The sequence below is a fragment of the Schistocerca cancellata genome, chromosome 11, assembly GCF_023864275.1.
Source record: "Schistocerca cancellata isolate TAMUIC-IGC-003103 chromosome 11, iqSchCanc2.1, whole genome shotgun sequence".
Taxonomy (NCBI): domain Eukaryota; kingdom Metazoa; phylum Arthropoda; class Insecta; order Orthoptera; family Acrididae; genus Schistocerca; species Schistocerca cancellata.
Genome location: NC_064636.1, coordinates 31,347,738 through 31,636,095, shown reverse-complemented (window position 1 = coordinate 31,636,095; position 288,358 = coordinate 31,347,738). Strand labels below are relative to the sequence as shown.

The 288,358-nt window shown below is 44.2% G+C and overlaps 1 protein-coding gene across 1 annotated transcript; it reads right to left on the bottom strand.

Annotated features, from left to right (window-relative positions):
* Positions 1-71,574: 71,574 nt before the first annotated feature.
* On the bottom strand, positions 71,575-263,058 carry LOC126108515 (actin-binding Rho-activating protein-like). Its single transcript, XM_049913784.1, has 5 exons — positions 262,864-263,058; positions 220,936-221,111; positions 148,598-148,748; positions 81,120-81,212; positions 71,575-72,353 (listed from the first exon to the last, which is right to left on the bottom strand). The coding sequence occupies exons 1-5, from the start codon at positions 262,909-262,911 to the stop codon at positions 72,270-72,272; spliced, it is 552 nt and encodes a 183-aa protein (XP_049769741.1). The 5' UTR covers positions 262,912-263,058; the 3' UTR covers positions 71,575-72,269.
* Between the last annotated feature and the right edge of the window lie 25,300 nt (positions 263,059-288,358).

The window sequence follows — 288,358 nt, the reverse complement described above, 5'->3', positions numbered from 1 at the left end:
CGACATTTCGTTTGAAATTGTGGATCGTTAGAAGAATGTGACGATTCTTCCGTGAACTGTGGTTCGGACGACGTCAGTTCTGCCAGTAACCTAAAAAAAAAGAAAAAAAAAAGAACACGACAAAGAAAAGGTAGTGAAATATTGGTTAAACGAAAGAGGGGTTGTACAAATGAAAGAATGAATTACATGAAGTAAGAAATTGCGCTAAACGGGAACCCGAAACCATATGAATGAAAAACTATTCGAAAGATTTAGAACTGCTCGTGAGAGGGTATGCACCGTTACCGATGTAGATCAACGGGACTGGGCCTTCGGAATCGCGTATGACGTGAACATTGCTAATTTCCAGGATTCGTCGACCTGGCTACGCAGGTTCAGGAAGTCGTATAGACCAGGAAGTCGAAAAATTAACAAGTTTACGTGATGTAAACGTGTAGTGCAGCTGCCAGTGGTAGACAATGCCATAGAGAAATTCATAGCTGACGTCAAGACGAAACTTGCCGTTATCCCCGCAACTGCTGTTTATAACGATGATCAGTCAGGTTTCGTGAAAGAGCTCCGGGCACAACGCACTTTATCATTTCGGGGTGAAAAGAAGACGGAGTCGGTTGCCCAATCAATGAATGCAACGACATATTCATGTACGATAAATAATAATAATAATAATCTTGTGTGCCGAGGGCCTCCCGTCGGATATACCGCTCGCCTGGTGCAAGTCTTTCGATTTGACGCCACTTTGGCGACCTGCGCATCGATGGGGATGAAATGATGATGATTAGGACAACACAACACCCAGTCCCTGAGCGGAGAAAATCTCCGACCCAGCCTGGAATCGAACGCGGGCACTTAGGATTAAGAGTCCGTCGCGCTGACCACTTTTTTTTTAATTCACCAAAAACAGTAACAAAAATGGCTACAACGAAATGACATAAATGAGGTGACAGATAATAGCAGACATAAATTACAGTGTTCACACAATGAGTCTTTAGCGGTAGCACAAATCCGCACCTTCACCGTCACCTTCAGCTGGCGGCAGTTCAGCGCGCACATTTTCTTCTTCTGCAGCCTGAGGTTCCTCATAATTTCCCAGATCCAAATTAATCATTCAGTAAATCCTTGATGTGTGTTCCTTCCAGGGTAAATTACGTGGACAGAGTAGCAGTCCCAAACTGCCTTGTTATTTTTGTCAGTTCCAAAAAAATGGCTCTGAGCACTATGGGACTCAACTGCTCAGGTGATTAGTCCCCTAGAACTTAGAACTAGTTAAACCTAACTACCCTAAGAACATCACAAACATCCATGCCCGAGGCAGGATTCGAACCTGCGACCGTAGCGGTCTTGCGGTTCCAGACTGCAGCGCCTTTAACCGCACGGCCACTTCGGCCGGCTTTGTCAGTTCCAGCCTTCTAAACACATCCTTGGGGAGTTCAAGATCTTACTTTATATCAGACACCAGATGTTTGTCGCCATATCTGATTTACTTTTCATGTGCGACTTGCAGGTGGGGTTAGGGTCGGGAACGTGACCCAACCCATTCCCTCTCTACTAGGAATCCAGTTCCTAACCTATACCCATTCGGTTGAATACAATTCGGAGCATGTTACCATATTTCTTATTGTGATTCAGATATTTAAGTATTTTCTCGAATTCATTTTCCAGATACATCCTGTATTCAATATGTTCATCGCTCCCAATATTGTTAAAAACGTAACTTGTATATTTGCCCATTAACCAAATCACTGCGTTATTTTTTGCCTGAGGGTAGTAACTTTCCTCTGCTCTGAAGAAAATGTTAGTCGGTACATTGTTTGCTGAAGTTCTTGTTATTTGAGCAATTTTGTCCGTGGTCCACCTCCAGTTGATAATCCGATCTCCACAAGTGTAACGATGAGGCACACTATCAACGAGGTTGCATTTGCTGTAGAGGTTAGTGCCACCTAAACCGATAGCAAAGACACGCTCATTAGTGCTGATGATGTTATTGATTACCTTGTACCACACTGTTCTCCCGTCAGACGAAAGAATATCACTACTGATGTTTTTCCAGACCACATTCCATGCTATTCCAGCATATTTGGTTTCTATGTTATTTTTCCTTTCATGTTTCCGTCTTTCAGCTAAAATCGCCTTTGCTGTAACGTTTTTGGAGTTTAAAAGCTTTTTGCTGAGATAACTTAGTTCAAGATAATACTCCCGAATGTGTTTCAGCTTAAAACTTATTTTTTGTATATTTATCGGCGGCTCTACACTTTCTGGCCTGACAATATCGTATAGTTTGGCTGTAATGCACCCTGGATCATTACACATTATGCTCCATGTTCGTTTGACATACAATGCCATCGCTTTAGACTTGATGTCGGTTAGACCCATTCCTCCATTGCTTGGATCCAAAACTGCTGTCTTCACCGGCACTCGAAACAATGCCCCTTTCCACAAGAACTTTGCTAAGGTGGACATGATCGCCTTCGCCACCATTGATGGAATGGGGAGAACCTGTGCTATGTAGTAGGCCTTGGATAAAATATACGTGTTGATAAACAGTATTCTCTGGAACTGATCTACGCTACGTTGACAGTTTTCAATCAAAACTCTCTTGATTTTTCTTGCCACCTCCTGCCAATTTGTTGCTATCATTTTTAAAAGGGACGTTGTCAATGCCATTCCAAGAGCTTTGTGTTCATTAACATGGTTCGCCCACTCAATGTGCAAGTTAGCAAGCCGCTTTATATTTAGAAATTTACTTTTATTTTCATCTACCCTCGCACCTGATGCGCAACAGTATTTTGCAAGTATCATCTCTAGTTGTGTCACATCTGTTTGGTCTCTGATGATTACGCCTACATCGTCCGCGTAAGCACCTACCACGGTCTTTGTTACTTGAATGGTAATGCCTGTCAGCCTGTGCTGTAGCTGTCTCAAGAAAGGTTCCAGCGATGTAATGAACAGGAACATCGATAAGGGGCTTCCTTGGGTAACACCCCTTTTTACTTCAATTTTTTTTTGTCTGTTGACAGTTAACGGAGATTTGTGCAGTAACACCCATTGCCAACCGGGGGCGGACTTCATGTACGATAATGCCAGTGGTAAATATGAGTGGTTTAATGATTCCACATCTATATATCTGTCTTCAAGAACTGAAAGGCATATTAAGACCGAAAACAAAAACAAAAAATTGACTGTTTAGTTGCAATCATCTTGTAATCGACGTATCAAAATCTGGAAAGATGGGAAAGAACAATTTTCAACATTACGTTTGAAGCGTATTTCTACCAACTGCAGAAGCTAATTCATTGCTTTTGTTGGATTCGTGGTCTGGACATAACGACGCCTATCTTTTTGTGGAGGACGACGAAAAATCTGTATATGTAGTGTGGATTCCGCCTGGAATTACTAGTGCGATTAAACCTCTGAATAAATCCGCCCCGGTAGCTGATTGGTCGGCGTGAGGGACTGGCGTCCTTAGGGGCCTGGGTTCGATCCCCGGCTGGGTCTGGGATTTTCTCCGTTCAGGTACTTGGGGATGTGTTGTCTTCATCATTAATTCATCCCCATCCGGCGCGCAGGTCGCCCAATGTGTTGTCGAATGTAGTAAGACCTGCACGAAGGCGGCCGGACCTGCCCTGCAAGGGGCCTCCCGGTCAATGACGCCAAACGCTCATTTCCGTTTTACCTCTCGATAAAAAAAAATTTCGACAGTGGAAAGGATTTTTCAGGAAATTATCAGAAAATATAACTTCCGACACCTCGCTCTCATTTCAAGTTCATCACCGGAACAATATTCTTAAGCTCCAGTCATATGTGCTTTTCCGGTTTTCTTCGGCATGCTTTACAAATTTAATCAAGTGTGCCTGGTATGCAGCGCAATATGCAGAACAACGGCTGGGACCATTTCTGACTCCATCCCAGTTCTGTCTAAATAAAACTAGTGGTTACTGCAAAGTGCCTGACAGCATCAATTTTTCCTTTGCCCTGTGTGCCTGGTGCAAGAAAAATATTTGTTTTTGTCATTCAATAGACACTTCGCATTATTGTGACGACTACAGGAAATAAAGCAAGAATTGTTTCACTAATAGTCAGATGTACAGCATTATTATAAGGAATGGCCAACAGAAATTGTTATGAAATGTAGTAGTGCAAGACACATTTAATTTCAACAAATTACAAGTCCTCATTGATGGAAGTTGTCTGTGACATCAAACACTGCAATGATTTTCTTTTCTCTGCTGGGGATTTTTATTAGAGTTACAATTTGCCAAGAAACCAGATGGCAGTTATAAGAGTCGAGGGGCATGAAAGGGAAGCAGTGGTTGGGAAGGGAGAGAGACAGGGTTGTAGTTTATCCCCGATGTTATTCAATCTGTATATTGAGCTAGCAGTGAAGGAAACAAAAGAAAAATTCGGAGTAGGTATTAAAATCCATGGAGAAGAAATAAAAACTTTGAGGTTCGCCGATGACATTGTAATTCTGTCAGAGACAGCAAAGGACTTGGAAGAGCAGTTGAACGGAATGGACAGTGTCTTGAAAGGAGGATGTAAGATGAACATCAACAAAAGCGAAACGAGGATAACGGAATGTAGTCGAATTAAATCAGATGATGCTGCCGGAATTAGGTTAAGAAATGAGACGCTTAAAGTAGTAAATGAGTTTTGCTATTTGGGGAGCAAAATAACTGATGATGGTCGAAGTAGAGAGGATATAAAATGTAGACTTGTAATGGCAAAGAAAGCGTTTCTAAAGAAGAGAAAATTGTTAATATCGAATATAGATTTAAGTGTCAGGAAGTCATTTCTGAAAGTATTTGTATGGAGCGCAGCCCTATATGGAAGTGAAACATGGACGATAAATAGTTTGGACATGAAGAGAATAGAAGCTTTCGAAATGTGGTGCTACAGAAGAATGCTGGAGATTAGATGGGTTGGTCACATAACTAATGAGGAGGTATTGAATAGAATTGGGGAGAAGAGGAGTTTGTGGCACAACTTGACTAGAAGAAGGGATCGGTTGGTAGGACATGTTCTGAGGCATCAAGGGATCGCCAATTTAGTAGTGGAGGGCAGCTTGGAGGGTAAAAATCGTAGAAGTAGACCAAGAAATGAATACACTAAGCAGATTCAGAGGGATGTAGGTACTGGGAGATGAAGAAGCTTGCACAGGATAGAGTAGGACGGAGAGCTGCATCGAACTAGTCTCTGGGCTTAAGACCAGAACAACAACAACAACAACATGTGCAAGAATTTAACTGTCGATATGGAGTTATTCAAAAAATATTTGTGTAGTTCAAGCCAGGTTTTGACCGGAGCAAACAAGCTCGAGCAGAAGAGAATTCCGTGTACCAGGTAGGCCCCTTGCAGATCTTTTAACTGGACGCCACTGCAGTTACTTACGTGTCTCTAACCTTCCCCACTTACTTAATACGAAAACGGAGACCTCCAGTTTAACGTGGAATCCAAACCACATTTCTTTCGTGGCCGCTCCAACATCTGCGAGGAGTTATTGCTCGGTTAAAAATCATAGCGAAAAAGTCGTGATCTGAACGAGATTTGATCGCGCGCCATTTGGATCACGAAGCGCGCGCTTTGCCGCTAGACTATTTTTGTTTAAACAAAAACAAGCAAAAAAGAGTATGACCATTAGACCTCACACGCGTAGTGGAAACGCTGTCTGTGTCACCTGTTGAGATGATGGTCGACTTCGGTAATTAGTGTTCTGTTTATAAATTTCTCCTGAATGGTAATGAGAAGCCAAGGAAAAATAGCAGCCGACATACAAGGAAAATTTTGTATCAGTGCTAAGGAGAGTTGGAGATGCAATTCCGAGTCACGCTTCCATACAAATTGAGACACTTAAATTCTTCCTTCTCTGCGCCATTTTTCCATACTCCGTCAAAATAATCTTCACTGAATAGCGAAGTTTCGCATTGTGGCTCTAACAGGATAGAGGTGTGTCCTGCTGGCCAGAGTGGCCGTGCGGTTCTAGGCGCTACAGTCTGGAGCCGAGCGACCGCTACGGTCGCAGGTTCGAATCCTGCCTCGGGCATGGATGTGTGTAATGCCCTTCGGTTAGTTAGGTTAAATTAGTTCTAAGTTCTAGGCGATTGATGACCTTAGGAGCTAAGTCGCATAGTGCTCAGAGCCATTTGAACCATTTGGTGTGTCCTGTATGCCGAATATTAGCTCCAGAAACTAAAAACTAATAACACAGCTTTCGTAGGCAATGTTCGCTACCTCGTGTTCTCTTCTGCTCCCTTTAGTATTAACAATTCTAGCCATATACGAGCGAATAGTAGTGAATTTTTCTGCAAATGCTCATTCGCACGTGCTCGCTTCCATTTGCCCCATCGTAAACCAGGCTTTAGGTGCTTAAAATTGTTTTCTGTGAACTCCGGAAAATTCCGCTACGCGCCGCTGCGTGTGAGATTCGCCGAATCGCGCGCTAGGAGGGCAGGGCTGTGCAAATCGCTTTTATATGCTATTCTTCAAGTGGCAAAAATGTGTAACTTCAACATTTTTTTACAAAATACTTGCAGAGTCAGTTAGCAGCTGAAATTTTCGCAGCGCGTTTATTTCGTTGTCTTCTTACTGTGTAAATGGATGGGTGACCGTCCAGGTCGCCATGCGCTGTTGCCATTTTTCGGGGTGCACTCACCCTCGTGATGCCAATTGAGGAGCTACTCGACCGAATAGTAGCGGCTTTGGTCAAGAATACCATCGTAACGACCGGGAGAGCGGTCTGCTGACCCCAGTCTCCTCCTATTCGCATCCTCCACTGAGGATGACACGGCGGTCGGATGGTCCCGGTAGGCCACTCGTGGCCTGAAGACGGAGTGCTTACTGTGTTAAAACATTTCAGGGTCGGTTTCGTCATGTCTGATTGGACAATTCCCTTGTATGTGCTAGGTTAGCAGGCAACTGACAGTCCGGACGAAATAACGCCTGCGTGTAGAGCTCTGCGCGACAAAACTTGTCCACACACGCGAGTCTTTAATTCTCATCCACTGATATTAAAATTTTGTGAACCACTGTAACCCTTTCTGCGTGCAGTAGTTCCGGTGCTGTGGTAGTGTCTGGCCCAAATGCTCATCTGCCTGACATCTTAATTCAGGTTCCACTCACTGAGGTTGTGGACCGTTTTTGGATATCGGTTGCAGAGACGTGGTGGAGTCTTAGCTCTAAAGACGGCGGCAACGATTCTGATGTGTAAAGAGCGTAGGGATTTCAGAAAATACTGTACACTTGTCGTCCCGTGCTAAGACCATTCCATTACAAGAGTTGCTGATTGTTGGAAGAGAGTACATGTTCAAAGGCTCCTGCAGACAGAATTCTGCCTTGGTTCGGATAACAGGTGCATAACAGTGAGCGAAGTGGCGCATTAACGGAACAATAATACTTGACACCAAAATGTAATAGCACACACATCAAGAAAAGTTTTGCATTACCCCGGTTCCCAGAACTCCTAAAGACAGACGTTGACTGTGGATATTTTATCACAGACACAATCCGTTTGACTGTTCAGAGGAGATGCCACTAACCCCGCCGAAAGATGTAAAAGACCATGCATGAGCAGTGCCTGTTAGACGGAGGCGGTACGACAGACGATCAGTTCCAGTCATTCCACCAGGAAGGAGGTACACGGCTCGTGTTGTTTGTAGCTGAACCATGCCTAGACGGTCAATACCATGGTTCGATCGCGTCTGCATTACTTTGTGCCAGGAAGGGCTCTCAGCAAGGGAAGTGTCCAGGCGTCTCGGAGTGAACCAAAGCGATGTCGTTGGGACATGGGGGAGATACAGAGAGACAGGAACTGTCGATGACGTGCCTCGCTCACGCCGCCCAAGGGCTACTACTGCAGTGGATGACCGCTACCTACGGATTATGGCTCGAAGGAACCCTGACAGCAACGCCACCATGTTAAATAATGCTTTTTGTGCAGCCACAGGACGTCGTGTTACGACTCAAACTGTGTGCAGTAGGCTGCACGATGTGCAACTTCACTCCCGACGTCCACGGCGAGGTCCATCTTTCCAACCACGACGCCGTGCAGCGCGGTACAGATGGGTCCAACAACGTGCCGAATGGACCGCTTAGTATTGGCATCACGTTCTCTTCACCGATGAGTGTCGGATATGCCTTCAACCAGACAATCGTCGGAGACGTGTTTGGAGGAAACCGAGTCTGAACGCCTTAGACACACTGTCCAGCGAGTGCAGCAAGGTGGAGGCTCCCTGCTGTTCTGGGGTGGCATTGTGTGGGGCCGACGTACGCCGCTGGTGGTCATGGAATACGCCGTAACGGCTGTACGATACGTAAATGCTATCCTCCAACCAATAGTGCAACCCTACCGCCAGCATATTGGCGAGGCATTCGTCTAATGGACGACAATTCGCGTCCCCATCGTGCACATCTTGTGAATGACTTCCTTCAGGATAATGACATCGCTCGACTAGATTGACCACCAAGTTCTCCAGGCATGAACCATATCGAACACGCCTGGGATAGATTAAAAAGGGCTGTTTATGGACAACGTGACCCATCAACCACTCTGAGAGATCTACTCCAAATCGCCGTTGAGGAGTGGGGCTGTCTGAACCCACAGTGCCTTGATGAACTTGTGTATATCCCGCCACGACAAATACAGGCTTGCATCAATGCCAGAGGACGTGCTACTGGGTATTAGAGATACTGGTGTGTACAACAATCTGGACCACCACCTCTGAAGGTCTCGCTGTATGGTAGTACAACATGCAACGTGTGGTTTCCACGGACAGTAAAAAGGGCGGTAATGATGTTTATATCGATCTCTATTCCAATTTTCTGTGCAGGTTCCGAAACTCTCTGAACAGAGATGATGAAAAACTTTTCTTGATGTGTCTATTATATTTTTTTTCGTTGTTACCTATCGATAAAATTAGATATTTAGATGTAAGTAAATGGAAAACAGTATCATTGTAGCTTATGAAAGTAAGTAATGAGTTTGTGAATATGTATTAGTAAATGAGGAGAAAATAGTTGTCGTAATTATTTTCGTAAATGTAATTCATTGCACTGCTCCAGGGGCTTGTGCGCAGTAGCAAGAGGGATGGAACACAGAGAGACCTAGAACTGTGTGTGGCTTATGACGTAAAAAATTATTTTGTAATAAAAAGTGCGGTTTAACAACTATAAAGTGGTGTGGCGTTACTTAGCATCCTATTAATTCGTCTCTGAAATCTGCAAAGCGTGGATGCAAGAATTTCCAAGCTGATGACGCTGCAGGGTTTTGGAGCGATGGATGCGGTAGTAACAATGGCTCCAAAAGGCGCCATATTGGTCGATTACTGTTATCAGTGACGTGAAGAAACAGTGCGATCGTGGTTTGACCACCGCTCACCTAAACGACCCACGTGACAACGAACTTCACAACACGACGATGCAAGACCCTCCAATTAATATTCTTAAAATTTAGAACTGCATGGCAGCTCGTTGCAGTTTTCTGTTACTTGATGTTTTTGTTTATTACTGTGTGTTCAGAAAGTCTCTCTGCAGTGCCGCATGATTGTCCGCCTGCCTGCGTTACTTCCCTTCAATTGGACTCTCCCAACATTCCACTGCTTCGTTTATCTCAGCCAGCGTCAGTAGTATCTTTGGTATGTGTCGTTACGTGTTGACGTGAACGTTTAAGTTTAGTTTCTTTGTTTCGTTTGTTTCGTTTTTGCCACTGTTAAAACGCTAACCATTGAAGAACGTGTGTTTTTAGTCTAACAAGTGTTCAAAGCTAGCGGTAAATACACAGTTTCAGTTCGCCAAACATTTCAAAAATGGTTCAAATGGCTCTGACCACTATGGGACTTAACATCGGAGGTCATCAGTCCCCTAGAACTTAGAACTACTCAAACCTAACTAACCTAAGGACATCACACACATCGATGCCCGAGGCAGGATTCGAACCAGCGGCCGTAGCAGCAGCGCGTTTCCAGACTGAAGCGCCTAGAACCGCTCGGCCACACCGGCCGGCGTCAAACATTTAATTCAGTTTTTCCGGAGACAACAGTCTCACATCGTGATACTGAACGAGAATTCATTAACAAAGTTCGAAGTAAGCGTTCAGTGACAGATGCACCGAGAAGTGGTCGTCCTAGCGTTTTGTCTGAGGATAAACTACTCGATATTTCCGATAAAATGTCCATGAGTCCGAACAAGTCAGTAAGAAAACTCGACCAGGAAATAGATGTTAATGTCGCAACGGCCCACGCAGCTGTGGGGAAAAAATTGGAACAAAGTGACAGTCGTGCAAGATCTGAAAAATACTGATCATGGCAATGGTTCAAAAATTTCGTTCAACAATATGAAAGGGATATTCTTAATGAAACGTTTTTGACTGATGAGGCGTGGTTTCATTTATCCGGGTACATTAACTCGCAAAATTCTCGTATCTGGAGTACCGCAAATCCATTGTGTATTCATGAGGAACCATTTCATTCTGTGAAAATAGGAGTTTGGATTGCAATTTCTAGACGTTGGATTGCGGGTCCCATATTTTTCAACGAAACAGTAAACGCAGAAAGATACTGCAGTGATATTCTGTACCCATTGATAGGAGAACTCGTGTCAAATGAAATACTGAACGGTTATTTTCAACAAGATGGTCCAAACGCGCATACAGATCGCGTTTCAACGTCACTGCTTGCTACATCTACATCTACATTTATACTCCGCAAGCCACCCAACGGTGTGTGGCGGAGGGCACTTTACGTGCCACTGTCATTACCTCCCTTCCCTGTTCCAGTCGCGTATGGTTCGCGGGAAGAACGACTGTCTGAAAGCCTCCGTGCGCGCTCGAATCTCTCTAATTTTACATTCGTGATCTCCTCGGGAGGTATAAGTAGGGGGAAGCAATATATTCGATACCTCATCCAGAAACACACCCTCTCGAAACCTGGCGAGCAAGCTACACCGCGATGCAGAGCGCCTCTCTTGCAGAGTCTGCCACTCGAGTTTGCTAAACATCTCCGTAACGCTATCACAGTTACCAAATAACCCTGTGACGAAACGCGCCGCTCTTCTTTGGATCTTCTCTATCTCCTCCGTCAACCCGATCTGGTACGGATCCACCCTGATGCGCAATACTCAAGTATAGGTCGAACGAGTGTTTTGTAAGCCACCTCCTTTGTTGCTGGACTACATTTTCTAAGGACTCTCCCAATGAATCTCAACCTGGTACCCGCCTTACCAACAATTAATTTTATATGATCATTCCACTTCAAATCATTCCATACACATACTCCCAGACATTTTACAGAAGTAACTGCTACCAGTGTTTGTTCCGCTATCATATAATCATACAATAAAGGCTCCTTCTTTCTATGTATTCGCAATACATTACATTTTTCTACGTTAAAGGTCAGTTGCCACTCCCTGCACCAAGTGCCTATCCGCTGCAGATCTCCCTGCATTTCGCTACAATTTTCTAATGCTGCAACTTCTCTGTATATTACAGCATCATCCGCGAAAAGCCGCATGGAACTTCGACAGTATCTACTAGGTCATTTGTATATATTGTGAAAAGCAATGGTCCCATAACACTCCCCTGTGGCACGCCAGAGGTTACTGTAACGTCTGTAGACGTCTCTCCATTGATAACAACATGCTGTGTTCTGTTTGCTAAAAATTCTTCCATCCAGCCACACAGCTGGTCTGATATTCCGTAGGCTCTTACTTTGTTTATCAGGCGACAGTGCGGAACTGTATCGAACGCCTTCCGGAAGTCAAGGAAAATAGCATCTACCTGGGAACCTGTATCTAATATTTTCTGGGTCTCATGAAGAAATAAAGCGAGTTGGGTCTCACACGATCGCTGTTTCCGGAATCCATGTTGATTCCTACATAGTAGATTCTGGGTTTCCAAAAACGACATGATACTCGAGCAAAAAACATGTTCTAAAATTCTACAACAGATCGACGTCAGAGATATAGGTCTATAGTTTTGCGCATCTGCTCGACGACCCTTGTTGAAGACTGGGACTACCTGTGTTCTTTTCCAATCATTTGGAACCTTCCGTTCCTCTAGAGACTTGCGGTACACGGCTGTTAGAAGGGGGGCAAGTTCTTTCGCGTACTCTGTGTAGAATCGAATTGGTATCCCGTCAGGTCCAGTGGACTTTCCTCTGTTGAGTGATTCCAGTTGCTTGCTTGCTGATGTCTTTGGTGATCGCATAATTTCACAGGGAGTTTAGCCCCCACGATTGCCTGACCTAAGACCACCTGACTTTTTCTTCTGGGGTGCAGCGAAACCAACTGTCTATAAAAACCGTCCAAAATCCATCGATGAATTGAAAACTGCAGTATCCACTTTCACTGCTTCTGTTACAGAAGAAATGTTACAGCTTGTGTTTGTAAACATGATTAGACGAATTGAATTGTGTATTCAACAACACAGAGGGCACTTTCAACATTTAATGTGAAAATTTGTAAATAAAAATGAATATTCAATAAATTAATAACTTGTATTTCACTGAGTTTCATTTCAGTATGTTCACTGCGACATACGGCACGCGCGGCTAACAATCATACGACACTGCGGAGAGACTTTTTGAACATCCCCTACATGTAAACAATTCTTAACGACAGTGTTAAATTCGGGTCTCTGTATTTTATCTTTTCACAGACGGTTGCGGGACACGGCTATTCAGTACTGAAATCAAACACCTTTCAGTCGTCTAATTTCCAAAATGTGATTTTATTGCGCTACCACTTTCGGCGATATATTACGCCATCCACAGATACTAATCGTTGAATACTGGCCCCTGTTTTGATCAGAACCGAGGTTGTAATCTTCCTACACGTCGGTCAAGGGACATGAAGATGGCGTAATACATCACCGAAATTGGTACCCCAATAAAATAACAGTCTGGAAATTAGACAGCAGAAAGGTCTTTGATTTGGCATTCTGTGTTACCTTCAATAGAAAGCATTTCGCTCTCCCATATGCAAGGTACTTTGACAATTACTTGAAACGTTTCCTTGAAACCGCAGTATTTCGTAATCTATAAGACTTGAAAACCACGACATTAACATTTCTGAAGTGATTTTGATAATTCACGCAGAGAGAACCGAAGTTTTAATTGAGAGCATTGGTCGATCTGTGATTCACTTCTTTTTGACTTATGTATGCGGGAGCGCCAGAGATGTGAACAGGCAGAATACGGCGCTGCGGCCGGCAACGCCTATATACAGGGTGTTGCAAAAAGGTGCGGCCAAACTTTCAGGAAACATTCCTCACACACAAATAAAGAAAATATGTTATGTGGACATGTGTCCGGAAACGCTTACTTTCCGTGTTAGAGCTCATTTTATTACTTCTCTTCAAATCACATTAATCATGGAATGGAAACACACAGCAACAAAACGTACCAGCGTGACTTCAAACACTTTGTTACAGGAAATGTTCGAAATGTCCTCCGTTAGCGATGATACGTGCATCCACCCTCCGTCGCACGGAATCCCTGATGCGCTGATGCAGCCCTGGAGAATGGCGTATTGTATCACAGCCGTCCACAATACGAGCACGAAGAGTCTCTACATTTGGTACCGGGGTTGCGTAGACGAGAGCTCTCAAATGCCCCCATAAATGAAAGTCGAGAGGGTTGAGGTCAGGAGAGCGTGGAGGCCACGGAATTGGTCCGCCTCTACCAATCCATCGGTCACCGAATCTGTTGTTGAGAAGCGTACGAACACTTCGACTGAAAAATGCAGGAGCTCCATCGTGCATGAACCACATGTTGTGTCGTACTTGTAAAGGCACACGTTCTAGCAGCACAGGTAGAGTATCCCGTATGAAATCGTGATAACGTGCTCCATTGAGCGTAGGTGGAAGAACATGGGGCCCAATCAAGACGTCACCAACAATGCCTGCCCAAACGTTCACAGAAAATCTGTGTCGATGATGTGATTGCACAATTGCGTGCGGATTCTCGTCAGCCCACACATGTTGGTTGTGAGGATGTACAATTTGATCACGTTGGAATGAAGCCTCATCCGTAAAGAGAACATTTGCACTGAAATGAGGATTGACACATTGTCGGATGAACTATTCGCAGAAGTGTATCCGTGGAGGCCAATCAGCTGCTGATAGTGCCTGCACACGCTGTACATGGTACTGGTTCTCCCGTAGCACTCACCATACAGTGACGTGGTCAACGTTACCTCGTACAGCAGCAACCTCTCTGACGCTGACATTAGGGTTATCGTCAACTGCACGACGAATTGCCTCGTCCACTGCAGGTGTCCTCGTCGTTCTAGGTCTTCCCCAGTCGCGAGTCATAGGCTGGAATGTTCCGTGCGCCCTACGACGCAGATCATTTGCTTCGAACGTCTTCCTGTCGGGACACCTCCGTTCTGGAAATCTGTCTCGATACAAACGTACCGCGCCACGGCTATTGCCCCGTGCTAGTCCATACATGGGCATCTGCCGACTCCGCATTTGTAAACATTGCACTGACTGCAAAACCACGTTCGTGATGAACACTAACCTGTCGATGCTACGTACTGATGATGTGCTCGATGCTAGTACTGTAGAGCAATGAGTCGCATGTCGACACGAGCACCGAAGTCAACATTACCCTCCTTCAATTGGGCCAACTGGCGGTGAATCGAGGAAGTACAGCACATACTGACGAAACTAAAATGAGCTCTAACATGGAAATTAAGCGTTTCCGGACACATGTCCACATAACACCTTTTCTTTATTTGTGTGTGAGGAATGTTTCCTGAAAGTTTGGCCGTACAGTTTTGTAACACCCTGTATAAGGCAAGTGTATGACGCAGTTATTAGGTCGGTTACTGGTGCAACAACGAAAGGTTATCAATATTGAAGTGGTGATATAGTCGACGCACGAGCGATGGCGAGGCAGAAATGAAGTGGGGATTTTCACGTACGAGCATTTCACGAGTGTACCGTGAGTATCACTTGACTTAATTCCTTTGGCCCCTGTGGGGGCATAGGGCATCCAGAAGAGCTCGCCATCCGTGTCTGTCTTTGGCCATTTGCCTCAATTCTGTCCAGGTCTTGCCAACTATTTTTGCTTCCCCTTCCACTGTCCTCTTCCGTGTGCCCCTATGTCTTCCTCTCTTCCTTCTTCCCTGGGAATTCCATTCCAATGCTTTTTTCTCGATGGCTCTATCTGGTTTTCTCGAGGTGTGCCCCAACCAACCTCACTTTCTCTCTCTTATCTGGTCTTCTATAGGTATCTGGTTTGTTATTCGCCAGAGCTCCTCGTTACATATTTTTCCTGGCCACCACATATTCATGATGCGTCCAAGACATCTATTTATGAAACTTTGTAACTGGGATGTTATCTTTTTATCCATTATCCAGCTTTCACTGGCGTACAGAAGGACAGCCTTCACATTTGTATTAAAAATACGGATTTTTGTTTTGTACCTGATATTTCTATTTTTCCATATTGGATACAATTGTATGAAGGCAGCATTTGCCTTTTTAGTGCGGTTTTTCACATAATCAGCTCCACCATCTTCCGTCACTATACTACCCAAATACATGAATTAGTTGACAGTCTCCACCCGCTGCTCCCCTAATAACAGTGGCACCTCCATGTTCCCTGAATTTACTCTCATTTCCTTTGTTTTGCTTGTATTTATCTTGAGGCCAGCAGTCTCCGCTTGTTATTTCAGCAAGTTTAGTTTAGGTTGCATATCAGTCAGCCTTTGACCTAATAAAACTATGTCGTCTGCAAAATCCAAATCCTCCAGACGTTTATGGATCCCCCACCTGGATTCCTCGTCTCCTACCTGCTGTGGCTCTTCTCATAACTGAGTCTACAACAAGTAGAAAAAGTGTTGGTGATAAAACGCAACCCTGCCGGACACCAGTTGTTACTTTTATAGGCTCTGTCATATTTCCCTTCTGGAGTACGCAACATTTGTAGCCATCATATAGGTCTTTTATGATTCTAAGATCTTCTGTGGTATGTCATACTTCCACAGCACCTGCCAGAGCACTTTATGTTTCGCGGAATCGAAGTCCTTTTGAAAATCATTGAAAGATACATGGTTACTTGGAATTCTTTGCTTTGCTCTAAAATGATCCTAAGGGAGTTAATAAGATAAACAGAATTGAGTTGTGCCCTAAAACCGGCCTGTTCTTTACGCAGTCGCTTTTCCAGGAGTCCGGTAAAACATCAGATGTCGGAAATCGCTGATGCCGGAAAAGGATCCTGCAAGAATGGGACCAACGATGACTGAAGAGAATCGTTCAACGTGACAGAAGTGCAACCCTTCTCCAAATTGCTGCAGATTTCAATGCTCGTCCATCAGCGCGCAGACGATTCAAAGAAACATCATTGATATCGGCTTTCGGAGCAGAAGGCCCACTCGTGTGCCCTTAATGACAGCACGACACAAACCTTTACGCTTCGCCTGAGCCCGTCAACACCGACATTGGACTGTTGATGACTGGAAACATGCTGCCTGGTGGGACGAGCCTCGTTCCAAATTGTATCGAGTGGATGGACGTGTACGGTTATGCAGGCAACCTTGTAATATTGTAACTTTAATTTTGGTATGCTGATGTGTAATATTGTAACTTTAATTTTGTTATGCTGAGATCGGTGCTAATAGACAATAAAAGCTGGTTAAAAGCCGTGATCTGTCTGGGGACGTTAACCTTGGATTACTGGGCAACTGTTTCATCAGATATTTAGTCTTGGTTTAATAAGCAGACTAACATTAATGATAATCTTTTAATAGTCATACAAAACCGGTAATATATATATATATATATATATATATATAAAGGATAATTTAAATAAAAAGAAAGAAATCAGTTTATATTTGGAAATTTATTTTAAGATTGTTCATTGAAATTTCAGCGTATTATACGTGAGTTATAACTGAGCTGGTGCCTTATTTACGATAAAAAAAATGTGAGATTGTAATTTTACGGAACACATAAAATATGGAGTCAAGATTGGGAGACTGTATACAACACTGCATTCATAAAATCACACACGAAGAACATCGAAACATAAGCAAGAAGAAATTAACCACAACCAACAGATTCAGTTTTTACCCAAAGAAATTACGTTCATACCACAATCCTGTCCGTCATGTAATTACCACACACTGGTATACTAAATTCATATTAACTCTTTGTGAAGTCTTCGCAAAAAGAATAGCTGAGGGCTACTTTGATGATTACACCACATGCTTCACGTGGTCAACTTGGTTTACACAAAGCGTACAACTCCACAATAATTTTGATAATTAAAATACATTAGATTGAAAAGCAATTGACAAAAGAAAAACCTTGAACTGGTTACTAACGTCTTACTATTAACCTGATGGGTCAAACAGTTATATAAGCACGTGGTAGTGGTCTCGCAAAGTACACCCCACGTGGGTTGAAATAAAGAAAAGCATAAAGAAAAGTTCCTATATTAAAAAAAAATATTCTCAAGACGAGACGTTATAATCTCACGCACATTCGGATTTAAGATTGATGAACTTAGTTAGAGTTACTGATCAACACGTGGTTCCACTTTACTCACAAAGTAGTAACAAAGCAACTACCGCAAAATAATCTGAATTTAACACGAGAATTACACTCCGCTGCACTTTAAGATAGCATTAGATACTTTAGAGCTAAACCTGAAATCAAGGTGATTAAATTTTCAGTTAGGCTGAACTTAAGAAATCCATTGTCCTACAGACTTAACAGACACGCGCTTAGCCGGAGATCTTACCACTTCAGACGCTCGTCACGGCCACATTGCAACTGCCCTACTGCCGAGCGTGCTTCCTGAGGGAGGCTCACAAAGACCAACGGAAGTGGCCAGAGGGGCAGCTTCCTATACCAACATGACAACGGACGGACAGGACCATACTAAGGATAGAAACCTCCTTGCTTTTAGGAAGCGTAGCTACCTGTTCCGACGTTGTTCCTACTGTTCTCTAGCAGACAGGCTTGTCTGCTACCCTCAAGCATGCAACTAGAAATACTTATACTCATTCATCCTCTCACACAAAAGGGAAGGGGGATGACAGTATCTTATCATATACAGTATATAAAAGAAAGCGGATGTAGGTTCCGTATGAGACTGTGTGACATGAATTACATATAAGAATTACATATAAACTGTGCTTTAAAGTGTAGTGGTGTTACAGATCGTTCTTGTTTATGTGTAAAAGTAACACGTTCCACTGCTCAGTCTCCTCCCAGATAGTCAGAAACGCCACAGTACATTTAGAAGAGGAATTTATTCCATAAATGGCAACAGATTTAAGAAATTAAACATGAAAGGAATCCAACAGAGACCTTTCATAACCCCAACGCTCCGGGAAAAGACTGTGCAGGGAATTTTCTGGCCATGCTAGGACATTCCCAAGCAGGCTTCTCACACCCTACTTAAACCAAAAGTGTAAAAGAAAAGGCAAAAGGACACCAGCTACTTGCTAAAACACAATAATTTCAACACATCTTTAGAATCCACCAATTTCAAACAAAAAAAAAGAACACAATCTGTGACACCTATTTAAAAGGTAGTGTAGACCTAATTCGGTCAGCAAGTAAAAACAATGGTTCCTGTGTCATTAATATGAAAACAATTTCTGGTTGTTACCCTTATGGAGTTCACCAGTATTTGCTCATTGCAAGACCCATCTGATCACAGGAAAATTTATGACTGTTTATTAACAAGCAAAATTTATGAAAATAGCAAAGGTGCCACAGCAATTAAAAAAAGAACATCAAATAACATCGGTATTAAAAAGCAGAACATAACAATGCACAATCTGCAAAAGCAACAAAATGATAAGAGAAAAACATGTTTTACAAAGTGGTTATCGCAAAAAAATTCTATATCGTATAAAACTAATAATTTGTAGAATTAAAATAACTATGTGGCACTCATTTAATCACTCTACTATATTTCAATTAGCTAGCAAACAATGAGCACTGTGTCATTATACTGAAACTACAATAATTATGTGATTGTTACCCTTAAGGGGTTCCTCACAGTAAATATGCCCCATGGAAAGGCTAATCGATCACAGTTCAATGAGAATAAAAAGCTGTCTGACTGATAAACGAAGCAATGCCACAGCAATGAATTTACGAAACAAAATATCACAAATCTAATACATCACACAAAAACAAACATTGATAAATAAAACAGTACAATAGTCAACATCTAAAACAAAAAAAAAAACACCTATAAATAAAACACCTGCAAAATACAAGAGTCAAAGTCTAAAAAAGATAAATAGAACACCTGCAAAATACAAGAGTCAGTCTAATAAACACCAATAAATCGAACTCCTGCAAAACACACGAGTCAGAGTTTCTCTGACAGAAACACACATATATGCACTGGACTCAGAACCGTGTAATCACTGTTCACTGACACACTCAGTACTTCCACTGTTCCGAGGCACAATATAGGGGAAAGAGGGGGGGGTTCGTCGCCGCAGCTGTCAGTAGGGATTTTTTTTTTTTTTTTGTCCATCTGTTGCGTGCGATCCCGCCGTCTCTGCCCTCTCATGAAGTTTCTCCCGTGTCACGTCATCTCGATTTGGTTCCATGTTTGTGTTGTCAAATTCGTGCGGTATCCTCGTTTGACACGCCACGTTGATATTCCTGGGCAAGGATGACACTTAATGGCTCTTCTTTTGTGCCACCCTTAGCGACCAGAGAACATCGAACCATGATTTACTGTCGCTTGACAGTGGGCATCCGTCAGGAGATGTTGATAGGCGTCATTGAAGTCTGCCAGTTACTCTGGACAGTATGTGTCAAAAGGCTCCACACCCTTTGTGTTGTTACATTCTTGGGTTATCCTCAATTGGCTCGCCGGTTTGATATTCCTGGGCAAGGATGACACTTAATGGCTCTTCTTTTGTGCCACCCTTAGCGACCAGAGAACATCGAACCATGATTTACTGTCGCTTGACAGTAGGCATCCACCAGGAAATGTCGATAGGCGTCGTTGAAGTCTGCAAGTTTCTCTGGGCAGTACCTGTCAAAAGGCTCCACGCCCCTTGTGTTGTTTCACCGCGGCCGTCTCGTCACGGTCGCGTGCGTGTGGTGCGTTGCCAGCAGATGGATTTCCGCGCGGTGGACCGCTCGCCCATCTCAGGTCATCGCCTCGAGGAAGGGTCGCCCGGGGCGGCCGCCCATTAACTCCAGGTACAAGGGAAAGTGTTTGCCGTGTACCTTCTTTTGTTGTCGGCCGCGCTCCCAAAGTGGCCTGGCTGACAGCGTGTCCTGCTGGGAAACCCGCCAGTTTACAACTAGTCCGGCTGCTCCCGCTGTCTCTTAAGAGTTTTGCCGGTTCGCTTTCACGTTCTCAACTGCATTCACAGAAATTTTTCATCATCCTTATGTGATTACAAAATGTCATACATAATACCACTTAGTATTGTCTTTCACAATTTTTAAGAACAAAGTGAGACTTAATATTTTTTTTTAAATAAAAAATTAGATGAATCGACAATATAAACTAAAATTTAAATGACTTGACAATGTAAAAAAAATAAAAGTGAAATGACTTGACAGTACAAAAATAAAAATTTAAATGAACTGACAATATAATATTTAAATCCACATCACTAATGTGGTTCACTTACGTTTTAATAAATCAAATGCTATTTATTAATTCACTAAAATGAATAGGATTATGCCTTGTGCAAGTATAGTTCAGGACAGAATAGGGTTCACATGTTATTTACACACACATACATGCACACCTGTTGTCTATTCTACAAACTAACTACCCATAAACATGCATTACTCAATATTCTACTTCTATCCACTACTAGTTAAGCCAATAAGCTACTTCAATGCTATTTCAACACCGTGTATATATCACTACAACATTGTTCTAATTCGTCCTCTTCTTGATGCTCACGGCATACGTCTTGTCACATGATAAATATGGAGAACTTTCCTTGAACATACACATTAAAAAGAACAATGGTTATTTACACGCCAAAACATTTCTACCAGTTCGCACACCTGAAAAGAGACTCGCAATTATACATTTATCATACTCATATATTCACACATAAAACAGTAAGAAAATTTCACCTAAAATTACGTTATCACAACAATTAATCACGCAGATGACTCTGAGAAGGTTAAAAATATTTGCATTATACAGGTTATATTACATTTTCTTACCCATTTTGCTGCGATTTCGTTCCTTCTTTACGTTACCTTTCGCTTCCAAATCAGTTATTTCGCCTGTGGTGGTTATTCTGGATTCATTTCTCATGAATGGCAAAATTGTGGTCACCTCTATTCTGTAAAACAGTATCATCTTAACATATTGAACTTACAACAGACACAAAAGATCCGAATCCTCCTGTAGTTTAAATGACAAATGTTTTGCTTTATCCTTATTACCTTAAACCAAGCTTTCCTTCGTTCCCATAATCAAAATTATTTAATCATCCTCTACCTTCAAGAGGGAAATTTCCTCAGTACAAATCATATAGGCTGCAGTGCATCCCGCACCAGCGAAAACAGTAAGCTGTAATGCTCACAGCATCAGCAAAACACATAAACGTCGCTTTTCTAGGACAAGTATTAACGCAGAATAATTTTTTTTTTTTTTTTTTTTTTAGGCTTTGGCTCAACATCATTCAAGACTACAAAAAGGATCCATATTTCCGTTCCATTCTCCATTTTCTGAAAAGCTGCTCGTATTTGACTACCACAATAATGTTTTAGAGCCACGTAAATTACACAAACCACAATTCTTCTTTCACCTTGAAGGGAATCAATATACTTACGAAATCCACAGACAGCACTTTACGTACTCAGCTATAAAGAACAAAAAGAGACATATATCATCAATATTAACATATCATCGCATATTGGAAGCCAATGGTTCAACAATCGTATTATCGCATCCTGTTTTCAAGATTCTAAACTTACTCATTCCTTTCTCAGAGTTCTCCTATCTTAAAATATTCATACAGCACGCATACTATAGTAAGAGATCCTCATTTATACTGACAGATATAGAATAGTAATAGATAGATAGTAGCACTGAAAGCAGAAAATCGGAAACAAGGCTACTAACAGCTGGGGACCTGGGTTTGCCAGACCCATAATACCCACAGATCGGATATTCCCCTGAGTTTTCCTATCTTAAAATTTTCATACTGCACGCATACTATAGTAAGAGATCCTCATTTACACTGACAGATATAGAATAGTAATAGATAGATAGTAGCACTGAAAACAGAAAATCGGAAACACGGCTACTAACAGCTGGGGACCTGGGTTTGCCAGTCCCATAATACCCACAGATCGGATATTCCCCTGAGTTTCATCTTAACATGTATTTGTCTCTTGTCCTCCGCCCCAGTCTGCTTCAATCGTTCTACTTGCTATTCCAGCGCATGAATCGCTAGACTGTTGTCCGCTATTGTGTTGCTAACGGACGTGGGACAATGCGATTCCGCCTCTTGGACCCTTGAAAGTACCTGCTGGTCTTCCCTTTGGCATTCTTCCCTCAGCTCTTGGAAATTCCTAAGTAGCCGTTCTTCGCTTTCTTCAGGCTCGGCATCGCCACTACGCCTGCCCCGTTCCAAGGCTTGCAGACGGTCATCGATTTGTTCAAATGCACGGCCCAACTCCTTCATAATATCACCCTTCACTTCATTTGCCAGACCGCTCATTCTTTGTGAGACACCATCGGACACTCTCTGCATCGACCCGCCAACCTTATTTGTCTGCTGTATTAGTTTTTTGTCTATTTGTTCGCCTAGCTCGCGGATCGATTTTTCAGATTTCTGCGTCATTTGTTCGCCTAGCTCTCGGATCGATTTTTCGGATGATTCTTTTTGTTCTCGGAACGATTATTCAGATTTCTGCGTCATTTGATCGCCTAGCTCTCGGATCGATTTTTCAGATTTCTGGGTCATTTGTTCCCCTAGCTCGCGGATCGATTTTTCAAAGCTCTGTGTCATTTGTTCCTCTAGCTCGCGGATCGATTTTTCAAATGATTCTGTTTGTTCTCGGAACAATTTTTCTGATGATTCTTTTTGTTCTCGAAACGATTTTTCAAATGATTCTTTATTTTGTTGCAATAAGGCTTTCATGAGTTCAGCCAAATCGATTTGGTTAGTTGGAGGCAAATTAATTTGTGGCTCTGATGTGAGCCCGTTCGTCCTGTCTTGCATTTCGTCTGAAGTATTCCCCATTGCATTTTCGGAACCGCCCGACGCTTTAACATTCGAAATTAAATTATCCCCTTGGTCCATGTTGCTTAGGTTGCCGGACCGCTTACTTTTAGTTTGGTTACGTGTCTGCATTAGTGCAATTTATAACCGGTATGTGACACACTAATCAAAGTAAATGTGTCCCACAAAAATTACGACAGTCACACGAAAGATACCCAACCTAGTACACACTTTTTCACACGCAAAACAAATTTTTATCTTTGATCGAAACAGTGGAATTTACAAGCGAGAAAAAAAAGCACACAGACATATAAAACACACAAATATAAAAAGCAAAACAAGACAAACAACGCAACGCCGATCAACAACGCCGTGAATCTTTTGAAAGTCTGCTCGGAAACAACGCAGAAGTTGTTTGAGCGCTGTAGGGGAAAAAAATTAAGATTATAACACGCTCGCAATCTAACATTTCAGAGATTCCAGAGTCTAGCGGAATCACAGAACAGGGTCGCCATGTGTAATATTGTAACTTTAATTTTGGTATGCTGATGTGTAATATTGTAACTTTAATTTTGTTATGCTGAGATCGGTGCTAATAGACAATAAAAGCTGGTTAAAAGCCGTGATCTGTCTGGGGACGTTAACCTTGGATTACTGGGCAACTGTTTCATCAGATATTTAGTCTTGGTTTAATAAGCAGACTAACATTAATGATAATCTTTTAATAGTCATACAAAACCGGTAATATATATATATATATATAAAGGATAATTTAAATAAAAAGAAAGAAATCAGTTTCTTCTTCTTCTTTCGATTTCGGCCATCTTTGGACCACGTTCAACAATTCACTTGCCCGGCTTTTTGATCTTTTTTTCTCTCTTCCCAATATTTCCTCATCATTTTCGAGTGGTTCCTCCTCCGCTCTTCCGACCATTTCCTGTTATTATTCTTTAGTTTCGTTTCTTCTGGAAAACACTTAATTTCGTTCACTATTTGTCTAAACTTTTCCCTGTCCCTGATTGACTCACGGGTGACATTAAAATAGGCCAAATCCTTTTTCACCATCTGTATCCATTTATTGTTGGTTTTTTCGTTCCTGTTACTATGTTCAAACACTTTTCTTGTTAGTCTGTTTCCATCCATCCTCGACAGGTGACCATAAAACGTTAGTCTGCGTTTACGCATTGCCTCACTCACTTTCTCAATAGTTTTGTATATTTCCTTATTACTCTTGAGCTTGTACTCTTCTCCAATCTTTCTCGGTCCTAATATTTTTCTCAAAATTTTCCTTTCTTTCTTTTCCATGTTTTCTATTTCCCCCTTTTTGTTAAGAGTTAGGCACTCTGATGCATACAGGCATTCTAGTCTAATGACAGTTTTATAATGTCTTAATTTAGCTTGAATCGAAATGTTTTTTTTTGTTATATATGTCTTTGGTTTTTTGAAAAGCAAATTCCATTTTCCTTGCTCTCGCCTGGTTTGCACTCTTGTCTAAACCATTCACTTGAATTATTTCACCTAAATACTTAAATTTTTCTACTCTCTTAATATTGCCGTATTTAGTAATAAGATTTTTCTTGTTATTTCTATGATTAGACATATACACGGTTTTTTCAAATGAAATCTGCAGTCCAGCTCTGGCCGAAACTTCTTGTAGTTTCTCCAAGTAGTTCTGAGCTATTTCTTCGTTTTCTGTAATTATTGCCAGATCGTCTGCAAAAGCTAAACAGTCCACTTCTATTTTTTCTTTTTTTGTTCCAATTCTGATGTCATTCTTGGTGCCTTTGAGTTCTTCTTTCCATATTCTCAATATCTTTTCCAGTACGCAGTTGAAGAGGATTGGGGATAAACCATCACCTTGTCTAACACCTGTTTTAATTTCGAACTTCCTTGAAATTTCACCCATAAATTTAACTTTGGCCTTACTGTTTGTTAGCGTCTGTTTGATAAATCAGTTTATATTTGGAAAATTATTTTAAGATTGTTCATTGAAATTTCAGCGTATTATACGTGAGTTATAACTGAGCTGGTGCCTTATTTACGATAAAAAAAATGTGAGATTGTAATTTTACGGAACACATAAAATATGGAGCCAAGATTGGGAGACTGTATACAACACTGCATTCATAAAATCACACACGAAGAACATTGAAACATAAACAAGAAGAAATTAACCACAACCAACAGATTCAGTTTTTACCCAAAGAAATTACGTTCATACCACAATCCTGTCCGTCATGTAATTACCACACACTGGTATACTAAATTCATATTAACTCTTTGTGAAGTCTTCGCAAAAAGAATAGCTGAGGGCTACTTTGATGATTACACCACATGCTTCACGTGGTCAACTTGGTTTACACAAAGCGTACAACTCCACAATAATTTTGATAATTAAAATACATTAGATTGAAAAGCAATTGACAAAAGAAAAACCTTGAACTGGTTACTAACGTCTTACTATTAACCTGATGGGTCAAACAGTTATATAAGCACGTGGTAGTGGTCTCGCAAAGTACACCCCACGTGGGTTGAAATAAAGAAAAGCATAAAGAAAAGTTCCTATATTAAAAAAAAATATTCTCAAGACGAGACGTTATAATCTCACGCACATTCGGATTTAAGATTGATGAACTTAGTTAGAGTTACTGATCAACACGTGGTTCCACTTTACTCACAAAGTAGTAACAAAGCAACTACCGCAAAATAATCTGAATTTAACACGAGAATTACACTCCGCTGCACTTTAAGATAGCATTAGATACTTTAGAGCTAAACCTGAAATCAAGGTGATTAAATTTTCAGTTAGGCTGAACTTAAGAAATCCATTGTCCTACAGACTTAACAGACACGCGCTTAGCCGGAGATCTTACCACTTCAGACGCTCGTCACGGCCACATTGCAACTGCCCTACTGCCGAGCGTGCTTCCTGAGGGAGGCTCACAAAGACCAACGGAAGTGGCCAGAGGGGCAGCTTCCTATACCAACATGACAACGGACGGACAGGACCATACTAAGGATAGAAACCTCCTTGCTTTTAGGAAGCGTAGCTACCTGTTCCGACGTTGTTCCTACTGTTCTCTAGCAGACAGGCTTGTCTGCTACCCTCAAGCATGCAACTAGAAATACTTATACTCATTCATCCTCTCACACAAAAGGGAAGGGGGATGACAGTATCTTATCATATACAGTATATAAAAGAAAGCGGATGTAGGTTCCGTATGAGACTGTGTGACATGAATTACATATAAGAATTACATATAAACTGTGCTTTAAAGTGTAGTGGTGTTACAGATCGTTCTTGTTTATGTGTAAAAGTAACACGTTCCACTGCTCAGTCTCCTCCCAGATAGTCAGAAACGCCACAGTACATTTAGAAGAGGAATTTATTCCATAAATGGCAACAGATTTAAGAAATTAAACATGAAAGGAATCCAACAGAGACCTTTCAACCTCATGAATCCATGGACACTGCATGTCAGCAGGGGACTGTTGAAGCTGTTGAAAGCTCTGTAATGGTGTTGGCCGTATGCAGTTGGGGAGTGATTTGGGACTTCTGATACGACTAGATACGACTCTGACAGGTGACACATACGTAAGCATCCTGTCTGATCACCTGATCCATTCATGTACATTGTGCATTACGACGGACTTGGGCAATTCCAGCAGGACAATGCGACATCCCACACGTCCAGAATTGCTACAGACTGGCTCTGGGAACCCTCTTCTAAGTTTAAACACTTCCGCTGGCCACCAAACTCCCCACACAGGAACATTATTGAGCATATCTGGGATGCCTTATAACGATCATAGTCGAGACCATGCCACGTCGTGTTACGGTACTTTTGCGTGCTCGCGGGGGTCCTACACGATATTAAGCAGGTGTATCATTTTTTTTGGCTCTTCAATGTATTTATTACAGGAGGAAAATACCAGGTGTGTAACAAATTATTTTTTCCTGAACTGGAATGTTCAACTGTGGATTGGCGGATGTAATCACGATATCGAAGCATTAAGAGGAGGAGGAGGAGATTAGTGTTTAACGTCCCGTCGACAACGAGGTCATTAGAGCTCGGGTGAGGGAAGGACGGGGAAGGAAATCGGCCGTGCCCTTTCAAAGGAACCATCCCGGCATTTGCCTGAAGGGATTTAGGGAAATCACGGAAAACCTAAACCAGGATGGCCGGAGACGGGATTGAACCGTCGTCCTCCCGAATGCGAGTCTCGAACCATTAAGATAGTGTTCTGTATGCCTTAGTGGGTGTAGCTGAGGATCGAATCCCTATATCCACCAGTCGCTTGGGAACAGCTGGTTGATCACCGCTCTTGTGTTTGAAACAGTCCAAGTAGGGGACTTAGTGGTCAATCGAAACTAGGTGAAGTTGATACCGTTATTTGTTATATATTAACAGCGTTGTTATGCCACTGAGTAAAAGCGAAATTTCTTACTTGCAGTGGGGTCTGGCGGTAACAGTTTCAGGGACATAGTTCTGGCGAGGAGACGGTCACGTCCCGCCACAGCTCGGACTAATGGTAGGAGAGACGGAAAACGGAGTGTAGCGACCGGAGGGGCCCACCTTGTGGCTTGTCGTCAAGAAAAAAACAGTAGCTCTAAACCGACATGTTTAATGAAACGGTATTAACCAGTGGCGGCTGGTAGATGTACATTCTGGATGTTCACAAATTTTGAAATTCAGGTAAATATGAGGGTGCGAAATTAATAGCATCTGTTGTACAACAGTTATGGCGAAACTTCTTGGCAGATTAAAACTGTGTGCCGGAACGAGACTCGAACTCGGGACCTTTGCCTTTCGCGTGGAAGTGCAGGAGAGATTCTGCGAAGTTTGGAAGGTAGGAGACGAGGTACTGGCGGAATTAAAGCTGTGAGGACGGGGCGTGAGTCGTGCTTGGATAGCTCAGATGGTAGAGCACTTGCCCGCGAAAGGCAAAAGTCCCGAGTTCGAGTCTCGGTCCGGCACACAGTTTTAATCTGCCAGGAAGTTTCATATCAGCGCACACTCCGCTGCAGAGTGAAAATCTCATTCTAGAAACCCCTAGGCTGTGGCTACGCCACGTCTCCGCAATTGTCCTTTCTTCCAGGAGTGCTAGTTCTGCAAGGTTCGCAGGAGAGCTTCTGTGAAGTTTGGAAGGTAGCAGACGAGGTGCTGGCGGATTTAAAACCTGTGAGGACGGGTCGTGAGTCGTGTTTGGATAGCTCAGTTGCTAGAGCACTTGCCCACGAAAGGCAAAGGTCCCGATTTCGAGTCTCGGTCCAGCACACAGTTTTAATCTGCCAAGAAGTTTCATGTCCTCGCACACTCCGCTGCAGATGAAAATTACTTTCTGGAAACAGTTATGGTCATCAACATATTTATACAACTTAAGCTACTGTCAATTACAACAACAATAGCGATAGTAATTGTGAAATTTTGTTGTTTCGCGTGTAACTACGTACAGTTTATGGCTAGAACGAAATAATGTTTAAGCCTTCGTTAATCTCCGTTTTACCTTTTTGTGTAAGCGGAAGTTATTGTGGTTTTTAATTTTTTCGGACAAACGCTCAAGATCCCTAATTTACGTACTATTTAACAAATTAAATTCTGGGCTGAAAATCAGCCATTCTTATGTTGCACCTACATAACGACTTAAAACTTATTATACACTTCTTTATTAAATGTCCGCTTGTAGTCACGCGTATTTGATTTCTTCACTTTGTCAGGCAGCGAATCTGGTCTGGAAGGCTCTAGTTTCCTTTTGGCTAAGTTTTCTTGGTAATTTTCTTTCCTGTTAGTTAACAGAGTTTATGTTGACACTGTGAAAGCCGATTCCTGTACAATAGACAACAAACTCCAAACACAAACTGCCGTTTGCAGAAATGATTATATCGAAATAGTACTGTTTACCAGTAAGGTCCCTTGAGTGGAATGCAAACGAGGCACTGAGAGCCATTAAGGCCCATATTAAGTTCGAGCATAATGACTTTTCTGGAGACTAGAAATCTACTCTGTAGGAATCAGCATGGGTTTCGAAAAAGACGATCGTGTGAAACCCAGCTCGCACTATTCGTCCACGAGACTCAGAGGGCCATAGAAAAGGGTTCCCAGGTAGATGCCGTGTTTCTTGACTTCCGCAAGGCGTTCGATACAGTTCCCCACAGTCGTTTAATGAATAAAGTAAGAGCATATGGACTATAAGACCAATTGTGTGATGGGATTGAAGAGTTCCTAGATAACAGAACGCAGCATGTCGTTCTCAATGGAGAGAAGTCTTCCGAAGTAAGAGTGATTTCAGGTGTGCCGCAGGGGAGTGTCATGGGACCGTTGCTATTCACAATATACATAGATGACCTTGTGGATGACATCGGAAGCTCACTGAGGCTTTTTGCGGGTGATGCTATAGTATATCGAGAGGTTGTAACAATGGAAAATTGTACTGAAATGCAGGAGGATCTGCAACGAATTGATGCATGGTGCAGGGAATGGCAATTGAATCTGAATGTAGACAAGTGTAATGTGCTGCGAATACATTGAAAGAAAGATCCTTTATCATTTAACTACAATATAGCAGGTCAGCAACTGGAAGCAGTTTTCCATAAATTATCTGGGAGTAGGCATTAGGAGTGATTTAAAATGGAATGACCGTATGAAATTAATCGTCGGTAAAGCAGATGCCAGACTGAGATTCATTGGAAGAATCCTAAGGGAATGTAATCTGAAAACAAAGGAAGTAGGTTACAGTACGCTTGTTCGCCCACTGCTCGAATACTGCTCAGCAGTGTGGGATCCGTACCAGATAGGGTTGATAGAAGAGATAGAGAAGACCCAACGGAGAGCAGCGCGCTTCGTTACAGGATCATTTAGTAATCGCGAAAGCGTTACGGAGATGATAGATAAACTCCAGTGGAAGACTCTGCAGGAGAGACGCTCAGTAGCTCGGTACGGGCATTTGTTGAAGTTTCGAGAACATACCTTCACCGAGGAGTCAAGCAGTATATTGCTCCCTCCCACGTATATCTCGCGAAGAGACCATGAGGATAAAATCAGAGAGATTAGAGCCCACACAGAGGCATACCAACAACCTTTTTTTCCACGAACAATACGAGACTGGAATAGAAGGGAGAACCGATAGAGGTACTCAAGGTACCCTCCGCCAGGTGGCTTGTAGATTATTGATGTAGATGTAGATGTAGAAGGACACCGTCTTCGACCATCCATATTTTAATAAATATTAGAGAAACCAGTGAGACAGCTTTTCGTTAATGCTCAGATATACGTACAATGTTGGTTTACAGTACAGATAAACCGACCCACCAAAAGGTCGACAGGTGTCAGAACCACGAATAAAAGCTACAGTCTCGCCGATAAAGTGGTTTATGGTTCTCAGTTTCTCAAACGGATTACTCTGTGATAAAATCCAAAGCTTTATGTAACGTGCCTCATTCAGAATCCCACAAAATAGGTTTTTCTGTCAATATAACTGTACCATATACTGATGTCCGATCTAATGTTAGTATTAGTGGTGGGCAGGAAATCGCGTATCTGTTAGAAATCACAGTGACTGAGAAGTCACAGATATCACAGTAGCAACTTTACAGAATCTAACTGCGATTTCAGTCACAGTTAGCAGTCGCAAGTAGTATTTCACATTCAAAGACGTGAGCCATCTATTGGTCGAATTTAGCACTGCTTTCTGCGATTTCAGTGACAAGTCGCAACTAAGAGTCGCAAGTAGCAACTAAAAAGCGCGGTTAACAGTGGCATCTGTTGGCTAAAGTTCGTACTACGTCCATCTCTGCGGTACGCTATGGAGTCTAACTGCGATTTCCGTGACAAGTCGCAACTAAGAGTCGCAAATAGCAACTAAAAAGCGCAGTTAACAGTGCCATCTGATGGCCAAAGTTTGTACTATGTCCATCTCTGCGATACGGTATCGAGTCTAACTGCGATTTCCGTGACAAGTCGCAACTAAGAGTCGCAAGTAGCAACTAGAAAGCGCGGTTAACAGTGCCATCTGTTGACCAAAGTTCGTAATACGTCCATCTATGCGATACGGTATCGAGTCTAACTGCGATTTCCGTGACAAATCGCAACTAAGAGTCGCAAGTAGCAACTAAAAAGCGCAGTTAGCACTGCCATCTGTTGAGCAAAGTTCATACTACACTATTCGCTACCAGTCAAACTGCGATTTCTGTGACAAATCGCAACTAAGAGTCGCAAGTAGCAACTAAAAAGCGCAGTTAACATATTATTCCTAGTGTCATCTGTTGACCGACGTACGTACTTCGTTATGAGAGCCTTGTGCCTCACGAGATCGATGTGCTGTGTGTGCATATGAAGGGCTTATTTCAATAGTGGTACAAGTCCATTTTTGTTCATTTTGAGATACAGAGTCGTAAAGTTAAATGAGCGCTGACAAATCTGCATTTGAGATACCAGAAATATTCAAACGTATGGCTTCTTGCTAGAGATGAACCTTTATTTATGTTTGTTTGGATCACTAATTTCAGAAGCATTATAAGACAGAAAAGTGGAGGTAATGGACTTGTACCACTATTGAAATAAGCCCTTCATATTATATGACGACATGCACATTCAGCATCAGTTATGGTTGGTCAAATACTGCTGTGACTCTGAATGTATTATATTAATAAGAAGCAACATTGCCTTTTTCTCCTGAAAATATCAAGCAACGTAACAAATGTGTTTGATTCTGCTTCCAATATGACAGTTTTGGTTAATACTCCACATGCCTACAGGACTTTGCAATGCTAACACAGCAGAACTCAGACATCTGTATAAGTGTAGAGAAATGAAAACAGTCATATGAATGCCTCACTTTTGTTCCGACACAGTTCATGACTCGGGAGAAAAGTTTTACACCTGGTGTTCTACATGGCAACTTCACACACAAGAACTTTTTGCCGACACTACTACCACCTACATAAGTAAACTTTTCCTGTTATTTTCAAGTAATGCTCTTAAGCTATTCCTGATTTCACTGGAAGATCTGTACTTACCACTTTCATATCAACAGCCTCAAAATGCATATTGTAGACTTCAGGATATGTTACAGGTCAGTGTCACACCAAGATTGTGGAGAAAGGCGGGGGGATGGGGGGCATGTCACTCTCCAACAAGTGTTTACCAATAAGTAAGTGGCGGAAAATTATGGGTATAGGACGGCTTAAACATGTCGAAAATGAGATTTTTATTATTCACTCACTGTATTTGACATTTATTAATCCTTTAAAATCGCACAACAACTTCAATAAAACACAGTTTAATCATTCACACACTTATTTCACAACTACTTCACTTTTAAACTGCAAATCCTCTAAGAGCTGTCTTGAATCTTCGCGAGTCTCTCTCAAAAACAACCTTGATGTGGATAGATACGTACAGCAACCAGTACTCAGAGTCAGAACTGTGTCTGCAAAAACACAAAAGGATTATTAAACAATTTTTGCTGTCATTAATTACTAGCATTATAATTGACGGAGTAGATTGCTAATATTTGCTATAATAAATATCACATTTGCAAGAACGATCTCACTGTAGTAATTAAGTCCATCGAAACGCTTAAAAACTAACCTCTTGTCTGACGAAAACGGTCTAAAGACCCAGTGGCAATTTCTTCAGATCTGTTGACAATGATATTTTGAGTTATCACTTTACTGAGTGACTGAAATGTAGTTCAGGTACCTGTGAACATAACAATATGTTAGAATTCATTTTCTAAATACGAACTATTACGGTACTGTACGGCTACTTACATATTAATTACACTATTAATATTTTCACAGTTGTTTCTTTAATACAAAATTAAAGCCAACGGAAGAAAAAACGTAAAACATACTTGCCAATGACAGGTTTGTTGAGATGCAATTTTCTGTGTTGACAGATGTAACTTTTTCATACGGTGGTAAGTCGCAGAAATCGCAGAAGTAGCAGAAATCGCAGAAATCGCGGAAGTAGCAGAAATCGCAGAAATAGCAGTGGCGGAGGGATACACGACCTATGTTCCTTAACTGCGACTCTTAACTGCGACAAATCACAGTTAAGAATAACAGATACTGAAAAGTAGCATTCACAGAAATCACTGATATCGGAAAATCGCAGTTTAGCCCATCACTAGTTAGTATACAGTGTATGAATTCGCATATCTGTGGAGTGTGCTACCACCTAGCGGTATTTACGGCGACCGTAGATCGAAGTCGGCTGCAGTGTGCTACCACCTGGTGGCAATGACGTAAACTAGTAGTTGAGTGGTAAGAGCGAGCCGTGCACGCCCCGTAAGGAAATTACGTCAGGCCAGTTGCGCATGCGCAGAAACCCCTTAAAGCGCACAATGTTTGCTCATGACCCCCATTTTCAGGTCACAAATTTGAAACAGTTAGTTGACGTTTTTATGGTAAAATAGAAAAGTATTTGCAGATCAGCGTGTAATTCATTGTTTTTAAACCAAACACATTTTTCTCAGGTGGCAAACTGGTTGACATTTGCACTTTTCCTTTTGAATACTGTTTTCAACGTGTAACAGTTCAACTGCCACTTTCTGTGTGTACGAGGTGCATTCAAGTTCTAAGGCCTCCGATTTTTTTTTCTAATTACCTACTCACCCGAAATCGATGAAACTGGCGTTACTTCTCGACGTAATCGCCCTGCAGACGTACACATTTTTCACAACGCTGACGCCATGATTCCATGGCAGCGGCGAAGGCTTCTTTAGGAGTCTGTTTTGACCACTGGAAAATCGCTGAGGCAATAGCAGCACGGCTGGTGAATGTGCGGCCACGGAGTGTGTCTTTCATTGTTGGAAAAAGCCAAAAGTCACTTTGAGCCAGGTCAGGTGTGTAGGGAGCATGAGGAATCACTTCAAAGTTGTTATCACGAAGAAACTGTTGCGTAACGTTAGCTCGATGTGCGGGTGCGTTGTCTCGGTGAAACAGCACACGCGCAGCCCTTCCCGGACGTTTTTGTTGCAGTGCAGGAAGGAATTTGTTCTTCAAAACATTTTCGTAGGATGCACCTGTTACCGTAGTGCCCTTTGGAACGCAATGGGTAAGGATTACGCCCTCGCTGTCCCAGAACGTGGACACCATCATTTTTTCAGCACTGGCGGTTACCCGAATTTTTTCTGGTGGCGGTGAATCTGTGTGTTTCCATTGAGCTGACTGGCGCTTTGTTTCTGGATTGAAAAATGGCATCCACGTCTCATCCATTGTCACAACCGACGAAAAGAAAGTCCCATTCGTGCTGTCATTGCGCGTCAACATTGCTCGGCAACATGCCACACAGGCAGCCGTGTGGTCGTCCGTCAGTATTCGTGGCACCCACCTGGATGACACTTTTCGCATTTTCAGGTCGTCATGCAGGATTGTGTGCACAGAACCCACAGAAATGCCAACTCTGGAGGCGATCTGTTCAACAGTCATTCGGCGATCCCCCAAAACAATTCTCTCCACTTTCTCGATCGTGTCGTCAGACCGGCTTGTGGGGGCCCGAGGTTGTTTCGGTTTGTTGTCACACGATGTTCTGCCTTCATTAAACTCTCGCACCCATGAACGCACTTTCGACACATCCGTAACTCCATCACCACATGTCTCCTTCAACTGTCGATGAATTTCAATTGGTTTCAAACCACGCAAATTCAGAAAACGAATGATTGCACACTGTTCAAGTAAGGAAAACGTCGCCATTTTAAGTATTTAAAACAGTTCTCATTCTCGCCGCTGGCGGTAAAATTCCATCTGCCGTACGGTGCTGCCATCTCTGGAATGTATTGGCAATGAACGTGGCCTCATTTTAAAACAATGTGCATGTTTCTATCTCTTTCCAGTCCGGAGAAAAAAAATCGGAGGCCTTAGAACTTGAATGCACCTCGTATATTGTCATGCAATTTGTATACGGCTGCTGCGAAAACGGCCCTTGCAAGAAGCTTGTTGAGATATAAGACCTTTTAGTAGACAATCAACAGTTATTGCGGAGCTGTTAAGATACGGATTTGATGTGATTTGTTACGCAGTTTGTAGCTAATTAAACAGCACGAATTCAATCGAAATAAAAAGATCGTGTTGGTTCTGTAGCACATGGCAAATGGCAATCCGCTGGTAAGCTGAAGTATGAGGCACCGAACGATTCTCGTGGGCAAATCGTCTAAATTGTCCATAGAGTCACCGTGAAATTCTGGCGAGAAATCGACCAAATTCAGTACCGCGTCCAGCCGTGGTGAAATGGTCTCAACAACTTGCTGAAGGCCGCACGTATATGGGTGATACTGATTGGGTAACCCTGATCTTCCACTGTGCGATTTGCACGTTTGTCGCAAGCTGGAAGATCATCCGGGGATGGTAGTAAAGATATTTTTTACTACTATGAGGACTCTCTCACAGCGACTCTCGAAACACTCCGTGACCAAGCAGCGGATTTCTAATGTCGAGGAGATAAATAATTGGTACAACGTTTCGGTCGTTGCTTAGAAAGTCTTCATGACTATGTGGAAAGGCAGACTCGTGTACCTGTGCCACTTCGAAGTGTACTAAAGCCGTCAATGGAAGTTACTTGGCCTGAAATGTGTAATGACTTCTTGTAGCCATCTTGCACGAACAGTGCTCCTATGATTTGCGACGTCAAGTCGTGTTTGGTCTGGCGTAACTTATAAAAGTCTTTTTAGAACAAATTGTCGTGATTTGAATTTTTCAGTGTTCTATGATGCAGTGATGAAAGTAGTTTAAGATAGTCCACACATTCAAGAGCTATCTGATTATGGGAGAAATGTGATAGCTCTGTAACTGCGTCCGTATTCTATAACTGCCGTGAGGTGCTTGGCAGAAGGAACTTCCTACTGTATCAGATATTGGCGATTTTTCCCATTCTGTTGTTACCTCATGAACCAGATGGTAGTTGTAAGAGTCGAGGGACGTGAAAGGGAAGCAGTGGTTAGGAAGGGAGTGGGATAGTGTTGTAGCCTATCCCAGATGTTATTCAATCTATATATTGAGCAAGCAATAAAGGAAACAAAAGAAAAATTTTGAGTATGAATTAAAATCCATGGAGAAGAAATAAAAACTTTGAGGTTTGCTGTAATTCTGTCAAAGACAGCAAAGGGCTTGGAGGAGCAGTTGTACAGGAACGGACAGTGTCTTGAAAGGAGGATATAAGAGGAACATCAATAAAAGCAAAACGAGGATAATGGAATGTAGTCGAATTAAGTCAAGTGATGCTGAGGGAATTAGATTAGGAAATCAGACACTTAAAGTAGTAAAGGAGTTTTGCTATCTGGGGAGCAAAATAACTGATGATGGTCGAAGTAGAGAGGATATTGCCGCGCGGGATTAGCCGAGCGGTCTGAGGCGCAGCAGTCATGGACTGATCGGCTGGTCCCGGCGGAGGTTCGAGTCCTCCCTCGGGCATGGGTGTGTGTGTGTTTGTCCTTAGGATAATTTAGGTTAAGGAATGTGTAAGCTTAGGGACTGATGACCTTAGCAGTTCAGTCCCATAAGATTTCACACACATAAGAACATAAGAGAGAAAATCAAATGTAGGCTGGCAATGGCAAGGAAAGCGTTTCAGAAGAAGAGAAATTTGTTAACATCGAGTATAGATTCAAGTGTCAGGAAGTCGTTTCTGAAAGTATTTGTATGGAGTGTAGCCATGTATGGAAGTGAAACATGGACGATAAATAGTTTGGACAAGAAGAGAATAGAAGCTTTCGAAATGTGGTGCTACAGAAGAACGCTGAAGATTAGATGGGTAGATCATATAACTGATGAGGAGGTATTGAATAGGATTGGGGAGAAGAGAAGTTTGTGGCACAACTTGACCAGAAGAAGGGATCGGTTGGTAGGACATGTTCTGAGGCCTCAAGGGATCACCAATTTAGTACTGGAGGGCATCGTGGAAGGTAAAAGTCTTAGAGGGACACCAAGAAAACTTGGAAACTTGTGGCAGGTTCTGTGCGACCAAACTGCTGAGGTCATCGGACCCTAAGTTTACAAATTACTTAATCTAACTTAAACCAACTTATGCTCAACACAACACACACCCATGCCCGAGGGAGGACTCGAACCTCCGGCGGTGGCAGCCGAGCGAACCGTGACAAGGCGCCTCAGACTGCACGGCTACTGTAGACCAAGAGATGAATACACTAAGCAGATTCAGAAGGATGTAGGTTGTAGCAGTTACTTGGAGATGAAGAAGTCTCTGGACTAAAGACAACAACGTCAATATTACCCCATACAGTTAAGTGCAGAGTATATCTTCTGAAGTATAGAGGGTTTTCAGACCCAGAGAAATGATGCTTTCCAAGAAATGACAGTCCTATTAGACTGATTATATACAAGGGGTGCTCAATAATTAAGGCATCACATTTTTTTCCTCGAAGCTGGTAGGTTTCATTCAGGATTCGAATACACTATATTATTAGCCACTTTTTTCTCTACAAAATTCACTTTTTCAACATAATCTCTATTCAACACGAAGGCCTTACACCACCTTACTGGGAGGAAATGGGTGCCGACACGGTACCACTTTACTGGTCGACGGCCGGCCGCTGTGGCCGAGCGGTTCCAGGCGCTTCAGTCTGGAACCGCGCGACCGATACGGTCGCAGGTTCGAATCCTGCCTCGGGCATGGATGTGTGTGATGTCCTTAGGTTAGTTAGGTTTAAGTAGTTCTAAGTTCTAGGGGACTGATGACCTCAGTTGTTAAGTCCCTGAACCATTTGAACTGGTCGACGTCTGAGCCCACGACTTACTGCGTCAATAACCTCCCCATCATCCACGTACCGCATCCTGCAGACTGCAGTCTTCACTGGGCCAAACAGATGGAAATTGGTAAGAGCAAGATCCGGGCTGTATGGTGGATGACGAACTATGATCCAATGAAGTTTTGTGACCTTCTCTCGGACACTGACTTGTGTAAAGCGTTCCTTTGTCATGGAGAAGTAGAAGTTCGTTTCCAGGACGAAATATTCACTGTGCAGCGGAGTGTGCGCTGATATGAAACTTCCTGGCAGGTTAAAAGTGAGTGCTGGGCCGAGAGTCGAACTCGGGACCTTCGCCTTTCGTGGGCAAGTGGTGTACCTGCTGAGCTAGCCAGGCGTGACTCACGACCCGTCATCACCGCTACAGTTCTGCCAGTACCTCGCCTCCTACCTCCTAAACTTCACAGAAGCTCTCCTGTGAACCTTGCACTCCGCTGCAGAATGAAAATTTCTTTCTGGAAACATCCCCCAGACTGTGACTAAGCCACGTCTCTGCAATATCCTTTCTTGCAGGAGTGCTAGTCTCGCAGGAGAGCTTCTAAGAGGTTTAGAAGGTGGGAGAGGAGGGACTGGTAAGACTGAAGCTCTGAGGACGGGTCGTGACTCTTGGTGTGTGGCGGAGGGTACTTTCGGTACCACCATCTGATCCCTCTAATTCTGTTCCACTCGTGAATAGTGCGTGGGAAGAATGACTGTCGGTAAGCCTCTGTACTGGCTCTAATTTATCGAATTTTCTCTTAGTTAAGTGCTGTCCCGAAATTTTAATACTAAATCTCTCCGTGATGCACAGTCCCTCTATTGGAACGTCTGCCAGTACAGTTTGTTTAGAATCTTCATAATACTCTCTCTCCAGCTAAACGATCCCGTGGCGAAACGCGAAGCTTTTCGTTGGATCTTCTCTCTATCTCCACCGACTGGTGCACGGGTGAGCCAGCACTACCAACAGAGACATCCAGTCGAGCGGCGAGGTGTTTATACTGTGATCCACCTTGAATGAGAGTCTCCAACAGTGCAGGAGTCACAGCTGCGTGAGGCCAGATGGCGCGAGCGAAATCAAAAAATGGTTCAAATGGTTCCAAACACTATGGGACAACATCTGACGTCCTCCGTCTCCTAGAACTTAGAACTACTTAAACCTAACAAACCTAAGGACATCACACACACACATGGCCGACCGTAGTAGCAGCGCGGTTCCAGACTGAAGCGCTTAGAACCGCTTGGCCACACCGGCCGGCTAGATGGAAATCGGACAGCTTTGCGTGACCTCGTTGCCATCATGACAGGCGCCTCGCACAACGACTCACCGTGCTTTTGTTCACTGCCAGGTGCCTGTAAAAATGGTGCAAGCGGTTATGAATACGTGTGATGCCCTGTTTTTCCGACAAAAGAAACTCTCTGCTCGGAACACACCATTACATACACAATTTTGAAGACTATGTACACTGAAGAGCCAAATAAACTGGTACACCTGCCTAATATACACTGGACTCGCATTTGGGAGGACGACGGTTCAATCCCGCGTCCGGCTATCCTGATTTAGGTTTTCCGTGATTGCCCTAAATCGCTCCAGGCAAATGCCGGGATGGTTCCTTTGAAAGGGCACGGCCTTCCCTAATCCGATGAGACCGAGGACCTCGCAGTTTGGTCTCTTCCCCCAAACAACCCAACCCAGCCCCACCTGCCTAATAAAGTGTAGAGCCAACGCGGGCACGCAGAACTGCTGCAACACGACCCGGTACGGACTCGACTAATGTCTGGGGGGGTACTGACACCATGAATCCTGCAAGGCTCTCCATAAATCCGTAAGAGTACGAGGGGGTGGAGATCTCTTCTGAACAGCAAGTTGCAAGATATCCCATACATGCTGAATTATGTCCATGTCTTGCCAGTCTGGTGGCCAGCGGAAGTGTTCAAACTCGGAAGAGTGCTCCTGGGACCACTCTCCAGCAATTCTGTACGTGTGGCGTGTCGCATTGTCCTGCTGGAATTTGCCCAAGGCCGTCGGAATTCACAATGGATATGACTGGACGGAGGTGGTGAGACAGAATGCTTACATACGTGTGACCTGTCACAGTCGTATCTAGACGTGTCAGGAGTCCCATATCACTCCAACTGCACACGCCCCACACCATTAAATAGCCTCCACATCCTCTACTGACATGCGGCCCCATGGATTCATGAGGTTATCTCTATACCCGTACACGTCCATACGCTCCATACCATTCGAAACGAGACTCGTCCGACCAGGCGACATGTTTCCAGTCATCAACAGTCCAATGTCTATGTTGCCGGCCAGGCGGGGCATAAAGGTTTGTGTCGTGCAGTCATCAAGGGTACACGAGTGGGCCTTCGGCTCCGAAGGCCATATCGATGATGTTTCGTCGAATGGTTTGCGCTCTGACACCTGTTGATGGACAGCATTTAAATCTACAGCAATTTGTAGAAGGGCTGCACTTCAGTAACGCTGAGCGATTCTCTTCAATCGTCGTTAGTCCTTTTCTTGCTGGATCTTTTTCCGGCCACAGCGATGTCCTGATGTTTTACCGCATTCCTGATATTCACGGGCCACTCGTGAAATGGTCGACGGAAAAATCCCCACTTCGTCGCTACCTCGGAGATGCTGTGTCCCATCGCTCGAGCGCCGCCTATAACACCACATTCAAACTCTATTTCCATTGTAGCAGCAATAACCGATGTAACAAATGGGGCACACAATTGTTGCCCAAAGAGAGTCTGGTCATACATAAAGCACACCAGTGGCAAGACGCAATCAGTACATTCACTGCGTGATAACAACGGTGAAGTCACTGATGACAGGGCACTAAAGCTGGTTTATTAAGCACGGGTTTCCGAAACTCCTTCACCAAAGAAGACGAAGTAAACATTCCTGAATTGCAATCAAGAACAACTGCCAAGATGAGAAACATAGAAGTAGATATCCTCGGTGTAACGAAGCAGCTTAAATCACTTAATAAAGGCAAGGCCTCCGGTCCAGATTGTATACCAGTCAGCTTCCTCTCAGAGTATGCTGATAAAGTAGCTCCATATTTAGCAGTTATATACAACCACTCGCTCACAGAAAGATCCGTACCTAAAGACTGGAAAATTGCTCAAGTCACACAAATACCAAAAAGGGAAGTAGGAGTAATCCGCTGAATTACACGCCTATATCACTAACGTCGATTTGCAGTAGGGTTTTGGAACATTATGAAGTACGTCGAAGAAAACGATTTATTGACACACAGTCAGCACGGTTTCAGAAAACATCGTTCTTGTGAAACACAACTAGCTCTTTATACTCATGAAGTAATAAGTGCTATCGACAGGGGATGTCAAATTGATTCCATATTTTTAGATTTCCAGATGGCTTTCGACACCGTTCCTCACAAGCTTCTTTTAACCAAACTGCGTGCCTACGGAGTATCGCCTCAGTTGTGCGACTGGATTTCCTGTCCTAAAGGTCACAGTTCGTAGTAATAGACAGAAAGTCATCGAGTAAAACAGCAGTAATATCCGGCGTTCCCCAAGGAGTGTTATAGGCCCTCTATTGTTTCTGATCTGTATTAACGACATAGGAGCCGTCTTAGATTGTTTGCAGATGATGCTGTCATTTACCGTCTTGTTAAGTCATCAGATGATCAAAACGACCTGCAAAATGATTTAGATAAGATATCTGTATGGTGCGAAAAGTCGCAATTGACCGTGAATAAAGAAAAGTTTGAAGTTATTCACATGAGTACTAAAAGAAATCAGCTAAATTTCGATTACGCGATAAGTCACACAAATCTGAAGGCTGTAAATTCAACTAAATACTTAGGGATTACAATTACAAATAACCTAAATTGGAACGATCACATAGATAATGTTGTGGGTAGAGCAAACCGAAGACTGCAATTTATTGGCAGAACACTTAGAAGGTGCAACAGGTCTACCAAAGAGACTGCTTACACCACGCTTGTCCGCCCTATTCTGGAGTACTGCTGTGCGGTGTGGGATCCGCATCAGGTGAGACTGACGGATGACGTTAAAAAAGTACAAAGAAGGACAGCTCGTTTGCTATAATCGCGAAATAGGGGGATAGTGTCACAGACATGATACGTGAATTGGAGTGGCAATCATTAAAACAAAGGCGTTTTTCGTTGCGACGGCATCTTATCGTGAAATTTCAATCACCAGTTTTCTACTCCGATTGTGAAAACATTCTCTTGGCACCCACCTACATAGGGAAAAATGGTCTTAGTGTATATCGCCGCCACCTATCGGAATTTCATGCAGCTATAGGGGCTGAAGTGTGAATGTTTCATGATGACCCGACAAGTAATTCCGCATTTTTCAACAGATTTTCTGCGAGAAAAGTAAGTCATGGATTACTTATAAGCGTTGCTCATACTAACTCGGGAATTGCTAGGAGTAGAATATTTATTCTAATGGATAAGACTGCTGTCTTGTGTTGTGCAGCAGCAGAATACAAATATAAATATAGACTTCGCTCCTTTGTCTACAGTTCCGAGCAGAGCTGTGTCCAAAGCTATTCTACAGCTGTCATCTAGCACAAAACCAGAGGCTGCAAATCCAGAAACAAATAAATAAATAAAAATAGACATAAAATAAAAATCTAGCCCACGTAGCGCTCCCCCCACTACTTAACTGTCTCTCTAAATTCAAGGTTTCAAAGTTACTGTCACCTACTTGTCAAGCAGAAAGTTCATTGCAAAGGTGCATTACAAGCGGTGGTGTAACGTAAACACACGTCTGTTGCAGGTGTAGGCAACTATTTTGTTTGAAACACGGAAATGAAATGAAGTAAACATTAAGCAACAGATACGATATGAACAATGGATATCTAGCATAAATGAGGTAGCAGCAGCAGTGTTAATAGGTGGCAGCTTTCCAGCTAATTCACAAAGTTCCATTTAGCCGGAATATCTACAAAAGTATTAAACACTGTAGTAACGGTTCACCATTAATAAAACAGAGCCTGTACAGATTAAGTTCCTATAATTTTCTTCTCTCTTGTTAAGGTGTACCTTGAGTAGTTCCACATCCCTGAAGGTTTCTGCATCTCGATAGAGTCTCTAAAGTACGACGGATGGATGAGTGAATGAATAGAGTCGATAGTGTGTTAAACACTGCACAGAACCCTGCATTTTGCGGTAAGTAATAGCTCTCCGACATTATTCACTACGTGAAAATTTTGCCGCGAGTGGTAGCCGCGCGGTCGGGTGACCTTGCCACGGTTCGCGTCTCCCCCCCCCCCCCCCCGCCACCCCGTCGGACGGAAGGTCTAGTCCTCCCTAGTCCACGCATGTGTGTGTGTGTGTGTGTGTGTGTGTGCGTGTTGTCCTTAGCGTAAGTTAAAGTAGTTGGTTGGTTGGTTTGGGGAAGGAGACCAGACAGCGTGGTCATCGGTCTCATCGGATTAGGGAAGGATGGGGAAGGAAGTCGGCCGTGCCCTTTCATAGGAACCATCCCGGCATTTGCCTGGAGTGATTTAGGGAAATCACGGAAAACCTAAATCAGGATGGCCGGACGCGGGATTGAACCGTCGTCCTTCCGAATGCGAGTTAAAGTAGTGTTTAAGCCTAGGGACCGATGACGTATGCAGTTTGGTCCCACAGGAACTTACTACAAATTTCTAATGTCCAATGAAAATTATTTGTACATATTTTCTGCATTGAGACTGCGTAGGTAACAGACCAGCTGAAACTGAATTTCATTATCGGCAATAAAAACCGTTAAGGAGTAAAATAACGTAGTGGTAAGATCCTTCACAGGACTTTTCATACTGTATTCTACTTGCTGCGCACTTCTCCAGAGATAACACACTTCATTTACAGCCACAGAAGTTAGCTCCATCAGAGAAGATGGAATGCCAATAAGCCTTGTCCTTATATCAACATAGTAAGAGGTGGTTCTAACTGAGCCTTTTGATTAATTTATACACCCGTAGACTCTGCCTTTACCCCCTTGTAGCGCTTCGTTCCCTCTTCAAAACAACACAATGCAAATGATATCAATTAGAAGCGCATTGCCAGTTGCAGGACTGAATGGATGGCATATAACGAATCCATTGATGGGAAATCCATACATACACTCCTGGAAATTGAAATAAGAACACCGTGAATTCATTGTCCCAGGAAGGGGAAACTTTATTGACACATTCCTGGGGTCAGATACATCACATGATCACACTGACAGAACCACAGGCACATAGACACAGGCAACAGAGCATGCACAATGTCGGCACTAGTACAGTGTATATCCACCTTTCGCAGCAATGCAGGCTGCTATTCTCCCATGGAGACGATCGTAGAGATGCTGGATGTAGTCCTGTGGGACGGCTTGCCATGCCATTTCCACCTGGCGCCTCAGTTGGACCAGCGTTCGTGCTGGACGTGCAGACCGCGTGAGACGACGCTTCATCCAGTCCCAAACATGCTCAATGGGGGACAGATCCGGAGATCTTGCTGGCAAGGGAAGTTGACTTACACCTTCTAGAGCACGTTGGGTGGCACGGGATACATGCGGACGTGCATTGTCCTGTTGGAACAGCAAGTTCCCTTGCCGGTCTAGGAATGGTAGAACGATGGGTTCGATGACGGTTTTGATGTACCGTGCACTATTCAGTGTCCCCTCGACGATCACCAGTGGTGTACGGCCAGTGTAGGAGATCGCTCCCCACACCATGATGCCGGGTGTTGGCCCTGTGTGCCTCGGTCGTATGCAGTCCTGATTGTGGCGCTCACCTGCACGGCGCCAAACACGCATACGACCATCATTGGCACCGAGGCAGAAGCGACTCTCATCGCTGAAGACGACACGTCTCCATTCGTCCCTCCATTCACGCCTGTCGCGACACCACTGGAGGCGGGCTGCACGATGTTGGGGCGTGAGCGGAGGACGGCCTAACGGTGTGCGGGACCGTAGCCCAGCTTCATGGAGACGGTTGCGAATGGTCCTCGCCGATACCCCAGGAGCAACAGTGTCCCTAATTTGCTGGGAAGTGGCGGTGCGGTCCCCTACGGCACTGCGTAGGATCCTACAGTCTCGGCGTGCATCCGTGCGTCGCTGCGGTCCGGTCCCAGGTCGACGGGCACGTGCACCTTCCGCCGACCACTGGCGACAACATCGATGTACTGTGGAGACCTCACGCCCCACGTGTTGAGCAATTCGGCGGTACGTCCACCCGGCCTCCCGCATGCCCACTATACGCCCTCGCTCAAAGTCCGTCAACTGCACATACGGTTCACGTCCACGCGGTCGCGGCATGCTACCAGTGTTAAAGACTGCGATGGAGCTCCGTATGCCACGGCAAACTGGCTGACACTGACGGCGGCGGTGCACAAATGCTGCGCAGCTAGCGCCATTCGACGGCCAACACCGCGGTTCCTGGTGTGTCCGCTGTGCCGTGCGTGTGATCATTGCTTGTACAGCCCTCTCGCAGTGTCCGGAGCAAGTATGGCGGGTCTGACACACCGGTGTCAATGTGTTCTTTTTTCCATTTCCAGGAGTGTATTATGACAGTGGATGTGTGTGTGTGTGTGTGTGTGTGTGTGTGTGTGTGTGTGTGTGTTCCACATGTCCCCATAAATAACTGGCGTGATTTAAACTAAACTTAGTATATCCTCTGCTGCCAGCAACAATCGCTATGGGCGTAAGGACCACCTTCCTAACATAGTTCAGGAGATATGACGTAATAAACAATGAGATACGTGAGAAAGTTCCGCATTGTGCACGATATATAACTTTAATACTTATTTTTTACTAACTCTATTCTCAATATATGTTGGAAATGGTGTCCACATTCGCAGCTGAATGTTCCTACGCAAATACATCATACTACGACACGTAGATCAAGACATATGGCGTCATAAACACGGGGATGCGTGAAAAATTGCCGCATCAAGCGTGAAGTTTTAATATACACTTTGTGATCAAAAGTATCCGGACACCCCCAAAAACATACGTTTTTCATATTAGGTGCATTGTGCTGCCACCTACTGCCAGGTACTCCATATCAGCGACCTCAGTAGTCATCAGACATCGTGAGAGAGCAGAATGGGGCTCTGCGCGGGAATCGCGGACTTCGAACGTGGTCAGGTGATTCGGTGTCACTTGTCTCACATGACTGTACGCGAGATTTCTACACTCCTAAACATATCTAAATCCGCTGTTTCCGATGTGATAGTGAAGTGGAAACGTGAAGGGACACGTACAGCACAAAAGCGTACAGGCCGACCTCGTCTGTTGACTGACAGAGAGCGCCGACAGTTGACAACGGTCGTAATGTGTAATGGGCAGACATCTACCCAGACCATCACACAGGAATTCCAAACTGCATCAGGGTCGACTGCAAGTACTTTAGGCGGGAGGTGAGAAAGCTTGGACTTCATGGTCGAGCGGCTGCTCATAAGCCATACATCACGCCTCGCTTGTTGTAAGGAGCGTAAACATTGGACGATTGAACGGTGAAAAAACGTCGCGTGGACTGACGAATCACGGCATACAATGGTGCGATGCGCTCATACGGCCGAGCGGTTAAAGGCGCTACAGTCTGGAACCGCACGACCGCTACGGTCGCAGGTTCGAATCCTGCCTCGGGCATGGATGTGTGTGATGTCCTTAGGTTAGTTAGGTTTAAGTAGTTCTAAGTTCTAGGAGACTTATGACCACAGCAGTTGAGTCCCATAGTGCTCAGAGCCATTTTTGCGCTCATACGATGTATGGCGAATGCCCAGTGAACGTCATCTGCCAGCGTGTGTAGAGCCAGCAGTGAAATTCGGGGGCGGTGGTGTTATGTATGGTGTGGTCGTGTTTTCCACGGAGGGGGCTTGCAACCCTTGTTGTTTTGCGTGGCACTATCACAGCACAGGCCTACATTGATGTTGTAAGCACTTTGTTGCTTCCCACTGTTGAAGAGCAATTCGGGGATCGCGACTGCATCTTTCAACACGATCGAGCACTTGTTGATAATGCCCAGCCTGTGGCGGAGTCGTTACACGACAATAACATTCCTGTAATGAACTGGCCTGCACAGAGTCCTGACCTGAATCCTATACAACACCTCTGGGATGTTTTGGAATGCCGACTTCGTGCCAGGCCTCACCGAACGTCATCGAAACCTCTCCTCAGCGCTCCGTAGAGAATGGGCTGCCATTCCCCAAGAATCCTTCCAGCAGCTGATCGAACGTATGCCTGCGAGAGTGGAAGCTGTCATCAAGCCTAAGGATGGGCCAACACCATTTTGAATTCCAGTGTTACCGATGAAGGACGCCACGAACTTGTAAGTCGTTTCAGCCAGGTGTCCGGACCGAATACCTCTGATCACATAGTGTATTTATTCTCCAGCACTAAGACACTCATACAGTCGAGTCAAATTAAGGAAATCCCTGACATCTGGCAGCAGTCCCGACAGTTTTCAACTGTGAAGCGCAAGCAGCTGTAGGGAAAATCAGTAAGCTACTATAGAACTACGAAGAACCGTTGCCATAGAGACGTTTACAAAATCGCGTTGTACAGATACGAAGCAACTGCACCCAAAGTACAGATACCAGATACTATCTGGGATCATGTTACTTAATTTGAATAGTGTGCTTATACATGTGCATCATACATATTTCGTGGTACGATTGTTCCATAATTTTTAAAGGTGTTTTCACGAATATGTGGAAACGAAATTTTTTCGATACTTCACTACACATACAGTTCATATTTTGGTTTAGTTTCAACATAAAAATGACAAAATGAATACCTAGGGAGTGCTGGTGTGTTAGCAGGTAATTCATCAAAAATGAGTTGGAGTACAAATCTCTACTCGTAAAGTTAAACGTAATAACTTGTAAGCTGCCAGAACTGCTAGTCACCTCTTTAAAGCCCCCCCCCCCCCTTCTACTTTTGCCCCATTAAGTTCCGGACCAGTAAACCCTTCACTCCATTAATCTTTGAAGAACTGAACTCCGATGTATGAAACACATTAAAAAATCAGATTACTTCACGAATGAGTCAACGTGTTAAATATTTCACACGAAGCAGGTAAGCGACGAAAGCTTAGGAAAGGTCTGACATTATTTTTAAAGTTTGTTGGAAGTCACTACCAAATACACTCCTGGAAATGGAAAAAAGAACACATTGACACCGGTGTGTCAGACCCGCCATACTTGCTCCGGACACTGCGAGAGGGCTGTACAAGCAATGATCACACGCACGGCACAGCGGACACACCAGGAACCGCGGTGTTGGCCGTCGAATGGCGCTAGCTGCGCAGCATTTGTGCACCGCCGCCGTCAGTGTCAGCCAGTTTGCCGTGGCATACGGAGCTCCATCGCAGTCTTTAACACTGGTAGCATGCCGCGACAGCGTGGACGTGAACCGTAGGTGCAGTTGACGGACTTTGAGCGAGGGCGTATAGTGGGCATGCGGGAGGCCGGGTGGACGTACCGCCGAATTGCTCAACACGTGGGGCGTGAGGTCTCCACGGTACATCGATGTTGTCGCCAGTGGTCGGCGGAAGGTGAACGTGCCCGTCGTCCTGGGACCGGACCGCAGCGACGCACGGATGCACGCCAAGACCGTAGGATCCTACGCAGTGCCGTAGGGGACCGCACCGCCACTTCCCAGCAAATTAGGGACACTGTTGCTCCTGGGGTATCGGCGAGGACCATTCGCAACCGTCTCCATGAAGCTGGGCTACGGTCCCGCACACCGTTAGGCCGTCTTCCACTCACGCCCCAACATCGTGCAGCCCGCCTCCAGTGGTGTCGCGACTGGCGTGAATGGAGGGACGAATGGAGACGTGTCGTCTTCAGCGATGAGAGTCGCTTCTGCCTCGGTGCCAATGATGGTCATATGCGTGTTTGGCGCCGTGCAGGTGAGCGCCACAATCAGGACTGCATACGACCGAGGCACACAGGGCCAACACCCGGCATCATGGTGTGGGGAGCGATCTCCTACACTGGCCGTACACCACTGGTGATCGTCGAGGGGACACTGAATAGTGCACGGTACATCCAAACCGTCATCGAACCCATCGTTCTACCATTCCTAGACCGGCAAGGGAACTTGCTATTCCAACAGGACAATGCACGTCCGCATGTATCCCGTGCCACCCAACGTGCTCTAGAAGGTGTAAGTCAACTACCCTGGCCAGCAAGATCTCCGGATCTGTCCCCCATTGAGCATGTTTGGGACTGGATGAAGCGTCGTCTCACGCGGTCTGCACGTCCAGCACGAACGCTGGTCCAACTGAGGCGCCAGGTGGAAATGGCATGGCAAGCCGTTCCACAGGACTACATCCAGCATCTCTACGATCGTCTCCATGGGAGAATAGCAGCCTGCATTGCTGCGAAAGGTGGATATACACTGTACTAGTGCCGACATTGTGCATGCTCTGTTGCCTGTGTATATGTGCCTGTGGTTCTGTCAGTGTGATCATGTGATGTATCTGACCCCAGGAATGTGTCAATAAAGTTTCCCCTTCCTGGGACAATGAATTCACGGTGTTCTTATTTCAATTTCCAGGAGTGTATTATAAATCTATCGTGTATCATAATGAAACAGTGTTTTTAACTGCAGTAATTACTCACGTGATAGTCAGTGTCACTGACACTGCAAATTTTTTGCAGTTTGTGAAACCAAAAAAGAACTAACTGGATTGTCGGTTCTTTTTTCGCCTTCTAATTCATCTGTGGCCTCTTTAAATTGTCTCAGAATATGCGCAATTTTTCGTGCTAGCTCATTATCATATCCTTGCAATCTGTGAGCGGAGTCCTTTTCCGTCAGCAAAGCAGCAACTTCGTTATACTGAGTGTGTAAGGATTCCAGCATAGTGTGCAAGCTGTTCCAGCGTGTGTAGACCTCCTGTTTCGACGATGATTTCAAAGACGAGCAGAGGCCACTTTTCTTAATGAACCTTACAATGCATTCCGCAGTATTTATTGTTGATGCGATGTTCGGGGCATGATTTAACAAGAAGTTGTCTTCATCGAAATTATGGCTAAGTGCTGTGTTTATACAATGAGCAGCAGAAGGAATCTTTTCGTGATTTTCCGAAGCCTTTATTACATTAGCAACCTGGTCGGAGACAAGAACAAAACTGTTCAACATGTGCGGAGAAATGTCCTAATCAGCCATCCTCTCTTCAATTTCTTTCGTAATATTTACTCCCGTCTCCTTAACGTCAGGGAATATTGTTGTAAATAAAACATTGTTCACAGGAGACCAATCTGTGTTAATGTAATGTGTTGTAAGTGTCAAATAGTGCACCTGATTATGCGAATGAGTCCACATATTAACTGTCCCAGCACTTGTTTTATTAATAACTTCCGCAATGACAGAAGGCATTATGCTGCTTCGCATTGCATCAGCTTCTTCTTTGACATGTCTGCTTATAGTAAAGGGATGTGGCATGACACCAGTCACGTCAACTTCTCCATAATGCGCACCTACTTGTTTTAATTCTTGGCCTAGTTCTCTGAAACCTTTACGGACAACAGCAATAAAAGGTCTCATATCTTTAGCACACATTGCAACACATTTTGCTGTAATACTATTTTTTATTACTACCGGTATCCCTGAAGGAGCTGTATCTTTGTGAGGTTTCCTGCAACTGTGTTTCTTTAAATGAGGCGTTCCCGACTGGAAACACAATAATGTGGAGCACTTTATGCCCGATACGTACCCAGTAGACGCACTGTTTTCGTCTACAACCAAGAGAAATGTACTCCATACTTGGCTTTTTAGAACTTCCCGTTCCTTCAATGTGTTAACATTGGTTTCAATCTTAGGTCTTACTGCACTGGCTTCCTCGCGCTGCATGATTACAGAGAGAGACACACCACAAACGAGAAGCCCGTACTGGCTGCAGTCTCACACGGATAATGACACTATAATGTGTTTGCAGTTACGTGCTACGTATTCGGTCACGGCTTCTATGCTCGGTCACGAGAACTAGTGCGGGCAGCCTATCCAGTTAGGGTGTGCTCGCCCCACCTCGTATTTCGTGCTCGCGTACTCGGTAATGCAGGACTCGACTCGTTACCTTTGTGGAGTAAGTATGGCGCGAAATTGCAAAAAGGCGGTCACTTCACCGCCCGCGCGAGCGCGCGAAGGTTAAGCAAAAGGGAGTTTTCTCAGTATATGAAGGTTTATAGTGCGTTTAAAATTAGTTGCGACTTTTGACGTTTGGCTGAGAGGAGGGGGACGTGACGCCGTTGCCCAGGTAACACCAATGGCGAGCCGGCTTTCCCTACCACGCCGCCGGCGGTTCTGCTGGTAAAGCGCCGCTGTTGCCACACCATGAGTAAACAGTACCACGTTCTGTCACGCATTAGAAGCGTCAATGTTCGTCAGCTGTACTGGCATTAAAGGGGTCCGGAACGCCCTATACTTGCAATGTTAAAATAACGCTTATAAATTACATCTTTCCTCACAAAGTATTTGAGGTAGGAAGTTGAACTTTTTACAGATTATTTATTGGAATATGGGCTACAACTTAACACAGGGATTTTACAAAATTTTAGTTCAGTTATTAAAGATGATATTTTTTTCAATTGTAATGAAAATTCACAACATTTTTTTGCAATTTTTTATTTATATATTCAAAAATATACAGTTTTTTGGAAAAAGGCTGTGTTAAATTATGCAGAAGGTACTGTGTAACATTTACTGAAAGTTTGAAACAAATATGTTTGGAAGATCCTTAGAAGACATGTAATTAGTATGAGAAAATAAAAGTTTTGGGAATCGAGCGACAAAGATTGGATTAACTTTTTAGTGCATTCCAGGTCCATAGGATGGATTATCTTCATCCTCTGCAAACTCCTCCTCCAGCTTCCTCTTGTTCCTCCTCCTGTTTCCTCTTGCTTGTATTTCTAGACTCTTTACAGCCCTGTCTGCAGCCCGAACGCGTTCCTTGTCTAAAGCAAGCATCGCTCGTACCATGTTAGAACGTATCGTCTTTATTGTTTACAGTAATAACACATATCTTTGGCTTTGCAACTTTTCTCCTTTTCTTAAAAGCCTTCAGAGGATTTCTAATAACTTTACTTTTACTCATTATTATACTTCAACAAAACAGAGACTCAAGAAACAAAATTAATTACGAATATTTTCGAGATAACGACAGAGTAAATAAACATGAAACAATCGACAATCACACCAGCGATATGTATTGAACCATCACAGGTTAGCCACAACACATACTTTATCTCACATCACTAAAATGTACCTGATGAACACGGACGTTAATAACAACACCATTTGACAGCAGTTAAACAGCGCCACAGTGGGTCACGCCCATGTAGAGCACATTTTAAAAAAAATTAAAAATAGTTGTAGTCTTCGGAATTGAATAAATTGTATATCTATTAAAAGGTAATAGTCTGCAGATTCAGAAAACGCAAAAAAGTAAAAATTGAACTTTTCATGATTTTGAGTCTTTCCGGAGCCCCTTAAAGCGTTCCGTAGTGATCAGATATTGTGAACTAGTGTTTTGTGTTGCAGTAATGGAGGAAACGCCAAACCACTCTGTTGTGATGCATAAATGCAAAAATGCAAAAATGCGGTGGACGAATGCGGATATCTTCCAAAGAAATGCTCCAAGAGATAAAGTCGAATCCAGCATGTATAGGGTGAAGATAATGGAACATGTACTGCTGCACAAGCGAGAACTTTACGTTACCAGATCGACGAACAGGCTAACGGTAAAGGGCATAGTTTAATCACGGTTCCTTTTTATTGCGATCCTTTAAATCCGACTGAGAATGTATGGGCCTAGGTGTAAAGTAGTGTGACAAAAGACAGCAGGAAGTTTACCCTCACTAAGGTACGAATGCTGACAAAAGAAGACACTGAAAATTTTACACGGCAGTGTGGTGTCGCCGCCAGACACCACACTTGCTAGGTGGTAGCCTTTAAATCGGCCGCGGTCCGCTAGTATACGTCGGACCCGCGTGTCGCCACTATCAGCGATTGCAGACCGAGCGCCGCCACACGGCAGGTCTAGAGAGACTTCCTAGCACTCGCCCCAGTTGTACAGCCGACTTTGCTAGCGATGGTTCACTGACAAAATACGCTCTCATTTGCCGAGACGATAGTTAGCATAGCCTTCAGCTACGTCATTTGCTACGACCTAGCAAGGCGCCATTACCAGTTACTATTGATGCTGTAAAACAAGTACCGTCAAGAGCGATGTTCACCAATTATGGATTAAAGTTAAGTATTCCACCAGCTACGTCAGTTTTTTCTACAGTCTAATTTCCTTGTCCTGTTCCAGACCTCACGCCAGCCTGCGTGAGCTAAAACGCGTGCCTTTCGGCTTCCTCTCAAAACCGGGTTGGCTCTCTTGCCAATCCACAACACGGCAGGACTGATTTTGAGTTGTCAGCCATACCGAGAAGATAGTTGAGGAGACACTGATAGACGAAGCACTGTAACGAGTTTTGACCTTCTGTTGCTGCCACGTTAAAGTCTGCTTCTTTTGTCGAAACACGTTAGAGCTTAGAAAAATTCGTCTGTCTAACATCCTAATGCCGTTGAAATAGGGTGTTATTGGAAAAATTGGTTCAAACGGCTCTGAGCACTAGTGGACTTAACTGCTGTGGTCATCAGTCCCCTGGAACTTAGACCTACTTAAACCTAACTAAGGACATCACACAATCCATGCCCGAAGCAGGATTCGAACCTGCGACCGAACAGACGCGCGGGTCCAGACAGTAGCGCCTAGAACCGCTCGGCCACTACGGACGGCTGTGTTATTTAACCAACAACTGAGTGCGAGTCAGGTCAATAGTTTATGAAATGGCCCATTCTCAATATAAAAATAAACGTGTAAGCCGGCCGCTGGTGTCCGAGCGGTTCTAGGCGCTACAGTTTGGAACCGCGCGACCGCTACTGCCACAGGTTCGAATCCTGCCTCGGGCATGGATGTCTGTGATGTCCTTAGGTTTAAGGAGTTCTAAGTTCTAGGGGACTGATGACCTTAGATCTTAAGTCCCATAGTGCTCAGAGCCATTTGAACCATTTAAATGTGTAAGTTCTTCACTTATATTGTTACAAAACCCACAGCGGTTCTCGTTTCACCAGCTATCGATTAACCTTAATAACTACATCATTTGATTGAAAAACTCTATAGTTGCTTGAATATCCCATTAGATATGGAAGTTTCGAGTATTAATCATATGGCATAACTTTCTCGTGTTTGCACGCTATCGTCTGCCAAAATCTACTTTCTTTATCTTAAACCGTTTATGAAACAGGAGGAATTTAAGAATATTCCATTCTAGTATTTTTCACTGACGCACGATTTGGTGACGACACCTATTCTTCACTGCCAGCTAAGAATTTTGTAGCAGTAGTTACCTGCTATGATAAATAATTCAGACAAGAAGAGAATAGAAGTGTTCGAAATGTGGTGCTACAGAAGAATGTTGAAGATTAGATGGGTAGATCACATAAGTAAGGAGGAGGTATTGAATAGAATTGGGGAGAAGAGGAGTTTGTGGCACGACTTGACCAGAAGAAGGGATCGGTTGGTAGGACATGTTCTGAGGCATCAAGGGATCACCAATTTAGTACTGGAGGGCCAGCGTGGAATGTAAAAATCGTTGAGGGAGACCAAGAGATGAATACACTAAGCAGATTCAGAAGGATGTAGGCTGCAGTAGGTACTGGGAGATGAAGAAGCTTGCACAGGATAGAGAGGCATGGAGAGCTGCATCAAACCAGTCTCGGGACTGAAGACCACAACAACAACAACAGTTACCTGCTGATGAAATCTCACAATAACTGTGGCCATTAGGGAAATGATAGGCATTTCATCATGAAGCTGACCCATTAAACTTTAAGATGTGCAAGAATGAGAGTTCATTACCGACTGGTTTCTCCAAAAAGCGTTTGAGGAAAACAGCAGCCCGCAGTCAAGATAGTTGCGGACGCACCCAGCACACTCTGGCAACTACGCTACCCTCCACTCGCTCCGTACCGAACCGTCAAAAGTAGGAACATACACTACTGGCCATTAAAACTGCTACACCACGAAGATGACGTGCTGTAGACGAGAAATTTAACCGACAGGAAGAAGCATTCACACAAGGTTGGAACCGGTGGCGACACCTACAACGTGCTGACATGACGAAAGTTTCCAACCGATTTGTCATACGCAAACAGCAGTTGACCGGCGTTGCCTGGTGAAACGTTGTTGTGATGTCTCGTGTAAGGAGGAGAAATGCGTACCATCACGTTTCCGACTTTGATAAAGGTCGGATTGTAGCCTATCACAGTTGCGGTATATTATATCGCGACATTGCTGCTTGCGTCGGTCGAGATCCAATGACTGTTAGCAGAATATGGAATCGGTGGGTTCCGGAGGGTAATACGGAACGCCGTGCTGGATCCCAACGGCCTCGTATCACTAGCAGTCAAGATGACACGCATCTTATCCGCATGGCTGTAACGAATCGTGCAGCCACGTCTCGATCCCTGAGTCAACAGATGGGGACGTCTGCAAGACAACCATCTGCACGAACAGGTCGACGGCGTTTGCAGCAGCACGGACTATCAGCTCGGAGACCGTGGCTGCGGTTACCCTTGACGCTGCATCACAGACAGGAGCGCCTGCGATGGCGTACTGGATGACGAACCTGGGAGCACGAATGGTAAAACGTCATTTTTTCGGATGAGTCCAGGTTCTGTTTACCACATCATGATGGTCGCATCCGTGTTTGGCGACATCGCGGTGAACTCACATTGGAAGCGTGTATTCCTCAGCGCCATACTGACGTATCACCCGGCGTGATGGTATGGGGTGCCATTGGTTATGTCTCGGTCACTTCTTGTTCGCACTGACGGCACTTTGAACAGTGGACGTTACATTTCAGATGTGTTACGACCCGTGGCTCTACCCTTGATTCCATCCCTGCGAAACCCTACATTTCAGCAGGATAATGCACGACCGCATGTTGCAGGTCCTGTACGGGCCTTTCTGGATACAGAAAATGGCCGACTGCTGCCCTGGCCAGCACATTCTCCAGATCTCTTACCAATTTAAAACGTCTGGTCAATGGTGACCGAGAAATTGGTTCGTCACAATACGCCAGTCACTAATCTCGATGAACTATGGTATCGTGTTGAAGCTGCATGGGCAGCTGTACCTGTATACGCCATCCAAGCTCCGTTTGACTCAATGCCCAGGCGTATCAAGGCCGTTATTACCGCCAGAGGCGATTGTTCTGGGTACTGGTTTCTCAGGATCTATGCACCAAAATTGCGCGAAAATCTAATCACATGTCAGTTCTAGTATAACATAATTGTCCAATGAATACCCGTTATCACCTGCATTTCTTCTTGGTGTAGCAATTTTAATGGCCAGTACTGTATTTTAAACGTACTACAAGACGTGATATTTCCTGAGCCATGTGTTGTACAACGAAATTAAATGATCGTGCGACGTTGTTGGCCGGGAGGCGCCATCCCGAGGAGTTCGACCGCCGGATGCAGGTGTTATTCCAGGTGAGCTCACATCGCATCGCTCTACTTGTGCATGCTGATGATGACATGATAATGAGGACAACACAACACCCAGTCCACGTGCAGGGAAAATTCCAACCCCACTGGGAATCGAACCCGGGCCTGATGCATGGTATACAAACACGTTACCACTCAGCTAAGCAGGCGGGAAGGTTGTACGATGATATAAGTTTGCAGGTATATCCAGCCAGGTATGCGTATCCTGTCTGCATAATGTGCTGCAAATGCGGCTACTACCAGAGGAATAACAAATTAAAACGTCGCGCCTCACGCTGAAGTTTTACTGCATAAAATATGGTATGTGGTAGGGTTTTTCCCTTTCATCATTTTGGCAGAGGGCTTCAGCGACAAAAAGTTTCGTAAAGGTTTCAAATTATTTGTATAGTTTGTTAGAAGACGCTATGTGCTCTAATTCCCAAATACTGGACGAATATAATATGGGTAATTTGCGCGCTTGTGTTAGGGAGCCTCAAGATATACAGGATGTTACAAAAAGGTGCGGCCAAACTTTCAGGAAACATTCCTCACACACAAAGAAAGAAAATATGTTATGTGGACATGTGTCCGTCCGCAGCTCGTGGTCGTGCGGTAGCGTTCTCGCTTCCCACGCCCGGGTTCCCGGGTTCGATTCCCGGCGGGGTCAGGGATTTTCTCTGCCTCGTGATGACTGGGTGTTGTGTGATGTCCTTAGGTTAGTTAGGTTTAAGTAGTTCTAAGTTCTAGGGGACTGATGACCATAGATGTTAAGTCCCATAGTGCTCAGAGCCATTTGAACCATTTGACATGTGTCCGGAAACGCTTACTTTCCATGTTAGAGCTCATTTTATTACTTCTCTTCAGATCACATTAATCATGGAATGGAAACACACAGCAACAGAACGTACCAGCGTGCCTTCAAACACTTTGTTACAGGAAATGTTCAAAATGTCCTCCGTTAGCGAGGATACGTGCATCCACCCTCCGTCGCACGGAATCCCTGATGCGCTGATGCAGCCCTGGAGAATGGCGTATTGTATCACAGCCGTCCACAATACGAGCACGAAGATTCTCTACATTTGGTACCGGGGTTGCGTAGACGAGAGCTTTCAAATGCCTCCTTAAATGAAAGTCAAGAGGGTTGAGGTCAGGAGAGCGTGGAGGCCACGGGATTGGTCCGCCTCTACCAATCCGTCGGTCACCGAATCTGTTGTTGAGAAGCGTGCGAACACTTGGACTGAAATGTGCAGGAGCTCCATCGTGCACGAACCACATGTTGTGTCGTACTTGTAAAGGCACATTTTCTAACAGTACAGGTAGATTATCCCGTATGAAATCGTGATAACGTGCTCCATTGAGCGTAGGTGGACGAAACTAAATTGAGCTCTAACGTGGAAATTAAGTGTTTCCGAACACATGTGCACATAACATCTTTTCTTTATTTGTGTGTGAGGAATGTTTCCTGAAAGTTTGGCCGTACCTTTTTGTAACACGCTGTATGCGCAATTTCAGACTGTAATACTCGTCTTAATGTAAGATTATACCTCTTAATGAGCAGATGGTAACAGCATTTTAAATTCGGTCAATGACTGAACAGTCATTTGCTGAAAGGACGAATGTACAGGGTGGCAGCCAGTTAAGGAATATTTCAGGGAATTGATTTTAAAAAAAAAATTATTTCAAAGGCCCAATGAAATCCTTAAAAGTTCTCCCAGAGCAACTTAAGGTGTGCCTACGTGACACAAGTTGCCTGTCTTTCAGAACTGAGGCAGTTTTGTCCGGTCAAAGCTGCTGACAAGAGACGCCGTAAGCCCTTCGCTAAAACTGCTAGTGAATTCCCGCCATCGGCTTTAGCCAATAGCGTGCGCAGGACACAGGTCACGTGCGTGGACGCTGGAGCATTCTGCAGTGCAGAACACTCTCTCTCGTGATCCAGACCTCGAGCAGAGCAGACGCCTTTCTTGGTAAGCAGAGCCCCTTCCCCTGTGCTCCATGACCTGCCCCCGACCTCAACTAAGATGAGCCCACTCACTACCTTCCGTTGCCCACTTACTTATTTGTTCGATCTCCTAGACGGGCCTACACCTGGTAACTTCCGACCCTAGGCGTGCCCCTTCTATACCGTACACTGAAATATATTCTCTTTATTTTACTTGATTTCCTGTTCTGTCATTTAACGGCAGCCACAGGTGCGCACTCACAAGGCCTGACATCTATATTTTCCTTTCCTTTCTGTGGTTATTGATTATTATTATTATTATAAAGTGAAACACAAGAAAGGGATTGTTCTTGGTGTTGTGGTCTTCAGTCCTGAGACTGGTTTGATGCAGCTCTCCATGCTACTCTATCCTGTGCAAGCCTCTTCATCTCCCAGTACCTACTGCAACCTACATCCTTCTGAATCTGCTTAGTGTATTCATCTCTTGGTCTCCCTCTGCTATTTTTACCCTCCACGCTGCCCTCCAATACTAAATTGGTGATCCCTTGATGCCTCAGAACATGTCCTACCAACCGATCCCTTCTTCTACTCAAGTTGTGCCACAAACTCCTCCCCTATTCTATTCAATACCTCCTCATTAGTTATGTGATCTACCCATCTAATCTTCAGCATTCTTCTGTAGTACCACATTTCTAAAGCTTCTATTCTCTTCTTGTCCAAACTATTTATCGTTCACGTTTCACTTCCATACATGGCTACACTCCATACAAATACTTTAGAAATTATTTCCTGACACTTAAATCAATACTCGATGTTAACAAATTTCTCTTCTTCAGAAACTCTTTCCTTGCCATTGCCAGTCTACATTTTATATCCTCTCTACTTCGACCATCATCAGTTATTTTGCTGCCCAAGTAGCAAAAATCCTTTACTATTTTAAGTGTCTCATATCCTAATCTAATTCCTGCAGCAGCACCCGACTTAATTCCACTACATTCCATTATCCTCGTTTTGCTTTTGTTGATGTTCATCTTATACCCTCCTTTCAAGAGACTCTCCATTCCGTTCAACTGCTCTTCCAAGTCCTTTGCTGTCTCTGACAGAATTACAATGTCATCGGCGAACCTCAAAGTTTTTATTTCTTCTCCATGGATTTTAATACCTACTCTGAACTTTTCTTTCGTTTCCTTCACTGCTTGCTCAATACACAGATTGAATAACATCGGGGAGAGGCTACAACCCTGTCTCACTCCCTTCCCAACCACAGCTTCCCTTTCATGTCCCTCGACTCTTATAACTGCCATCTGGTTTTTGTACAAATTGTAAATAGCCTTTCGCCCCCTGTATTTTACCCCTGCCACCTTCAGAATTTGAAAAAGAATATTCTAGTCAACATTGTCAAAAGCTTTCTCTAAGTCTAGAAATGCTAGAAACGTAAGGGAAAGGGATAATATAAGAAATATATACCAGGTGACCGAAAAGCCATTATAAATTTGAAAACTTAATAAACCACGTAATAACGTAGATAGAGAGGTAAAAATTGACACACATGCTTGGAATGACATGGGGTTTTATTAGAACCAAAAAAAGTTCACAAAATGTCCGACAGATGGCGCTGGACAGCAAAACGTCAGTGACTGCACATGACAATCGTGTATAAAAGGAGCTGTAGTGAGAGAGAGAATCTGTATCCCCATGTCCCACCCGGTCTCCACCTCTCCACCCTCCTTACCCTCTCCCAAGGTGGCTTCCGCCAGCTCCCCCTCCCTGGTGGTGCCCTCCTCCTCTCCATCTACCCCTCCTACAAACTTTGATCCTCCCTCCCTCTTCCTGTTTTTGCTTCTTTGGGCACCCTCCCTCCCTTCTCTCCCTCTTTCCTCCCTCCTCCATTTCTCCCCACTCCTCCCCCGGGCTTCCCCTCCCCTGTCCCTTTACTCCTCCCCCATCTCCTCAGCCATTGGCATCTTTGCTCTCAGCTCTCCCCCACCTCACCTTTCTTCCCCTCTTGGCAGGTCTCCGGACTCACACACGCTGACATTCGCGCGCCGGAGATCATCGCCATCAGTGTGTGCCGTCGTGTTTAGTGTTCAGTGTTCACCGTCACACTCCATCGTTCACCTGTGCCATCGCCATCTTCAGTGTTTGTGTGTCATGTCAACAGTTTGTAGTGTGGATTATCGTCGAGTGTGAACGGCTCCGTGTTTGTCTTTATGTATCTACTGTTTTATCACCCACCGTTATGTCACTTATGTGCATTCTTTCTGTTGTTTATTGATCTAATCTATGGCTAAAGAGGGGCGTAGCATGCTGCTGACAGCCTGCCTGTTTGTACGGGTTTAAAAATAACAATAAAGGGGAAAAAAAGAAAGAAAGAGAATCAGATGTGCCAGCAGTCGCAGCATGTTGACGTTACCTGAAAAGGCGCTTTTAGTGAAGCTGTATTATCAGAATGGGGAATGTGCTAGTTGAGTGTTACGATCCTATCGCCATAGGAAGGGGATTCGAAAGGGTAAAGGTCCGTTGACAAATGCAGCTGTGGCGAGAATGATTTCGAAGTTCGAAGCCACGGGTTGTTTAGTCGATAGACCACGTAGTGGCCGACCGAACACAAGGCGTATTGCTGCTGAGACAGTTCAGGAAGAAATGGAGACTGTAGCGGGTTCGTCTATGCACGGGAAAGTCAGCGCTCGTGCAGTCGCACGTCGCACCGGCATTCCGTACACTAATGTTTGGTTGGCACTTAGGCGTACCGTCCGATGCTGTCCGTACAAAATGCATCGGCATCATGAACTGTTACCTGGCGATTTAGTGAGTGGAGGGCATTTGCGGTGTGGGCGTTTCAAAAGATGGCGGAAGATGACGATTGGTTGAGTAACGTGTTGTGGACCGACGAAGCTCATTTCACGCTCCGAGGGTCTGTCAGTGTCCACAACTGCAGAATTTGGGCTACCGAAAATCCTCGAACTGTCGTGAAAACTCCATTGCACGACGGGAAAGTCATGGTATGGGTTGGATTTACTACATCTACCGTTATCAGGCCTTTTTTACTCGAGGAAATTCGTGATTCTGGTTTTGTAACTGCTACCGTGATGGGTGAGACGTACACCGATATGTTACAGAATCGCATCATCCCCAGCCTGGCTGATAAACACCTGCTGGAACATACGATGTTTATGCAGAATGGCGCTCCACCCCATATTGCTAGATGCGTGAAAGATCTCTAGCGCTCGTCGTTTGGTGATGATCGTGTGCTCAGCCCCCACTTTCGTCATGCTTGGCTTCCCAGGTCCCCAGACCACAGTCCATGCGATTATTGGCTTTGGGGTTACCTGAAGTCGCAAGTGTATCGTGATCGACCGACAACTCTAGGGATGCTGAAAGACAACATCCGACGGCAATGCCTCGCCATAACTCCAGACATGCTTTACAGTGCTGTTCACAACATTATTCATCGACTACATCTATTGTTGAGGAATGATGGTGGACATATTGAGCGTTTCCTGTAAAGACATCATCTTTGCTTTGTCTTACTTTCTTATGCTAGTTATTGCTATTCTGATCAGATGAAGCGCCATCTGTCGGACATTTTTTGAACTTTTGTGTATTTTTTTGTTTTAATAAAACCCCATGTCATTCCAAACATGTGTGTCAATTGGTACCTCTCTATCTACATTATTCCATGATTTATTCAGTTTTCAAATTTATACTGACTTTTTGATCATCCGGTATGTTGATTTGTAAGTGGCCAAAGATATTAATTAAATTACGTTTTGAATGAGCGCCAGGTTTCCTACAAATTATTTCAAATGTTTTCGGCGAAATGTAATGCAGGCCAGATTCACTTACCTAGAATAAACCGTATCTTTGAAAGTATGCATTTTTTGATGAAATAAAATTAGTGAAGCTTTGCACTTTAGTTAATTGAATGACTTAAAATGATGCTTTCTGCTCCGGCTGTGGTGATATATTACATAAAAAAGTAAATTTAAATACACATCCTAATGGCAGCCAATTGTTGGAAGTCAAAGATCACCACTGCTCGCTCCGCCAAGACCCCCTACAATAAATCAGACCTCAAGGCAGATATCGATAGTTGACAATATGGCGGCAATCGTGGGGGAAACAAACCAGCGTGCTTGTGTTTCCATAACATATGTGTGTAACATTGTATACATGACGTTCAAGAGAAGCGAAAGCATTTATTACTGCCTGTTATTTATGTTATATGCTGTGAATGTCGTCACAAGTGCTACTCTAGTATTTATTTTCTAGATTCTGTAGTAAGTTCAGCATAATTTAAAGTGTAAACTGTTCTTGCGATGCATTGTAGCTGTTGTAGGCCTATACCAGGATGTAAATCCAATTACGGCAAAACATACGATACCACAACATTTAAGTTTCCCAAAGAAACAGCATTGAGGAACAAATGGATTAAACTAATTCACAGAGATAATTTTGAAGTGAACGATAAAACTGTGGTATGCATTAAGCATTTTGAACCTAAGTTTGTGGTTAGGAAAGACATTTTTCCTGTGGAAAATAGTGAACCAATACGTGTGCCACAAAAAATACCAAAACTAACAACAAATGATGCAATTCCAACCATCTTTCCTAATCAACCTTCTTATCACACAGTACCAGTTCCTAAGGAAAAGAAGAACCCTGAAGATCGTGTTCAACAGCTACTGGAACTTGATGAATGTAGTTTCAGTAATTGGTGCGAAAATGACAATATACCTGACTTTCAGCATTTCAAAAGCGAGGTGCAGAAAAGGAATGTTTGTCCATTTACACTTTTAGTAAAGGATGACTATGTATCTTTCATTAAATTATAGGATGATTCTTCAGTGATGTGCTTCAAGATATCAAGTTCCTTGGAAGTAAAAGTTTTTCACAAAAATGTGTGTTTGTTTACAGAAACCTTGATATGGATATTACAGTCTGGGGAGAAAGAGAACTTGAAATGTGACAAGTGGACGAAATTTGACAATCTGGTGAGTCACCTAAATGGTTTGACAGATATCTTTATTGGCTCCATTGACAAGATTATAATTTTAGTCAATGTTCTCAAACAAGCACTGAAAACTGGTAGAGATTTTGATGCTGAGATAGCACCTAAAATAGAATTTGTTTTGGAGCAATTACAACTTGCAATAACAAAGCAAAGTAGATATTCTCCTGAGCTTTTGATATGGGCGGCAACCATTTGCTTTTCATTTCCTGGTGCCCACCATCACTTGAGAAAAACAAATGTGTTAACATTATCTTATCCTGTCTATTTAAGGCAGTTTCTATGCTAAATGAATCCAAATAAACCTTGTATTGGTCCATCACGGGTAGCTTTTTTGAGGGAAAAAAAATAAATTTCTTCAGGAAAGTGACAAGGTAATTTCAGTGATGCTAGATGAAGTTTATGTTCATTCAAAATTCTCTTATAAGGAAGGAAAGATACTTGGTGTTGCTGAGAATACTTCAGATACTACAACAGCAGGTACAATGCAGGTTTTCATGGCATCATCTTTACATTCTGATTATAAAGAAGTAATAGCTCTCTTTCCTGTAAACATGTCCATGATGGATGAAGATTTGAGAGTCTTGGTTTGTACTGCTAGCTACACCAGCAAACAGTGCTTGAAAAGCTGCGAAAAGGTGGAAAATGTTCAGTTTGTGAAGAAATGTTACAGAAAGAGGATGAAATTTTGTTGCAGTGTGAAACCAAAGAACTCTGTTCCTATTTCAACCAACTGAATCGTGGGGGACTGAAGTGCCCTGCTTCTACAATGATTTCCTTGCGTTGTAATCTATATAAACTTTCTCAGGTTCTGATTAGCAGCACATATGAACCAGAATTTTTCAAACTTGAAAATCAAAGAGCCTCAGTACTTGCCTTAGGAGCTGAATTGTGTGAAAATGCCATTAGTGACGTCAGTGATGTGTGTAAATGTGGCATTCCTTTAAAGACAATAATCAAGAAAAGTATTAAAGTGCTTTCAAATATCTTTACTAATGATTACACAATATTATTGAATGAAAAGTGTGTTTCAAAGGTAATTGTTCGAACACGAGTAAAACAAAAAAGAGGAACTCGTGAAGACATTGCAGCAAAAATACCAAAATGCAAAGTGACCAAGCTGAGCAGCAAATAAATCCCACAGGTATTCAGAATCAAACCACTTCTAGCGTACTACATAATGACAGTGACTAGAATTAACTGCATATTGTTTAATACAATTTTGAGCTTGAGTTACATGCTTCACTTATTGTTGCTATGTAGCTTCTATTTTGCAAATTATTATTAGTGTCCAAAAATGCCATTTACATTCGTTGTGTAGTAGTTGTTTGAATTTGATTTGCATCTCCAAATTTTACTTCATCATAGTACTTATTACGTAATTTGTGACGTTAGTAACAACTTTTTATTTAAGTTTGAATATAGAAAAATACATAACAATACGACATTTCTTACGCAATTTAGAATCTACTTTCCATTTATGAAGTTTGTAAATAAGTCATATTAGGGTACCGCTGAAATACTTGGCCTAAGACTGCCGCCATCTTGGTTTCTGTGTTGTGGTCTGATGTATTGTAGGTGGCCTTGGCTCTGCAAACTCTGAAAACATGCTAAATAACTTATTGCAATTATTAATTAACGAAGAATTGTTTGTATGGGTTCGTTAAGTAACACAATACACTCACGTCTTGTAAATATATTTCCACTAAGCACAGAATACACACTTGAATTATTCGCTATGTACGAGAACAAACAGAACAAAAGCTACCGCTTTACAATAGCAAGTGTATCTTATGTACAGCACAAGAAATGATCTGACTCGAAGTGATTTTAAATATCCTTTTTCTCTTATATATAATGACAAAGATAATAATGTTAGTTTCGAGAACGTTATGCACTACGATCTCATCTCATACAAATAATGTCTTTTTATTACATTGCAATCAATTAGTCTTTCTTTGAAGCTAATTTAATACATTTTCATAATTAATTTGTCATTTATGTCCATATAATATTATTCAGAGTCCTTTTAATATTTACTTCAAATATATCGGCTTGAATATTTCAAAAGAGACACTGTACCTCCTGTACATCGTCCTCATAGGCCGGACGTAAAACCCTCTTCCCCATTCTCTGCACAGACACATACGTCCATCTGATCGAATTTTCGGGTATGAAAAAATATATTTATCTATTACCATATCCCATGAGTTTTCTCCGAGTTTTCCGTTCCAGAACAGAGTACAACAACTCTTAATGTGGATGGTTAATCTGAAATCTCTTGTACCGACGAGGCCGATAATGTTACTACATCTCAAAAACTCGGCACTTGTGCCCTTCTACGAAATTTACAAAAAATAACAAACATATAATTTTAAAAAGTAACTATTTTATTGGCTTTTTAATCCTTGTACATGACCCCACTTCTTATTATGCTTGAATACTAAATTAAAAAGAAAAACATGTACCAAGTTCATATTAGGCTTATAATTCGTTATTTTATTCCACCAAAGTGTTCTTCACAATGTCCACATAAAAGTCACTGCAGCGATCTTCCACTTACTGTGATTTTGTGAAGGCCTCCATCTTTTTCTTTTTCTATGGGCTCTTTACCAGAAGGTTAAAATGGTTCAAATGGCTCTAAGCACTGTGGGACTTAACATCTGAGGTCATCAGTCACCTTGACTTAGAACTACTTACCTAAATAACCTAAGGACATCACACACATCCGCACCTGAGGGGGATTCGAACCTGCGACTGTAGCAGTCACGCGGTTCCAGACTGAAGCGCCTAGAACCGATATGCCATAGCGGCTGGCCCAGAAGGTTAGCATATATTTCTAGGTAGTTCAACATGCTGGCTTAGGGCAACATCTGAGGTATGCTTGACCAGAGCATTGATAAATGACAATCCCACAGTATAGCTAAGGTTGCTAGAATCTTAAATGAAATGATGTAGTCAACTTATGCTGCACTCTTCTGTTTGAATGACGTTTCTATGAAGACGTCCTCTTGTAGAACTGATTTAATTTCAGGGACCAAAATACTAAATAATACGAAATTACCTGCACTCTCCACCAATTATTTTGGCATCTACATTCTTTAGAGAGTAGTTCTTACAGGATACTCCTCTCAGTCTTGCTAGCTTTATTATATTTCTCTTATTGCTTTGTGTGATATATTTTCTTTTCCCTGAAAGAACACATTCATTTTCACCTGAGGACACCATGATGGGTAATCTGCTTTCCAACAGTACAATTTATACACAGTGATGCAAATTTTATAATGCACTGTCGTGATCAAAACTAACAGGGGCCAAGTATTGTCAACTATGAGGCATAACTCTTCCCTCTACTTACAGGTGCCAAAATATATTGCCAACTCGGTACCAAGGTAACATGAAGTATGTAGTTAAAATGACAAATGCCCAGAACATTTGACCCTCTAAAGAAATATGAAGAATATAACAGCAGTTGGAGACATAAAGAAAGCACAGACATTGGCTGTAAGTGGTCATTGATCTAAATCAATGTGGAAAGTTGAAAATTTGTGTCTGATCGGAATTCGAACCTGGGTCTCTTGCTTATTAGGCAGATGATCTGACCACTAAGTGGTCGTAGTGGTCATCAAAACTGCTCGGACTACCCTACCGTGCCGCCCGTTACGCCCAAATCTCAATTTATGCACACACTATTGATGCAGTGCCACTTTCCCATTGTCCTCATTACTTGTGGCACTTTGCTGATTCCCTTAGGATTTCTAGCCTGGTGTGCAACTTACTTGCAACAATGCTATTGCTGCCACTTTAACATATAACCACAGACCTACCTTTATGGTTTCATAATCTGTGAAGAAGTGAAAATAACCAAAAATGTGAAATTACATTGTATTAAATTTTGAAAATAAAATTTTTGTTGCCTCTGGAAGGTAACGGAGGTAACATGGAACTGTAACTGTGCACAAGATACGTTATTTAGTAACAGAGATTTTATCACTGCTAGATGTATCAATAAACTCTATTTACTTGTTATTCTCTGATAAATACAACATTTTATTGTGTTGAGGAAAGGTGGCAGGAGAGACTCCTTACCACTTGAAAGACATGGGAAGTACGAAATCAATCATCAGCCAGATTACAGGATATGAACCTCTCCTGCAAGTATCCAAACAAGTCCGAATTGTCTGTGCGAGAATAAATTATATAATCATTCTCATTGAAGGTGAATTAATTTCACTGGCATAAAAACATAAAACATCTCCTCAAGAGACTATCCTCCCCTCATTCCCTCCCCCCCCCCCAACAGCAAGCACCACCCAATCATTTCCTCACCTCTGCCTCACCAGCATCCTACCCAGCAATGTGACATTTAGGGCATGAGCATTAATGTTCACTTCTAGCGATAACAGGTCATTTATTACTTCTTTGCATTTGCATAACAAAGACCTTTGTGAGATTAAGAGCTAAAATGTGAACTTCACAAAACTGATGGGAATTTGCAGTTATCATCTGCGCTGTTTCTGAAGGTTGTAAGCCTTGGTTAGTATATATGTCTTGTCAGAAAAAAAATTATAATTTTGTCACCACTTTTTTATGTCAGTCGAAGCTCATTTGTTTACGCTAGGGACAAGAGTGGGCCCAGTACTGGTCCTCAATGAACTGGCAATAAACTAAGTTCCTATAAGTAGACAAATGTATCAGATATCCATTTTTTATGCTTAGTTTGGTGTTTGATTTCCATAGGGTGTTACTATTTGAAACTTCCTGGCAGATTAAAACTTTGTGCTAGACTGAAACTCGAAATCGGGGCCTTTGCCTTTCGTGGGCAATCTCCGAGGATGGGTCATGAGTGATGCTTGGGTAGCTCAGTTGGTAGAGCACCTGCCCGCAAAAGGCATAGGTCCCAAGTTCGAGTCCTGGTCCAGAACACAGTTTTAATCTGCCAGGCAGTTTCATATCAGCGCACACTCTGCTGCAGAACGAAAATCTCAATCTGTGTGGCTATTTACCTTCACTGGTAGTACCTATGAGACAAGGCTGTATTCATTATTCTATGAGTGAACATAATGAAAGACAAGTAATACTCAAAACTTTTAAATTTATTTATAATGTTTGCAATAAATAATTTTTCATAATGTGATGAAATAAACAGTAGTCTTTTAACATGTCTTAAAGTATGCTTTTACAATTACAGAATATTATTGTCATTTTAATGCAATGGAAGTGACATCACACTTTCAACTTCAGCAATGAATGAAAAAATTTTTGCGTATGATACTGTCTTTTTTAAGAAAATTGTCACTGAATAATTTTTCAGCAAAAGGAATCTTGATCTTACACAGTTTCATACTGACAATTTGTTCAGTTATTTGATACGTATGTCAGTATCAAAAGCATATGTCAATTACAGTAAAGTGGAGAAGTTAGTAATTAAAAGACCATTGCTAATAATGACTGTTGTCTGTCAGAAGCAAATTATAAATGCAAAGAACATTTTCAAGGATCAAAACATTTTCATTACAGTCTCTATATGCTAAATATCTGAATAAAACACGAATAATGGGTGTTTGGCTTGATCTGATAAACTGTGAATTCCATTGACCACAGACATGATACACTCTAGCAGGTGAAACATTTCGGAAAACAAATATATGCAAGAGGTTTTCACACAATTGTTATGTTCTAAATCAAATGAACCTGGAGACTATAAAGTAAGTAAAAACCCTTAAATACATTTTCAGTTGAAAATCAGTAAAAAGAACTTATCACAAACTTGTGAATGTACACCCACTAAAGTACATAGGGAATTACAAACCATCATGAAAGAAAACAGTTTACATTACTTACACATATTGTGTTCTTGTGCTGAAGATGTTCATAAGTCGTGTATTACATAGAATAAAACTATGAGCTACTGTTAACAATAAGTTGATCAGATCACTGTACAAAAAATTGCCAGACAGGGTTGGCTAGTAACAAGTCATTTTGGCTCCTCCTAAACTGTGTTTTATTAGTAACTCTTACACGCCGAATTTTAGTTTCATCGTCAGCCAGCCACAAATACCTGCTCTGATACTTTGTATGCTCGTTTCTGTAATGTATATTTGAAGATAATCATCACTGTCATTATCAGTACTCTGATTTTTCCACTGGCTGTTGAGCTGTAAGTGGTTCATGTGCTTCAACCAAAGACTCAGGGTCTCGCTTGGAGCACATGAAAGCACCATTACCATCATCATGTCTTTACAACCATTCTCCCATATGTTGTGCTATTCTCTTCATTTCTTTATAGTTTTGGCACGTTGTTGCTTCCAACAGACTATATGCTTTCTTGGCATTCTGTCAGTTTTCTGCCCCAAAATTTTTCTTTCCAATACATTGATTAAAAACATCCTGTTTCTCAGTGGGTGACTACAGAGATTCGTCTTCCTTTTCCAGGTAACTGCTATGAAGTTTTGCATCTCATCGATCTCTTTCAGGACATCCTCATCATTTCTTTCTGTCCAGTGTGCCTCATCAGACATTCTCCAGAGGCCACATTCCCATCTCTCCCGACCACTTTCTGCCTATGTCCAGGCAGCGTCCAGTTCTCACAGCCATAAAGGAATACGCTCCATGCAGATGTCTTGACAGTTCCTTTTTCTTCTCTATAGTAAGTTACACATTCACTAGCGGTTCTCTTCTTTCACTAAAAGCACATATAGTTGTTGCAATTTTGTTTGTGATTTTGATACTACATCTGTTTTGTCTTCTGTAATTAAGGGGCATAAACAACAAAATTTATCAACTATCCCAATACAATTCTCTTCAATTTAGATATCAGATGCTCTCTTCATTTTTAATTTGCTTAGTATCACAATTTTGTTTTCTCACCATTAATTGTAACACCAAACATTTTTACAATTGCTGAAAACTTAAAAAGTTTATTTTGCTTATGTTTTCCACAGTCAGCTATTAAGGCAGCATAAAGTCCTAATCTTATGCAGTGAATGGGAATTCCACACACTTTAACTCAAGATAGTTTTTCTGTGAAAATTCTTGCAGCATTTTCGATTAAAGGATTTTCCTAGTTTATACATATATGAAGGTATAACTTCTAAAATCACATCAAGAATTCTATACACTAAACATAAGGTCAAATATACAAAACCAGAAATAGGTACGTACACATTTCAATCAAAGAAATGAAATAGACTGCTTACTTTTAAATATGGATTAAGGAATATTATGTTGGGTAAGAGCTTCAATAGCTTCGAGGAAAATTTTGTTTTCCAACACAGCTTCGACATGCTTCATAGGATTTTTAATAAGTTGTTTCTCCTGTTACTCAAACTGAATGTGCTCTACCATAGGACACTTACAATTAAAGTAAAGGACCCACATATTTGGACAAAGATTTGAAACATACCTAAAGTTTATTTTCTTTTTTAACTGCCTGAATGCCAATGTGAGAAAAATTGTATTTATTGTATCTGTAATGTATAAAGATTCAGCAAGATGTTTGCATTCTTATAAATATTTGCAGCTACAGACTGCGAGTATAAACTCTCTGTCTCTTATCTCTATGCCTCTCACTCCGTCCACATACATAACAATTCCATACTATGCAGGGCTTTATGATGAAATGAACGTTAATAAATAAAATGAAAAGCGTGCAACAAATAAGGGGATGATATGTAGCCTTATACTGCCTACTTTTAACTTCATATACACACACAAACACACTGACACACCCACACACACAGACACAAATATATATATATATATATATATATATATATATATATATATATATATATATACTGGGTGATCAAAAAGTTAGTATAAATTTGAAAACGTAATAAAGCACAGAATAATGTAGATAGAGAGGTAAAAATTGGCACCCATGCTTAGAATGACATGTTTTATTAGAACAAAAAAAAACAAAGTTCACAAAATGTCTGACAGATATTGAGCATTTCCTTTAAAGAACATCATCTTTGCTTTGTCTTACTTTGTTATGCTAATTATTGCTATTCTGATCAGATGAAGCGCCATCTGTAAGACATTTTTTGAACTTTTGTATTTTTTTGGTTCTAATAAAACCCCATGTCATTCCAAGCATGTGTGTAAATTTGTACCTCTCTACCTACATTATTCCGTCATTTATTTAGTTTTCAAATTTATACTGACTTTTTGATGACCCTATCTATATATATATATATATATATATATATATATATACGCTCATTTAGGCAAAAGCTGAGGTGGTCTCCAACTTCCACCTCAGCCAATCTGATACACAAACATTTAAATTAGTATAACAAACAGAATAAAGTTCACACCATTCAGAGTTTCACTACACACGACTTCCTTTGGTTATCTAGGTGATTGGCACCTGAAAGAGCATCCATCCACACAGTTACATAGTGAAACAAAATCTGCAAAACCCTGGAAATGGTAGGGAAGAGGAGAATATATACATGAGCCGGCACAAGCCACTTACTGGGGAAACACTTCACAGCATAAGGCTGTATGTCACTTTTCTAGCATGAGATTCTCTCTCTCTCTCTCTCTCTCTCTCTCTCTCTATATATATATATATATATATATATATATATATATATATACAGAGAATCTCATGCTAGACAAGTTACATACAGCATTCTGCTGCGAAGTGTTTCCCCAGTATGTGGTTTGTGCCGGCTCACACTGTCCCTGCAATTTTTTTGTGGCCATAGTGTCCAGGTCTATCAAGTGGAGGGAGACATTTTATAAAATCTTCTCGGATCAAGATGGCCACCTCATTGTGGCATGGCATCGACGGGTGGTGGTGTCAGCAGTAACACTGCGGCCACTGGAAGGTCGTGGGCGGCCATGTCTGCTCAGAGCCTCTGCTGCCTACTCGCTGTCCTGCTTGCGGAAGTGTTCTCGCACCTGCTCCAGGGGCATCAGCAACACTATTGGCACGTCGTCATCCCTCCTCTGCAAATTAAAAAAAAAAATTAGGATTTTCGAGCGCATACTGTGACCGAACATAATGAAATACCTCAAAGAGATAAATCTTCTGACTCAAATACGCAGCATTAATGTGGAAAATATCGTTATTGTGAAATACAAAGTAATGCTTATCTCACATTGGCTCAGTATTTGAGATATACAGACGGCTTTTGACATGATTCATCATAAGTGGCTTCTCGTGTAATTGCGCATACATGGAGTATCATCTCAGTTGTGTGGCTAGATTTGTAGTTTCCCGCTAGAAAGGTCACAGTTCCTAGTTACTGATGGGGAGTCATCTTGTGAAACCAGAGTGATGTCTGGGGTTCCCCAAGTCAGTGTTACAGGCACCCTCCTGTTCTTACTCTGTTCAAACGATTTAGGCGACAGACTGAGCTGCCAACTGTTTTCTGATAATGCCATCACTTAACATCAGGTAAAGTCATCAGAAGATCATAACAAGTTTATATAAGTATATCACCAGGTGGCATTAGTATACAAATACGGGTGTTACACTGTGCCCACAGAAATAGCTTAACGATGTGATATTGAAACCAAAAAGTGCATAACAAGCATAAAGGCATACATGTGGGCAGAAGATCATGACGTGTCAAGACCCTCATGGGAGTAGTCGACCAATACAGCATTATGAACATAGTGGTACCTTTCCTTATTTCCCTGAAACTGGAATTAGCGTACCAGTTCATTCTTTACTTTTAAAAAGATTGGAGCATTCTATACAATGGAATATTATTGGAATTTTTAAAATACTATGAAGTAAAAATGTCTCTTAATAAAGATATTGTGGAAGTATGAGAAGCTGCAGATGAAATCAGTCATGTTCCATTATAGAGTAAAATGTCAAAGGCGAGGTTAAAAGATGTGTATTCCCCTTGTTTAATCTTGTAATGCCTTTTTTTATAGACAGATGACAAATCAAATAAAGCATATACAAAAGTGAAATTATCTAGTTGGAAATAATAGAGAAACAGATTCTCGTGAAACTGTATGAATGAATAGAGCATCATCAGCTGTTGTCATCAATTTATAATGAATTGATCTGATATGCCTGCTACACTTCCAGGCTCTCTGAAGAAATACAAGTTTCCAGGAATGTCAGCGGAGAGTATATATATATATATATATATCTATATATATATATATATATATATATATATATATATATATATATATATGTGTGTGTGTGTGTGTGTGTGTGTGTGTGTGTGTGTGTGTGTGTGTCACCATGTGGCATGTGTATACAAAGCTGGATGTTATGCTGTGCCCACATAAATAACGTAACAATGTAATAATGAAACCAGAAAGTGGATAACAAGCATAAAGACATAAATAAGAACTAAAACATTATAAAGAGAAGAGTGTACACAATAGTGCATGAAACATGCAATTAGCGGCATTACAAAACTTAGCTGATAGGAATTTAACTTACAGACTGAGTTGGTAGAGTGCTGCTCTTTGAGTAGACTTTAAAAAAATGAACAACTTGATAATGAAAATAAAATAATACACAAGTATGAACTAAAACCTGAGCCTGAACCTAAATATACACAATAAAAACAACTGCATAATAACAGTAGATAAACCGTATATGATACAATTAGGATCACAGAGGAAAGGAAACCAGGGAAGAGAAAGAGGGGCAGGAACGAAAAATTGGCCAGGTCCCATTAGGACTCGCGTACTCTGTGAACTTAATTACGTACATATACAGTTCATTCATTCCAAGAATCGACCATCTCGACGACTTTTCACTATTATGGATACTGATACTGGCAAGATATAGATCCGAAGTATTCCAACATTTTCGACAAGATTTTAATTTAAAGTCAAAAGTCAGATAACAAATGACGAAGGAAATCTTTATTTTTTGGTTTGATATAATTATGAATTAACGATTTTTGGATTTCTTCTTTTACTTCTACTGTGAAACCTTTGTTCCTGCCAAATTTCAAGGTGATACATCATGAGGACGTACAGTATCGGTTTTAATGAGTGGCCAGATCTTTTGATTGAATTGACAAAGCTGCTTCACTTTTTTACATCGCCAGGGGACCATAGACCTTAATATGTGACTTAAATTTCAACTTGTTATGAGTACCCATTCCTGAGAAAAAAGGGTTTTGAACTACTGGACGGACAGATAGACGGACAGACAGAAAGAAGGCCAAGCGTTCCGCTTATACTTACTGACGTACAAAATCCTAAAAATGGTAAAATCATAGACCACTCATAATACAATATTCACACAAAGAAACAAAATGTCAGCCAAACTAGTGGTTCTGTGTGACAATTTATGACCGCAGAAAAACAGGAGAAACTGGGACCAGGTGGCGCATCTTTTCTGCGTAAGTGATGCCACTGAACATGAAGTATATAACACAATTTTATAGTACACAATGGCTCAGTAACCACAGTACACATTTGCGATTAATTTACAACGTCATTACAATAAAAAGTTCTAGTACAGCACAATGCAAGGGAGCAATAACAAGAAAAAGTTGACAGAACCTAAAACCATTAAAAGACTCCAAACAAAGTATATTACTAAACACTGTATAGCTCAGAAAAATGAAGGACCATTCTTTACATGAACAACTTTTCTTCAAAAGATATGTTGGAAAACATACTCCATTGAGATTTATGAAAAACATCTCTTTCTTCAGAAAGCCTGGAAGCCCACCAGACATATCTGATCATTTCATTATAAACTGGTGGCGATAGCTGATGATGCTCTATTGACTGTATTTTTATACAGTCTTCACAGGTATTTGTTTCTCTACTATTTTCAACCAAGTAAGCTCAGTTTTGTATGTGCTTTATTGGATTTCTCATCTGCCTATAAAAATAGACATCACAAGATTGAACAAGGGGCAGCACACATCTTTCAACCTCACCTTCGACATTTCACTGTGTAATGAATCGACTGATTTCATCCGCAGCTTCTCTTGCTTTCACAATATCTTCATTAAAAGACATTTTTACTTCATAATATTCTAAATATTTCGAAAATATTTCACAGTATGCAACGCTCCAATCTCTGGGAATGTAAAGAATGAACATGCATGTTAGTTCCAGTTTCAGAGGAATAAGGGAGGGTATAGCTATATATATAGTACTGTATCAGATAAGGACCATTGGTCGACTAGTACTGTGAGGGTCTTAACTCTTCATGCCCGTATGTAAGTACAATAGGACGACATCTATACTCTTCGACGTAGAAACCAGTTCCTCAAATTTGCAACGAATATTTTTAAACCTCTTCACAGCTTGCAATATCATAAAAATTTTAATAAAGCAGGATGTTTGTTAAATGAAACTGGGGTTTTAACGCTTTATAATACTTATTACATTAAAATTACAGTTATAAATGGTATGTCAAGTGGAAGAGTAACTCAAACGACTGTGTTTGGCACCAGTGCGCATGCACAGCGCGCAATGTTTCCGCCGCAATCCGCTAGACAGCAGTAGTAGCGAAGATGGCGACTAGTGAACAGAAAGCGTTTTGTGTTTTGGAGTTTGCAAAGACCGAGTCTGTAGTTACTGTGCAACGTGCGTTCCAGCTGAAGTTCGGTTGTGATCCTCCAAGCGATAATAACATTCGTAGATGGTATCATCAATTTGAAGATACCGGCTGCCTTTGTAAAAGGAAGAGCACAGGATGACCAAGAGTCAGTGAAGAGAGTGTTGAGCTGGTTCACTCATAGCCCAAAGAAATCAGGCCAGAAGGCTAGTCGTGAATTACAATTTCCCATGATGACTGTTTGGAAAGTTTTAAGAAAACGTGTTCAACTAACGTCCTTGCCGTTTCTAGCTACTACAGGCTCTAAAGCCGGCAGACCATGGATTATGTGTCAACTTCTCAAACGAAATGTTGTTTCATGACGATGAAGACTTTCTGGATCATGTTGTCTTCAGTGATGAATCCACCTTTCACCTTAGTGGATATGTTACTACTCACAATGTGCGCATCTGGGGCTCGGAAAATCCTCACGAGTTGGTGCAAATGCAACGAGAGTCCCCTAAAGTGACTGTTTTCTGTGCCGTATCCCGGCGGAAAGTTTATGGGCCTTTCTTTTTTGGTGACGCTACTGTAACTGCCACTTCTTACCTTGATACACTAGAGCAATGGCTCTTCCCTCAGTTGGAAGAACGTGAGCCAGAGAACTAAATTTTCCAGCGCCACCTCACTCGCATAGCGAAGTACGCGATTGGTTGAACTTTACTGTACCCAAGCGCTGGATAGGCTGCAAGGGTCCCAATGACAGGGCTTGCTTTGTGTGACCTCCATGTTTACCCAACCCAACGCCATGCGATTATTTTCCTTTGGGGCTTCATCAAGGATCGTGTGCACGTGCCTCCGCTACCAGCAGACCTCCATGAATTAAGAAACCGGACTGAAGCAGTTGTTGATACAATCACTGAAGACACATTTATCAGTGCTTGGAAAGAACTCAGCTACAGACTTGATGTGTGCCGTGCGACAAATGGTGCTCACATTGAACATTTATAAGGTTCTTCGTAAAACTGTTTGAGTTGCTCTTTCATTTGCCATATCATTTATAACTGTAAGTTTAAAATAATAAATATTATTTTGTGTTAAAACCCCAATATTCATTTATAAATATCCTGTATATTAATGACAATAGTAAGTAAAGCGTTAATATATCTCCATTACAAATTGCATTTGAAATTATTCAACTTCTTTAAAAGGAAATGTTAATCGTAATTCACACTGCATGGTTGCAAAATACTGAAACGAATTCTTCATCAAAGAATGGAAAAACTGGCAGGAGCCGAAATCTGAGAAGATCAGTTTGGATTCTTCAGATATGTAGGAACACACAAAGCGTACTGTCCCTACAGCTAACCTTACAAGATAGGTTACAGAAAGGCAAACCTGTTTTTATAGGAGTTCGAGACTTAGAGGAAGCTTTACTCTGTTCACTGGAATACACTCTTTTAAATTATGAAGGTATCACAGGCAAAGTACAGGGAGCGAATGGGCTATTTACAACTTGTAAAATAACCACATGGCAGTTAAAAGAGTCGAGAGGCATGAAAGGGAACAGTGGTTGAGAAGGGAGTGAGACCGGGCAGTAGTTTATCTCTGAAGTTATTCAAACTGTGCACTGAGCAGGTAGTAAAAAAACCAAATAAAAATTTGGAGAAGGAATTAAAGTTCAGAGAGAAAAAACAAAAACTTTTATCTTTGTCGATGACATCGTGTTCTGTCAGAGACAGCAAAGGAGCCGGCCGTGATGGTCTCGCGGTTCTAGGCGCGCAGTCCGGAACCGTGCGACTGCTACGGTCGCAGGTTCGAATCCTGCCTCGGGCATGGATGTGTGTGATGTCCTTAGGTTAGTTAGGTTTAAGTAGTTCTATGTTCTAGGGGACTGATGACCACAGCTGTTAAGTCCCATAGTGCTCAGAGCCATTTGAACCATTTGAACAGCAAAGGAGTTGGAAGAGCAATTGAACGGATTTGACAGTGTCTTGAAAGGATGATATAAGATGAACAGCAACAAAAGAAAAACATGGATAATGGAACTGGGGAGGAGAGGAATTTGCGGCAACTAACTATAGGTTGACAGGACACATCTTGAGACTTCAAGGGATGACTAGTGCTGGAGGCAAGTGTGGTAGGTAAAAACTGTGGAGAGAAACCAAGAGATGAATGCAGTAGTAAGCAGATTCAGAAGGGTCTAGACTGCAGTCGCTTTTCGGAGATGAAGAGACTTGCAGAGGACAGAGCAGCATGGAGAGCTGCAACAAACGAGTTTTCGAACTGAAGACCACAACAACATGTTAACTAGCAGTAACAGTCATTTCGTAAATAAAACGAAATTCTTTATGATTTAATTGATAATATTTTAGGTCAATAACATACGAAACCATCCTGCCTGGTCACCTGCATCCATTCAGTTCCAGTGTGCATTCAGACAGACTTGGGCAATTCCAGCAGGACAAGGCGACATCCCACACGTCTATAATTGCTAAAAACTGGCTCCAGGGACACTATTCCAGATTTTGAACACTTGCGCCGACCAACAGACTTCTCAGACATGTACATTATTGCGCATATCTGGGATGCCTTGCAACGTGCTGTTCATAAGGCATCTCCAACCCCTCATACTCGTACGGATTTATGGACAGCCCTGCAGGATTCGTAGTGTCAGTTCCCTCCAGCCCTACGTCAGACATTAGTCTAGTCTTGTGTGCCACGTCTTGTTGCACCACTCCTGCGTGCTTGCGGGGGCCCTACAGGATATTCGGCGGGTGTGCAAGTTTCTTTGGCTCTCCAGTAAATATTCATATCTTTCCCCATTTAGCGTTTTGTTACTGCGATAATGGGATCACACGCTAATAACTAAAAGGACAGCCACACTGTAACTTCACCTCCTCCATACTTCAAAATTGGCACTACACATGGTGGCAGCTAACGTTCTCCACCCATTGGCCAAACGCAAATCTCTCCACCTGAGTGCACCAGAGTTTATCGTGCCTCGTCAGCCCAAATCACTCGCTTCCAGCCATCCACTGTCCAGTTGTGTCGCTCTTTCTACTACCCAGAGAGTCGCTGAGCACTGAGGATAAAAAACGTATCTCTTCATGGGAAGCTGCGCGACTTTTGAAGTGCAACCGTTCCGCAGATTGGAGCAGATTTCAATGCTGGGACATCAACAAGTGTCAGCACGCAAGCCATCCAACGAAACATCATCAATGTGGGCTTTCAGAGCCAAAGACCCACTCGTGTACCCTTGATCACTGCATGACACAAAGCTTTACACCTCGCCTCGCCCTGTGAACACCGACATTGGACTGCTGATGACTGGACACAAGTTTCATGGTCGGACGAGTCTCCTTTCAGATTGTATCGAGTGGACGGGCGAGTATGGGTACAGAGACAACCCCATGAATCCATGGACGCTGTATGTCAGCAGGGGCCTGTTCAAGCTGATGGAGGCTCTGTAATGGTGTGGGGCGTGTGTCGTTGGAGTGATATGGGATTCCTGATATCTCTAGAAACGACTCTGAGCTGTGACACGTACGTTAGAATCCTGTCTGATCACCTGCATCCATTCACGTCCATTGTGCATTCCGACAGACTTGGGCAATTCCAGCAGGACAATGCGACGGCCCACACGTCCAGAATTGCTACAGAGTGGCTTCACGAACACTCTTTGGCGTTTAAACACTTCCGCTGTCCATTATACTCCCAGACACGAACATTATGGAGCATATCTGGGATGCCTTGGAACGTGCTGTACACAAGGGATCCCCACCCCTCCGTACTCTTACGGATTTAAGGACAGACTTGCAGGATTCATGATGTCAGTTCCCTCCAGCACTACTTCAGACATTAATCGAGTCCATGCCACGTCATGTTGCGCCACTTCTGCGTGCTCTTGGGGGCCCTATACGATATTAGGCAGGTGTACAAGTTTCTTTGGTTCTTTAGTGTATTTTATTTTCACTTTACCGACAGGGCGAATGATATTGAAGCACATGGTAGGAAGAGACAGTTTAAAGGGAACTGACAACAGATTTTAAATAATTTTAATTTTTTTGTTGTTCTTGTTGTGGTCTTCAGTCCTGGGGCTGGTTTGATGCAGCTCTCCATGCTACTCTGTCCTGTGCAAGCTTCTTCACCTCCCAGTACCTACTGCAACCTACACCCTTCTGAATCTGCTTAGTGTATTCATCTCTTGGTCTCCCTCTATGATTTTTACCCTCCACGCTGCCCTCCAATATTAAACTGGTGATCCCTTGATGCCTCAGAACATGTCCTACCAACCAATCCCTTCTTCTAGTCAAGTTGTACCACAAACTCCTCTTCTCCCCAATCCTTTTCAATACTTTCTCATTAGTTATGTGATCTACCCATGTAATGTTCAGCATTCTTCTGTATCTCCACATTTCGAAAGCTTCTATTCTCTTCTTGTCCAAACTATTTATCGTCCATGTTTCACTTCCATAGATGGCTACACTCCATACAAATACTTTCAGAAGCGACTTCCTGACACTTAAATCTATACTCGATGTTAAATTTCTCTTCTTCAGAAACGTTTCCTTGCCATTCCCAGTCTACATTTTATATCGTCTCTACTTCGACCATCAGTTATTTTGCTCCGCAAATAGCAAAACTCCTTTACTACTTTAAGTGTCTCATTTCCTAATCTGATTCCCTCAGCATCACAAGACTTATTTCGACTACATTCCATTATCCTCGTTTTGCTTTTCTTGATATTCATTTTATATCCTCCTTTCAAGACACTATTTATTCCGTTCAACTGCTCATCCAAGTCCTTTGCTGCCTCTGGCAGAATTACAATGTCATCGGCGAACCTCAAAGTTTTTATTTCTTCTCCACGGGTTTTAATACCTACTCCAAATTTTTCTTTTATTTCCTTCACTGCTTGCTCAATATACAGATTGAATAACATCGGTTCTCAAGATGAAGGCCTGCTCCATCCCAATTCAATTCCAGCGATTCTGCTACGTGTAAGGCGGTTCAGTACATTTCAACATTATTTTAGCGTCCACGATGTCCCATCCATAACGGATAAAATTTTTAAGAAAGTAACTGGTGCAGAGTGGGAAATACTGTCGTAGAACCACGTGTCGTTACGTGAACACAGTATAAAGAGTGTAGAGTGCTAGACGTATGAGAGGGAGTAATACTCACAATCTCGCCAGGATGAAGAAATAAATAAATAACGTGTGGCTCACCTGAAACAGCGTCTCGCCTTCAAAGTCGACCAGTTTCTGCTTCCGCGCCCTCAGCAGCAGCCCGACCACCTTGTTGGAGATGTAGGTGTAGATCTGCAAGCAAGAAATCCGTCCGTCATCAGTCAGATCACTGAACGACTCGTGGGCCACCCAGCACATTACAGGCATACCACTCAAGGATCTGAACCTTAGACGTCAGATAAGCCGCGGGACAGAAAATCGACTGAAATCAGTTAGCAGAGGAAAACTGACCAGTCGAGGTGTGAAGTCTATGCGATTCTGCACAGCGTAAGCGAGACCATTTGCAGCCATTCATGGACGTCATGTTCCCGAAGAACGATGTAATGTTGATGGACGACCACGTCAGCGGGCCACAGTTGTTCGTGATTACTTTGAAGAACATTCTGGATAATTTGAGCCAAAGATTTGGCTACCCATGTCGCCCGACATGAATCTCATCGATCGTGTATGGGACACAATTGAGAGGTCAGTTCGTGCTCAAAATCATGCACTGGAAACATATTCGCTATAGAGGCAGCGTGCCTCAACACTTCTGCAGAGGACTTGTTGAGTCGATATCACATCGAGTTACTGCACTATCCTGAAATGGCTCTGAGCACTATGCGACTTAACTTCTGAGGTCACCAGTCACCTAGAACTTAGAACTAATTAAACTTAACCAACCTAAGGACATCACAGACGTCCATGCCAGAGGCAGGATTCGAACCTGCGACCGTAGCTGTCGCTCGGCTCCAGACTGTAGCGCCTAGAACCGCACGGCCACTCCGGCCCACTATCCTGAGTAAAAGAGTTACGACAGGGTATTAGGAGCAATACTATGACCTCTGTCACGTCACTGTAGGACCATTACTTTTCCCTAAATGTTAGGGGTTGTGGCACAGGTATACGTATTGTTATCTATAACACCTTAATATGTAACAAATTCAGTGTGTTAGTGTTGTGTCTCTATGTCTAACAGTCTTCCAGAAAATACGTCGTAATTTACTGCCTAATGTTTTGTGCATCACTGTAACTACACCAGGAAGTCGACTCTGCCTGTCAGTATACTCTGCTCATTTCTCGTCCACGCTTCCACACTTCAGTGCCTGACCTCCTACCCAAAGGAAAATAAACATTAATGGCCTACTTGTACCATATATACACTACTGGCCATTAAAATTGCTACACCACGAAAATTACGTGCTAAAAAACCCGAAATTTAACCGACAGGAAGAATATACTGTGATATGCAAATGATTAGCTTTTCAGAGCATTCACACAAGGTTGGCGCCGGTGGCGACACCTACAACGTGCTGACACGAGGAAAGTTTCCAACCGATTTCTCATACACAAACAGCAGTTCACCGGCGTTGCCTGGTGAAACGTTGTTGTGATGCCTCGTGTAAGGAGGAGAAATGCGTACCGACACGTTTCCGACTGTGATAAAGGTCTGATTGTAGCCTATCACGATTGCGGTTTATCGTATCGCGACATTGCTGCCCGCGTTGGTCGAGATCCAATGACTGTTAGCAGAATATGGAATCGGTGGGTTCACGAGGGTAATACGGAACGCCGTGCTGGATCCCAACGACCTCGTATCACTGGCAGTCGAAATGACAGGCATCTTATCCGCGTGGCTGTAACGGATCGTGCAGCCACGTCCCGATCCCTGAGTCAACAGATGGGGACGTTTGCAAGACAAAAACCATCTGCAAGAACAGTTCGACGATGATTGCAGCAGCACGGACTATCAGCTCGGAAACCACGGCTGCGCTTATCATTGACGCTGCATCACAGACAGGAGCGCCCTCGATGGTGTACTCGACGACGAACCTGGGTGCACGAATGGCAAAACGTGATTTTTTCGGATGAATCCAGGTTCTACTTACAGCATCATGATCGTCGCATCCATGTTTGGCGACATCGCGATGAATGCACATTGGAAGCGTGCATTCGTCATCGCCTTGCCGGCGTATCACACGGCGTGATGGTACGGAGTGCCTTTGGTTACACGTCTCGGCCACCTCTTGTTCGCATTGACGGCACTTTGAACAGTGGACGTTACATTTCAGATGTGTTACGACCCGTGGCTCTACCCTTCATTCGATCTCTGCAAAACCCTACATTTCAGCAGCATAATGCACGACCCTATGTTGCAGGTCCTGTACGGGCCTTTCTGGATGCAGAAAATGTTCGACTGCTGCTCTGGCCACCACATTCTCCTCTCACCAACTGAAAACGTCTGGTCAATGGTGGCCGAGCAACTGGCTCGTCACAGTACGCCAGTCACTACTCTTGATGAACTGTGGTATCGTGCTGAAGCTGCATGGGCAGCTGTACCTGTACACGCCATCCAAGCTCTGTTTGACTCAATGCCCAGGCTTATCAAGGCCGTTATTACGGCCAGAGGAGGTTGTTCTGGGTGCTGATTTCTCACGATCTATGCACCCAAATTGCGTTAAAATGTTATCACATGTCAGTCCTAGTACAATATATTTGTCTAATGAATACCCGTTTATCATCTGCATTTCTTCTTGGTGTAGCAATTTTAATGGCCAGTATAGTTGGAGGTACCACCCAGCCTAAAACGCACTACTCATGATAGGTACAATATTTAAACTGCAAATTAAGTAAACGCTGATTTAATGTTATTGAGTACACTTTCCTTAGTCAACAATAACACCATCAGCACTTATACCTCTAACAACCTGTGCACACACACACAACTGAGGAAAGGTATCGATGGCGGTCGGTGAGGCCTGGCACGAAGTCGGCGCTGCAAAACATCCCATTACAGGGACGTTATTGTCTTGTAACCACTCCGCGACAGGACGTGCGTTATGAACAAGTGTTCAGTGTTGTTGAAAGGTACATCCTCGAATTGCTTTTCAACAGTGGGAAGCAAGAAGGTGCTTAAAACATTAATGTAGGCCTGTGCTGCGTTAATGCCACGTAAGACAGCAGGGAGTGCAAGCCCCTTCCACGAAAAACACGACCACACCAAAACATCACCGCCTCCGAATTTTACTGTTGGCACTACATACGCTGGCAGATGATGTTCACCGGGCATTCGCCGTACCCACACCCTGCCATCGGATCGCCACGCTCTGTATCATGGTTCATCACTCCACGCAACGTTTTTACACTGTTCAGTCGTCTAATGTTTACGCTCCTTACACCAAACGAGGCCTCGTTTGGCATTTACCAGCGTGATGTGTGGCTTATGAGCAGCCGCTCGACCGTGAGATCCAAGTTTTCTCACCTCCCACAGAACTGTCATAGGACTTGCAGTGGATCCTGATGAAGTATGGAATTTCTGTGTAATGGTGTGGATAGATGTGTGCTTACGAGGTGCATTCAAGTTCTAAGGCCTCCGATTTTTTTTCTCTGGACTGGAAAGAGATAGAAACATGCGCATTGCTTTAAAATGAGGCTGCGTTCATTGTCAATACGTCCCAGACATGGCAGCACCATACGGCAGATGGAATTTTACCGCCAGCGGCGAGAATGAGAACTGTTTTAAATACTTAAAATGGCGAAGTTTGCTTTACATGAACAGCGTGCAATCATTCGTTTTCTGAATTTGCGTGGTGTGAAACCAATTGAAATTCATCGACAGTTGATGGAGACATGTGGTGACAGAGTTATGGATGTGTTGAAAGTGCGTTCGTGGGTGCGACAGTTTAATGAAGGCAAAACATCGTGTGACAACAAACCGAAACAACCTCGGGCTCGCACAGGCCGGTCTGACGACACGATCGATAAAGTGGAGAGAATTGTTTTGGGGGATTGCCGAATGACTGTTGAACAGATCGCCTCCAGAGTTGGCATTTCTGTGGGTTCTGTGCACGCAATCCTGCATGACGACCTGAAAATGCGAAAAGTGTCATCCAGGTGGGTGCCACGAATGCTGACGGACGACCACATGGCTGCCTGTGTGGCATGTTGCCGAGCAATGTGCGCAATGACAGCACGAATGGGACTTTCTTTTCGTCGGTTGTGACAATGGAGGAGACGTGGATGCCATTTTTAAATCCGGAAACAAATCGCCAGTCAGCTCAATGGAAGCACACAGATTCACCGCCACCAAAAAAATTTTGGGTAACCGCCAGTGCTGAAAAAATGATGGTGTCCATGTTCTGGGACAGTGAGGGCGTAATCCTTACCCATTGCGTTCCAAAGGGCACTACGGGAACAGGTGCATCCTACGAAAATGTTTTGAAGAACAAATTCCTTCCTGCACTGCAACAAATACGTCCGGGAAGGGCTGCGTGTGTGCTGTTTCACCAAGACAACGCACCCGCACATCGAGCTAACGTTACGCAACAGTTTCTTCGTGATAACAACTTTGAAGTGATTCCTCATGCTCCCTACTCACCTGACCTGGCTCCTAGTGACTTTTGGCTTTTTCCAACAATGAAAGACACTCTCCGTGGCCGCACATTCACCAGCTGTGCTGCTATTGCCTCAGCGATTTTCCAGTGGTCAAAACAGACTCCTAAAGAAGCCTTCGCCGCTGCCATGGAATCATGGCGTCAGCGTTGTGAAAAATGTGTACGTCTGCAGGGCGATTACGTCGAGAAGTAACGCCAGTTTCATCGATTTCGGGTGAGTAGTTAATTAGAAAAAAAATCGGAGGCCTTAGAACTTGAATGCACCTCGTATTACACATTACGACCGTCGGCGGTCGCTGTCAGTGAACAGAGGAGGTCGGCCTGTTCGCTTTTGTGCTGTACGTGACCCTTAATGTATATATATATATATATATATATATATATATATATATATATATTCAAATGGCTCTGAGCACTGTAGGACGTAACATCTAGAACTTAGAACTTCTTGAACGCAACTAAGCTAAGGACATCACATACATCCATGCCCGAGGCAGGATTCGAACCTGCGACCGTAGCGGTCACGCGGTTCCAGACTGATGCGCCTAGAACCACACGGCCACACTGGCCGGCTCTTTCTGCTCATGATGCTGTTGTATAGAGAGGGGTTGTAATGTTAGAAAATTGTAGCGAAATACAGGAAGACCTGCAGGGAACGACAGTACGTGCAGGAAGTGCCATTTGAGCCTCAACATAAACAAGTGCGATGTATAGCACGTTAGTTGCCAGTCCCGTTATTGTACGATAGTCCATATGTTTGAGCTACAACACCACCACCACTATTTATTGCCGAAGCTACAGTCGTCAGTAGTGTGAAGTATCAAGAAAAGTTTCTTACAGTATTGAGGATTGAGAGTTGTTTTTTTTTTTTTTTTTTTAAGGAGGCAGCATGTTATCTTGAATTCAAAGCGATCGACATATATAGTAGTAAGTTCATATGTGCCCCAACGAACTGTGTTGGAACCTTTCTCCTGATGTTGTGTGTTAACGACTTCACACATGCAATATGAAAAGTAAGCTCAGATTTTTTACAGGTGACGTAGTTCTCCGTCACGAAGTACTGTATGAAATAAGCTGTAAAAAAGGGCCAGGCAGATCCTGATGAAATTTAAAAATGGTGCAAAGATTGGCAGTATAGAACTGTGAACCTTTGGAAACGTAGTATCCAATGACTCAATGAGTGCAGTGTTAATGAGTCACATTTGCTACAGTCAGCTCATAGAAAACAGCTGAGTGCAACAATTTGGAAGGGTATGACGTGGATATATCACACAAGCCCAGTTGTAAGTTAAGCAGATGGCAGACAGTGATTCCTCGGTGGCACACTGGTAAGATGCAGTCAATCTACACAAGGGGTTGTTTACAGACCATTCGTGCGAACTAGAGGGGATATTGAAATACTAGGATACTAAGAAGGGTAGCACGAATGATGCCAAGTTTGCTTGACCACCACAAGGGCATCACGAGAATGCTGACAAATCTGCGTTTCACTCGCGAAGCACCTCAACGGAAATGCTCCTTTGCTGCTTCGGTTACATTACGCGCTAAGGTGACAAAAGTTATGCGAGACCTCCTCCTAATATCGTGTCGGAGCTCCTTTTGCCCGGCATAGCGCTGCAACTCGACGTCGCATCGACTCAACAAGTCGCTGGGGGTCTCCAGTGTAATTAACGAGCCATGATGCCTCCAATTTTTTTTTTTTTTTTTTGTCCTCAGTCTTGTGACTGGTTTGCTGCGGCCCTCTACGAATTCCTCTCCTCAGCTAACTTCTTCATCTCAGAGTAGCACTTGCAACGTACGTCCTCAGTTATATGCTGGGTGAATTCCAGTCTCTATCGTCCTCTGCAGTTTTCGACATGGAAGTCATTCCCTGATGTCTTAACAGATGTCCTATAATCCTGCCCCTTCTCCTTAATAGTGTTTTCCACATATCCCTTTCCTCTCCGATTCTGCACAGGCCCTCCTCATCCCTTACCTTAACAGTCCACCTAATATTCAACATTCTTCTGTAGCACCACATCTCAAATGCTTCGATTCTCTGTTCCATTAAGTTTCGGGTGGGCAACCGCAAGAATTCTTCTTCTTCTTCTTCTTCTTCTAATATTTCGGCCGTATAACGTTCAGCCATCCTCCGAGTGAGCCGCAAGACTGCCGCTCCAGCCCTTTTTTTCCTTTATTGAATTTCGATTCCCCCCGAAGGGGGCGGGCTGGTAGTAGCTTATTACGCTGCTCTGCGGCCTACAGACTTTTTAAAACGTAAGAAGTAGATAAGAAACAATAAAAACAGGTGATAAAACGGTGACTTAAATTGTAAAACTGCGGAAAATGCGGGAAAGTTCAAACATAAAGCAAAGGGTTGGCAATTAAAAAAAACACGGCGACAGTCTGGTTTCTGTTCGCAAGAGATATAAAAATCACACCCAGCGACAGTATGATGTCCGTTCGCAACACTTCGGACAAGACACACAACACTGAACACTCACTGTAAATGGTGCACTGAAATGTCGGCACAAAGATGACACACCATAGCCAAGGGCAGATGGGGGGGGGGACCTGGGCAGATGGGGGAGGGGAACAAGGAGGGAGGAGAGGAAAACGAAAGGGGGGGAAACAAAGGAGGGAGAGGACTCATAAGGGAGAGAGGGGCAGGGCAAATGCGAGAGGGAATGGGAAAAGGCAGAGGAGGGAAATGCAAAAGGACTCAGGGGAGAGAAGGGGGGCAAAGAGAGGGTAGGTGGGGAAAAAAGAGGATGGAAGGGGGGGAGAGGGAGTCCAGGGACAGGGAAAGGAGGGGGAGTGAGGATCAGAGTCGATAGGAGGGATAAATGGAGGGAGAGAGGACATCATCCAGGAGGCGGAGTTGATGGAAGCCACCTTGGGAAAGGAGATGAAGGGTGTAGAGATGGAGGGTAGGGGGGGACACAACAGTGAAGACGTGGCACGGGGCAGGGATGGGAGAGGAGAGGAGCAACCAGGGGGTGAGGGGGTTCAAGACGGCGGGAGGTGTAGAGGATGCGGATATGTTCAAGGAACAGGAGCAGATGGGGGAAAGGAATGAGGTCATAGAGGATCCGCGTGGGGGATGGGAGGCGTATACGGAAGGCGAGGCGGAGTGCGTGACGCTCAAGGATCTGGAGGGACTTATAGAACTTAAGGGGGGGGGGAGGGGGGAGGCGCAGATATCCAGGCGGGACTGGCATAACAGAGGATGGGACGGATTAAGGATTTGTAGGTGTGGAGGATGGTAGAGGGGTGCAACCCCCACGTCCGGCCAGAGAGGAGTTTGAGGAGTCGGAGGGTGTTGTGGGCTTTAGATTGGATGGAGCGGAGATGAGGGATCCAGGTGAGGTGACGGTCAATGGTGAGGCCAAGGTAGGTGAGGGTGGGGGAGAGGCGGACAGGACGGGCGCAGATGGAAAGGGCGAAATCCAGGAGCCGGAAGGAGCGAGTGATACGACCTAAGCCGCTCCAGTGCTCACTGCGTCCCTTTATACTCGCGTACCGCGCAACTACGCCTGCGGCCACAGATGCAAATGCAGCAGCGGCGTTGGTCGGCGGCAGACACGAGCACAATGCGTGAGTTACATCTGTCGATAAAATATGCGCTGTGTGGGTCAAAGTTCGGAGAACTCTCGTCGACTGGGCAGGATGGTGGCAGCTATTTGCACGTAAATACAAATCCGTGTGCGTCGGCTTCCAAAGGTCCACAAGAAAGATGTTCCTCTCCGTCCCATAGTTAGTAACATAGCCTCACCGACCTATGACGTTGCCAAACACCTGGAATCGTTGTTGTGGGAAAATGTGTTCACCACATAAGAAACTCTGCTGATTTCATTAGTAAACTGAAATCATTGAAATGAACCCTTCCGATATACAGGGTCAACAGTATTTAAACCGACAAATTCTGGAAGGTTGTAGGGGACATCAAAACAAATATTTATCCCTAATGTCATTTTTTCCTATGAGGAGTATTTAAACCGTTGGAGGCCGTATTACGCTCGTCAGTTGTAGGCAACTGCTGTCCACCAGTGTAGCAGTGCATTGTCTCTGTTTACTAACGGAGCGGCACACCTGGAGTGAGTACAACTGATATGGTTGGTGCGTACTACGTAGCGCACCACAACGGACGAGCTGCACAGCGGGGATTATCAACAACCATGTCCTAATCGCAGCATCATATGACCTTTGCTGCTGTGTACCAACGTCTGCGTGAGACCGGGTCATTTAGCAGATTACCTGGACAGGGACGCCGTCGCACGGTAAGAACGCTGCAATTTGAGGAAGCTGTCTTGCAGCACGTGGAGCGGGATCCTTCAGTCAGCACTCGTGCAATTGCACGTAACGTGGGGACGAATCAGACGAATGTAAGAACAGTCCTTCGAGAGGAACTGTTACGTCCATTTCACTTACAGCGTGTCCACAGCATGGAACCAGTTGCTTATCCACCCAGAGCACAGTTTTCGCAGTGGTACCTGGAACAGTGTAAAATGTATCCTACATTTCCATCCTCTGTGTTGTTTACCGATGAATCGACGTTCGGGAGTGATGGAGTCTTCAACACGCACAATTCGCATGTTTGGAGTGAGGATAATCCACATGCCACATTTACTAGCGCTCATCAAGTGCGGTTCTTCGTTAATGTGTGGGTCGGAGTTGTTGGGGACTGTTTAACTGGGCCGCATCTGCTACCTAGGCCATTAAATGGCAGGCACTGTTACAATTTTCTCGCCAGAGCATTGCCAGAAATGCTGGAAGACGTTCCGCTCCCTACAAGACAACGCATGTGGTTCCAACATGACGGGGTGCCGGCACATTTCAGTCGTCGTGTGCGTCGATTCCTGGACCGACGGTTCCCAGAAACGTGGACTGGCAGAGGTGGTCCTATACCATGGCCTGCTCGATCCCCAGATACGTACCCTCTGGACTTTTTTGTATGGGGAGAGTTGCGCAACCTTGCTTACGCAGCTCCTGTTGCATCAGAAGAGGATCTGCTTGCCTGGATAGTAGTAGCAGCAGGACCAATTGAGGATACTCCTGGGGTTTTTACCCTTGTAGACAGAAAACGATCCGACGGTGTAACCTTTGTCTACGTGTCAATGGAGGCATTTTTGAAAATCTACTGTAATTGAAATTGGGTTATGTTAATGTGTTGTCTCTTGGTCATAAAAAATGGAAAAGTGTTTGATGGTTTAATTAATTTGCCGCCAGAGAAACCTTCCTCTACCGGTTTAAATACTCCTCACAGGAAAAATATTTCCCTCATACGGAAAAATATTTGTTCTGATGTCCCCTACAACCTCCCAGAGTTTGTCGGTTTAAATACTTTTCACCCTGTATTAGTTAGTTTCGATGTGGTGTCTTTATTCACACGGGTTCCCCTTCCAGAATCTCTACAACTTGTCGAAAGAAGTTTTGACAAAGAGATTTCAGCTTTATTCAGACATGTTCTGACCTCTACATACCTCTTATTGAACAACGAATTTTTTGAACAGACGGACGGAGTCGCCATGGGTAGTCCCTTATCCCCTCTGGTGGCCAGTTTATTCATGGAGCACTTCGAGGAGAAGGCGCTTGAATCTGCTGACTTGAACCCCACGGTATTCTGGAGGTATGCTGATGATACCTTTGTAGCTTTAAGTTGGTTTTGCCTTTACTCTTAGGAATCAGTACTATTTTACTTTCCTTAAACTCTGCAGGGACCGGTTTTCCGTTCAGGACCTCATTTGCCATGGAAGTGATCTTGTCCCCAATTATAGACCAGTAGCGGGCATAAAACTCCACAGGGAGGCCATCAAGTCCCGGAGATTTGTTGAGAGGTGAGTTACGCACTGCCTCATGCACTTCATCTTTAGTAATAGGTGACAGGATGTCAGCGTTGTCTGTTCCCGACAATTGTGGACCTAAAATAGTGAGAAAGTCCTCGAGAGCTGCATCTTCCACTGTGGTAGGGGCATGTAAGGTTTCATAGTACCTGTGGACTTCGTCCAGTATTTGTTTCTGGCATGTGAGCCTCGTACCAGTATGCGTCTGGACTTCATCAATTAAAGTTTGACGTCTGTTTTTAGCATGCCGCACCAAGTGATACAGAGAAGCTGTTTCATCTGCTACGACTGATGTGGCTTTCGATTTAATTTTGAGTCCCTCCATCTGTTGCCGTTTAATGCTTAATAACTTGGCTTTTATTTTTTTGATATCATTTAGACGAATTACGTCATCATGGGCCTGTTGATATAAGTCTCTTAAAACTTTATAATAAAACTCCATTGTATTCCTCAACTCCCTGTGCCTCGCTGCACTATACTGCATGACAACTTTCCGCAGCCTTGGTTTAGCCCTCCTTGTCCACCAGTCAATGACTGTTGGGTGCTTGTCTGCTGTGCGGAGGCACATAGTCCACGCAAACCTTATTTCCTGTTCCAGTTCTTCGTCAGTTAAAACAGAGATATTTAAGTTCCATTGGCCTCTGAATCGACGGGTTGGCTGTACACTTAGATTAAAGCAAGTTAAAAGTGTACTGTGATCGCTAAAATACACTGGAATAGTCTCAACGTTTAATAAATAATTTTGCAAATTTGGTGACACGTAAATTCTATCTAGTCTGCTACGGGAGTGGCTGGTTATATACGTGAACCCGACTGACGTCGGGTGCTGAAGTTCCCACACATCCTTAAGGTGTAGATCACTTACTAACTTTTTTAACTGTGGCGAGTAGTTGAAGTTGGGTTGTTGATCTGTCTGGTTTAAAACACAGTTAAAATCTCCACCTAGTATAAGAGAACACGGATTTTTCCTCAATAAATAAATCAGTTCATCTTGAAAAAACTTCGCACGATGCAATTTGTGGGAAGTTCCTGATGGGGCGTAAAGGTTAATCACTGTCACATCGAAAAGTTTTATGCCTATGGCTCTTCCTGATTCTAGTCGTTCGATTTCAGTCACCGGAATGCCTTCCCTTATAAGAATGGCTGTACCGATATTGGCTTCCGTAGAAACATTAACAATTTCAAAAAAGCCTGGGATCCGAAATTCCGTTATCGCAACTTCTTGTAGCAACGCGATATCTGTTCCGGACTGGTACAAGAATTCTTTTAGTGCTGCCAATTTCAAGGGTGACTGTATTTTATTAATGTTAATAGTAGTAATGCTATAAGCTTGCAGCACAGACATACCGGAAGAAGCTATTTGGGATGAGGTTCGGTATGATTATAGCAGCAAACGTGCTTCCCTACAAGGCACGATCTTTACAAGCTGTGTGCCCATTACATGTACTAACTGCCTAGAAAAATTTGCACTGCTTTTAAACAAATAGCTTGAGAAGAAAAGTATCCTGAAATCCTGACAATGCATTGCTATAAGTCACTGTGGCCATTCTCTTTCTCCTCGTCAGTGTTGGCCCTGATCACTTCATATTTAATATTCTTTTTCTTGATGTCTTTCTTCTCTGGTGTGACTTTCGCTTGATGACGCGTGACAGCAAGGCCCGGTGTCTGTCGCAGCCGCCGGCGGTGGCTGAATGGGGCAACGGCCGTGGCTTGCGAGTCGTCAATGTTTGGTTCCGGCGTGGTGTCTGTTGTGTTGTTTTGCTGGCGAGGCGGTGATGCTTGTGTATTTCCTCCTTCGGCGCGGCGTTGCGCTTCGGAGTCAGCAGGTTCTTTACCTGGTACTTCCTCGTACGGTTCGCACTGTATGGGTTGTGCACTTGATGCGGTTATTTCAGCCGTGACCTCAGGCTCAGGGTCACATTTCCGTGAAAAATCACTACCCGCTGCGTCACTATCTGTTCGTGGCGGTGTAAGTCCTTGTGCGGAAGTGGGAGCCACATCGACCGTCATTCCATCTCCTTTTTCCACTTCTAACAGATCTTCAGGACTGGGCTTCGGCCTCCTGGCAACGGGTGTTTCACAGGAAGAGTCCTCATCAACATTTCTTTCAGTGTCCTCTAGAGGACGCTTTTTTGTGGGAATCTCGCTGTCACGGGACGGAATTTCAGCAGTTAATGCAGGTTTTAAAGACGGAAAGTCATTAACATTAAGTGCAACATTTTCAGAGGTAGTAACAGGATCCACGACCGCCGCCGGCTCTGTTGTATTACTGGCTGGCAACAAATCGTTGAGTGTCAATTTCCGGCGTTGCGTAAGGTTATTTGTTAGCACAAATACACGGCGAGGGCAGTCCTGACGGAGGTGACCAGACTCGTTACATACATGACATGTAGGGGTTTGCCCTGAGTACATAACATGCGCCTTGTGCCCGTCAACAAAGATGTGGGAGGGAATGTTTGCTTTCACTTCCATCTCCACGGAGCGAATGCCGTTAAAGCACTGCAGCTTGAAATGCGAAGCCCACCTTTCGTTGACTATTTGCCTGACAACCCCATACTTTGAAAGGACATCTTTAATTTTCGAATTGTCTACTTCTATGGGAATATTCAAAACCCTAACATTCCTAATTACAGACTCGGAATTCCGGAGTTTGACAGTACTTTTAGTACCATCACGGTGTATAAATTCCGTTTCATAACCAAATTTTGCCAGAAAGCGGTCTACACTCGCGGAATCGTTAAACTTTACAAAAATGCAGTATTCATCAGAGTCCAGCTGCATGGTATGAACAGATTCAGAATGAAGGCCAATTACCTCGGTAATCCAGTCGTGTATTTCAAGTGCAGAGGGCTGTACTCGACGGGTGTACTTGTCGAAGGTGAAAATCACGGTGTTTTTTCTCACGGAGTTTGCCATGGTGTTCTGCAGCGAAGAAATCTCGGACAACGGCACTTCGTAGAAAGATGACACGAAAGAAGACCAAATGCTCAATTGATGACGCTTAATTCACGTGCAATACGTCAATAAACGAGCACAAAACACGAAAACACTGGCGTAAACACTGAACGTTCACGGAGCAAACTTGAGGAGCGTGCGACCGCTGCGGCAGCTAATGCCAGACTTGCTTGGCCCCATGCTGAAGACAACTTGCAAGACTTCTTAAGACATCTGGACTCCCTCCACGATCAAATAAAGTTCAGAATGGAAATTGAAAAGGAGGGATGCCTTGCATTCTTGGATGTTTTGGTTCGGCACAGAGAGGATGGCACTTTGAGACATGAAGTTTATCGGAAGCCGACGCACACGGATTTGTATTTACTTGCTAATAGCTGCCAGCACCCTGCCCAGTCGACGAGAGTTCTCCGAACTTTGACCCACAGAGCGCATATTATATCGACTGCGGAGTCACAGATGTGACTCGAGCATTGTGCACGTCTCTGCCGCCGACCAGCGCCTTGCGGCTGCGCACCCCAAACTTAATGGATCAGCCTTTGCGTTGCCAAAACCTGAAAATTCGCTTCGATTCTCTTCTGTTCCGGTTCCATGTTTCACTATCGTACAATGCTTTACTCCAGACGTACAGTCTCAGAAATTTATTCCTTAAATTAAGGCCGATATTTGTGATTAGAAAACTTCTCTTGGCCAGGAATGCCCTTTATGCCAACTCAGTCTGCGTTTGAAATCCGTCATTGGTTATTTAACTGCCTAAGTAGCAGAATTCCTTAACTTCCTTTTCTTCGTGACCATCAATCCTGATGTTAAGTTTCTTGCTGTTCTCATTCCTATTACTTCTCGTTACCTTCGTCTTTCTTCGATTTGCTCACAGTCCATACTCTTTACTCTTTAGACTATTCTTTCCGTTCAGCAGATCATGTAATTCTTCTTCACTTTCACTCAGGATAGCAATGTTATCTGCGAATCGTATCATTGATTTCCTTTCACTCTGAATTTTAATTCCACTACTGAACCTTTCTTTTATTTCCATCATGGCTTCCTCGATGTACAGATTGAAAAGTAGGGGCAAAAGCCTACATCCGTGTCTGACACCCTTTTCAATACGAGCACTTTGTTCTTGGTCGTCCACTCTTATTTTTCCAAAAAAAATGGTTCAAATGGCTCTGAGCACTATGGGACTCAACTGCTGTGGTCATAAGTCCCCTAGAACTTAGAACTACTTAAACCTAACTAACCTAAGGACATCACACACATCCATGCCCGAGGCAGGATTCGAACCTGCGACCGTAGCGGTCGTGCGGTTCCAGACTGTAGCGCCTTTAACCGCTCGGCCACTCTGGCCGGCCTTATTTTTCCCTCGTGGCTGTTGTTCATATCGTATGTGGCCCGTCTCTCCCTATAGCTTACGCCTACATTTCTCAGAATTTCGAACATTTAGAAATTTTGATGGAGGGTTATCTCTCCCTTCTGCCTTATTTGATCTTAAGTCCTCCAATGCCCTTTTAAATTCTAATACTGGATCCCCTATCTCTTCTAAATCGACTCCTGTTTCTTCTTCAATCACATCAGACAAATCTCCCCCCTCATACGGGCTTTCGATGTGTTCTTTCCACCTATCCGCCCTCTTCATTTAACAGTGGAATTGCTGTTGCACCCTTAATGTTATCACTCTTGTTTTTAATGTCGCCGAAGTTTGTTTTGGTTTTCCTGTATGCTGAGTCTGTCCTTCCGACAATCTTTTTTTTTTTTCGATGTCCTCACATTTTTCCTGCAGTCATTTCGTTTTAGCTTCCCTGCACTTCCTATTTATTCCATTCCTCAGCGACTTTTATTTCTCCGGGTTTCCCGGATCATTTGTGCACTTCCCCGCCTTCATCGATCAATTGAAGTACCGGTATTTCTTCTGTTACTCATGCTGCCGCTATAGCCGTCCATAATTCTGAAAGTATTGCCGGTACAGGATTTCGTGCACGAAATGACCTCTCGATTAGTTGCTATAAATTTCAATGAAACTCATGTCGGGCGATCTGGGCGCGCAAATCATTCGTTCAAATTGTCCAAAATGTTCCACGAACAATTGTGGCCCGGTGAACGGTGCACTGCCATCCATAAAAATTTTGTCGTTCTTTGTCGACATAAAGTACATGAATGGCTGAAAATGGTCTCCAGGTAGACGAAAATAACCATTTCCAGTCCATAACCGGTTTATTTGAACCAAAGGACAGAGTCCATTTCGTGTGAACACAGTTGCCACCATTGTGGAGAGACCACCAGCTTGCACAGTGCCTTAAGTCCATGGCTGCTCGGTGTCAGCGCCACAATCGAAAAATCAGCTCTTACAAACTGAAACCTGGACTCATCTGAGCAGCCCACGGTTTTCCACACGCCTAGGGCCCAACCGATATGGCGACGGCCCCAGCAGAGGTGATGCAGGTGATGTCGTGTCGTCGACGTCGTCAACAGCCCTGAGTGAAAGCCACGAGAGATTTTGGTCGTATGTAGAATCAGCAAGTGGGCCAAAATCATCTTTTCATTCTCTCAACGACAACAGCGGCACCGAAACCGAAGATAACAGAGAGAAGGCAGAAGTACTGAATTGCGAAAGATCGTAGTACTGTCCCTCCTTTCAATCGTCGTGCGAACGTCTAAATGGCAGATATTGAGATAACCGATCGCGGAATTGAAAAGCAGCTACAATCGCTTAGTAGTGGAAAGGCATCAGGACCAGATGAGGTACCAACAAGAGTCTATAAAGACTTGCTTCCCTTCTAGCAGTGATTTATCGTAGATCGCTTGGGCAACGAAAGGTACCTAATGATTGGATAAAAGCACAGGTCATTCGCGTTTTTAAGAAAGGCCGTAAGACAGATCCACACAGCTATAGACCTACATCGTTGACGTCAATCTGTTGTAGAATTATGGAACATGTTTTATGCTCAAGAATTATGACGTTTTTTTTTTTTTTTTGAAAATGAACATCTCTTCTATAAAAATCAACATGGATTCCGCATACAGAGATCCTCTGAAACTCGGCTCGCTCTGTTCCTCCGTGAGATCCAAGGCGCAGTGGACGACGGCGCTCAGCTTGATGCCGTGTTCCTCGGCGTAAGTCAGGCTTTGGACACCGTCCCGCATTGCCTTTTAATGGAAAAAAATACGAGCTTAAGGAGTATCGGAACAGACTTGTGACTGAATTCAGGACTTGCTTGCAGGCAGAAATCAGCACGTCGCTCTAAACGGAACAAAAGCGACAGACGTTAAGATAATATCCGGAGTACCGCAGGGAAGTGTGATAGGACCGTTGCTCTTTACAGTATGTATAAATTATCTAGTAGAAAGCGTCGGGTACTTTTTAAGGCTATTCGCAGATGATACAGTTGTCTATAGAAAAGTAACAACGCGAGAAGATAGTAAGAATTTGCAGAACGACCTGCAGAGAATGGTGCACGCTCTGCCAGTTGACCCTGAACGTAAATAAATGTAACATATTTCGCATACACAGGAAAAGAAATCCACTACTGTACAGCTACACTATTGATGACAAACAGCTGGAGACAGCGTCTGCCGTAAAATATCTAGACGTAACTATCCAGAACGACCTTAAGTGGAATGACCATACAAAACAGATAGTGGGAAAAGCAGACACCAGACTCAGATTCATCGGAATAATCTTAAGGAAATGTAACTTATCCACGAAAGAGGTGGCTTACAAGGCGCTTGTTTGCCCGATTCTTGAGCACTGTTCATACATTTGGGATCCCTATCAGGTAGGACTGACAGAGAAGATCCAACGAAGAGCGGCGCGTTTCCTCACGGGATCGTTTAGCTGGCGAGAGAGCGTTACGGAGATGCTGAAGAAACTCCACTGGCAGACGTTGCAAGAGAGGCGTTGTGCATTCACGTAGAGATTTACTATTGAAATTTCGGGACAGCACTTTTCAGGAGGAGTCCCACAACATATTACTTCGCCCCACATACATCTCGCGCATTTTCACGAGGAGACAATTCGAGATATTAGAGCCAATACAGGGGCTTACCGAGAATCTTTCTTCCCACGCACTATTCGCGAGTGGAGGTATCAGTAGTGGTAGCGAAAATACTTTCTGCCACACACCATTAGGTGGCTTGCGTAGTATCATGTAGATGATGGCGGAGGCGCTTGTGTAGTCGTCTGCTGCCATACGTCACTAACGGCAGATATCGGCATATCATGCAGTGTTGGTTACCTGTTAGCAGTGACAACTCTACGCAGAGAGCGCTGCTCTCGGTCGTTAAGTGAAGGCCGTCGGCCGCTGCGTTGTCTGTAGTCAGAGGTGATGCCCGATATTAGGTATTCTGGGCACTCGTTACGAAAATTTACAAGATAAACTGACGGAAAAAAATTCCAAATTAATGTAGAGGAATCAAATTTCGGGAATACATTTGTCTAGGTAGCATATTTAACTGATTAACATTGCAAGATCACAAGATTACATAAGTGCGAGGTAACCAATTGGAAATTCGAAATGCTGCAACATTAATAACCGCTATGACAGCAAGCATGCAAACGTGAATGCATTTTGTTGTACAGGTACTGCATATCAGTTTCTGAGATGGAGTTCGACGCCTCTAGTCGGCTAATACAGGGACGGATGGAGTTCCACACATCCAGCCTTCCACTACAGGGACAGATGGAATTCAATGCATCTAGCCAGCCAATACAGGGACGGATGGAGTTCCACGCATCTAGTCGGCCAATACAGGGATGGATGGTGTTCCACGCATCTAGTCGGCCAATACAGGGACGGATGATGTTCCACGCATGTAGTCAGCCAATACAGGGATGGATGGAGTTCCACACATCTAGTCGGCCAATACAGGGATGGATGGAGTTCCACGCATCTAGTCAGCCAATACAGGGATGGATGGACTTCCACACATCTAGTCAGCCAATACAGGGATGGATGGAGTTCCATGCATCTAGTTGGCCAATACAGGGACGGATGGAGTTCCACGCACGCAGTCGGCGAACACAGGGCAGATGGAGTTCTACGCATCTAGTCGGCCAATACAGGGACGGATGGTGTTCCACGCATCTAGTCAGCCAATACAGGGACAGATGGAGTTCTACACATCTAGTCGGCCCATACAGGGATGGATGGAGTTCCACACATCTAGTCTTCCAATACAGGGACGGAAGGAGTTAGATGCATCTAGTCGGCAAATACAGGGACAGATGGAGTCCGACGCATCTAGTCGGCCAATACAGGGATGGATGGAGTTCTACGCATCTAGTCGGCCAATACAGACATCGATGGAGTTCGACGCATGTAGTCGGCCAATAGAGAGATCGATGGAATTCCATGCATCTAGTTGGCCAATACAGGGACGGATGGAGTTCTACGCATCTCGTTGGACAATACAGGGACAGATGGAGTTCGATGCATCTAGTCGGCCAATACAGGGACGGATGGAGTTCCACACATCTAGCCAGCCAATACAGGGATGGATGGAGTTCCACACATCTAATCGGCCAATACAGGGACTGATGGACTTCTACGTATCTAGTCGGCCAATACAGAGATCGATGGAGTTCGACGCATGTAGTCGGCCAATAGAGAGATCGATGGAGTTCCATGCATCTAGTTGGCCAATACAGGGACGGACGGAGTTCTACGCATCTAGTCGGCCAATACAGGGACAGATGGAGTTCGACGCATCTAGTCGGCCAATACAGGGACGGATGGAGTTCCACGAATCTAGCCAACCAATACAGGGGTGGATGGAGTTCCACGCATGTAGTGGGCCAATAGAGGTACGGATGGACACATCTTGTCGGCCAATACACAGATGGATGGAGTTCCATGCATCTAGTCGGATAATACAGGGACAGATGGAGTTCCAGTTGGCCAATGCAAGGAAGGATGGAGTTCCACGCATGCAGTCAGCCAATACAGGGACGGATGCAGTTCCACACATCTAGTCGGCCAACAAAGGGACTTTTCATATTGCTTGTGGATGACGCTGGGGCTGTGGTCTGATGATGTCTCGTATGTGCTCTATTGGAGACAGGCATGGTAATCGACGAGGCCAGGGCAACATGTCGACTCAATGTAGAGCATGTTGGGTTACAACAGTGGTATCTGGGCGGTCGTTAACCTGTTGGAAAACACCCACTGTAAAGCTGTTTATGAATGGCAGCGCAACAGGTCGAATCACGAGACTAGTGTACACATTTGCAGTCAGTGTGCGTGGGATAACCACGAGAGTGTTCCTGCCGTCATCCGAAACTGCATTCCAGACCGCAGCTCCAGATGTAGATCTAGTTTGTTCTGCAGGCAGACAGGTGTGTTGCAGGCCCGTAACTGGCCTCCTCCTGACCATCACTGGCACCGACGCATTACCGGCTTTCATAAGAAAACACAACAGACCTTCACCCCGTCCTCCAATGAGCTCTCGCTTGAGGCCACTGGAGCGTCAAACGGCAGTGGTTTTGGGTCAGTGGGATACAAGCTGCAGGGCGTCTGGCTCGGAGGTGTCCTTGAGGTAACCGATTTGTAACAGTTCTTTGTGCAACTGTGGTGCCAACTGCTATTCAAATTGCTGCTGTGGATGCAGTACGATGCACCACAGCTATACTACGAACGCCGGCTGATGTGGCCAAGCGGTTCTCGGCGTTTAGTTGTGAGTTTATTTCCCTGTTGGGATGTAGTTACAGAGTTGGTTACATGTTATGATGGTCAACTAAGGCCACTTGAGTCGAAATTATTACGTTCTTAAATACAAATACTACGTGCTCGTGTGTTTCTTCTTGAAGTGTTGAAACTTCAGGACACTTCAAGCTCGTTTTGTATTATTGCGGAATAGGGGACAGGATGCCACGGACATGATAAGCAAGTGGCGGTGACAATCATGAAAACAAAGACTTTTTCGTTGCGACGAGATGTTTTCAAGGAATTTCAATAGCCAACTTTCTCCCACAAATTCGAAAATATTTTATTGAGTCCTACCTACATATGGACAAATAACCATCGTAATAAAATAAGAGCAACCAGAGATCTTACGGAAAGATTTACGTGTTCTTTATTCCCACTTGCTATTCGACAGAGCAGCGGCAGCGGAATAGTGCAAAAGTGGTGCTTTGAAGTCTAACACGTTTGATTTGCAGCGTAGTCATCTAGATGATGATGCATATGAACTGATCCGAACGCCTGCTAAAGTGTATACATTAAAGGAGAATAACTTGAGATGATGAATCGATTTTAAAAAAAAATGTTGTTCTTTCATTGCTTTCGTTCAAAATGTAATGAAACATGCAGAAAAATGTTTTGTGAAATTTATTTGTCTAAAAGTAAGTATTAAATATATTAGAGAAACACCAATAATCTTCAGATTCGTTAAAGAACAGAACTCGCACGTACAAAACAGCCTCCAACGTGAGATTCCCTTACAAGTGAGTTAATGCGTTAAATATCTGACGTTAAGCATGTAAGCCAGAAAAAGTTTAGAAAAATTTTGAAATTACACTACTGGCTATTAAAATTGCTACACCAAGAAGAAATGCAGATAATAAACGGGTATTCATAGGACATATGTATTATACTACAACTGACATGTGATTATATTTTCACGCAATTTGGGTTCATAGATCCTGAGAAATCAGTACTCAGAACAACCACCTCTGGCCGTAATAACGGCCTCGATACGCCTGGGCATTGAGTCAGACAGAGCTTGGGTGGCGTGTACAGGTACAGCTGCCCATGCAGCTTCAACACGATACCACAGTTCATCAAAGAGTAGTGACTGGCGTATTGTGACGAGCCAGTTGCTCGGCCACCGTTGACCAGACATTTTCAATTGGTGAGAGATCTCGAGAATGTGCTGGCCAGGGCAGCAGTCGAACATTTTCTGTATCCAGAAAGGCCCGTACAGGACCTGCAACGTGCAGTCGTGCATTATCCTGCTGAAATGTAGGGTTTCGCAGGGATCGAATGAAGGGTAGAGCCACGGGTCGTTAACACATCTGAAATGTAACGTTCGCTGTTCAAAGTGCCGTCAGTGTGAACAAGAGGTGACCGAGACGTGTAACCAATGGCACCCCATACCATCACGCCTCGTGATGCGCCAGTATGGCAATGACGAATACACGCTTCCAATGTGCGGTCACCGCGATGTCGCCAAACACGGATGCTACCATCATGATGCTGTGAACAGAACCTGGATTAATCCGAAAAAATGACGTTTTGCCATTCGTGCACCCGGGTTGTCGTTCACCCAGGTTGTCGTTCAGTACAACATCGCTGGCGATCCTGTCTGTGATGGAGCGTCGAGGGTAACCGCAGCCACGGTCCACGGTCTCCGAGCTGATAGTGCGTGCTGCTGCAGACGTCGTCGAACTGTTCATGCAGATGGTTGTTGTCTTGCAAACGTCCCCATCTGTTGACTCAGGGATCGAGACGTGGCTGCACGATCCGTTTCAGCCACGCAGATAAGATGCCTGTCATCTCGACTGCTAGTGATACGAGGCTGTTGGGATCCAGCAAAGCGTTCCGTATTACCCTCCTGAAAGCACCGATTCCATATTCTGCTAACAGTCATTGGATACGATAAACCGCAATCGCGATAGGCTACAATCCGATCTTTATCAGAGTGAGAAACGTGATGGTACGCATTTCTCCTCCTTACACGAGGCACCACAACAACGTTTCACCAGGCAACGCCGGTCAACTGTTGTTTGTGTATGAGAAATCGGTTGGAAACTTTTCTCATGTCAGCACGTTGTTGGTGTCGCCACCGGCACCAACCTTGTGTGAATGCTCTGATAAGCTAATCGTTTGCATATCACAGCAACTTTTTCCTGTCGGTTAAATTTCGCGTCTGTAGCACACCATTTTAATGGCCAGTAGTGAATGTTAATGTTTGCTGGAAGTGGGTAAGTGCAGTCATTATTAAACGGTGAACGCGTATAGTTTGGTTCTTCGGCCTGGGATCTCACTGACTGGAGTAGAACTGTCTTCAGCGATGAGTCCAGCTCCGAACTGAGCCCCAGTGGCCAGCGATGACGTGTCTGGGGACGCTCCAGATAGCGGTGGGGTGCCGGCCTGTCTGTCTGACGACCGGGAGTCACGGTCTGGGGTGTCATTTCACTTCATAGCAGGATCCCGTTGGTTGCCATCCGCGACACCCTTATAGCAGAGTGTTACGTTGACGATGTTGTACAACCCCTTTTATTGCGCTTCACGGCAAACCATCCTGTACGTAAATTTCAGCAAGATAATGGCTGCCCGCACGCGGCGACAGTTGCTGCTGCTTGTCTTCCTACTTGCCAAACCCTACCTTGACCTGCGAGGTCGCCGGACCTCTTCCCAGTTGTAAACGAGTGCAGCATTATTTGAAGGGCCCTCCAAGCAGCTCCGGATTTTGACGACCTAACGCACCAATTGGTCAATATTTGCTCGATATTTGACAGGGGATGCCAAATTGATTACATATCTTTAGGTTTCTTCTCAAGCGTCTTCTAACCAAACTGCGTGCCTGTGGAATATCGCCTTCGTTGTGCGACTGAACACGTGATTTGCTGTCAGAAAGGTCACAGTCTGTAGTAATAGATGGAAAGTCATCGAGTAAAACTAATATCCGGCGTTCCCCAAGGAAGGGTTATAGGCCCTCTATGTTTCCTGACCTAGGAGACAATCTGAGTAGCTGTCTTACATTGTTTGCAAATGATGCTGTCATTTACCGTCTTGTAATGTCATCAGATGACCAAAACGAATTGCAAAACGATTTCGATAAGATACCTGTATGGTGAGAAAAGAGGCAATTGACCATGAATAAAGAAAAGTGTAAAGTTATTCACACGAGTAATAAAAGAAATCTGCTAAATTTCGATTACGCGATAAGTCACACAAATCTGAAGGCTGTTAATTCAACTAAACACTTAGGGATTACAATTACAAATAACCTAAACTGGAACGATCACATAGATAATGTTGTGCGTAGGGCAAACCAAAGACTGCGATTCGCTGGTAGAACACTTGAAAATGCAACAGGTCTACTAAAGAGACTGCTTACACCAAGCTTATCCGCCCTATTCTGGAGTATTGCTGTGCGGTGTGGGATCCGCATCAGGTGAGACTGAAGGATCACATCGTAAAAAGTACAAAGAAGGTTCAAACGGCTCTGAGCACTATGGGACTTAACATCTAAGGTCATCAGTCCCCTAGAACTTAGAACTACTTAAACCTAACTAACCTAAGCACATCACAGACATCCATGCCCAAGACAGGATTCGAACCTGCGCCCGTAGCAGTCGCGCCGTTCCGGACTGAAGCGCCTAGAACCGCTGGTCCACCGCGGCTGGCTACAAAGAAGGGCAGCTCGTTTTGTATGATCGTGAAATAGGGGAGATAGTGCCACAGACATGATACGTGAATTCGAGTGGCTATCACTAAAACAAAGCCGTTTTTCGTTGCGACGGGATCTTCTCATGAAAGTTTGATCACCAGTTTTCTCCTCCGATTGCGAAAACATTCTATTGGCACCCACCTACTTAGGGAGAACTGATCATCACGATAAAATAAGAGAAATCAGGGCTCGCACAGAAAAATCTAAGTGCTCGTTTTTCCCGCGCGCCGTTCGATAGCGGAACGATAGAGAAAAAGCTTGGAAGTGGTTCATTGAACCCTCTGCCAAGCACTTTATTGTGAATAGCAGAGTAATCACGTAGATGTAGATACCCGTAAGCACGACATCCATGCCAAACCGAATTACTGCTTGCGTAGGAGCCAGATGTGGGTCATGGCGTTATTAACTTGTTCCTGCTGTGAAGCTGTCTCTCCTGGATAAATCATTAAATTTTTCTGAAATTGCAATAATTTGTTTGTCTATAGATTTGAATGACACTTATCGGTTTCCGTGCTATTCCAATAATTCCATCATGGTGCGTCATTCTTTATTTTCTTTTTTTGTGGTATACAATGTGTAACACCTGTTAACGAGTAGATTTATTTATTTATTTAGCGTATGGCTCATAACATCACAGTAAAAATTACAGAAACAACACGATTAAAAAAAACACATATGTATAAACACAGCAATAAATAACAGTTTGTATATAAGGACACCGCCAATTGTAAATTTACACTCACAGAAGAGCAATCACAAGCAGACGTCCAGCTTAGATAATAAATAGTCGATTGCCTCTTGGGTCGCCTTTAGGAAATCCTGTGGGTCACCCTCGTATGCCCTTAGTGGGCATTCCTGCACAATGTGTTTGACCGTCTGTCTCTCAGCAGCAGAGTCGCGAGCGGCCGAAGGAAGTTTACGCCATCTGTGTAAGGAGTCGGCGCATCTCCCACAGTTGGTTCTGATGCGATTAAGAGTTGCCCAAACTTTGCGAGGGCAATCAAATCCTTTTGGTTTACTAAAGATGCATGGCATACTGTGGCAGTTTACTGCTGTTCTGCTCTCTCATTCCCATACTCAAACGAGTAGATGATGACAGCATTTTGAATTTTTACAGCGCCAATACTTACACGAAACAGTGAAAATCAAAATTCTTCGCCCCTGAAAGCAGTTATGTAGGCAGCATGCAACTGTGAAAGTGTCCTGGGTTAGTCGTTTGGTAATATAGATTCGACACGCCTTTCAATAGTGCTGGAAATTATGTACAGCAAAAGGTACTGCACGGTCTACATAATCAAGTAGACAAATATGTCGTGTAACTAGGGCCTCCCGCCGGGTAGATCGCTCTCGCGGTGCAAGTCTTTCGATTTGACGCCACTTCGGCGACCTGCGCGTCGATGGGGATGAAATGATGATGATTAGGACAACACAACACACAGTCCCTGAGCGGAGAAAATCTCGAACCCAGCCAGGAATCGAACCCGGGCCCTTAGGATTGACATTCTGTCGCACTGACAACTCAGCTATCGGTAGCGGACGATTACAAGCTAAAATCTTGGAAATTTGTGGCAAGTTCCTATGGGACCAAACTATTGAGGTCATCGGTACCTACGCTTACACACTACTTAACGTAACTTAAAGTAACTTACGCTAAGGACAACACACACATCCATTCCCGACGGAGGACTCGAACCCCGGACGGAGTGAACCGTGCGAACCGTGGCAAGACGCAAAAGACGGCGCAGCTATCCCGTACTACTAAAAGTTAAACATTGAACTTTAAATTCTCAATTGACATCTTACTCGCTGTTGTGCTACATGATTTCGAGCATCATTCAAAGACGCATAAAGTGTTTCTCTATTTTGTTTTATTGTATGCTTTTAGAAAAATCATATTAGAAAACATTTCACATACAGAGTGTTTGAAAACGAATGACCTGACTTCAGAACTCCATATTTCTTGAGAAAAACATACTACAGACATGGACTGGATTGAAAAATACAAAATCCTAAAGTTTTAACTATGCTATCGCAAATGTTCTAAGTGTCCACAAGCAGCACCATGAACAACATCTAGACGACAGCTAAATTCGCCATAAATTTTACACAACGCGTCTGCTTTTACAAAGGTTACGGCGGCTGGTATCCTGTTCTTCACTTGATGTACGTCGCAAGCTAAAGGGGAGATGAACGCACTTTCCTCCACATATCCCCACAAGAAGAAATGTCACGGGGTCGTGTCTGGCGGTCTTGAGGCCAAGAATGCACGGCAGCTTCTCGGGGTCCGGTGCGCCCTATCCAGCGTTGAGCTGTTTTGAAATAGTGCAGAGCTGGCTGTTTCCACAACTTCAGGACGACTCCGGTGCCTTCATTTTCCAGCAGGATGGAGCTCCACCACACTGGCACAACAACACCCTTCAGTTTCTCAGTGACGCTCTGCCTCAACGCTGGATACGGAGCAGGGAACCCCGAGACACTGCCCTGCATCATTGACCTCTGACATGACCAGGCATGGCCCCACGCGATTTTTTCTTTTGGGGATGTGTGAAGCTTTACCTCGCGACCTAGAGGAAGTGACGAACAGAATAAAAGTAACTTGAAGATTCTAGCTATCTTCTAGATGTTGTTCCTGGTGCTGCTAATGGACACATAGAGCATTTGTAACACCACTTTAGGATTTCGTGAGTATTTTGCAATCCATCCGATGTTTGTACTGTAAGTAGGCTGTTTAGGTTCTTATATTGGTTACGCCGCCGCCACGTAGCGCTCTCTGTATGAAAATCACTGGCTGTGCTGTGTGCAGTCTGTGGCTAGTTTGCATTGTTGTCTGCCATTGTAGTGTTGGGCAGCTGGACGTGAACAGCGCGTAGCGCTGCGCAGTTGGAGGTGAGCCGCCAGCAGTGGTGGATGTGGGGAGAGAGATGGCGGAGTTTTGAAATTTGTAAGACTGGATGTCTTGAACTGCTATGTATATTATGATTTTCAACACTATTAAGGTAAATACATTGTTTGTTCTCTATCAAAATCTTTCATTTGCTAACTATGCCTATCAGTAGTTAGTGCCTTCAGTAGTTTGAATCTTTTATTTAGCTGGCAGTAGTGGCGCTCGCTGTATTGCAGTAGTTCGAGTAACGAAGATTTTTGGTGAGGTAAGTGATTTGTGAAAGGTATAGGTTAATGTTAGTCAGGGCCATTCTTTTGTAGGGATTATTGAAAGTCAGATTGCGTTGCCCTAAAAAAAAAATATTGTGTGTCAGTTTAAGCACAGTCTTGTACAATTTTTCAAAGGGGACGTTTCAGTACTATGCTTTTGTCACAACATATGTGGTTTCAAAATGTGGTCATTCTTTTTTTAAAGACTCTAAACTTTTCAATTTGTTTGTATTTCAAAACCTTTTCCATTGACAGTTAACTGGAGAGCCCAAGAAACTGGTACATCTGTCCAGGGCTCCCGTGAGCACGCAGAAGTGCCGCAACACGACGTAGCATGGACTCGACTAATGACCCTGGTAGTGCTGGAGGGAACTGACACCATGAATCCTGCAAGCTGCCCGTTGCAAGGCATCCCAGATACGCTCAATGATGTAGGAATGCATGCTTTCGCGGCGATGTCCGTTAATGAAACATTCTCGGGATTCAAGCCGCGTCTAGTGGGTTACTGCCCACGAGCTTAAGGGCAGAGATCTCCTCTGCCATTGCCAAGTGGATGACTGTCGTGTGGTTTTTTTTTTCTTTATTGTAATTTTAAGCACCTCATACAAGGCGGGCTGTCAGCAGCATATTACGCCGCTCTTCAGCCTTAAGTGGTACAATAAGATGACATATAGGTGACACAAACAATACAATAAAAACGGCGGGCAAAAATGTAGATACAAAAACAATAAACATGAAGCCGTTCACACTGGACGAAAAAAACACTAACACTTGTTGACACGGCGCACATAACACGGACGACTGCGACGGCACACGTGAACAGTGGAGGCGTGACGACGAAAGAACACTAAACACAGACGAAGGCACACACACGAGACACTGATGGCGATGATCTCCGGCGCGCGAATGTTCACTGAGCGTGTGCGAGTCCGGGGACCTGTCAAGAGAGGAGGAGGAGGAAGGGGAGTGGGAGAGGGAGAGGGGAGAGCAGAGATGCCATGCGCAGGGGAGAGTGGGGGAGGGAGGAAGGGGGAGGGGAAGCCCGGGGGAAGAGGGGCGGAGGAAGGGGGACGGGGGAAAAAGGAAAGAGAAGGGAGGGAGGGTGCCTAAAGGAAAGGAAAGAGGAAGTGGGGGGAGGATCAAAGTTGATAGGAGGAGTAAATGGAAGGGAGGAGGACATCATCAGGGAGGGGAGCTGGCGGAAGCCACCTCGGGAGAGGGTAAGGAGGGTGGAGAGATGGAGACCGGGTGGGACGTGGGAATACAGGCGCGGCAGCGGGCAGGGGTGGGAGAGGATCGGCGAGACGAGTGGGTGAGGAGGATCGAGTTTACAGGAGGTGTACAGGATCTGCATCCTTTCAAGAAAAAGGAGAAGGTGGGGGAAGGGGATGAGATCGTAGAGGATCCGCGTGGGGGAGGGGAGACGGATGCGATAGCCGAGGCGGAGAGCATGGCGTTCAAGGATTTGGAGGGATTTGTAAAAGGTAGGGGGGGCGGAGATCCAAGCCAGATGGGCATAACAAAGGATGCCGTGTGGTTGTCACTGCCGTGCTTATACAGCCGCGCCGTCGCTCGTGACGTCACTGGTGCTCGGTCCCGCACCATATATGGTCATGTTTTGGCCGCGCGACCGGCGGGCCCGCTTCAACCCTCAACACCGGATCCCACGCTGTACTCAGCTGCAGTCCACCGTCTCTATTGAAGGTGTTGTCAGAAATTCTAATCTCTATGACCTCGTTTATCACGCCATCTCAGAAGTCATAGTCCGTTTAATAATAGATTTCTCATCGAATGCAATTCGGTGTCCGTTTTCCAGAGTATGTTCTGCTACAGCTGACTGTAACACCTTTCATGTTCCATGCGGCGCTCTTTAATAGTGCGAACAGTCTGGCCGACACAGAACTGCCCATATCCATACGGTATCTTGTAAATTCCTGGCGTTCTGAGGCCTAAATCGTCTTCCGCAGATTTCATTAGTTGCCGGATCTTTGCCGGAGGCATGAAGATTGTGTCTATTTTACGCCTCTTCAGGAGCCGACTAGTCTTTCCTGTTGTCGCACCACAGGGGGCCGGGCCGTATCTACATCCGCCGCAACCCGGCGTCGTCAGGACTGAAGCAATTAGTGCTGGCACTCGGGACTCGTTTCGCAGTCGCTTGGCTGGTTTTATCTCGTCTCTCACCGCGTGTTACGGTGGATGTGTGCCACGACCTGCGACTCGCGACCCTCACAGGTTCTGCTTGCTCACCGCCGTGTTGCAACTGTGTGTTGGCCTGTCTCACCAAGCATCCAGCCCCTCCCCCTCTCCCCCCCCCCCTTTTCGCACCCGCTCCCACACACATACACATATTGTCCAAGCGGAAACAAGGGGACATCCCTACAAACGGCGCTACAGCCCTGGAGCCGAGCGACCGCTACGGTCGCAGGTTCGAATCCTGCCTCGGGCATGGATGTGTGTGATGTGTTTAGGTTAGTTAGGTTTAAGCAGTTCTAAGTTCTAGGCGACTGATGACCTCAGAGTTAAGTCGCATAGTGCTCAGAGCCAAGCCTACAAACGGAACATCCTCACCATCTGGACCTCTCTCACATACTACGCCAGTGTTTGATAATATTCCTCTACTCCGAGTTTACTGCATTTAAGAATATTTTTGTCAAAATTATATTGGAACAAATAAGCCCTCGGTCACAAATATTAAATCAAAATTGACCTGGTTTCGACGCTACTATGAGCGTCGTCTTCAGAATTAGACTAACTGTTCTGAAACATGTTAGGTACAAGTACATTAATAAAATTAAAGTTTGTACTGACTGGAAAAGATGCAGTACTTACATGTCACATATTAAAAAAGATCTGAGCCGGAAAGGCGACGTCATGAACAGTTGGCGAGCCGCTAAGGGCTGCTCGTACTGTGAGCAAGGGTTGCAACAAGACTGAGGTGCCCACATTAGAAAGTGTGGGCAAGAAAACACGGTGTTGCTACGAGCGCCATCTAGTAGCCGCAGAAACAACTAGGCTACTGTACATTCAAAATTAGACTCATGAAATTCTGATGCAGCTGATTCAGGCATAACTTAAGCGTTAATAATAACAGGATGAAGTTACATATTTATCTGCTTTAAATAGAGATACATTTTGTAACGTGAAAAACGTTAGTTATGACATACAAGAAAACGGCAAAGATGTGTCAGGAAAACAACATTTCCGTAAACTGCATGAGGACATCTGAATGAAAGATCGAGTAATGCCTTTATACAGTCAAAAAAGTTTTTATTTCGCAGCTGCAGCTGTCCGTCGAGAATGAGGCCATCATGACGAGTGAGATGTTTGAAAATCTCCAATTCCTCTAAGACATCTAACCTACGCCCCTTCTTTTCGGTATGCAGAATATTGTTATCGCCTGTGGCTTCAGGCACGTGTCCAGTAATTAAGAGATGGTCGGAAAGGGATGAATTTAGGGGACTGGTGCCGTTCTTTCTCAAAAGATGTTCTTTATATCTGATGGTGAAAGCACGTCCGGTTTGTCCGATATAATAGGAGGAGCATGTATATCGCAGATGATTTTATAAACGCCAGAATTTTCTGTAGGGGAGCGAATAGATTTCAAATTATGAATGAAGTTTCTGTTTAGATTATTATTAGTAGAGAAGGCAACATTGCAGTTGTATTTGTTGCGAAGTAGCGTCGAATATAAGTCAATTTTGACTTAATATTTGTGACCGAGGGCTTATTTGTTCCAATATAATTCTGACACGGTCACTGAACCTTAGCAGCTATGTTCAAAATTTTTGTCAAAGTTTTTTGTCCGTTGGCGTGTCGTTCATGTTGTTGTCTTTGTGGTATTCACTGAGAAGACTGGTTTGATGTAGCTCTCCGTGTTAGCCTATGCCAGCATGCTTACTACAAGCAAAGTCCACTTGAACCTTTTTACAGCAGTCAGGCCTCGCTCTAGCTTTACAATTTTTGCACCCACCCCATTCACACATACACACACACTTCGCTGAATTAGCGAACTACAAAACCTATAATACCTAAGGAGGTGTCCCATCAACCGACGCCTTGTTTCACTCAGGTTGTGCCATAAATTTATTTATTCCCCAATTCTGTTGAGTATCTCCTCATTGCTTCATCGGTGTATCTGTCTACTCCTCACAAGGGAACCTCCCCATCGCACCCCCCTCAGATTTGGCTATAAGTTGGCACAGTGGTTAGGCCTTGAAAAACTGAACACAGATCAATCGAGAAAACTATGAAAAAAATAATCAAAATATACAAACTGAGTAGTCCATGCGCAAGATAGGCAACATCAAGGAAAGTGTGAGGTCAGGAGCGAGAGGTCCTTGGTTCAAGTCTTCCATCGAGTGCAAAGTTTTCTTACTTTATTTTCGCAAAGTTCTGTCCGTTCGTTCAATGACGTCTCTGTTCACTGTAATAAGTTCAGTGTCTGTGTTTTGCGAACGCACCGCAAAACCATGCGATTAGTAGACGAAAGGACGTGCCTCTCCAATGAGAACCGAAAACATTTGATCGCAAGGTCATAGGTCAACCGATTCCTCCACAGGAAAACACGTCTGATATATTCTATACGACACTGGTGACGGCATGTGCGTCACATGACAGGAATATGCTGTCGACCCACCTAACTTGTACACTTGGCGAATGGGTAAAAAGTTTATTCTACCTTGCCCGATTTACGTTTTCTTGTGGATGTGATAATCACTCCCAAAAAAGTGGTACCATCGGACGGACGGACAGATAATAATTGCCTGAAAATAAAAAATTAAACTTTTGACTGGAGGGAAGACTTGAACCAAGAAGCTCTAGTTTCGGAACTGCTCACGCTAACCACGGGACCACGGCGCTGCGGAGCTCAGATTATCCTTGATGTTGCCTATCTTGCGCATTGACTACTCAGTTTGTATATTTTGCTTACTTTTTTCATAGTTCTACACAACTTCTTCCTGTTTTCTCGATTGATCTGTGTTCAGTTTTTCAAGGCCTATCCACTGTGCCAACTAATAACTAAATCTGAGGGGGGTGTGATGGGGAGGTTCCCTTGTCAGTATTCTTCTGTAGCACCACATTTGAAAAGCTTCTATTCTTTTCTGTCTGAAATGCTTATCATTAACCATTCACTGCTGTATGAGGCTACTCTCCAGACAAATACACTATGTGATCGAAAGTATATGGACACCTGGCTGAAAATGACTTACAAGTTGGTGGCGCCCTCTATCACTAATGCTGGAATTAGCCTTGATGACACTCTCGCAGGCATACATTCAATTAGGTGCTGGAACGTTTCATGCGGAATGGCAACCCATTCTTCACGGAGTGCTGCACTGAGGAGCGGTATCAATGTCGGTCGGTGAGGCCTGGCACGAAGTCGGCGTTCCAAAACATCCCAGAGGTATTCTATAGGTCAGGACTCTGTGCAGGCCAGTCCATTACAGGGATGTTACTGTCCTCTAACCACTCCGCCACAGGCCATGCATTATGAACAGGTGCTCGATCGTGTTGAAAGATGCAATCGCTATCCACTGCTCAACAGTGGGAAGCAACAAGGTGCTTAAGACGTCATTGTAGGTCTGTGCTGTGATAGTGTCACGCAAAGCAACAAGAGGTGCAAGCTCCCTCCATGAAAAACACGATCACACCATAACACCACCGCCTCCGAATTTTACTGTTGGCACTACACACGCTGGCAGATTACGTTTACCAGCCATTCGCCATACCTACACCCTGCCTTCGGTTCGTCACATTGTGTAGCGCGATTCGTCACTCCATACAACGTTTTCTCCACTGTTCAATCGCTCCTTACACCAAGCGAGGCGTCGTTTGGCATTTACCGGCGTGATGTGTGGCTTATGAGCAGCCGCTCGACCATGAAATCCAAGTTTTCTCACCTCCCATATAGCTGTCATAGTACTTGCAGTAGATCCTGATGCAGTCTGGAATTCCTGTGTGATGGTCTGGATAGATGTCTATCTATTACACATTTCGACCCTCTTCAACTGTCCGTGGTCTCTGTCAGTCAACAGACGAGGTCGGCCTGTACGCTTTTGTGCTGTACGTGTCCCTTCACGTTTCCACTTCACTGTCACATCGGAAATAGTGGACCTAGCGATGTTTAGGAGTGTGGAAATCTCGCTTACAGACGTATGACGCAAGTGACCCCAATCACCTAACCACCTTCGAAGACCGTCAGTACCTCGGAGCGCCCCATCCTGCTCTCTCGTGATGTCTAATGACTACTGAGGTTGCTGACATGGAGTACCTGGCAGTAGGTGGCAGCACAATGCATCTAATATGAAAAAAAACATATGTTTTTTGGGTATGTCCGGATACCTTTGATCACATAGTGTACCTCGGACAGAGACTTCCTAACATTAACATTTATATTCGATGATAACAAATTTCTCTTATTCAGAAACGCTTTTCTTGCAGTTGACAGTCTGCATTTTATGTGCTATCTACTTCGGCCATGTCAATTCTTTTGCCGCCCCAATAGCAAAACTGATCTGGTACTATTAGTCTCTCATTTCTTAATCTAATTCCCTCAGCATTGTCCAGGTTAATTTGACTGTATTCCATAACCGTCATTTTACTTTTTTATGTTCATCTTACAATCTCTTTTCAAAAGTCTGTGCACTCTGTTCATCTACTACAAGTCCTTAACCGTAACTGCCGGAATTCAAATGTCCTTGAACTTTAATCCCCTTTCGAAATTTTTGCTTGGTTTCTTTTACTTTTTGCACAATGTGCAGATTGTGTAACATCAGAGCGAGGCTAAAACCCCACGTCATTCACTTCTCAACCACTGCTTCTATTTCACGTCCTACTACTCTCCTAACTGCACTCTTGTTTCTGAATGAGACGTAAATAACTTTTTCCTCACGATATAGTGCTCCTGATACCTTCAGAGTTCCAGAGCGCGAATTCCAGTCAACTTACAAGGGGAGGCCGCCAATTGTGAAATTCAGATTCGATTCATACTGCGCATAATAAAAGCTTACGGCCAGAGGTGTAATGTGGCAAAGCACCAAGATGCACTTCTCAGCCGTTGTCGAGAAAATCGACAGTTAAAAGAAACCGTTACGGTGAAATGCTGAAAGGTGGCTACACTGAGCCACAGCGCCAAAAATCGCGCCAGAGAGAGTACTGTTCCGCCGCCTCCACTGGCAGTGCGTGTTGAGAGTTAGCGGCAGGCAGTTCTTGCCGAGCAGTTGTGGTGGACACTGATTGTAGTTGAAGTTAGAATGAGATGTGGTAGTGCAGAGTGTTGTTCCATGTTTTATGCAGTGGTTTGATGGGAGAGATAGCAGATGTTGATCCAATGGAGATATTGTAATGATCTGAGTGCTTTTCGTCAATATAAATTAAGGTAACTAACTACTGTTCTTTATTTTCTTATTATTTGTGTGTCCTGAATAATGCTTCATTACAGGTTCAGTCAACAAAGCATCTGGCGTGTGTTCTTGTATTAGAGTGTAATTCTGATTTTTTTGCGCAATTATAGTATTTGTAATTTTCTTTTATCACGTCAGTATAATTGGTATTTATAAATTCTTGTTTTGTTGAAGAAGAACCGTGCCAGATGTGCGTTGAGTCACACTACCACACACAGAACAGCTACACTTGTGCTTTGTTGGCTTCGTAGGTTTTATAGTTGCTGGGGACTTATTTAATTAATTGTGTTAGCGAAAATTTTCATTTCATTCTTGTTGTCATTCTAAGCAGTCAGATTGCGTAATAATACTAGTTTAGGAGACTTGCGTAATCGGACATACAGCTACTAAAATTATTTGCATTTGCATTTATTCATTTTAATAAGCCCCCATGCACGTGGCGACCGCTGCTTCGGATCGTCCCTTGGAATTCTTCTGATTGCAAAAATAGTAGACAGTAGTATTGTAGTAGTCATTTGTAGTTTAGTAATTGTAGTCTATTTTGCATGTGTAGATTGGTAATTGTCATTCTTCTATTGTTCGTTAATCGTGTTTGAAGGAAGCATTTCGTGTGATTGATATTGTTGGTGATAAAGTGTCATTGTGTGTAATTTTCATATAGTGACGAGTTTTGTATATTTTGTAAATGATTACGCGATCAATGAAAAAGGCAAAAATGATGAATAGTGAGAATAACGAAATTGTTGACATGGCGAACTCGCCAACACAGGACAACACTATGATGGATAATGAAGTGGAAAACAATGTAATAAGTCGGGAAAATAGTCCGGAACCAGTTCAAGGTTTTTCTCAATCAGAAAATTCACAGAATACGAGAGTAACGATAGAAGATTCTGGAACAGTATCGAACACAGATAGCTTTACAGCTATGACGAGGGAAACTGGTTTTGTGGGAAATGTTAGGGGCGAAAAGAAGTTCGAACCGGCTGATATGGAGCAGTTGATGAGTGCAATATTAAATTTGGGATCACAAATGGGAACAATGGAGCAGTTTAGATCTGAATTAAAAACACAGATGGGAACTTTGTGGTCTGAATTAAAAACAGATAGGGAAACAATGAAAATACGGTTAGACTCATTGGGATCACAGTTACGATCTGAAATTAAAACTGATATGGGAACAATGCAAACTCAGTTTAGATCTGAATTAAAAACAGATATGGAAACACGGTTAGACTCATTGGGATCGCAGTTAGGATCTGAATTTAAAACAGAGATTGGAACTTTGGAAACACGGTTAGACTCACGAATAGGGACATGTTTCAAAAATATGAAAGATGAATTAAAGAAAGAAATCAGAGAAGAAGTACAACCGATTTTGAATTCTCACAATAATAGATTAATTGCAGTAGAGATTAGACAAAGGGAACAGGATAGAGAACAGGAGGAAAGAGATCGCGTGATAGTACAGAAATTTTCAGAATTAAATTTACAATGTGCACACGATAAGGAAGAAATATTTGAGAGAATCGAGGAATCCGTACCAAATGACAGATTAAATAACCTAACACAACAATGTGAACAGTTAACTACCAAATGCGTTAATACTGAAACGCGAGTCGCGACACTTACGGAAGACGTAAATAAACAGAAGGAACAAATTGGCGACTTATCGGAAAGAGTGGAGGAGATTTCAGATAAATTGACAAGTCTTAGTTTAAATGGGGACAGAGATTCAGACGATACAGCTCCATTGCCATTTTCGGAAACCGAAGAGTACCAGAGCATAAATAAACATGTTGAAAATCAGGGAAAATTTAATGAACGCGTTAAAAGGGAAGTGGAGGCATTACGAAAGCAAGTCAAACAAATTGAAGGCGAAATCGTAGGAAAAGACAGCAGAAGGAATTTAGAATCACAGATAGCAGAGGGGTTTGAAGAAAGTAATTTGTTTCATTTACGAGATGCAACAAGAGAGCGACAGGCGCGCGAACTTGACAATAATCGACCTTGGGACTGGGACAGACGCGGTAGGTCTTTGTCGCCACGAGGCGAAAACTTTGACTATAAACACTTTTTGACTGTTCGGAAATTTAAGATCTTCCGCAATTCTAAGAATGACATACATCCATGTTCATGGTTAGATCAATTTATGTACGCACTTCCACCAAATTGGCCACTAAGTCACAAACTGGAATTTATGTGTGGGTATTTAGAAAACGAACCGGCGACGCGGATGCGCGCAATCATTAGAGATTGTAATAGCCTAAATGATTTTTATCATGCATTTCTATCGGCATATTGGTCCGAAAACACGCAAGACAGAGTCAAACACAGTCTTATCATGCAGCGTAATTTCAAACAGTCTGAATTCCGCACGCCAGCGGAATATTTTGAAGACATGATTCGAAAGAATCAGTTCCTTTCCAACCCTTATAGCCCGACTGAATTAATTCGCATTTGTTTAACCAAGCTGCCACAATCCATAAGACAAATTGCTTTAGCCGGAAGATGTAAAGACGACATTGAGACTTTTAAGACTTTGCTACAAGAACTCGAGTACGACAATGACGACGGGACTACCTGTAATTTTTTCAGTAACAGTAATTATGATAGATTTTCAGAGAAAAGGGACAGTAATCGAAACGGACGTTATAGCGGTAATTTTGAGAATGACAGACGAAACAGACAGGACAATAGATACCAGCCTTATGACAATAACAGGCGTTCTAACAGAAATTACACAGACAATTATAATAACGGTAATTCGTACCGGAATGATCAATCATACGGAAACAGTAATCGGTATTATCAAGACAGAAATTATTCAAACAGTAATAGAAATTCTTACTACAGAAATAATCGGGGTAGTAGATACAACAATAATTTCAGAAGTGACAGTCAAAATTACACAAGAAGTAGCTATGCAGACAGACAGGAAAACAGAAATTTTAACAACAGACACAACCAAGAATTTGTATCTAACAGACAGGAGGGACCTAATTGGCATCCTCCACGTGACAGAACTTCAGAGAGACAAGTGCAAATCGTAGAAATGGATCCGCGAAATGACGCGAATACTCAAAGACGTGACGCAAACAATCGACAATGACTTGCAGCTTCGGCTTCTGGCAGCAGTATAGACGGTTCAGAAAGTAATGACACTACGGCTTTACACTACGTACGCCTGGAAGACATGAGAGACATTTTGTTAGACGAAAAGGAAAATAATGTAGACGCATTTTTACATCCTGTTATTGAAGTATGTGTGGGTAAGAATAAGTTCACTGCAGTTTTAGATTCTGGGAGCCCATTGAACGTCATTAGTGAATCAGTTTTTCGTATATGTGAAAGGACTATTGCCTGTCCTGTGTTACCTATTTCTAAAACTACAATTCGAGGAGCGATTTCTGGAAAGGGTGTAGAAGTTAAACAACAGACCAACTTAAATTTCAGTTGTCAAGGATACGAATTTTCTGCTAATTTTATTATTGTTCCATTACTCAGTACACAAATTATATTAGGTATGGAGTTTCTTAACGCACATAAGGCAATTTTGAACTTTAAAGAAGGAAGTGTGAATTTGACTGTTGCCGGAATGCCGAAATGTTTGAAATTTTTCGAGTGTTTAACAAGATATGAGTCAGATACAAAATGTTTAAGGTTTCTTACTTCTGATGTTTTCGTTGAGCATTATGACGACAACGTGTTTATTCATGACAATGATAATAGATACAGAGACGCGATGGATGATATAATTAATAGCGAAGAACTAATTAATGAAAAGGTTAAGAAAGCTGAAGTGCCAGATGACGTTGCAAGAGAAGAGCTGCACCAAATTTTGACTTCACATGCTACAGTGTTTAGTCATCACACGGGAACTATACAAGGCTTACAATATTTATTTAAAGTAAAAGAACACACACCATTTCGCGGGAAAACGTACGCTATTCCTTTGGCTTACAGAGACAAGGTTAAGAATGAACTTCAGTACATGTTAGATCAGGGCATTATTGAGCCTGCAGTCAGTCCTTATACTAGCCCATTACACGTTGTTCTTAAAAAGGATGGGTCAATTCGTTTGGTTCTGGATTCCAGACAGATAAATAATATCATCATTCCTGAAACTGACCGTCCACAAAAATTAGATGAACTTCTTCAACATTTTCATGGAATTAAAGTTTTATCCACGATTGATATGCGCGCAAGTTTTTGGCAAATAGAACTCCACCCTGATTGTAGAAAATATACTGCCTTTTTAGCCTTTGGTAACTGTTACCAGTTTCGGAAATTACCGTTTGGACTTACTGTATCTTCAGCAGCATTCATTCGTAGCTTAAATGAAATTTTACCTGTTTATCTTCGTGACAATATTACTTCATATGTTGACGACATTCTTATTGCTAAACATTCTTGGAGTGAGCACAACAAAATTTTGGATTCATTGTTACGTATTTTTGCAAGAGTTGGCATTACAGTGAACTTAGAAAAATCCGAATTTGGTCGTTCTCAGGTGAAATTTCTCGGTCACATTATTTCTATAGAAGGTATTCTTCCTGATCCAGAAAAACTTGACGCTATTCGTAATTATGCTGTTCCTACCACAAAACGTGATGTTCGTAGTTTCCTTGGTGTCTGTAATTTTCTTAGACGCTTTGTTAGATTGGACGATTTGGCCACACCTCGTTTATGTGAACTATCTGGAAAGAAATCTAATTGGTGTTGGGATGAGGAAGCTCAGTCAGAATTTGAACAACTTCGTGATGCTTTAGTTGCTGCTCCACTTCTTTCACACCCGGATTTATCTAAAGATTTTTGTTTGGCGACGGACTCATCATACAAAGGACTAGGTGCACATTTATTTCAAGAGATAGAAGAAGACGGCGTTGTAGTACAAAAGACTATTGCATTTGGAAGTCGTGTTCTCTCTAAATCTGAAAAAAATTATTCGATTACGGAACTTGAAGCTTTGGCGGTTGTTTGGGCTTTTACAAAATTTCGGACTTTCTTGTTTGGCAGACATACTAAGGTTTACACCGATCATCGAGCTCTGGAATTTCTTATGTCAACAAAATTAACTCACGGCAGATTGTCGCGATGGGCGTTGTACCTACAGGAATTTGATTTTAGTATTGTTTATATACAGGGTTCTTCAAATATCGTTGCTGATGCTTTATCGCGTGCACCTATGGGTTTGAAACAAAGTGCTGAAGAGGACTGCAAGGAAAACAATTATTGTTTGATGTATAGTCAAGGTGTTGCGTTTGAGAACTTTATTTCGTCTTCGCTCCAGGACATCGCTAAGTAGCAAAATAAGGATCCAATCTGGAAGGACATTAAGGAGAAATGGAGGAGAAAGGAAAGCGTAGCGATTAGACAGCATTATTTAGTTCGCAATGACATTCTTTTTAAACGACAATCAGTCGACAACTCTGTTTGGTTAGTTTGTATTCCTGATGAGTGGGTTAATAAGCTGATTTGGTATACGCATTTCAGTTATGCACACTTTGGTCCCAGAAAATGCTTTCATAAATTACGAGAAAATTGCTACTTCAATAATATGGAAAAACGTATTCGATTTGTTCTTGCCAAACGCAAATTATGTCAAAAGGCTAAACCGCCGACAGTTTCTCACAGAGCACCGTTGTTTCCTATCATTCCAGCAAAATTAAAGGACATGGCTGCAGTTGATTTATTCGGTCCAGTGGTTCGATCTACTAATGGTTTTGCGTACATTTTCGTAGCAGTGGAGTTGACATCAAAATATGTGTGTTTTACACCGTTACGCAAAGCAACAGCTCGTTCAGTATCTAACGCTTTCATCAAACATTTTCTTAAAGAAGTGGGTCATGTTGATAAGGTTATATCAGATAATGGATCACAGTTTCGTTCTAAAGTTTGGCTTCGTACTCTACAGCGTCGTAAAATTAAACCAATCTTCATTTCACTTTTTCACCCCCAATCTAACGCTTCAGAGAGATGGATGAAGGAAATCAATAAATTGTGTCGTCTTTATTGTCATCAGAATCACAGAACTTGGGATCAGTATCTTCATATTTTTCAAAACATTCTGAATGAACTCCCTAATGATTCAACTTCTTTACCACCTATACTGATATTAAAAAACAAAGCACCGACAAATCGCGTTTCTGAAATCGTTCCTTTTCCGCCTTCACGGAAACTGCGGCATTCTGAAGTTGTCAACCTGGCTCTACGAAATATTGCATCTGCGGCTGCTAGCAGAAAGAAATCAGCTAAGCGTCCTGGTCGTTTAAAAATCCTGTCAGTTGGTCAGAAGGTGTTAATTAAGGCTCATCGTTTGTCTCACAAAGGAAAAGGCTTGTGTCGCAAATTTTTTCTGCTTTATAACGGTCCATATAGAGTTCGCAAAATTATTCATGATAACACTGTCGAAGTAGAAACTCTTAAATCACGACGCTCTAAGGGAATACATCATATATCTAACGTTAAAATTTTTGTGGAATGATATACTTTTGAAAAATTTTTGTAGAATGACATACTGGTGAGAAACTAACAGCTACATGTAAACATGCGGGGTGAGAAACTAACAGCTAGATGTAAACATGCGGAGAGTACAAGGACACCGCGCTGTGTTTTGGCGGCGGCGTATACTCAAAGCAACAGTCAAGTCTGCGCGCCGCCCAGGGCAGTCGTTGACCGCAAACAATCACTTCCTACGTCACGCGCCTACAGCTGATCGAGCGCTCAGTGCGAATACACTGACAGCCGTAAATAAATACACAGTCTAATTTCTCCGACTAAATTCAGTATAAAGCTATAGTGACTTATTGAGTTCTGTTATTAACATTCAGTATTTTTCAGGATACGGTTCTATAAAATATTTAAGAACTTCAGGTAAACTCTGTGCGTGTCCGACGTTAAGACGACTTGCTGTCGAGAAAATTTCAGGAAAAATGTCATTTCAAAGAAGAAAGTAATAAACTAAAAAGGTAACTATTAATTGAGTTTATTTTTCAGGTAACATATTTCCACTTAGGTACGTACCTTAGACGTAATTTGCTGCTCGCGATTACGTGATTCATAGTTTGTGCTAATTACATGTTCTATGAAATTACTTGTGAAGCGACGTGCTTGCGTACGTTAACTGATTTTGACAATTTTTATTAATGAACTGGATTGTAACTTGTGTATATTATGCATCGCTTGGCTGCACTGCTTTTTTCACTGATGTCATATTTTTAATTATGTGCCTGCTGTGCCTATTTATTTAAATTATAATTGTCACCTGATTAATTGTGCTGATGTGGTTAGGTATGTAAGTTATACTTTGTGATTTATCTGCTTGCGCCTTCATGTTTACTTATTTGCTTGCGCCTTCATGTTTACTTATTAAGATACGATGCTAATGACCTGTTTAGTACGTAAGATATGTTTGCTGCTATGCGTATGGATTGTACATTTATACATTTCTGTTTGTGTCATAACTATACTTTAATTTGGTATATAGCAATGCTGATGTACAGTGTATAAACATAGAGTTTAGGTTACACTATGGTACTAGTTACAGATTGTTCGCTTGGCGAAGCCTCGTTATAGAATTTGTGCTGCATCCACTTGTTGACATTCTGTTCTCTACTGGTATATTTACTCGCTATTGCTTGTTTTGCTTACGCTCAGTGCTTTATATTTTTAACATAAGAAAATGAACTGCAGTAATTCGACGAACGACATTAGTACAAGAAACTTCATAGAAGTCACATGAGCTGGAGGTTTTATTAAAGCTGTATAAATGTATGCCAATAGGAAGGAAGCTAACGACATGACATACCAAAACTAGGTTTAGACCATTGACAGTTATTACACTGCATTTTTTTGTGAGCAACTGAAATAGGAAGTGACACTTGACACAAGAAATATTCCACATGTTTGCTTCTGTTTGCCATAATTCTTGAAGTGGTGTACACACTGTGAAATATTATGATCATTCACACTCCGTAATCGTACTTACTTACTGAGAGTTATTCGAACTAAGTCTGTTAGAGGTCATGTATGCATTTCTTTTGTTTATAATTCATAATGAGTAGAAGATTTTGATCAGATGGATTACACAGAGGTTGTGTGTTGACAGTGTGTCTTCGGATTGTATGGGATGAGGAGGTTTGCATTAAGATTTTATCTGTACTTATTCGAGGAGACTGACTTGAGGAAAGAGTTGTTATGGAAGTGAAATGATATTGGTGCTAAGGTTTATATGTATTGACGTATTGAAGAGGTATTATTGAGGTATTGAGATTATATGAAGTTGATTGGAGTTTTGATGTATAAGAAATGATACTGGCAATAAGGTTTATATGTCGACGTATTGAAGAGGTATTATTGAGGTACTGAGATTATATGAAGTTGATTGGAGCTTTGGTGGATATGTAAAGTAAGTGAGGTGCATATTTTTTTTTGTTGTTGGTCTATATGGAACAAGGAGGATGAAGATAGCAGACTAGAACACTAAAATGGAAGGAAGATTGTCTACACACACTTTGTTAAATCACTAAGCAGTATGTACTTTTTTTTTGGAGAGAGGAAGCATTGCATATCTTGGCACACTGACAGTTGTTCAGTAACAGTACATTTTGATCTGGCTTGGCAAACATTGGTCTTGACATGATGACTATGACGTTGACTTAACTATTATTGACTGTTATACATTGCTGCCACTACTACTTGATACACATGATGAACATGAAATTTGACAGAAGTGGATTCAGACAGTTAACACTATACAATTACACAGTAGTACTTAATGTGGATGGAAGATGAGTGAGTGTGTTTTGTGTGTTTTCCTTTCCTAATCCTACCCACCTATCTCCTAAATATTATTTTATTTGTTTGTAGTGGCTTGCACTGACAACCTTAAATATTATAGCTTTACTAATGTTTGTGTATTTGTAATAGTAATATGACAATTATCTGATATCATTTGTGTGTTTGTTATGATTTGTATGTTTAGTGTAAGAGCATTGTAAAAGCATTTGTAAGTGTATTCAAACTATTGTTCATGCTTGAACTGTCTGAGTAATCATGGGATATTATGGACTGTTACTTGTACTGTTCCGCAATGCTGGGTGCCACTGATGGACTGCTTCTACTGAAATGGTGTCACCTGTTGCTGTTTGCACCTGTTCCACAATGTTGGGTACCATTGATGAACTGCTTCTACTGAAATGAAGTCACTTCTTGGTGTCTGCACCTGCTCAATATTACTGGGTGCAACTGATGGAACTGCTTTTATTGAAATGATGTCACCTGTTTGAGTCTGCACCTGCTCCACAATGCTGGGTGCCACTGATGCACTGCTTCTACTGAAATGAAGTCACTTCTTGGTGTCTGCACCTGCTCAATATTACTGGGTGCCACTGATGGACTGATTCTACTGAGATGATGTCACCTGTTGGAGTCTGCACCTGTTCCACAATGCTGGGTGCCACTGATGAACTGCTTCTACTGAAATGATGTTACTTCTTGCTGTTTGCACCTGTTCCACAATGCTGGGTGCCACTGATGGACTGCATCTATTGAAATAATGTCACCTGTTGGAGTCTGCACCTACTCCACAATGCTGGGTGCCACTGATGAACTGCTTCTACTGAAATGATGTCACCTGTTGCTGTTTGCACCTGTTCCACAATGCTGGGTGCCATTGATGGACTGCTTCTACTGAATTGATGTGGCCTGTTGGAGTCTGAACCTACTCCACAATGCTGGGTGCAACTGATGGAACTGCTTTTATTGAAATGATGTCACCTGTTGGAGTCTGCACCTGTTCCACAATGCTGGGTGCCACTGATGGACTGCTTCTACTGAGATGATGTCACTTGTTGCTGTCAGCACCTATTCAACAGTGCTGGGTGCTACTGATGGACTGCTTCTACTGAAATGATGTCACCTGATGGTGTCTGCACCTACTCAACATTGCTGGGTGCCACTGATGGACTGCTTCTACTGAAATGATGTCACCTGTTGGAGTCTGCACCTGTTCCACAATGCTGGGTGCCACTGATGGACTGCTTCTACTGAGATGATGTCACTTATTGCTGTCAGCACCTATTCAACAGTGCTGGGTGCTACTGCTGGAACTGTGAACTACTTGTTGTGAACATTGTATTAACTGATTTTTTGTGTATTACTGTTTGTGAAAAATTATAAGACTCTTACCTGCTCATATTCGTCATTGCTGACGTGATCGATTGAATTGTTTAACCAGATGATATTTCTGTAAACTATTATGTAAAGTCACATGTATGAAAGAATTTGTATTGCTTAGTGTATTTTTTATATTAGGCTATTGAAAGGTCAGTGCAAAGCCAAAATTTTATCTAGTTATATGATATTTACGTATTAATATTATCTTTTATTTTTGTCTGTATTTTTTTTTGACGAATTTGGTGGTATTTTCACCACCAATGCTGGCAAAAATACCATCAAATTCTAGCCCGTGGAGGAAGGGCATATGAAAGGTGGCTACACTGAGCCACAGCGCCAAAAATCGCGCCAGAGAGAGTACTGTTCCGCCGCCTCCACTGGCAGTGCGTGTTGAGAGTTAGCGGCAGGCAGTTCTTGCCGAGCAGTTGTGGTGGACACTGATTGTAGTTGAAGTTAGAATGAGATGTGGTAGTGCAGAGTGTTGTTCCATGTTTTATGCAGTGGTTTGATGGGAGAGATAGCAGATGTTGATCCAATGGAGATATTGTAATGATCTGAGTGCTTTTCGTCAATATAAATTAAGGTAACTAACTACTGTTCTTTATTTTCTTATTATTTGTGTTCCTGAATAATGCTTCATTACAGGTTCAGTCAACAAAGCATCTGGCGTGTGTTCTTGTATTAGAGTGTAATTCTGATTTTTTTGCGCAATTATAGTATTTGTAATTTTCTTTTATCACGTCAGTATAATTGGTATTTATAAATTCTTGTTTTGTTGAAGAAGAACCGTGCCAGATGTGCGTTGAGTCACACTACCACACACAGAACAGCTACACTTGTGCTTTGTTGGCTTCGTAGGTTTTATAGTTGCTGGGGACTTATTTAATTAATTGTGTTAGCGAAAATTTTCATTTCATTCTTGTTGTCATTCTAAGCAGTCAGATTGCGTAATAATACTAGTCAGGGCCAGCCGTTTACGAGACTTGCGTAATCGGACATACAGCTACTAAAATTATTTGCATTTGCATTTATTCATTTTAATAAGCCCCCATGCAATGCTCTCTACGATTAATAGTTTTGTACAGCGTCGCGGCGCAGCGGTAAGCGCTCGGGTTCGTAATCCGAAGGTCGCCGGATCGAATCTCGCGCCATGCAACTTTTTTTTTTATTATTTGTTTTTTTTTTGTAATTACAATGTGCACACACACACACACACACACACAGACACACACACACAAACTATTAATGAATTGCTTATGCATGTTGCTGAAGGCGGATCGCTCTCCAATTGTACCGCCTCCATTTTTCCGTTTGTTTAACAGGGTGTACCAAATCTCTCACGTACGCACTGATTTTCGACGATGTTATAAGTTGCTAGGGACCGCATCTACCTTCTTTGGAAGTTAGCAGGCAACTACGCTGTTATGCGGCGGCTCGTTTCGGCCCATTCAACATCTGTCCTTCAAGTGTAACGAGCGAGTAACGGAGTTCATATTTCTTACCTGCCACAGCAAATTTGTGTTCATGGGGTCTCTTTTCTAATTCGAACGTTTGACTTACGCTATACGTATTCGTTTCGGAATATCGTTTCTACGTCGTCCGTTAACTATACGTGGTAAACATTATGAAGACAATTAATAACATTTGTGAAATACAACTTTGTTTGCGGAAAATATAATGATGTTCGAAGTATATATATATATATATATATATATATATATATATATATATATATATATATGAATTTAAAAAAAACAAATACTAAAAAAAAAGGTTGCATTGCGCAAGATTCGATCCGACGACCTTCGGATTACGAACCCGAGCGCTTACCGCTGCTCCACGACGCTGTTGAAAACTATTAATTGTAGAGAGTATTTCACCGGAACAGTTTCTTTTAACTGTCGATTTTCTCGACAACGGCTGAGAAGTGCATATTGGTGCTTTGCCACATTACACCTCTGGCCATGAGCTTTTATTATGCGCAGTATGAATCGAATCTGAATTTCACAATTGGCGGCCTCCCCTTCTTAGTCGAAAGCTTTCTCAAGAAATCCACCTGTGCCACTGATGTACTTTCGTCTTTGTTCAGTTTATCTTCTAAGATAATGTGTAAACTCAGTGTAGGCTCATGTGATCCTACATTACCTCAAAGGAGCCATAGAGATCAGAGTAAGCGAGCCACAACTACATCGTGACAGCGGTTACATCCTTAGCAAGGCGTGGGAACCCGCGGTCACCCGGATTAAGAAGAAAAAGGACATTTCCCAGAGTGTACCGACCTCGGGGGAGGAGGGAAGAATAACGAGAGCGGTGCCGGCAGACCCCCCCCCCCCCCCTGAACGGTTAGACCTAGGACGGCGGGAGAACGGACGCTGCACCTGGACCGCACCTACTCGTAGGAAGCGCCTGAGGGCGCAGCGGGAGGGGGATTGTCCTGTACAGGGTGTTACAAAAAGGTACGGCCAAACTTTCAGGAAACATTCCTCACACACAAATAAAGAAAATACGAGGGCCGTTCAAAAAGTAACCTCCGGTTGATTTAAAAAAATACACCAAGTTAAATAAAAATATTTTAATATATACATCTTACAACTACATCTTTGCACTATTTTTCTACATAGTCTCCATAGCGATTGAGGCACTCGTCGTATCTCTTCACAAGCTTTGAAATTCCTTCTGCATAAAAATCACCCGCTTGTGCCTGGAGCCAGCCTGTGACCGCATCTTTGAGCTCTTCGTCGTCATCAAACCGCTGTGACCCGAGCCATTTCTTCAAATGCATGAAGAGGTGATAATTACTTGGCGCCAGGTCTGGGCTGTAAGGTGGATGGTTGATAACGTCCCACTTGAAGGACTCAAGAAGGGCCGTTGTTCTGCGAGCAGAGTGAGGACGGGCGTTATCGTGCAAAAAAACGATACCGGAAGTCAGCATACCACGGCGTTTGTTCTGTATAGCCCGTCGTAACTTTTTTATTGTTTCACAGTACACGTCTTGATTAATGGTCGTACCACGTTCCATGAATTCAACCAACAACACCCCTTTGGCATCCCAAAACACCGTTGCCATCAGTTTTCTGGCAGAAAAATCTTGCGAGGCTTTTCTTGGTTTGGTAGGCGAATTTGAATGTGCCCACATCTTTGATTGTTCTTTTGTCTCAGGGTTCACGTACTTAATCCAGGTTTCGTCACCGGTCATGATTCTGTTTAACAATGGTTCTCCTTCGTCCTCATAACGTGACAGAAAGTCTAATGCAGAGGCCATTCTTTGAGTTTTGTGGTGGTCGGTAAGAATTTTGGGCACCCATCGTGCACAGAACTTACGGTAACCCAATGTTGCTGTCACTATCTCGTACAAGAGAGTCTTAGAAATCTGTGGAAAACCAGTAGACAACTCCGACATTGAGAAACGTCGATTTTCACGAACTTTTGCATCAACTGTCTGAACGAGTTCGTCAGTCACCAATGATGGTCTACCACTCCTCTCTTCATCACGAACGTTTTCTCGTCCACTTTTAAATAAACGTACCCATTCACGGGCAACTCCTTCACTCATAACTCTTGGTCCGTACACGACACAAAGCTCACGATGAATAGCTGCTGCAGAATATCCTTTGGCTGTAAAAAACCTTATGACAGCACGCACTTCACATTTGGCGGGGTTTTCTATTGCAGCAGACATTTCAAACTGCCACAAAAACTAAACTAGCGCAGGTACGACGTTCACTCGACCACGGCTTGATGCCGACTGACCTGTTGAGTGCGTGAACGCACAGATGGCGTCGCTACTCCCCCCACAACCCGCACTGTGACCGATCGGAGGTTACTTTCTGAACCGCCCTCGTATGTTATGTGGACATGTGTCCGGAAACGCTTAATTTCCATATCAGAGCTCATTTTAGTATCGTCCACCCTACGCTCAATGGAGCACGTTATCGTGATTTCATACAGGATACTCTACCTGTGCTGCTAGAACATGTGCCTTTACAAGTACGACAGAACGTGTGGTTCATGCACGATGGAGCTCCCGCACATTTCAGTCGAAGTGTTCGTACGCTTCTCGACAACAGAATCGGTGACCGACGGAATGGTAGAGGCGGACCAATTCCGTGGCCTCCACGCTCTCCTGACCTCAACCCTCTTCACTTTCATTTATGGAGGCATTTGAAAGCTCTTGTCTACGCAACCCCGGTAACAAACGTAGAGACTCTTCGTGCTCGTATTGTGGACGGCTGTGATACAATACGCCATCCTCCAGGGCTGCATCAGCGCATCAGGGATTCCGTGGTGGTGGTGGTGGTGGTTAGTGTTTAACGTCCCGTCGACAACGAGGTCATTAGAGACGGAGCGCAAGCTCGGGTTAGGGAAGGATTGGGAAGGAAATCGGCCGTGCCCTTGCAAAGGAACCATCCCGGAATTTGCCTGAAACGATTTAGGGAAATCACGGAAAACCTAAATCAGGATGGCCGGAGACGGGATTGGACCGTCGTCCTCCCGAATGCGAGTCCAGTGTGCTAACATCTGCGCCACCTCGCTCGGTCACGGATTCCGTGCGACAGAGAGTGGATGCATGTATCCTCGCTAACGGAGGACATTTTGAACATTTCCTGCAACAAAGTGTTTGAAGTCACGCTGGTACGTTCTGTTGCTGTGTGTTTCCGTTCCATAATTAATGTGATTTGAAGATAAGTAATAAAATTAGCCCTAACAAGGAAAGTAAGCGTTTCCGGACACATGTCCACATAACATATTTTCTTTCTTTGTGTCTGAGGAGTGTTTCCTGAAAGTTTGGCCGTACCTTTTTGTAACACCCTGTATATACCTGCCGCCGGCCCGGCCCACCACCGGGGTACCCTATTTGAAAGACCGATTCAGAACCACTGCCAAAACCTTTTACGAAAACACACAACAGTCAGATAACGAACTAGCACGAGAACTTGGACACAGGGTGCACTACCTGGCCTCTACCAGATGGCCCGATGATCTACGGGAATAACAAGACTACACATGTTGTGTATATACTTTTATATAATTTTAATTTTAATAATTTTAATTTTTTAATTTTAGTTTAATTTAATTTTAACCTTAATTTTATTTTATTTTAACTATATTTTAAATCTTATTTTATTGTATCTATTTTTTATTTATTTATTATTATCATTTTTTATATATAAAAAGGTGAATAAATGAGTGTGAGTACGTTTAAACTGTAATATGGATGAGTGTGTACAATGTATATATTGTGTGAATGTGTGAGAGAATGGAAAAAAAAGTTGAGCAAAAAATGAAAAAAAAAACAATGTAAAAGAAAAAAAAGAAAAAAATTAATATATATATACCACCTTCTTTTCCTTGTCCCTAAAGGTGTTTCTTCCTTCCAATGACACATAATGGTTTTTGCAAAGATGTGGTGTACTTCCTACCAGTAAGATTTCCTTTGATGAAATAGGGGCCTATATATATATATGAGTATACTCTTTGCCTTTACAAATGTCTGCTTGTTTCTGTGTATATGCGGATGGATATGTGTGTATGTGTGTGTGCGCGAGTGTATACCTGTCCTTTTTTCCCCCTAAGGTAAGTCTTTCCGCTCCTGGGATTGGAATGACTCCTTACCCTCTCCCTTAAAACCCACATCCTTTCGTCTTTCCCTCTCCTTCCCTCTTTCCTGACGAAGCAACCGCTGTTGCGAAAGCTTGAATTTTGTGTGTATGTTTGTTTGTTTGTGTGTCTATCGACCTGCCACTGCTTTTGCTTGGTAAGTCTCATCATCTTTCTTTTTAGATATATATTTCCCACGTGGAATGTTTCCCTCTATTATATATATATATATATATATATATATATATATATATATATATATATATATATATATATTATATATATATATATATATATAAAGAACATAAAAATAATAAAAAAATAAAAAATCCATCATACAGCCAATGTATTTTTAAATCATGACAACCAAGAAGCTATTGTTTTAATGTCAATTTTTTATTATTGAAGGCTTAGCCGCATGGCTTGAACTTCTATTTTCAGACTGGGCAATCCTTGATGCCCCAATATATTCTGCAGCGGCATCGCCGGTCAGTACATCAGCGCACCTGATGATGGCAACGTGGTCGATTGCCGAAACATTGTGTCCTATGCACACTCGTAGCAGGCTGTTCACCCGAGAATTATTCCGTCATAAAATACGCCTGGAGAAATTGAAGAATCGCATCATCGTCATTAGCTAATGACAACACAGTAGTGTCCGTCTCCTTTCGTACACGGTGAGTCACTAACTGTTGCCAACAAGAATAACTCCGAAAGTATCATAGGGGTGAAAAGTTTGGGGGACAATAGATGCATGGGACAACGGGGACCATAATATGACGCTGTTTTTTTGTTGCCAGGTGCGGTCGCGTCAGAGATATGAAGGTCAACTTTTTTTTTTTTTTAATGGGGTGCTATAGTTTGGTACTTATCTTCTGATACTGGCTATCGAGACGAATCCAATGATGTATAACAGTAAGGTCACTGAAGGTCAACGAAGGTCACAAACGTGGCACGAACGCCCATTTACAGAAGGTGTTGGAAGTGAAGACCATTGGTACCAATGCAGTGCTGCAGTCTTCTTATCATGGACTGCGAGTTATTCCTTATCACTTCGGCGCTTATCGAAGCACATGCTCCGACAACTCATTCTCGTATATCTTCAGGCGTAGTTGGAACGCCTTTATAAACAATGTCTTTTACGAAACCCCACAAGGAAAACACCACAAGTGTCAAGTTTGGCGAACGAGCCGGCCAGGACACATCTCCTCCGCGTCTAATCCAACGATTTGGGAATTGTCTCTGCAACTCATTTCTAGCCATCAGCGAAACATGTGCCGGACATCCATCGTGTTGATACCAGCTTCTTTTCCTTGTCCCTAAAGGTATTTCTTCCTTCCAATGACAGACATAATGGTTTTTGCAAGGATGTGGTGTACTTCCTACCAGTAAGATTTCCTTCGATGAAATAGGAGCCTATAAATCTGTCCTCCAGAATCCCACCCCATACATTTACCGACCACGGTTTTTGGTGTGCAACTTGCCGCAGCAAACATGGATTTTCATTTGCCCAATAATGCATGTTATACAAATTAACATTTCCATGGTTCGTAAATGTAGCCTCGTCAGTTAATAAAATCAAATTAATAAATGTGTCATCCCTCTGAATCTGAAGTTTAGCCCATAGGCAGAATTCAATGCGACACATATAGTCCGTAACAGTTAATTCTTGGTGGAGACTGGTATGGTAAGGATGATATTTACGGCGATGCAGAACACAAACAACACTTCTCTGGCTCATCCAGATTCCCTTGCGATTTGACGCGAAGTAACAGAAGAATCTCGAACTACAATGGCAAGAGTACCAATTTTCGTTTCCTCGTTAGTAACTTTCCTTTGCCGGATATGTTTCCGATGCGTTAAAGATCCAGTTGTTCTCAATTTATCATATTCAAATGTACGACGTGTAGGGTGAGTACATTGAGGATAGTGGCCGAGCGGTTCTAGGCGCTCCAGTCTGGAACCGCGCGACGGCTACGGTCGCAGGTTCGAATCCTGCCTCGCGCATGGATGTGTGCGATGTCCTTATGTTAATTAGGTTTAAGTAGTTCTAAGTTCTAGGGGACTGATGACCACAGCAGTCAAGTCCCATAGTGCTCAGAGCCATTTTTTTACATTAAGGATATCTTTCAGCGCATAACTCTCTAGCTCTGACTGAATTTCGTTGGCACACTCAGTAAATGAGAAGCATATCGAATTTTTCTTCGAAGGAATACATCATTCACACTCGCTTGATTCCACTATACTAATCTTACCGTTCCTATTAGTGTTGTATTGCCAACCCGTCGAATTGTGTTTACATGTGAATGGCACGTTACGTGGATACGCCGTATTCGGCGAATATTCACTATTTGCACGATATACGAGACAGAATTGTCAGAGCATGTGGTTCGATAAGTTCCGAAGTGATAAGGAACACCATTCAATCCATGATAAGAAGATTGCAGCACTGCAATGATACCAATGGTCATCACTTCGAACACCTTCTATAAATGGACGACCATGCCACCTTTTTGACCTTCGTTGACCTTCAAAGACCTTACTGTTACACATCATTGGATTCGTCTCGATAGATGCTATCAGAAAATAAGTGTCAAACTATAGCATCCTATCCAAAAAAAAAAGAAAAAACAAAGTTGACCATGTCTCTGATGCGACCCCACCTAGCAACAAAAAACCAACGTCATATTATGGCCGCCATTGTCACATGCAACATTTTTCCTACAAACTTTTCAGCTATTATCGTACTTTCGGAGTCATTCTAGATGGCTGTAGTTAGTGACTCACCCTGTATAATGGATGGTCCTCCTGTTAAAATATAGTGGTCACTTCCGCATTACATAGGAGTGTCCGAAAACTTTTGATGGACGGTGTATTCGAGCTTGTCCTTTGTGTATTTGAATCCTGTTTCTGCGCATGGACAGCTCAGCGGCGGTGTTGCCAAAACCAGCTGGAGAAGGTGTGGTGACTGTGGTGCACGGTCTGGAGTCCAGTGCTCGAAACTGAGAGACTTTTTGAAGGTGGCTGAACTGCTTCAGGGCGTTTACTAGCGGCACGGCACTGATGTCGAATTTAACCCCGTCTCTCGTGTAAAAGCACGGCTGGTGACTCATTTTTAGGCTGCTTTGTGTGACAGCGTAGCAGTCCAGAAGCTCAATTCGTGCTCGCGATTTCGCGTTTCTTAGTCAACCTGCGGACCCGAACGTTGCGTGATTTGTCTCGCACGCCACTCAATGCTAAGTATCTGCAAGGTGCCTCGCGGTGCGCGGCGGGGAATACTTTGTGTGCCACTATCATTTCACACACTCTCTCTTCCATTCGCGACTGTTTCATGAGAATAACAACATTCGATGTACTTCCACAGATTTTTTTGCTACGCTCATTTGGTGAGACACGTTGTTGTGGTCTTCTTTCCCAAGACTGGTTTGATGGAGCTCTCCATGCTACTCTATCCCATGCATGACTTTCCAACACCGAACAACTATTGCTGCCTAAATGGCTCTGAGCACTACGCGACTTAACTTCCAAGGTCATCAGTCGCCTAGAACTTAGAACTAATTAAACCTAACTAACCTAAGGACATCACACACATCCATGCCCGAGGCAGGATTCGAACCTGCGAACGTAGCGGTCGTTCGGCTCCACACCGCAGCACCTAGAACCACATGGCCACTCCGGCCGGCCAAGGGCTGCCTAAATCCTGAATCTGCGTACTGCATTCACCTCTTTGTTTCTCTCTGCAATCCTCTACCCCACACTTCCCTCCAGTACTAAACTGGTGATCCCTTGATGTCTCAGAATGTGCGCAACTAACCAATCAATTCTTCTAGTCAAGTAGTAGCATAAACTTCCTTCCAACCCAATTCTGTTCAGTACCTTCTCATTAGTTACGTGATCCACCCACCTAAATTTCAGCATTCTTCTGCAGCACCACATTTCAAAAGCTTCTATTCTCTTCTCGCCTGAACTGTTAACCATTTACGTTTCACTTTAAAAAAATGGTTGAGATGGCTCTGAGCACTATGGGACTAAACACCTTAGGTCATCAGTCCCCTAGAACTTACAACTATTTAAACCTAACCAACCTAAGGACATCACACACATCCATGCCCGAAGGAGGATTCGAACCTGCGACCGTAGCAGTCCCGCGGTTCCGAACTGCAGCGCCTAGAACCGCACGGCCACCGCGGCCGGCCGTTTCACTTCAATACATGGCTACACTCCAGACAGATAGCTTCAGAAAAGACTTCCAAACACTTAAATCCATATTAGAGCTTAAAAAATTCTTTTCTTCCTAAATGCTTTTGCTGCCGTTGCCCGTCTCCATTTTACATCCTCTCTACTTTGGCCATCATCAGTTATTTTCCTGCTCAAGTAGCAAAACTCATCTACTACTTTAAGCGTCTCGTTTCCTAATCTGGTTCTCTTAGTATCACCTGTTTTAATTCGACTACACTCCATCATCCTTGTTTTGCTTTTGTTGATGTTCATCTTGCATCCTCCTTTCAAGACACTGCGCATTTTCACCAAATTTTTCTTTGGTTTTATTTACTGTTTGTTCAATGCACAAACTGAATAATATCGGGGAGAGTCTACAAACTTGTCTCACTCCCTTCTCAACCTCTGCTTCCCTTTCATATCCCTCGACTGTTGTGACTGCTGTCTGGTTTCTGTACAAGTTGTAAATATCTCCCTGCACGTTACATCTGCTACCTTTAGAATTTCAAAGAGACTATTCCAGTCAAAAGCCAAAAGCTTTCTCTAAGCCTACAAATGCTATAAACATTGGTTTTCCTTTCCTTAACCTATCTTTTAATATAAGTCTTGAATGTTCCTATATTTTTCCAGAATGCAAACTGATCTTCCTCGAGGTCAGCTTTCACCAGTTTTTACATTCTTCTGTGAAAATTAGTTTCGTATTTTGCGAATATAACTTATTAAAGTGATAGTTCGATAATACGCAAACCTCTCAGCACCTGCTTTCTTGCGAATTGGAATTATTAAGTTCTTCTTTAAGTCTATGGGTACTTTGCCTGCACCATACATCGTGAGTTTTATCATGGTTGCCTCTCCCGAGGCTGTCAGTAGCACTGGTGGAATGTCGCCGACTCCCACAGTCCTGCCGGCCGCTGTGGCCGAGCGATTCCAGGCGTTTCAGTCCGGAACCGCGCTGCTGATAGGGTGTCAGGTTCGAATCCTGCCTCGGGCATGGATGTGTGTGATGTCTTTAGGTTAGTTAGGTTTAAGCAGTTGTAAGTCTAGGAGACTGATGACCTCAGATGTTAAGTCCCATAGTGCTCAGAGCCATTTGAACCATTTGAACTGAGAGTCCTGTTTCGACTTTCAGTGCTCTGTCGAATTCTTCTCGCAGTATTGTGTAACTCCCATCTCATCTTCTTCTACGTCGTGTTCCATTTCTATAACATTGCCTTCGTGTTAATCTCCCTTGTATAGAACCTCTATAAACTCCTTCCTCGTCTCTGCTTTCCCTTCCTTGCTTAGGACTGGTTTTCCAACTGCACTCTTGTTATTCATGCATTTCAAAATACCTACGGGTGTACTGCCGGTCTACAGTGTCCAACGGGCACAATATTTCGGCGATCATACATGTCGGCATCATCAGGTGAACTGACGGACTGAGCTCCTGTGAACGTGCCGGCACGGAGATCCGTACGCTATGGCTGCTCAGAGGGAACTGGGTTCGGTCGCGGCGGCGGCCGATTTAAATACCCTCCGCCCGCGGCGCGCTCCCACGGTCGCGCGGTGGAACAGATTGCGACGGCGTCTGAGATGACGTCGGTGTGATGGCTCTGTCCGCCGTGGTCGTCACAACTATACGTTTGCTCGATTTACTCTCGATTAACCCAATCGCTGGTTCCCAAGTCTTGCTAAGATTATAGCCACAGTCACGGCTCATGAGGTCGTCATTGGTGCGAATTTCGATGGCCTCTCTAACAATGCTGTCCCAGTATCTCGACGTCTGTGCCAGAATCCTCCTACGTTCATATTCCATAGTGTGATTTTCCGACAAACAATGGTCAGCGACCGCCGACTTGCTCGGATACGTCAGTCGAGTGTGCCTCTGGTGTTCACGGCATCGGTCCTCGACGGTACGCATCGTCTGGCCGATATACGACTTGCCACATTGACACGGAATCTGGTACACGCCGGCCTTCCTCAAACCGAGGTCATCTTTGGCGTTCCCCACCAGTGCACGAGTTTTATTTGGAGGACAAAACACAGTTCCGACCCGGTGTTTCTTCAAAATGCTGGCGATTTTCCCCGAGAGTGCGCCTGTATATGGAATAAACGCAGTGCCTACCTCCTCCCACGTGATTTCATCCATCTCCACAGGTTGTGCTGTAGTGGTTGGGCGGAGAGCACGTTGAATCTGACACTCTGAGTACCAATTTTTTCGAAATACACTTCTCAGATGTTCTAATTCCTGGGGTAGACTCTCAGCGTCAGAGATAGTGCGCGCCGTATGTACTAGAGTTTTAAGTACTCCATTCCTCTGTGAGGGGTGGTGGCAGCTGTCTGCGTGCAAATACAGATCACTGTGCGTTGTCTTCCGATACACGCCATGACCTAAGGTGCCGTCAGCCTTTCTCTTGACCAAGACGTCAAGGAAAGGTAATTTACCCTCCGTTTCAGTCTCCATAGTGAATTTGATTTTGGGGTGTATGGTTTAGATGTGTAAGGAAGTCAAGGGGTTTGTCCATACCAACGGAAAAAGTAAGTAGGTTTCCATTCGGATGACGACAGGGCTTCCTCCTCGAAGTTCTCCATGTACAAATTCGCTACCACCGGTGAGAATGGGCTACCCATGGCGACTCCCTCCGTTTGTTCACAGGAGCTCAGTCCGTCAGTTCACCTGATGATGGCGACATGTATGATCGCCGAAATATTGTGCCCGTTGGACACTGTAGACCGGCAGTACACCCGTGCATATTTTGATTATCAAATACGCCGGGAGAAACTCAAGAATCACTTCATGCATTTGTTCCTCTTTCCTCCAAAGGCCTATTTCATTTTCCTTCCTCTAGTGAAATACGCTTCGAAATCCTTCCATTCCCGCTTAGCCATTTTGCGCTTCTTGTCAATCTCATTTTTAGACGTTTTTATTTCCTTTCGACAACTTCATTTGCTGCAGTTTTATATTTTCTCCTTTCATTAATTACATTCAATATCTCCTGTGTTATCCAAGGATTTCTATTAGGCTTCATCTTTTACCTGCTTTGTCCTCTGCTATCTTCAGTATTTCATCTCTCACAGTCACCCATTCGTTTTCTGCTGTATTCATTTCCCCCGTTCTAGTCAGTAGTTGCCTAACTCTCCCTTTGAACTCTCAGCAACCTCTGGATCTTTCAGTTTATTCAGGTCACATCACCTTAAATTCCTACATATTTGCAAATTCTTCAGTTTCAATCTACAGCCCATAGCTATCACATTACGGTTCGACTCCACATCTTCAGCTGGAAATGTCTTACGATTTAAAATATGGTTCTGAAATGTCTGTCTTACCAATATATAGTCAAACTGAAACCTTCCAGTGTCTCCAGTTCTATTCCACATATATAACCTTCCTTGACGATTCTTAAAACAATTTGATGATTAATTTATGCTTTGTGCAATGTTCCACGAGGCAGCTTCCTCTTTCATTCCTTTCCCCCAGATTGTATTCAGCTACAGCTTTTGCTTTTCTTCCTCTTCCTACTATCGAATTCCTGTCCCCTATAACTCTTAAATTTTCGTCTTCCATAACTATCTAATGAACTAATGTGGTGGGTGTTGGCTGTCTTGGCTATAATAATGCGTTCACTATGTTCTTCATAGTAGCTTTCCCACATTTCTAGGTCCTTACCAATTACTTAACCTAATCCTACATGACCCCTATTTGATTCTGATTTTATAATCCTGTATTGATCCGACCAGAAGTCCTGTTCCTCCTGCCACCGAACTTCACTAATTCCCACTGTATCTAACTTCACACCTATCCATTTCCCTTTTTAAATTTTCTAACCTACCTGTGCGATTACATGATCTAAAGCACCACATTTACATCTATAGAACGCCAGTTTTGTTTCTTCTGATGAGTAGTCCCTGCCTGGAGATCCGAATGGGGGCCAGTTTACCTCAGAAGTACACTCCTGGAAATTGAAATAAGAACACCGCGAATTCATTGTCCCAGGAAGGGGAAACTTTATTGACACATTCCTGGGGTCAGATACATCACATGATCACACTGACAGAACCACAGGCACATAGACACAGGCAACAGAGCATGCACAATGTCGGCACTAGTACAGTGTATATCCACCTTTCGCAGCAATGCAGGCTGCTATTCTCCCATGGAGACGATCGTAGAGATGCTGGATGTAGTCCTGTGGAACGGCTTGCCATGCCATTTCCACCTGGCGCCTCAGTTGGACCAGCGTTCGTGCTGGACGTGCAGACCGCGCGAGACGACGCTTCATCCAGTCCCAAACATGCTCAATGGGGGACAGATCCGGAGATCTTGCTGGCCAGGGTAGCTGACTTACACCTTCTAGAGCACGTTGGGTGGCACGGGATACATGCGGACGTGCATTGTCCTGTTGGAACAGCAAGTTCCCTTGCCGGTCTAGGAAAGGTAGAACGATGGGTTCGATGACGGTTTGGATGTACCGTGCACTATTCAGTGTCCCCTCGACAATCACCAGTGGTGTACGGCCAGTGTAGGAGATCGCTCCCCACACCATGATGCCGGGTGTTGGCCCTGAGTGCCTCGGTCGTATGCAGTCCTGATTGTGGCGCTCACCTGCACGGCGCCAAACACGCATACGACCATCATTGGCACCAAGGCAGAAGCGACTCTCATCGCTGAAGACGACACGTCTCCATTCGTCCCTCCATTCACGCCTGTCGCGACACCACTGGAGGCGGGCTGCACGATGTTGGGGCGTGAGCGGAAGACGGCCTAACGGTGTGCGGGACCGTAGCCCAGCTTCATGGAGACGGTTGCGAATGGTCCTCGCCGATACCCCAGGAGCAACAGTGTCCCTAATTTGCTGGAAAGTGGCGGTGCGGTCCCCTACTGCACTGCGTAGGATCCTACGGTCTTGGCGTGCATCCGTGCGTCGCTGCGGTCCGGTCCCAGGTCGACGGGCACGTGCACCTTCCGCCGACCACTGGCGACAACATCGATGTACTGTGGAGACCTCACGCCCCACGTGCTGAGCAATTCGGCGGTACGTCCACCCGGCCTCCCGCATGCCCACTATACGCCCTCGCTCAAAGTCCGTCAACTGCACATACGATTCACGTCCACGCTGTCGCGGCATGCTACCAGTGTTAAAGACTGCGATGGAGCTCCGTATGCCACGGCAAACTGGCTGACACTGACGGCGGCGGTGCACAAATGCTGCGCAGCTAGCGCCATTCGACGGCCAACACCGCGGTTCCTGGTGTGTCCGCTATGCCGTGCGTGTGATCATTGCTTGTACAGCCCTCTCGCAGTGTCCGGAGCAAGTATGGTGGGTCTGACACACCGGTGTCAATGTGTTCTTTTTTCCATTTCCAGGAGTGTAGGTGGAAACTGTGTGAATGTCTTGAGGCAGTGTAACTCATGGCGCGCAATTTACCCAGACTATATTAATCCATCACAGCCTATGAGGATGTGAGCACTTAGTCACTTCCAACAAACTTTAAATATAAATTCAGATAGTTTCTAAACTTTCTCTGCCTTACGTGCTTAACGTCAAATATTTTATTTAACTCATTCATATAGAAATAATAGGAGGTCTGAAGCTGTTTCACACGTGATACTTCGATTCTTTAAGGAATCAGGGTGGGAGGGGTTTACTGGTACTCATGGGTCGGTCGAACAAGTGTCTTGTAAGCCGCTCCTTTCGTGGATGAGTTACATTTTCTTAAGATACTTCCAATGAATCTCTGTCTGGCATCTGATTTTCCTACTATTTGTATCGTGTGGACGTTCGAATGCAGGCCGCTCAATGCGATCACTCCTAGCTACGGTATGGTAGGTAGTTACTGTTTCTGGTTACTTGCCAACAACAGCATAATGGGACACCATGGATCCCTTCGCCTATTTACGCAAAGTACGTTCCGTTTATCTACGGTCAGGTTCAATATCCATCCAGTCGCTGAACCAATAGCAGACCCCCTGCAGACCTTCCTACGTCTCGCTGCAGCCCTTCTGGCGTCGCTACCTCAGTGTAAACAACACTGTAGACTCTGATTAGCCTCAAGGAGCTTCAAACGCTATTCACTAAGTCATTTATGCACGCGATAATTCGAAAGTCATGTCCTATTGGATAAATAGGATGAACCAGAACTCCAACAAACTTTTGGAGGTGGCAGTATGTACAAAAACAAAAACAAAAAATACCTTCAAAAGTATCCGGACACCTGGCTGACTAACAAGTTCGTGGTGCCCTCCACCGGTAATATTTGAATTCAGTATGCCTTGATGACAGCTTCCACTCCCTCAGACATGTGTTCAATCAGGTGCTGAAACGTTTCTTGGGGAATGGCAGTCCGTTCTTCACGGAGCGCTGCACTGAGGAGAAGTATCGATGTCGGTCGGTGAGGCCAGGCGCACAGTCGGCGTTCCAAAACATCCCCTCGGTGTTCTACAGGATTCAGGTCAGGACTCTGTGCAGGCCACTCCAACAGGGATGTTATTGTCGTGTAACCACTCCGACACAGGCCGTGCATTATGAACAGGTGCTCGATCGTTTTCAAAGATTCAGTCGCAATACCCGAGTTGCTTTTCAACAGTTGGAAGCAACAAGGTGCTTAAAACATCATTGTAGGCCTGGCCTGTGAGAGTGCCACGCAAAATAGGAACGGGTGTAAGACCCTTTCATGAAAAACACGACCACACCATAACACCACCGCCTCCGAATTTTGCTGTTGGCACTACACACACTGGCAGATGACGTTCAGCGGGCATTCGCCATATCAGCATCCTACCAGCGGATCGCCACATTGTGTACCATGATTCGTCAGTCCACAGAACGTTTTTCCACTGTTCAATCGTCCAGCGTTTCCGCTCCTTACACCAAGCAATGCTTATTTTGGCATTTACCAGCGTGATGTGTGGCTTATGAGCAGCCACTCGACCATGAAATCCAAATTTTCTCGCCTCCCGTCTAACTGTCATAGAGCTTGTAGTGGATCCTGATGTAGTTTGGAATTCCCGTGTGATGAAAGATGACTAACTGAAACCCTCAGCTGCCGACAGGTGTTGTTGATATACCTCGATGTCGACAGCTGAAAATGTGTGCCCCGACCGGGACTCGAACCCGGGATCTCCTGCTTACATGGCAGACGCTCTATCCATCTGAGCCGCCGAGGACACAGATGAATAGCGCGACTGCAGGGACTTATCCCGTGCTCGCTTCCCGTGAGACTCACATTCCCAACTGTCCACAATTCTACGTATGTATTGTACCTTATAGACATTTGCCCATCCACTCATTACTCGCGCACGCTTTGGCGATTCCCGTAAGAGTTTGGGCAACCTGTGCGCATTCGCACAGACGAAGGTCAATGGCTGGGTAGCCTTTAACTATATATATGAAGACAGTAACTGTTCTCGAAAGAAGCGTGCAAGGGATAAGTCCCTGCAGTCGCACTATTCATCTGTGTCCTCGGTGGTTCAGACGGATAGAGCGTCTACCATGTAAGCAGGAGATCCCGGGTTCGAGTCCCGGTCGGGGCACACATTTTCAGCTGTCCACATCGAGGTATATCAACAACACCTGTCGGCAGCTGAGGGTTTCAGTTAGTCATCATTTATTCTACGGAAAAGCTGCACGGTCATCAACAGTATTCTGTTCTTTCGAGAACAGTTACTGTCTTCATATATCCCGTGTGCTGGTCTGAATAGATGTCTGCCTATTCCACATTACGACCCTCTTCAACTGTCGGGGGTCTCTGCCAGTCAACAGACGAGGTCGGCCTGTACGCTTTTGTGCTGCCGGCCGGGGTGGCCGAGCGGTTCTCGGCGCTACAATCTGCAACCACGCGACCTCTACGGTCGCGGTTTCGAATCCTGCCTCGGGCATGAATGTCTGTGATGTTAATTAGGTTTAAGTAGTTATAAGGTCTAGGGGACTGATGACCTCAGATGTTAAGTCCCATTGTCCTCAGAGCCATTTGAACCATTTTGCTTTTGTGCTGTACGTGTCCCTTCACGTTTCAACTTCACTGTCATATCGGAAACAGTGGACCTAGGGATATTCAGGAGCGTAGAAATCTCGTGTACAGACGTATGACACACGTGACACCGAATCACCTGACCACGTTCGAAGTCCGTGAGTTCCGCGGAGCGCCCCATTCTGCTCCCTCACGATGGTATGGAGTACCTGGCAGTAGGTGGCAGCACAGTGCACCTAATATGAAGAACGTATGGTTTTTGGGGTGTCCGGATACTGTTGATCACATAGTGTAGCTTAACAACTGCAAGTCAGTTTCACAATACAGTAAGATTTTCAATTAAGTTATTACAGTCATTCTCCTCAGTCACGTTCCGCCTTCCAATTCCAAGTCGTTTTTATTTGAACAAATTCTAAATGTGTCTCAGTCAAAAATCTTGCATTTTCGCTTTCGAAACTGTAGTAGTGCAGAGAGCAGGAAAAAAAAGAAAAAAAAATGGTTCAAATGGCTCTGAGCACTAAGGGACTTAACATCTGAGGTCATCAGTCCCCTAGAACTTAGAACTACTTAAACCTAACTAACCTAAGGACATCACACACATCCATGCCCGAGGCAGGATTCGAACCTGCGACCGTAGCGGTCGCGCGGTTCCAGACTGAAGTGCCTAGAACCGCTCGGCCACATCGGCCGGCCAGAGAGCAGAACAGCGCATTACTCAAGACGATAGCAATACGAATTAAGAAATATAATTTACAGAGTTTTTGTGTTTTCGCACAGGGATCACTTTTGTACTTATTCAGTTTTACAGGACCTTAGTAAGATCGAGTAGATCTGAACGTACTTACCTCTTATTTGTCATTATCACGCACAGGTTTTCATTAGTTTGCGTTTATGGGTATTGCCTTCTTGCTAGTAGACAGACTGTTCAAAACTGTGTAGGGTAAATATACAGATATACGTAATTAGACACGCAGTCAGCACACCACTTGATATAACTGTTCTTCGTGAGACATAAAGATCACACCTTACTTTAGATGTAAACGCCGGCCGCGGTGGTCTAGCGGTTCTGGCGCTGCAGTCCGGAACCGCGGGACTGCTACGATCGCAGGTTCGAATCCTGCCTCGGGCATGGGTGTGTGTGATGTCCTTAGGTTAGTTAGGTTTAAGTAGTTCTAAGTTCTAGGGGACTTATGACCTAAGATGTTGAGTCCCATAGTGCTCAGAGCCATTTGAACCATTTTTTAGATGTAAACGTTACGGTGTCACAGGAGATTCCTAAGATTATTCTGAAAAATTGTCAACTGTTTTTGTGTATTTGCCTGGTCCTCCAGTAATCTGAATCATCCGATATAATAGCTTCACGCGAGCATAGGGTGGGAAATTGTCTTTGCTGTACCGGAGATCTTCACCAAAGCGTTCGGCAACCCTTCAGGCACCTCAGCGACGCGTGCAGCCTACACTGCCCCTGCACACATCAGCGTCGCGTACTAGCCCCGTCGCAGTAACAGACGGACACTGCACAGACACACAAACGTGGCCAGAAAATAGTGCCGCGAGTATTCCGTCGCCTTCCGCTATAGAGGTCGGCGCTAGAGCTGCACAGGTCAAGTCTTCCACTTTCGACAGTCTCTCCTAACCTCTGGGCGAGTGCTACACACCCCATCGTCTTAAGATGCTGTCGAAGTCCATCATAGGAACCGACGTCGGGTTTATACAGCACTCGTCGTTGTCTCCCTTGGTGCAGTCGGACTGTATGCAGGACAGACTTTTATGTTCCTGTGCTAATCTCCATCTACATCATACTCTGCAAGTCTCCTAATGGTGTGTGGCGGAGAGTACCACAGGGTACCACAACGTGATCCGTCCAACCCTGTTCCACTCGGGAATAGCGCGTGGGAAGAATGACTGTCGGTAAGCCTCTGTATTGGCTCTAATTTCTCGAATTTCCTCCTCGTGGAGATGTATGTTTCCTACTGAAAAGTGCTGTCCCGAAATTTCAATAGTAACTGTTACCGTGATGCCTAAGGTCTCTCTTGTAACGTCTGCCAGTGGAGATTGTTCAGCATCTCCGTAACGCTCTCCCGCCAGCTAAACGATGCCGTGACGAAACGCTCAGTTCTTCGTTCGATCTTCTCTATCTCCTCTATCAGTCCTGATAGGGGTCCCAGAGGGATGAACAGTACTCAAGAATCGGGCAAACAAGCGCCTTATAAGCCACTTCTTTCGTGGATGAGTTACATTTTCTTAAGATTCTTCCGATGAATCAGAGTCTGGTGTCTGTTTTTCCCACTACCTGTTTTATATGGTCACTGCATTTAAGGTCTGGTCTAGATAGTTAGGCCTAGATAGTTACGCCTAGATATTTTACGGCGGACGCTGTCTCCAGCTGTTTGTCATGAACAATGTAGCTGAACAGTAGTGCATTTCTTTTCCTACGTATGCGAAATATGCTACATTTATTTACGTTCATGGTCAACTGCCAGAGCCTGCACCATTCATCAATTCTCTGCAGGTTGTTCTGGAAGTCCTGACTATCTTCTAGCTTTGATACTTTGGTATAGACATGTGCATCATCTGCGAATAGCCTTAAAGGGCATCCGACGCTTTCTACTAGATTATTTATATATATTGTAAAAAGCAACGTTCCCATCACATTTTCCTGTGGTACTCCGGATATTACCTTTACATTTGTCGATTTTGTTCCGTTAAGAGCGAGGTGTTGAATTCTCTCTGCAAGAAAGTCTGGAACCCAATCGCAAGTCCGCTCCGATACTCCGTAAGCTCGTATTTCTTCATTAAACGGCAATGCCGGACGGTGTCAAATTGTAAGTAGGCTGTTTAGGTTTTTATGTTGGTAACGCCACGTAGCGCTCTGTATGAAAATCACTGACTGTGCTGTGTGCAGTATGTCGCTCGTTGGCATTGTTGGAATATTTGCTATTGTAGTGTTGGGCAGTTCGATGTGAACAGCGCGTAGCGTTGCGCAGTTGGAGGTGAGCCGCCAGCAGTGGTGGATGTGGAGAGAGAGATGGCGGAGTTTTGAGAGCGGACGATCTGGGCGTGTGTCCGTCAGAAAAAGGAAATTTGTAAGACTGGATGTCATGAACTGATACATATATTATGACTTTTGAACACTATTAAGGTAAATACATTGTTTGTTCTCTATTAAAATCTTTCATTTGCTAACTATGCCTATCAGTAGTTAGTGCCTTCAGTAGTTTGAATCTTTTATTTAGGTGGCAGTATTGGCGCTCGCTGTATTGCAGTAGTTCGAGTAACGAAGATTTTTGTGACGTAAGTGATTCATGAAAGGTATAGGTTATTGTTAGTCAGGGCCATTCTTTTGTGGGGATTATTGAAAGTCAGATTGCGTTGCGCTAAAAACATTGTGTGTCAGTTTAGTGTTGATCAGAATAAGTAAAGAGGGAACTGTCTGATTGCGTTTGAAAATCAAATAACGTAGAGGTTTATCAGCACAGTCATTAATAATTTTTCAAAGGAGACGTTTCAAAATGTCTTTCTGAAATCAAGAAACACGGTATCAACTTGAACGCCATTGTCTGAGTTTCGCAGGATCTCTGTTTGCGGAAACCATGTTGATTTTTATAGAGATGTTCACTTTCCAAATACGTCATAATTGTAGAGCATAAAATATGTTCCATAAGTCTACAATAGATTGACGTCAATGATATAGGTCTACAATTGTGTTGATCTGTCTTACGGCCTTTCTTAAAAACAGGAATGACTGGCGTTTTTTTCCAGTCGTTAGACATATTTCTATAGCTCAAGTGAAGCACGATAACTTACTGCTAGGAGGGGAGCAAGTTCTTTCACATAACAGTATTCGGGATAGCTTCACCCGACTTAGAACATTTTCCATACCAACGTATTTGTCTAAGAAGATCTTGACTGTGTTACTTTGTCAGATTGTGTTCATTACCATACTGTCAAGTTTTGTAAGGTGGCATGGTCTCCAGACCTTCATTTCTTACATATTCCGACCTCATCATCGTATTCTGCGTATCAAGACGTTTCATTTGAGACTAAACTCGATAGGGTAGAGTCAATTTTACATATTTCCATTTAATCGATATGCAAATCCAATAAATAAATCGCAAGTGTGCACCGCGATTAAAAAGTCGAGGCTGGCGTATAAAAACATTCAAGACACGACGCCCACAGGAGTTTTTGTTCGGCGGAGGCAACCAGCCCGCTGGAAAGTCCGTAGGAGGGTGAGTTAGCACGAAGCTGCGCCAGCCGGCCGTCTGCCAAGGGACCAAAACAGTCTTCGCCAGAGAAAAGGGATAATAGCCCGCATGTTCACCTTAAATGCTAAACCCACTGTATAGTTTGGGAGAGCCCCGGCATACGCATTTTTTTGACAGACCTAGTTCGCAGTTTCAGAGTTCTCACAAGTGGACAGTAAACGCCTAATGCAGATGCTATACATTTCTGGATTGGTCGGCTTAGCCATTCCCCATTTGTAAGAGTAATGCTGATTGGTGGACTATTTCTGACGCAATGAACCGGAGGAATGAAGGGATGATATGCCCTTTCGCTTTTTGCTCTGAGGGAAGTCGTTCCGGTGATATTCTTTTAGCGGGAACAGGTAGCGAGTGCGATTGCGCTCGTGTGTGTATGCAGAGAGCGAGGAACAAAGTCTCTACTCAGTACTGCTCTGAGAGAGCACCTCTGTCGCTAATGAATCGCGATTAAGCGTTTGTTCACTGTATTGACCACAATACTTAATGTGCGGTGTGAACATAAAAGGTAACCTCCCATTCCGAAAAGAACCCGGAAATTTGTGTATCACTTTATAAACAAAAGTTTCACTTGATTTTCTTAAATTTTGCAATAAATAATATTTTCCGTTCGTTTAATGTTTTTCTTGCACTAACTTTCAATACTCCACACCCAAGTATCCCACTCGTTACATAAGAAAATAGAATATTTTTGTGTCTTTTCCTTACAGCGGACGACTCCAGAAGATATTTACTGCTGAAAGTTTTTCTGGCATTTCTTTTTGGTGCGTTAGGAGCGTCTGCCTGACTTCTGTAGTAGTGTGGGATGGAAATTGCTTCTTGCAGGAGCCAAAGTGTACTTGTCAGATCAATCCGTTGTGCAGCTCGTCAGCATAACACCCACATACTGATAGTCTTCATACCTGTAAGAAAATGCAATTGCGATTTTGTTGTTATTGGGGAAACAGACGTTCCTTTCCTTGCTCAATGAACTTTTGTAAATTTTGATCACTAATTTTGCTGTGTCGGCGTGAGTGACATACCAGCCAGATTTCGAATTCTAGAGTCGCTTAGTGACCGCTGCACCGTAGTCGAGCAAAATACAGAGTATGGGTACATTTGTCCAGCACACCAATGCGGCTGGAGTTCGGCATATGGTTGAGATAGGGCGGGCTGTTACCTCACCTGGAAGAGCTCGCCGAACAAGATGACGGCGCCGCCGCCCTCCAGCGGCTCGCCGTGCTCGCTGATGACGGTGCACAGCTCCAGCATCTCCTTGTGCACCTGCGATGACGCCTTCTTGCCTCGCAGCTCCGTCTTGGACCCAGCCTTCGGCCTGTGGACAGCACATTCGTCTTAAGGAAAAGTACGATACCTCTTGTCCCTGGTTACTGGCAGGTCATCTAGACTAGTACTCCGTGAGCAAATACCTTACAGCGAAATAGGACATTGTTCCACAGTCGTTTTAATGAACATCAAGTCACTTGTTACTGGCTGTTCGTCTATATTAAGAGCACATTAGCATACACTGATGAATCAAAACATTATGACAACCTCCTTAATAGCTTGTTGTTCCTTATTGGAACGAAACACATCACTTATTCCGCTTATGAGGGTGTAAGGTGGCAGAATAAGTGGTCAGATTCGCACCTTACATGAGACCATTAGAAATCGTAATGAGAAGGTGAAGATGACACCTAACGTAAATCTACAGTTACGAGAGTATTTGCCTATCAATTACAGTCAATCGACAGTAATTAACACACCATTCCTATACAATGAATGTCTTTGAGCAGAAGGTAGAAAGTATCGAAAAGCCAGCTCCACAACGGCTTAGCGAAGCTGTGCTGCAGGAGTTACGCAGGAAACCACTTAAAGGGGTGGCAGAAAGGAGGGCAGCGACCCCAGGCCAGGTGATTCAAGCTGGAGGACCGCCTGCAGCGAGGGCATCGGTACAAGGGCAGAGAAGAAGCTTTAGAAAACTGCGTTTCGAAATTACAATGGGATACGAACAAAAGCAACTGACGCATTTTCGTCCAGCGAGTGTGACACACAGAAAGGTCAATGTACTTTAGGCGTCTAGAATGGGCACAAAACGTCCGATTGGCGGATACACACTAGGAAGGAGAAAAATACTGAAGTTTCGACGCAGTTTGGTGGAAGGGACGTTGCGATTTGTAGAGGGTGTTTCTACAAAATAAGAGGAACACTCCTATTGGTCGAAAAAAGTCGTGACGTGTAAAGGGAACCCAAGTGGAGGGAGGCCGTTCTGCCATGAGTAGGACAAGAGAGAAATTTTTCGAGGAGACTCTTCTCTGAACTGGCGTCAAGTGCAGAACGGAGCGCATAATGCTCCGTACGAGGTAGAGAAGAAATTTGTGTGGACTCTGCACTCCAGCTAAAATTAGCTGTAGCAATGTTTAGCTCCAACTGTGGAGAAACGAACCAGCCAAATTAGTTAATTGTTCTTCGAGAACTGAGAGGGCACTATAATATGCTCGCTGCTCCAACCAAGCGCGTGTATATCGCCACATAATAAGACTAGGGCTGAGTACATGTTTTCTCGCATAACGAGAAACACAGGGAAAATTTCTGCTGGAAGGTTCAGCAAACGCCAGATTAGTTTTATAGGAATTTCAGTGGGAGAGAGCGGCCTTGCAGACAGCAGCACATTGCAGCTTAAGGTAAATACTGTGTGCAGAGGCATAAACTTTGTTGGTTCACCAGCTTGCATCCACTATAAACTCGAGTGGCCTTGGGTAATCTTGTTCTCAAATTTGTCACTTGACTAGCCATCCACCGTAGACTTGATCCTAAATAGTACCGAACTCTGAACCGGAATTGGACGATTTTCGTAACACTGACCAACATCGTAATGTATGTGTAGGAGCAATTTTGTAAAGAAACTTCCAATGAAACTTTCATAATATTGTGCTTAGGATTAATGTTGTTTCAGAGAGTTAATATCTAACATTGTTGTGTATAAACTTATTTCACTTTTTGATATTGGCAAGATGCATTATCGATTGCGCTGTTTTTATGTTGGCGAGTTGAAAACTGTGCGAAAAGCTGTAATTTGGTGAGAAATATTGCGCCATTAAACTTGTCATTTCACCTCACACAGTTGTTCTCAATTCAAGAATAAGCAAAAACATAAGCCCTGCACCTTTACAAGGGATCCGACAGTTTGTTGGTAGGCTTGTGGGAGATACGTGCCATTAGATGCATATGCACAGGTCATGTAATTCGCATAAATACTGGGCCGCTGCTTTGTGTACGCAGTGGTGGCGCCTGACAGCGACCAAGGCTGATTCCATACGCTTCACAGGAATCGAATTTTGAGTGCACTATAACGCTCTCAAAACAACTGTAGTACGTTTCTGGCTTTGAGACGCAGATAATTACACTCCTGAAAGATGATATCGCCGTCGGGGAAGGCATCAAGCGTGAAAGGATGCACATGGTTTGCAGTTGTCAGCGTGGCTTTGGTTACCACGACAAGTTCCATGGAAGCGCAGAAGAATGTCTTCCATAGGCCAACACTGCTCCCACCTACCTATGTCAGTGGTGGGGTGCAACTTTAGAACAGCCATGCACCTTGGTGACAGGGTTCATGGAGACGACCAGCGACGTAGTGTAACAAAAACGTGATTAACCCGAAGAGGCGACTCGTTTCCATTGATCAACGGTCGAATACTGATGGTCCCGTGCCCCCTGCAAACGTAATTGACGATGTCGTCGGGCCAACATGTTGACATGTGACCATGTAGGGCTCCACGTTTGGTTATGTACGATGAACACTATGCTCCAAAACCCTTGTGCATGCACGAGTGTTGTGCTATTTCGGCAGCGATAGCACAGTTCAGCGTCTGTCCTACTTTACAGACCCCCCCGTTCTGTGAAGAGTTGTTTACGTTCAACCATTTAGCGCCAAGTGGTAGTCTTACTGTGCTTCTACAGCTTTCCGTAGATGATGATGGTTTGGTTTGTGGGGCGCTCAACTGAACGGTTATCAGCGCCCGTACAAATTCCCAACCTTTGCTCAGACCACTCTCGTCACTTTCATGAATGATGATGAAGTGATGAGGACAACACAAACACCCAGTCATCTCGAGGCAGGTGAAAATCCCTGACCCCGCTGGGAATCGAACCCGGGACCCCGTGCTCGAGAAGCGAGAACGCGACCGCGAGACCACGAGCTGCGGGCGACTTTCCGTAGGTGCTCACGACAGTAGCGCGTGAACATTCGACCAGCTTCCCCGTTTTCGTGATACTCGTTCACAGGTTCTGCGTAATAATAATCTGCCCTCTATCCCAGGCCATATCTTCGCTAGGTTGGTCCCAAGTCCATGTCTGCTCCGCTTACATACTATCGTTACCGCGTCACGTGCCCACAGGCCATCAGGTGGCATCCAATATCGGGGTGGGCAGTGGTCATAATATTTTGTCTTATCAGTGTATACTTTGCAATGAACCTCGGCATTACGCCAACTCGATTTGGTGCAGAACGCGATACACCATGTTGCTGGCAAATTCCTTCCAATAAGACTATGTCAGTAAACACCTTCCAACAAAACTGTAAATTGTCTCACACTGGCTCGAGTGAAGAACACGATCCGTCAAGTCACTAGGTACTAGCTGCTCATCTACACTCCTGGAAATTGAAATAAGAACACCGTGAATTCATTGTCCCAGGAAGGGGAAACTTTATTGACACATTCCTGGGGTCAGATACATCACATGATCACACTGACAGAACCACAGGCACATAGACACAGGCAACAGAGCATGCACAATGTCGGCACTAGTACAGTGTATATCCACCTTTCGCAGCAAAGCAGGCTGCTATTCTCCCATGGAGACGATCGTAGAGATGCTGGATGTAGTCCTGTGGAACGGCTTGCCATGCCATTTCCACCTGGCGCCTCACTTGGACCAGCGTTCGTGCTGGACGTGCAGACCGCGTGAGACGACGCTTCATCCAGTCCCAAACATGCTCAATGGGGGACAGATCCGGAGATCTTGCTGGCCAGGGTAGTTGACTTACACCTTCTAGAGCACGTTGGGTGGCACGGATACATGCGGACGTGCATTGTCCTGTTGGAACAGCAAGTTCCCTTGCCGGTCTAGGAATGGTAGAACGATGGGTTCGATGACGGTTTGGATGTACCGTGCACTATTCAGTGTCCCCTCGACGATCACCAGTGGTGTACGGCCAGTGTAGGAGATCGCTCCCCACACCATGATGCCAGGTGTTGGCCCTGTGTGCCTCGGTCGTATGCAGTCCTGATTGTGGCGCTCACCTGCACGGCGCCAAACACGCATACGACCATCATTGGCACCGAGGCAGAAGCGACTCTCATCGCTGAAGACGACACGTCTCCATTCGTCCCTCCATTCACGCCTGTCGCGACACCACTGGAGGCGGGCTGCACGATGTTGGGGCGTGAGCGGAAGACGGCCTAACGGTGAGCGGGACCGCAGCCCAGCTTCATGGAGACGGTTGCGAATGGTCCTCGCCGATACCCCAGGAGCAACAGTGTCCCTAATTTGCTGGGAAGTGGCGGTGCGGTCCCCTACGGCACTGCGTAGGATCCTACGGTCTTGGCGTGCATCCGTGCGTCGCTGCGGTCCGGTCCAAGGTCGACGGGCACGTGCACCTTCCGCCGACCACTGGCGACAACATCGATGTACTGTGGAGACCTCACGCCCCACGTGTTGAGCAATTCGGCGGTACGTCCACCCGGCCTCCCGCATGCCCACTATACGCCCTCGCTCAAAGTCCGTCAACTGCACATACGGTTCACGTCCACGCTGTCGCGGCATGCTACCAGTGTTAAAGACTGCGATGGAGCTCCGTATGTCACGGCAAACTGGCTGACACTGACGGCGGCGGTGCACAAATGCTGCGCAGCTAGCGCCATTCGACGGCCAACACCGCGATTCCTGGTGTGTCCGCTGTGTCGTGTGTGTAATCATTGCTTGTACAGCCCTCTCCCAGTGTCCGGAGCAAGTATGGTGGGTCTGACACACCGGTGTCAATGTGTTCTTTTTTCCATTTCCAGGAGTGTATATTAAGACCATATGAGTATATACTTTGCAATGCAACTGGCACCCGTTTTAGTGAAGAGCACGATCCGTCAAATCACTTGTTACCAGCAGGTGATCTATTATAAGAACACATGAATATAGCGACTAGATTCTTTTAGTACTGTGCTTGCGTTTTTGTGCTGTTTATTTCTGCTGTGGGCTTCAGTCCAAAGACCAGTTAGATGGAGTTCTCCACGGCAGTCTATCCTGTGCAAGCAAATCAGAAATGGTTCAAATGGATCTGAGCACTATGGGACTTAACATCTGAGGTCATCAGTCCCCTAGAACTTAGAACTACTGAAAACTAACTCACCTAAGGACATCACACACATCCATGCCCGAGGCAGGATTCGAACCTGCGACTGTAGCCCTGTGCAAGCCTCTTCATCTCTGTATAACTAGTGAAACCTATATTCAGTTAAACCACCTTACTGAATTCAGTCCTTTGTCCCCCCCCCCCTTCCTTCTGTTGTCAGATTGACCATTCCGTGATGCCTCAGGGAGTGTCCTATGACCCGAGCAGTTCTTTTCGTAAAACTGAGCCATAAACTTAATTTTTTTCCCCAATTCGATTCGGTTTCTCTTCATTAGTTACTCTATCTACCCATCCAGTCTTCGGGATTCTTTTGGAGCACCATATTCCAAAAACTTCTATTCTCCTGTTCTCTGAACTGTTTACTGTCTATTTTTCGCTTCTGTACAGTGGTACATTCCATACAAACACATTCAGAAAACTTTTCCTAACATCTAAATCTGTATTCGATATTAACGGTTTTCTCTGTTTGTGAAATGCTGTTCTTGCTACTTTTGCCTTTCAGAAAATAACAAGACGACCCTATGCGCCATTTATGTCAATACCCTTAGCTAGTTAGTTGTTTATTCATCCACAGCTGATATATGAAAGTATGATACACGTCTGCTTAGTTGAGAAAACGAAGCAAAATAAAAAAGGACAGGTGTGATCAGGACTCGTGTAGCGAGGGTTCAGTACACACTTAAGTATATAGGTACTTCATCCATTCCGAGAACAGTGAATTTCGACGACTTTTGGGTGTTATCCATATCGGTACTGGTAAGATATCAAAATATGCAACGTAAATGGAGGTATCTTTTGATTGCGTTTCCGTAGACGAATAAATTACTTATACATCCAATTGAGTGTAGACTTTATTAAGTGAGATACATTTAAACTTGATACATCTCCTTGTTCCTGATAAATAGTGCTTTTAACAGACGAACACGAAGACATACGAAAAACATATGACAAAAAAGGTTTTTTGGGTGGTACAATAAAAAACTAAAAATTTTCGGATTTTTTTTTCCTTTACTTGTGAAAGCCCGCTGCTTGCCAGATTTCATGATTCTAGGTAAACGCGAAGTGTTCCGCAAGTTCTGATGAATGAGTTTGCGAGGATCAAATTACGAGGGTTGGAACTTAAGTATTGGTAACTATTTATTCATAACCGATACAAAAGAGTTACATGTTTGCACCTCTTACTGTCCTTCAAAGTGTTTGGGTTGGGTTGTTTGGGGAAGGAGACCAGACAGCGAGGTCATCGGTTTCATCGGATTAGGGAAGGTTGGTGGAGGAAGTCGGCCGTGCCCTTTCACAGGAACCATTCCTGCATTTGCCTGGAGCGAGTTAGGGAAATCACGAAAAACCTAAATCAGGATGGCCGGACGCGGGACTGAACCGTCGTCCTTCAAAGTAGTCACCAGCGTTGTGTAGAACCCGTTCCCAGTGATGTGGAAGGCGTAGCAGAGCCTGTTCTGTTGATGGTGCGAATGGAGCGGTCTACTGCCTGTCGAATCTCTGGAACAGTTCCGAAGCGAACGCCACGAAGTGGTTCCTTCATCTTCGTAGTCAAATCAAAGTCACAAGGACTCAAGTCCGGGGAGTACGGTGGATGGTACAGTACTTCCCCACTCTCATGGACCGAACAGAGCAGCCGTAGCTTGCGCTGTATGCGCCCGCGCATAGCCGTGCAAAATGACGGGTGGGTCGCGCAGAAAGTGTCACAGATTCTTTCGCAAAGCAGGTCGCAGGTGATGCTCCAAAAACGAACAGTAATACCGTGCATTGACAGTCTGCCGTGGGGGAACGTAATGCGTCAGGATAACAGCATCACAGTCGTAAACGAGAATCACCACAACTTTCACCATACTGGGGCTCTGACGCACTTTCGACTTTCGCGGCGACCCATAATGACGCCTTCCGTTGGACTGGCGTTTCAGTTTTGGCTCGTACGGTGTGGCCCACGCCTCATCCAGTGTTACGATACGGCGCGGGAAAGCCTCTCCGTCGCGCTCGTAGCGCTCCAAGTGCGTCTGAGCAAAGTCGTAACGGATCCATTTCTGCATTTCCGTCAAGTCATGCGGAACCCATCGTGATGCAATTTTTTGCATGGTCCTCCAGGATGCGAAGCACAGTCGTACGCGCTAATCCGGTTTTGTGGACGAGGTCACGAATCGTGTGGCGTCGATCACTGTCCACTAACGCGGCAACAGCACGCACTTCTTCTTCGGAGACGCTGGGACGACCTGCCCGATGCATGTCTGCCGCAGTTTGCCGACCTTCGCTTGAGGCATTTACCTAACGTGCCACGGTTCTGCACGGCAATGCCGATTCCCCGCACGCCTCTCGAAGACCTCGATGACGCTGTCGTGCTGCACGACTTCTAGCACATTCAATATTGGTCCAACTCGGTTGTTCCTGTTTCGAGAACACGGTGACACCGATACGTCAGACCGCTCGCCCACAAGTGACTGTGTCTCCCTCGATTGTGCGCACGCCGGTGACGTGGGACGGGCGAGTCCATTTGCTCGGAGGTGAGGTAGGTATGTCAACTAGAGATGGGCAAAACTGTTCTGTTCAGAGATCGGATCAGAACTGTTCACTCCCTGAAATGAATTAGCTCTTTTTCATGACTCACCACTCATTTACAATAGAAAATAAATGGAAGGCACATTGCCCTTTAAACTTGGTTTATTCCAGTACTATACCTGTATTTTGATCTTATTTGATCCTATTTTGAAGTAACACAGATAATGAGTAAGAATTTTGTATTGTTTATTGAAATTTCCACGATATGACAAAGTTTTTGATTATTGATTTATTTTGCACTATCGTGGTTTTTTGGGTGATCGGAAAATGTTGTAACTTGAGATTTACATTAACAATATATTTGGCTATAATGTATTAAAATTTCATTAACCTCGTACAAATACATCGCAAGCCATATATTTTTAAAGTGAACGTTTCCTTCCGAAGACGCCTAAAAACGCAAAATCCGTACCAGAATAAGAAAAAAATATGTAAATTTGACTGTAAAACGAAAGTGCTGCATATAGCCTTACGCAGAATAAAACAAGGAAAATATTGGTGTATCACATTTTGCGATACGTTTATCGGTTCGCTCATAATTAAAGCATAAATTCGAGTGTCCATAATAAAAATCCTATAGTAAGAGGAGTCGTCAGGAACCTAATCTGATGAGTTTAAACAAATAAAAATAAAATAAAAACAAATGATGTATACATAACATAATAATGTAATATACATAGTGGTATTACTACGAAGAACAATATCCAGTAGAGACGAACTCCGATGCAGAGGCGCTGAGTCGAGCAGGTCGAGCCGCGAGCTGTATTGCTGCGTGAGCCGAGACCGCAGAGACCAGAGTGACACCTGAGTTGCTTTGCTCAACGCTCTGGCTAGAGTCGAGAACGGTGGGGTGAGCGTCGAGCGGGCAAGTTCCGAGGGTGGGGGGAGCGGTGAACGGCCACCACTCACCCACTCCGAGACAAATCGTATGTTCCCTTGCGAGCAGGTTGTTGCAAGTAGTTCCTATGTTATCCCCTAGGTGGCTCTCTGTCCTGTTGCTCGCATCAACTGCCCAGAGGGCAGGAAGTGCGACTGAAACGCCGACAGAGTGCGATGCGAAGTTAAGCTGTGCCAGACACTGCACGCGGCAGACGACGCACAGAGACGGCACGGCATATGTGAAACACAAAATCCAATGGGGCACTGCACAATGCAGGCAGCCAAGGTAGAAGCAGGGCAGAGGCCGGCGCCGGCTGTGTTGTGTGGCGTGCACTGTGCTCTGACCAGCAGAGGCGCTGCTGATATGCTCCGTCTCTCTCTCTCTCTCTCTCTCTCTCTCTCTCTCTCTCTCTCTGCCGTGGGAAACGTTTGGAGCTACCATTCTTTTTTTCTGAATCACTAATTGTTCACTCCTTTGAAAGATTCAACTCTATGAATCAGTTCAAGAGTGGATCCCCCATCTCTAATGCCAACAACGTGTGCTATCAGCGACAACAGTAGATTCCATTGCATAGTGTCTCCACAGCAGTGTTGCCACTATTTAAGTTCCAACCTATGTATGTGACATGAATGGCCATGTCTTTCGATTGCATTGACTTGGAAATTTGCATTTATTAGAGTGTCAAGACAACGTTGCTGAGAAAAAAAGGTTTTTAACAGTCAACAGTCAGACAGAGCGACAGACGGACAACAAAGTGATCTCGTAAGGGTTCCGTTTTCACGTACTGAGGCACGGAACTCTAACCACAAACGCATGCATACAGTAATGCCATCCTGTAAAAAATTATTTTGCACTATTCATTTGATCACATCACTGGTCACTGACCACACAACACTACAGTCTACACTACACGCTACGCACTTCACTGCACACTACACTCTACAGTACAGTACACTCTACACTACACACATACACACACACACACACACACACACACACACACACACACACACACACACACACACACACACACACACAAACATTCTTTCAGTCGACAATACGTTGGCGCTTCTGCAGATCTATCAGATCATTCCGTCATAAAAAGCTAAAGCAGCACTTCACACCAGTGAATGACGTGATGAGCTCCAGAAAATGGAAAGAGGTGTTATCCATCATACATCCTCGGGGATAGGATTTCACAGAATTGATTAAACTATGACAGCTCACTGTAGAATGTTGTTGTTGCTCTGTTCTTCAGTCCTGAGACTGGTTTGATGCAGCTCTCCATGCTACTCTATCCTGTGCAAGCTTTTTCATCTCCCATTACCTACTGCAGCCTACATCCTTCTGAATCTGCTTAGTGTATTCATCTCTTGGTCTCCCTCTACGATTTTTACCCTCCACGCTACTTTCCAGTATTAAATTGATAATCCCTTGATGCCTCAGGACATGTCCTACCAACTGATTCCTTCTTCTGGTCAAGTTGTGCCACAAGCTCCTCTTCTCCCCAATTCTATTCAATACCTCCTCATTAGTTATGTGATCTACCCATCTGATGTTCAGCATTCTTCTGTAACACCACATTTCGAAAGCTTCTATTCTCTTCTTGTCTAAACTATTTATCGTCTGTGTTTCACTTCCATACATGGCTACACTCCTTACAAATACTTTCAGAAGCGACTTCCTGACACTTAAATCTATACTCGATGTTAACAAATTTCTCTTCTTCAAACGCTTTCCTTGCCATTGCCAGTCTACATTTTATATCCTCTCTACTTCGACCATCATCAGTTATTTTCCTCCCCAAATAGCAAAACTCCTTTACTACTTTAAGTGTCTCATTTCCTAATCTAATTCCCTCAGCATCACCTGACTTAATTCGACTACATTCCATTATCCTCGTTTTGCATTTGTTGATGTTCATCTCCTCCTTTCAAGACACTATTTATTCCGTTCAACTGCTCTTCCAAGTCCTTTGCTGTCTCTGACAGAATTACAATGTCATCGGCGAACCTCAACGTTTTTATTTCTTCTCCATGGACACATATCTACGAGAAAAGTTTCGGCCATTCTAGTGATCTCGATACGTTATTCCGTCTAACATTTGTTCGAGAAAAGTCGCGAATATTCTGCTGTTTTCTTGTACAAAGAACCTTCGATACGGAGCGTTATAAATACGGTCTATTCGCCGAATGGAAAGCTAGTTCACGTTTTGAAGCAGAAATATTAAGACTGAAGAATGAAGAAGTAAAAAGTCCTAGTCGTGGCAAGTGCAAGTGTGAAGATTAGTCAAGAGTGAGAGTGATCAGTTGATTGTGAAGTATTAACAATCGTAACTCATAGCAATTTCTCGGTAAAAATATTGTTACGAAACTCGTAACAATATCTTTACTAATAACGTAAAATTGTTTCCCATACCTAAACTGGGAAACTATTAATGCGTGTATCTCCCAGTAATAGTGACGAATGACATGAAAGAACGTTTTGCTGAAGAACATATTTGTCATTTAAAATTCAACATACAGTGTTATTACAAATGATTGAAGCGATTTCACAGCTCTACAATAACTTTATTATTTGAGATATTTTCACAATGCTTTGCACACACGTACAAAAACTCAAAAAGTTTTTTTAGGCATTCACAAATGTTCGATATGTGCCCCTTTAGTGATTCGGCAGACATCAAGCTGATAATCAAGTTCCTCCCACACTCGGCACAGCATGTCCCCATTAATGAGTTCGAAAGCATCGTTGATGGGAGCTCGCAGTTCTGGCACGTTTCTCGGTAGAGGAGGTTTAAACACTGAATCTTTCACATAACTCCACAGAAAGAAATCGCATGGGGTTAAGTCAGGAGAGCGTGGAGGCCGTGACAGGAATTGCTGATCGTGATCTCCACCACGACCGATCCATCGGTCTTCCAATCTCCTGTTTAAGAAATGCCGAACATCATGATGGAAGTGCGGTGGAGCACCATCCTGTTGAAAGATGAAGTCGGCGCTGTCGGTCTCCAGTTGTGGCATGAGCTAATTTTCCAGCATGTCCAGATACACGTCTCCTGTAACGTTTTTTTCGCAGAAGAAAAAGGGACCGTAAACTTTAAACCGTGAGATTGCACAAAACACGTTAACTTTTGCTGAATTGCAAATTTGCTGCACGAATGCGTGAGGATCCTCTACCGCCCAGATTCGCACATTGTGTCTGTTCACTTCACCATCAAGAAAAAATGTTGCTTCGTCACTGAAAACAAGTTTCGCACTGAACGCATCCTCTTCCATGAGCTGTTGCAACCGCGCCGAAAATTCAAAGCGTTTGACTTTGTCATCGGGTGTCAGGGCTTGTAGCAATTGTAAACGGTAAGGCTTCTGCTTTAGCCTTTTCCGTAAGATTTTCCAAACCGTCGGCTGTGGTACGTTTAGCTCCCTGCTCGCTTTATTCGTCGACTTGCGCGGGCTACGCGTGAAACTTGGCCGCACGCGTTCAACCGTTTCTTCGCTCACTGCAGGCCGACCCGTTGATTTCCCCTTACAGAGGCATCCAGAAGCTTTAAACTGCGCATACCATCGCCGAATGGAGTTAGCAGTTGATGGATCTTTCTTGAACTTCGTCCTGGAGTGTCGTTGCACTGTTGTGACTGACTGATGTGAGTGCATTTCAAGCACGACATACGCTTTCTCGGCTCCTGTCGCCATTTTGTCTCACTGCGCTCTCGAGCGCTCTGGCGGCAGAAACCTGAAGTGCGGCTTCAGCCGAACAAAACTTTATGAGTTTTTCTACGTATCTGTAATGTGTCGTGACCATATGTCAATGAATGGAGCTACAGTGAATTTATGAAATCGCTTCAATCATTTGTAATATCACTGTACTTTTGCCCTGACAGCTACTGAAACATGACGGTAATGATGTCGCACATAAATTGAATCAGTGCTTAACTGAACTGCTGTTCTTTGAAGAAGAGTCACTAGAAAGGGACTAACGGGAGAGGTTCTCCAATACAAGCAAACTAGCATAAACGTCTTTAATGATCGTGATTATGTTATGCAAGCTCTGTCTTTTTGTCCTAGATCTGACTATCCTACTTAGCGCACGCTGTACAAAATATATGCTTGACAACTGCATCTGTTGCTACAGTAGAAAAAAGTTTGTCAACATTGCGGCGTACAAAGACGTGACCGAGGTCGACAGTGAACGAGGATCGACTTAATGTCTTAGCTCTGACATTGATTCTCCTATTGACGTATGTAATTAACCAATTTGCTAGGTATTATTCGTTGGTCCAGTGAACTGCAATGAACTGCTGATACATGGGAGTAGGTTCTTTCACACAGTGGTGGATACAGAATAACCTCAAGGAGGGGGCGCTTAAGGTATCTTCAGGTATCTTCACTTTTACCGTAATAAAAACTAATCAAGTCACATGCAAAGTTTAAGAAAGTTATATTGAAACTGATTAAACACGTACAGAAGACGATGCCATCTTGTAAAAGAGTTAAAACTGTGGTTCTCTTCCTTAAATGATAATGCACGACCGCATGTTGCAGGTCCTGTACGGACCTTTCTGGATGCAGAAAATGTTCGACTGCTGTCCTGGACGGCACATTCTCCAGATCTCTCACCAACTGAAAACGTCTGGTCAATGGTGGCCGAGCAACTGGCTCGTCACAATACGCCAGTCACTACTCTCGATGAACTGTGGTAGCGTGTTGAAGCTGCATGGGCAGCTGTACCTGTACACGTCATCCGAGCTCTGTTTGACTCAATGCCCAGGCGTATCAAGGCCGTTATTACGGCCAGAGGTGGTTGTTCTGGGTACTGACTTCTCAGGATCTATGCACCCAAATTGCGTGAAAATGTAATCACATGTCAGTTCTAGTATAATACATTTGTCCAATGAATGCCCGTTTATCATCTGCATTTCTTCTTGGTGTAGCAATTTTAATGGCCAGCACGCCTGCGTTGGTTACAATACTGGTGTCATCTGCAAAAAGAATTAATTCAGCTTCTTGTATATTAGACGCATTTTCCTTTACATATACAGGTAGACCTCGAGACACACGCATTCGTTATCCGTGGTTTCGTATATACGTGATTTTAGTTTTTAAACCCGGTGGTGCCATCTGTTAACAGTACGCGGAAGCAGTAAATACATTAGCACATCTCACCCCGCGTCTTGTGTCGTACTTGTCCTGATGTGAATTGTCAGTTCAGATATTAGAGCTTCGGTCTTGCACTTTATAGGGTCTGTCGCAAAACGTCGGGTAAAAGTAAAGGAAGTGAGCCTGTTCTACATCTACATCTACATGACTACTCTGCAATTCACATTTAAGTGCTTGGCAGAGGGTTCATCGAACCACAATCATACTCTCTACCATTCCACTCCCGAACAGCGCGCGGGATAAACGAACACCTAAACCTTTCTGTTCGAGCTCGGATTTATCTTATTTTATTTTGAAGATTATTCCTACCTATGTAGGTTGGGCTCAACAAAATATTTTCACATTCGGAAGAGAAAGTTGGTGACTGAAATTTCGTAAATAGATCTCGCCGCGACGAAAAACGTCTTTGCTTTAATGACTTCCATCCCAACTCGCGTATCGTATCTGCCACACTCTCTCCCCTATTACGTGATAATACAAAACGAGCTGCCCTTTTTTGCACCCTTCCGATGTCCTCCGTCAATCCCACCTGGTAAGGATTCCACACCGCGCAGCAATGTTCTAACAGAGGACGAACGAGTGTAGTGTAAGCTGTCTCTTTAGTGGACTCGTTGCATCTTCTAAGTGTCCTGCCAATGAAACGCAACCTTTGGCTCGCCTTCCCCACAATATTATCTATGTGGTCTTCCCAACTGAAGTTGTTCGTAATTTTAACACCCAGGCACTTAGTTGAATTGACAGCCTTGAGAATTTTACTATTTATCGAGTAATCGAATTCCAACGGATTTCTTTTGGAACTCGTGTGGGTCACCTCACACTTTTCGTTATTTAGCGTCAACTGCTACCTGCCACACCATACAGCAATCTTTTCTAAATCGCTTTGCAACTGACTGCTCTTCGGATGACCTTACTAGACGGTAAATTACAGCATCATCTGCGAACAACCTAAGAGAACTGCTCAGATTGTCACCCAGGTAATTTATATAGATCAGGAACAGCAGAGGTCCCAGGACGCTTCCCTGGGGAACACCTGATATCACCTCAGTTTTACTCGTCGATTTGCCGTCTATTACTACCAACTGCGACCTTCCTGACAGGAAATCACGAATCCATTCGCACAACTGATGATACCCCACAGCCCGCAGCTTGATTAGAAGTCGCTTGTGAGGAACGGTGTCAAAAGCTTTCCGGAAATCTAGAAATACGGAATCAACTTGAGATCCCCTGTCGATAGTGGCCATTACTTCGTGCGAATAAAGAGCTAGCTGCGTTGCACAAGAACGATGTTTTCTGAAACCGTGCTGATTATGTATCAATAGATCGTTCCCTTCGAGGTGATTCATAATGTTTGAATACAGTATATGCTCCAAAACCCTAGTGCAAACCGACGTCAATGATATAGGTCTGTAGTTCGATGGATTACTCCTACTACCCTTCTTAAACACTGGTGCGACCTGCGCAATTTTCCAATCTGTAGGTACAGATCTATCGGTGAGCGAGCGGTTGGATATGATTGCTAAGTAGGGAGCTATTGTATCAGCGTAATCTGAAAGCAACCTAATCGGTATACAATCTGGACCTGAAGACTTGCCCGTATCAAGCGATTTGACTTGCTTCGCAACCCCTAAGGTATCTACTTCTAAGAAACTCATGCTAGCAGCTGTTCGTGTTTCAAATTCTGGAATATTCCATTCGTCTTCCCTGGTGAAGGAATTTCGGAAAACTGCGCTCAGTAACTCCGCTTTAGCGGCACAGTCGTCGGTAACAGTACCATCGGCACTGCACAGCTAAGGTATTGACTGCGTCTTGCCACTTGAGTACTTTACATACGACCAGAATTTCTTCGGATTTTCTACCAAATTTCGAGACAATGTTTCGTTGTGGAACGTATTAAAGGCGTCTCGCATTGAAGTCCGTGCCAAATTTTGCGTGTCTGTAAATTTTAGCCAATCTTCGGGATTTCGCGTTCTTCTGAACTTCGCATGCTTTTTCCGTTGCCTCTGTTGAAGGAAAGAAGCGTGTATGAAGGCCGTTTTCGTTAGAAACAATGAGAGAAAATTTGGATCGCTATGAGAAAGGTATTGTTGATGTTCACCGGACTTTGGGACTTAACAATTAGTGAGTACTCTGTGGCAACGCACAATCAATTTAAAAACTGTAGACTTTTCAGTTAACCGTGTCTAGAGTGACCAAATCTTGCACGGATGCAATGTAAAGATTGAAGGAACAAAAGCTAAGCCACTGAATTGAGCACCGCAACCAACAGCGGATGCCTGTTTCTGCAGCTGCTTCTGAAGCTAAAGGCAAGGGCTTGTAGGCAGATTTAATGAAAGAAGACGACGTTCCAGTTTCAAATGGTCCAAATGGCTCTGAGTACTATGGGACTCAACATCTGAGGTCATCAGTCCCCTAGAACTTAGAACTACTTCAACATAACTAACCCAAGGACATCACACACATCCATGCCTGAGGCAGGATTCGAACCTGTGACCGTAGCAGGCGCGCGGTTCCAGACTGTAGCGCCTAGAACCGCTCGGCCACTCCGGCCGTCACATTATCTAGTGCAATAATATCAAAAAGGGGTATTTAAACAACACTTATAATTGTAAAATTTTCAAATGTGTGTGAAATCTTATGGGACTTAACTGCTAAGGTCATCAGCCCCTAAGTTTATGCACTACGAAACCTAAATGATCCTAAGGACAAACACACACACACACACACACACACACACACACACACACACACACATGCCCGAGGGAGGACTCGAACCTCCGCCGGGACCAGCCGCACAGTCCATGACCGCAGCGCCTTAGACCGCTCGGTTAATCCCGCGCGGCTATAATTGTAAAAATAGGTATTATATAACTTAAATTAAAAATTTCACTTCGTTTGTGGTGTCATTCTCGCGTTAAACATGAGGGTCTCATAGACCTCACCTCATAGAATACGTTGCGGAAAAGTCACTTCATAGTTTAAGGGTCAAAATAACGACTTAAACAAATTGTGGAAGAAAATGGCTATACTGCGAAACAGGTGTTCGACCTTGATGAAATGAGAATATTTGGAAATGGAGTCCTAGCTGCAGGTTCATACAGTTCGAAACCTGGATTTAAGACCGATACACCCTTCTTTTCGGAGGAAATGCTGTAGGAGATTGCCAGTTAAAACCCCTTATGATCTACCACTAAAAAATTCTAGGGCACTAAAAGGATTGTGACAAGAGCAGGTTGGGTGTTCGTTGGAAGTGGGATAATGATTTCAGTGTCTTATTAGGTGTATTAGGTGTTTCAGTGTTAATTTTTTAGGTGTATAAATTTTCCATTAAAATGTTTTTCAGAAAGATGATAATGGTAATTTGTAGTTACAGTGCTAAGGAACTCTGCTATTTAAATTTAATATGTGTGTAAACGAGAACCTGACCCATATTTTACGTACAAAAAGACTCTCTTTTTACGCTAGTTCGGCACGTGCTGCTATTCCATGGAACGTAATTGTCAGGTATAACGAGATTTACTTGTATGAGGAACAATACTGGACCTAAGGTTGAGCCCTGGGGAACCAGATATGTGATTTCTCCCCCATCACAATAATACCCTGATGCTACATTGGACGAATTGCTGAGTACAAATTCTTGCATTCTTTTGGTTAGATATGACGTTAGCTGCTACTTGGTTAATCCATCACCCCCTTAAGAGGTCAGTCTGGGAGAATATTGCAGTAATAATGATGATGGCAATGCTGTTGCGGTCAAATGTTGTTGTTGTTATAGTTCTTGTTTTCGTCTTCAGTGCTGAGACTTGTTTGATGCAGCTCTCCATGCTACTCCATCCCGTGCAAGCTTCTTCATCTTCAAGTATCTACTGCAGCCTACATCCTTCTGAATCTGCTTAGTGTATTCATCTCTTGGTTCCCTCTACGATTTTTACCCTCCACGCTGCCCTCCAGTACTAAATTGGTGATCCCTTGATGCCTCAGAACATGTCCTACCAACCGATTCCTTCTTCTATTCAATTTGTGCCACAAACTCCTCTTCTCCCCGATTCTGTTCAATACCTCCTCATTAGTTATGTGGTCTACCCATCTAATCTTCAGCATTGTTCTGTAGCACCACATTTCAAAAGCTTCTATTCTCTTTTTGTCTAAACTATTTATCGTCCACGTTTCACTTCCATACATGGCTACACTCCATACAAATACTTTCAGAAACGACTTCCTGACACTTAAATCAATACTTGGTATTAACAAATTTCTCTTCTTCAGGAACGCTTTCCTTGCCATTGCCAGTCTACATTTTATATCCTCTCTACTTCGACCACCATAAGTTATTTTGCTCCCCAAATACCAAAATTCTTTTACTGCTTTAAGTGTCTCATTTCCTAATCTAATTCCCTCAGCATCACCCAACTTAATTCGACTACATTCCATTACCCTCGTTTGCGGTCAAATGTCGAGATAAAAATATGGCCCGAGTAATAGCACCTCGACGGCGTAGCTTGCTGACGACACTGTAGAATGTTCGCCAAGGGAACGGTGCGTCTGCGTTGCGTCACCAGCGACTGGTCTGAAGCAGTGGACGGTCGCCAGATGGGCTGGCAGTGGGCCAACGCACACAGCTGTTCCGTGCCAGGACCAGCCTCCTGCGCCAACTGGGCTACACTGGCCTCGCAGCCTTCACAGCCGGGGCGACTGCTGAGCTGATGCGAGTCACACGCAAACAACCTGTGCTCCGTCACTATGGTGGCAGCAAAGAACTGTACAGCGCACCACGAAAACAAACTGACATTGCTCGTCGGGCATACAACTAGGATCAGTAATCACATAGGAACTTGGGGTCGCAAAGACTATCTGGGGCTGCTACAAGAGGCAAAGAAACTAATATAGCCCTGCATATTCAAATACGGGGATAGCCGAGCGGTCTAAGGCGCTGCGGTCATGGACTGTATGGCTCATCCCGGCGAAGATTCGAGTCCTCCCTCGGGCATTGGTGCGTGTGTTTGTCCTTAGGATAATCTAGGTTAAGTAGTGTGTAGGCTTAGGGACTGATGACCTTAGCAGTTAAGTCTCATAAGATTTCACACACATTTGAAAATTTTACAATTATAAGTGTTGTTTAAATACTCCTTGTTGATATTATTGCACTAAATAATGGGTCGGCCAGAGTGGCAAAGCAGTTCTAGGCGCAGCAGTCTGGAACCGCGCGCCTGCTACGGTCACAGGTTCGAATCCTGCCTCGGGCATCGATGTGTGTTATGTCCTTAGGTTAGTTATGTTGAAGTAGTTCTAAGTTCTAGGGGACTGGTGACCTCAGAAGTTAAGTCCCATAGCGCTCAGAACCATTTTTGAACTAAATAATGTCTGAAGTATTTTCCTTCTTACTACACAACATAATACATTTTTAGCGTGTTTTAAAATTTTTTTATTTCTTTTTTTAATAGCACACGGAAATGAACTGTTGGAGAACCGAATTTGACATTCTGAAACGTTCCAGTATCTCTGTATCAAGTAAATATTCACATAAAACTAAATTACAGGGCTTAAATTAGCAAATTGCATTCGATAGGTACGAAAAGAAATCATACAATGAAGGCTTTCACGACCGGATGGCACTGTTGTTGATAATTCTTCCGGGTTATATGGCAGCGGTCCATGGAATTCTTCTACTCCTAACGTTTCGTCTAATTCTACGTTGGACATCTTCAGACTTATGGCTGGTCCTGATGAGTCCTGTCGACTGACGAGTCGGGGGTCGGAGAGCGGCCTACATCCCGAGGAGAGTGGGCGTGGTCTAGCTTGCACATAGTAGCAGAGAGGAAACTAGTCAAAGATAAAATGTAACTATCGATAATAGTCCGTCATAGATAAAAATCACTTATCGACTCTGTAACGCCACTGTCCATACCTCGCTTAATTTCAAGGCCTCTTGTTTTCTATTAAAATTATCTTCATGTTTATAAATTTCAGTAGCCTCCCTATACAGTCGTGGATAATACGAAAAGAAAGCCTGCAAAATTGACATTCAGTTCTGGGATCTAAATTTTTCTTTGTCATCATCCAGAGCACTTTTGGTTTTAACTGACGCTTTAAGTAGTTTATTGGAGAAATAACGACATCCGCAACACAGTTGACCTGAAGACCTTCCTCTGGATCATCGCCTGTTCTGTTTCTTTATCTGCATCACTGACGTCTTCAACTATATACGGATTAATAATTAATCGACCTTAAGATCGTTAAAACTGACACATTCCTACGGACATGTGTTGTACTAAACTGAAGAAAACAGGTACGTAACTCACGATGCGCTCTCCAGGAGCCCACAAGACGTATCAGAAACGCGTGCCAACAACAAACAAAGAAGCAGATAACGCAACCGATAGCAAAACATAATGGGGTTGGCGATATAAGGACGGTTGTGAGGGTGTAGAAGCAGTCCACCAGAACTGGCCTAGCAGAGCGAGTTCGATAATTTTCACGCGGTCTGGGAGACCACACCTCATGAGTCCCATAAAATTTCACACACATTTGAACATTGTTTTTCAAATACGGCGATATGTAAACAGACAGAATACGGTGCTGTGGTCGGCCGGCCGGCGTGGCCGAGCGGCTCTAGGCGCTACAGTCTGGAACGGCGCGGCCGGTACGGTCGCAGGTTCGAATCCTGCCTCGGGCATGGACGTGTGTGATGTCCTTAGGTTAGTTAGGTTTAAGTAGTTCTAAGTTCTAGGGGACTGATGACCCCAGCGGTTAAGTCCCGTAGTGCTCAGAGCCATTCGAACCAACTGAACCAGCCTATATGAGACAAGTGTCTCCAGCAGCTTTTAGATCGGCTACTGCTGCTACAATGGCTGCTTATTAAGATTTAAGTGAGTTTAAACATGGTGCCATAGTCGGCGCACGAGCGATGGGACACTGCATCTCCGAGATAGCGATGAAGTGGGAATTTACTTGTACGACCATTTCGTGAGTGTACCTTAAGTATCAGGAATCCGGTAAAATGTCAAATCTCAGACATCGCTGCAGTCGGAAAAAGATCCTGCAAGAATGGGACCAACGACGAGTGAAGAGAATCCTTCAACGTTACAGAAGCGCAACCTTTCCGGAAATTGCTGCAGATTTCAATCCACATCTACATCCACACTCCGCAAGCGATCTGACGGTGTGTGGCGGAGGATACTTTGAGTACCTCCGTCGGTTCCCCCTTCCATTCCTGTCTCGTATTGTTCGTGGAAAGGAAGATTGTCGGTATACCTCTGTGAGGACTCAGATCTCTCTGATTTTATCCTCATGGTCTTTTCGCGAGATATACGTAAGAGGGAGCAATATGTAAGTAGGCTGTTTAGGTTTTTTTAATGGTAACGCCCCGTAGCGCTCTGTATGAAAATCACTGGCTGTGCTGTGTGCAGTCTGTGGCTGGGTGGCATTGTTGAAATAGTCGCTATTGTAGTGTTGGGCAGTCGGCTGTTAACAGCGCGTAGCGTTGCGCAGTTGGAGGTGAGCCGCCAGCAGTGGTGGTTGTGGGGAGAGAAATGGCGGAGTTTTGAAATTTGTAAGACTGGATGTCATGAACTGCTATATATATTATGACTTTTGAACACTATTAAGGTAAATTGTTTGTTCTCTATCAAAATCTTTCATTTGCTAACTATGCCTATCAGTAGTTAGTGCATTTAGTAGTTTCAATCTTTTATTTAGTTGGCAGTAGTGGCGCTCGCTGTATTGCAGTAGTTCGAGTAACGAAGATTTTTGTCAGGTAAGTGATTTGTGAAACGTATAGGTTAATGTTAGTCAGGGCCATTCTTTTGTTGGGATTTTTGAAAGTCAGATTGCGTTGCGCCAAAAATATTGTGTGTCAGTTTAAACACAGTCATGTATAATTTCTCTAAGGGGACGTTTCAAATATACTGCTTGACTCCTCAGTGAAGGTATGTTCTCGAAACTTCAACAAAAGCCCGTCTCTCCTGCAGAGTCTTCCACTGGAGTTTATCTATCATCTCCGTAACGCTTTCGCGATTACTAAATGATCCTGTAACGAAACTCGCTGCTCTCCGTTGGATCTTCTCTCTCTCTTCTATCAACCCTATCTCGTAAGGATCCCACACTGCTGAGCAGTATTCAAGCAGTGGGCGAACAAGTGTACTGTAACCTACTTCCTTTGTTTTCGGGTTGCATTTCCTTAGGATACTTCCAATGAATCTCAGTGTGGCATCTGCTTTATAGATGATTAATTTTCTATGGTCATTCCATTTTAAATCACTCTTAATGCCTACTCCCAGATAATTTATGGAATTAACTGCTTCCAATTGCTGACCTGCCATATTGATAAAGGATCTTTCTTTCTATGTATTCGCAGCACATTACACTTGTCTACATTGAGATTAGATTGCCATTCCGTGCACCATGCGTCAATTCGTTGCAGATCCTCCTGCATTTCAGTACAATTTTCCATTGTTACAATCTTGCATTATCCGCAAAAAGCCTCAGTGAACTTCCGATGATATCCACACGGTCATATATATATATATGAGCGGGCCTTCAGCTCCCAAAGCCCATATCGACAATGTTTCGTTGAATGGTTTGCAAGCCGACACTTGTTGATGGCCCAACTCTGTGGGCCATAGACACAGGTTCCCAGGTAGACGCCGTGTTTCTTGACTTCCACAAGGCGTTTGATACAGTTCCCCACAGTCGTTTAATGAAAAAAGTAAGAGCATATGGGATTATCAGACCAATTGTGTGATTGGATTGAAGAGGTCCTAGATAACAAAACGCAGCATGTCATTCTCAATGGAGAGAAATCTTCCGAAGGAAGGTGAAATGCAACGGCCCTACGACACTCCCTTGTGGCAGACCTGAAATCACTCTTCCTTTGGAAGATTTCTGTCCATTGAGAATGACATGCTGCGTTTTGTTATCTAGGAACTCTTCAATCCGATCACACAATTGGTCTGATAATCCATATGCTCTTACTTTTTTCATTAAACGACTGTTCTAGGCGCTTCAGTCCGGAACCGCGCTGTTGCTACGGTCGCAGGTTCGAATCCTGCCTCGGGCATGGATGTGTGTGATATCCTTAGGTTAGTTAGATTTAAGTAGTTCTAAGTCTAGGGGACTGATGACCCCAGATGTTAAGTCCCGTAGTGCTCAGAGCCATTTGAACCGATTGAAGCTGGAAAATGATGGTCAGGTCCTGCAGAAAGTGTCAACACTTCCGTCTCTTAGCTGGTCGCAGGTTGTGTTCCAAAAATGAACAGCTTAGAGACAGAAGCGATGACACTTTCTGCAGGACCTGACCATCATTTTGCAGGACAATACTCAAGCACGTACAGTGCAAGCTGTTACTGATTTCTTTGACTGATGGGGCTGCTGAGATCTATACCACCTACTGCACTCCCCTGACTTCCCTTTTGAGTTCAAATGGAGTTCTAAACTGAAGGAAACACTTCACGGCATTTGCTTCAGAACTGCTACAAATTCGTCGGGCAATAGACCGTGCCGCTCGAACTGTCAACACAACTGGCACTGCTAAGAGTATCCTACGACTTCCACGTCGCTGGCAGTGGGTTGTACACAATGCTGGTGAGCACTTTCAAGGTCACTAAAACTTCGAAATAAGTATACATTTTATACGAGCTGTAAATAAATAGTTACCACTATTAAAGTTCCAACCCTCCTACTTTCACTTACTATTTTTTGAGTTTTAATCCCGTCCAATCTTTTTTTCTTTGACTGTGCGAGCAAGTACATGTGGCACCAAAGGAGAAGTCCGACTACACTGGGTCCCGGCGGAGGTTCCAGTCCTCCCTCGGGCATGGGTGTCTGTGTTTGTCCTTGGGATAATTTAGGTTAAGTAGTGTGTAAGCATAGGCACTGATAACCTTAGCAATTAAGTCCCATAAGATTTCACACACATTTGAACATTCGACTACACTGGGGAGTGGCGCCGTGAATGGAACAACATTTCCGACGCCAACAAATGGCACACCAGTTGCGTAAAAAAAAAAGAAAAAAAACCAACTTGTGTCTTATTTCTTCACATGGGCATTCTTCAAAAAAAGTTGTTGAAAATAATGAACAAAACTTTAAATGTTAAGATTGGTCTTTGCGGTGGGCGTAGGCATAGGAAATGCTGACGTAATCGGCGGTCGGCACTACCAACAGAAACTGCAACGCTTAGCTTCACCACACAATTTTGACACTACAGCTGTTAGTTTGCTGGCGTTAGTAGAAATGGAGAAAAAAAGAAACAGGGAGTTCGACATTGATTTGTTCCAGACAAATCCGATATGTGACGAAACCGAACAACAGACCCATGGGATACCTTTTATAGTGCTACACACATGCAGTTACCATCGACAGCAAAGTGGTTATCGGCAAGCATGCATGTGCATCGTTTTCCTTTCAATTCTGGCTCGTAATGCTTCTACGGCGTAAATGGTGATGGCCCCCATGCTCCGCCCGTGTTTGTACAGCAACGTCCTCTCGTGACCGCAGCGCCCTCTCGTGGCGTTTATGGACCCCCAGTCCCTATGTGATTAGTGATCCTTGTTGTGTGCCCGACGGCCTTGCCGCAGTGGATCCACCGGTTCTCGTGAGATCGCCGAAGTTGAGCGCTGTCGAGCGTGGTCTGGCACTTGGATGGGTGACCATCCAGGCCGCCATGCGCTGTTGCCATTTTTCGGGGTGCACTCAGCCTCGTGATGCCAATTGAGGAGCTACTCGATCTAATAGTAGCGGCTTCGATCAAAGAAAACCATCGTAACGACCGAGAGAGCGGTGTGCAGACCACACAACCCTCCTACCCGCATCCTCAACTGAGGATGACACGGCGGTCGGATGGCCCCGATGGGCCACTTGTGGCCTGAAGACGGAGTGTTGTGTGTCCGATGTTCCATGTCAGCATGTAAACTTTTGGTTAACGCATCCTGTGTAATCAACACACACAGGTGCGTTCCAGCGCTCCGCCTAGCAGCCCAGATCACGTGAGATCTGGGATAGCAGCAACAAATAACAATGGCCGCCACAGTCTGCAACGTCAGGCACACCGGGCGTTTGAGATGCGCAGATGCAAAAGATGATGTTTTCTGATAGAAATATAGTTTACAATTATATTTTGACTAAAGTTCAGTCTTGATCACACAATTTATGTTTCAATGTCGTAGGTAACCGGTTTCGGTTATTTTTACAAAACCGTCATCAGACCCATGGCTCCCTTAGGATGGTATGCGGAGCTCTCCTCAGCTGCTACGAAGTCAACTGATCAGTCTGATGATGGTTTTGTAAAAATAACCGAAACCGGTTACCTACGACAATGAAACATAAATGGTGTGATCGAGACTGAACTTTAGTCAAAATATAATAATCTATTGATCACTGTTTTCCAAAAATGTTCACCAAAATTGTATAATTTACAATTATTTTTGTTGAACATAATGCATTCCCAGTCGATATTCTATGCACACTTACATTACTGGTAGTAATGAAACAATTGGGATGTCGTACTTCAGCTAAGTATCAGCATTTTGATTTTTAACTTTTTTTTTGTATGTAACTGTCGTATTTGCTAACTTGCTACATCTAATTTTCCATATCTTCATGATCATTCGGAATGTCAAGAACAAGGGTACTTTAAAGCACACCAATCTACTGCATTTTGTGCATCTCAGTGTTTCGACAATACATGTCTTTGTCCAGAGTAAAATTACGGGTTGAAGAGTAAGTGCCATGTGGTTATACACTGAAGAGCCAAGGAAACTGGTACACCTGCCTAATATCGTGTAGCGCCCCTGTGAGCAAGCAGAAGTGCCGCAACACGACGTGGCGTGGACTCGACTAACGTCTGAAGTAGTGCTGGAGGGAACTGACACCATGAATCCTGCAGGGCTGTCCGTAAATCCGTGAGAGCACGACGGGGTGGAGATCTCTTCTGAACAGCACGTTGCAAGGCATCCCAGATATGCTCAATAATGATCAAGTCTGGGGAGTGGTGACCGGCGGAAGTGTTTAAACTCAGAGGAGTGTTCCTTGAGCATCGCTGTAGTAATTCTGGGCGTTTGGGGTGCCGCATTGTTCTGCTGGAATTGCCCAAGTTCGTAGGAATGGACAATGGACATGAATGGATGCAGGTGAACATACAGGATGCTTACATACGTGTCACCTGTCAGGTTCTTATCTTGACGTCCCATATCACTCCAACTGCACATACCCTACACAATTACAGAGTCTCCACCAGCTTGAAGAGTCCCATGCTGACATGCGTCCATGAATTTAAAAGGTTGACTCCATGCCCATACACGTCCATCTGCTCGATACAATTTGAAACGAGACTCGTCTGACCAGGCTCTAATGGCTCTAAGCACTACGCGACTTAACAAAAAAATGGTTCAAATGGCTCTGAGCACTATGGGACTCAACTGCTGAGGTCATTAGTCCCCTAGAACTTAGAACTAGTTAAACCTAACTAACCTAAGGACATCACAAACATCCATGCCCGAGGCAGGATTCGAACCTGCGACCGTAGCGGCCTTGCGGTTCCAGACTGCAGCGCCTTTAACCGCACGGCCACTTCGGCCGGCACGCGACTTAACATCTGAGGTCATCAGTGCCCTATACTAGAACTACTTAAACCTAACTTATTTAGGGACATCACACACAAAGCCGGCCGGTGTGGCCGAGCGGTTCTCGGCGCTTCAGTCTGGAACCGCACCTCTGTGTGTGATGTGTGTGATGGCCTTAGGCTAGTTAGCTTTAAGTAGTTCTACGTTCTAGGGGACTGATGACCTCAGGTATTAAATCCCATAGTGCTCAGAGCCATTTGAACCATCACACACATCCATGCCTGAGGCAGGATTCGAACCTGCGACCGTAGCAGCACCGTGGTTCTGGACTGAAGGGCCTAGAACCGCTCGGCCACACCGGCCGGCGTCTGACCAGGCTACATGTCTCCAGTGGTCAACAGTAAAGTGTCAATGTTGACGGTCCCAGGTGATGCGTAAAGCTTTATATCGTGCAGTGAGAAAGGTAGATGAGTGCACCATCCGAAAGGCCATATCGATGATGTTTCATCGAATGGTTCGCACACGGACACTTGCTGATGGCCCAGCACTGAAATCTGCAGCAATTTCCGGAAGGGTTACGCTTCTGTCAGGCTGAACGGTTCTCGTCAGTCCTCGCTCTCTCCCGTTCTTGTAGGATATTTTTCCGGCCGCTGCGATGACGGAGATTTGATGTTTTACCGGAGTCCTGATATTCACAGTACAGTCGTGAAATGGCCGTACAGGAAAATCCCTTCATCGCTACCACGGAGATACTGTGCCCCATCGCTCCTTGACCACAACCACATCGGTTCTTGCAGTTTGCTCGATGTTGCATATCTTGCGCTAAGACCGTTCATTGCTTCTATTTTGCTTCTTTTTTTCACAGGCCAGTACAGCTTCTCCCTGTTTTCATGGCCATTTTACCACTACATTTGAAGGAGGTGTGTTGGGGAGTTGCCGGCCGCTGGTGCCCGAGCGGTTGTAGGCGCTACAGTCTGGAACCGCGAGACCGCTACGGTCGCAGGTTCGAATCCTGCCTCGGCTATGGATGTGTGTGAGGTCCTTGGTTAGTATTTCTATGTTCTAGGGGACTGATGACCTGAGACGTTAAGTCCCATAGTGCTCAGAGCCATTTGAAGCATTTGTTGGGGAGTTTCCCGTGTTAGTAAAATGCGTGTTGTAATGTTTACCAACTGTCATACATGTGTAGACCTGACAATGTGTTGAATAATACAGAATATAAATAACAACGTAGGTCAAATGTGTTCTATCTCAGAAGCCATTCGGAACGGAGCATATGTCCATTTGAAGTTGTCTCCTTAGAATGATCGTTTCCGCAATATCACTGGAGTATTGGCTTTTTTTTTCTTTTTTGCACATCTCATTCCCTCCCTAGGGACGAGGGAGGGAGGGCCTTACCAGAGCTCGCAGGACTGTTGGGACTGCAGGAGGCGTCGCAAAGGGCAGTTCCGACATTCGGCCACTGGAAAACCTCACCCACTTGGGAGACTGTTGCTGTGTAACTCTACTGGTCCTAGCTTACTTTCCCTCGCCTTCCCTTACAGTTTCTTTTGCCCTCTACAGCTCCCTCTGACACACTTCGGTGTGACGAAGACGAAGTAAATATTCCAGAATTCGAATCGAGAACAGCTGCCAACATGAGTAATGCAGAAGTAGATATCCTCGGAGAAGTAAAGTAACTCAAATCACTTAATAAAAGCAAGTCTTCTGGTCCAGACTGTATACCAATTAGATCCCTTTCGGAGTATGTTGATGCATTAGCTCCATGCTTAACAATCATATACAACCGTTTGTAAGGTGTCAGGCAAACCCAACAGCTTCCATGAAAACCCTCACATGATAGCAAATCCGGCAGTATGTCACATAGTTCCGAATATATCCTGACATTAAATTAACCAAAGTAATACGATGAACGAGTGAGCAAATGGAATACCACAGACTAACACAAGAACGCCTAAATGCATGTCATACCTTCCCACCGTGAAACAGACGCAGTTCCGAGGGGAGAAACGAGAACAGAAGCCGAGAGCAGAGCCGTGTTAAGCTGGAAGGCCCTACGATAAGGGACGGACACCCACGTCGCCAGCCGACCGCCAAGACCACCCCCCAGCCCATGTTAAAAGATAGAGCCGTCCAGAAGAACAGTATAGATCTTACGATAACACTAAAAGGGCCACACCAGCTGCAAGTTTTAGCGTGAAACTATAGGCGTTTCTGTTACGTTGCAAACGTTAAAAACATTGCCCACCATGAAAGGTATAACGTTTCTCATTGGATAGACAGAATTTTTGTAGGTGGAGCTTAAGGCTAATATTGAGACACTGATTGGTCAGTTGAAAATACAGCCAGATAGCTTTTCTTAAAACAACTTTGGTAAATTGTAGTAAGGAGAAGTTAGAAAGAGTTGCTTTCGAGACGGCGAGGTGTGTGGAGCTGCGCCGCCCGCCGCCCCCTGTCGCTGCGTAACCAACGACAAGGTAATGAACGCACGCGATGCCGCATCAGAGCGCATAAACCTTCACTCAGAACTACAGAAGTCTCATCTGTTATATCCCCTTTTTGCGTAATACTAGTGTCAATCGTCAATTAAACTTCGTGGCATTCACATTTCCTATTAGAAGTTAAAAATCTGAAACACGATGATTTTTCTCTTATACAATTATTGAGAAGCCACATCAGCCACTGTAATTTACGACAAGTTAAATAAATAAATAAAGATAATTGAGGGTCACTGTAGACCATTTTGACAGTTTTCTCTTATGTGAAACTTAATTTAACCCTAGATTATAGATGTGATATGGCATGGGTCATCCTTCGATGAATTATAGAACTTGGAAACCCATTCAGGGAATATTCGTTCACATTTTTGTTGAACGCAGTTGGTTTTTATCATCCTGTATTAAAATATTTCCTTTTATCAATAGTGCAATTTATAAACAATGTTTTGGAGTAGAGTAAAAATTCCAATGGTAAACTTAACTACTTTCTCGACGTTATTTTACCAGCTAACTAAAAATAGGAAAGCCTTGAACCCCTTCCACTAAATTTAGTTAGTATTAAGATTCTTTTACAGGGAGTGCAGTGGAGCTGACGCTGAAATCATTAAGTATTTGGTTATACCATCGCTAGTCTCACTGAACTCTTCTGAACTCTAAATGTCATGTGTGGTCTGGTGTCTCCTTACCAGCAACAGGTCCCAGGTTCAAACTAGTCAATTCCCTAAAAAGACACGCTCAGAGCGCCGTGGTAGGAAGTGGTAGGGAGACACGATATACAACAAACGGACACCACGCAGAATATTAGACGTTCGCTCGACGAAAGATCCGTACTGAAAGACTGGAAAGTTGCACAGGTGACACCAATATTCAGGAAAGGTAGTAGGAGGAATGCACTAAATTACAGGCCCATATCGTTAACGTCGATATGTAGCAGGGTTTCAAAACATATACTGTGTTTGAACATTATGGATTACCTCTGAGGGAACGGTCTATTGACACACAGTCAACATGGGTTTAGAAAACATCGTTCCAGTGAAACACAACTAGCTCTTCATTCACATGAAGTGCTCAGTGCTATTGACTAGTGATTTCGGATCGATTCCGTATTCCTGGATTTCCGAAAGGCTTTTGACACTGTACCACACACGCGGCTCGTAGTGAAATTGCGTGCTTATGGAATATCATCTCAGTTATGTGACTGGATTTGCAATTTCCTGTCAGAGAGGTCACAGTTCGTAGCAAGAGCCGGAAAGTCATCGAGTAAAACAGAAGTGATTTCTGGCGTTCCCAAAGGTAGTGTTATAGGCCCTTTTCTGTTCCTTATCTAAATAAACGATTTCGGAGACAATCTGAGCAGCCGTCTTCTGTTGTTTGCAGATGACGCTGTCGTTTATCGACTAATAAAGCATCAGAAGATCAAAACAAACTGCAAAACGGTTTAGAAAAAAATAACTGAATGGTGCGAAAAGTGGCAGTTGACCCTAAATAACAAAAAGTGTCCTCACGTACATCGCCCCTGTATGGACCCTCTATATACTCCTTCCACCTTCCTGCTTTCACCTCTTTGCTTAGAACTGGGTTTCCATCTGAGCTCTTGATATTCATACAAGTGGTTCTCTCTTCTCCAAAGGTGTCTCTAATTTACCTGTCGGATAAAGATATAGGGATAAAACGTGAGGTGTTCAACGGGCTAAAATCACCTTCATCGTAAAAGGAAAATGAGGATGAAAAGAAAGAGGATGATCAGCTTGACCAACCGCGCTCGCCGATCAGCGGGCGCATGTGATAATCCCCAGATCATCAGATTTACAAGTATGAAGAACAAAGTAGAGGCGCGAAACCTCCAAAAAATTTTCTATTTCTTAGATGGAGTTGGTCGTTAAGGATATTGTCGTTAAAATGTTGTAGATGCTTAAAGATCTGCATTTCTTCCAAAACATCCAGCGATGTTGAAGGTTCGAAAATAATAAACGCTAAAAAGATGATTTGGCCCTGTCTGACTACCCCGTGAAGCAGGTCTTAGGATCTCTTTATTCTATAAATTACAAGCTAAACATATATGAATCACGAAGGCAACTAATCCTACTAAATGATAAACGTTGTTGTTTACTATATTTTTTATTATACATTAAAGCCAACCCTTTAAGTACAATTCTCTATGTACTAAAAGTGCAAATCAATTGCCCACTCTGCCCTTTGTTTAAGGCAATGCGCTCTAACATAAATAATGCGAAATGACTGACATCATCTACGTACAAACACTCGAAGACACTAGTTTCAAAGATGATCTACGGTGGTGTGGAGCCTCAGTGGAAATAAACTAACGTGATCACAGCTGTTTAGCTTTTATAGCCCTAATTAGCCGAAGCAATTTGCGATATCACCGTATGTACTGCGTCCGGTGCGTCGAAGTGATGGTTCTCGTACTCGTCTGCAATGATGGAAGAACTCCAACGAGTTCTATGTTCCAAACGTACGTTCTCAGAAATGTCTTCATTACATTGAGGTCGATGTTCGACATTAGCAGACTTGTCTTGCAGGGAAATGTCCTCTTTGCTGGTGCTACCCTGCTTTCTATATCCTCCTCGTTTCACATGCCATACGCTATTCCATTTCCGAGGTAGCACAGATCCTTAACTTCATCCACTGGGTGGTTTTCGCTACTTCTCATTCCTTTCGCCTTTCTTCCCTTTGCTCAAAGTCCTTATTGTGTGCTCAGCAGGCAGTGCATTCCAATGAAAACATACCGCAACTTTTTGCGACTTTCATTCACGATAGCAGTGGTCTGGGTTCGATTCCCGGCCGGGTTGGAGATTTCCTCTGCCCGGCGACTGAGTGTTTGTGTTGTCCTCATCCTATCACCACCATCATCATTCGTGACAGTGGCTGGATAGCACTGTGTAAAACCGGACTGTGTAGAAATTGGGACCTTGTGCGGGCGCTGGTGACCGCGCAGTTGAGCGCCCACAAACCTAACATCGTCATCATACCAGCGTCATCAGCGAATGTCGTCACTGATATACACTCAGATGGCAAACGTCATCTGGTAGCGACATGGACAAATACAGATGCCGGTAGTGTCGCGTACACAAGATATACAGGGTGTTTCAAAAATGACCGGTATATTTGAAACGGCAATAAAATCTAAACGAGCAGCGATAGAAATACACCGTTTGTTGCAATATGCTTGGGACAACAGTACATTTTCAGGCAGACAAACTTTCGAAATTACAGTAGTTACAATTTTCAACAACAGATGGCGCTGCAAGTGATGTGAAAGACATAGAAGACAACGCAGTCTGTGGGTGCGCCATTCTGTACGTCGTCTTTCTGCTGTAAGCGTGTGCTGTTCACAACGTGCAAGTGTGCTGTGGACAACATGGGTTATTCCTTAGAACAGAGGATTTTTCTGGTGTTGGAATTCCACCGCCTAGAACACAGTGTTGTTGCAACAAGACGAAGTTTTCAACGGAGGTTTAATGTAACCAAAGGACCGAAAAGCGATACAATAAAGGATCTGTTTGAAAAATTTCAACGGACTGGGAACATGACGGAGGAACGTGCTGGACAGGTAGGGCGACCGGGTACGGCAACCACAGAGGGCAACGCGCAGCTAGTGCAGCAGGTGATCCAACAGCAGCCTCGGGTTTCCGTTCGCCGTGTTGCAGCTGCGGTCCAAATGACGCCAACGTCCACGTATCGTCTCATGCGCCAGAGTTTACACCTCTATCCGTACAAAATTCAAACGGAGCAACCCCTCAGCGCCGCTACCGTTGCTGCACGAGAGACATTCGCTAACGATATAGTGCACAGGATTGGTGACGGCGATATGCATGTGGGCAGCATTTGGTTTACTGACGAAGCTTATTTTTACCTGGACGGCTTCGTCAATAAACAGAACTGGCGCATATGGGGAACCGAAGAGCCCCATGTTGCAGTCCCATCGTCCCTGCATCCTCAAAAAGTACCGGTCTGGGCCGCCATTTCTTCCAAAGGAATCATTGGCCCATTTTTCAGATCCGAAACGATTACTGCATCACGCTATCTGGACATTCTTCGTGAATTTGTGGCGGTACAGACTGCCTTAGACGACACTGCGAACACCTCGTGGTTTATGCAAGATGGTGCCCAGCCACATCGCACGGCCGACGTCTTTAATTTCCTGAATGAATATTTCGATGATCGTGTGATTGCCTTGGGCTATCCGAAACATACAGGAGGCGGCGTGGATTGGCCTCCCTATTCGCCAGACATGAACCCCTGTGACTTCTTTCTGTGGGGACACTTGAAAGACCAGGTGTACCGCCAGAATCCAGAAACAATTGAACAGCTGAAGCAGTACATCTCATCTGCATGTGAAGCCATTCCGCCAGACTCGTTGTCAAAGGTTTCGGGTAATTTCATTCAGAGACTACGCCATATTATTGCTACGCATGGTGGATATGTGGAAAATATCGTACTATAGAGTGTCCCAGACCGCAGCGCCATCTGTTGTTGAAAATTGTAACTACTGTAATTTCGAAAGTTTGTCTGCCTGAAAATGTACTGTTGTCCCAAGCATATTGCAACAAACGGTGTATTTCTATCGCTGCTCGTTTAGTTTTTATTGCCGTTTCAAATATACCGGTCATTTTTGAAACACCCTGTAAAAGGGCAGTGCATTGACAAAGCTGTTATTTGTATTCAGATGACTCATCGGGAAAGGTTTCCGACGTAATTACGGCCACACGGCAGACATTAAGAGACTCTGAACGCAGACTGGTTGGTTCAAACGGTTAAAGTGGCTGAGATCACTATAGGACTTAACATCTGAGGTCAACAGTCCCTTAGAACTTAGAACTCCTTAAACCTAACTAACCTAAGGACATCACACACATCCATGCCCGAGGCAGGATTCGAAACTGCGACCGTAGCGGTCGCGTGGTTCCAGACCGAAGCGCCTAGAACCGCTCGGGCACAAGCGGCCGGCATCCCTAGGTCTGTTATTACCGATGTGATAGTGACGTGGAAACGTGAAGGGACGCGTACAGCACGAAAGCGTACAGGATGACCTCATCCATTGACAGAGAAGAGACTGCCGACAGTTGGAGAGGGTCGTAATGTGTAGTAGGCAGACACCTATCCAGACCATCACACAGGAATTCCAAACTGCATCAGGTTCAAAATGGTTCAAATGGCTCTGAGCACTATGGGACTTAACTTCTGAGGTCATCAGTCCCCTAGAACTTAGAACTACTTAAACCTAACTAACCTAAGGACATCACACACATCCATGCCGGGAGCAGGATTCGAACCTGCGACCGTAGCGGTCGCGCGGCCCCAGACTGTAGCGCCTAGAACCGCTCGGCCACTCCGGCCGGCACTGCATCAGCATCCACTTCTATGACAGTTAGGCGGGAGGTACATTGAAGAGTGCAAAAGCGTTGTGTGCAGTGACGAATAACTGTACACACTGTGGCGATCCGATGCCAGGGCGTGGGTATGGCAAATGCCCAGAACGCCATCTGCGAGCGTGTGTAATGGCAACAGTAAAATTCGCAGGTGGTGGTGTTATGGTGTCGTTGTTTCATGTATGGGGTATGGCGAATGCCCGGTGAACGTCATCTGCCAGCGTGTGTAATGCCAACAGCAAACTTCGGAGGCGGTGGTGTTATGGCGTGGTCGTGTTTTTCAATACGCGGCCTGTGGCAGACGACAATAAAATCCCTGTGATGGACTGGGTTTGCACAGAGTCCTCACCTGAATCCTATAGAACAGCTTTGAGATGTTTTGGAATGCCGACTTCGTGCCAGGCCTCACAGAATAACATCGATACCTCTCCTCAGTGCAGCACTCCGTGAAGAATGGGCTGCCATTTCGCAAGAAACCTTCCAGAACCTGATTGAACGAATGCCTACGAGAGTGGAAGCTGTCATCAAGGCTAAGGGTGGGCCAACACCATGCTGAATACCAGCATTAAGTCCATTTTCAGCCAGGTGTCCGGATACTTTTTACCACATCGTGTATGTCTTACGGATTGACACAACTGCTTTTTATTTCACGCCAGCAGACGTATCTCCCCACAGATCTACTCGAACTTGTCCAGCTGTTTTTTCTATGTTTTTAAACAAGCCTCTTATATCCGTCGTTTGTATGAGGCATCACGTGCTTGCGGTTCTACATCGGTCTTGGCATCCAACTGATGCACATCAAGATCGAACTATTGATGTTTCGATATCCATTGCGTGTGTGGGTAGCACCAATCGTTACCGTCTTAAAAAAATAGTACTCCGCCAATATTTCAATCGCCAACTTCTCTTTGAGACAGAACCAGTAAAACGATTACTACAGTCTTCGTGAAAGATATGGAATTGCGTGAGTTGTGCAATCGGAGTTCTCAGAGACGCTAAGTGGCTGTCATTATCTCGAGCAGCTATCTACACAGACCAGATTGAGCGACGGAATAGAGTGCCCTCTTACCTGAGATAAAGCATCCAAAGAAATAATCGCTTGTGTCATACAGATAGGTATTAACAGCCAGGAGTACTGAGAAATTGTTGGAATTGCTGAAATGGAATAAAGCTGTAGGGGCCTACAGGATTCCCACCGGATTCTGTAGAGAATTTACAGCCGAGCCAGCCCCATTTCTTAACCATAACATACCGTACGAACCCGACTGGACGAAAGCACAGGTCACATGCGCTAGCGAGAAAAAAAGCAGAAGTGATCCGGAAGAGTACCGTTCAGTATTCTTGTCATTCACTTCTTGTAGAACCTTAAAACACATTCTGAGCTCAAAAGTAATGCGGTATATCGAACAGATTAATTCCTACATGCCAACCAGCATGGATTACGGAAACATCAGTCATGGAAAATTCACCTCGAACTTTTCTACGCCTACATGGCTACTCTGAAAATTACACTTAACTGTCTGGCAGATGATTTATGCAACTACATTCACACTGATTCTCTATTATTTCACTCTCGTCCGCAGCTCGTGGTCGTGCGGTAGCGTTCTCGCTTCTCACGCCCGGGTTCCCGGGTTCGATTCCCGGCGGGATCAGGGATTTTCTCTGCCTCGTGATGACTGGGTGTTGTGTGATGTCCTTAGGTTAGTTAGGTTTAAGTAGTTCTAAGTTCTAGGGGACTGATGACCATAGATGTTAAGTCCCATGGTGCTCAGAGCCATTTTGAAACAAGGAAGACGAGCCTGATTAATAGGAAGTCATGATGCAGCTTTTGCTCACTTTACCAGAGGCCAGATGGCAGTTATGAGAGTCGAGGGGCATGAAAGGGAAGCAGTGGTTGGGAAGGGAGTGAGCCAGGGTTGTATCCTATCGCCGATGTTATTCAGTCCATATATTTATTCACTCTCGAACAGCGCGTGGAGACAACGAACTACCGTATATAGGGTGATTCACGAAGATATGCAAATATTTTAATACGTTATTCTATAAGTAAAACTAAAGAAACACGTACGTATAAACATAGGCCCGCAAATGTTTAGTTAGTGAGTTACGATTAATAAAAGGGTTTGCCTGAAATTTAGCAACTTCGCTAATATGAAGCCATCGCAAAACTGTACGAGATTAAGGTAAAGCACGATTTCCATTTATTTTGCTGTTATTGGTCTGGTGAATCTAACATAACATGTCCCAAGCGTGTATCTGCAGTAGTTTTCCGGAACGTCCAGACAAATATATGTTGTTGTTGTTGTGGTCTTCAGTCCTGAGACTGGTTTGATGCAGCTCTCCATGCTAATCTATCCTGTGCAAGCTTCTTCATCTCCCAGTACCTAATGCAGCCTACATCCTTCTGAATCTGCTTCGTGTATTCATCTCTTGGTCTCCCTCTACGATTTTTACCCTCCACGCTGCCCTCCAATGCTAAATTTGTGATCCCTTGATTCCTCAGGACATGTCCTACCAAGCGATCCCTTCTTCTAGTCAAGTTGTGCCACAAACTTCTCCCCAATCCTATTCAATACCTCCTCATTAGTTACATGATCTACCCACCTAATGTTCAACATTCTTCTGTAGCAGCACATTCCGTTTCACTTCCATACATGGCTACACTCCATACAAATACTTTCAGAAATGACTTCCTGACACTTAAATCTATACCCGATGTTAACAAATTTCTCTTCTTCAGAAATGCTTTCCTTGCCATTGCCAGTCTACATTTTATATCCTCTCTGCTTCGACCATTCTCAGTTATTTTTCTCCCCAAATAGCAAAACTCCTTTACTACTTTAAGTGTCTCATTTCCTAATCTAATTCCCTCAGCATCACCCGACTTAATTCGACTACATTCCATTATCCTCGTTTTGCTTTTGTTGATGTTCATGGAATGATGTTCATGGAATGTTGTCTACTCCCGGGGCCTTGTTTCGACTCAGCTCTTTCAGTGCTCTGTCAAACTCTTCACGCAATATCGTATCTCCCATTTCATCTTCATCTACATCCTCTCCCATTTCCATAATATTGTCCTCAAGTACATCGCCCTTGTATAGACAATCTACATACTCCTTCCACCTTTCTGCTTTCCCCTCTTTGCTTAGAACTGGGTTTCCGTCTGAGCTCTTAATATTCATACAAGTGGCTCTCTTTTCTCCAAAGGTCTCTTTAATTTTCCTGTAGGCTGTATCTATCTTACCTCTAGTGAGATAAGCCTCTACTTCCTTACATTTGTCCTCTAGCCATCCCTCCTTAGCCATTTTGCACTTCCTGTCGATCTCATTTTTGAGACGTTTGTATTCCTTTTTGCCTGCTTCATTTACTGCATTTTTATATTTTCTCCTTTCGTCAGTTAAATTTAATATTTCTTCTGTTACCCAAGGATTTCTACTAGCCCTCGTCTTTTTACCTACTTGATCCTCTGCTGCCTTCACTACTTCATCCCTCAGAGCTACCTATTCTTCCTCTACTGTATTTCTTTCCCCCGTTCCTGCCAATTGTTCCCTTATGCTGTCCCTGAAACTCTGTACAACCTCTGGTTTAGTCAGTTTATCCAGGTCCCATCTCCTTAAATTCTCACCTTTTTGCAAACAAATATTGCTGTTTAATTTCAATTAAGAATGCAGATATGTTTATGTCATTGTTGGCAACCGTTAGTGAGCTGTTTCAGTCGTGCACTGTACAACTTCCTTAACACTGACCTTTGTTTTTTCAGGTTTAACATGAATTCACGTGTGCCATGGTACTAATAAAAGCAGATTATCTGACACATACACACACAGTTTCAGCTACCGTTATTGCCATCATTTTTCCAATACTGAATGCCCTACAGCTTCCGTTGAAAACTTTGTGCAGTTGTCTACAATTTGAAAAACAAATTGGACCAAGTGATTAATAGATTTAAAAAAAAATTACGAAATTACATCTTTGCTTCTCCGGATGTTCTGGAAAACTATTACAGATCGTGCTTTACTTTAACCTCGTACGGTTTTCCGATAGCTTCACATTAGCGAAGTTGTGCTACATTTCAGGCGACAAATATTTTATTACCCATAACTCCGTAACTAAACATTTGCGGACCTATGTTTATATGAACTTTTTTCCTTAGTTTTACTTGTGGAAGAACATATTAAAATATTTTCGCATTCGGAGCACAAAGCTGGTGAATGAAATTTCGTGAGATCACGAAGAACGAAAAACCTGTTTGTTTCAATAGTGACCAGCCCAAATCCTGTATCATGTCCGTGGCACTGTCTCCTCTATTTCGCGATAATACCAAAAGTGGAGCTCTTCTTTGAACTTTTTCGACGTACTCCGTCAGTCCTATTTGGTGAGGAGCCCACAACGCGCAGCAGTACTCCAAAAGAGGACGAACAAGCGTAGTGTAGGCAGTCTCTCTAGTAGATCTGTTGCATTTCCTAAGTATTCTGCCAATAAAACGCAGTCTTTACTTCGACTTTCACCAAAACATCTTCCATGTCTTCTTCCCAATTTAAGTTCTTCGTAATTGTAATTCCTAGTATTTAGTTGAAGTTACGGCCTTTACATTTGATTGGCTTACATCTACATCTACATCCAGGCTCCGCAAGCCACCTGACGGTGTGTGGCGGAGGGTACCTTGAGTACCTCTGTCGGTTCTCCCTTCTATTCCAGTCTCGTATTGTTCGTGGAAAGAAGGATTGTCGGTATGCCTCTGTGTGGGCTCTAATCTCTCTGATTTTATCCTCACGGTCTGTTCGCGAGATATACGTAGGAGGGAGCAATATACTGCTTGACTCTTCGGTGAAGGAATGTTCTCGAAACTTTGACAAAAGCCCGTACCGAGCTACTGAGCGTCTCTCCTGCAGAGTCTTCCACTGCAGTTTATCTATCATCTCCGTAACGCTTTCGCGATTACTAAATGATCCTGTAACGAAGCGCGCTGCTCTCCGTTGGATCTTCTCTGTCTCTTCTATCAACCCTATCTGGTACCGATCCCACACTGTTGAGCAGTATTCGAGCAGTGGGCGAACAAGCGTACTGTAACCTACTTCCTTTGTTTTCGGATTGCATTTCCTTAGGATTCTTCAAATGAATCTCAGTCTGGCATCTGCTTTACCGACGATCAATTTCATATGATCATTCCATTTTAAATCACTCCTAATGCGTACTCCCAGATAATTTATGAAACTAACTTCCAGTTGCTAGCCTGCTATATTGTAGCTAAATGATAAAGGATCTTTCTTTCTGTGTATTCGCAGCACATTACACTTGTCTACATTGAGATTCATTTGCCATTCCCTGCACCATGCGTCAATTCGCTGCAGATCCTCCTGCATTTCAGTACAATTTTCCATTGTTACAAACGCTCGATACACCACAGCATCATCCGCAAAAAGCCTCAGTGAACTTCCGATGTCATCCTCAAGGTCATTTATGTATATTGTGAATAGCAACGGTCGTACGACACTCCCCTGCGGCACACCTGAAATCACTCTTACTTCGGAAGACTTCTCTCCATTGAGAATGACATGCTGCGTTCTGTTATCTAGGAACTCTTCAATACAATCACACAATTGGTCTGATAGTCCATATGCTCTTACTTTGATCATTAAACGACTGTGGGGAACTGTATCGAACGCCTTGTGGAAGTCAAGAAACACGGCATCTACCTGGAAACCCGTTTCTATGGCCCTCTGAGTCTCGTGGACCAATAGCGCGAGCTGGGTTTCACACCATCGTCTTTTTCGAAACCGATGCTGATTCCTACAGAGTAGATTTCTAGTCTCCAGAAAAGACATTATACTCGAACATAATACGTGTTCCAAAATTCTACAACTGACCGACGTTAGAAATATAGGTCTATAGTTCTGCACATCTGTTCGACGTCTCTTCTTGAAAATGGGGTGACCTGTACCCTTTTCCAATCTTTTGGGAACGCTACGCTCTTCCAGAGACCTACGGTACACCGCTGCAAGAAGGGGGGCAAGTTCTTTCGCGTACTCTGTGTATAATCGAACTGCTATCCCACCAGGACCAGCGGCCTTTCATCTTTTGAGCGATTTTAATTGATTTTCTATCACTCTGTCATCTATTTCGATATCTGCCATTTTGTCATCTGTGCGACAATCTAGAGAAGGAACTACAGTGCAGTCTTCCTCTGTGAAACAGCTTTGGAAAAATACATTTAGTATTTCGGCCTTTAGTCTGTCATCCTCTGTTTCAGTACCATTTTGCTCACAGAGTGTCGGGACATTTTGTTTTGATCCACCTACCGCTTTGACATATAGAGTAACCGAAATTTTATTGATTCGCTTTAACATGCACGTGGATGATCTCACACTTTTCATTATTTAGGACGAATTGCCAGTTTTCGCACCAAACAGATACCTTTTCTAAATCGTTTTGCAATATGTTTTGATCTTCTGATGGCTAGATGATAAACGACAGCCTCATGTGCAAACGCCCTAAGACGGCTACTCAGATTGTCTTTTAAATCGATTATATAGATAAAGAACAACAGAGGACATAACACTTCGTTGTGGAACGCCGGGAATCGGGTTTGTATTACTCAATGACTTTCTGTCAGTTGCTGCAAACTGTGTCCTCTCTCATAGAAAATCACGAATCCAGTCACGTAACTGAGACGATACTCCATAAGGAAGGAATTTTATTACAAGCCGCTTGCGTGTTACAGTGTAGAAAGCTTTCTGGAAATCTAGAAATACGGAATCAATTTGAAATCCCTTGTCAATAGCACTCAAGATTTCGTGTGAGTAAAGAGTTACTTTTGTTTGACAAGAACGTTATTTTCTGAATACGTGTTGACTTTGTGTCAACAGATCGTTTTCTTCAACAGAATTCATAATGTTCGAACACAATATATGTTCCACAATCTTGCTTCAAACAGACGTTAATGATATGGGCCTGTAATTTAGTGTGTTACCTTTCTTGAATATTAGTGTGACCTGTGCAAATTTCCAGTCTCTGTGTGCAGATCTTGTCAAGATATCGATTGTATGTGATTGATAAGTATGGAGCTATTGCATCAGCATACTCTGAAAGGAACCTAATTGGAACACAATGTACACCGGAAGACTTGATTTTATTAAGTGTTTTGAGTTGCACATTGCATCGTCAAAGTTATGTGTGAAGGTAAGGTAGATGAAGTATTTCTTGAATTCGAAAAGTGTTAGGAACAATACCACAGCAATGCTTGTTGTGGAAAGTACGGTCAAATGGGAGATCGACCGAAATTCATGACTGGATTAATGATTTCTTGGTAGGGAGGACACAGTATATTATCTCTTATGCAGAGTCATTGTCAGATGTAGAAGTAACTTCGGGTGTGCCCCAGGGAAGTGTTTTGGGTCCCATGCTGTTCATGTTGTATACTAATGAGCGTGCAGCCAATATTAATAGTAACCTCAGGTGTTTTGATGATGATGCAGCGATCTATAGTGAAGTACTGCCTGATAGAAGCTGTATAAATATTCAGTCACATCTTGAGAAGATTTCAGACTGGTGCGAGCATAGATAATTTGTTTTAAATGGCAAGGAATATAAAATTGTGCTGTTAATAGAACGAGAAAACGTAATACACTGTCATTGCAATATCAGTGATTCACAGCTGGAAGCGGTCAACTCGTACAAATACATAGGTACAACAATTTGTAGGGATATGAAATAAGTTGTATAAGAATTATTACATCCCTATTGTCACCTATGGTGGAGAAACATGAACAATGACATAAGGACTGGAGCAGACTGCAAGCAGGGGAAATGAAATTTCTCAGAGCAGTTAAGGGAAAAGTAAGAATGGACAGAGTAAGGAATGTAGAGATTATAAAGGACCTCAAACAAGAAAGTATGAGGGAAGAAATTGAAAGAAAGAGATTAAGATGGTACGGGCATGTTAAGAGGATGCATGGGCAGAGACTCCCCAAAATTATGGAAGAACTAAAGATGGATGGGAAAAGGCCTAGAGGGCGCCCAAGAACACGGTGGAAAATGGGAGTGAGAATAACTGTAGAAAGGAGAGGTGTGACCTGGCAGCAAGTGGAGGAAGAAAAGTGGTGGGAGGACCGAGCCAAATGGAGAGGACTCTTCAGCACCCAGACCCGGCAGTAGCTGGAGCGGGATTCGGATATAGATGGATAATAGATTAAATGGAAATGCTCACATAGGCTCAGTCGCACGTAAAGCAGGCGGTAGACATTGGTTTACTGGCAGAATACTGGGCAAGTGCAGCCAGTCTACAAGGGAGACTGCTTAAAAGTCAGTCGTGCGACCCGTCCTACATTACTGCTCAAGTGTGTGGGACCCGTACCAAACAGGACTAACACACGTACAGAGAAGGGCAGCACAAATGGTCAAAGGTTTTGTTTCGACTTAAGAGACGGCGCCATGGAGATGCTACGTGTTAGTGATTTTCTAGGGCCCTAGGGCCGCTCTGTAGACACTAGTGTACTAAAACATTTTGATATTACAAAACATAATCATCGAAATACGACCACTACTGTCTTACTACGTACAGACAGCGAAGAGGTATGCACAAAAAAATAACTTTTGTTAGGTTAGATAGAGCAGTAATCAGTCGTGGAATTAAGTTGCTGTAATATGACATTTATAGTCACAACGCAGGTCAGATTTCGACCTGTGTCAGGTCATTATCAATGCTGAAACAAATACAATGCAATGAAAACTGCCTACTTGAAAGCAGTGAAAAATTCGACCCAGGGGGGTCTCAAAGATCAGTCGCAACTTCACGCCAATATGTAGCAGCCACTTGCATAAGATCTAAACTAGTACCACTTTCATAACACTATATTTACATAACTTATTGCATTGAATAACACACAAACTCATGAGGGTAACTATTAACAACAATTAATAGGTAAAACTGTAATTTTTCAAAATAAGTGTTCAAAAGATCTCGCTTTATCATATTGTTCTTATTTCTCGGCCACTAAGTGCGACATATTGAAATGATGCTTACAAGCGCTACTAGCGCCAACAAAGTGCATTTTGTAAATAAAATTCACGTTATATCTTTTGTCAAGTAACAACTAATTAAGTTAAGACAGGTCCCAACACGACAAAATATGCAATATTTCCTATAACGTACTTTACTTAGCCGTATCAGTTGTATAATTAATTTTAGCCCATGAGGCATAAACTGTCACTGTTACGTGCTATAGTAACTTTAAGCATCTAGCACATTACAGACGTGAGAAAAAGTAAGAATTGTAATTTTACATAGTTTTCCTCATAATAATTTCATTTACTACTTAGTTACTATATAACATAAATATTACAAAAAATGTCGTCTAAACTGTAAACTTCAGGCGCACCTCATAGAGGGCGCCATACGCAAAACCGATGTGTACTGTGAAACCAACTTATAGTTTTACGACAGTAATGGTTGAACTGTGTAAGCATTCACTTGAGCACGAACAACTGCTACAATTTTCGCACTGATATGTAATGTTAACATTAAAAGACAAAGATGTGATGGACTTATAACTTTTGTAAATCACATTGTAATATATACAGGGCTATTACAAATGATTGAAGCGATTTCATAAATTCACTGTAGCTCCATTCATTGACATACGGTCACGACACACTACAGATACATAGAAAAACTCATAAAGTTTTGTTCGACTGAAGCCGCACTTCAGGTTTCTGCCGCCAGAGCGCTCGAGAGCGCAGTGAGACAAAATGGCGACAGGAGCCGAGAAAGCGTATGTCGTGCTTGAAATGCACTCACATCAGTCAGTCATAACAGTGCAACGACACTTCTGGACGAAGTTCAACAAAGATCCACCAACTGCTAACTCCATTCGGCGATGGTATGCGCAGTTTAAAGCTTCTGGATGCCTCTTTAAGGGGAAATCAACGGGTCGGCCTGCAGTGAGCAAAGAAACGGTTGAACGCGTGCGGGCAAGTTTCACGCGTAGTGATGTGAAAGATTCAGTGTTTAAACCTCCTCTACCAAGAAACATGCCAGAACTGCGAGCTCGCATCAACGATGCTTTCGAACTCATTGATGGGGACATGCTGCGCTGAGTGTGAGAGGAACTTGATTATCGGCTTGATGTCTGCCGAATCACTAAACGGGCACATATCGAACATTTGTGAATGCCTAATTAAACTTTTTGAGTTTTTGTATGTGTGTGCAAAGCATTGTGAAAATATCTCAAATAATAAAGTTATTGTAGAGCTGTGAAATCGCTTCAATCATTTGTAATAACCCTGTACTCTTGTATTTGTTTCATCATTGATAATGACCTGACACAGGTCGAAATCTGATCTGCGTTGCGACTATAAATGCCATATTAAAGCAACTTAATCCCACGACTGATTGCTGCTCTATCTAACCCAGTATAACCACAGTCGTTGCGTGCACCCAACCCATGGAGGGCAATCTGACCTAATAACTTTTGTTCTTTGTGGCCCACAATGTAAAATATGTCTTCTAATGACATGATTATTATGAACATCAGACAGCTGCACTGCTCTTTAAAATTTATTTATAAATCACTCACGGTGAGCCCATTTCGGCATACTGCCATCATTAGATGCTCTTACATGTAACATCGTTGCTACCTTGTCCTTTTTTTTTTGTAGAATTATTAGTTTCCCCTCAGATGTACGCTGGAGACGTATACCTGATTTTAGTCGGTTTTTATGACAAGAGAAAAATGTTGTTGTTGTGGTTTTCAGTCCAGAGACTGGTTTGATGCAGCTCTCCATGCTACTCTATCCTGTGCAAGCCTCTTCATCCCCGAATAACTACTGTAACCTACATCAAGAGAAAAACAGCATACATAAAAACCCAATAAAGTTAGATACACTTCTTCAGCGTACATCTAAGGAGAAACCAATAATTCTACAAAAATGACAGGACATGGCAGCAACGATACTACACGTAAGAGCACCTGATTATGCGAATATGCCGAAATGGGCTTATCATGACTGTACAAATCTTTAACATAGTGCAGTTCTTCAACTACTGTGAATTGTTCAGAAATTAAGAAAATCAGCCTTCAGTTGCAAGGTAAGGCAAGTTTCACATTGAAATACATCATCAATCTAATGATTTCATAATAAGGAAAATTGTGGTACTTACAAAAATTAAATTATTTTGAGGGCCAAACGTTGGCCATGTCACAGAATAAAATTAAATAAAGACGCATAAAGATTGTCTCTGTCAGTACTAAAAACAATACGACAAGCGCTAGACACAAGCTGTCTCAAAATTACTTAAAGCAGACGTAAATTGTAAACAAATTATGACGGTAAGCAGTCCTACAAATGGAGAAACCTACCTATTGGTAAAGTACATTAAACAATTTACCTGAGAACTAGCTACAAAGTCAGGGCATGAAAATTTACATTCAAATATTATAATAAGAGGGCGAAGCCCCACTACAGTACCTAATAAATTAGTATGGTAAACACAAGCGTGCGAAGCATAAAATATGTTGAACATAAAACAGGCAACTTAAACACCTTAGCAACTACATGTCATTACCAATATAATATAAAATACATAGAGGCACTATAATAAAGCAGATAGGAAATAGCATCGGTCATTGGAAGCAGACTGTGGATCAACTCCACTAGAGTAAAGGTTGAAATCCTTCGAAATAATTTCTATTTTTTACTTGCAGCTGATCATTAAGTAAATTTTCTCTGTCAATAATAAGATGTTTAAAAATTTGCAATTCTTAAAGGGTGTCTAATTTACATCCTTTGACTTCATTACGGAAAATTTCTGCATCTTTTGGAGGCTTGGGAGCAGGTAAACTAATAAAAATTTACCTTGCAACTGAAGGCTGATTTTCTTAATTTCTGTTTATCATGAGTGATTTATAAAATAAAAACCATTTAAAGCCAGTGTACATACAAACATACATACATTAATACTTGTTCCATAGATCATGAATACGACATTTCGTGATGATGTGGAATGTGTGAATTTGACATTAATTTTGTTTACATTAAATAATTAATTGATAATAACTTTTCACAGTTTCTAATTCATATCTGACAATTCACCTATTTAGTAGCAGGAGCTGTCATTTAGAAATTCTTTTAATTTTCTTTTAAATGTTGGTTTGGTATCTGTCACACTTTTAATGCTATTTGGCAAATGACCAAAGATTTTTGTGGAGGCACAATTCACTCCTTTTTGTGCCAAAGCGAGATTAAATCCAGAATAGTGAAGATCATCCTTTCTTCTCGTGTTGTAGCTATGCACTTCGCTGTTATTTTTTAACTGGGATGGATTAGTAACAACAAATTTCGTAAATGAATATATGTATTGCGAGTCTGCAAGGTGATCTTTGGTAGACTCCAGCTATTATTCTGATTACACGCTTTTGTACAATGAATACTTTCTCTCTTAATGACGAATTGTCCCAAAATATGCCATATGGAAGCAGTGCATGAAAATAGGAATAGTAGGCCAATTTACGGATATGTTTATCACCAAAATTTGCAATAACTCTAATAGGATAAGTAGCTGAACCTAACCCTTTCGGCTGATCAACGATTTGTTTCTTCCTATTCAATTTCTCATCAATGCTGACTGATATTCATAATAAACATAAAAATACTCTAAAATAAAAGTTAGAGGAGTGAAAGCAGACAAATTGTGGGTCTCGGTGTTAAATAAAGCAAACAGCGTCAATGCTCCCACTGTACAACCCCCATCAACACATGTCGCCCAGAATTTAGCTATGTCTGAATGCTGTCGGATGACGTCACGAGCTCGACCAATTTGCGGCTGCGTGTGAACTGTTAGGGTGTGTGAGGCTAGCTAAACAAGTATGCAGCGTTTCTTAAAGAAAGCTATTTTCCTGCGACGGCTGTTCTTAATCAACACTTCACTTCTGTATTTATCAGTTAGATTACTTTGCCGCCTTGGGCATTATCAAGCTGCATTACTAGATAAATTTTATGTTTGAAGGATGTTATGACCAACAGATCAGCACTGCCGAAGAAGCAGCATGTGATGGCGATATTTAAAATAGGAGTTTCGCACAACCGTAAAATCCCGGGTTCGATTCCCGGCAGGGTCAGGGATTTTCTCTGCCTCGTGATGACTGGGTGTTGTGTGCTGTCCTTAGGTTAGTTAGGTTTAAGTAGTTCTAAGTTCTAGGGGACTGATGTCCATAGATGTTAAGTCCCATAGTGCTCAGAGCCATTTGAGACATTTGAACCAACCGTAGAAGATACGAAGACATCTGTCACTGATGTGGCGTCCACACGTAGAATGGAGAAAATGCAGAATGTACGTGGGTTTTGTCACAGAGCCAGTGTACATTCATTAAAATACGTTACGTAACCATTGTAGCGTAAAAATACACTCCTGGAAATGGAAAAAAGAACACATTGACACCGGTGTGTCAGACCCACCATACTTGCTCCGGACACTGCGAGAGGGCTGTACAAGCAATGATCACACGCACGGCACAGCGGACACACCAGGAACCGCGGTGTTGGCCGTCGAATGGCGCTAGCTGCGCAGCATTTGTGCACCGCCGCCGTCAGTGTCAGCCAGTTTGCCGTGGCATACGGAGCTCCATCGCAGTCTTTAACAATGGTAGCATGCCGCGACAGCGTGGACGTGAACCGTATGTGCAGTTGACGGACTTTGAGCGAGGGCGTATAGTGGGCATGCGGGAGGCCGGGTGGACGTACCGCCGAATTGCTCAACACGTGGGGCGTGAGGTCTCCACAGTACATCGATGTTGTCGCCAGTGGTCGGCGGAAGGTGCACGTGCCCGTCGACGTGGGACCGGACCGCAGCGACGCACGGATGCACGCCAAGACCGTAGGATTCTACGCAGTGCCGTAGGGGACCGCACCGCCACTTCCCAGCAAATTAGGGACACTGTTGCTCCTGGGGTATCGGCGAGGACCATTCGCAACCGTCTCCATGAAGCTGGGCTACGGTCCCGCACACCGTTAGGCCGTCTTCCGCTCACGCCCCAACATCGTGCAGCCCGCCTCCAGTGGTGTCGCGACAGGCGTGAATGGAGGGACGAATGGAGACGTGTCGTCGTCAGCGATGAGAGTCGCTTCTGCCTCGGTGCCAATGATGGTCGTATGCGTGTTTGGCGCCTTGCAGGTGAGCGCCACAATCAGCACTGCATACGACCGAGGCACACAGGGCCAACACCCGGCATCATGGTGTGGGGAGCGATCTCCTACACTGGCCGTACACCACTGGTGATCGTCGAGGGGACACTGAATAGTGCACGGTACATCCAAACCGTCATCGAACCCATCGTTCTACCATTCCTAGACCGGCAAGGGAACTTGCTGTTCCAACAGGACAATGCACGTCCGCATGTATCCCGTGCCACCCAACGTGCTCTAGAAGGTGTAAGTCAACTACCCTGGCCAGCAAGATCTCCGGATCTGTCCCCCATTGAGCATTTTTGGGACTGGATGAAGCGTCGTCTCACGCGGTCTGCACGTGCAGCACGAACGCTGGTCCAACTGAGGCGCCAGGTGGAAATGGCATGGCAAGCCGTTCCACAGGACTACATCCAGCATCTCTACGATCGTCTCCATGGGAGAATAGCAGCCTGCATTGCTGCGAAAGGTGGATATACACTGTACTAGTGCCGACATTGTGAATGCTGTGTTGCCTGTGTCTATGTGCCTGTGGTTCTGTCAGTGTGATCATGTGATGTATCTGACCCCAGGAATGTGTCAATAAAGTTTCCCCTTCTTGGGACGATGAATTCACGGTGTTCTTATTTCAATTTCCAGGAGTGTACATGGCGCGCCCAGTGGTTTAAAATCAAGCTGGATACCTATTTTCAGAATGGGTTTTCGGTGTGGAGCTGAGCGTGCGCTGATATGAACCTTCCTGTCACGTTAAAACTCTGTGTTGGACCGCAGTCTCGCACCTGGCATCTTCTTAGCCTTGCTCTACTGACTCAGCTATTTTATAACTAAAATCATTTACGGTCCTCAAACACAATGTACTGTAATGTTCCACAAGTACTTGTGTAAAGCTTAACCAGCATCAACACATCCTGCAAATTACGGTGCCTAACCAAAATACGAGATGCGTTGAAAAAATTCAGCAACATTCGTAATTTCGCGACAATAGTATGTTTGAGCGAAATGCTGTTGGCAACCCGTCACACGCCTGTGTTTAACGTGTAACAGCCGGAAGTTTCATTGCTGTATGTATGTCAGTCGTTGTTCAGTGCTGCATTGAGTAGAACGTTGTGTCGCGCAGTTTGCGAATTTCGCGACGGCAGAGTTAGAGGGTAGTCTTGCGCATAGTAGTTCGCGACTGGGAACGTGCAGTTTAGTTCGCGGTTCCGTCGCCAACTAGGTCGCTCTTTTAGTTCGTCAGCTCCCACCTCGATTTCCAGGAAGACAGTTCGCTCGCTTTGCTACCGCTACTGCACACGCTCTTTTATTCGTTAAGCTAGTCTTTTAAATAATGACCAGTCTCGCCAATGCCTGTATTATTACAGTTTTATGTCGAGTAATTAGACTTCAAAAGGGCAAATAAACCAGTTATTTACACAAATGGGTAAAATGGGGTAGTCAACTACTTTACCTTACATACAGTGCACTCGTATTTTAATTTAAAAATATATTTACTTATTTATTTATTAGTTCATTGTAGGAACATTACAGTACTGGCCATTAAAATTGCTACACCACGAATATGACGTGCTAGAGAAGCGAAATTTAACCGACAGGAACAAGATGCTGTGATATGCAAACGATTAGCTTTTCAGAGCATTCACACAAGATTGGGGCCGGTGGCGACACCTACAACGTACTGACATGAGGAAAGTTTCCAACCGATTTCTCATACACCAACAGCAGTTGCCTGGTGAAACGTTGTTGTGATGCCTCGTGTAAGGAGAAGAAATGCGTACCATCACGTTTCCGACTTTGATAAAGGTCGGATTGTAGCCTATCGCGATTGCGGTTTATCGTATCGCGACATTGCTGCTCGCGTTGGTCGAGATCCAATGACTGTTAGCAGAATATGGAATCGGTGGGTTCAGGAGGGTAATACGGAACGCCGTGCTGGAACCCAACGGCCTCGTATCACTGGCAGTCGAGATGGCAGGCATCTTATCCGCACGGCTGTAACGGATCGTGCAGCCACGTCTCGATCCCTCAGTCAACAGGTGGGGACGTTTGCAAGACAACAACCATCTGCACGAACAGTTCGACGACTTTTGCAGCAGCACGGACTATCAGCTCGGAGACCATTGCTGCGGTTACCCTTGGCGCTGCATCACAGACAGGAGCGCCTGCGATGGTGTAGCGAACGACGAACATGGGTGCACGAATGGCAAAATGTCATTATTTCGGATGAATCCAGGTTCTGTTTACAGCATCATGATGGTCCCTTCCGTGTTTGGCGACATCGCGGTGAACGCACATTGGAAGCGTGTATTCGTCATCGCCATACTGGTGTATCACCCGGTGTGATGGTGCCATCGATTACACGTCTCGGTCACCTCTTGTTCGCGTTGACGGCACTTTGAACAGAGAACGTTACATTTCAGATGTGTTACGACCCGTGGCTCTACCCTTCATTCGACCCCTGCGAAACCCTACATTTTAGCCGCATAATGCACGACCGCACGTTGCAGGGCCTGTACAGGCCTTTCTAGATACAGAAAATGTTCGACTGCTGTCCTGGCCGGCACATTCTCCAGATCTCTCACCAACTGAAAACGTCTGGTCAATGGTGGCCGAGCAACTGGCTCGTCACAATACACCACTCTTGATGAATTGTGGTATCGTGTTGAAGCTGCGTGGGCAGCTGTACCTGTACACGCCACCCGAGCTCTGTTTGACTCAATGCCCAGGCGTATCAAGACGGTTATTGGGGCCAGAGGTGGTTGTTCTGGGTACTGATTTCTCAGGATCTATGCATCCAAATTGCGTGAAAATGTAAGAACATGTCAGTTCTAGTATAATATATTTGTCCAATGAATGCCCGTTTATCATCTGCATTTCTTCTTGGTGTTGCAATTTTAATGGCCAGTAGTGTACTTACAGAACATGCTAAATTGGTTTGTTTGTGAATAAAAATACACTTTCATAAATAATTGACTTTTTTAAAGTTTTGGAAATAACCAACAAAAAATATTTCTGCTTTACGTACAGGTTAAGTACTATATGGCACAAACAATAATACCTTTCGCATGTAGGCTTTCGCGGCCGGCGTCTTCATCAGTAAACACTTCCGGGCTAAGTTGCCGTGGGCGATCTGTACAACTACTTCTCCCTGACGTTTCGTTCTCAACTACGTCGACCCACCTCGGAAGATGTTCTCCGGAGTTGAGAACGAAACGTCAGGGAGAAGAAGTTCTACAGATCGACCACGGCAACTTAGCCCGGAAGTGTTTACTGATGAATAATACCTTTATCATTAAGGGGCACCGGAAAGGCTCAAAATCATGAAAAGTTCAATTTTTACTTTTTTGCGTTTTCTGGATCTGCAGACTATTACCTTTTAACAGATATATAATTTATTCAATTCCGAAGACTACAACTATTTTTAAAAATTTTTTGAAATGTGTTCTACATGGGCGTGACCCACTGTGGCGCTGTTAAACTGCTGTCAAATGGTGTTGTTATTAACGTCCGTGTTCATCAGGTACATTTTAGTGATGTGAGATAAAGTATGTGTTGTGGCTAACCTGTGATGGTTCAATATATATCGCTGGTGTGATTGTCGATTGTTTCATGTTTATTTACTCTGTCGTTATCTCGAAAATATTCGTAATTAATTCTGTTTCTTGAGTCTCTGTTTTGTTGAAGTATAATAATGAGTAAAAGTAAAGTTATTAGAAATCCTCTGAAGGCTTTTAAGAAAAGGAGAAATATTGGAAAGCCAAAGGTATGTGTTATTACTGTAAATAATAACAGTCTAACATGGTACGAGCGATGCTTGCTTTAGACAAGGAACGCCTTCGGGCTGCAGACAGGGCTGTAAAGAGTCTAGAAATACAAGCAAGAGTAAACAGGAGGAGGAACAAGAGGAAGCTGGAGGAGGAGTTTGCAGAGGATGAAGATAATCCATCCTATGGACCTGGAATGAACTAAAAAGTTAATCCAATCTTTGTCGCTCGATTCCCAAAACTTTTATTTTCTCATACTAATTACATGTTTTCTAAGGATCTTCCAAACATATTTGTTTCAAACTTTCAGTAAATGTTACACAGTACCTTCTGCATAATTTAACACAGCCTTTTTCCAAAAAACTGTATATTTTTTAATATATAAATAAAAAATTGCAAAAAAATGTTGTGAATTTTCATTACAATTCAAAAAAATCATCTTTAATAACTGAACTAAAATTTTGTAAAATCCCTGTGTTAAGTTGTAGCCCATATTCCAATAAATAATCTGTAAAAAGTTCAACTTCCTACCTCAAATACTTCGTGAGGAAAGATGTAATTAATAAGCGTTATTTTAACATTGCAAGTATAGGGCGTTCCGGAGCCCCTTAACAGAAGAAACACTGACACTTATAATTTGTTACCAAACAATTAGACATAGAACAAATAGCTACGACCCCTCAGTGAGATACTATTCTAAATCATACTTTTTTTGCTTTGCATTATCATCCTTTAAATAATCAGTCTTCTGATTTTCAAGTGAAATATTACAAAAATTTACATATTACTATGTAAAAACAAAAAATTGCTCTGAGGACTATGCAACTTAACTTCTAAGGTCATCAGTCGCCTAGAACTCACAACTAATTAAACCTAACTAACCTAAGGACATCACACAAATCCATGCCCGAGGCAGGATTCGAACCTGCGACCGTAGCGGTCGCGCGGTTCCAGACTGTAGCGCCTTTAACCACTCGGCCACCACGGCCGGCTAAAAACATTAATTTGGAAACTTTGTTCGTCGATAACAGTGTTCTTCGTTCATTAAGGATTTGTCCCGTGGCCGAAAAAACGAGTTCGCAGGGCAGTGATGTCGCTGCTATGCAAAATCCCTTTAACACACATGCATACACATGAGGGTATAACTGACGACGCTCGTGCCACCACTCAAGCGCATTTTTTTTTCGATCTAAATACTCTTCATTGAGGTATTTATCGAGTTCGCGAATACCAGCAGCAAGTTGTTTATCTGGTCTAGTGATTTTTCTTATTTCTTGGTCATGCTCGCCCCATATAGAGTCTTTTTATATTTTCATTACTACTGCTACTAGAACAAGACGCCGAGGGGTCGCTAGCAATAGGATCAGCCACTAAAATACACTCCTGGAAATTGAAATAAGAACACCGTGAATTCATTGTCCCAGGAAGGGGAAACTTTATTGACACATTCCTGGGGTCAGATACATCACATGAGCACACTGACAGAACCACAGGCACATAGACACAGGCAACAGAGCATGCACAATGTCGGCACTAGTAGAGTGTATTTCCACCTTTCGCAGCAACGCAGGCTGCTATTCTCCCATGGAGACGATCGTAGAGATGCTGGATGTAGTCCTGTGGAACGGCTTGCCATGCCATTTCCACCTGGCGCCTCAGTTGGACCAGCGTTCGTGCTGGACGTGCAGACCGCGTGAGACGACGCTTCATCCAGTCCCAAACATGCTCAATGGGGGACAGATCCGGAGATCTTGCTGGCCAGGGTAGTTGACTTACACCTTCTAGAGCACGTTGGGTGGCACGGGATACATGCGGACGTGCATTGTCCTGTTGGAACAGCAAGTTCCCTTGCCGGTCTAGGAATGGTAGAACGATGGGTTCGATGACGGTTTGGATGTACCGTGCACTATTCAGTGTCCCCTCGACGATCACCAGTGGTGTACGGCCAGTGTAGGAGATCGCTCCCCACACCATGATGCCGGGTGTTGGGCCTGTGTGCCTCGGTCGTATGCAGTCCTGATTGTGGCGCTCACCTGCACGGCGCCAAACACGCATACGACCATCATTGGCACCGAGGCAGAAGCGACTCTCATCGCTGAAGACGACACGTCTCCATTCGTCCCTCCATTCACGCCTGTCGCGACACCACTGGAGGCGGGCTGCACGATGTTGGGGCGTGAGCGGAAGACGGCCTAACGGTGTGCGGGACCGTAGCCCAGCTTCATGGAGACGGTTGCGAATGGTCCTCGCCGATACCCCAGGAGCAACAGTGTCCCTAATTAGCTGGGAAGTGGCGGTGCGGTCCCCTACGGCACTGCGTAGGATCCTACGGTCTTGGCGTGCATCCGTGCGTCGCTGCGGTCCGGTCCCACGTCGACGGGCACGTGCACCTTCCGCCGACCACTGGCGACAACATCCATGTACTGTGGAGACCTCACGCCCCACGTGTTGAGCAATTCGGCGGTACGTCCACCCGGCCTCCCGCATGCCCACTATACGCTCTCGCTCAAAGTCCGTCAACTGCACATACGGTTCACGTCCACGCTGTCGCGGCATGCTACCTGTGTTAAAGACTGCGATGGAGCTCCGTATGCCGCGGCAAACTGGCTGACACTGACGGCGGCGGTGCACAAATGCTGCGCAGCTAGCGCCATTCGACGGCCAACACCGCGGTTCCTGGTGTGTCCGCTGTGCCGTGCGTGTGATCATTGCTTGTACATCCCTCTCGCAGTGTCCGGAGCAAGTATGGTGGGTCTGACACACCGGTGTCAATGTGTTCTTTTTTCCATTTCCAGGAGTGTATCTCGATTCTCCCTCTGAAGTAACTGCACTCTGCCAACCTTATTTTTGAGGCGTTGTATTGCAACTTCACAAGCTTTTTGATTTCTAAATCCTCTCTGTCTAAATCGGGGGGTCCAGAACAGTACACTCAGCGTATATAATGTTATTCTCTACATCTTTAAAACGGTCCTCCATGCCTTTCTTGAGCACTGCTTGCACAGCGACAATTTTTTTTATTGTTGGAAGCATGCTTCTGCAGAAAACTGTTGAGCAGGTTACAAAACACAGTAACTTTTGACAAAGTCACATTCCTTCCGCACTTATTTCTACCGTAATTTCATAGAATGGACTAAGGGCAAAACTCCTCCTATTATTTGCCAGTCACTTTCTTCTATTGTTAGCCGGCCGGAGTGGCCGTGCGGTTCTAGGCGCTACAGTCTGCTGGACCCGAGCGATCGCTACGGTCGCAGGTTCGAATCCTGCGTCGGGCATGGATGTCTGTGATGTCCTTAGGTTAGTTAGGTTTAATTAGTTCTAAGTTCTAGGCGACTGATGACCTCAGAAGTTAAGTCGCATAGTGCTCAGAGCCATTTGAACCATTTTTTTCTTCTATTGTTAGGTCAGAGCGCAGCAAGTGCTAACGTAGCAATCACTGCATCCTTTACCTCCATTGTTCGCTGAAGCATGTCAAAAGTAGAATTCCTGCAGGTCTGTACGTCCTGTTTGAGCTCGAGGACAGACAGATTCGTTTTCTGTTCAGTAGCAATCAGTTTTCTTTGGCCTTGTGTACTACGATTGAAAAACTTGACAATATTTTTAACTTGCGCCGAAACGTCTGATATTTCTTTAGCAGCTTCTTGTACAACAAGATTTAGAGCGCGGGCGAAACATGAGACATCGCCACTCACCAAGTCTGACAGCAGATAAAACATTTGCAGCATTATCACTAACAATAGCAGCAACTTTGTGGGAAACATGCCAGTCTATCATAACGTCTTTCATGAAACTGCACATGTTTTGGCTGGTATGCCGCTCTTTATAATTAATACAACCAAGTAATGCCGACTGAAGTTTAGTCCCTTCATCTATAAAGTGAGCTACAATGGCTATATAGTTTTCACTATTCCTCGACGTCCAACCATCAGAATTGAGAGATAACACAGATACAGCTTGCACCTTCTTTTGTACTTCATCCATTATGTCATTGTGAACCCTTGGCATTAAATTTTCCGATAACGTTTTTCTTGATGGAAGCTTGTAGTTTGGGCAATGAGAAAGTAGTTCTATCAGTTTTCGAAAATCTTTTTCTTCCACAATTCGTAGAGCGTGATGCCCTTTAGCTACCATCTTGACTACGTGATTTTTTTAAACCCTACTGCGGCCTCTCGCTCCGTCTCGCTATTGTCCGTCGGTCTTTGGAAAAGAGCAAACGAACTAAGTAGCGAGGTTATCCGTGAACTAGTTCGCGTAGTTCGCCTGTGGGAGTGCTCTTCCGAACTAGTTCGTTCGCGAACTACGCAAGACTGTTAGAGGGGCAACGCGTCTGCATTTAATTTTGCGGGAAACTGGAGAAAAGCTTTACATAGACACGCCAAATGATGCGCGAAACCAACAGCGATGAGTGATTAAGCTGTAATCTTGGTTGCGAATGGATCAGTCGGGTTAAAAATGACCCGACGGAAGTTGAAGATGACTCTTTCAGGCCGGCCGGTGTGGCCGTGAGGTTCTAAGCGCTGCAGTCTGGAACCGCGAGACCGCTACGGTCGCAGGTTCGAATCCTGCCCCGGGATGTGTGTGATGTCCTTAGGTTAGTTATGTTTAACTAGTTCTAAGTTCTAGGGGACTAATGACCTCAGAGTCCCATAGTGCTCAGAGCCATTTGAACCATTTTTTTGACCCGTTCAGGACGCCCATCGACGTCTACGGACGACGCTCACGTCAGGATAGTCAACGAAACTGTGCGTCCCAATCGAAGTCTGTCTGTCAGAGACGTTGCTGAAGAAAGTAACATTTCCGCTAGATCGTGTCATGAAATCCTGACACAGCATCTTGGAATGTATCGTGTTGCCGCTACGTTCTTCCCACGGTTCATGACGCAAGATCAGGAAGACCTTCGCCTCGCAAGCTGTGATGAGCTTTTGAATCGAGAAAATCGGAACGAGATGTTCCTTAAGAGAATCAAAACGGAATGGACAGTGTCTTGAAAGGAGGGTATAAGATGAACACCAACAAAAGCAAAACGAGGATAATGGAATGTAGTCGATTTAAGTCGGGTGATGCTGAGGGAATTAGATTAGGAAATGAGACACTTAAAGTAGTAAAGGAGTTTTGCTATTTGGGGAGCAAAATAACTGATGATGGTCGAAGTAGAGAGGATATGAAATGTAGTATGGCAATGGCAAGGAAAGCGTTTCTGAAGAAGAGAAATTTGTTAACATCGAGTATAAATTTAAGTGTCAGGAAATGATTTCTGAAAGTATTTGTATGGAGTGTAGCCATGTTTGGAAGTGAAACATGGACGATAAATAGTTTGGACAAGAAGAGAATAGAAGCTTTAAAATGTGGTGCTACAGAAGAATGCTGAAGATTAGATGGGTAGATCACACAAGTAATGAGGAGGTATTGAACAGAATTGGGGAGAAGAGGAGTTTGTGGCACAACTTGACTAGAAGAAGGGATCGGTTGGTAGGACATGTTCTGAGGCATCAAGGGATCACCAATTTAGTACTGGAGGGCAGCGTGGAGGGTAAAAATCGTAGAGGGAGACCAAGAGATGAATACACTAAGCAGATTCAGAAGGATGTAGGCTGCAGTAGGTACTGGGAGACGAAGAAGCTTGCACAGGATAGAGTAGCATGGAGAGCTGCATCAAACCAGTCTCAGGACTGAAGACCACAACAGCAACAACAACTGGTGGTGAGGGTCTACGGTTATGATGAAGAGACGAAGGTTCAATCTTCAGAATGGATCGGGAAAGGTTCTCCGAGACGAAAACAAGTTCGCCATGTCACGTCAAATGTCAAAGCCATGCTGTTAGTTGTCTTTCACTTTGAAGGATTAGTTCATCACGAATTCCTGCCACAGGGACAAACGGTTAATCGTTGGCACTATCGTGGCATGTTGTGACGACTGCGACAAAGTGTGAGAAGGAAACGGCTTAAAATGCAGCAAGACAATTCGTGGCTCTTGCATCACGATAACGAGCCAGGACATTCATCCCTGTTGGTTCGTAACTATTTCAACAAAAAACGAAATTACAGTGGTGTCTCATCCTCCAAACTCTCCAGGCCTGGCCCATGCGGATAATTTTTTATTTCCGACGTTGAAAACCCGGTTGGAAGGATGAAGATTTGCAACGACAGACGACATAAAGGGAAATACGCAAATGGCGCTTCGCGCGATCCAGCTGTGGGGGTAGCAAGACTGCTTCCGGAACTGGAAACGCGATGGGGGCAGTGTATCAATTTTGGAGGAGAGTTCTTCGAAGGAGACCAAGCACAATACGTAAAAGGTAAGCATAGAAACATTTTGCGGCCAAAGTTGCGGAATTTTTTGAAGACATGTCATCCGTAAGCGATGCGTCCGGAATGGCCTGAGGAAACTAAATGGGAGCTTGACAAGTTGAGAGAGTACGTGGTGTTGCTGGAGGGATTACAAAATGGAATCAAATTTAGGAGGGTTGGAACTTAAATAGTGGCAACTATTTACTCACAACTGATACAAAACAGTTACATGTTTGCACCTGTTACTGTCATTCAAAATAGTCACCAGCGTTGTGTAGATCCCGTTGCCTGAGATGTGGAAAGCGTGGTATACCGTCAGCAGAGCCTCTTCTGTTGATGGTGCGAATAGAGCGGTCTGCTGCCTGTCGAATCTCTGGAACAGTTCTGAAGTGAATGCCACGAAGTGGCTACGGTTGCAGGTTCGAATCCCGCCTCGGGCATAGATGTGTGTAGTGTCCTTAGGTTAGTTAGGTTTAGGTAGTTCTACGTTCTAGGGGAATGACCTCCCATAGTGCTCAGAGTCATTTGAACCATTTTTGAGCCACGAAGTGGTTCCTTCATCTTCGGAATCAAAGTGACAAGGACTTAATTCGTATTCCTGTTTGTTTTTGCAGCATCACTTGCGACCAACTTTGTGAAAGAGGCGGCGACACCTTCTGCGCAGCCCCCCTATCATTTTGCACGACAATGCGCGGACGCATACAGCGAAAGCTGTAGCTGCTCTGTTCGGTCATTGGGACTGAGTTGTACTGTGCTATCCACCATACTCCGCGGATTTAAGTCCTTGTGACTTTGATTTGATTACAATGAAGGAACCACTTCGTGGAATTCGCTTCAGAACTGTTCCAGAGATTCGACAGGCAGTAGATCGCTTCATTCGCACCATCAACAGAACAGGCTCTGCGAACGGTATACTACGCTTTCCACATCGCTGGCAACGGGTTCTACGCAACGCTGGTCACTACTCTGAAGGTCAGTAATAGGGGCAAACAAGTAACTCTTTTGTATCGGTTGTGAATAAGTAGTTGCCACTATTTGTACATCTACGTCTACGTGATTACTCTGCTATTCACAATAAAGTGCCTGGCAGAGGGTTCAATGAACCACCTTCAAGCTGTCTCTCTACTGTTCCACTCTCGAACGGCACACGGGAAAAATGAACACTTAAATTTTTCTGTGCGAGCCCTGATTTCTCTTATTTTATCGTGATGATCATTTCTCCCTATGTAGGTGGGTGCCAACAGAATGTTTTCGCAATCGGAGGAGAAAACTGGTGATTGAAATTTCATGAGAAGATCCGGTAGCAACCAAAAACGCCTTTGTTTTAATGATCGCCACTCCAATTCACGTATCGTGTCTGTGACACTATGTCCCCAATTTCGCGATAATACAAAACGAGCTGCCCTTCTTTGTATTTTTTCGATGTCATCCGTCAGTCCCGCCTGATGCGGATCCCACACCGCACAGCAGTACTCCAGAATAGGGCGGACAAGCTGGTGTAAGCAGTCTCTTTAGTAGACCTGTTGCACCATCCAAGTGTTCTGATAATGAATCGCAGTCTTCGGTTTACCCTACCCACAATATTATCTATGTGATCGTTCCAATTTAGGTTATTTGTAATTGTAATCCCTAAGTATTTAGTTGAATTTACAGCCATCAGATTTGTGTGACTTATCGCGTAATCGAAATTTAGCTGATTTCTTTTAGTACTCATGTGAATAACTTCACACTTTTCCTTATTCAGGGTCAATTGCCACTTTTCACACCATACAGATATCTTATCTAAATCATTTTGCAGGTCGTTTTGATCATCTGATGACTTAACAAGACGGTAAATGACAGCATCATCTGCAAACAATCTAAGACGGCTCCTATGTCGTTAATACAGATCAGAAACAATAGAGGGCCTATAACACTCCTTGGGGAACGCCGGATATTACTGCTGTTTTACTCGATGACTTTCTGTCTATTACTACGAACTGTGACCTTTAGGACAGGAAATCCAGTCGCACAACTGAGGCGATACTCCGTAGGCACGCAGTTTGGTTAAAAGAAGCTTGTGAGGAACGGTGTCGAAAGCCATCTGGAAATCTAAAAATATGGAATCAATTTGACATCCCCTGTCGATAGCACTTATTACTTCATGAGTATAAAGAGCTATTTGTGTTTCACAAGAACGATATTTTCTGAAACCGTGCTGACTGTGTGTCAATAAATCGTTTTCTTCGAGGTACTTCATAACGTTCGAATACATTATATGTTACAAAACCCAACTGCAAATCGACGTTAGTGACATAGGGCTGTAATTCAGCAGATTACTCCTAGTTCCCTTTTTGGGTATTGGTGTGACTTGACCAATTTTCCAGTCTTTAGGTACGGATCTTTCTGTGAGCGAGTGGTTGTATATAACTGCTAAATATGGAGCTACTTTATCAGCATACTCTGAGAGGAACCTGACTGGTATACAATCTGGACCAGAGGCCTTACCTTTATTAAGTTATTTAAGCTGCTTCGTTACACCGAGGATATCTACTTCTATGTTTCTCATCTTGGCGGTTGTTCTTGATTGCAATTCAGGAATGTTTACTTCGTCTTCTTTGGTGAAAGAGTTTCGGAAAACCGTGTTTAATAAATCAGCTTTAGTGCCCTGTCATCAGTGACTTCACCGTTGTTATCGGGCAGTGAAGGTATTGATTGCGTCTTGCCACTGGTGTGCTTTATGTATGACCAGAATCTCTTCAGGTTTTCTGCCGGATTTCGAGAAAGAATTTCGTTGTGGAAATTATTAAAAGCATCTCGCATTGAAGTTCGCGCCATATTTCGAACTTCTGTAAAACTTTGCCAATCTTGGGGATTTTGCGTCCTTTTAAATTTGGCATGCTTTTTTCGTTGCTTCTGCAACAACTATCTGACCCGTTTTGTGTACCGTGGGGGATCAGTACCATCACTTATTAATTTATGTGGTATATATCTCTTTATTGCTGTCGATACTATCTCTTTGAAAACATTCCACAACTTTTCTACACTAATATGATCAGATCGGAAGGAGTGAAAACTGTCTCTCAAAAAGGCGTTAAGGGCATTTTTATCAGCTTTTTTAAATAGATATACTTCGCGTTTCTTTTTGATGGTTGTAGGTGTTAGGGTATTCAGCCTAGCAGCAGCTCCTTTGTGCTCGCTAATCCCTGTATTCGCCACAATACTCACTATTTGACTACGATTATTTGTTGCTAAAAGGTCAAGTATGCCTTCGCAACCATTTACGCTTCGAGTGGGCTCATGAACTAATTGTTCAAAATAATTTTCTGAGAAAGCACTCAGTACAATTTTGGGTAACGTTTTATGCCTGCCGCCGGCTTTAAACGTATAATGTTTCCAGCATATCGAGGGTAGATTAAAGTCACCACCGACTATAACTGTATGAGCCGGGTACTTATTTGAAATGAGACACAAGTTTTCTTTGAACTGTTCAGCAACTATATCTTCTGGAAATGGAAAAAAGAACACATTGACACCGGTGTGTCAGACCCACCATACTTGCTCCGGACACTGCGAGAGGGCTGTACAAGCAATGATCACACGCACGGCACAGCGGACACACCAGGAACCGCGGTGTTGGCCGTCGAATGGCGCTAGCTGCGCAGCATTTGTCCACCGCCGCCGTCAGTGTCAGCCAGTTTGCCGTGGCATACGGAGCTCCATCGCAGTCTTTAACACTGGTAGCATGCCGCGACAGCGTGGACGTGAACCGTATGTGCAGTTGACGGACTTTGAGCGAGGGCGTATAGTGGGCATGCGGGAGACCGGGTGGACGTACCGCCCAATTGCTCAACACGTGGGGCGTGAGGTCTCCACAGTACATCGATGTTGTCGCCAGTGGTCGGCGGAAGGTACACGTGCCCGTCGACCTGGGACCGGACCGCAGCGACGCACGGATGCACGCCAAGACCGTAAGATCCAACGCAGTGCCGTAGGGGACCGCACCGCCACTTCCCAGCAAATTAGGGACACTGTTGCTCCTGGGGTATCGGCGAGGACCATTCGCAACCGTCTCCATGAAGCTGGGCTACGGTCCCGCACACGTTAGGCCGTCTTCCGCTCACGCCCCAACATCGTGCAGCCCGCCTCCAGTGGTGTCGCGACAGGCGTGAATGGAGGGACGAATGGAGACGTGTCGTCTTCAGCGATGAGAGTCGCTTCTGCCTTGTTGCCAATGATGGTCGTATGCGTGTTTGGCGCCGTGCAGGTGAGCGCCACAATCGGGACTGCATACGACCGAGGCACACAGGGCCAACACCCGGCATCACGGTGTGGGGAGCGATCTCCTACACTGGCCGTACACCACTGGTGATCGTCGAGGGGACACTGAATAGTGCACGGTACATCCAAACCGTCATCGAACCCATCGTTCTACCATTCCTAGACCGGCAAGGGAACTTGCTGTTCCAACAGGACAATGCACGTCCGCATGTATCCCGTGCCACCCAACGTGCTCTAGAAGGTGTAAGTCAACTACCCTGGCCAGCAAGATCTCCGTATCTGTCCCCCATTGAGCATGTTTGGGACTGGATGAAGCGTCGTCTCACGCGGTCTGCACGTCCAGCACAAACGCTGGTCCAACTGAGGCGCCAGGTGGAAATGGCATGGCAAGCCGTTCCACAGGACTACATCCAGCATCTCTACAATCGTCTCCATGGGAGAATAGCAGCCTGCATTGCTGCGAAAGGTGGATATACACTGTACTAGTGCCGACATTGTGCATGCTCTGTTGCCTGTGTCTATGTGCCTGTGGTTCTGTCAGTGTGATCATGTGATGTATCTGACCCCAGGAATGTGTCAATAAAGTTTCCCCTTCCTGGGACAATGAATTCACGGTGTTCTTATTTCAATTTCCAGGAGTGTATATCTTCTGACCAGGAAAGTACTTGGGCCAGAACAAACAGATCTGTATGAACCTTTGGTTACAAGACCATTATGTACCTCTGAATGTGCTGCTTGGTGTCGTTTTTCTGCAAAACTCTGCAGTCATGCTCTAGATATCACTGTAGATGTAATTGTAGACGCTATACGCAATGCAGTAATCTTAACTATAAATGTAAATGCGGAATGTCAATAAAACGCTCCGAGCAATACGAATGACTGCAAAACGCACAGTGAAGAAATGCAAGTCGATCGCGTGGAATATTTCCACATTCTATAAGATCAGTGTTGAACGCCACGTCAATGACACTTTTGAAATTGTTCACTGGTTCACAAATATCGTAGCCAGCGTTCTGCCACGGGTAACGAAGCATTGATCTGTAGACTCCCGCAGATAACTGATTGTAAATGACAGAACGCATATTCGTGATAAAGAATCTGTCGTGCAATTTCGGCTGCATATTACTGGAACGTAGTTTAATGAAATCTGTTATTCTCTTGGCATATATTTTATATTGCCTGAAGAAATACACATCCAGAGGTTGTGCATATTTTGTAGTTTTAGGCGGATTGATTCCTAAATCTACATGTTTTCCGCCAGATTATTGCAGTAGTACTCGTTCATCCTCATGTCCAGACCAGGAGTCACAAAGTACTAATGACTTTCTCGACAAATGCGGATTCAAAACTGACAGAAGAAAGCGTCTTCAGATGTTGTTGCGTAATCTTCCCACTCACACTTGCATCGACGACGACATTTGGAGGACACCGCGTTTCTATTTCCCTTGACACGCGGGGTCCAAACTTTCCACTGGATTCTTGGAAGCAAATATAGTTTGTCTGCCAATCGTCCGTCCATTGATATAGCAACATCGATCGTGCAACTATGTGTTGCACAGTTAACTGACTGCAACATCGCGACAGCGTTTCTCTCCCCTTGCATGGATAGTGTTCTGCCACAAGAAAGTTCATAGTTGAACTGACTCTGATCACAGCTCCATACAGAACTAATATCGATGTTTCCTCTCGTGATATGCTCGTTGACGTCAGCAACAAACGTTTGAGCTCTTTCAATCAGCTCTCCTTCGTCATCCTTATCTTTTCGTGTTCGGAGCGTAGTGATACGGCGTGATGTTATCCTAAACTCCTTTTCCAAATTGGTAATAAATCCTAGTGAAGCTGTAAAGTTTGTACACCCGAGATTTCTGGCTACGTCCGATGCCCAATGTTGTAAATGCCAATAATGAACGGCGGTACCGCATTCTCGCGCTTCATCGAATTTCGCCATTACACGCTCCTTGATGGTCTTGAACAGCAGTGTACGATTTCCTTTGAAAACTGTGTCTCCTTCTCTTTTCTTTGCCACGTAATCCAGTATGTTTCTAATATTGCTTTTAGACTTCAGTTTAGCGTATCTTTTCATAAGCTTGTCGTATGTGTCGAAACCTCTTACGTAATAATCATCGTACATGTTCTCCAGTGTGTTGTCACCAAACGCCGTGATGATACTTGCAACTTTAACCTCCTTCTTGGGAGACGGTTGGTATTCACTGCCACTGCTTCCATCGCCTCTTCCCGCACTTGCCGTAGCACTACCGTTTGCAGTGAGTTATTCTTCATTATCGTCCATATCATCATCATTATGTGTTAGTGTTACAACAGTATCTGTTTCAAACTTATGCTCATATTTCTGCACTATAATAGATACCAGAAAACACGCGAAGGATTCGTCTTCTACACCAATACCATCTTCACGAAGAAGGGCTCTTCGTAACTCCATCTCAACCAATCGCAATACATTAGGAGGACTGATTACCAATCGCCGAGCCATCTGACGCTTCAACACATAAATAATGTCACAAAACGCACCTTCAGAGGCACACTGCGCCGTCCCTACTGGTCCCGACTGGCGTACCGGCAGGTCAGTGTGCAATGCGGCACGGCATACACAGAGGCCTCTCTCAAACGGACGACTGCAGAGTTTTGCAGATGCGGGATATCACTAGTGCAATAAGAGACCTTTAGATTATTTCTCACACGATTTTGGTGTATTTGTGTTTGTTCGAGCCCAAGTACTTTCCTGGTGAGTCGGGGGGTCGGTAAAACGATCCAGTTAATAGTTTAGTCCAATTGTCAGGTATAACCTCTACCCATACTATTTGACACGAACTATCTACTTCAATTTCGCTACAAGGCAAACTACCTCTGACAGCAATAAATATTCGACTACCAACTGTATTTAATCTGTCCTTTCTGAACACTTCTAGAGCCGGTCGGTGTGGCCGTGCGGTTAAAGGCGCTTCAGTCTGGAACCGCTTGACCGCTACGGTCGCAGGTTCGAATCCTGCCTCGGGCATGGATGTGTGTGATGTCCTTAGGTTTAATTAGTTCTAAGTTCTAGGTGACTGATGACCTCAGAAGTTAAGTAGCATAGTGCTCAGAGCCATTCGAACCATTTTGAACACTACTAGATCGTTTGAAAAAATTTCGGCTGAACTTATTTCCGGCTTTAGCCAGCTCTCTGTACCTACAACTATTTGAGCTTCAGTGCTTTCTATTAGGGCCTGGAGCTCTGGTTCTTTCCCAACACAGCTACGACAATTTACAACTACAGTACCAATCGTTCCTACAACTACCTTACTGTGGTTTACCTGCCCCCTTTTACACGGACGTCCCTTCTGTGGTTCCATGAGACCCTCTAACCCAAAAAACCGCCCACTCCCTTCCGCACAGCCCCCGCTACCCGTGTGGCCGCCTCCTGTGTGTAGTTCGTGTGTGTAATTCCAACCCTCGTATAAAGAACTTGGCCTGGATTCATGCCCTGATTCAGAAGGGAAGGGTGTCACAAAGCCATTCTGTCATCCCCTGAGGCGAGGTGGCGCACAACGTTTGTGAGTGGTTCTCGACATTAGGGTTCAAATGGTTCAAATGGTTCTGAGCACTATGGAACTTAACTGCTGTGGTCTTCAGTCCCCTAGAACTTAGAACTACTTAAACCTAACTAACCTAAGGACATCACATACATCCATGCCCGAGGCAGGATTCGAACCTGCGACCGTAGCGGTCACGCTGTTCCAGACTGTAGCGCCTAGAACCGCACGGCCACTCCGGCCGGCCGATATTAGGGATACTGGTACTAGGACAGAGCTGCTGTCTGGACCAGTCCCACACATATTATGTCAGGGCGGGTAGGGGGCTTGTAACGCCGGAAATGCATATCCTCGTATTTCCATCTCTTATACTACAAATTTTTTTCCTTATTTTGTTACCTGAAGATATGACATTTCTGCGTCTTTATATATTGTGATTCTTTTACTATATATATATATATATATATATATATATATATATATGCATTTATGTCGATGTGTAACTGGTTTGTTTTGCAAATATTATTTGTATTTTTACGCTGGGTCTGGCCTAGGGAAAACTATGCTATCGAACGATTACGTCGATAGGTCGTGTGAAGAATCAAAGTGTGTAGGATCTTTGGGAGTGTTAACTCTGCCGCGTGGAGCGCGGGCTGAGCAGAGGGAGTCTGGCTGGAGTAGCGGGTGGAGCAGGTGCGTTGTGTGACGCTCCCGCGAGTTGCCGCGCTTTCGGGGTTTGGCAGCATGTAACTGCGCTCGACTTGCGATGGTAGTTTCTGACACGGTGTCGCGGACGGGAAACATCAAGAGCCCGTTTCGCCTGGTGACCGTGTCGAGAAGAAGGCGCGCCAACATCCAGCTTCTGCAACAGCGACGGCCGACAATGAGTGACTGTCGCCACCTCCCCCCTCGACGACTGCAAACCTTCAATCAACCAACAAGGAATACTAAAAGCACGTAAAGTTTTAGAACTGTACGGCAGACCTCAGCTTTTCAAACTGTTAAATTTTTTTCACTAAACTACAGCAACGTAGCATGAACCTTTGTTGCTCATTGTCCCAATTGCATTACCAAGCAGGGTCCCTTCCTTTTCCGGAATGAAACCGAGTGTCGTTGAAATTCAAACGCCAGCGTTAAAGTAATATCACTCCATTTCACTGCTTTAAACTCAAAGTTCAATTAAAGTATTCATAGCTGGCTACAATATTTAGATTACACAAGCACAAATTAAGGGTGCGAGTTTTGTTACCATATTTTAGCTTACCTGTGACTGCAGCTCAGCTTGATACTAAATTTTACTATTGTCAATTGTCGAGAATCATTTAATTCAAGTTCAAAGTTTATTTCTAAATTGCGTAGATTCAAGTAGTTTTTGAAATGATTGTTGAGGTAGCCCAAGGCTAACCTTATTTTATTGAATTTCGTAGTGCTTCAGAAACAAAGTTTCACTATTAAATTCAGTCACTAAATTAACTTTCAGTTTACCAGTTCCATTTATTCTTTTGCTAAATTAAGTCAGAGTGTAGCGAAATTTATTACTTCTGGCAAACATTCAGTTTTCACACTACACGTGTCAACCTTCAGTAGCCACGCTTTTAGTGCTAATTATAAATGCATTAATCTTTCATTTTCAGTTATTATAGTAGTTGTCCATAGGACTGGCGACCGTAATTTTCCACAAATCTCAAACATCTAATTACCGCCAGTTAATTGTTAACATAACGACCGCACATTTACTTTCTTTATTAACTTTACCCCTTTCCAAAATTAATTTCCACCAGTGACGATTGCTTTTCCCAAATTTCCATTAGGTGCACGCGGTTTAATTTTTCACTGTCATTAAGGTCGATAAGTGAGGGGCAGGTTACAGGCTGTTGCTAGCCACTAGAGTATCTTCAAAATCATGCAGACAGTTCATAGCGACACAAATCGTGTGTGTGTGAGCATTGTCCTGTTGGAAAATGATACCACAATTCAATCACGTGAGAGGTGACACGTCTGGACACAGAATGTCCGTTATGTACCTACCACCGTGCTGTCATAATTCCGTCAATAACAGCCATCTCTGACCTGAAGTCATACCCCATGTTCCCCATGCCATGACAGCGGAAGTAATACCGTTGAGTCTCAGCAGAAGATTCGAGGAATGGGACCTCTGCCCAGGTTGCTGCCACAGTGGTCGACGATGGGGTAGTGCAGAACCCGATTCGTCGCCGGACACAGTGCGATGCCACTCCTCAGCAATATTACGAATAAATTAAGTTGGAACGTTCACATGGATAAAATTGCCAGAACACTGAGAAAATGCAGCAGGTCTACTAAAGAGACAGCCTGTACTATGCTTCTACGTCCTCTTCTGGGGTGCTGCTGTGCAGTGTGGGATCTGCATCAGACAGGGCCGATGGATAACTTGAAAAAAATTCAAAGAATGGCAGCTCGTTTTGTACTATCCCGAAACAGGGGAGAGAGCGCCACGGATGTGATATGTAAACTGGGGTGGCAACCATAAGGGTTTCTTCGTTGCGGGAGGGTATTCTCATAAAATTTCAGTCACCAGCTTTCTTCTCGGAGTGTGAAAATATTTTGTTGGCGCCCAACTACATAGGGAGGAATCATCGTCGCAATAAAACAAGAGAAATCAAACCTTTCACGGAAACTTCTAAGTGTTCTTTTTGTCCATACACTGTTCGAGAGTGGAGCGGCAGAGAAATAGTCAAGGTGGTTCGAAAAACCGCGTGCCAGGCACTACAGACTAACGATGTAGATGTAGACCTACAATATATGCTTCCTGGTGACGGCGTCACTGCAAACGCCTCTGTTTGCCTTGTGGTGTCAGCGGCATTGTGCACATGTGACAGTAATTCCCCAGTTTGGCTGCTGTCAGTCTTGGTCCAATGATGTTGAATGGCACAGTATGTCGCATTGAGTCCATTACTTGTTCTCAGAGTACAGGCGCATATGTGAAGGGGTTACCGTGTGCTTGGTGCGCAATACAGCCATCATCCCTTCTCGTGGTCAGGCGTGATCTGATCGAGAAGAACACTGACGACGTGAAATCACCATCCCAACCATACGCTTCCAAAATCAGGCCACTGTGACTTTTGGACAATCCATAAATACACTTACCGTACGATGCGACTGATCGGCCACCTAGAGACCCACAATGACGCCCTTTTCAGATTGTGTCAGATGTGGATACCGCTGCCTCACCATCTCACATTGACTGAGGTGGGACAGTGAATAGCACACTGCGCTCATATTTGCGAGGACAACTCTTCAAATCCGAGACCATCAATCCTGATTTAGGTTTTCTGTGATTTCCCTAAGTCGCTCACTCAAATTCCAGGGTGATTGCTTTGAAAGGGTCCGGCCGATATCCTTCCCCATCCTTTGAATCATTCTGTTGGTTGTGCGCCACCTCTAATCACCCTGACGTCGATGGAACCTTAAATCATAACCTTCCTTCCCCTCTTCCTTCAACATCTGATCCTGACCACTTTCTTATACGCCGGCCGGAGTGGCCGAGCGGTTCTAGGCGCTATAGTCTGGAACTGCGTGACCGCTACGGTCGCAGGTTGGAATCCTGCCTCGGGCATGGATGTGTGTTGTCCTTAGGTTAGTTAGGTTTAAGTAGTTCTAAGTTCTAGGGGACTGATGACCACAGAATTTGAAGTCCCATAGTGCTCAGAGCCATTTGAACCATTTTGAACTTTCTCATATACCCTACCAAGTCTGGTTCCAGCAATGAACATGAACAACCTTAGTACCATCTGGGACTGCTCTGTCACAGAACACTGCCACTACAATCATTTACATACCTACCAATGGTCTGTACATATACATAGTTACATTGACATCTGACCGTGTCTTGTGCGAGCTTCACTTCCTTTATCAGGCAGTGTATTTACACAACTGGCCATTAAAATTGCTACACCACGAAGATGACGTGCTACAAACGCGAAATTTAACCGACAGGAAGAAGATGCTGTGATATGCCAAAGATTAGCTTTTCAGAGCATTCACACAAGGTTGGCGCCTTTTGCGACACCTACAACGTGCTGACATGAGGAAAGTTTCCAACCGATTTCTCATACACAAACAGCAGTTGACAGGCGTAGCCTGGTGAAACGTTGTTGTGTTTCCTCGTGTAAGGAGGAGAAATCCGTATCATCACGTTTCCGACTTTGATAAATGTCGGATTGTAGCCTATCGCGATTGCGGTTTATCGTATCGCGACATTGCTGCTCGCGTTGGTCGAGGTCCAATGACTGTTAGCAGAATATGGAATCGGTGGGTTCAGGAGGGTAATACGGAACGCCGTACTGGATCCCAATGGCCTCGTATCACTAGCAGTCGAGATGACAGGCATCTTATCCGCACGGCTGTAACGGATCGTGCAGCCACATCTCGATCCCTGAGTCAACAGATGGGGAGGTTTGCAAGACAACAACGATCTGCACGAACAGTTCAACGACGTTTGCAGCAGCATGGACTATCAGCTCGGAGACCATGGCTTCGGTTACCCTTGACGCTGCATCACGGATAGGAGCGCTTGCAATGGCGTACTCGACGACGAATCTGGGTGCACGAATGGCAAAACGTCCTTTTCTTCGGATGTATCCAGGTTCTGTTTACACCATCACGATGGTCGCATCCTTGTTGAGCGACATCGTGGTGAACGCAAATTGTAAGCGTGGATTCGTCATCACCATACTGACGCATCACCTGGCGTGATGATATGGGGTGCCATTGGTTACATGTTTTAGTCACCTCTTGTTCGCATTGACGGCACATTGAACAGTGGACGTTACATTTCAGACGTGTTACGACCCATGGCTCTACCCTTCATTCGATCCCTGTGAAACCCTAAATTTCAACAGGGTAATGCACGACCACATGTTGCAGGTTCTGTACGGGCCTTTCTGGATACAGAAAATGTTCGACTGCTGTCCTGGCCAGCACATTCTCCAGATCTCTCACTGATTGAAAACGTCTGGTCAATGGTGGTCGAGCAACTGGCTCATCACAATACGCCAGTCACTACTGTTCATGAGCTGTGGTATCGTGTTCAAGCTGCATGGGCAGCTGCACCTGTACACGCCATCCAAGCTTTGTTTGACTCAATGCCCAGGCGTATCAAGGCTGTTATTACGGCCAGAGGTGGTTGTTCTGGGTACTGATTTCTCAGGATCTATGCACCAAAATTGCGAGAAAATGTAAGAACATGTCAGTTCTAGTATAATATATTTGTCCAATGAATACCTGTTTATGATCTACATTTCTTTTTGGTGTAGCAATTTTAATGGCCAGTAGTGTATATTATGAATTAACTATTTGGAGAAATTTGATGAAGTACCCTTTTTTTGAAATGGTATTGTCTCGTTCATACAGATGATGACTAGTTTATACAGGTAGCTTACTAAAATCGTATACCTTCTACAGTTTATTTTTGGTGCTTCTTTGCTAGTATTGTACTCCAATTCATTGTGAGAAAAACTGCACAGCTTCCAAATGCTGGTGTTTGTATTGTTCACAATGTAGCAGAATTTGTGGCCTCATAGCACGCTACATCAGTGGATCTTGTTGCCATAGAAGAGTCTGGAGGTTTTTGAATCAGTAAGTGCAACATAGCAGTGAACATTTGGTACCTCTACAGTGTCTGATCATCCATGAGTACCTCAAGCTGGCCGGCCGCGGTGGCCTTGCGGTTCTGGCGCTGCAGTCCGGAACCGCGGGACCGCTACGGTCGCAGGTTCGAATCCTGCCTCGGGCATGGGTGTGTGTGATGTCCTTAGGTTTAAGTAGTTCTAAGTTCTAGGGGACTTATGACCTAAGATGTTGAGTCCCATAGTGCTCAGAGTCATTTGAACCATTTTTGAAGTACCTCCAGCTGTGTACCAGTAGAAATTGGATCTGTATCAGTGCGCATTGTGTTAGCCATTTAGTAATGTAGATATCGCACGTATTTTTATACGTGACAGTTTCAAATGTGAAAAAGTATACATTAAGAGGAGGTTAACGCTATGCGTTTGCCAGACTGCTGCCGCACAGCACTCACTTGCCGTAGTCGGGGTCGTCGGGCCGAGGCGAGACGCGGCCCTGGAAATGGTCGGAGAAGGGGTTGGTGGCCTGCGACTCGGCGTGCTCCTGCGCCACGCGGTCGAACAGCTGCACGCGGTCAAGCAGGCGCGGGCTGCTGCTGCGCCGCCGGCGTGGCTCCTCGCCCGGCACACCCTGAGGAAGGACGCCTTTTGTCGCAAAGAAAGCTCGGCGCTATAAAATGTGCAGACAGACTCTGAGTGTGCGACGCTGACCCACTGTGTTTCCCCAGCTACAGCACATACAGTGCGTCCGAGGTTAAAGTGGGCCTGTGACAGTAATACACAAAGCCGGTCAGGAAAAAACCATCACTTCATTTAAAACTGTAATATACTTTTGTTGGTTACAATTAGAAATTTTTGACAAAATTGGACAAACTTGTCACAGGGATGCAAATCGCTATTGCTACTTGTAGAACATGCACACTTCCTGTTTTTGTCAAACTGACCTGTTTCAGACAGTGTAGTCCTTCTTTGTATCTGTTAAAATACATAAAAATAAATGACAATCGGTTTACAATCTTGTGTTTACAATATTTGGGTAGTTTGATAAGTCTGGTAAACATACATGAAAAAATTGAACCATGGTTGGTAAGCTTGATTATTCCAAGGTTTGTATAAAGAATTTCAACAATGTGCAGCACACAGTTCATTATTGACAGATTTCTGAATTGTTCAGTGAGTCGATTGCAACTGGAAATGAAAAAAAGGAAACAAGTTTCATGCCATTATTAAACATTTTCATTTGAACTTGGGCTGCCACACAAATCAAAACAGAAGTGGATGAAGTTCATTCGGACTCTTCAACACCTTTAAAGACTACTTAATTTTAGATTAATGAATTTAAATGTGGTCGACCAAGCAGCGAAGACAAAGAATGCTGCAGCCATCCAGTTGATGTTACCACAAAGGAAACCAGTGACAAAATCCACAATATGGAAACGCAAGACTGCTGGATACAAATTCGTGAGATTTCTGAAACTGTGAGCATCTCAGCTGAGGGAGAACTAACTACAGAAAAGCTGTGTGTGCTCTGTGCGAAGTGGGTGCCACAATGGCTCACAACCAACCAAAAGCATACCTCGCACCGTGTTTCAGCACGATTTGCGACTGTTGATGAAACCTGGCTCCATCATTACACACTTGAGTCAAAACCACATTCAAAACGATGGACAAATGCTGATGAAAGTGCTTTGAAGAAGGCAGAGATTATCTTGTCAGCTGGTACTGTGATGACAACTGTATTTTGGGATTCCCAAGGAATAATCCTCATAGATAACTGTTATGCTTCATTGTTGGATCTTTGGAAACTTTCATCAGCTGAAAAAGACTAAGGTTGGCACGCAACAAAGTTCTCTTTCACCAGGATAACGCACTATCCCACACATTAGTCATAAAAATGGCGAAGGTGCATTAAATGGCTTCTTATCCACCCTGTTCACCAGACTTAGCTCCAAGTTACTTCTCCCTGCTCCCTAACGTGAAACTCTGGCTTCCTGGGAAGAAATTTTCAGTAAATTCGGAAGTGATACTTGCAATCAACGAGTATTTTTCAGAGCTTAACAGAACCTATTTTTCTGATGAGATGAAAAAACTGAAGGAGCACTGAACCAAGTGTATATTCCTCAGAGGGGGACTATATTGAGAAGTAAGGTGAGTGACTTGCGACACAAACATTTTTTTTCTTTTTTTTTATTGCCAGACTTATCAAACCACTCTCGAATTAGAGAGCTAAAATATATTCTATTTAATTTGTTGTAGTAACCAGTCATAATGGAACACTAACAGTGTCACTGCCATATGGCAGAGCACTGTCGCTTTACATTAAAATTGGAAAAAAAATAGTTTAATGGGCTTGTTGTGTGTTTTAGTGCCTTTTACACATACCATCGTATTTAAACATACAGTTTTGAAATAATTTGTACATAAAACACACCAGAGGATTACATAAAAAACATAACTGAGGAGTTCCTACATTGACACAGATACGTTCCTTTAGAGAGAAACAGTTAGAAAACTTTTAAGATGTGTCGTCTTCTTTTTTGCTAACCCATTGTAAAGGAAGCTGCGTAAATGCTAGACTATAGTATTATAAACACCGGATGGGAACCCACCGTCACGAAACCAGTCCGTTTGAAATAATACAAACAGCAATCGAGAGAGCAACAATAACGATAGCCTTGCAGACAAACAAAAATTAGACGAAGCGAAATGCAGTGTGAGGAGGGCTATGCGCGAGGCGTTCAGTGAATTCGAAAGTAAAGTTCTATGTACTGACTTGGCAGAAAATCCTAAGAAATTTTCGTCTTATGTCAAAGCGGTAGGTGGATCAAAACAAAATGTCCAGGCACTCTGTGACCAAAATGGTTCTGAAACGGCCGAAATACTAAATGTATTTTTCCAAAGCTGTTTCACAGAGGAAGACTGCACTGTAGTTCCTTCTCTAGATTGTCGCACAGATGACAAAATGGCAGATATCGAAATAGATGACAGAGTGATAGAAAATCAATTAAAATCGCTCAAAAGATGAAAGGCCGCTGGTCCTGGTGGGATAGCAGTTCGATTTTACACAGAGTACGCGAAAGAACTTGCCCCCCTTCTTGCAGCGGTGTACCGTAGGTCTCTGGAAGAGCGTAGCGTTCCCAAAAGATTGGAAAAGGGTACAGGTCACCCGTTTTCAAGAAGAGACGTCGAACAGATGTGCAGAACTATAGACCTATATTTCTAACGTCGATCAGTTGTAGAATTTTGGAACACGTATTATGTTCGAGTATAATGACTTTTCTGGAGATTAGAAATCTACTCTGTAGGAATCAGCAATAGTTTCGAAAAAGACTATCGTATGAAAATCAGCTCGTGCTATTGATCCACGAGACTCAGAGGGCCATAGACACGGGTTCCCAGGTAGATGCCGTGTTCCTTGACTTCCGCAAGGCGTTCGATACAGATCCCCACAGTCGTTTAATGAACAAAGAAAGAGCATATGGACGATCAGACCAATTGTGTGATTGGATTGAAGAGTTCCTAGATAACAGAACGCAGCATGTCGTTCTCAATGGAGAGAAGTCTTGTAAGTAAGCTGTTTAGGTTTTTATGTTGGTCTATCCAAGTAGGCTGTTTAGGTTTTTATGTTGGTAACGTCACGTAGCGCTGTGTATGAAAATCACTGGCTGTGCTGTGTGCAGCCTGTGGCTGGTTGGCGTTGTTGGAATATTCGCTATTGTAGTGTTGGATAGCTCGATGTGAACAGAGCGTAGCGTTGCGCAGTTGGAGGAGAGCCGCCAGCAGTGGTGGATGTGGGGAGAGAGATGGCGGAGTTTTGAGAGCGGACGATCAGAAAAGGAAATATGTAAGACTGGGTGTCATGAACTGATATACAGGGTGATTCAAAAAGCATACCACAACTTTAGGAATTTAAAACTCTGCAACGACAAAAGGCAGAGCTAAGCACTATCTGTCGGCGAATTAAGGGAGCTATAAAGTTTCATTTAGTTGTACATTTGTTCGCTTGAGGCGCTGTTGACTAGGCGTCAGCGTCAGTTGATGCTGAGATGGCGACCGCTCAACAGAAAGCTTTTTGTGTTATTGAGTACGGCAGAAGTGAATCGACGAGAATCCGCGGGAAACAACTCAGTATGAACGTGACTCGCCTAAGGTGAACGTTTTCTGTGCCATTTCAGCCAATAAAGTTTTCGGTCCCTTTTTCTTCGAAGGTGCTACTGTAACTGGACTACAGTATCTGGAGATGTTAGAGAATTGGCTGTTCCCTCAGCTCGAACAAGAAGCACAACAATTCATATTTCAGCAGGATGGAGCGCCACCACATTGGCACTTATCTGTCCGTAACTACCTGAACGTCAACTACCCGAGGCGATGGATCGGCCGCCAGGCAGCCCGTGACAGAGCACTTCATCACTGGCCTCCAAGAAGCCCTGATCTTGCCCCCTGCGATTTTTTCTTATGGGGGTATGTAAAGGATATGGTGTTTCGGCCACCTTTCCCAGCCACCATTGATGATGTGAAACGAGAAATAACAGCAGCTATCCAAACTGTTACGCCTGATATGCTACAGAGAGTGTGGAACGAGTTGGAGTATCGGGCTGATATTGCTCGAGTGTCTGGAGGGGGCCATATTGAACATCTCTGAACTTGTTTTTGAGTCAAAAAAAAACCTTTTTAAATACTCTTTGTAATGATGTACAACAGAAGGTTATATTATGTTTCTTTCATTAAATACACATTTTTAAAGTTGTGGTATTCTTTTTGAATCACCCTGTATATATATATATATATATATATATATATATATATGTATGTGTGTGTGTGTGTGTGTGTGTGTGTGTGTGCGTGTATATATATATATATATATATATATATATATATATATATAATCATTTCATGTGCTAACTATGCCTATCAGTAGTTAGTGCCTTCAGTACTTAGAATCCTTTATTTAGCTGGTAGTATTGGCGTTCGCTGTAGTGCAGTAGTTCGAGTAACGAATATTTTTGTGAGGTAAGTGATTCATGAAAGGTATGGGTTATCGTTAGTCACGGCCAGTTTTTTGTAGGGACTATTACAAGTCAGATTGCGTTGCGTTAAAAATATTGTGTGTCAGTTTAGTGTTGATCAGAATAAGTAAAGAGAGAAATATCTGAGTACGTTCAGTTCTGCTCAGCTGTTTGAAAATCTGATAACATAAGAGGTTTATCAGCAGCGTAATAGATACATTTTCTAAGAGGATTTTTCAGTCTTCCGAAAAAGAGTGATTTCAGGTGTGCCGCAGGGGAATATCGTAGGACCGTTGCTATTCACAATAAATATATATATATATATATATATATATATATATATATGACCTTGTGGATAACTTCGGAAGCTCACTGAGGCTTTTTGTGGACGATGCTGTAGTACATCGAGAGGTTGTAACAATGGAACATTGTACTGAAATGCAGGAGGATCTGCAACGAATTGACGCGTGGTGAAGGGAATGGCAACTGTATCTCAATGTAGACAAGTGCAACGTGCTGCGAATACATACAAAGAAACATCCTTTATCATTTATCTACCATATAGCAGGTCAGCAACTAGAAGCAGTTAATTCCACAAATTATCTAGGAGTAGGCATTAGGAGTGATTTAAACTGGAATGACCGTATAAAATTAATCGTCAGTAAAGCAGATGCCAGACTGAGATTCATTAGAAGAATCCCAAGGAAATGCAGTCCGAAAACAAAAGAAGTAGGTTACAGTACACTTGTTCCCCTACTGCTCGAATACTGGTGTGGGATTCGTACCAGATAGGGTTGATAGAAGAGATAGAGAAGATCCAACGGAGAGCAGCGCGCTTCATTACAGGATCATTTGGTAATCGCGAAAGCGTTACGGAGATGACAGATAAACTCCAGTGGAAGACTGCGCAAGAGAGACGCTCAGTAGCTCGGTACGGACTTTTGTCGGAGTTTCGAGAACATACCTTCACCGAAGAGTCAGGCAGTATATTGCTCCCTCCTACGTATATCTCGCGAAGAGAACGTGAGGATAAAATCAGAGAGATTAGAGCCCACACAGAGGTACAGCGACAATCTATCCTTCCACGAAGAATAAGAGACTGGAGTAGAAGGGAGAACCGATAGAGGTACCCAAGGTACCTTCCGCCACACACCGTCAGGTGGCTTGTGGAGTATAGATGTAGATGTAGATGTACATACTTTCCACAAAACTTCATAGTAGATGTAGATACTTTCCACAAAACTTTACATGGTGACCATAAAGGGTCTTCATGTTTCCCTAGAAGCGGAAATTTATTAAACATCATCGTAACAAGAACACAAATCTGTACATCTCAATGCAATTGCCTCCAAGAAGAGGTGTAGTCACTGGCAGTCTTCCACAAATCGGGTCACTCTGATGTAGCTGCAGACGTATAGGGGACCGAAGACCTCAGATGTTAAGTCCCATAGTGCTCAGAGCCATTTGAACCATAATGTTACAACACAATATATCTTCCAAAATGTAGCTGCATATCGACGTTTATGATGTGGGAGGGTAATTTAGTGATTACTGCAATTATCCTTCTTGAATACTGGTGTGACCTGTGCAACTTTCCAGTCTTTGTGTACGGATCTTTCGTAGAGTGAGCGGGTGTCCACGATTGTTAAGGAGCTACTGCATCAGCATTCTCTGAAAGGAACCTAACTGGTATACAGTCTCGACGAGAAGACTCGATTTTATTACGTGATTTAAGTTGTTTCAATACTCCGAGGATATCCGCTTGTAAGTTATTCATGTTGTCAGTTGTTCTTGATTCGCGTTCTGCAATATTTACTTAGTCTCCTTTGGTGAAGGGATTTCGGAAGTCTGCTTTAGCAGTACTGTCGTCGATAGCATTTCCATTGCTGTCGTCTACAGAAGGCATCGAACGTGTCTTGCCGCTAGCATAGTTTACGTACGACCAGAATCTGTTTGGATTTTCTGCCAGGTTTCGAGACAAAGTTTCGCTGTGGAAGGTACAGTGAAGCGCCAAAGAAAATGGTGTAAGGATGCGTATTCAAATAGAGAGATATGTAAAAAATAGAGAGATATGTAAACAGGCAGAATACGGCGCTGCTGTCAGCTATAGCTAAATGAGACAACAATTGTTTGGCGCAGTTGTTAGATCGGTTACTGCTGATACAATGCCAGGTTATCAGAATTTGAGTTTCAACGTTACAGTCGGCGCACGAGCGATGGGACCCAGCATCTCCTATGTACCGATGAAGTGGGAATTTGCCCATACGACCATTTCACGAGTGTACCGTGCATATTAGGAGTAAGGTAAAACATCAAATCTCCGACATCGCTGCGGCCGGAAAAAGATCCTGCAAGAACAGGATCAAGGACGACTGAACAGAATCGTTCAACGTGATAGAAGTGCAACCCTTCCGCAAATTGCTGCAGATACAGTACTGGGCAATCAGCAAGTGCCAGCGTGCGAGCCGGCCTGAGTGGCCGAACGGTTCTGGGGGCTACAGTCTGGAACCGCGGGACTGCTACGGTCGCAGGTTCCAATCCTGCCTCGGGCATGGATGTGTGTGATGTCCTTAGGTTAGTTAGGTTTAAGTGGTACTAAGTTCTAGGGGACTGATGGCCTCAGCAGTTAAGTCCCATAGTGCTCAGAGCCATTATGAACCAACGTGTGGTCCCGGAGGAGGTTCAAGTCCTCCCTCGGGCATGTGTGTGTTCGTCCTTAGGGTAATTAAGGTTAAGTAGTGTGTAAGCTTAGGAACTGATGACCTTAGCACTTAAGTCCCATAAGAGTTCACACATTTTTGAACCAATGTGCGAACCATTCAACAAAACATCATCGATATCAGCTTTCAGAGCCGAAGACCCACCCGTGTACACTTGGTGACTGCACGACACATAACTTTAGGCCTCGCCTGGGCCCGTGAACAACGACATTGTACAGTTGATGACTGGAAATATGTTGGCTGGTCGGACGAGTCTCGTTTCAAATTGTATCGAGCTGCTGACTTGTACGGGTACGGAGACAACGTTATGAATCCATGGATGCTGCATGTCGGCAGGGGACTGTTCAAGCTGGTGCAGACTGTGTAATTGAGTGTGGCTTGTGCAGTCGGAGTGATGTGGACCCCTGATACGTCGAGATACAACCCTGACAGGTGACACGGACGTAAGCATCCTGTCTGATCACCTGCACCCATTCATGTCCATTCCGCATTCCGACGGACTTGGGCAATTCCAGGAAGACAATGTGACATCCCACACGGCCAGACTTGCTATATATAGTGGCTCCAGGAACACTCTCCTGAGTTTAAACACTTCCGCTGGTCACCAAACTCGCCACACATGAATTACCTCCCTTTCCTGTTCCAGTCGCGTATGGTTCGCGGGAAGAAGACTGCCGGAAAGCCTCCGTGCGCGCTCTAATCTCTCTAATTTTACATTCGTGATCTCCTCGGCAGGTATAAGTAGGGGGAAGCAATATATTCGATACCTCATCCAGAACAGCGCCCTCTCGAAACCTGGACAGCAAGCTACACCGCGATGCAGAGCGCCTCTCTTGCAGAGTATGCCACTCGAGTTTGCTAAACATCTCCGTAACGCTATCACGGTTACCAAATAACCCTGTGACGAAACGCGCCGCTCTTCTTTGGATCTTCTCTGTCTCCTCCGTCAACCCGACCTGGTACGGATCCCACACCGATGAGCAATACTCAAGTATAGGTCGAACGAGTGTTTTGTAAGCCACCTCCTTTGTTGATGGATTACATTTTCTAAGGACTCTCCCAATGAATCTAAACCTGGTACCTGCCTTACCAATAATTAATTTTATACCATCATTCCACTTCAAATCGTTCTCCACGCATACTCCCAGATATTTTACAGAAGTAACTGCTATCATATAATCATACAATAAAGGATCCTTCTTTCTATGTATTCGCAATACATTACATTTGTCTATGTTAAGGGTCAGTTGCCACTCCCTGCACCAAGTGCCTATCCGCTGCAGATCTTCCTGCATTTCGCTGCAATTTTCTAATGCTGCAACTTCTCTGTATACTACAGCATCATCCGCAAAAAGCCGCATGGAACTTCCGACACTATCTACTAGGTCATTTATATATATTGTGAAAAGCAATGGTCCCATAACTCTCCCCTGTGGCACGCCAGAGGTTACCTTAACGTCTGTAGACATCTCTCCATTAAGAACAACATGCTGTGCTCTGTTTGCTAAAAACTCTTCAGTCCAGCCACACAGCTGGTCTGATATTCCGTAGGCTCTTACTTTGTTTATCAGGCGACAGTGCGGAACTGTATCGAACGCCTTCCGGAAGTCAAGAAAAATAGCATCTACCTGGGAGCCTGTATCTAATATTTTCTGGGTCTCATGAACAAATAAAGCGAGCTGGGTCTCACACGATCGCTGTTTCCGGAATCCACGTTGATTCCTACAGATTCTGGGTTTCCGGAAATGACATGATAAGCGAGCAAAAAACATGTTCTAAAATTCTACAACAGATCGACATCACAGATATAGGTCTATAGTTTTGTGCATCTGCTCGACGACCTTTCTTGAAGACTGGGACTACCTGTGCTCTTTTCCAATCATTTGGAACCTTCCGTTCCTGTAGAGACTTGCGGGACACGGCTGTTAGAAGGGGGGCTCTATTAAAACGCACATTTCCCTCCATCATCCACGAAAAGGAAAGTACTATGTCCAATTAATAGGGACACACGCTTATAAAAGTTCCATTACAAACAGTGCGGTACAAATTTGGAATACTTCTCCGCATAAGATAATTATTATTTCATCATTTCCACATTTTAGTAAAACCCCAAGGTAAGTCTTACTTGATCAGTGTTCCTACCCAGTAGCAGAATCTTTGCAACATGTGAATTACAAAGCGTAAAGGAAAAAGGAGCAAAATATCTTTATACAAGTAGCGCAAGCTGTCCTGTATATTAAGCCAATCGAACAAAGTCATCCCTCAAAAAAAGGTGAACTTATATTTACATAACATCAAATATTATAGCATATACTTATCGAATGTTAGGAAAAAAAACTTGGCAGTGTTTAGACGCGAACCACTGCCCCATCAAAGATCCATCACTGAACACAGACGATACTCATTACGCTTTTTTTTACACTCCTGGAAATGGAAAAAAGAACACATTGACACCGGTGTGTCAGACCCACCATACTTGCTCCGGACACTGCGAGAGGGCTGTACAAGCAATGATCACACGCACGGCACAGCGGACACACCAGGAACCGCGGTGTTGGCCGCGCAGCATTTGTGCACCGCCGCCGTCAGTGTCAGCCAGTTTGCCGTGGCATACGGAGCTCCATCGCAGTCTTTAACACTGGTAGCATGCCGCGACAGCGTGGACGTCAACCGTATGTGCAGTTGACGGACTTTGAGCGAGGGCGTATAGTGGGCATGCGGGAGGCCGGGTGGACGTACCGCCGAATTGCTCAACACGTGGGGCGTGAGGTCTCCACAGTACATCGATGTTGTCGCCAGTGGTCGGCGGAAGGTGCACGTGCCCGTCGACCTGGGACCGGACCGCAGCGACGCACGGATGCACGCCAAGACCGTAGGATCCTACGCAGTGCCGTAGGGGACCGCACCGCCACTTCCCAGCAAATTAGGGACACTGTTGCTCCTGGGGTATCGGCGAGGACCATTCGCAACCGTCTCCATGAAGCTGGGCTACGGTCCCGCACACCGTTAGGCCGTCTTCCGCTCACGCCCCAACATCGTGTAGCCCGCCTCCAGTGGTGTCGCGACAGGCGTGAATGGAGGGACGAATGGAGACGTGTCGTCTTCAGCGATGAGAGTCGCTTCTGCCTTGGTGCCAATGATGGTGGTATGCGTGTTTGGCGCCGTGCAGGTGAGCGCCACAATCTGGACTGCATACGACCGAGGCACACAGGGCCAACACCCGGCATCATGGTGTGGGGAGCGATCTCCTACACTGGCCGTACGCCACTGGTGATCGTCGAGGGGACACTGAATAGTGCACGGTACATCCAAACCGTCATCGAACCCATCGTTCTACCATTCCTAGACCGGCAAGGGAACGTGCTGTTCCAACAGGACAATGCACGTCCGCATGTATCCCGTGCCACCCAACGTGCTCTAGAAGGTGTAAGTCAACTACCCTGGCCAGCAAGATCTCCGGATCTGTCCCCCATTGAGCATGTTTGGGACTGGATGAAGCGTCGTCTCACGCGGTCTGCACGTCCAGCACGAACGCTGGTCCAACTGAGGCGCCAGGTGGAAATGGCATGGCAAGCCGTTCCACAGGACTACATCCAGCATCTCTACGATCGTCTCCATGGGCGAATAGCGGCCTGCATTGCTGCGAAAGGTGGACATACACTGTACTAGTGCCGACATTGTGCATGCTCTGTTGCGTGTGTCTATGTGCCTGTGGTTCTGTCAGTGTGATCATGTGATGTATCTGACCCCAGGAATGTGTCAATAAAGTTTCCCCTTCCTGGGACAATGAATTCATGGTGTTCTTATTTCAATTTCCAGGAGTGTATTTTTATTTTCCATTTTGTTCGTTGTTGATCGTTGTGTTTGTTCGTTGCGGACGTCACATGACGTCCCGTTAAGTTCGTTTGTTGATCGTTTCACTCAGTTTTTTTATTACAGAGACCAACCAGCTCTCTAACCGAACACGCTGAGCTACCGTGCCGGCTATCAAAGATTGGTGATTAGAGAGAATAGTAAAACATGGAACCAACAACAGACTGCGTGCGTTTAATCATATTGTGTTACTGCTTACTGAAAATGTGAATCGTAGATAATTATGTTACTAATTGAAAATTAATTATAACAAATTGTACCTAGAATAATGCGTTTTGAGTGGATCTTCAGTGTGTCGCTGCCTTCAAATAGCCTACTCTCATAATACGCAATCTTAATTCTTTTCCCACGAATATGATGTTTCTCATTATTTCACTGGAACGAATCACACAACTAACAACTGGTTTTCCAGTGATTCTCAATTTGCTGGTACTCACAAGGAAACCTCCCCATCGCACCCTCCCCCCCCCCCCTCAGATTTAGTTATAATTTGCCACAGTGGACAGGCCTTGAAGAACTAAACACAGATCAATCGAGAAAACAGGAAGAAGTTGTGTGGAACTATGAAAAAATAAGCAAAATATACAAACTGAGTAGTCCATGCGAAAGATAGGCAACATCAAGAATAGTTACATCTCAGGAGCGCCGTGGTCCCGTGGTTAGCGTGAGCAGCTGTGGAATGAAAGGTCCTTGGTTCAAGTCTACCTTCGAGCAATAAGTTTCATTTTTTATTTTCAGACAATTATCGAAGTTCAGGCACTCACACACAATCAACTTCGCTCTCCAAAATTCCAGGACATGTTCGGATTTCCTTGGACATATGCAGGATTTGACGGTCTACAAACGGAAAAATTTTAAAACGTTAAACACATATGTTTTGACAGAGCACAGGGAAAAGTGTGCGACTGTGAGACTTTTGGATTCATTTGTTGCAGTTTATGTGACAAACTCTTATGTTTTTTGGGAGTGATTATCACATCCACAAGAAAACGTAAATCGGGCAAGGTAGAATAAACTTTTTACCCATTCGCCAAGTGTACAAGTTAGGTGGGTCGACAACATATTCCTGTCATGTGACGCACATGCCATCACCAGTGTGGTATAGAATATATCAGACGTGTTTTCTTGTGGAGGAATCGGTTGACCTATTACCTTGCGATCAAATGTTTTTGGTTCCCATTGGAGAGGCACGTCCTTTCGTCTACTAATCGCACGGTTTTGCGGTGCAGTCGCAAAACACAGACACTAAACTTATTACCGTGAACAGAGACGTCAATGAACGAATGGACAGATCATAACTTTGCGAAAATAAAGAAAAATTTTTCACTCGAGGGGAGACTTAAACCAAGGACCTCTCCTTCCGCAGCTGCTCACGCTAACCACGGGACCACGGCGCTCCTGAGCTCAGATTATCCATGATGTTGACTATCTTCGCGTGGACTACTCAGTTTGTATATTTTGCTTATTCTTTTATAATTCGACATAACTTCTTCCTGTTTTCTCGACTGATCTGTGTTCAGTTTTACAAGGCCTATCCACTGTGTCAACTTATAACTAAATCTGAGGGGAGTGCGATGGGGAGGTTCCCTTGTCAGAAACGGCATACATACGTATAGGCTTGAAATGAATGCTAGTATGGCGCCTCACAACTCTGTACTGAAGAGAGACGGCGTGCGTGTGACGTAGGTGGCGTTGTGCCATCTCATTGGTCAACGCTGAGACGCACGATCAGAATATCTGACATGCCAGATATTGCTCTGCACGTTCGGAATGACTCCCGAGCGTGCTATCCCACGCTATGACGTCAGAAACTCGGCACGCTCAACGTTCGGATGCACGGTCCGTGTGCCGACGGCCTTAGGCCCGTATCTTCGCTATTATGACTGCCCATTCGCCTCTCTTCCGCTTACATTCTTTCCCTGCTGCGTCACGCGCCCGCCAACACCAGCAGGTGGCGCTCAACCTCGCCGTGGGTCATAACGTTTCGGCTTCGTCGCCGCTTGCTGCTCGTAACAACCTGGCACGTCGGCAGGCGCTTGCAGCTGACGCTGTGAAGGCGTGACGAACAAGTGCGCGAGACACCTGTTGCACGAGCTTCCCTTTGAGCAGCGCCGACGTGACTCCACCGCTCCCTGCGGTCAGCCAGGCGTCTCTGTGCTCACAAGGGGAGGCCGCCAATTGTGAAATTCAGATTCGATTCATACTGCGCGTAATAAAAGCTCACGGCCAGAGGTGTAATGTGGCAAAGCACCAAGATGCACTTCTCAGCCGTTGTCGAGAAAATCGACGGTTAAAAGAAACCGTTGCGGTGAAATACTCTCTACGATCAATAATTTTCTACAGCGTCGTGCCGCAGCGGTAAGCGCTCGGGTTCGTAATCCGAAGGTCGCCGGATCGAATATTGCGCCATGCAACCTTTTTTTTAGTATTTGTGTTTTGTAATTTTATATATATATATATATATATATATATATATATATATATATATATATATATATATATACCCGGCAATCAGTTGCATCAATTATGCATATAATAAGTTGTTGAAAGTCGTTTGTCGTGGAAAAACTGGCGACTTCGAACATCATTATGTTTTCCGCAAACAAAGTTGTATTTCACAAATGTTATTGTCTTCATAATGTTAACCACGTATAGTTAACGGAAGACGTAGAAACGATATTGCGAAAAGAATACGTATAGCGTAAGTCAAACGTTCGAATTAGAAAAGAGACCCCACGAACGCAAATTTGCTGTGGCAGGTACGAAATATAAACTCCGTTACTCGCTCATTACACTTGAAGGACAGATGTTGAATGGGCCGAAACGAGTCGCCGCATAACAGCGTAGTTGCGTGCTAACTTCGAAAGAAGGTAGGTGCGGTCCCTAGCGAAACTTATAACATCGTCGAAAATCGGTGCGGACGGGAGACCTTTGGTACACCCTGTTAAACAAACGGAAAAATGGAGGCGGTACAATTGGAGAGCGATCCGCCTTCACCACCAACATGCATAAGCAATTCATTAATAGATTTTATATAAATAAATAAATAAATATATAAATATATATATATATATATATATATATACATACAATAATAATTAATAATAATAATTACAAAAAAATAATAATAAAAAAATTACATGGCGCGAGATTCGATCCGGCGACTTTCGGATTACGAACTCCACTGCTTACCGCTGCGCCACAACGCTGGAGAAAACCGTTAATCGTAGAGAGTATTTCACCGTAACGGTTTCTTTTAACTGTCGATTTTCTCGACAACGGCTGAGAAGTGCATCTTGGTGCTTTGCCACATTACACCTCTGGCCATGAGCTTTCATTACGCGCAGTATGAGTCGAATCTGAATTTCACAATTGGTGGCCTCCCCTTGTCAGTCACGTACGATGTAGCGAGGCGTCAGAGTCTACAGTTACATCTGTTCTCAGCAAACCACTGTCAAGCAGTGGCGAAGCGTCCATTACGGCTCTCTGACTGAGCCTACTAAAAAAAAAAAAAAATCCAAAATAAGCCGTCCAAACTGAATTTAATCCGATCTGATCACGTTCCCTCATAAATGTTTTCAAATATCTTACGTTTGAACTTCGTATATGCTCCCAAAACGTTCATAGGATTTCATATTAAAAGAATGTTCCGTCGGTTCTTGGTAGAACAACATTATAATAAATGAAAAGCACCAATTTGCTTTTGGAAAAGAGAAATTTCTTAACATCGATTATAGATTTAAGTGTCAGGAAGTCGTTTCTGAAAGTATTTGTATGGAGTGTAGCCATGTATGGAACTGAAACATGGACGATAAATAGTTTGGACAAGAAGAGAATAGAAGCTTTCGAAATGTGGTGCTACAGAAGAATGCTGAAGATTAGATGGGTAGATCACATAACTAATGAGAAGGTATTGAATAGAATTGGGGAGAACAGGAGTTTGTGGCACAACTTGACAAGAAGAAGGGACCGGTTACTAGGACATGTTCTGAGGCATCAAGGGATCAGAAATTTAGCATTGGAGGGCAGCGTGGAGGGTAAAAATCGTAGAGGGAGAAGAAGAGATTCAGAAGGATGTAGGCTGCACTAGGTACTGGGAGATGAAGAAGCTTGCACAGGATAGAGTAGCATGGAGAGCTGCATCAAACCAGTCTCAGGACTAAAGACGACAACAACAACAACATTGTAAACCGGTTTTCGGCTCACAAGGCCATCTTCAGACATTTACTGAGTATTATCACCAAAGAAGTTAAATGTTAGCAGACAACATTTGAAGAGAAGTAACACATCTAGACTGATGTAGAAACATACAGTAACATCTTTGCAATGAAAAAGTAAAAACTGAACTGTACATGAATAACAATGGAGTAGACAGGAAAACCTTTAGCACAAAATCGGAATAGCATGCCTACATAAGTTTCTATTAATAAACAAAACTAATAAAATAAAATAAAATTAGTACTGGACAAGGATTCATCAGGAGGTATGAAACATGGAGAGTGATACACAACAAATTAAAAGAAGAGTTATCAATGTAAATACAGAATAAGGAAATTAAGCAATATCAATAAGATAAACAGAAATAGATAAATGCAGGAAAATGGAGGTGTTTGAGGGAACCTACAGTATAAGAGTGTGGTGATACTGCATTTTAACATTAAAATTATAATCAAAGCAGTGGCTGTGTAACAGTTTTCATTAAATAAATGAGCAAAGTAAAATATGAACAGTATTTGAGACAGCTACAAGGGGTGTTAAACATGGACAGTAATACAAGTACCAGTTAAAAGAAGGCATTAACTATTGAAACTACAGTCCATGTGGAATACAAAGACAACTTCAACAAAACAAAACAACTTAATGAATACAGGAAAATGGGAATATGTAGGAAGAGAGAGTGTCGGAAGTAATGAACAACAAAGATGGTTATATGAAGTTTAGGAGAGGGGAAGTGTTGAGCTATGCCTGGTCATTTACGATGAGATCTGGACTGTGAGCAAGTTGTTTGTTAATTTCCAGGGCTTCGAGCAGGTTGAGTTTATGGCCTTTGTTCGCTAAGTGAAGGACATGGGACACTGGCTGGTAGTTGTGACCCTCACTCAGTACATGCTCAGCAAATGCAGTCTGAATTCTGCAACCTCAGGATTTGTCGACCTGGAAAAGGCGCTCGTCAATGCAAAACGGTGCAAGATGTTAGACATTCTGAGAAAAATAGAGGTTAATGTATAGGGAGAGACGGGGTATATACTATATGTACAAGAGCCAAGAGGGAATAATACACTCCTGGAAATGGAAAAAAGAACACATTGACACCGGTGTGTCAGACCCACCATACTTGCTCCGGACACTGCGAGAGGGCTGTACAAGCAATGATCACACGCACGGCACAGCGGACACACCAGGAACCGCGGTGTTGGCCGTCGAATGGCGCTAGCTGCGCAGCATTTGTGCACCGCCGCCGTCAGTGTCAGCCAGTTTGCCGTGGCATACGGAGCTCCATCGCAGTCTTTAACACTGGTAGCATGCCGCGACAGCGTGGACGTGAACCGTATGTGCAGTTGACGGACTTTGAGCGAGGGCGTATAGTGGGCATGCGGGAGGCCGGGTGGACGTACCGCCGAATTGCTCAACACGTGGGGCGTGAGGTCTCCACAGTACATCGATGTTGTCGCCAGTGGTCGGCGGAAGGTGCACGTGCCCGTCGACCTGGGACCGGACCGCAGCGACGCACGGATGCACGCCAAGACCGTAGGATCCTACGCTGTGCCGTAGGGGACCGCACCGCCACTTCCCAGCAAATTAGGGACACTGTTGCTCCTGGGGTATCGGCGAGGACCATTCGCAACCGTCTACACGAAGCTGGGCTACGGTCCCGCACACCGTTAGGCCGTCTTCCGCTCACGCCCCAACATCGTGCAGCCCGCCTCCAGTGGTGTCGCGACAGGCGTGAATGGAGGGACGAATGGAGACGTGTCGTCTTCAGCGATGAGAGTCGCTTCTGCCTCGGTGCCAATGATGGTCGTACGCGTGTTTGGCGCCGTGCAGGTGAGCGCCACAATCAGGATTGCATACGACCGAAGCACACAGGGCCAACACCCGGCATCATGGTGTGGGGAGCGATCTCCTACACTGGCCGTACACCACTGGTGATCGTCGAGGGGACACTGAATAGTGCACGGTACATCCAAACCGTCATCGAACCCATCGTTCTACCATTCCTAGACCGGCAAGGGAACTTGCTGTTCCAACAGGACAATGCACGTCCGCATGTATCCCGTTCCACCCAAAGTGCTCTAGAAGGTGTAAGTCAACTACCCTGGCCAGCAAGATCTCCGGATCTGTCCCCCATTGAGCATGTTTGGGACTGGATGAAGCGTCGTCTCACGCGGTCTGCACGTCCAGCACGAACGCTGGTCCAACTGAGGCGCCAGGTGGAAATGGCATGGCAAGCCGTTCCACAGGACTACATCCAGCATCTCTACGATCGTCTCCATGGGCGAATAGCAGCCTGCATTGCTGTGAAAGGTGGATATACACTGTACTAGTGCCGACATTGTGCATGCTCTGTTGCCTGTGTCTATGTGCCTGTGGTTCTGTCAGTGTGATCATGTGATGTATCTGACCCCAGGAATGTGTCAATAAAGTTTCCCCTTCCTGGGACAATGAATTCACGGTGTTCTTATTTCAATTTCCAGGAGTGTAGGAGTGGGCGACCAAGAACAAAGTGGTCGGATTAAAAAGGGTGTGAGAGAGAGGGATGTAGGCCTTCGTCCCTACTGTTCAATCTGTACATCGAAGAAGCAGTGATGGAAATAAAAGAAAGACTCAGGAGTGGATTGGGTTGTTTTGGGGAGAAGGCCAGACAGCGAGGTCATTGGTCTCATCGGATTAGGGAAGGACGGGGAAGGAAGTCGGCCGTGCCCTTTCAAAGGAACCATCCCAGCATTTGCCTCGAGCTATTTAGGGAGATCACGGAAAACCTAAATCAGGATGACCGGATGCGGGATTGAACCGTCGTCCTGGAGTGGAACTAAAATTCAAGGTGAACGGATATCAGTGATCCGATTTGCTGATGACATTGCTATCCTGAGTGAAAGTGAAGAAGAATTACATGATCTGCTGAATGAAATGGACAGTCTAAAGAGTACAGAATATGGATTCAGAGTAAATCGGAGAAAGTCGAAACTAGTGAGAAGTAGCAGAAATGAAGAACAGCGAGGACATCAGTATTTATGGTCACGGAGTAGATGAAGTAGGCGGCAAAATCCGGAATGCTGCAAGGAGGACATCAAAAGCAGACTAGCACTAGCAGAAAAGGGCATTCCTGGCCGAGAGACGTCTACTAGTGTCGAACAGAGGCCTGAATTTGAGGAAGAAATTTCTGAGGATGTACGTTTGGAGGGCAGCATTGTATGGCAGTGAAACATGGACTGTGGGAAAAAGCGGAACAGAAGAGAACAGAAGCATTTGAGGCGTGGTGTTACAGACGAATGTTGAAAATGAGAGGGTTCTGCACAGAGTCGGAGAGGAAAGGAATTTGTGAAAAACACTCACAATGAGAGGGGACAGGATGACAGGACATCTGTTAAGACATCTGGGATTGACTTCCACGGTACTAGAGGAACTGTAGAGGGCAAAAACTGTAGAGGAAGACAGAGATTGGAATACAACCAGCAAATAATTGAGGACTTAGATTGCAAGTGCTACTCTGAGATGAAGAGGTTGGCACAGAAGACGTATTCGTGGTGTCAGAAGAAAGCAGACATTCATAATGCATAGAAAATAAATGTGAATGCATCATTCGATGTTGTTTCATATTGATAATAAATTGCCTACGTACTCGTGTTTTCATCGTTCGTCAGATTAAAATTAGGGAGCCTTACTTATTTCAAACGTTGGTAGTTCCGTTGCCTGTCTTTAGGTTTTATTGTCAATAGTATTGGACGTGTTAGTGGTGAAACCTGGAACATGAATTTTGTACTTAAACGTACTAAGTAGTGGCACTGATTAGTGAAGCAAATTCTGGTGTGAACATTCACGTGTCACCGCCAGTTTGCCTTGTTATTATGTTTTCGAAAGGAAAACTGTAAGTTGTCTAATAAATGGTTCAAATGGCTCTGAGCACTATGGGACTCAACATCTTAGGTCATAAGTCCCCTAGAACTTACAACTACTTAAACCTAACTAACCTAAGAACATCACACACACCCATGCCCAAGGCAGGATTCGAACCTGCGACCGTAGCAGTCCCGGACTGCAGCGCCAGAACCGCTTTTTTTTAATTTTTTTTATTTTTTTTTTACTTTAAAAAAAACGCAGTTCCTCCGCTTTATGGTCCAACAACGCGACCACTTTTTCTTTCAGCTATGCTAGCCACGTTTTTTTTAACAAAAATGAAAAAAAAGGGAAAAATGATTTTGGAAGGTTGGTTTTTCTGCTTTTTTTTTTATTTTATGTTATTTTATTTTTATACAAATGGATGAAAGGAAGGCCGTTCCTCTGCGGCTACATAAACAGAATAATAGGAAGTCGTCCCGTTACGACAAAGGATGCTCCATACTATAGCCCGCTGCGAATTTTTCGATGACTGTCTTCTCGTTGCTGTGTTGTTTCCGTTGTTTGTTCAAATCTCATAAAAAAAAAGGAATTGGGAAGAGGTGCTATGGTTATCTTCTAATGTCATCGATAATCCAGCTGCGAGGCGGATTATGGAATGCGCTCCAAAGAAAATTAGAAAAATATTGCCTATATTTAGGGTTCCTGACGATCGCACAATGTCGTTCGTTGAGGTAATACCAAAAGTCGGGTACTGTCTTTTCGCCATTACCGAAGAGGTAGTGAACAGCGTGGCCGCTGATCCACGTCACAGAGTTCGTTTTTGCTCTTGGGAAATAAATCTCATCGGGGAAGAGAAGTGATCGGGTAGTTATCCTGTCGGGAGTCGTGTGTGTGAGAAAAGCCAATATCTGACGCACCAAATACCAAACGTCCTTTGCCGACCCGCATTCGAAACGATGTTCATCCGTGTCAACCACTTGGCATGTGGCACACAAGGGTGAATCAGCTAGGTGGATGTGATGTAGGCGGGACTGGCACAACTGTTTCCCATTAACAGTTACGTACCATGCAGATTGCACGTTAGTATCAAGGGTGGTGGCATTCACTGCCTGCCACACAGCGCGCCACTTTGTAGCGGGGTGTTTGCTTTCAATCACATTCGGCGTCATGTTCATTTGCATGGCAGCATATATCGCCCTCGTCATCATCAAGCGTGTGGGTAGTAGTGCGGTGCGGATGTAGCTTAATTCAAGGAAGAACTGGCTAATGTAGAAGAAAGGTGCTGGGATGTCCGATATCATCACAGGGGGTGCGAGTGAGATTGGTCGTAAGGCCTCCAATAAGAGACTTGTGAGGCACGTCGGACTTCGTCGCCACAGTTGCAGGTGACAGCTGACGAACAGGGCCTTCGCTCTGTTCTGAACATGACAAAGGCCTAAACCCCCTCTGCTCCTCGGGAGGGTTAGGGACTCGTAACGAATCTTAAATAACATGCCCGTATTAACAAAGGATCCCAAAACCGCCAACATGCGGTGAGCCAGGGTAGGTGGTATGGGGAGTATCTGTGCAAAATGGGGGATACGTGACGCCAAATAGACGTTAGCATATCGTGTCCGTTGCAGGAGGTCTAGATGTCGCAGGCGGTGGTCACTTATTCCTGCTCTCATCTGATTCAATAAACGCCTGTAGTTAATGGCTGTTGAACGCTTCATATCAGATGCGAAATCAATGCCAAGACAGCGGATTGTGTCACTGATTCTTAGCGGTGCGACACTCTCGTCGGGTAGGCCTCTGCCTATAGACAGGGCGTGTGATTTGTGGAGATTGAGACGGCTCCCCGTTGCCGCGCCGTAGGTCGCCACCCACGCCAGTGCTGCACGAACTTCGTCATTATTGCGAAGAAGGAGTACTAGGTCATCCGCATAGGCAGTGCAGCAAAAAGTGTGTCCACCAAGGGATATTCCAGTCAGGCGTTGTCGGAGGCCGCAGAGGAGTGGTTCCAAGACGAGGGCGTACAATATCGCCGAAAGAGGGCAGCCTTGTCGCACCGATCGCTGGATCTGTATCGGCGGCGTAAGACGGCCATTATATAACACCTTGGACGTCGCGCCGCGGAGGAGACGCATCAGTACATTAACTATGACGTCCGGATACCCCATGTGTCGCAGTACCTCCATCAAAAATGTGTGGTCGACTCTGTCAAAGGCCTGGCTAAAGTCGAGTGAGGCCAAAACTCCTGGCAGTTGGCGAGCTTTGGCTAGCGCGATCATATCTCTATATCGGCACAATGCTGTGCGAATATTATGGTCACCACCTAACGATGCCTGGTCCTGCGACACAACACATCGTACAGATCGCTTTAGGCGTGCCGCCAGAAGCCGGGTGAAAATCTTCAAGTCACTGTTGAGTAAGGTCAAGGGCCGATAGTCACTGATCCTGGATCCGCCTCGTGGTTTGTGTATAGGCACAATCAGTCCTGCGAGGAAGGCCCCAGATATCTACGTCGTGGGAGACATAAGATCGCGGCAAATATCAGTCCATGCTGGTGCCAGCAATTGTCGATACGTCCGGTAAAATTCCAGAGGAAGGCCATCAGGTCCCGGGGACTTATGAGCAGCCCCAGCCTGTATTGCTTCAATGATTTCCTCTTCCGTTACATCTGCTGTCAAATCCGCCGCCGCTGTCGGAGAGATCGAGCCATAAGTGAGTTGAGAGACTTCGGCGATCACCTCTGGGGGATGTCGACGTTCCGAGTATAGCCTAGTGTAGTGAGCATGAAGGGCGTTTCCTATGTCGCGCTGGGTATCAAGGCGTCGTCCGTCTTCCGTCGTGATAGCTTGGATCAGTGTCCTGCGTCGGCGTCGTCGTTCTGCAATGACGTGGTACATAGACGGTTCCTCCTGGGCCACTCTGTCTTGAGTGCGCGCTCTGACGATCGCACCCTCAAGGCGGCAACGTGTTAATCTGATGATCTGTGCCTTGGCACGGTTCACCGTCACCTGCCGTGCAGATGAGTACGGCAGTGTTGTATATTCTCTTAAGATGCTGTAGTAAAAGTCCATGGTATGTCTCTTCCATGCTGCAACATCTCGGCCGTAGCCTATCAAGGTCTTCCGGAGGGCTGGTTTGGCGCAGAGTAACCACCACGACAGTGTAGACCGGTAGGCGCCACGCCGGCGGCTACATGAGTCCCACGTGTTCTCTATAAGGCGGCGGCATTCCTGAGAAGCGAGGTGGGCGACGTTTAACTTCCAAAGACCACGGCTGTGCCATACCTTCTGGCGGCCGAGGGTAATAGCGCAGATGTAGGCCTCGTGGTCAGAAAAAGCTGTGGGCCAAACTTCGGCAGCTCTTGTCCCCACAGCTATGGAGCGCGAGATGTATATCCGGTCGATGCGGCTGGAGGAATGGCTGGTGTAGTGAGTAAATCCGGGCCGATCGCCACAAACATGTTCCCACGAGTCCGCCAATTGAAGATTATTTATAATTGTCGTAAGTTCTGCGCAGGGAGAATGGTGTGGTAACTGATCCTTAGGTGCTTGGCTACAGTTAAAGTCCCCTCCCGTTATCAAGGCGTCCTGACGGCCCATAAAGAGGGGCGTGATTGTATGAGCGAAAAAGGTGGAGCGTTCGCGACGCCGACCAGATCCTGACGGTGCATAGATGCCTCTGCCTCTGGCGTCAGGGAGATACTCGACGTCTTCTGCGGATATACCTTCGCGGAGGAGGATCGCCACACCACTGCCATTGGCAGACGCATGTGAGACCCAAGTCGTGTAGCCATAGGGTCCCTTGAAGTCTGTGACATACACCTCTTGAAGGAGCGCAATGTCGATGTCTGCTGCGTTGAGCAGGTCCTGTAGCATCTTTAGTTTATGTCGGGCACGTATGTTGTTGATGTTAATCGTCGCTAGACGGTACGTTTGGTCAGCCAGGTCGGCAACTGGGTTGTGTAGGAGGCGAGGTGTGGGCGGCAGGGGCGGCCCCACAGAGGCTGACGATACAGCCGTAGTCACTGTTGTTGGTCGGTGCTGGGTACAGCCGCGGGAGCATCTCTGCCTCCGGCATCCTCCTGTTGCTGTGGCTCATCCTCGACATCATCCGCCCAAGAATCAGATGCAGCAATTGGTAACTGTTGAGGAGTGCTGTCAGTGGAGCGCTCGCGCGCATGTTCAGTAGCAGAAGTGATGTTGTCAGACTGAGACTCAGAAATTGTATCCGCCGTAGCATCGTGACGGGAAGGGTGAGTTGTGGTGGTAGAGTCCTGATTGTCGTCCGAGGCCGATTGTTCGTCCGGGTCACACATCCGAAGCAGGCAATCATCGGATGGCGTATGGCGCCGTTTCTTGCGTTTTCGAGGGGACCGTTGTTTCCGGACATGTTGTTCTGTGTCAGAGTGCGGGCGACAATCATCTGATGCGGTCTCCATTGGTAGGAAGGCAGAGGTCGGGACAATTTCAGTTTCTACTTCCATCTTCTCTTTAGGCTCGTCTTGGTGGCACAATTGATCACCGTCTTGAGGCAAGGCTGCCGATGACGTCGTAGAGGGGGATATGCTGTCCGCCACACTGTCATCGACCACTGACTGCAATAAGGGGGTACGATCCTGGGCAGGAACAGCTGTTGCGGTTGCAGCCGCTGCATACGTGATGGGGAGTGAAGTAGGCGTCGCCGGGGAAGGAACTTCACCAACCGGTGTCTGAGTCAGTCGGCGTTGAATGCAGGCCGATCGGACATGTCCTTCCTGGCCACAGCCGTCGCAAGTACGCGGTTGTCCGTCGTACATAACAATGACTCTGCAGCCGCCAATTACTAAATAGGATGGCACATGCTTCGTCAATTCAATCTTAATTTGTCGCACTCCATTTAAGACGGGATACGTTTCAAACGTTTGCCATTTTTCAGCCAAGTGGCTGAGCACGTGGCCGTATGGTTTGAAAGCTGTCATCACAACATCTGGCGGGACTTCGAATGGCAGCTCGAAGACCCTCAGAGTGCGAAGGCCTAATCCAGCGCGGTCGATCGTGACAGTTCCTATGTGACCATCACAATGCTTGAATTTAAGTCCACGAGCGTGTCGGCACACAACATCAGTGCACGCCTTGTCATTGATCATTTTTATGTAGACGACACTTTGTGTTATAGAAAAGTGGATCCCAATGATGTCTTGAGGTGCAATATGAAGTTCTTCCCGGATGAAACGTTCAATGTCAAGTGCTCGAGGTCTTGCATAGTCCGCTTGAAATGTGATATTAATTGTGGACTTGCGATACGAGTGCGCCATGGCACTACCGAGACACGGACGCGTGTCACTCGCCGCAGCGGAAGGTAAACAGTAAACACTCGCGCGCGCGGTACGCTAACAGGGGGACACAGGCACGACGACCTTGCCCCACCGCTGCTAACAGCGGACTGCTGAACCGCTAGACCACCGCTGCCGGCATAAGTTGTCTAATATTTAAATCATTATCTTGTAACGAGTGGTACTGATGACTACCTCAAACCGCCATGGACGTGTTCATTTCATCACACAGGCCACTGAATTTTTTAACTGAAGACCCTGCATTCTTCTCTCGTCTTTCTTTGGAAGATAAAACTCCTGGTGGAATAACGAAAAACGTTGCCAAGTCTGTCTATTAAAAAATCTTATGGAAAATTTGTAAGACGTTTCCAAAAACAATGGTGCAATTCAAACCCGTGGTTAAGTGCCAGCGTTGCAAGGAACGAACTGTTTTGTTTTTACTGTGTACTGTGCGGAATGAGTGATGGCGGTTTTGAATGGTGTACGTGGGGAGTAGGCGAAGGCAGCTGTAAAAATTTCCCTTCGAAAGCCAAAAGGCATGAATGTTCCATTTCATGTATCGCAGCAGCTGTTAAATACAATCAGCTAGGTACAGTAAGAAGTGACCATGATCTTTCAGAAGCAACACGCGTTGAATCTTTGAAACATAACGAGAAGGCTGATCGAAACAAAAATATAACGAAGAGACTTATTTCGACTACCTGCTTTTTAGCGTGGCAGGAGTTAGCTTTTCGAGGTCGTGAGAAACCTGACGTGTCAGTAAATAAAGGAAATTTTCCATAACTCTTGGATTTCTTAGCAGAAGTAAACCGTATTAGCATCCGATCGAGTATTTAAAGGCGCTTCCTCTGACAAACAAAATGAATTGCTAGTTTGTATCACGGATGTTGTTAAGGAACAAAATTTCAAGTGAAGTTAAGAAATAGTCCTTTTATATTAGCACAAGTCGACGGAACAACGGATGTCTCAACTTGAAGTCAAGCTGCAATTTTTCGTTTTGCAAATAACGAATAAGGAGAAACACAGGGCAGATTTGTAGGGTTTTAGGGCAGTTGTTGCAAGTGCTAAGACAAGCTAAGCAGTTACAATAATGATAAAAACAAATTAGGGTCGCAAACATACGACGGCTGCAGTATAATGGCGGGAAAAATTATGGTGTCCGTTCTATAGTGAAACATGCTGTCTTTATCCACTGCTACGCACATCAGTTGAACCTAGTACCCCTCTATGCTTGCAAAAAAAATTATGCATGTAAAACTTTTTGGGGCAAATCTATCAGGATTTCACAACGTTTTTGGCACGTTTCAGTAAAAGAAGTAAACTACTGAGGGAAACGCGATTTAAACCACCAAGTTCGTGAAACAAGACGGAATTTTCATTCATGCGGTGTACAAACCTTTATTCTTCACTATGCATATCTGAAAGCAGCATTTAATGATGTGATAAACTTTGAAGGCTGGGATGATAATTCTGTACATCAAGCAGTTGGCCTAAACAGTATGCTGGATGATCAAAGTTTTCTTTCTCTACTGCAGCTGTACAGATCGATTTTCCATCATACTAGTATATTGTATGACATCTTGAAATATAAAGCTGTGGACATAAGACGCTGTAAGCTCGAAATTGAAAACTGCATTAAGACCGTTGAAAGACTAATATGTGAGGAAATTATTGTGAAATGCATAGTGGAAGTTAAGAGCGTTACAAATTCGGGCCGGCCTGTGTGGCCGAGCGGTTCTAGGCGCTTCAGTCTGGAACCGCGCGACCGCTACGGTAGCAGGTTCGAATCCTGCCTCGGGCATGGATGTGTGTCATGTCCTTAGGTTGGTTAGGTTTAAGTAGTTCTAAGTTCTAGGGGACTGATGACCTCACATGTTAAGTCCCATAGTGCTCAGAGTCATTTGAACCATTTGAACAAATTCGGCAGGAGTATCTGCAATTAATTTTAACGAAACAGAACCAAGTATTCAGAAGTCGAGAAGGCTAGCATTCGAAACCAGTAACACAGTAGTAGTACACATAAACTAAATTCCAGAGCTTTCATGAAACATATTTTACAGAAATTGTAAATGAAGAAAAATTTTCAGGTTGTCATAGGCCAAACAATTTCCCGATATATAAGGTTGAAAAACTGCTTAAAATACATTTTTTCTTTCACAGTGAAAAACTGAAAACGGAATCTACGTTTATTTACAGAAGTGAGAATAAAGGTCTACAGCGTCAGGACCTCCTTAAATCCATTATTAACAATGGATTAAAAAATGTCTTCTCTGAACGTGTGAAATTACTGTAGTTGATTCTTGCAATTCAAGCAATGAGCGCGTCTCGGAGAAGGCTGAGTACATTAAAAAGCCTTAAATCTACGTTCGCAACGCAATGACAATTGACAGACTGTCAAACATGGCGATTTTAGCTACAGAGAAGGGATCTTGGAAATCTTCAACCAAGTGGCAGGACTTCATATCTCGTGTTATCGACGTTTGCGCTCAGAAAAAGGACACGAGGAGAGAACTAATTTATAAAAAGATGTAACGGTAATTTACTACTTGTTACATTTTTATTAATTTGTGGCTGTTTAATAATTTTTTGCATTTATTTACAACGATTTCTGCAGTAGTTTCAATGATAGTAGAAATACGTAACTAAGTAACTTTAGAAGTGCTCTACCATCTGAGCTGTAGCTTAGATGGTAGAGCACGCGAAAGGCAAAGGGTCCCGAGTTCGAGTCTCGGTCCGGCACACAGTTTTAATCTGCCAGGAAGTTTCATATCAGCACGCACTCGGCTGCAGAGTGCAAATCTCATTCTGGAAACATCCCCCACGCTGTGGCTAAGCCATGTCTCCGCAATATCCTTTCTTTCAGGAGTGCTAGTTCTGCAAGGTTCACAGGAGAGCTTCTGTAAAGTTTGGAAGGTAGGAGACGAGGTACTGGCAGAAGTAAAGCTGTGAGGACGGGTCGTGAGTCGTGCTTGGGTACCTCAGTTGGTAGAGCATTTGCCCGCAAAAGGCAAAAGGTCCCGAGTTCGAGTCTCGGCGCGGCACACAATTTTAATCTGCCAGGAAGTTTTAAACTTTTGGAGTGTTTCTATTTTACAACTTTTTTAAAAGATTTTTTTTCTGTTCTCGAAATTCGTAATTCTCAGCCTACCCTGCAAAAAAAAAAAAAAAAAAAAAAAAGAAAATGCCACACTTCACCACTGCTGTGAAGTGCATGGCTCAGGGCACTTCTCACAGTGGCACATACTACAGTTTCTTCCAATTTCATTTGCATATCGAGCTCGGGAAAAGCAACTGTTCAGGCCTGGTGAGAGTGGAACCGACATCTGATTCCCCCTGTTACACAAAACAAAATGGTTCAGATGGCTCTGAGCACTATGGGACTTAACTGCTAAGGTCATCAGTCCCCTATAACTTTGAACTACGTAAACCTAACTAACCTAAGGACATCACACACAGTCATGCCCGAGGCAGGACTCGAACCTGCGACCGTAGCGGTCGCGCGGTTCCAGACTGTAGCGCCTAGAACCGCTCGGCCACTCCAGCCGGCTTAAACAATACAGATGAGAACACTGTTGCAGCAGCAACGAAAAATAGCATGTCAAATTTGAAAGGACTCAAACCTCTAAGATTGGCGAACTTTTACAGAAGCTTGAAATTTAGCACGTACTTCAATGTGAGATGCTTTTAATAGCTTCGAAAATGAAATTCTCTCTGGACACCTGGCAGAAAACCCGAAGAGATTCTGGTCGTGTATGAAGTACAGCAGCGGCAAAAGGCAATCAACACATTACTGTGTGATGACAAATGGTGATCTTACTGATGACAATCACATTACAGAAGAATTACTAAACTTACGTCTCATTTCAGATAACAGTCCCATTCACACAACTGTAGTTGGTGATTTCAACCTACCCTCGAAATTTCGGCGAGAATACATGTTTCAACTAGGTGGTAGCCATAAAACATCGTCCATGATCGTACTGAATGCCTTCTCAGAAAATTAGTTGAGGAGCCCTCTCGAATTGTAACTGCTTGCGAAAACATACTTCACATCTTAGAAACAGATAATCATGAACAAATACGGAACACCATGAGGATACAGAGATTCGTGACGAGAAGGTTTTTGCATCTACACTGAAAACCGTAACATCCAAACACATCAAAAATGAAAGCAAAATACATATCCAGAATGAGATTTTCACTCTGCAGCGGAGTGTCCGCTCATATGAAACTTCCTGGCAGATTAAAACTGTGTGCCCGACCGAGACTCGAACTCGGGACCTTTGCCTTTCGCAGGCAAGTGCTCTAGCAACTGAGCTTCCCAAGCACGATTCACGCCCCGTCCTCACAGCTTTACTTCTGCCAGTACCTCGTCTCCTACCTTCCAAACTTCACAGAAGCTCTCCTGCGAACCTTGCAGAACTAGCACTTCTGAAAGAAAGGATATTGCGGAGACATGGCTTAGCCACAGCGTGGGGGATGTTTCCAGAATGAGATATTCACTCCGCAGCGGAGTGTGCGTTGATATGAAATTTCGTGGCAGATTAAAACTGCATTCCAGACCGAGACTCGAACTCGGGACCTTTGCCTTTCGCAGGCAAGTGCTCTACCAACTGAGCTACCCAAGCACGACTCACGACCCGTCCTCACAGCTTTACTTCTGCCAGTACCTCGTCTCCACCTTCCAAACTTCACAGAAACACAGAGCACTTGCCCGCGAAAGGCAAAGGTCCCGAGTTCGAGTCTGAGTCCGGCACACAGTTTTAATCTGCCAGGAAGTTTCACAATACATATATTTAAAAAAGCAGATAAAAAAGCACTTGACACATTCCTAAGAGACAGTCTCCACTCCTTCCAAACTTACTGTTAAGCATAGGCCAAATGTGGTTTAAAGTCGAAGAAACAGTACCGACGGCAGTTGAGACACACGGAAGCGCCGAAAAAATTAATATACACTCCTGGAAATGGAAAAAAGAACACATTGACACCGGTGTGTCAGACCCACCATACTTGCTCCGGACACTGCGAGAGGGCTGTACAAGCAATGATCACACGCACGGCACAGCGGACACACCAGGAACCGCGGTGTTGGCCGTCGAATGGCGCTAGCTGCGCAGCATTTGTGCACCGCCACCGTCAGTGTCAGCCAGTTTGCCGTGGCATACGGAGCTCCATCGCAGTCTTTAACACTGGTAGCATGCCGCGACAGCGTGGACGTGAACCGTATGTGCAGTTGACGGACTTTGAGCGAGGGCGTATAGTGGGCATGCGGGAGGCCGGGTGGACGTACCGCCGAATTGCTCAACACGTGGGGCGTGAGGCCTCCACAGTACATCGATGTTGTCGCCAGTGGTCGGCGGAAGGTGCACGTGCCCGTCGACCTGGGACCGGACCGCAGCGACGCACGGATGCACGCCAAGACCGTAGGATCCTACGCAGTGCCGTAGGGGACCGCACCACCACTTCCCAGCAAATTAGGGACACTGTTGCTCCTGGGGTATCGGCGAGGACCATTCGCAACCGTCTACACGAAGCTGGGCTACGGTCCCGCACACCGTTAGGCCGTCTTCCGCTCACGCCCCAACATCGTGCAGCCCGCCTCCAGTGGTGTCGCGACAGGCGTGAATGGAGGGACGAATGGAGACGTGTCGTCTTCAGCGATGAGAGTCGCTTCTGCCTCGGTGCCAATGATGGTCGTACGCGTGTTTGGCGCCGTGCAGGTGAGCGCCACAATCAGGATTGCATACGACCGAAGCACACAGGGCCAACACCCGGCATCATGGTGTGGGGAGCGATCTCCTACACTGGCCGTACACCACTGGTGATCGTCGAGGGGACACTGAATAGTGCACGGTACATCCAAACCGTCATCGAACCCATCGTTCTACCATTCCTAGACCGGCAAGGGAACTTGCTGTTCCAACAGGACAATGCACGTCCGCATGTATCCCGTGCCACCCAACGTGCTCTAGAAGGTTTAAGTCCACTACCCTGGCCAGCAAGATCTCCGGATCTGTCCCCCATTGAGCATGTTTGGGACTGGATGAAGCGCCGTCTCACGCGGTCTGCACGTCCAGCACGAACGCTGGTCCAACTGAGGCGCCGGCATGGCAAGCCGTTCCACAGGACTACATCCAGCATCTCTACGATCGTCTCCATGGGAGAATAGCAGCCTGCATTGCTGCGAAAGGTGGATATACACTGTACTAGTGCCGACATTGTGCATGCTCTGTTGCCTGTGTCTATGTGCCTGTGGTTCTGTCAGTGTGATCATGTGATGTATCTGACCCCAGGAATGTGTCAATAAAGTTTCCCCTTCCCAGGACAATGAATTCACGGTGTTCTTATTTCAATTTCCAGGAGTGTAGTAATGAATATTCAAGTACAGAGACATGTACACAGGCAGAATACGGCGTTGTGGTCGGCGACGTCTGTATAAGATAGCAACTTTCTGGGGCAGTTGTTACATCAGTTACTGTTACTACAGTGGCGGTTTATCAAGATTTAAGCGAGTCTGAATGTGATGTTATAGTCGGCTGACGGGCGATGGCACACAGAATCTCCGAGGTAGTAATGAAGTGGGGATTTTCCCGTACCACCATTTCACGAGTGTACCGTGAATATCAGGAATCGGGTAAAACTTCAAATCTCCGACATCGCTGCGGCCGAAAAAAGATCCTGCGAGAACGGCACCAACGACGTCTGGAGAGGCTCTTTCAACGTGACAGAAGTGCAACCCTTCTGCAAATCTGTGCAGATTTCAATGCTGGAGCATCGACAAGTGACAGCGAGCGAACCATTCAACGGAACATCATCGAAATGGGCTTTCGCAGCCGAGGGCCCACTCGTGTGCCGTTGATGACTGCGAGACACAAATCTTTGCGCCCCGCCTGGGCCCGTCTGCACCGACATTGGACTGTTGATGCCTGGGGAGCATTGCCTGGTCGGACGAGTCTCGTTTCAAACTGTAACGAGCCAATGGACGTATACTGATATGGAGGCAGCCTCATGAATCCATGGAACCCACATGACAGCAGGGGACTGTTGAAGCTGGTGGAGGCTCTGTAATGGTGTGGGGCGTGTGCAGTTGGAGTGATGTGGGAACACTGATAAGTCTAGATGCCTCTCTGATTGGTGACACGTACGTAAGCATCCATTCATGTCCATCATGCATTCCGACGGTTTTGGGCAAATAGGGTTCAGAGCCATTTGAACCGTTTGGACCTGCATCCATTCATGTCAATTGTGCGTCCCAACGGACTTGGGAAATTCCAGCAGGACAATGCGACACCCCATACGTCCAGAATTGCTAGAGAGTGGCTCCGTGAAGAGTCTTTTGAGTTTAAACACTTCCGCTGGGCACCAAACTCCCCAGACACGAACATTATTGAGCATATCTGTAATACCTTGCAACGTGCCGTTGATAAGAGATCTGCATCCTCTAGTCGAACCGTGCAGCCCTGTCCTTTATGGTGTCAGTTCCCTCCAGCACTACTTCAGACATTAGTCGAGCCCCTGCCACGTCGTGTTGCGGCTCTTTTGCGTGCTTGCGAAGGCCCTTCACGATATTAGGCAGGAGTACCAGTTTCTTTGGCCCTTCAGTATATATACCACATAACTTAAGAGGACGGGGTACCGATCCCCCACGGTACACAAAACAGGTCAGAACACTGTTGCAGAAGCAACGAAAAAAGCATGCCGAAATTGATAGCGCGTATATTCCCCCAGATTACTTAACTTTTACAGACGCTCGAAATCTAGGGCGAAGATCAATGCGAGATGCTTTTAATATTTTCCACGACGTGACTTTGTTTCGAAATATGACAGAAAATCCAAAGAGAATGCGGTCGTATGTAAAGTATGCCAGCGGCCAGGGGCGGATCCAGAATATGAATCAAGAAAAAGTGCCAACATGAGTAACAGAAGTCGACAGGTGTAAATGGGGCAATTGCCCCCCCCCCCCCCCCAACCCTCCCTGGTGCGTGACCGATCTTTTTTTCCGACTGCTTTAGGGGCTGATTACGTCGGCCTATCTAGTATGTTTTACTTGCGGCACCTGAAAACTTATTTAAGAACATCGATGAATGGAAACCACTTCCTTGGTCTTGCACTTATGCATATTCATTACCAGATTCCTGTAGACATAGAAAAAGTAATTACAAGATTTTCAAAAAGTGGTCGTAGAAGGAGATAAGAATTTAATATTTAAGAGCAGTATTGTGACTATACATATTTAATATTAAATTTCATTTTATTTATACTTTTGCATTTTTATTTTATTTCTTATTTTTTTACAAGAAGAAAGAAAGAAATTTCTTATTGTTAATATTTACATTCATGAGTAAAAACAGTTTATTATGAGCATAAAATGACGTAATTAACAATATAAGATGATTTGCTGAACACAGTCAAATACCCTATTATAACTTTTCGCAGTCATATCGCCATTGCTGCGTATAAACACATGCGCGAATTCGATGGCAACATTCTGTCAAATGAAAGCAAATGGTGAACTAATTTCGAAGATTTAAGTATGGGAACAAATGAACATTATCATTTTTATAGATTATTTTACATTAGCAGACAAACACTGAGTTTATCAAGTGCACGTGTCGTATTTGAAGAATATTTTTTAGGTAATACAGTAAGTTATTTCATTAAACACACAGCGCGCCCGTATAGGGTATTAATGGTTTTATTTGGAATTAATTTTTTGGAAGGCAGGTACCAAAAAACTTGCCCCCCACCCCCCCCCCCCCCCCCCCCACCGAGATCCAGGATCCGCCCCTGCCAGCGGCAAAGTGCAGAAAATACTTTTGTAAGTAGGCTGGGCACTGTGCTCGAGCACTCTGAATTACCTAGCAGAAAATGACTTATAGACAAACAGTCCACATGAATTCGGAAAACGTGATTCTTGTGAAACGCAACTAGCTTTTTATCCCCACGAAGTAATAAGCGCTATCGAGAGGGGATTCCGTATTTCTAGATTTCTAGAAGGCTTTATACACCGTTTCTCACAACCGACTTCTCATCAAATTGATTAGCTATGGAACGTCATCCTAGTTGAGCCATTGGATTCGTGATTTCCTGTCAGAGGGGGCAGAGTCCGTAATAATGGACGGAGGGTCATCGAGTTGGACATAAGTAATATCTGTCGTTCCACTTTGAAGTGTTATAGTCCATCTGTTCTTCCTGATCTACATAAACGACATAGAAGACAGTATGAGCAGCCCTCTTAGATTATTTGTAGTCGGTATAGTCCCTTACCGTCTCATAAAGCCATCAGAGGATCAAAATGAATTCAAAAATGATTTAGACAATGTACCTCAAAAATGAGATCGACGGGAGGTGCAAAATGGCTAAGCAGGGATGACTAGAGGACAACTGCAAGGACGTAGAGGCGTATATCACTAGGGTTAAGATAGATATTGCCTACAGGAAAATTAAAGAGACGTTTGGAGGAAAGAGAACCACCTGTATGAATATAAAGAGCTCAGATGGAAAACATGTCCTAAGCAAAAAAGGGTAGGCAGAAAGGTTGAAGGAGTATATAGACAGTTTATACAAGGGCGATGTATTCGAGAGCGATATTATGAAAATGGAAGAGGACGTGGATGAAGGTGAAATGGGAGATATGATTCTGTGTGAAGAATTTGACAGAGCACTTAAAGACCTATGTCGAAACAAGGCCCCAGGAGAAGACATTCCATTAGAACTATTGATAGCCTTGGGAGAGCATCCCATGACAAAAATCTACCATCTGGTGAGCAACATGTATGACACAGGCGAAATACCCTCAGACGTCAAGAAGAATATAATAATTCCAATCCCGAAGAAAGCAGGTTTGATAGGTGTGAAAATAACCAAACTATCAGTCTAATCAGTCATGGCTGCAAAATAGTAACACGAATTCTTTACAGACGAATGGAAAAACTGGTAGAAGCCAGCCTTGGGGAATATCAGTTTGGATTCCACAGAAATATTGGAACACACAAGGCAATACTGACCCTACTTACCTCAAAAGATGGATTAAGGAAAGGCAAACCTACGTTTCTGAGATTTGTAGACTTAGAGAAAGGTTTTGACAATGTTGACTAGAATATTCTCTTTCAAATTCTGATGGTGGCAGGGGTCAAACACAGCGAGTGAAAGGCTATTTATAATTTGTACAGAAACCAGATGGCAGTTATGAGTCGAGGGGTACGAAAGGGAAGCAGTGGTTGGGAAGGGAGTGAGGCAGGGTTGAAGGGTATCCACGATATTATTCAATCTGTATATTGAGCAAGCAGTGAAGAAAACAAAAGAAAAATTTGGATTAGAAATTAAAATCTATGGAGAAAAATGAAATCTTTGACGTTCGCCGATGACATTGTAATCCTGTCAGAGACAGCAAAGGACTTGCAAGAGCAGTTGAACGGAATGGACAGTGTCTTGAAAGAAGGCTATAAGATGAACATCAACAGGAGTAAAACTAGGATAATGGAATGTAGCCGGATTAAATTTGCTGATGCTGAGGAAATTTGATTAGGAAATGACACACGGAAGTGGAACATGGACGATAAATAGTTTAGACAAGAAGAGAATAGAAGCTTTCGAAATGTGGTGCTACAGAAAAATGCTGAAGATAAGATGGGTAGATCATGCAATTAACGAGGAGGTACTCAGTAGACTTGGGGATATGAGGAATTTGTAGCACAACTTGACTAGAAGAAAGGGATCACCAATTTAGTTCTAGAGGGAAGCGTGGAGGGTAAAAATCATAGAGGGGGGCCGAGAGCAGATTGAGAAGGATGTAGGTTGCAGTAGTTACTCGGAGATGAAGAGGCTTGCACAGGATAATGTAGCATGGAGAGCGGCATCAAACCCGTCTCTGGACTGTAGACTGCAACAACAACATCTCTATGGTGCGGAAAATGGAAGTTGACTAAATTATGAAAAGTGTGAACTCAGTCACAGGATTACCAAAAGGAATCTGCTAAATTTCGGGTACATGATAAATCACACAGATCTAAAGGCTATATATTCAACTACATATTTAAGAATCACCTTTACGAATATGTTGAAAGGATCACATAGATAATGTTGTGGGGACAGCAAACCAAGGACTGCGATTGTTTTTTGGCAGAACACTTAAAAATGTAACAAGTCTGCCAGAGAGACTGTTGGCACCACGCTTTTCCACCTTCAAAATGGCTCTGAGCACTATGGGACTTAACTTCTAAGGTCATCAGTCCCCTAGAACTTAGAACTACTTAAACCTAACTAACCTAAGCACATCACACACATCCATGCCCGAGGCAGGATTCGAACCTGCGGCCGTAGCGGTCGCGCGGTTCCAGACTGTAGCGCCTAGAACCGCTCGGCCACACCGGCCAGCCACGACAATGAATTCTGAGATCTTTATTTTTCCTTGTCGCCAGTCAGATCACATTTGATTTTAACTAACACTTTAAGTATTTTATTGGAGAAACAGCAAGGTCCTCTGAATGATTCTCCATTAGCAGAACTGTGATCATTCTCTACTGTACAATCGTCGTCGTTTGCATCTATTTTTTTAACTATATCACTGACCTCTTCCTCCACCCACCACTTAACAATTTAATCAAACTTACGATCGTTAAAACTGACACGTTCCTGTGAACAAATTTTATGCTCTGCTGAAGGAAACAGGTACATAGTTCACGAGCCGGAGTCTAGGATAACTCTACACGTCAGTACCATGTGTTAGTAACGAGAAAAGAAGGCGATAAGGCAACCAACAACAAAATATTGCCGGCCGGAGTAGCCGTGCGGTTCTAGGCGCTACAGTCTGGAACCGCGAGACCGCTGCCGTCACAGGTTCGAATCCTGCGTCGGGCATGGATGTGTGTGGTGTCCTTAGTTAGGTTTCAGTAGTTCTAAGTTCTATGGGACTCATGACCTCAGAAGTTATGTCCCATAGTGTTCAGAGCCATATTTGAACAAAATATTGCAGAGTGGGCAATTTAAGTAGGGTAGGGGGAGTAGAGTACCGGGTGATCAAAAAGTCAGTATAAATTTGAAAAGTTAATAAACCAATGAATAATGTAGATAGAGAGGTAAAAATTGACACACATTTTGGAATGACATGGGGTTTTATTAGAACCAGGCGCTCCACCCCATATTGCTAGACGCGTGAAAGATCTCTTGCGCGCGTCGTGTGGTGATGATCGTGTGCTCAGCCGCCACTTTCGTCATGCTTGGCCTCCCAGGTCCCCAGACCTCAGTCCGTGCGATTATTGGCTTTGGGGTTACCTGAAGTCGCAAGTATATCGTGACCGACAGACATCTCTAGGGATGCTGAAAGACAACAATGCCTCACCATAACTCCGGACATGCTTTACAGTGCTGTTCACAACATTATTCCTCGACTACAGCTATTGTCGAGGAATGATAGTGGACACATTGAGCATTTCCTGTAAAGAACATCATCTTTGCTTTGTCTTACTTTGTTATGCTAATTATTGCTATTCTGATCGGATGAAGCGCCATCTGTCGGACATTTTTTGAACGTTTGTATTTTTTTTTTTGTTCTAATAAAACCCCATGTCATTCGAAGCATGTGTGTCAATTTGTACCTCTCTATCTACATTATTCCGTGACTTATTCAGTTTTCAAATTTATACTGAATTTTTTGATCAGCCGGTAGTATTCCGCCATAACTGACCTTGGAGGATAAAGAGTTCGAAAACTTTCGCGCGGTCAGAGGTACCACACCTCGTGAGTTAACCCTTTCGTGGGCAAAATTATTAAGCAGTTTTTTTAAATGAATGGAGAGCAGACAGTAGTTAACAGATAGGTATATTTATCATACAGAATATCCAATTTGCTCCAACTGTGAAAGTGAGGTCACACAAAAAGGTGGGAAGTATTCTTCCCACTGCCCTTCCTTGGAGTTAAATGACAAAAACAACCTTTTCAATATATGTCATATTTATTTGATAAATTTACTTCTCTTGTTACAATGATTGTTCACAATTACTTGCCATGATAGTTTCTGAAACATGGGTCTATGCAAAGTGGTATTTGACAATATGTACAAACACAGCGAGTGCTCTTTTCCGCAGCTTTGGTACTACAGTGACGGCACGTCCAGTAGGTTTCTCCTAAAATGGGTCGATGCTCCCCTACAGCCACATGACGAAAATTTTCAGGTACTTTACCCCTTTTTGCCAGAAAGACAGATTTTTGTCCACGCCTTTTTTGGAATGAGAAGCCAGCGATCAATTGCCTCGCTAGATGGATCCTGTATGTGAGCTGATGATGCTGTCCACTTTCTTTCACTTATTTTCCACAGGATAAAACTGTTCGCTGCAGCAACGTCCACCAGGTAACAAAATATTCTGTGCCACCATTTTACAGAACGTCTGCCAATAGCATACCTTTCTCGTAATTGATCAAACTTATCGACACCACCCACTATTTTCTTGTATTCTGCCACAATTTCAGGACAACAAATCTCTGTGCTAGTACCATCCTTGTTCTTCCTTTTCACTGTGGCTGTTTCTCATGGGTCATGAATTAAGGACAGGAAAGGGACTGGACGGTTATTCATCCATTTCACTGCATAAATGGCTCCTTTTGTTTAAAAATGGAATTCTCCTCTTTCCAATTTTCGTTTTCCTTCATAAATTTGGGTAAATCAAAAGTATTTACCTTATACTATAGCTTTGAGGGAAAAAAAATCACAAGATGTCACGCAAACAGCACTGAAAGGCTCCTCTACAGAGCAACCCTCAGCTATATAATGCCTCTGCGCGAAGGTACAGCAAAAACGGCGGGAACTTCCCATTGGAAGTAGTACCCCATACTGATGATTTTCACGGGTTTGCAGCCGGGTTCCATCCTCCTGACGACAACACGATTTTTCGGCGGACCATGTGGCCGCCATCTTCAGGTGAGATTGAGTGCACAATTACGCCGAAACTGAAGAGACCTTTTTTTTTTCTTTATGGAATTTCAATTCCCCCCGAAGGGGGCGGTCTGGCAGCAGCTTATTATGCCGCTCTTCAGCCTACAGACTTTGTTAGAAAGATGAAGAGAATAAATAATAAAAACAGGCGATAAAATCGGAGACTTAAAGAGTAACATGGCGAAAAGAAATCGTGGAACTTAAAACAAAGAACAGAGGGATGATGATGCTAATAAAATACATACGAAGCAGACAGGTAAAACAATAGACAGACAATTAAAAAACACGGGGACCGTCTGGATTCTGTTCGCAGAAGACATAAAATTCACACCTAGCGACAGCATGGTTTCTGTTCGCAACACGAGAAAGACGAACAACACTGTACAGTCACTGGAACACTGCACTAAAAAGTCGGCAAATGTGACATACCATACAGGGAAACTGGACAGAAGATGGGAAAACAAAAAAGCGGGGAAAGGAGAGTAAAACCGAAGCGGGGAACCGGGAAAGGAGCTGATGGAGGATGAGGACCCATAAGAGTGGTGGGGGGCAGACGCGACAGGGAGTGGGGTAGGCAGAGGAGGGGAATACAAAAGGACTTGGGGGGGGGGGGGGAGAAGGGAGGTAGGGAGAGGTTTAGTGGGGAGAAAACAGGACGGAAGGGAGGAAGAGGGAGCCCAAGGAAAGGACAGAGGAAAGGAGGGGGAGTGAGGATCAGAGTTGATAGGAGGGATAAATGGAGGGAGAGAGGGCATCGTCCGGGAGGGGGAGTTGATGAAAGCCACCCTAGGAAAGGAGATGTAGGGTGTAGAGATGGAGGGTAGGGGGGACACAACGGTAAAGACGTGGCAAGAGACCTCAGATTCGGCGGCTCCTTTATACCTCGGGTACTGGCCGTCGCGCGTGCGCGAGCAACGGAAGATCTGCCCTCTGTGAGGCGAAGAATTGCATCAGTGCCAGCGGTGAAAACTGTCAAAAGTGAGGAACCGCAAAATTAAAATGCAGCCGGTCGGAAACCAGACCGTTGTTGTTTTATCTGTGATAAAATAGGATTCCACGCCTTACTTAATCTTACTTTATCTCTATTAATAATATCATCAGACAGACATATTTCAACTGATTCTTTCAATACACAATCCCAGTAACGGGAAGCCGAGGCAATAATTTGCGTCTCGTTATACGACATATTGTGCCCTTCATTAAGACAGTGTTCAGCAACGGCTGATTTTTCTGGCTGGAGCAGACGTATATGCCGTTGATGTTCCACACATCGATCTTGAACTGTACGAACAGTCTGTCCAATGTAGGCCTTTCCGCAGTGACAGGAGATCTTGTATACCCCAGGCTTCCTCAGTCCCAAATCATCTTTAACCGATCCCAGAAGAGATATAGTTTTGGCCAAAGGCATAAGGACGCTTTTAATATCATACTTTCTGAGGATTCTCGAAATTTTCGAAGAAATACTTCCCATGAAGGGTAAAAAAGCAACTGATTTGGAAGTGTCCACCATTGGTTCTCGTGGTGGTCCAAATTGAAAAGCACGAGCAATTTGGCGATCAGAATACCCATTCTGCCTGAAAACAACCTTAAGGTGATGCAACTCCTGTTTCAAGTTATCGGAATCCGAAGCAGCATAAGCCCTCTTGACCAGTGTGCGTAAAACTTCCAAGCGTTGACATCGTGGATGACAACTTGTGGCATGGAGGTAGCGGTCCGTATGCGTAGGTCTTCGGTATACACTGTGTCCCAAAATCGCATTTTCTTTCTCATGTACTAAGACATCCAAACAAGGTAATTTGCCATATTTTTTTCCCAATTTCCATCGTAAATTTGATTCGTGGATGAAGGCAGTTAAAATGTGATTGTGCACTCAATCATCACCTGAAGATGGCGGCCTGATGGTCCCAGCTGCAAACCCGTGAAAATCATCAGTATTTGATATGCTGGGAAAATCTGCGTTATCACAGTACCCTACACTGTTCACTAGGTGGTAGCACCGTACAGAGGTGGGAACTGTGAATCCCACGGAACTAGTGTAAGACGTGTATATATCTATTGTCTATTGTCAAACCACAATTTATGAAATATGTTTATATTATATTAATAGGATTAAGTAGGAATAATTAATATTTGTCATGTTGGAAATAATTGTGGTAGCAGGGAATATCTGCAGCAAAGTATTGTTGATATAACTTTAAAAAGGGCGGGAGAAACCGCGTACGGATACATTTTAAGAAAAGAACGGGTACATTTTGTAATGGTAGCAGGGATTGTCTGCACCAAAAAGCATTGTTGGCGGGAGCGACCGCAATTTAGCGTTCGTAGGAAGTCAGTAGTAAGCGAGAAGTGAAGCGAGTCAGTAGCAGGTCTGAAGCGAGAGGTTGAGAGGAGCAGTGTGCCTGCCAGCCACCAGCTATGACTTACAAGAGATTATAAACGGATGTACAGAGACATCAGTTAACTATTATAATAAGAGGAACTAATATTTTTGAATTAACTTTTTGAGAAACTCAAGACTACTGAGGTATGTTTGAGCATTGCTAGTTGTAAGATTATTATAAAAAGTAAGTCCCATTTGATCGTTAGTAAAATCATTTCATTCAGAATATAATAAACTTTTGCCAGCAATATTGCATTCCTAATTATAATCGATCCCAAAAACCATCAACGTAAAACTTTGCAAAAATTTTATTGTTGTCAAGAAAAAGTTTAACTATGAATTAGGTAACTTCAGTCAAATTAATTAAAGAAGAACGTCAACTTTGCTATTAAAGAATAACGTCAGCTTTGGTGATAAATACAGCCACTTATTATGAAAGCCCACCAGCAGCTAATAGAGTATAGTGAAACAGAGTAAGTATATTCATGTCGCAGTTCGATGTAGCAGTCAGATGGCGATCCAGTAACAGTAAAAAAGGTAAGGAACAGTTTTTGGGGCGGCCGCGGTGGACTAGCGGTTCTGGCGCTGCAGTCCGGAACCGCGGGACTGCTACGGTCGCAGGTTCGAATCCTGCCACGGGCATGGGTGTGTGTGATGGCCTTAGGTTAGTTAGGTTTAAGTAGTTCTAAGTCCTAGGGGACTTATGACCTAAGATGTTGAGTCCCATAGTGCTCAGAGCCATTTGAACCATTTTTGAACAGTTTTGGGTTATTGCAGGTAAGGACTGAGGGCCACACGACCACGACACATTCTATGTTCCGTCGAAATAATCAGAAAATCACTTTTAATAAGCAGCAATTAAATTTGTATGCGGAGTTTCAGAAAGAGAATAAATTTCAAAGGGAAGATTTCATTTGTTATTATTAAGCAAGAGAGAGAAATCCTAAGGAAAGGTTTCACAGTTTATTGTAAAAGGGAAGGATGTGTAGTAACAAAAGAGATATAGTGGAGTCGGGAAGGTTTCACTAGGAGCGTGTTCATTGTAGTGGGAAGCATGTTTCCCACGGCTCACGAAAGGGTTGAGGGTTAATGAACGGAAAGGATGACGACTCACCAAGCGCGCCATGTTCTCCAGCTCCGGGTGGTGTTCGTCGTCGTCCATGACTCGCTCGTCTTCAGCGGCCTCTGGAGACTCCAGCCGCTGCCTCGGCGCAGGTGTGACGCACACTAACACGCGACACCAACCGCACGGACCTGCAGCAGGTGTACCGCCAGTGTGTGCTGCGCCGTGTCTGTTTTGACCACAGCTGCCGCGAGTTAAATGCGGCGCGGGAAGGCTGCCCGAAAAAACACTCCCCCCCCCCCCTTTCCCCTCCGCTCCCCTCACGCCACGAGGTCTTCCCTTCCCCCCCCCCCCCTCTCCTCCCCCACACTTACTCTAATCTGCCGGCCGTGTTATAGCAGCGCGCACAATGCGAGACGGAGTGCCCCCACTCCACTCCACCGAGCGGCGCCTATAAATACCACGCTCCGCGCCGCTGCAGGCGCAGCCGCCCTAATGAACGGAGAAGCGACGTGACGCGCCGAGCCGCGAACTTCCGGACGCTTCGCCGGTTAACCAACCGCGCGACGGACTCTACACTCGCCGACCGCATTTAGCGCGAAAGCGCGCTTCGCGGGCGCCTACGCTTATCCGCCCAAATTAATAACGACCGCCATGTTAGGCGAGGTACGGCGCGGCGGCTAAAGATACCCGCCACTCTCATCGCGACAGCTCGAGCATCGGCCACGTCCGTTGTACGCACGTCTGCGGCCCGGCAATCGTGAAATTTGCTGGAACTCCCCGTACTGGTTGATAGGACAGCTTGGCTGTGGAAGTGGAAGGGTATCCCACAACATAGACAACAGTATCTACATCTACATCTACATTTATACTCCGCAAGCCACCCAACGGTGTGTGGCGGAGGGCACTTTACGTGCCATTGTCATTACCTCCCTTTCCTGATCCAGTCGCGTACGGTTCGCGGGAAGAACGACTGCCTGAAAGCCTCCGTGCGCGCTCTAATCTCTCTAATTTTACATTCGTGATCTCCTCGGGAGGTATAAGTAGGGGGAAGCAATATATTCGATACCTCATCCAGAAACGCACCCTCTCGAAACCTGGCGAGCAAGCTACACCGCGATGCAGAGCGCCTCTCTTGCAGAGTCTGCCACTCGAGTTTGTTAAACATCTCCGTAACGCTATCACGGTTACCAAATAACCCTGTGACGAAACGCGCCGCTCTTCTTTGGATCTTCTCTATCTCCTCCGTCAACCCGATCTGGTACGGATCCCACACTGATGCGCAATACTCAAGTATAGGTCGAACGAGTGTTTTGTAAGCCACCTCCTTTGTTGATGGACTACATTTTCTAAGGACTCTCCCAATGAATCTAAACCTGGTACCCGCCTTACACAATTACAAGCAGCCAAGCTTTAATGATCTTCCAGCAATAAAGGCTCTTAACAAATCTGAATTAAGCAAGGACATATAAACTTGGTTACAAACATATGTTGATCTTCAACCAGTGAATAACACCGATGAAGAATTATCAATCAATAAAACGTAGATAAAGGACTGCTTTACAAGAATGCTGAAATTAAAATCATGAAAGCTAAGTTACAAATTTTATGTTAAGCTTCAACAGGTGAATAACCCCAATAAATAATTCTCATTTAAATGAAACATAGATAGGAAAATGCCTTAGCAAAATGCTTGAATTGTGTAAAATCATGAACAGCTGAGTTAGAACTTTTCTCACAAACTACTTAGGAATTTACAGCAAATAAACAAGTTTGATCTGGTTAACCACACAGTTTCATAGGATTTCTCGACCTGGGAAAAGCGTTCGACAATATAAAATGGTGCAAGCTGTTCGAGATTCCGAAAAAAAGTAGGGGTAAGCTATAGGCCGAGACGGGTCATATACAATATGTACAACAACCAAGAGGGAATAATAAGAGTGGACGATCAAGAACGAAGTGCTCGTATTAAGAAGGGTGAAAGACAAGGCTGTAGCCTTTCGCCCCTACTCTTCAATCTGTACATCGAGGAAGCAATGATGGAAATAAAAGAAAGGTTCTGGAGTGGAATTAAAATACAAGGTGAAAGGATATCAATGATACGATTCGCTGATGACATTGCTATCCTGAGTGAAAGTGAAGAAGAATTAAATGATCTGCTGAACGGAATGAACAGTCTAATGAGTACACAGTATGGTTTGAGAGTAAATCGGAGAAAGACGAAGGTAATGAGACGTAGTAGAAATGAGAACAGCGAGAAACTTAACATCAGGATTGATGGTCACGAAGTCAATGAAGTTAAGGAATTCTGCTACCTAGGCAGTAAAATAACCAATGACGGACGGAGCAAGGAGGACATCAAAAGCAGACTCGCTATGGCAAAAAAGGCATTTCTGGCCAAGAGAAGTCTACTAATATCAAATACCGGCCTTAATTTGAGGAAGAAATTTCTGAGGATGTACGTCTGGAGTACAGCATTGTATGGTAGTGAAACACGGACTGTGGGAAAACCGGAACAGAAGAGAATCGAAGCATTTGAGATGTGGTGCTACAGACGAATGTTGAAAATTAGGTGGTCTGATAAGGTAAGGAATGAGGAGGTTCTACGCAGATTCGGAGAGGAAAGGAATATGTGGAAAACACAGATAAGGAGAAGGGACAGGATGATAGGACATCTGCTAAGACATGAGGGAATGACTTCAATGGTACTAGAGGGAGCTGTAGAGGGCAAAAACTGTAGAGGAAGACAGAGATTGGAATACGTCAAGCAAATAATTGAGGACGTAGGTTGCAAGTGCTACTCTGTGCCCGCATCTCGTGGTCGTGCGGTAGCGTCCTCGCTTCCCACGCCCGGGTTCCCGGGTTCGATTCCCGGCGGAGGTCAGGGATTTTCTCTGCCTCGTGATGGCTGGGTGTTGTGTGCTGTCCTTAGGTTAGTTAGGTTTAAGTAGTTCTGAGTTCTAGGGGACTGATGACCATAGGTGTTAAGTCCCATAGTGCTCAGAGCCATTTGAACCAACCGACATCGTCACGGCCCAGTGGCCACCGTGCTAAAACAGACTGACCTTTCGGTAAGCGACTGACAGCAGCACAGGAGTAACAGTGACTGAAAGTCGGCGTACGCCTTACGAAACACGGCACACCCTGAAGCGGGAGCAGGCACAGCTGACTAGCGGCCGTACAACGGCGAGCAAACAAATCTCACGCCGCCCCTACTAACGCGGGAAATGATAGCGAGCGAGCCGGTCGAAGTGGCCGTGCGGTTAAAGGCGCTGCAGTCTGGAACCGCAAGACCGCTACGGTCGCAGGTTCGAATCCTGCCTCGGGCATGGATATTTGTGATGTCCTTAGGTTAGTTAGGTTTAACTAGTTCTAAGTTCTAGGGGACTAATGATCTCTGCAGTTCAGTCCCATAGTGCTCAGAGCCATTAGCCAATAGCGAGCGACAAGACGCCACGCGCAAAGCAGCAACGGTGCCTGCCCCTCGACCACAGAATGTGCCCTGTCTCCTTGTCTATGGTAATGCAATTTATAGCACAGCAAGAAACGATTTAAGAATGGCATTAGTTCAACGCAAGATCAGTTAACAGTTGGGTCCAGTAAAGATTTACCCACGGATTTACCTTCAAACCAACTTCCGGACAGCAGGCGGAAATTAGTAAACTTGGCATAAGTTTTCACCAGACCGATAAACAAGAAATCAAATTAAACAGTTGCCAAAAATACAGTCACGATACGCAAGCCCTTCAAGACCTTCCTATCTTACAGTTATTAACGGCGAAACATACACAAATGAATGACGAGAAATTCACCGTTTAAAGCAAAAACACACCACAAAGGTTAAATTAATTAATTTGCACACGAGCCAGTCACTGAAAGCTCAGTTTCACACAGGGTGCGATCTGTGCTTCTGCCAGTGGGGGGGGATGTCTTAGGGGGTTAGTAGAATTATACAGGGCTATTACAAATGATTGAAACGATTTCATAAATTCACAGTAGCTCCATTCATTGACATGTGGTCACGACACACTACAGATACGTAGAAAAACTCGTCAAGTTTTGTTCGGCTGAAGCCGCACTTCAGGTTTCTGCCGCCGGAGCGCTCGAGAGCGCAGTGAGACAAAATGGCGACAGGAGCCGAGAAAGCGTATGTCGTGCTTGAAATGCACTCACATCAGTCAGTCATAACAGTGCAACGACACTTCAGGACGAAGTTCAACAAAGATCCACCAACTGCTAACTCCATTCGCCGATGGTATGCGCAGTTTAAAGCTTCTGGATGCCTCTGTAAGGGGAAATCAACGGGTCGGCCTGCAGTGAGCGAAAAAACGGTTGGACGCGTGCGGGCAAGTTTCACGCGTAGCCCGCGGAAGTCGGCGAATAAATTGGCTCATGCCACAACTGGAGACCGACAGCGCCGACTTCATCTTTCAACAGGATGGTGCTCCACCGCACTTCCATCGTGATGTTCGGCATTTCTTAAACAGGAGATTGGAAAACCGATGGATCGGTCGTGGTGGAGATCATGATCAGCAATTCGTGTCATGGCCTCCACGCTCTCCCGACTTAACCCCATGCGATTTCTTTCTGTGGGGTTATGTGAAAGATTCAGTGTTTAACCCTCACCTACCAAGAAACGTGCCAGAACTGCGAGCTCGCATCAACGATGCTTTCGAACTCATTGATGGGGACAGGCTGCGCCGAGTGTGGGAGGAACTTGATTATCGGCTTGATGGCTGCCGAATCACTAAAGGGGCACATATCGAACATTTGTGAATGCCTAAAAAAACTTTTTGAGTTTTTGTATGTGTGTGCAACGCATTCTGAAAATATCTCAAATAATAAAGTTATTGTAGAGCTGTGAAATCGCTTCAATCATTTGTAATAACCCTGTATATGTTACTAGCTTGGACTGTGGTGTTACGCATGGTTAAACAGCTATTTATAAATAGATGTTAATGCCGAAACTCACTACTGAACGTATGCATTGTCAGAAAAGCCATCCCTTGTTATATCTTTAAAAGTACGTTATAGGTAAAGCTTATTTACAAAATCATCTACATGCGGGTACAGATATATGAGGGGAATTCAAAACGTAGAAGCACATTTGTGAACAGTTGAACTTATTCTGATGATAGAAAAGTGAAACATATTAACAGTGTTAATAGTAAGACTTATTAAAAACTTTCAGTGTTCGGCTCCACAAATTTACATTATATGTAAAGTTTTACTCCAGTGCGTAGGAAATAAACATCCCAGGTTGGGATAGATAAACTAAAACCAGAGGATGGGATGGTCTGATGCAGAGGGCGGGGGGGGGGGGGGGGGGGAATCCCCCCATCGCCCCCTGGAAATCGCACACTGGTTTCACAAGATTAGGGCTGACCTCACTCGGCAGCAATACATTTGTGTGCGTGATAACTAGGTTGCCCAAACAGGACTCCAAAACGCAAAACAACAGGTCACACGTTAGCTGCCTTGTTCTCGGGTACTTGGCACCACCGGGCTAAGATAATCGCGACGAAAAAAAAAAAAATCTCTGAAATTAGAGCTGCCTGCAGCAAACAAATGAGTCAGGGTGCACGAACGTAAAGCACAAGGCACTGTTCCAGCCGCAGCGTAACCTTTTCAGTGCACATACGGACAGAACACCACAAGTGGGCATAAAGGGAGCAGCAGATGCGTACCGAGCAAACTATACGGCGCCAAAATACGACCCACGCCACGTCCAAAAACCGGAGCACTGCTCCCGGAGCTGGTGTCTGCTCGCTGGACTGCCGCAACTCTCTGTCCCCCGGAGAGCGATGCTGACTGCCGCCTTGCTCGACGCTCCCTTCTCGGCCGTGGACGACAACTCTTCTCTCGTCGCCTCAGAGTGCGTTTTTTTTTTATTTTTTCTTTATTGAATTTCAATTCCCCCCGAAGGGGGCGGGCTGGCAGCAGCTTAGTATGCCGCTCTTCAGCCTACAGATTTTACGAGAAAGTTCAAGAGAACAAATAATGAAAAACAGGCGATAAAATCGGAGACTTAAAGAGTAACATGGCGAAAAGAAATCGAGGAACTTAAAACAAAGAACAGAGGGATGATGATGCTAATAAAATACATACGAAGTAGACAGGGAAAACAATAGACAGACAATTAAAAAACACGGCGACAGTCTGGATTCTGTTCGCAAAAGACATAAAATTCACACCTAGAGACAGCACGGTTTCTGTTCGCAACACGAGAAAGACGAACAACACTGAACAGTCACTGGAACACTGCACTAAAAAGGTGGCAAATGTGACACACCACAGCCGAGAGCAGGTGGGGGGAAACTGGACAGATGATGGGAAAATAAACAAGGGGGAAAGGAGAGGAAAAGCGAAGGGGGGGAACCGGGAAAGGAGCTGATGGAGGATGAGGACCCATAAGAGGGGTGGGGGGCAGACGCGACAGGGAGTGGGGTAGGCAGAGGAGGGGAATACAAAAGGACTTGGGGGGGAGAAGGGAGGTAGGGATAGGTTTAGTGAGGAGAAAACAGGGCGAAAGGGGGGGTAGAGGGAGCCCAGGGAAAGGACAGAGGAAAGGAGGGGGAGTGAGGATCAGAGTTTATAGGAAGGATAAATGGAGGGAGAGACGGCATCGTCCGGGAGGGGTAGTTGATGGAAGCCACCTTGGAAAAGGAGATGGAGGGTGTAGAGATGGAGGGTAGGGGGGACACAACGGTGAAGACGTGGCAGGGGGCGGGGATGGGAGAGGAGAGGAGCAACCAGGGGGTGAGGGGGTTCAAGACGGCGGGAGGTGTAGAGGATGCGGATATGTTCGAGGAATAGGAGCAGATGGGGGAAAGGAATGAGATCATACAGGGTGCGGCCGCAATGTCCGTTCTCCCCTGCTGTCCGCCCCAGACTCCCTCCCTCGTTAGGAGCCGCTCCGACAGGAGGCGCTCGCCATCGCACATAGTGCCAACCTAGAACCAGAGGAGTCATCGATAGCGTCTTGCGCCCGAGAGCCGCGCCGCGACTCACTCCCCACTCGTACTGAACCTCCAGAAGTGTCTCAGTTCAGCGGGGGAGTCCGTACATGGTGCTATAAAAGGACGTTCAGCATAACCGGCCACGTTTTCCCACCCGGGTCTAGTGGTTAACAAGAAAGAAAAAGAGAAGAAAAGAAAAGGTTCAAAATGTGGTAACAAATGGTGAATAAGAAGTGGGTTTGAAAATCGTTAGTGACCGTGAAAAAGGGAAAGAATGAAATGCAAATCGGACTTCGTGTTACAGAAAATTTATCGGACTTCCTGATTCGGAAAAGCTATTGATGGGGTGGTCTTTGTGCCGTTTCTGAGCAAAAGTCAAACCAATATCCATCACAAAAATTATTTGAAAAGAACAGAGAATAACAAAATGTGATTAACAGGCGGAAATGGCGTAGATAAGAGGTCATCCTTTACCGTGTTAACATGTCTCCTTTCGTGCGGCGTCCAGGTCTTCAAAAATCTCCTACTTCCTTTCTGCATGAAAAGTAGTAGCTGCTCCGAAATCTTGCAATCGTCCAGGAATCACTAATTTATACATATCAAAATCATCTTGACACTGAATGCAATTTATTTTAGGTTGCTACTTCCGTCCTCCGAATTTCATAACAACTTCCACAATATGTCTACACGTTAATAAGTTTTTTTTCGTCTTAATCAGATCAAGACTAGCTAATAAGTTTTTTACGTCTGCATTAAGCTTCCGCACTCGAGAGACAAAAAGAGGATAGAACACAAAAAAAAGTTACAATTTTAGTATTTTCTCTGCTGTCGAGCTCTCATACCACTGCGACGGTATAATTTATATCTGAGGGAACGAGTGTAGCGCGGCGAAATTCAAAGTCCCGCTACACGAGTTTTGCGATAATGATACCAGTCTGCCGTTGAACTGACTCAGTGAGCGGCCACATAGGAATTCGTCCTCTGTGTTATGTGGAGATGCTCTCGTAGTTGAATGCCGGACATTTGTACGCCGGACATTTGCCACGCTGGACATTTGCCACGCCAGACATTTCCCACGCCAGACATTTGCCACGCCGGACGTTTGCCACGCCGGACGTTTGCCACGCCGGACATTTGCCACGCTGGACATTTGCCACGCCAGACATTTGCCACGCCGGACTTTTGCCATGCCAGACATTTGCCACGCCAGACATTTGCCACGCTGGACATTTGCCACGCCAGACATTTCCCACGCCGGACATTTGCCACGCCGGACGTTTGCCACGCCGGACATTTGCCACGCTGGACATTTGCCACGCCAGACATTTGCCACGCCGGACTTTTGCCATGCCAGACATTTGCCACACCAGACATTTGCCACGCTAGACATTTGCCACGCCGGACATTTGCCACACTTGCCCCTTCGCCAGATAGCGATCTCTCAGGTAAGGAATGCCCTTCCTCGTACTTCTTCTGTCCGCTTTCAAACCGCCGTCTCCACATCTTACTCGATACAACCAGCATGTAAGGGACCTTCTTCTTCCACAAATTGGCCAAATACAGAGCTTCTTTTCCGAAATCGAAATATTTATAACTTTTGGGAAACGAAAGCAATACCGACGATAAAGTCAGTGTGTAATTAGTTTTGCCAAGTATATATACAGGGTGTTACAAAAAGGTATGGCCAAACTTTCAGGAAACATTCCTCACAAACAACTAAAGAAAAGATGTTATGTGGACATGTGTCCTGAAAAGCTTAATTTCCATGTTAGAGCTCATTCTAATTTCGTCAGTATGTACTGTACTTCCTCGAGTCACTGCCAGTTGGCCCAATTGAAGGAAGGTAATGTTGACTTCGGTGCTTGTGTTGACATGCGACTCATTGCTCTACAGTACTAGCATCGAGCACATCAGTACGTAGCATCAACAGGTTAGTGTTCATCACGAACGTGGTTTTGCAGTCAGTGCAATGTTTACAAATGCGGAGTTGGCAGATGCCCATTTGACGTACGGATTAGCACGGGGCAATAGCCGTGGCGCGGTACGTTTGTATCGAGACGTATTTCCAGAACGAAGGTGTCCCGACAGGAAGACGTTCGAAGCAATTGATCGGCGTCTTAGGGAGCACGGGAACATTCCAGCCTACGACACGCGACTGGGGAAGACCTAGAACGACGAGGACACCTGCATTGGACGTGGCAATTCTTCGTGCAGTTGATGATAACCCTAATGTCAGCGTCAGAGAAGTTGCTGCTGTACAAGGTAACGTTGACCACGTCACTGTATGGAGAGTGCTACGGGAGAACCAGTTGTTTCCGTACCGTGTACAGCGTGTGCAGGCACAATCAGCAGCTGATTGGCCTCCACGGGTACACTTCTGCGAGTGGTTCATCCGACAATGTGTCAATCCTCATTTCAGTGCAAATGTTCTCTTTACGGATGAGGCTTCATTCCGACGTGACCAGATTGTAAATTTTCACAATCAACATGTGTGGGCTGACGAGAATCCGCACGCAATTGTACAATCACGTCATCGATACAGACTTCCTGTGAACGTTAGGGCAGGCATTGTTGGTGATGTCTCGATTGGGCCCCATGTTCTTCCACCTACGCTCAATGGAGCACGTTATCATGGTTTCATACGGGATACTCTACTTGTGCTGCTAGAACATGTGACTTTACAAGTACGACACAAAATGTGGTTCATGCACATTTCAGTGGAAGTATTTCGCACGCTTCTCAACAACAGGTTCGGTGACCGATGGATTGGTAGAGACGGACCAGTTTCGTGGCCTCCACGCTCTCCTGACCTCAACCCTCTTGACTTTCATTTAAGGAGGCATTTGAAAGCTCTTGTCTACGCAACCCCGGTACCAAAAGTAGAGACTCTTCGTGCTCGTATTGTGGACGGCTGTGATACAATACGCCATTCTCCAGGGCTGCATCAGCGCATCAGGTATTCCATGCGATGGAGGGTGGATGCACGTATCCTCGCTAACGGAGGACATTTTGAACATTTCCTGTAACAAAGTGTTTGAAGTCACGCTGGTACGTTCTGTTGCTGTGTGTTTCCATTCCATGATTAATGTTATTTGAAGAGAAGTAATAAAATGAGCTCTAACATGGAAAGTAAGCGTTTCTGGACACATGTCCACGTAACATATTTTCTTTCTTTGTGTGTGAGGAATGTTTCCTGAAAGTTTGGCCGTACCTTTTTGTAACACCCTCTGTCTGTACGCTAGGTTCCTTTCATGCCTAGTGATTGCGATAGAAACGACGCAAGTTTTGTATAAATGATTTTCTTTTGACATATGACCATGTGCAGATTTCGTCACCTACGTCAGTTACAAAACACTTCAAAATTATTTAAATTCTTTTTAAAGTTGTCTCTGAATGGTTTTTGAACGGAAGTAATTGAAACATCAGCATTTGAGCCGTATGCGCAGAATTACGTCACTTAGTCCAATTGGTCTGCGCAAACTTTTTCAATGTAGATGTCGTTTGTTTCTACTCAGAAATTGTATTAATGCAAGTTATCTGCTTTAATAAACATTAAAGCCACATTGAATAAACTTTTAAGACTCAAACTCGCGATGAACGTTGTCAAAAATTAATAATCTTGTCAAATACATCAGTAATACTTCATCCTTAATATAATTCTTCGTAAGTAAATTATCGGAACACGTATTTAAACTTTAGCAGTATACACTAGTTTATTATCTTCATATATACTACATATAGACGTGAACATGAGCCTTGACAAGATAGGACTGAACATTTAGAACATGATTAAACTTTCTATGACGTCATTGTTGTAGAAACATTACAAATTCTTATTTTTTTCAGTTTTTAGAAGCAGGACGCAACAACTCGGTTTCAGGATCTTCTGTTGCTCTTTGGCTGTCGACAGGCGACGTATAGTGGCCAACAATTTTCTCTCTGGTCCCGGCAGTGAAGTTGCTGTCTCCGTTCCTCCGTACATGAAACATAAAAATAAATACAAAACTTTAGATAATTCACAAACATTACAAATATTACAAAATACATAAACAAAACACTAAATCAAATTTATATTCACCTGCAAACTGGGCTGACACTGGTGGATGGGTGACGCCTCAATTTCGCGTCCCGCTACAACAGTCAATAGTCATGGGAGCAACAAGAAAGGAACGATGTAACGAGAATGCGAATGTACACCAATCATTTCTTTTTAATCGCTGCATTTGTGCCTACTTTAATCACTACAACTGCATGCACAAAAGACAATAAGGAAATAAGAAATGGGTATGTGAACGTGTGAAAAGAACGACGTACTCCATATTAATATACTCTCTAAAATGCGACATCCCTTGCGGGCGCGACAATGTCCAAAACATGACTGAAAGTACGTTCATAAACAGGGATAAGAACATCTATGATTGACATGTCATGTAAAGTCGACGTACAATTTTAAAATGTTAGAAATATGGAAATGAAGTAATACAGAATGCTATGGTTGTAACGTACGTTGTTGTTCTACATTGTTTAGCTCTGGTATTCACAGGGTCACAGAGAAAGCATCCTAAGTTTTGGAGGGAAAAGCCGTAATTGTAATGATCTGCACTACAACAGAAACGAGAAGCACAACGTAAGGAAAAATAATGTAATGTGTGTTTGAGTTCACAAGCGACATTGAAGCAGGTAGTTGCTGTGACTTAGTGTGGGCAGAGCTTATATTCCACAGCCGGAATAAATTAATAACTGGCTCCTTCTACCGACCCCCGGTCTCAGATGAAACAGTTGCTGAACATTTCAAAGAAAACTTGAGTCTCATCACAAACAGGTACGCTACTCATACAATTATAGTTGGCAGTGAGTTCAATCTACCTTCCGTATGTTGACAAAAATACATTTCCAGACGACATTGTAGATATGAAACAACTTCCGTAACTGTTCTAAATGCTTTTTAAAAAATTATTTTTAACAATTAGTTCACGAGGTCATTCAAATTGTAAATGGCTACGAAAACACACTTGGACTCTTAGCCAAAATAATCTTGAACATCACGACGGGTACAGGGATTAGCGAACACACAGTCGTAGCGAGGCTCAATTCTGTAGCAAAGAAATTCACCAAAACTATACGCGAGATCTATTTATAAAAGCAAGTAAACATTCTAAGAGATAGTCTCCATTCCTTCCAAACTATGTAAGTGAAGACCATATGTGTCTTAAGTTCAAAGAAATAGTATCAACAGCACTCGAGAGATTTATACCAAATAAATTAATAAGATACGGAACTGATCCCCCATGGTAGACAAAACACGACAGAAAGCTGCTTCAGGAGCACTGGAAAAGGCAAGTATAATTTAAACGAACGGAAAATCTCCAAGGTTGGGGAGGTTTTACTGAGGCTCGAAATTTGGTGCGGACTTCAATGCGAGATACATTTAATAGTTTCCACAACGAAAGTCTCTCTAGAAATGTGGCGGAAAATCCAAAGAGATTCTCGTTGTATGTTAAGTAAACCAGCGGAAAGGCTCAGTATGCGATAAGGAGGAGGGGGGGGGGGGGGAGACAAAGGACCCAACCATTCGGAGCAGGTAAAATCGTGGCAGATGTCCGGCGTGGCAAATGTCCGCACACCATGGCGACAGCTCCAGGATCGGCTACTACGTCAGTTGTATGCACGTCTGTGGCCGGGAGTCGTAAAATTTTCTGGAACTCCCCACTCGTACTAAACCTCCAGAAGTGTCTCAGTTTAGCTGGGGAGTCCGTACATGAACCTGTAAAGGGCGTACATCATAACCGGCTACGTTTTCCCACCAGGGTATTGCGATAATGAAACCAGTCCGCCCTTGAACCAACTCAGTGAGCGGCTGCATAGGAATTCGTCCTGTGTGTTATGCGGAGATGCTCTCGTACTTTTGTGTCCCTTTGCAGAGCCGAAGCAGCGACGTCGCATTCTGAAAGTACAATACTACTATCTACGTTTTACGTAATGAAACAGGACGATGATTTTGTTGTGCAAGTAATTTTTCATACAGGATGCCAAATGATGACCGTAAAATGACCTTGTTCGCCGGCCGCGGTGGCCGAGCGGTTCTAGGTGCTTCAGTCTGGAACCGCGCGACTGCTACGGTCGCAGGTTCGAATACTGCCTCGGGCATGGGTGTTTGTGATGTCCTTAGGTTAGTTACGTTTAAGTAGTTCTGAGTTCTAGGGGACTGATGACCTCAGATGTTAAGTCCCATAGTGCTCAGAGCCATTTGAACCATTTTTTGAGCATGTTCGCACTGATTATAAGCTAACTATTAACGGTACGAGAGTATGATCTTACGCATGACTAGATCGAAAGGCGTCCTATCATACACAGACTAACAAGAAAAGAGAAGCGCAACTCCCGCGTTAAAAGACGGAAACAGACTAATAGCAGATGAACTAAAAAAGGATAAACATTTTGGGTTGCATGTTGCATCCCTCGAGGCTTATGTACGTTGAAGGACCTTTTATTTTCGGTTCGTATTTACGTGTTTGAGTGCGCTTTTGCCTCGGAAAGTAAGGGCGTGTCGAGTTGAAATTGATATCACGTACTGATGTACAACACCCTTATTGTTTTGGAAGGGGTTGAAATGTTCAGAGTTCTGAAGAAATCCCCTCGCTCCTCGCTTAATGCCCAGACCGATCTGAGGCATAAGTGCCTTTCAAAAAATTTTGATTACTTGGACAGGTAGCCTTACCCCTATAGCTTACTTGTCAGTAGGTTCTGTCAAATATAGTTTTATGCATTCAGATCCACCACATTTATTATTCTTGTGGTTTTAACTAACTGCCCATTTCTTATATTGGACACCTAGTATGGTACTAGACTTTTTTAAAAGAATAGACTCAAGGAATCGTTTATCAAATGTTGAGCACTCCCCACTCCTGACCCATTGTACACGTCATCCGGCCTCTGGCGAAATCAGTACCCAGAACAACCACCTCTGGCCGCAATAACGGCCTTAATACGCCTGGGCATTGAGTCAAACACAGCTTGGATAGCTTGTACACGATACCACGGTTCATCAAGAGTAGTGACTGGCGTATTGTGATGAGCCAGTTGCTCGGCCACCATTGACCAGACGTTTTCGATTGGTGAGAGATGTGGACAATGTGCTGGCCAGTCGAACATTTTCTGTATCCAGAAAGGCCCGTACAGGACCTGCAACATGCGGTCGTGCATTATCCTGCTGAAATGCAGGGTTTCGCAGAGATCGAATGAAGGGTAGAGCTACCGGTCGTAACACATCTGAAATGTAACGTCCACTGTTCAAAGTGCCGTCAGTGCGGACAAGAGGTGACCGAGACGTGTAATCAATGGCACCCCATACCATCACACCGGGTGATATGCCAGTATGGCGATGACGAATACACGCTTCCAATGTGCGTTCACCGCGATGTCGCCAAACACGGATGCGACCATCATGATGCTGTAAACAGAACCTGGATTCATCCGAAAAAATGACGGTTTGGCATTCGTGCACCCAGGTTCGACGTCGAGTGCACCATCGCAGGCGCTCCTGTCTGTGATGCAGCGTCAAGGGTCACCGCAGCCACGGTCTCCGAGATGATTGTCCACGCTGCTGCAAACGTCGTCGAACTGTCCGTGCAGATGGTTGTTGTCTTGCAAACGTCCCCATCTGTTGACTCAGGGATCGAGACGTGGCTGCACGATCCGTCACAGCCGTGCGGATAAGATGCCTGTCATCTCGACTGCTAGTGATACGAGACCGTTGGGATCCAGCAAGGCGTTCCGTATTACCCTCCAGAATCCACCGATTCCATATTCTGCTAACAGTCATTAGACGTCGACCAACGCGAGCAGCAATGTCGCGATACGATAAACCGCAATCGCGATAGGCTACAATCGGACCTTTATGAAAGTCGGAAACGTGAAACGCAAACGGAAACGCAAAATGATCATTAAAACCACCGAATATCAGCCGCGCAGTACACTGACGTATGTTACCAGAAACAGTATTCTTCGCAAGACGTACGTAATTAATTTCGGTTGCATACATCAGCAAGAAAAAGTTTGTTATACGGATCGTGCTATGAGAACTGTTTTTAAAGGACCAATCTGATTCGAACTATTTTCATTAAAATGAGTTCGGGACCATCGGTGCACATTCATTTTTACACATTTTTATTGCCTTCGGCATTTATGTCTGCAGAGTTGCGTAATTTGAATTTGCCGCTGAGATAATTGTTAAGATGGCGGCATTCAATTGATAGACTTTCTGTTGTTAGAGCAAATAGGATAATTATTTGGAATGCTTATTAAACTTTACTTTCGTATTGTGCACTATTTAGACTAATTTTCATCAAGCAAACCTTTGACATTTTCATAAGAAAAACAGATAAAAATGCGATACAAATCGCTATCATCAATGGCTGCGATCCTTGCAGCAGAAATAAATAATTAACAAAAAAATGGCTCTGAGCACTATGGGACTTAACTTCTTTGGTCATCAGTCAGCTACAACTTAGAACTACTTAAACCTAACTAACCTAAGGACATCACACACATTCATGCCCGAGGCAGGATTCGAACCTGCGACTGTAGCGGTCGCGCGGTTGCAGACTGTAGCGCCTAGAACCGCTCGGCCACTCCGGCCGGCATAATTAAGACAGATAATGCTTATTGAAAGAGGAATTAAAGTTACAAATAATTATTCACTCATATTTATAATAGTAATGAACTCTATTCTCAAGTAATAGTTAACAAATAATTACAATTTCTTAACAGACCTCAGTTTTGATATGCGTCTTGCGTCCACAACCTACAAAAGCCAACCAGCAAAAGGTAAAAACAAACGCAGATCATTAAAGGAATTTACAATTATCATTGTCTCGCATTCGGGAGGACGACGGTTCAATTCCGCGTCCGGCCATCCTGATTTAGGTTTTCCGTGATTTCCCTAAATCGCTCCAGGCAAATGCCGGGATGGTTCCTTTCAAATGGCACGGCTGATCTTCCTTCCCTAATCCGATGAGACCGATGACTTCGCTGTCTGGTCTCCTTCCCCAAAACAACCAACCAACCAATTATCATTGTCTTTGTATGATACACATCGATATGTCCAATTAAATCATAACATATTATATAAATAATTAATATTTATTTCACTGCTTTTTCATAAGTCGGATAGATTATGTTTGTAACTGTTAAGAGGCATAATTTCCTCTCGTCGCACTGTAGCTAAAATTTATCTCGTGGATGTTACAGGGACTAGCTACTACCTATTCGGAAAAGATCCCTCGATATCATGTATCATCAGTTCCAAAAACGTTGACCCCATTAATAAGCTACCATCCTAACAGTGCTTGACTTTTCAGCAAGGCTTTTGATACAGTTGACTTTGATATATTACTAATTAAAGTGAAACAGCTGAATTTCTCAAACAGCGCAATACACTGGTTCGACAGCCACCTCAAAAACAGAAGTCAACAAGTCATTTGTGGGTCGGAAAAGTCGTCATGGAAAAACGTGCGCTCTGAAGTTCCCCAAGGCTCTGTCCTTGATCCATTACTCTTCTCACTGTACATTAATGACATTTCTTCAGTGATTCACTCCTGCAACTACCATCTATATGCCGACGACATCCAACTGTACATAAGTGCAAGCCCCAAGAACATTGCTGATGCAGTAGCGAGTATGAACGCAGATCTTTGCTCTGTTTCTCGATGGGCACAGAACCTAGGTCTGAAACTAAACCCCAAGAAATCCCAGGTCATACTTATATCTCATCCAAAGTTAATCAGCCGGTACTTTCGCGAAGCAGTCCCTCAAATACTCCTCAATGGTACCCAAGTACCATACGAAAAAACAGTAAAAGACCTTGGAATAATCTTGGATGAACACTTAAACTGGGAAGAACAAACAGTCACGGCTTGTCAGAAATCGCTCTCCTCCCTACATGCAATTCAAAAATATTTCCAACCCATGTTAAACAAAAATTAGTCCAAACACTAGTCTTGCCTAGTCTTTACTACTGTGATGTAGTTCAACACTGCACAAATAGTGAAAATTCGAGATGCCTCGAGCTAGTGATGAATGCTTGCGTTAGATACGTGTGCAATATACGGTTGTATGATCATACCAGCCCTTCATACTCCCAGCTAGGTTGGATACGCCCACATAAGGCACGCGATCTCCACACGATGTGCTTACTTCATCGATTTCTTAGCCACTGGTGGCCCCAATACTTATCTTCTCACATTAAACACCTATCATCATTCCACAACCGCAATACCAGATCGGATACGTCTGGCATCTTGGCTGTACCTTTACATAACACAAAATCTACCTCCGTGTCATTCTCCATGTCGGCCATACGACTATGGAACGCGCTCCCCTGTGATCTGCGTCTTATCCAGAACCACTCAACATTTAAGAGGGAACTCAAGACTTACATACGAGGGCTATCCACAAAGTACATTACGTTTTGGAATTAAAAATAAATAAAGTATTGGAAATTTTTTTTATTACGTACAGATGAAAGCCACACTTAAACACTCCTTTTCTACATAGTTGCCATTTAAATTAAGGCACTTATCGGAGCGATGGACGAGCTTGGAAATTCCTTCTTCGTAAAATTCGGCCGCCTGCGCCTTCAACCACGTGGTTACCTCTTTTGGGACAGAAAAGGTGTGATTTTTGTGGATTTCCTGGAAAGAGGCATTACAATAAACTCTCAAAGGTATTGCCAAACTCTGCACAAACTCAGAAGAGCAATACAAAACAAGCGCAGGGGAAAGTTGGACTCAAAGATCTTGCTGATTAACGACAACGCCCGGGCCCACACGGCAAATGCCACTCGTGAAGTTCTCGAATCTTTTAAGGGGGAGTTGTTTCCTCATCCGCCGTACAGCCCCGACCTGGCACCGAGCGACTTCCACTTATTCCCAGCAATGAAGAAGTGGTTGGCTGTGCAGCGTTTTGACGACGACGCACAGCTTCAAGAAGAGGTAACCACGTGGTTGAAGGCGTAGGCGGCCGAATTTTACGACGAAGGAATTTCCGAGCTCGTCCATCGCTACGATAAGTGCCTTAATTTAAATGGCAACGATGTAGAAAAGTAGTATTTAAGTGTGGCTTTCATCTGTATATAAGCCGGCCGCGGTGGTCTAGCGGTTCTGGCGCTGCAGTCCGGAACCGCGGGACTGCTACGGTCGCAGGTTCGAATCCTGCCTCGGGCATGGGTGTGTGTGATGTCCTTAGGTTAGTTAGGTTTAAGTAGTTCTAAGTTCTAGGGGACTGATGACCTAAGATGTTGAGTCCCATAGTGCTTAGAGCCATTTTGAACCAGTCATCTGTATATAATAAAAAAAAAATTCCAGTACTTTATTTATTTTTAATTCCAAAACGTAATGTACTTTGTGGATAGCCCTCGTATTAGGGACGGTATAGCCACCATTGCTGTGCCCCTCTCATCTCTTTGTTTCTCCTCTCCATCATAGCTTCGAATTTTACCGTTCTATTTCTCTTCCTCTAACCTTTCTACCTCTTCTATATCTCTTTCACCCCGTTCTATCGTCTTATGTTTCTGCTCGATGAGAATAACTCACAAGCTGCAAGAATATAACGAGAAAATTCCCAACTAGCAATAGGACTGACATTCATAACGGAAAAATATGTTTACTTTCATATACATAGTCATTACTATTATTATTATTATTATTATTGATTGTTATTATTATTTTTTGATTCTTATAATTATCATTTTACTACTGTTATAATCTCTATTTTTTTCTTTAACGTTAATACTGTATAAGACGTTATATGTCCTTAATGTTCTGTACAAACTGAAATTCGCTGCGCAGGATTAGCCGAGCGGTCTGAGGCGCTGCAGTCATAGACTGTGCGGCGGAGGTTCGAGTCCTCCCTCGGGCATGGATGTGTGTGTTTGTCCTTAGGATAGTTTAGGTTAAGTAGTGCGTAAGCTTAGGGACTGATGACCTTAGCAGTTAAGTCCCATAAGATTTCACACACACAAACCGAAATTCGTTCAATCTGAGTATGCCTGGTTAGGTGTAAGAGGGGGCCTGAAGGCGCTAATCTTGCCAGGTAAAATAAATGCATAAATAAATAAATAAATAAAATCTGTGTGGGAAATGTGTTCTGATAACGTAACATCTGTAACACGTTACTGAGAAATTTTGTAGTATATGTTTGGGGCGGCTCCGCCTCAGTGCCTTTAATGTACGAGCCGCGCCAGCCTTAGCCAGCCCCTTTTACAGTGTCAGACCAGGCGGTAGGTAGACGTACGTAGCCCACGCCACGCATCGGCCGGCCGTTTTCGTGGCCGTCGGCGCAGTATTTCGGGCACGGTGTGGCGTAGCGCCGCCGGAGGGAGATGTCTGGGGCGACTGGCGGTCGGAACCAGTTCCCGCTGCCAGGGGCCGAACGCACGGCCGGCGACGCGTGTTTACAAGGCCCAGGTGCGGGGAGCACGCGGCCTGCGGGTGAGTCTCGTTGCACCCTGCTAAAGTCACGCGTGACGTCACTGCGATTTTATTTTCATTTATTTACACGTCACGTTCCGTAGGACCAAAATGAGGAGCAAATCTCCAAGGTCACGGAATGTGTCACTGCATGAAATTACAACATAAAAGTAAGAACAGATAAAGGTAAAAATTCATGAACCTGAAAATAGATAGAAACTGTGTGCCAGGTCGAGACTCGAACTAGGGACCTTTGCCTTTCGTGGGCAAGTGCTCTACCAACTGAGCTACCCAAGCACGACTCACGCCCCGTCCTCATAGCTGTACTTCTGCCAGTACTTCGTCTCCTACCTTCCAAACTTTACACAAGCTTTCCTACGGACCTTGCAGAACTAGCACTCCTGAAAGAAAGGATTTTGCGGAGACATGGCTTAGTTACAGCCTGGAGGATGTTTCCAGAATGAGATTTTTCACTCTGCAGCGGAGTGTGCGCTGATATGAAACTTCCTGGCAGATTAAAACTGTGTGCCGGACCGAGACTCGAACTCGGGACCTTTGCCTTTCGCGGGCAAAGAGACGAGGTACTAGTAGAAGTAAAGCTGTGAGGACAGGGCGTGAGTCGTGCTTGGGTTGCTCAGATGGTAGAGCACTTGCCCGCGAAAGGCAAAGGTCCCGAATTCGAGTCTCGGTCCGGCACACAGTTTTAATCTGCCAGGAAGTTTCATATCAACGCACACTCCGCTGCAGAGTGAAAATCTCGTTCTGCAAACATCCCCCAGGCTGTGGCTAAGCAATGTCTCGGCAGTTGTCCTTTCTTCCAGGAGTGCTAGTTCTGCAAGTTATGCAGGAGAGCTTCTGCGGAGTTTGGAAGGCAGGAGACAAGGTACTGGCGGAATTAAAGCTGTGAGGACAAGGCGTGAGTCGTGCTTGGGTAGCTCAGATGGTAGAGCACTTGCCCGCGAAAGGCAAAGGTCCCGAGTTCGAGTCTCGGTCCGGCACACAGTTTTAATCTGCCAGGAAGTTTCATATCAGTGCACAACCCGCTGCACAGTGAAAATCTATTCTGAAAAAAGATAGTCCATACGTTTAAGTAAACGCTATCAGCAATTAATAAGAATCAGGTTAATTTTTCAAGGAAATTCTCGACAAAATACAAGAAGTGACCCATGAGGGAACTCTTTAAAAAAAAAAAAATGGCTCTCAGCAGAATGGGACTTAACTTCTAGAACTTAGAACTACTTAAACCTAACTAACCTAATGATATCACACACATCCATGCCCGAGGCAGGGTTCGAACCTGGGACCGTAGCAGTCGCGCAGTTCCGGACTGAAGCGCCTAGAACCCCTCGGCCACCACGGCCGGCTATATAATTATTATTTTTCACACTAAAATCTGATTTATTCCATTACAAATTGTTTTAATCATCAATCCCATGTATTCGAAGCCAAAAAGCAACGGATAAAGTAAAATCACGCAAGTGAATTTTTATTTTTGCTCTTTCAAAAAAAAATGGTTCAAATGGCTCTGAGCACTATGGGACTCAACATCTTAGGTCATAAGTCCCCTAGAACTTAGAACTACTTAAACCTAACTAACCTAAGGACATCACACACACCCATGCCCGAGGCAGGATTCGAACCTGCGACCGTAGCAGTCCCGCGGTTCCGGACTGCAGCGCCAGAACCGCTAGACCACCGCGGCCGGCTTTGCTCTTTCAAGTTCGTAGTTTTTCGTTCAGAAAAAATTTCCTCTGATGCTCAGTAGAAGTCAAATCGTAGTTAGAAGTAGTATTAATCAGTGATTATTGGAAGGGAGTGCTACGGATAATCGAAATTTTCAAAAGCGACGCAAGATTGTTTTTTCGTGTGCAAAAGGGAACACGAAATGGCCGACTTGGCCGAGCACTGATAAATGAATGTCGCATCGAGGAAAATTAGTTTACTCATTCTTGTGATTATTATTGCTGTGATTATTCTGTGTTAATTTTAAGAGCAAATATCCGTGTGAAGCTTTTTCTGACTTTGAATAATTTTTGGTTATGGTAAAAGTAGAAAGATAATTTTCCCACTGAAGTAATGTCTTCGCCAGCTATGATATTGATAGCGAAATATAAAATAATAATGATTTTTTAGTGGATCTGAACATTGACGCATTAGAAGACTCACTACTTGATCCGAACATGGCAGCAAATTTAGAAAACTCGCAGCCAAATGCCGACGCTAATTAGGCGCCGAGCGGAGCGAACGAGAGACAGAAAAAGACGCCATCTCAGCAGTAACAGATGCGAGCATTTCTCTCGACCCGCTTATCGCTTCCATACAAAAGCTTGAAATGCTGAATTAAAGCTGAACTAGGCACAATCAAATCAGAGCTAATTACAATGAAGGCAGTTTACGCTCCAGTTTTAAATCAAGTCACGAAACTTGAAACTGGTGTGAAAACCTCTCACGATGAAGTAAAGACGAATGTGGACACTTCAACTTCTGCAGTCGCCAACATTAAGCTCAACAACCAGAAAGTGCTGGACGAACAATTAGAAAGGCACAGAAAGCAATTGAATAAAGGCATATCCAATTGGATAGCGGACAAGGAATCAGAAATTGACTCAAAAATAAATGTGGCAGTCAACAATGACATGCGGTGCGTAAGCGCAGAGATTTGTTCCGGCGCGGAAGCAAATTACGACGATGTACGTAATGTGCTATCCGATAAAAAAAGGCACCGACGAAGAAAATCCTATGTGGAAGCAAGAGATACACACCCGCATAAGGAACCTGAAAAGGGTTATGTCAAGTGATACCAGATAGTAAATTAATTTTCTATCACATGGTGAAAATCCTGTCATTGACATTAAACCCACTTACGGGAATGAAAAAACAACCACCGTATATAACGCCCGTCCAAGCTAAACACGAAAATGAACCGTGTGCTACCACCACTAAGATAGAAAAAAGTTTGTTGAAACGTCATTTCCAAACTTTTTCATAAGACTAGCCAGTCAGTGCACCCCATTGTCTTCATACGAGTGTTCAAGAACATCTTACCACGATGTTAGACGGAGTATCAGAATATACAGTTCGTTATGTCACACATCACAGGTGACGCAGTTTTGTGGACGAGCGAAACATCAGAAGTATGTGACAAATTAGCGGATTCTGAGAGAGCGTTTCTTTCTAAATACTGATTCGCGGGTATTCAGGAGCCATTGCGCAAAGAAGTGTGCTCGCCCGAATTGTACAACCCGCGTAAGGGAAACTTGCGGAAATACTTCGAAAGAAATATCGCCAAGACGAGGTATTGGTCGGAGCCAATCTCTTACAAAGAAGTGCTCCGCATACTGGAGGCAAAACTTCCTATCCACCTAAGAGAAAAGTTGATTACTGTACCGCATGAGGACTTGGAACAGTTTCTGTCCGTGGTCGACTCACTCGATCTCATCCTAGGAGACGCTAAGTCGTATCAGGCTTATTCCAACAACTGCGATAGCTATCACAACAAACGTCAGTGACGGTAACAAACAACACCAGAGTGGAAAGAATCAGTAAGCAAAAGTGAACACGTCTGCCTGTAGTCAAAAAAACCACTCAGCAAATGAACCAAACACGAATTACGGAAATAATAAGTGGAATCATAGAAACGGCTCACATGGTTCAAATGCCTCTGAGCACTATGGGACGTAACATCTGAGGTCATCAGTCCCCTAGAACTTAGAACTACTTAAACATAACTAACCTAAGGACATCACACACATCCTTGCCCGAGGCAGGATTCGAACCTGCGACCGTAGCGGTAGCGCGGTTCCAGACTGAAGCGCCTAGAACCGCTCGGCCAAAGAGGCCGGGCATAGAAACGGTAATCCGGCAAATGGTTCCAATAGAAAACGGAAGGATGGCAACGAAAATGGTTACAATGATTCCAACCACGATAGGAAAACATCATGGATAAAACAGTCGGGAAATTCCTGGAATAATAGCAGTAATGTACCGATCCAGCAAGGTGCAAATGACAGGAACAAAAGAAGTCAGCCAAATTCTAATCATGGAAATTGTTGGCCTAACCAGCAGCCAATTTTATGGTTTGGGAATCCAACGCAGAACATGATGCAGGCCATGCCTGTTATTCCGAAACCGAACAGTTGCAATCACAGTGACAACAGCTGCCCTACAAAGAATCGCGTATGCAAAATCGTAGAGCAGGATACCAGTCCACAACAGTTAAACTACACTACTGGCCATTAAAATTGCTACACCACGAAGATGACGTGCTACAGACGTGAAATTTAACCGACAGGAAGAAGATGCTGTGATATGCAAATGATTACCTTCTCAGAGCATTCACACAAGGTTGGCGCCGGTGGCGACACCTACAATGCGCTGACATGAGGAAAGTTACCAACCGATTTCTCATACACAAACAGCAGTTCACCGGCGTTACCTGGTGAAACGTTGTTGTGATGCCTCGCGTAAGGAGGAGAAATGCGTACCATCACGTTTCCGACTTTGATAAAGGTCGGATTGTAGCCTATCGTGATTGCGGTTTATCGTATCGCGACATTGCTGCTCGCGTTGGTCGAGATCCAATGACTGTTAGCAGAATATGGAATCGGTGGGTTCAGGAGGGTAATACGGAACGCCGTGCTGGATCCCAACGGCCTCGTATCACCAGCAGTGGAGCTGACAAGCATCTTATACGCATAGCTGTAACGGGTCGTGCAGCAACGTCTCGATCCCTGAGTCAACAGATGGAGACGTTTGCAAGACAACAACCATCTGCACGGACATTTCGACGACCTTTGCAGCAGCACGGACTATCAGCTCGTAGACCATGGCTGCGGTTACCTTTGACGCTGCATCACAGACAGGAGCGCCTGCGATGGTGTACTCGACGACGAACCTGGGTGCGCGAATGGCAAAACGTCATTTTTTCGGATGAATCCAGGTTCTGTTTACAGCATCATGATGGCCGCATCCGTGTTTGGCGACATCGCTATGAACGGACATTGGAAGCATGTATTCGTCATCGCCATACTGCCGTATCACCCGGCGTGATGGTACGGGGTGCCATTGGTTACACGTCTCGGTCACCTCTTGTTCGCATTGACGGCACTTTGAACAGTGGACGTTACATTTCAGATGTGTTACGACCCTTCATTCGATCCCTGCGAATCCCTACATTTCAGCAGGATAATGCACGACCGCATGTTGCAGGTCCTGTACGGGCCTTTCTGGATACAGAAAATGTTCAGCTGCTGCCCTGGCCAGCACATTCTGCAGATCTCTCACCAATTGGAAACGTCTGGTCAATGGTGGCCGAGCAACTGGCTCGTCACAATACGCCAGTCACTACTCTTGATGAACTGTGGTATCGTGTTGAAGCTGCATGGGCAGCTGTACCTGTACGCTCAATCCAAGCTCTGTTTGACTCAATGCCCAGGCGTATCGAGGCCGTTATTACGGCCAGAGGTGGTTGTTCCGGGTACTGCTCTCTCAGAATGTATGCCCCCAAATTGCGTGAAAAAGTAATCACATGTCAGTTCTAGTATAATACATTTGTCCAATGAATACCCGTTTATCATCTGCATTTCTTCTTGGTGTAGCAATTTTAATGGCTAGTAGTGTAGAACCGACCGTTGCAAACAGCCTTCCTAGTGCGGTCGTATTCCAAAGTGGAGGCAACTTCAAATCAGACCTGAACACATTGAGGTACAACGACGGTGTGGATTCCAGGGAAGAACTTTTACAAGAGCCGAACGCATGCAGATATACGGAAAGAGTATACTATGAAAACTGCAACGAAAGTTTCTATAAATGGTATCATAGCTACAGCCGGCCGGAGTAGCCGTGCGGTTCTAGGCGCTACAGTCTGGAACCGCGTCCGGTACGGTCGCAGGTTCGAATCCTGCCTCGGGCATGGATGTGTGTGATCTTCTTAGGTTAGTTAGGTTTAAGTAGTTCCAAGTTGTAGGGGACTGATGACCATAGTGCTCAGAGCCATTTGAACCATTCTTATAATAGACACAGGAGCAACAACCAGTGTCATGAATTACGCATTATACAACGAAGTAAATGGCATAACGAGATTTCCTGTTCTGCCTGTGCAAAACTGCCGCGTTTCTGGAG

Coding starts and splice junctions, on each gene's coding strand:
- LOC126108515 (XM_049913784.1), bottom strand. CDS start 262,911: ATGGACGACGACGAACACCACCCGGAGCTGGAGAACATGGCGCGCTTG. Junction 81,213..148,597: donor TGTTCGGCGAGCTCTTCCAG/GTGAGGTAACAG, acceptor TCTTGCTTGCAG/ATCTACACCTACATCTCCAA. Junction 72,354..81,119: donor AAGGCGAGACGCTGTTTCAG/GTGAGCCACACG, acceptor TTTAATTTGCAG/AGGAGGGATGACGACGTGCC.